This window comes from Callospermophilus lateralis, chromosome 11, assembly GCF_048772815.1.
Source record: "Callospermophilus lateralis isolate mCalLat2 chromosome 11, mCalLat2.hap1, whole genome shotgun sequence".
In the NCBI taxonomy this organism is placed as follows: Eukaryota; Metazoa; Chordata; class Mammalia; order Rodentia; family Sciuridae; genus Callospermophilus; species Callospermophilus lateralis.
Genome location: NC_135315.1, coordinates 116,543,773 through 116,816,717, shown reverse-complemented (window position 1 = coordinate 116,816,717; position 272,945 = coordinate 116,543,773). Strand labels below are relative to the sequence as shown.

The 272,945-nt window shown below is 34.7% G+C and overlaps 1 pseudogene; it reads left to right on the top strand.

Annotated features, from left to right (window-relative positions):
- The first annotated feature begins 48,622 nt into the window (after positions 1–48,622).
- Positions 48,623–188,767, top strand: LOC143410776 (roundabout homolog 2-like; annotated as a pseudogene).
- Positions 188,768–272,945: the final 84,178 nt, after the last annotated feature.

The window sequence follows — 272,945 nt, the reverse complement described above, 5'->3', positions numbered from 1 at the left end:
ATTTTACTTATGAAAATTTGTAAACTGTTGCTTGAAAATACAAGTCAACAAAAAGTATATAGCTATTACTAAATAATCCCAACTGAAAAATGGTATAGGATACAGAAAAAGTGGAATGATTCAGTGTTCAGAACAAATCACATCTAAGTACATAAAATTACCAAAACATTATTTTATTCTCATGTTATTAAGTATCATTCAGAACAAATTACTAGAAAGTTCCATAAAGGAGGGGATTTTTAATAAAAATCAATCATTATACACTTCAAGTCTAGAACAGTGACTGCATATAAGCTCTGAATAATTGCTGAATTTTTAAAAACTGATTTTTTGTGAAAGAGGCACCTCTAGGCATTAATTATAGGCATTATTTCTCAGAACTTCTGAACTCCTACATAGTTTCTTTAACCAAAAACAAACAAACAAACAAAAAAAAATCCTAAGATGATACATTCAGGTCCATGGCTACACATGGCTATAATTACTTAATGCAATGTAATGTTATGCAGCTGTCAAAAAATATTTTCAAAAAATTCTAATGTGGGAAAATGTTCTCAGTATAAAGCTGGGTAAAATAAGAGCACAAAACTGCATAAAATGAATCAAGTGGAGTTTTAAAATATATTTGTGCATATAAACAAACTATTAAAAATTAAAACAAATTATTAAAAATAATTACTTGTAGATTATGAGACTACAGGTAATTTTTTTCTTCTTTGAAAGATCTTTACTGCCTTCTACCCCTACATATCTTTAAGGAATATTCACTGATAATATTATCATGGCTCCATGTGTTACTATAACTATTTTTTATGGTGCCTATGTTTTCCATTTACATCTGCTTATTTTATACATATAGATGAGTGTAAGTATATGTTCATACACAGAGAGATCTCTGTATCTAATATGCACATATAAACATATACAACAAAAAATTTAGGTCATGAAACAATCTTTTTAGTTTCTTCCATGAATCAATACAATGATATTAGCACTAGAATACCAAGACAGAGTGAGGAACAAAGTGATAAATGCTAAAGCAGTGGCTACAGTTTCATATTGGATTCTTCTCTTGAAAGTAGGGAACAAGGAAGTAGCAGAGCTGTCCAGAAAGGTTATAGAGAAGAGATATCTTGTATGAAGGATTCTAAAATTAGTGCATAATTTGTTCCTCATGTAATTACAGCCACACCACTAAAATGACCTCTAAATTACAGTACACATGATCATCCTACAAGATAAATTGCAGCCCAAGACACTTTTCTCTATATCCAATACAGCCAGTTTTCTTTCTGGCATTAAATAATCCTTACAGAAGCACACCAAGTAAAGTACCTGGCTTATAAGAAGTCATAATATATAATCACTCAAGTATTGCAAAATCATGCAAAGTGGCTCTACCAATGGGTTTTAAACTTTTCTGCTCTTTAAAATAGTGAGACTTTCTGATTTTGGCATGGGGTGTGTTCTAAACAGTAAAAAGAATTTTTAAAAAGCTTACCAGGAGCTTCGAGTGCACAGCAAAATTTGGGAACCACCGGATAGTGGTTTATTTTATGAGATTTGCTTTCACTGTTTATATATTGGGTTTTTTTGCCTTTTAAAAAAATTTTTTAAAATGTATTTAATGGGAAACCATTCCACTATATAGCATAGGTTTGGAAATTCATCCTATAATTTTTGTTCATACACAAACTGATGTGTAAATAAAGGAAGTTAATATACAAAAATATGGAAATGAGATAAGAAATGGTGGCAAGAATGGCATCAATTTTCCATGGCTTTTCAGATTCTCTGAGGCCCTAATACACTTCTCCGTCCTTCCTCTAAAATCTCTGCATTTTTACAACAACCCTCTCTTACCAAATCTTAACTAATCTTAGTTTTTGTTTTGAAACAAGGAAGTCCTACCAGAATTAGACTGTTTATATTCAGCGATCTTAATCAAATCAATACTTCATTTAAAAAAAATGATAGTTTTAGTGCTTCATTTGTACAACAGTAAACACATACCTACTACCTGGTGGCAGCATACCTACCTAAAAATAATAAATTATTTGGAAAGAACCCTTTCAGAGGTTAAGATATAACACACTTAAAAAAAAGTTTTCTGCTATATTTAGGTTAAAATTCATACTACTTTTAAGTGATACATACAGTCCCTCATTATCTGATCCCAGCATATTTCTCTACTCTAGTTTTCTGCTATATAGCATTAATCTTCTAAATTCCAACATGACAATGATTTTAAGAATGGCTAATAATTCTTTAAGACTTTTTACAGCCTGACAAAATTCTAAAGTACTTTATACTAAAAGGCTAAATCTTCACATCAACCCCAGTATCAACATTTACAGATGAGTTACTGAGTTACAGAGAGGTTAAGTATAACTTCATAAAGACATAAAGCCATAAATGACAAAGTCACACTTGATCCCAGACAATCTGGGTTAGCCACTATAGGTTATACTTTTCTCAACAAAATTTTTGAAAAATTTCACTCAGATGTCTCATAAGGAACTTCTAATACAAAATATTCCAAACTGATTTCCCAATCTTGCCTGAAGTCAACAACTGAAACTGTTCTTCTTTTTCTCTTAGTAATAACACCAACCTTCTATCCATGTTCTCTCCTTTACCAACCAATCACATTCTGATTTTATACTCTCTATATTTCTTGATTATCCCTACACTTTCACTCCTATTTCACTGTCTGAATTGTAGTTCAACAGCCTCTAAATAGTTTTACCCTCAAGTCTATCCTCCATACAGCTGCAAAATGGATCAATCTGAAACTCAATCGTTTTAAGTATCAGCTAAAAATAATTTTTTAAATGCAAGAATTTAAATGAATGAATGTATATGTAACCATATTACTCCTTGTCTTAAAACCCATCAACATATCCCACAACCTTCAGGATAAAAATCTCCTTAACATGAAATTCAAGACCCTCAGGATAGAGCCCAGACCTACCTTCTTTAGCTTCATCTCTTGCCCTATCTTGCTTATACCTTTATACTCCAATAATACCAAGCTCTTGTACACCTTCCCCCAAAGAAGTCAAACTGTTCCACACCTCGGTGCTTTTCTCTTCCTGTCTCATTTTCCTGAAGTTTCTACCCACACCTCTCTCCTTTTTCACCAAGTTTTTCTCAAAACTTCAAGACTTCATTCAGAGTTTATCCATGCAAGAAGCCTTCTCTAACTGCCAAATGAAATCAGATATTCCTCCCTTGTGTTTTTCATAGAGCCAGAATTATATTACATTCCTAAATTTATAAATATCTGTTTATATTTCTGCCTACTACTAACTAAATGAATCTTGTATTTAGCAGATTCCATGTCTTTCAAATTCTACAGTCTAGCACAAGATATAACAAGCAATAAGTGCATAAATGTATTTATCAAATGAGTAAATAAATGATTATCTGCACTTCAATTACTGTATTGTGGTTGACTTTCTACTCTATTAGAATGTGAAAATATTAGGGGCAGGCCTGTGGGTTTTTTTTATCTCTGAATCTTCACCGACTTGCATGGAGGTCAAATAAATATTAAATAGATTAGTAAGACAGAAAATACCTGAGTAACAAAATGAAATGTACATTTTAAGATCAAGACAGTGATAATGAACAGAATCAACTTGAGAAAATTAACAGAGTCAAAAAAAAAGCACATAAAAGATGAGTTAGGCCTGATTTTTTTTAGGGAGTGAGATAGGAATAGAATGAGGCAGATTTTGAATTTTAAAAAAAATTAGGTTTGGGATTTGGCTGTGAGTATAAAAAAATAATCCCATAATGTTCAAAGGATTTTTCAACCAAGATGCATCCCGAAATAGACACTACTGTGCATAGAAAATATGATGGTGCCTGAGACAGAGAAAACTTAGAACATTAAAACAATTTAAGTTCATATCCTAGGAAAAAAATAAGTATAGATTCTTCTTTCATAAAATTAAAATCTTGAGGCCTATATAAAATATTATTTCATCCTTTTAATTTACAAAAAATAAATATCATATACAAAAATAAATCTCAAATTAAACTTTTTCTGTCAAACTTTATTTTAAAAATTGGTATTGGTTGTTTGAAGCAGAAAAAGTTTGAAAGTCATTAGAAATACTCAGACATGTAGTTCACTAAAAATGAATTTATGCAAGTCAAAAGTAAACATTAGTTTGACAAATATAAAAGATTTCACACCAAAAAATTTTTATCTATTAGTAGAATATAGAATTTCTGTGAATTTTAGCTAAAACCCATTATTTCATTTAAAAAATATCCTCCTAGTGCACATTTGTTAATGCAGTTTTTACACCTTTTCTAATACCTTGATCCTTAGAGCATCTACTAATTTATTTAACTTTCAAGGAATCAACATATACACATGCACTCAATAAAATATCAATGATGTGGGAAGTTAACTGAGATCATTGACCACACCTATGGCAACAACAACCCCCCACATCCCCCTCACACACTTTTCACACATTAAATTTGATTCTTGAACTAGTATTTTATTGATAATTGGTTCCTTTTTCTATCTTCCCTGGGAAAAACAACTAGTAAAGAAACACCAACTTGAATAAAACTGAGACCTCTGAGGAATAAATAAAACCTAATTACTGAACCCCCACAATGAACAATCCTTAGAAAACAACAAGGAATTGTATAGTATATGCAATATCAAGAAATAGAAGGCCTAGCATGCATGAGCCTCTGGGCTCAATCCCAGGGTTGCTGAGGGGCTAGGGAGTGGCTAGAGAAAGAAACTGTAGATCTTGTTAGTTTTTCATAAATCTGTAAGTCAGAAAATCTAATCAATCAATACAATTTATAAAGTCAAATTTTTAAATAGGACTTTGTATAATATATAGAGTAGTTCTGAATCATCAAAATAACTTGAGGCTCTAAAAAATGATCTCTAAAAGGGGAAACACATCAACACACACACACAAATCTTAGAATTACACAAAAAATTTAGATTACGTAAAAATCAGAGCAAACAGTAACCCAAAAGAGGACAGCAACTGCAAACAAGAATTACATTGCTCGTGTAAGATAAAGGAATTTTACATAGAACAAAAGAATATAGATTTAAATAAATAACCTAGGCAAAACTACTCCTGGAACAATGCTAAATTTATAAACAGTCTTAACATTTAGCACTTTTGAACAGTGTAAAACCCATGAACAAATTAACCAAGCTTTAGGAGGTGTACCTAAATGGGCATTAAATATCCTAAGTTCTATTTTGGTGAAAACTACCACAAAAAGTAAAAGGGGAGTCGATGTGACAATAAAAATCCTTTGTACTATGTAGAATACATACACATGTCTTTAGTGTTCACACAGAAAAATGACAGGGCTTTTTGTTATGGAAGACTAAGTCATTTTCCCCCAAAACTGATATGTATTGGTAATGATCAAGCCAAAAGGCCAACAGGTGCCCATTTGACCAGCTGGTCAAGAAATGGAATGACTCACTGCACCACAAAAAACTCAAACTTCACCATCACGCTGTAATCAACTCACCAACAGCTAATTCAAAGGAAGTACCAGTTTAAATTTTGGTGAGCCAAACAAGCTTTTTTTTTTTTAAAAAAAGAAAGAGATGGAAGATAATCCCACTGGAAATGTGTATTTCTGTCTGCTCCACTCTTGTACATGATCATACATGCTCTCTCCCTTGATGCATATATATATATATATATATATATATATATATATATATATATATATATATATATATATAAATTAAAAGTACAAAGTCAAACAAGAAGCAAGGTAAATATCAGGAGAAAATTTACTATTATAAAGGAATTTATCATAGTTAGAGTTTTAACTAGATCTCAAAAATAGAAGTATTTTCCTAACAATAAATTGTAAGTGATTTTTTTTCAGAAAGTGTAATAGAAGTATAAAAATTAATGCTTAAAATATATTTCTATTATTTTAGAATAATGCAAATAATCTGGTTATATGTCATAAATTTTTAACAAAAGATGGTGTAGAATTTTATAAAAGGAGAAAGATTTTGTCAAATATGTTACTCTACACAAGACTAAGCACCTAAGAGTAGACACAAGATTATCTATTTTGGTGCTGAAAAATGTAGAGTTTTGAAAATGTATGGGTTACAAGATAGTATATACATAATATTTTCAAATTTCTTTGTAAACAAAGAAAATCTTATTAACATAAAATGAAAGTAACAAAAAAGAAAGCAAAGAAATATAGTGTAAAAAAAGATTATTAAAATAAAAACAAATGTTAACTATCACCACAATAAATATGAATGAATTATGTACCCCATTTGAAACACATTAATTCTCCAATTAAATTTTTAAAGTTTTTCTGTTAGTCAGTTATTTTGCTGCTGTGACTAGAAGACCTGACAAGAACAATTTACAGAAGGAAAAATTTGTTTGGCATTCATGGTTTCAAAGGTCTCATTCCATAAGCAACTGACTCCATTACTTTGGGCTCTAGGTAAGACAGAACATCATGGCAAAAGTGTGTCAAGAAGGAAAGCAGCTCAGGAGATGGTGAGCAGGAAGCAGAGAGAGCTCTGTTCACCTCCTGATGAACAAAATATAAACCCAATGCATGTCCCCAGTGATCTATCTCCTCCGGGCACACCATACCTGCCTATAGAAATAGCCTATTTAATCCATATTAGTGGATCAATCCAGTGTTAAGGTTAAGGCTAATATAATCCAATCATTTCACCTCTGAAAATTTTTGTATTATATAACATGTGAGCTCCAAAGAATAACATCTACCAGTGGCCCCTGAAAGCTTAAGCCCATTTCACAATTCAAAATACATTTAACCCATTTCCAAGGGTCCCTATGGTCTTATCAACTCCAGCATTATTCACAAATCCATGTCCAGTGTTTCCCAAGACTCAAGGCAAACGCTCACCATTAGCCTAGATCAAAAGCAATTTACCTATATCCAAAATATAATGGCACAGAGTAAACAATTAAATTCTGCAAGGTAGATATAGGGTCATAGAGTAAAGTTTTGAGACCAAAGTAACACCAAAATACAGCTGGGCTAACAATCCTGTAGCCTCATGTCCAGCATGTGGGGCACATGGTATCATGATATTTTCTTCAAATGTCTTGTATAGCTCCACTCCTATAGTCTTGCAGGTGGGAACCCACAATACCTTTCTCTTAGCTTGTTTCTGCTCAAATCTTGCACATTTCCTTCCCATAGTGCTGGCATCTTTTGATCTCAGGAATATCCACTGCAGGTTTGGCTTCCTTCTCACATCATTATGTATCACTTTCTCAGGAGCAGTGCACAGGGACACTGATCCTGTTGTACCTTGCCTGGTGTCCCTGGCTTTCCTTTGAAATGTTGGTGGAAGCTTCCATGACCAACACTATCAGAATAAGCACCACATAATTAATGTCAATGTCTGCATCATCTCAAGCAGTAGCCAAGCCTCTGAGGACCATGGCTGCATCAGCCTCTGAGTGTCTGGCCAGCAGAACTCAGTGAAACAATTGCTTAGCCCCTAACATACATCCACCCCCAGACCCCTGTGCAAGTAGGTTCTTCCATGTTCTCTTCTCAAAGGAATTTTTACTTTTATATCCTTGAGCCTGAAATCAGTGTTGTTTTGTCAATTCTGAAGATGCCTTCAAGCCATGTTATCTATGTTTCTGTGTAAAGTGCTTAGCAGTGTCTCTTTGGTGGCTGTAATCTCTTTAACAATTACCTGTTCTTTAGCCCCAGATTTGCTGGAAATTTTCTGATCAAACTGCAAGTTTTTCAAATCATTCTGCTCTGCCTTCTGCTACTGATTATCATGGTAAACCTGTCTAAAAGCCACCAGCAATATACATGCCACCACTTGAATGCTGTGCTGACTTGAAAATTTCCTGCCAGATCAATTAGTTCATTACTTTTAAATTAAGACTCACACATAGTCTCAGGTAAGCAAAATATAGAAAACTTTTTTTTCTTTTTACCAGAATATAACATGAATGGCTTGTAGACCAATTTGTAAAATAATACTCCTGCTCTTCAAAAGCCTAATGATTCCAGTCTTTACTATTCCCAGTCCCTGCAGCATGCTGGTATTCTGAACTCCCAAAAAACTACCCATTAATTCCCACTTATAACATTTTAAAGCCTGTTCAGTTTGCATCTCTAAAGTTTTCAAAATTCCTTCCACAAATTCCAAAAACTTGTGAATAACATCATTAGGTTAGTAATAGCAATGATCCCACTTCTGGTACCAATTTCTGTTTTAGTTAGCTTTTACACCACTGGGACAGAAAGATCTGACAAAAAGAACAATTTACAGGAGGGAAAGTTCATTTGGTGTTGACTTCATTGTTCGGTGCCTGAGGTGAGGCAGAATATCATGGCAGAAGAGTATGGAAAAAGAATCAGCTCAGGACATGGCAATAAGGAATCAGAGATACTTGTGCTCACCAGGGACAAAATATAAGCCACAAGGGCGCTGGGGATGTGGCTCAAGCAGTAGCGTGCTCGCCTGGCATGCATGTGGCCTGGGTTTGATCCTCAGCACCACATACAAACAAAGATGTTGTGTATGCAGAAAACTGAAAAATAAATATTAAAATTCTCTCTCTCTCTCTCTCTCTCTCTCTCTCTCTCTCTCTCTCTCTCTCTCTCTCTTTAAGAAAAATATAAGCCATAAGGAAAAACTATAAGCTACCAATCACACCTTACCTACCTATATTTACAGCCCACTTAATTGACATCAGTCGATGAATACAATTATTAGGTAAAGACTCTCACAACACAATTCTTTCACATCTGAAAATTCTTGCATAGTCTAACAACATTTGAGCTTTTGGGAGACACCTCATATTGAAATCATAACATTTTCTATATGTAACTTCAGTATTTTTGTTCAAAAATATTTCTTAAATATTTCCTATGTATCAAATAATATGTAAAAATGTGCAAATGTAATTGTTAACAAGCTATTTATGGTTTTTCCTTCAAGGAAAAATAAATACATCCATGCTAAACAAAAATAATAGCCAAGCAAGGTGGTACATGCCTGTAAACTCAGATACTCCATAGGCTAAGGCTAGAGGATCACAAGTTTGAGGCTAATCTAAGCAACTTAGACTCTGTGGCAAACTTAAAAATTTAAAATTGGTTTGGGACATAGTTTAGTGGTAGGCCACTGATTAAACCAACTACAAACCTAAATAAATGAAAGAAAATATTAATTACATCAGAATAACTGAATTTTAAAGTTAACAGCATGAACTAAAAGTGGATACATATTGATAAGTGAGGTAAAATAACTGAGGTTTCTCAAAATTTGTGAAATGTGGCACAAATTATTTCAATATAGACAAGAGAGACTCATACTATATGCTTTGAAATAAAAATGTCATTTCTTCCCAAATTACCCCCAAAATAATACAATCTCAAATTAAATCACAAGATAATTTCTTCATTTGGAACTTGAACAAACAAGTTTAAGATAGAAAAAAATAAATACATGAGAATTGCCAAGACAATGTTCATTAACAAAAGTAACATGAGGGTAGTGGTTGCCCTAGAAAAAATATAGAAAAATGACAAACTATACAAATTAAAGAATGGAGAAACTATATAGAAATAAGCAGAAAGACCAATTAGATAGGATAGAAATTACAGAAGCTTCTTTAAATTGAAGAATTCTAGCTCTAAAGCACAATGTAGCATTACAATCCAATGTGCTAAAGACAGTCAGACAATTTATTATTTATTGACAAAAAAATTCACATAAATACCAGCATATTTTCTACTTTGAAAGGCCACATATTAAAAAAAATATTTAATTTTTTTAAATGCCTGTATCCAATAACCATGAATCAGGTATAAAAACATATAAAAATACAACTTTAATGGAAAAGACATTATTGATGCAAAGAAAATTCAAAGCCAGTTTTAGGCATTTCTTAAATATATTAAAGGCAGAAAGCAAATTGGATAATCATTAGGATAAGATTGGCCACTCTCCAAAAACTGCATTAAGGGTGTAAAGAAGTTGGTAGGAAGACAAAATCAGTGTTTTTGTTGAAGTCATTATTATGAAGGCATTAAAAATATGCCAATTTCTGTCTAAATATGAAACTTGTACTTTCTGTGAGCTACTCTGTCCCAAAACTGGCAGACTACAGGCACTTTATCTAAGCACCCTAGAACTTGGGAACTAGTTAGCTTTATTTTCAATTTTGTGAGTTACTAAATAAAAACAGTAAATAACTGGAGACAAAGCAAATAAATATTTAGATGAGAAATAGCTACTCTGTTGCTTGAATTCAGTATTTGAAAGAATATCCATGAAACAGAATTTGAGGTAATTCCTCTATTTCAACTTTTCCTTTAAAAGATTTTTAAAGCATTGTGATTTGGGAACACTAAACATTTAATAATGTGAACTTAAGAGGGACCTCCCTTTAGAAAAAGAATATCAATAGTAAAAGTACACATTTGTTAAACAATTTTCTCTGGATGAACAAGTCTTCTAGAATCAAGTTTTCAGAATATCTAGAGTTTATAGGAAGTTGAATATCCATTGTGAAAGAATAAAAACAAAAACTGTATGGATGGTCTTTAAAACTTCATAAATGAAGCCAGCACATTGGTGCATACCTGTAATTCCAGTGGCTCTGGAGGCTAATGCAGGAGGATCTCGAGTTCAACACCAACCATAGCAAAAGTGAAGCACTAAGCAATTCAATGATAAATTACCAGCATATTTTCTACTTTGAAAGTCCACATATTAAAAAAAATATTAATTTTTTTTAAAATGCCTGTATTCAATAACCATGAATCAGGTATAAAAATATATAGAAATACAACTTTAATAGAAAAGACATCATAGATGCAAAGAAAATTCAAAGCCAGTTTTAGGCATTTCTTAAATATATTAAAGGCAGAAAGCAAACTGGATAATTTGTTTTAAAAAAAATAGGGCTGGGGATATGGCTCAGTGGTGAAGTATCCCTGAGTTTAATTCCTGGTACACCTCCCTTCCCAACCACCACCACCCCCCAAAAACTTGTGAAAATGAAAGATTTGAGAAATTAACATCATAGAATAAAATGCACAAAACAATAGTTATAGAAAAATAAGTTCTATTCTTCCTGTCTTGACCTTGAATTTTACTTAGGAAACACTGGTGGTGGAGAAAAGAGTTGGAGTAGGAACCAAGAAATCTGGTTTTAAATTGTCAATCTATTAACTGATGCAAAATGAATAATTTAAAATTTTGACCTTTGATTTCTTTATTTGGAAACTGAGAATGATAATAATAATTTGGTTAAATTATTCATACGAGATGCAGAAAAGTAAATGCATGTAGTAAATTGCTTGAGACATAATTTAATTATGGGAAAGAAATATTTCATGACAAGACACAGTCAGGTAATACACCACTTCAAATAAAAACACTAACCCTTAGGATTATAATCACAAATGTATATATACATATATATGTATATAAGGGTCATTTAGATCTAATGAAATCTGTAAAAGACTATATTATAGTGGTCTGTCACACATTGAAAATAGAGGTTACTAACAATTGTCTAAGAGAGCTATGGATATCAAACAGAGCTGCATATTAGAATCATCCAAAAACTTCAAAGTGTACAGATGCCATTGTCCCCATAGATCCTAGAATCATTGTTCCTAAGGAAGATATGGATATTGGGTGGTATAGGGAGAGTGATGTTTGTCTGGTTTCAATGTGTTCTTTGGTTGAGAACATTGAATGAAGTAAGAAGTTATTAACTATGATATAGTGTGAAAAAGCGTACACAGCAAAATATTCAGCTTGAAAGGATGTAGGAAGCTTCCAGAATTATGATGAAGTTTGGGCAGTTACAAAGAATTAGATTAGCTGCTGCATATCAGAGGGAACATTAAAACTTTGGCTTTTTGTGACTGGCTTATTTCACTTAGCATGATAGTCTTCACTTCCATCCATTCTCTTGCAAATGCCATAAAATCAGTTTTCTTTAGGGTTGAATAGTACTTCATTTTGTGTGTGTGTGTGTGTGTGTGTGTGTGTGTGTGTGTGTGTGTCACATTTTCTTTACCCATTCATCTGTTGAAGGGTGCCTAGGTTGGCTCCACAACTTGTCTATTGTAAATTGTGCTGCTATAAACGGTGATGTGGCTGCATCACTGCAATATACTGATTTTAAATCTTTTGGATTCTTTGACATGTTGAAGCTAATCCAAAATAAGGGGAAGGATTTAAAAAAAATAATAGAAGAAAGACCAGTGTAGTAAACAAAGGTTTATAAAGGGAAGGAAGGAGAGATGGGATAGGCAAAGACAGTGGAATGAATCTGACTTAATATTCTTATGTTCATTATTAATATACCACAGTGAATCTCACCATCATGTACCTCCACAAGACAATGATGCAAAAAAATAACTATAAGTTAACAATAGAAAGATCAATAGAGCAGAGGGAAGGGAACAGTGGAGGGTGAATATGGTTTTAACTTTGGTACTATTAACATTTATGAATATACCACAATGAAACCCACTATTCTGCATGATTATTATGTGCCAATACAAAAATTTTAAAAAATTAGAAATACAAGTGTAAATATGTCTATGTAAGAAAAATCATGTAAGTAGAAGGAAAAAGAAAAGGTAAAGGAGAATAAAACTGATAGCCAATATAATCTATAAAGAGAGTTGCACTCTGAAATTCATTGCCTCAAGCAATAGTAACAAGAGATGCAATATAAATGTCTATCTGCCATGTTAAAAATAGGCCAGTTTGTGTTCTGTGAAATTTATGTATGTGCAAAACAGTCTAATCATTATATCTTGCTTTAATACCTGAAAATAAATGAAGTCTGGTAGGAGAACCTAGATGACTATTTCCATTTTAATGCATAAGTGTTTGAGGAAAATGCGTTTGGTAACACCTTCTGTTTTTGGAAGACTGGTCATGATGAGCAGTGTTTACCTCACTTGGCTCTTGTGGAAATTATCCTCTTGCTTGAGAATGTTGTCACTGTTTACAGAGCCAGAGGTTAGGTTGCTTCTGCCTTTAGGAATCCTAGTAAGCCAGAATTTTTTTCAACAAATGCTATTTTTCCCTAATGTTTCGAGATAGAGTGTTTGTTGATACATTCTGTCAGCATACTCACAGCTGTGCCACCTTATTTGAAGTTATACTTCAGCATTCCCCAGACACATTCCATTTTGTACTTTTTGCTCACAGTTGTTCCTCTTCAGTTTCACATATGAATCCTATTAAGGGAATTGCTCTGGTACCATTTATTTCTTGTGTATGTCCAGTCCAAGAAAATGGTATGATGATATCATGTGAATGCTAACAGGCTTGGTAGTACTGACAACACTTTTTGCAGGGAATGGGGCAGGAGTGTTCAATGGTAGTTCTATGTCTAGACTTTTGAAGAAGATGCAAAAGCATTTAGAAAAACCACAGCACTGTACAGTTGGACTTTTCTTGGAACTCCTCTACTCTCAAGAAGAAATATAAATATCCAAAGATTTTATAGGTATTTTCCAAGTTTATGTTACTAACTAGTAACAGATCTATTACTAGATGTTGTGCTAATATTCCAATCAAAAATCACATTGCAATTATAGGAAATAATTGGTTTCTCATGAGAAATTACATATGAGAAAATGGGAAAAAAAGGTTGTTAAGCCAAAATACCTTTTCTTATTAAAAATTAAAACCTGCTACTAAGGACAATGTCCAAACAATAATATTCAATAATAGTTTGAAGTTTTCAAGAGAACTTCCTCCACAAAAGAATCTGTGGCAAGTTGACTGGCAGGGTTATTACAGTACTAAGACATCCCTAACAAGAACTAGATTTAAATAGACTATATGGCAATTATGATGTGTCAGTGGCTAATGAGCCATTCTCTATTCTAAAGAAGAATAAATTCTAGAGTGTTTAGTAACACTGATAAAGCAGTATGTTCAGTCCAAAACTTGATAAAACTTGTTCTGTAGTTGGCATGATTATGCTAGTAAAATATTTATTTTACCACATCTATGGATGTTTCATTAAAACCTCAAATTGGTTAGGATATATGGGTCAATATTTGGACCAAGAAGGTAAATCAGTCTTCTCTGATATAATTTTCTTGCCAACAAATTATTCAAATTTAAAGGAAATAGTCAATATAGCTTTAGTAAAAGATTCTAGCAATGATGCCAGTGTGATTATTGTTGGCACATAAATTCTAAAGTCTGTGAAAGGCCATTTGTTCCAGTAGTGATAACCCCTTAGATCTATTACATTTTTCAAAAGTGTCCCTGATTTTCTGACCTCACAATTACTTTTCAAGTTTTTTCAATCTGACTTATATCTCTACCGACCTACTAAAATTACCTGCCACTGAAGTCATCAATATCCTCCTAGTTTTCAAACCTGAATACCACTTTTCATTAAATTTGGTGATAATATTTTTTTACCTTTTCTTTTCTTTTTTAAGTTCCAGCCTTCCCTGACTTCTATAAAACTGTCTTTCTTCATTATTTTATTACCTTAGTGGCAGCTGTGTCCTTACTAGATTGTCTTCTTTCTTCTATCATCTGTGCACTGGTGCTAACAGAAGGTCCTTGTCAGACTTGGTTTTTCTTTTATTTTTCCTTTTTACTTCAATTATACTGCCTAGTTCATATTATTATTTCTATCTCATGAGCTTGGATATTTCTGATATTTTCCCTATAGTCTAAATATGGTCAACTCATCTCTAATATCTATCATCAATCTATGCATCTCTCTCTCTCTCTCTCTCTCTCTCTCTCTCTCTCTCTCTCTCTCTCTCTCCCTATCTATCTGTTTTTCTATAAACACATTTAGGACAGAACACTTTCCTAATTTAATTGTTTTCACCTACAATCCTATGTAACTCACATTCCTTATCATCAAGAATGCCATTCATGTGGTTTTGAAAGCCAGATCTAGAACCATCTTATATTTCTCTTTATCCTTCACTCACATCCATAAACCAAAGAGATATTCAAGGTTTGCTCATTTTCTCTCAAAAATATGATTGTTATGTATACTTCACCCTCCTATGCTTCCTGCTATTACCTTATTTCAAGTACTCATCATTGATTAATTAGATCCAAAACTAACCTCTTACCTAATGTTCTGCTCAGTCTTTGTGACTTGGTCTTCTGAAATAGTGCCAGAATAATCTTTCATTCTGATACAAACTGAGACTCAAATTCCAACAACATTAATTATTCACTCTGTGATCTATAAAAGTTACTTATTTCCTCTTGACCTTTTCTCACTTGCAGGTGGAAATACTAATATCTACGAGAATTATTGAAAAACACATTCCTGCACTTCCACAGCCACAATGAAATTAGAGATCATTTCATTTACCTCCTCAATCTATGGGTATGGGAAAAGTAAAATACCCTTTGATTGCTCAAGGTATGAGCAATTACTGAATGATTTAATGTATAAATGAAATTAAACTGGCAATCTCCTGGCTCTCAGTCCAGTGTTCTCTCAGTCCACCTACAGATGTATAAGTGGTATCAAACATATTGTATCATAATGTGAAAACTAAACTGAACAGATATTATCAATATCCCATAATTAAATATTATAGATATTGATTATTGAACAACATTCACATAAGAAAATTGCTTTAATTACTTACACTAAGCTACCAAATATATCTTTGTCCATTACCTTTTGTTCTATTGTTATGTTTAGCTATTGCCCAATGGTCTCCAGAATTTTACAGATAGCTTTTGCCCAGTGGACCCATTGAAACTGGACAAGGATTTCTGCCTAATGAGTGGAGCATGCCTGAGGCACACAGAGAGAGGATCTAGGGCTACATGACTCTGCCACTGGCTGTTTTGGGGTAAGACACACTTTCTCCTTATGTTCCCAAGGCTAAAACAAGCAAGGCCATTCGAAAACAGAAAGCATTCAGATTTTATTATATTTTATCTACTAGGGTTAATCATCATGGAAACAAACCTTTACTGTATTTACAAACAATAAGCAAAACACATCACCAACAACAACTATTATTGATTCATAAAAAAAATGCAAACACAATAAATAATTTGCCTGGAGTTTTTACTGAATCTCTAGCTTCTTGAGTCATCATATTTGTTGAAACTAAGATTCTCTCCTTTCCCAATACACATGAACTTATTGTATTACTTTAAGCCAAAGCTGTCATAACACACTGCTTATCTCCACAACTTGAAGTGGGAAACCTATCTTCAAAGACCACAAAGATTAGGAAAATGTTAAAATTCCTGTGTTTCCAACTTTTCACCATGGTCATCACCAACATCAGTATCATCAGCATCATCCCAATCATTATTGCCATCATCATACCATGCATACTATTTATTGAATACTTAATATGTGCTTGACTCTGAACAAGTACTTTATTTACATTCAGAGAAATAACATTTTAACATAGTATACATATCTCCACTTTACAAATTCTAAAAAGAAACTAAAATATGTCAGCTATCTGGCATAAGAGCTCATGGTAATTTTAAAGAATTTCAAATTCTTAACTGCTATAATTTAAGTGTCTCTCCCTCTTCTTATTCCTGTATCCAAATATTTATGTTTGGCTATTTTATTAAAAAAATAACAGACTACTTTAAGAGGGCATTCATCTTAAGAAAGTAACTTTAATAATACTTGAAGAAATATGCATATTACAGGAGAAATGAAATTTTAAAGCATATAAACATAAGGCTAAGAAAATATAGCACATTCTTCAATCACTGTGAAAATTTATTAGTAATATGAATATATGTTGTGATGAATGGAAATTGATAAATATTTGTGTCTATGCTTAAAAGGTAGCCATTGAAATGATATTGGATATGTGATATATATATATATATATATATATATATATATATATATATATATATATATGTCCTTTTTCAGAGGAAAAAGGAATAATGATATTCAGGGAGCATATTTTGACTGCTCCCTCTTTTCTTTAAAAATTTTTTTAGGGCTAGTGTTGTAGCTGAGTGGTAGAGTGCTTGCTTAGTATGTGTGAGGCACTGTGTTCAATCCTCACCCCACATACAAATAATTTTTTTTTTAAAAAAAGATATTGTGTCCACCTACAGCTAAAAAAATTAAAACAAATCTTAATGCTATTATACTGTTATTTTACCAATAAATACTTAAAAATTTAACTCTTGATCAAATAGATATTCAGACTATAAAAGGTGATACATATATATTAAAGGATTTCCAAGGAAAAGTAACTATTATGAAGGAGACATCTTCTCAGTGACTCATGTTTTTTAAAAGTTCAAGAAAATTGTTTAACCTTAGTTTATGTTAAGGTTATTATTTTTTCCTAGTGTCTCTTCATTTTTAAGAAATCTTGATGAAGAAAACTCCTCACCATACTTCAAAAAGGTATTGTTTTCAAGGCAACTTCAAAGTGTATAGTAGCACTGGAGCACCTGAAATATTATTCTACATTTCTAATTTTTATAAATTAAGTAAGGTTATTGCACAAGTGTTTGCTAGTTGACCTAGGAAAGTAAATAATTGGATTGAGTAAATGGTACTTCTTATAAAATGCAAATACATAGATTTGATGTCTATAAATTTATATATTGCATCATTTGCTGAAAGCTTCTACCAGTAAGAGATTTTTCAGTTATTTACAAATGACACAACTCTCCAAACACCATTCTAATTACCTACATATATGTTTAGGCTGAATTATTTTTGTATGAACTCCAAGTGAATTTGACTTCTTAAAGAGGAAATTTGAGTGAATTATTGTGTATGGCTGTACCAACATGGATTCTGAGATGTGAAGATCTTTTGAGAACCCTGCTGACCAACAATAGACTTAAGATGGAAGACTCCCAATAAATCATCTATGAAGGTACTGGAATATTTGTCATTAATTTTCCTTTGGGGGACAAACCTGTCTTACTACTGGTTACATTCACAAAAAAAATATTGACCCTAATCTGAAGCATCAAATATCATTCAAACTTCTCATTTCTTAATATGACTTTTAAAAAAATATTAGGTAAACAATGTCAACATTAAAAATAATATTTGAACATCTTTTATTTTTATGTATTCAAAATTGTATCACATAGGTTTTTTTCAAGGATTTTTACAGCCAGTTTATTGACATATACTTCAAATTTCACAAAATCCATCCTTTCAAAGTGCATAGTTCAGTGTTTTTGAAATAAAATGTACCTGTGTTGGTTTGTATACCTATTAACACTTTCTTTTAGAAACTCTTCCTCAGTTTGAAGCTCTAACCATTGGCAATCACTCCCCATTATTTCTAATTATTGGGCCTTGGAAACCACTGATGCATTACTATGAATTTGACTATTCTGGATTTTTTAAATAATGAAATCATACAATATATAGACTTTTCTTTCTTTCTTTCTTTCTTTTTTTTTTTTTTTTTTTTGGACGGGGGTGGCACTGGGGATTGAACAGAACACAGGGGCAATCGAGTACTAAGCCACATCATCCCCAGCCCTATTTTGTATTTTATTTGGAAAAAGGGTCTCACTGAGTTGCTTAATGCCTTGGTTTTGCTGAGGCTGGCTTTGAACACACAATCCTCCTGCCTCAGCCTCCCAAGCTGCTGGGATTACAGGCGTGCATCACCACACCTGGCAGTAGCCTTTTCCTAACTCTTTTACTGTTTTGAAGTTCTACCCGTGTAGTAATATCTATCACTGCCTCTATTCTTATTAATCGCTTAATGACATTTTGAATATGTACTACATTTTCTTTATTCATATGCAGATTGAGGGAAGTTTGATGTGTTTCTGTTCTTGGACTATTATGTATTATGCCACTACATTAAATTACAGAGATTTTTGTGAATATAATTTTTTAAATTTTCTTGAGTGCACACATAGGAATTTATTGCCATCATCATACCATGTGTATGATGTTCAAGCTCATGTGGTTTTGAAAGCCAGATCCAGAACCATCTTAGATTTCTCCTTATCCTTCACTCACATCCATAAACCAAAAAGATATTCAAGGTTTGCTCATTTTCTCTCACAAATATGATTGTTATGAATACTTCAAAGTACATGTCAATAAACTGGCTGTAAAAATCCTTGCTATGTCATATAGTAATTCCATATTTGAGTTTTGGGGGAACTGCCAAATAGTTTCCTAAAGTGAGTGTTTCACTTCATATCACTTCCAGCAATGTATAAAGACTTTTCCACATATTCTTCAACACCTGTTTTGTCTTGTATTTTTTATGTTAGCCACTCCAGTGGATGTGAAGCAATATGACTTTGCTATATTTTGTTTACATTTCCCTAAAGACTAATTCGGTTGAGCATTTTCCATATGTTTATTGGCTATTTATTTGTGTATTTTCTTTAAAGAACTGACCCATTCAAATCATTTTTACATTTTCATTTCTGCTTTTTTAACATAGAATTTTAGGATTTCAAAAAATATTTTAGATACAAAAACATTATAGCTACTAATATTAGCAAATATTTGCTCATAGTTTGCAGATGGTCTTTTCACTTTTTTATGGTAAACTTTCCAGTACTAAATGTCATTTTGATGAAATCCAGTTTTTTCTTGTTTTTTTTCTTTAGTCACTTAAGCATTTAGTGACAAATTAAGAAATCACTGTCTGATCTAAGGTCATGTCTTTTTGCTCATAATATTTTTCATAAAGGACTTTGTAAGTTTTAGTTTTCACATTTAGGCTAATGATCAATTTTTATATTTTTTGTGTATGGAGTGAGATAGAAGTTCAACTTCATTCTTTGCATACAGAAATCCATCTTTTCCAGTAGCATGTTGAAGATATTATTTTTAAACTCATTGGATCATGTTGATGTCCTTGTAAAAATTAAATTAAACATGAAAATAAGGATTTATTTCTAAAAATTCTATTCCATGGATCTATATTTCTATTCTTATTTAAAAACCACATCACTTTCAGTACTAAAGTTTTTAGTAAGATTTGAAATTGGTATAAGTTCTCCAACTATCTTATTTTACAGGATTGTTTTGGCTATTCTGTGTCCCTCCCATTTATACATGAAAAAAAGTAGTTCATTGGTACAAAAAAGTGACACCTGCATTTTTGACAAGGATTGAATTAAATATATGTATTATTTCATGGAGTGCTTCCATCTTAACAGTATCAGTATAATTTGGCTCTGAAATGCCACCCCTGCCAAAAAAAAAGAAAAAAAACATGTACTTGAGATTCTGTTGACAGTCTAAAATGCTATGGGGATATTGGAGAAGAGATCTTTACCATGTGGAACCTAATGGAAGGTATTTAGTTCACTGGGGACATGCCCCTGAAGGGGAAATAGAAACTGAAGCACCTTTCTGTCTCTGTTTGTTTCTGGCTTCCATGATTGACCAGGCTTCCTCAGCCACATGCCCCCACTTTGATATATTGTGGGAACACAGGCCTTTTAAGTTACAGGGTCAAACAATGATGGATTGAAATCTCTGAAACCATGAGCCAAAAAAAAATTCTCTATTAAGTTAATTGTCTCTAGTACTTTGCTGCAGTAATATAAAACTGACGAAAAAATATTAAATATTCTGATTTTGAACACAGGTTGTCTTCCCAATTATTTAGATATTCTTTAATTTCTCTCAGCAGTGATAAGTAGTTTTTAGGATATGAATCTTGATATTTTATTTAAAATTTACTTCTATTATATGATAGAATATTATACAATAATATATATTAGTTCTGTATGCTGCACACTCTACAAGATAGTTTATTAAATCAAATAATTTTTTTGTGAACTGATAGGACTTTCTGTGCATAAGATTATGACACCTACAGAAATAGTTTTACTTTCTCCTTTCTACTCTGTTTTTCTTTCATTTTTCCCCCAACCCTCCCATGTTTTATTCTCTGGCTGGAGACTCCAGTATAATGTTAATAAGAATATGTTGTTAATTTTATTGGGAGAATGTGCCTGATATATAGGATAGATTAAATCTTTTTTCTGATTTCAAAATTTTGCTTTTTAGATTGTGGTTATGGTGTGATTAAGTGTACTTTTTTTTTTTTACAGTTTATCCTAATTGGATTTTGTTTAACTTATTGTATAGGAGATTAATTTTTCTCATAAAATTTAACATATTTATCAGTCATCATTTCTTCCTACACTTTTCTTTCCCTTCTGGGTCTGGAACTTCTCTTATGGGTATATTGGTTTGCTTAGCAGTATCTACAGGTATCTTAGACTCTGCTCATTTTTCATTTTTATCTTCTTCTCTTTATTAAAATAGATGGTCTCCATTGAACCATATTTATGTTTGAAGATTTCTTCTTCCTATTGTATACATTTGTTATTGATTCTTTTATCTAATTAATTTCAATTATTGTAACTTTAAACAGCAAAATTTCTCTACATTTATAAGTAAATATAAATATAATCTATGAGTTATAATATCCTTTCTTTATTGATATTCTTTATGTGTTGAGGCATCATTCCATATAATTCTTTTATTTGTTGTCCTATGAAGCCACTGAAGTATGCTTGGTATATTAACATTCAAATGACAGTGAGGCAGACACTTCCCTAGGTGCTCTATGCATATATATGATGGTGTGTGCCTACAACACAGCAGAGTATGTGCACATTAGCCTGTGACTTTCACTGCCATAGTGCACAGCCTCAAGTCAGTAAGGATGAGAGTATAGGATCTTCCCAGGTCTTTCTTCTAAATCTCCAGAAAAAGTCCTAGCTTTTCTTTTTAGGTTTTTGTTTTTGTTTTCCCTAATTGCTATCACTACCTCAGAGAGTCTTTTTTTTTTTTTAAATGTCATTTTTTTTAAAGAGAGAGTGAGAGGAGAGAGAGAGATAGATAGATAGAGAGAGAGAGAGAGAGAGAGAGAGAGAGAATTTTAATATTTATTTTTTTTTAGTTATCAGCGGACACAACATCTTTGTTTGTACGTGGTGCTGAGAATCGAACCCGGGCCGCACGCATGCCAGGCGAGCACGCTACCACTTGAGCCACATCCCCAGCCCAACCTCAGAGAGTCTTGATGTTAAAAAATTTTAGCTTTTGGTTTTGACAGATGTCTTAGGGAAAGAAATCTTTGGCAATGAGTGAACACTCAATCAGGTCAAAGAAAGCCAACCCCTGAGTGGGGCTTTCAGGAAACTGCCAGACAGGTCTAACAATGATGGTTTTCTGGAAAGAGGACTTTTTATAGACATCTGCATGGGAAATGTTAAAATGAAAAATCCTTTACTCACACCAAAAAGGACATTTTATACTCAAAACAATATTTGAAAATTCTCAAAAATAAAGCTGATAATCTTTTAATTTTGAAATTGGGAAGGCTTTTAAAATAAAAAACAAAATGACTTATGTGTGAATTATTGGAAAACACATTTCTGATAATAAAATCAATTTTTTTCCATTAAAGGCACACACAAAAGAATAAAAAGATGTTATAAGTCATAAGTATGTATTTCAATATACAAAATTGGAAAAGGATTGGCAAAAGAATACAAGTCAGAATTGATAAGCTAACATAGTATTCAAGTGTGAGTGAATATAAAGTGAAAAACATAAATCCCTAGATATTATATACAGAAAAAATGTCTTTATAGAAATCTAAAAACAACTTAAAAAACAACTAAAATCAATTTGAAAATGAGTAAAACATAGATTAAACTATAGAAAAGAAAGTGGGTGGAAGTGGTGTTGGAATGCATAAGGAATTCCTCCCAAGGTGTCCGAGAAAGAACAGGATAGGTACCACCAAGACAGGCATGAGTCCCTCTCAAGTGCAGACTTGTGTGGGGTAAACTTGTGAGTGAATCTTGGCTCATTAAATGACTACACAATGGACAATGACCAAACCGTGTCCTTGATCAAGGATTAGGATCAATCTAATGATTTGCTGCTGAGACCATAAGAACATTGGGGAAAATAAAATTAAAAATAATGAAGCATTATATATTCTGGTTACAATTTAAGGGTGATCACAACAACAATAGAAACATAATGGTTGAATTCCAAAATAATAATAATAATAATGAGAAAAATTATGACTATTTCACAGTAAAAAATGAAGAGAAAAGAGAATAAAAGCAAAGTAAAATCTATTTTTTTTGTGTGGGGTGAGGGTTCTGGGGATTGAACTCAGGGGCACTCAACCACTGAGCCATATCCCCAGCCTATTTTGTATTTTATTTAGAGACAGGGTCTCACTGAGTTGCTTAGTGCCTTGCTTTTGCTGAGGCTGCCTTTAAACTCCCAATCCTGCTGCCTCAGCCTCCAGAGCCGCTGGGATTACAGGCATGTGCCACATAGCCCAAGGCAAAGTAAAATCTTGATCTTACATGTTTTATCATGTAAGACAGTAATACTTATCCAAATGTTAAATAACCAAAATATTAATGTGTAATACTCACTTATTAAAGAATAAAGATTATATAACATCTTTTACCACATGTAACTTGGACAAAAATACAAATAATGAAAATAGAGGGAAGAGTCATTCTAGAAAATACTAACTAGAAAATATTCACAGCAGTGATAATATCAGTCAAAACAGAAATCAAGGTGAAATGCCTTAATTGAAAAAATAGTACATTTTAAAGACCAGCCCATTAGAATATAAAGCAAGGGAGTAACTGCACATAATTTATGACATGAATTCTGAATATTTGAAAGAATTTAGCATTAATATAAAGCTGATGTCTAAAATGTAGCTACTTATGTGTTGATTGATAAAAAACATTACAAATGATAAACATGGAAGATGAGAAAAACTAGCTTTAAATGATAAGCTCATGTTGAAGCACCTTTCTATTTACATGGAATAAATGTTTTGTTTCATACACACCCAGATATTTACAAAATCAACAAGGCCATTTTCTTAATGAAATATACGCTCATTTAACTCAGCCAGATAAAAAATGCTGTTTCTAGGAATATATATTTAGGACTCAAAGGCAAAAAAAAAAAAAAACCTTAAAAATTTATTAACCATATAAGAAATTACAAAATATTCATATATAAAAAATGTAATGTGAGCAAAAACTATCAATATTGGTGCATTTTGGTAAATAAAAGTGAGACACTGAAAGCAGTTTTTAAACACTAGTACAGAAATCAGTAAGAATATAATTAAATAAATTAATCATTCAACTCAGAAAACCATCCATTATGAAACAAAAGAAAGGGAACTAATAAACACATGTAAACACTGAAAAATAGAAAACAAAATATTCAGATGATCAATAGTAATAGCAACAATCCAAGGATTTTGTTTGTTTACTTGTTTTTACTATCAGGGATTGAACCTAGGTGCACTTCACCACTGAATTACATTTCCAGTCCTTTTTACTTTTTATTTTGAGACAGGGTTTTGCTAAGTTGCCCACGCTGTCCTTAAAACTTCAATCTTTCTTCCTCAGACTCCCAAGTCACTGATCATAGGCCTATGTTCCTGCTTCCCGCTTACAAATTGGTTCTTTGAAAAGACTTCACAAGAAAAAAGATCTATTTAAATTTAAAAATATAAGGAGAGAAATGAATTACAGTAGATGGGGTAGAGAGAGAAGATGGGAGGGGAGGGGAGGGGGGATAGTAGAGGATAGGAAAGGTAGCAGAATACAACAGTTACTATTATGGTACTATGTAAAAATGTGGATGTGTAACCGATGTGATTCTGCAATCTTTGTAATGTTTTGAATAACCAATAAAAATAAATAAATAAATAAATAAAAATTAAAAAAAAATAAATAAAAAAAATAGATTTAAAAATGTTAGATGCCAAGTAGGCATAATTCAAAATTAGTAAATATCTTGAGTATCTAAGAAGTGTAACTTAATGATTAACTTAATCATTCAAGGAAAAAAAACACAAAGTATCAAATGTTGATACAAATAAAAATAGGAAATCTGACCATACTACTACTAATAATAAAATACTCACTTTAGGTCTGGGGTTATGGCTCAGTGATAGAGCATGCACCTAGCAGATTCGAGGCCCTGGGTTTGATCCTTAGCACCACATAAAAATAAATAAAATTAAGGTATTGTGTCCAACTACAATTAAATAAATAAATAAATAAATAAATAAATATTAAAAAATACTTACTTTATTATTCTGATATGTTGTAATTGAACAAAGACGATAAAAGAAAAGGTTATAGATTAACCTTCTTTAATGTACATCAATGCACAAATTATAAATGAAATAAAATTAGCAAATTAAATGCAGGATAGGTTTAGGAGTGAGGAGTAAAGAGAAAGACAAACGGGATAAAGAAGAGAGAGAAGAGGTGGAGAGGGGAGAGAGAAAGAGATTAAGGCATAATTCATTTTGGACAAGAAAAGCTTATCTCAGAATATAAGAATGATTGTTAATTAGAAAAAACTGACTTTCCCACAATATTAAAAGAGAACTATATAACCACAAAAATAGTTGCAGAAAATATTTGATAAATTTAATGCTGTCATATTGAGAATTTTAGCAAATTACGCATAGAATCTTCCATAACCGGATAATGTACACTGTATAAAGAAAAAAATAAAATTGTTCTTATTTTTGCATGATTTTTTAAAAAATAGAACCTAAACATTTTTAGAACTATTTTTTTTAGATTCACTATAGTATATTCATATATATACATTGAAAAGTTAATTCAGATTCATTCCACTGTTTTTCTCTTATCTTGTCCTTCCTCCTTCCTCCCCAATTCCCTTCTTCTACTCCCCTGACCTTTCTTTTATTTTAATGGACTCCCCCAACCACATTTCTTCCCCATTCCCTTATTTACACTAGCTTCTGTATATCAGAGAAACCTTTGGCTTTCTGGGTCTGACTTATGTCACTTATCATTACCATCCATTTACCAGCCAGTGACATAGGACTATTTTGTTTTAATTATGAGAAAACTCATGTTTTTATAACTGATTTTGGATACAAGATACAGCCTCAAAAATAGAGTATTCCTTCACACAAATCAGTGTCCTTTACAAAATAATGATAAGAACTGTATGGTTCCCACAAAAATATCTAAGTAATGTTTAACAAATTATTCATATAAAATGCAAATATTGCTATGGACCTAAATATCATAAGAGAAAATATAATCTATATTTTCTTTGAGGGGAAGACAGCAAAGAAGGCTTAATTTTCCACAAATTTTAGTCTGCAGATTCAACAAAATATAAGTTGAATCATATGTCATTGCCAACAGTTAGCCATTTGGGTTGTAAAAATAAATTGAAAATTTGGTAAAATTATTATAAAATTTATATGAAATATTTATACAACAAATATAATATAATTTTAACAGATGATAAAGGAAAAATAGAGGGAAGGAAGGGAGGGAGAGAAGAAAGGGGAGGAAGAAAGGAGAAGAGAGGAGGAAAGAAGAGGAGAGGAAAAGAACAGACAATTATTCTTTTGATTTTCTTTTTGCCTAATAAAAACCAAATGGACAAATTATTAATAGGACAGGATAATAAAATTGACTTCATCGCAATTTGAAAAGCTTGCTTGATAAAAGGAACAATAAAACTTATAGGAAATCTGGAGATTGACAAATATTTTTGCAGTTCACAGAAAGGAAAAAAAACAACAAAATGATTTTCCACATTCATAATTCTGGGAAAATTTAAAAATAATAAAAATACCAGATCTGGACAAAGAGTAAAGTATAGCAGTACAAACATTTTAACCCTAATCTAGTCAGTGTTGAGTAAAAAGTAAAGTATGCATGGTGTATGGCCTGTCAGACCCTGTCAAGAACCTCTGAACAATCCCAAAGAAACACACTGGAGTTTCATGGAAGTATTCCTTGCAACATATAAGATTTCAAAACAATTGTAATGGCTTTGAAGAAATAGATAAATGGAATTAAATATGTTAATACAAAGAAATAGGTATCCTTATAAGTAATAAATCTAGACATAACTTTCAGTTTCAAAAATTAATATTGAGTAGGAAAATGTAAACTCTGAGGTGTATATGCAAAATAGCTACATTCAGTCATATATAAAAATCAAAAAGTCATGGGAAAATAAAAATGAATGCAACAATAGTTTTAAAGGGACTGGGGGATATACCCGATATCTATGTTGGTAGTCAATTCAGAGAAAGGTAAGAATTTAACTTTATAATGTTTATATACCAAAAAAAAATTGAAGCAAAATATTCAAACAAATACTTCAATTCCAGATTTTGGTTATTATAAAGTCTGTACTTTTAGTTTGCTATATAGTTCCATTTACCTATATTTAACTATTTTTTTTCAAATTAGAAAAAGTTTAAATTAAAAAAGTGTGTGTGTGTGTGTATGTATGTGTGTATATATATATATCATCCTGTGCTATAATTTCTATTCCTTGTTTTGTTGTTGTTAGTTTTGCTGTTGTTTGTCTGGTGGTTTGCCTTCATTTCCTGACAAGGAATAGTTGAGTATGAATGCAGGGGTCAATAGCACATCAGCTCACCTCCTAAATCTTGAGAGATGTGAATAGATTGTTTTTTAAGTTCTTCCTAACAATATGATTCTATGAAATCCTGCAAGAAGCAGCATATTTCTTTCACTACAAGGAGAGCCTCTCTCAAACAATTAATAATAGGTTCTTTCCTCTCAGTGAGCTTCTTTATTTTTATTATCTTCATATAATACCTTACCTGCCGGTGTATGCCAAATACTGCTGTGAAAATGAAAAGACTATTCTAAGTGCTTAACATCCTTATAGGATTCATGGATGTGGAGTGCCTGAATATTACCAGAATTGCATTGGAATAAATAATCTTCACCTTGACCATCTTTAGAAAGCAGAATTGGTTTGTCAGCACTCTAGGCAAGTATTTGAGTAAAGGAAACTTTAAAGATAAAGTTGAAAAATGACTCAGTTCACACACACACACACACACACACACACACACACACCCCAAACAGAAAAAATTAAACCCAAATTAACTCCTTATTCAAGGCCTGTGGGAACTGCAAAGAATCATTTTCAGGTACAAAAACTTATGACTTAAAATAATTGGATGAATTAAAAGGTTCTTGTGGAGAAGAATCCCAGGAGGAAATGAATGAGCCACGGTTATAATTCTTTCTTCTTGAGAGATACTGTTACATGGTGCTCAAGAGAGCAGATTTTCACAGCAAAAGAGCATAAATGAGACATTGGAGGATGAAAAGTATTCTGTATCTTGACACAGGTGTAAATTTCATGGCTGGTTGCCATATAATGATTTGATAAATTATGCAGTTATGTTCTATGAACCAACCTATATTAATCTTGAAATATATATGCACATCTATATGTTTACATTTATTGGTATACACTTATACAACTATGCATGCATGTTTATGCATTGATAATAAAAATTTTCAAAGCATGTTTCATTCACAGATTGTCACATGTTATGAAAGAAAATGGATAATATCAAATTTGATGCAGTGACAATATAAAGTGAAGAGCCACACGCTGCTGGCTGGAATATTAATTGGTAAAAATCAATTTGGGGAAACTGGAATTATTTTAACAAAATCAAAATTGTATGTAAATTTTCATCTAGCAATTTCTCCCAGATTTTTCCTATACTTGTATACCTTCCTATTATGCAGTTCATCTCTCAGTGTCAAAATTAAACTGCCCTTCACATCACTGGATTTTAGTTACCTGATACTGGGGTGAAGGTAAAATAAGCAGGGAATGGTTAAATACAATATTATTCAAGCCTCATCCTTTAGCAGCTGTAAATGCTTCATTGTAATGTAACAGCTGATTTTCTTGCATTCATCTTCTACCACACTCTTACTGTGAACCAAGAATCAGATGTATTTAACAGTCATAACTTCCATCCCTACAGTATATATAGTACATAGTAAATTCTCACTAAATTATGCATAAGGTTGTGAAAAATATGTTAAATGAACATGGGCACAGTGTGTTTTCAGCTCATTGTGGCCTCCAAGGGGCAGTTCCTCAGAAAAATTGAGCAAGTGGTTATGGGGATAGTAGAAGAAGTGTGTCAGCCCTGGCCAAGTGATGGATCCCAGGGATTTGTTGGTAACCTTGTGTAGTTTCAGAGAGAGAAAAGGCCTTAGCATGGGCATCTCTGAGTGGTTCTGGAGCAGACAGGAATAAAGTCTTAATAACCTCAGACTGGCACATTCTATGAGCTCTTGGAGATGCCCAGATGCAATAGCAAGGGTGTGGGTGTGGAGTCTGAATAGGCAAAAAATGTGAGACCAAGGAAGAAAGGGATCATTTAAGTACACACATTTGAATTTGTAATGGAATTGCATGTATGAATAGGTAATTTTATTCAATAAACTAATTCTATTTTATAATAAACTCACTGAAATATTATAAAGACATGTTGATATTGTTTAGCATAATACACTGAAAAGAGTTTAAGTTTTTTACATAAAGCCAATAAATTAATCCTGCAATATTATTTATTATAATATTTTCACTTCCATGGGAAAATTTGAAATAGCATCAAGTCTTGTATGTTAAATGGCTTCAGATGGTCCAGATATATAAGTTTTGTAATTCTGTAATTTTTTTCACATTTCTCCCCTGCTTTTATGTTTTCTTGTTGTTTGACCACTACTTGCTCCCTCTTCCATCTTTGGGACTATGCCTCAAACATCTCTTTTGATCTTGTTTTCCCCTTTGACTCCACATCTAATTATATTACTTGATCTTTCTAATTGACTGTGCTCTGTGAAATAAAATATATTAGATATTTGTTACAAAAATAGAAGGTGAACAAGTGGTAAAATGGATCTATTTTAAGCAAACAATAGTACAAAAAGCATATGACAACATATTACACATCACAAATCATCAGGGAAATGCAAATCAAAACCATAATGATATAACCTCACATCTGTTAGAAGGTCTATTAACAAAAAGACAAAAATAATAAGTGTTGGTGAGGTCATACACAAAAGGGAAAACTTTCACACAGTTAGCTGGAATGTAATTGATACAGTCACTGTGGAAAACAGTATGAAGTTTCCTCAACATATTAAAGTAGACCTAGAGGTGTGACCCAGAAATCCCCTTCTGAAAATACACTCCACAGAAAATAAAATCAGCACCTTTTGGTGATATCTCCACTTCCATGTTCATTACAGCATTTGTCACAATACACAAGATACAGAAACAACCTGAGTGTCTGTTAACTGATGAATGGATAAAGAAACTGTGGAACTTATTCACAGTTTGACACTGTTAACCCCTAAAAGGAATAAGATCTAGTCATTTGATACAATACAGATAAGTCTGGAGAACGTTACACTAAATAAAATAATTCAGACCCAACAAGGAAAATATTGCACAATATCATTTATGGTGGAATTCAAACCAAAAGTTGACCATATAAGAACAATAGTCAGAAAGTAGTCAATTGTGGTGAGATGAAGTGGGGAAGAAAATAAAAAGATGAAAGATACAAATGTACAGTTATATAAAGTAAGTCCAGAGGTAGAATTTATAGCATAAGGAATACAGTTAATAATACTGTATTGCATACTGAAAATTCACAAATAGATTTCAGATTCTCAAACCACACTGATCAAAAGGTAGTATGTGAGAAGATGGATATGTTAATTCTCTTGACTGTAGTAATAATTTCATTATGAATATGGATATTATGTATCATGCTGTACATTATAAATATATACAATATAATAATCACAATAAAAACAAGAGCCTAAATTTATCAAGTATATATTAAGTCTCAGATACTGTTCAAAGTTCTTCACATGTATAATCTAATTTAATCTTCACAATAACACTTTGAGGCAATATTTCATTCTCATTCTTCAAATAATGGAATTGAAGCACCTAGAATTGAAGTTACTTGGCCGACATTACACATTTGGTTAAGTGTTAGCCTGCCTTTCAAACCTGAATGGTGCCTGCACAACTTTATTTCCTTTGATAAATAAAACATGAAGGGGTCAGGGGATTAGCAAGGATGGTGGAATTTGACAGACATCATTTTCAAAAATACATGTATGAAGACACGCATTGGTTTCAACATACAACAATATATACAACCAGAGATATGAAAAATTGTGCTGTATATGTGTAATAAACATTGTAATGCATTCTGTTGTCATTTATTTTTTTAATTAGTTAAAAAATAAATAAAACATGGGCACTTAATATGGCTTCTGCTGGTTTTACTAATTATAATGATTATGTTTTAGAATTTAAAAAAGTATACTCTGATAAATTGGCATTCATGAACCTTTTATTAGGAAAATATATAACTACAATATAAAATTTCAAGGACATAATCAATTTATACCTCTATGAAAAGAGAGATTACTAAGCTAAAACAACCCAGATCTTCAGCCTAAAATAGACAGGTATCATATTATACTCAGCGATTCAATACTACATTGTTGAGGTTACACCATGCCTGTCATGGTCTGTCTTTTCCTCAAGGTCTGGCAGGATGCCTGGCTGGTGGAGCAAGGATAGAGCTGACTGGTGTAGTCAGGCTTCACTGTGGGTTTCCATTAAAAAGGGGATTCCATTGCTATCTTATCCCATGCTGAACCCAGTGTTCTTTTGAGATAAAAAGTCTCCTGAACATTTTAATACTAGATGATGCTGGAGCCTGCAGAAATGATGGTTGCTGCTCCATTATGCTACTACACCAAGACTGATTTTAAAATCAACCTTGATTCAAGAAATACTATTTCTCCTCTGTATATCCAATAACACATCTGACTTATCATTAATATCAGAAGTGAGAGCTCAAAAACTGTAGTTATCAAACAGTAAGAATGAACAAAAGACTTTCAAGCTTTGTGTAAACAGTTGGTTTGAAAAGACAGCAAGAGTATTGCAAGTGTTCAGTTTCTTAGGATACTAAAGATTCAATTATGTACTATAAACATTGAGAATAATTCATTTTCTTGGAAGTGGGATACAAAATGCAAGACTAATCATAATTATCTAAAAGATCCTATTTATTCTACAATTTTGCTCTGTGGCTATCTAAATAAGAATTTTAAAAATACTTGGAGTATAGAACACAAAGAAGACAATTAAATAACATTCATTGTATCTAAAAGACTCTTCATAGAAAACAGAGTTATATTAATAATTAGTTTGGCAAAATCACTTATGTTCTTTTATTCCATAATTTTATTGTAGATTTATCCTCCTACATGTTTTTGTAAAGCATGGACATTGAAAGGTATAAGAAGGTCTATAGCATTTTAAGATCTAAAAAAAATTTGTTTCAGAAGTATCGTTAGTAACAGAGTGAGTCTGTCTTTCTGTTACACAAAACATACAATCTGAAATAATTCTAAGAAGACTTGAAATCCCAAGAAAATTTGTAAGACTCTGGGACAATTTTATTTTAATAAGAAAAGGTTTTTAAAAGGCTTTATTTGTTAATATAGTAATATTCACTCCCACAGAATAGCCATTTAGTAAAAATTCCTTTGAATGTATGAAACAGCTTCAATTACCCCTAGCACAACATGTCATCTGGGATTACACCTAATTTTTTTTAAGAAAGAAGACAATAACAAGCACATAACCCCTTTCAGAGTTTGAGTCAATATTATGGGATTCTCAGATGTAATTAATAAGAGTTTGTTTATCTGTGTATCATGAGGAAAGCTAATACCTTGCAAATTTTTTAACATAAATCCAGAAACAGAGTTCACATAACTTGTGCTTCACAGGACTAGTCAGGAAATTGTCCTGTGAAGGTCAAGACTGTCACACTGACTAGATGACAGTGATTCAGAAGTACACCTCCTTCTTGTGAAATAAATGTTTCAACCATTGATCAACTTATAGCCAATATATATTTATTTATTTATGATCATCAAGGCAACCATCTATTCAGCGCCTTCTGTTGCCTGTGTATTGTAGTTCTACAGCGCATATCACTCAGGGAGCTCAACATGCATGTGGTCCTTTGTCTAACAGCCTCACAAACAATGTGGATTGTAACAATGTGGATTGGCAAATAAGGTATATAAAAAGGGTTGTTTATTTCCCTGAAATCCTGCAACAAAACATTGAAAGATACAAGGCCTTCAACACAGCTCCATTGAGCACCACACTGTTCACATTTGCAAGTAACCATGTAGCATGCATATATAAGTGTAAATTGTCCAAAGAAGTTCAAGCCCAAATATAGATTGTTACTTAGTGTACAGATAGCAATTTTATATAAAATGAAGTTAACATTGCTATGGGTTTAACAAAAGTGTGAGATACTTTTAAACATTATGAACACTTAGTAAAAAAATTCCTTCAGAAATGTTCTTATTTTAAAACTCCTCCTGGAGCTAGGGTTGTGGCTCAGTGGTAGAGTGCTATCTTATCAAGCATGAGGCACTGGGTTCGATCCTCAGCACCACATAAATGTAAGATAAAGACATTGTGTCCATCTAAAACTAAAAAATAAATATATATAAAAAAAACTCCTCCTAAGGATATCATTAGGAAAATTATAGTATAATGGAAGTCAAGTTCCTTTTGAATAGAAGCTCTGAGAGTTTTCTAATTGACTCAATCTTTGTTGTTACCAAACAACACAAAAGAAGCTAAAATGCTAGAGTAGAAAATTACTGCCAATTGACTGTATTTGACTTTGAAAGCAACATGGGGAAAACAAGAAAGATCAGTAGCTCTTTGCTCCCTAATTAATATCATTTTGGCAGTTCAGCAGAATAAAAGTATAAAGAGTGTCAGTGACAACAAGGACTAGTTCGGGGTCTTGGTGTCTGTGAGAATGTATCACCGTAGCTGCACTTAGTTACCAGCGTATCACAAGGCTGCATCAGACAGGTGATAACTATCTTGCTGGCTGGTTATTCTAGAATGAAAAGAGTTCCTGCTCCTGGAGGGAACGTGTTTGTGATTCAGCTGCTTTGAAAACCATGCCATGTACTTAAAATTTTGAAACATCCTGAATTCTTCCTTCTAATTTAAGTAAATATCTCCATTAAGCTACATTATATTTCTATGGATGGCATCTTAGGTATTTCCAAATATTAAGACATTCTACTTTTCTAATTTTTCTTTAATAATATCCTGCTTGCTATATAAAGTTGTTAGAGGTGGAGTTTATGAATCGCTATCTAGGCAACCTCCCATTCAACTTCAGATTTTTCACTGGTAAAATGATTAATCCTTGATTCTACCTCTAATTTCTTTTGTCTTATATTCGCTGGTTGTTTGATGTCGCTTTTTGCCCTATCCTTTCCCTCCCATATGTTAAAGTTTTCATTCAATACCTTCTCATTCTAAGAATAAATTAAAGCTATTAATAGACCACTGGTCCTTATTTTCTGTGCATTCACGTAATATATGCCTTTGAACACAAAGATAGAAAAAAACTTTCTTTGCTCTTCAGCAGTCACCTCCTTTTCATTTAGGATAATATGGCATTATTCTTCAATGTCATTTACAAATATGGATTTAACCATGCACCGTATGAGAAGCACTTTGCTGCATTCTGAGGGGATTAATGACAACAAATATAAAAAGTATGTTAAAACATAGTTCCTGCTCTCGAGGATCTTAAAACTTATTCGGAGAAATGAAAGAATAAATATAAAATGAAAGAATAAATACAAAATAATACAAGGGAGGCACCAAAGAGGAATAAAAAAGGAGACTAAACATTGTTGTCAGTGAAAGAATTCCAAAGACAATAAAATGATAGGACACAGTGTAGAAGGATGACAGGCACAAGCAGGATGGTTGTGTAGACTCACCTCTCAGACAAGGGCACCATATGTCCTTGCTCTGAATTTTGTTAGTACTACTTGATGATATTCAATGTTTTAACTCCTGGGGAATTCAATTGGTAAGAATGGATCACCTACTATAGTTTTACTCCAAATTTATCTGCTTATTAAGCTGTTAAACTTACTGACATATTTATGGGTACTTATATAACAATCCTGGTTACATTTTTGCCAGATTTTTTGTTTTTGTTTTTGTTTTTGTTTTTTTGGTGGTGGTGGTCCTGTAACAGGTTTAGTACTTTTATAACACAAGTTGGAGTGTTCTCAAGGTGCACTAATAGGGTGTTGTCAGTCAGTGAATCATCTTCCTTTGCAATTAGCTGCATGGTCAACATTGTGAAGGTAGCAAAAGAAGGTCTCATAGATGATAGATCCTCTGGCGTGCAAGCTAAGCATGTTAGTTTTGTATCTCAGTGCTGTTTGAGATGCCAGGCCACAAGATCAGGAATTTTTGCCAACATGTAAATCAAGTCATTTCTTTCTTCCATAAGAACATCCTGCTATGAAATAAAAAAAGAAAATGAAAGTCATTCAACTAAATATTGTGTTTAGTTCAATATTTGATTTAATTTTTGGCTCAAGTTCTTTATCTCACTGCATACCAGTAACTAATAGTGTGGAAATAATAGCCAGTTCATGGGGCCCAATTTGCATAGAGTGCTCAGTAGTCTTTGTGATTTACATGGATATTTAATTCTCTCTCTCTAATATATATGTATATGCATTTGTATTTATAATGCAAGTATATATGTATGTATTATGTGTACCTATATATCAACCTTGTTAATTTTGTAATTCACAATAGGATCTAATGAAAAAAATAACTGTCTCTTTTGCTTTGCATAACACTTAATATACTCCCACATCCTCTAAAAGTAATCCATTGTTGTTTTATATGCGGCAGACTTAATAAATAGTTACCTTTTTGAACATATTATTTAATGACAGTAATTATGCTGACAGGTAGATTTGAGTTAATAAAGAGGATGCTTTAAAATTTAGCAAATAATCAACAATATTTATTTGATATTACTAGATAGATGTTGGTCATATACACCATAGATAATTTAATAAGAGGATGTCTGCCCTCTATGTAAGGAGTTAGGTATGTAACAAAAAGTGCAAAAAATGTTACTTGGACTCAGATTTATTTATAGGATGTATTCAGAATTCAGAAAATAAAAAATGATTGTCCCTAGGCAGGAGAACTTGGAAAAGGTCAAGAAAAATTTTCTCCAAAGCAAAATATCTTGACTCTATTTATTGACCTTAGATATTTTTTTGATAGATCTTACCTTTTTTTCAGCATGGGAACATTGTCACATCTTTAAAAACCTACCCCAGATATTCATGAACTAGTAGCTCCTCCACATGAGTGAATGAAGAGTCCTGTCTCCTGGATGCATTGTAGTGTATGTAATTTCTCTGATAATGTGGTAACTAAAGTAATTATGAGAAATCCTAACCTAATGGTATCAGAACATCTACAAATAACACAATAATAAAGATTCAAAATCCAGCATGATATTGGAATAAATTAATCTCAAAATATTTTAGTCCTGTAAAAATTCTTGTTTTGTATTTGTTTGCCTTCCATCTCACTGGCTTCAAGGAAATCCATCTGTATATGCTTCTTTTGGTTTTTGTGTTTGTATAGCAGACTTAAGGTTTTATCTTGCAACGTCACTGTGTCACCATGAAGAATAATGAAGAACAATTGCAGCATACCTCTTCATAAACATGGAAAGGCCCCCACTGGTGAGAAAGAATGTCATAATTTATAAAACAGCTTTTTAAACACTCTCTTTTTCTGTGAATGCTATTTTTTTTCAATTCACTTTCTGACTCCAGGAGATATGTGTTTTTAATCTCTAATCAATTTCACCCTTCTTTCTGTCACTGTTGTAAAGTACAAGTAAAATTCTTCAGTACATTTTACCTCTTACCCTTTTTAAGTTTTAATTTTTTCAAAAATACTGATGACATCAGCTACCTTAGTCAAAATGATTCTTTTGGGGGAAAAGTAATAAAATTCTAAGCCCATTCCAAGCTTTCAGTCTTATATCATGTTTACTTCAGGTAAACATCTCTATTTAACTGAAAAATCCAAAGCTTTATAAAAGAAGCACACTGCCTTCCACAGAAAAGTTGTTTTTAACATTTTAGTTTTTAAAGAAAACTTTTAGTATTTTAGAAATTGAGCTTTAAAATAGAAGCAGACCACAATAAAAAATTTAGTTCCATGAATTTGAAATGCCATATCCTAATAGATAACACCAGGGTCCTAAGTACATTACTAGAGATTTGCTCTCCAATAAAGAAAAGAAATTCTATTTATGTTATAAAACTAATTTGTTCCTAAATTGCTTTAAAATGCTTTATAAATTGTGTCCTCTGATCAGATATATCTTTTTTTAAAAAATTAGAGCATTTATTTGCAGAATAAAATAGACACTAATATTTCTGCATGTATATACGTGACTGTATAACCAATGTGATTCTGCAATCTGTACACTCAGAAAAATGAGAAATTATACTCCATTTGATTCAAATGTATGATATGTCAAGATCATTGTACTGTCATGTGTAACTAATAAAAATAAATAAATAAATAAATTTGAGCATTTAAATATTCATAGTATTTGGGTTCACTTTGACAAAGAAATACATGTAAGAAATTTGATTTTAATCTCCATTCTACCAGTTTCCCTTCTTTCCTCTATTCTGTATATCCTCTTCTCTATTAATCTTTCTTTCACTCCTTTATTTATTTACCTATGTTTGATTAGTGCTTTCTGTATATACATAAAGGTAAAATGTATGATACACTTATATAAGTATGCATACTATGATATTGTTAAATTCTTTCCATATGTCTACCCCTTTCCCTTCTTTCTTCACTCGCTATGTTCTCCTTGTTCTGTTACACTGATCTACTCTTTATTTTTATAATATTCTATACCTCTTTTCCCTTATTTTGCTCTGGCATCCACGTATGAGAGAAAACATTTGACACCTGATTTTCTGAGATTGGTTTATTTTCTTAGCATGCTTTTTGTCATTTCCATCCATTTACCAGTAAATGCCATTTTTTTTAAATTCCTATTTATAGCTGAGTAAAAAGTTCCTTGTATATACACCATATTTTTTGATCCATTCATCTGTTTATGGGCATCTGAGTTGGTACCATAACTTGGTTATTGTGAATTGTGCTTCTATAAACATTAATGTGCCTGCATTACTATAGTGGTTTTAGTTCTTTTGGATAAAAACTGAAGAATGGGATAGTTGGGTCATGTGGTGGATCCATTCCTACTTTTTTGAGGGGCCTTCTCCATAATGATTGCACTAGTTTGTTGTCCTACCAGCAATATATGAGTGTACATTACTTCCCACATCTTTGCCAGCATTTATTATTGCTTGTGTTTTTGATAGTTGCCATTCTGACTGGGGTTAGATAAAATCTTAGAGTAGTTTTGATTTGCTTTTCCCTGATTGCTAGAGATGTTGAACACTTTTTTTTCATATATTTGTTGGCCATTTGAATTTTTTATTTTTTAAAATTATTTTAATAGGTGTATATGAACATCAAGCCTTTGTTTTATTTTATTTTTTTAATTTTTATGTGGTGCTAAGTATTGAATCCAGTGCCTCACACATGCTAGGCAAACACTCTGGCACTGAGCTACAGCCTCAACCCACATTTGTATTTTTTCTTTTGAGAAATTTGTTTAATTATTAGTCCGTTGAGTTATTTGATTTTTTGGCATTGAGTTTTTTAAATATATTCTGGATATTAATTCTCTGTTAGAGGACTGACTGGCAAAAATTTTGTTTCCTATTTTTTAGCCTCTCTCTTCACTCTCTTAATTATTTCCTTTAATTTACAGAAGTTTATAATTTGAAGGCACACCATTGGTTCTCGAGCTTTTGGGATCTTGTTGAGGAAGTCAGTGCCTGCCCCTGTATAAGGAATTATTGATCTTATGTTTTCTTCTAACAGTTGCAAAGCTTCTGATCTAGTTACTAATCTTTAATTCATTTTGATTTTTGATTTGACTTTTGTGCAGGGTGAAATTTCATTCTTTTACATATAATGCCCATTTTTGCCAGCACCTTTGTTGAAACAGTTGTCTTTTCTTCACTATACATTTTTGGCACCTTTGTCAACTCTCAGATGGCTATAAGAATTTGGGTTTGCCTTGGTGTCTTCTCTTCTGTTACATTGGTCTTCATGTCTTTTTTGATGCCAGTACCATGCTGTTTTTTGTTTGTTTGTTTAACTGTAACTGTTTAGTACAATTTGAGATAGGGTACTATGATGCCTCCTGAATCACTTTTCTTATTTAGAATTGCTTCGCTACTCCACATCTCTTATTCTTCCCAATGAATTTAAGGACTGATTTTTCTAGTTCTCTGAAGAATATCATTGGTATTTTGATGGAGATTGCATTGAATGTGTGTATTACTTTTGGTTGTATGGTCATTTTGACAATATTAATTCTGTCTATCCAAGAACATAGGAGTTCTTTCCATTTTCAGTGTTCTTCTTCAATTAAAAAAAATAAAGGGATATAAATAGTAAGAGAAGAGGTAAAACTATCTCTCTTTGCTGATAAGACTATCCTATAAGATTCTCAAAATTCCACCAGAAGACTTCTAGAGCTGATAAATATAATTAGCAAAGTAGCAAGATATGAGATAAATACTCATAAATCAATAGATTTTCTATACTTCAACAGTGAGTCAGCTGACAAAGAAACAATCATAATAACTTCAAAAATTTAAATAAAATATCTGGAAATTAATCTAACCAAAGAAGTAAAAGAATCTACAATGTAAACTGCACAGTACAGAAGAAAACATTGAAGAAGATCTCAGCTATATGTCTTAAAATGTGGCAATGTATAAAAAGAACTTTTGGGAAAATCTAAAATAATTAATTCAAATATACAATAAGTTAGGGGAAAATATAAGAAAATGAAGTTGGGTTATTTGAGGGGAAAATTATGGTTTCTCTAAAAATAACAGTAGTATGCGAAATTATTCTCCTTGACTTCCAATGTTAATTATGACAAAACTCAGCCTCAGAAAGAGGGATTTCAGAAATCAAAGACCTTTTTTACAAGTGCAAATTGCAGATAATACTATTATTATTAACTTTTTATGTTTGCTTTTTTAAAATTGTTTTTTAATTTTTTAAAGGTTTACATTTTATTTTATGAGAGAGAGAGAGAGAGAGAGAGAGAGAGAGACAGATAGAGAGAGAGAGAGAGAGAGAATATATATTCTTTTTGTAGATGGACACAACACAATGCCTTTTATTTTTATGTGGTGCTGAGAATTGAAATTGGGTCTCACCCGTGCTAGGTGAGCGCTCTACTGATGATCCACTGCTGGGAGCTATCAGCCAAGTAGGTATGACAATTTCCTTGCCAGCATACCCCCATGATTCTTTAGTGGAAGGACTCATGGAAATAGGACATTTTGCAGTGACATTGCATGTAAGGTGACCTTGCTCAAGGGCCAGGGCGGATCCGTGTTTAGGGTGTTCCCGGTTTAGCATAATCTGAGATTAGGGCATTACCCATTTAGAATAGGGTGTATCCTGCTGCCTGAGTTCCTCTTGAGTTCTTAGGGATTGAGACAATATATTTGGGAGACAGAAGCCCAGGTGAGGTGTGGATTTGGGCAGAGAACGTGGATTTCCCCAGAACGTGTTTGTAGAAGGCCGGTGTGAGATCGGGAATAAAGAATTGCTGTTTGAAACTACAAGCTGTGTGGTGGCTCGGTGATTTGTGCCCAGCCAGAGACTGCGGCAAGCCACAATCCCAGCCCAAGATTTATGTTTTAAGTTGTAGATATTTTCCTGAAGTCTAAGAGTTTTAGAATAGAAAATATGATTAAACTACTATGTAATAAAGATTTTCTTTTTGGTTTATTTTAATTAAAATCATTTAAATTTAAAATAAACTTGTTCTAGAAAAATATACATAAATGGTCAAAATAAATATACATGGATGTAGATATAAAACTTTTTAAAAGAGACTTAGAGATAGTCATTGAAAGAAAACTGCTTATAAAATAAAAAAGCAAGTTGTAGTACATATAATGTCACCTTGCTAAAATTTTCAACATACATAAATTTTATACCAAAAGACTATATTCCTAACTATTATATAAAGACATAGTAAAACAGGATAGGCAGAGTAAACACAAGAAATTTTCACTATATCTGAAATTTATTTTCTACAGTTTCAATTTTACAGTGCTTTTGTTTTGCATTACTTTAAAAAATAAAAATTTTTAACCAATATCATTTAAAATATTCATATAGAACATATTCATGGGACTCAAGACAAATCCTGTCTATATAGGATGGGATGTCCAAGGTAGGTACAGGTAAATAATTTGAAGATAGAAAACAAACACAGAAAATTAAGGTCAAAGCTTGGCAAACCATCCAAATTGACAAGTCTTGTTCTGGGATGAAGTTAGAGACCAAAGCATGCAGATCCCCAGAATTCTGGAAGCACAGGGATATTACATGGCAGTGCAATGTCATGGTTGTATTTAACAAGTAACCAGAGCACCCATACCCCTGTAAATCAAATCAGGGCAATTCACTCACTATTTAGGGACCATTAGACTCACAACAGGAAGAAAACCTATAAATATAATATTCAGGCAAAAACTGAGAAGTAAGATGAAAGAAACCAAGATAGGAAGTTTGGACAACATAGAGTTAAGGAGCTAAAAACAAAACAAAAACAAAAAACATGTTAACCCCACTTAGAAAACAAATATACTTAGGATGCCAATAAGAGATGAAGTCTTCTTTATCTCCCAGGAAGTCTCTCTCTCTCTCTCTCTCTCTCTCTCTCTCTCTCTCTCTCTCTCTCTCTCTCTTTCTCTCTCTCTCTCTCTCTCTCTCTCTCTCTCTCTCTTTCTCTTAAGAGAATTCTTGCTATCGTGAACAGGCTGGCTCCAAATTCCTGGACTCAAGTCATCCTCCCTTCTCAACTTCCAAGTAACTAGAACTACAGTTATGAACAGCACAACTTGCTCTGAGTCTTCTCTAAAACACACTTATGAGAGAAGCAGAAATGAACTTGATATCAAATGAAGATAGGTTTATAAAATTTGATAAGTGATGCATAGTTTGACTAACAGAAAAGGACAATGTCAAATTCTACTTGAAAACAGGATCATCTCCACAGTTTTATTTGCAGTGTAGCCAATTGATAGGACTGAATGTATTTTCAAATTATTCTGTTTGAAGGTGGAATTAACTATACTACCCAATTGTGTCTACCTAAAAATACAGTTCTACAATTTCCCTTTGTCAGTTAGTTGAAATTTTTTTGTTGTTTGTTTGCCCTAGGACAAAATCCTTTCTCCAGTGCTCTGTTTAAGATGAAGCCACTTCTTCATCTTAAGAAGGTTATTTAAATTTTCAAGTTCATCCTCCAAAGACAGTTAGCCCTCCCAATTTGATGCTATCCATGAACTTAAGGGGTAAGAGCTCTACTTAATCATCCCATTATCACTGATAATGATACAGTAATGGACCTAGGACAGATTCTGAAGCATCATTCAGTATCCACCCCCATGCATCAGAGCAGCATGGACCGATTAATAACTACTCTGAGAGTGTGACCTTCCGAGCAGTTGCACACCCATGCTTTAATAGCAGGATCTCAACTCCGCTTTGCTGCTCTCTAATTAATGTCGTGTGAGACTGAATTAAAATCCTGATTGAAATAAAGATATCTATTGCTTTCCTCTTAACCACAGGGCCTGTCACTCTGTCGGAGAGGAAATTAGATTAGTCTGATATGATTTGTTTTTCATAAAGACATGTTTTTTAAAAATTCCCCTTGAGAGCTTCAGTATATTTACAAATTGAGAATTGGTCATAGAAAGAGTACATTGCAGGCTTTGTGCTTCAAAAAGTTGCACACTACATGCAGAGGTCCCTTAGAAACCAAAAGAATTAAGTGCACTGTGACTTAAATTTAAATAATAAAATCCATGTAAAGCCCTACAGTTGCTCATCATTTTCGGTAACTTCACAACAAAGATATGAATGAGCTTCAGCGTTCATTTATATGCTATTTTATTCCTCTCACACATCTTACACAGATATGTGTAGAGGCTTTAGCTCTGTCCCCAAATCTGAAAATGGGTCAAAAACTCTGAAACAGGCCTTAGAGAAAATTATAGCTATGATTTAAAAATATCTTAAAGCAAAGAAAAGTACATCTATGACAAGTTCATTGGGGTAATTCGTCCCGATTAAACTAGAAAAATGCTTCACTGTATTTTATATTAATTTTAGAAAAAAGCTGTCATGATGATTATTCCAAAAGTATACAGCATTCTGAAGGGCACTTACCAAGAAGCTCTGCCACAAATAATCTAAAAGATAAATATATTCTGTAGAGTTCTGACTCTTTGTTCTTCATTTTTCTACGTGCACAGATTTACTTATCTATACATCTAAGTTGCATCAAGTTATTGAAATAATGTTTTCTTTTCAGCATGTTCAAATAAAGAAACAAAAAGAATCAATTAACAAATACTAAGTTATTAATAAGAAACAAAAGTATAGCAAATCTTTTTTTCCCCATTTGCTCACTAAATACCCACTGAGTACCTACTGGGTGACAGATACTCATCCAGGCCTTGGAAATGCAGAGGGAAACAAATCAGATAAAATTCTCTCACCTAGAGTAGTTTCCAATGTGAAGGGAAGACATTAATCATAAGTATACAAGTGAGAAATTCAATATAGCGTATAGATATCAGTAACTGACATGGAGAAAAGAGCAGAGAAGGGTTCAAGCATGGAAGACAGTATTTTAAATACAGCCAATAGGAAAAACTTCACCAAGAAAAAATGAAGGGAGCCAGAGTGAGTCATTCAGCCAACTAGGGAAGAATGTTTGCAGTCAGAGGAGTATCAAGGACTAGATAAGATTTTTTTTTTAACCTAATTAAAGTGTCCTGGCACTGTGGCCTCAAATGTTAAAAATGTTAATCTTATGAGAAGGAAAAGATAACTCTCTCTCTCTCTCTCTCTCTCTCTCTCTCTCTCTCTCTGTATGTATGTATATATATATATATATATATATATATATATATATATATACACACACACACACACAAATATAGATATAAGTTAATTTAAAAATGATAATTTGTTTTTGATTGCCTAGAATAGATCACAAATATTTGCACTAAAATTTTTCCTGCAGTAAACTTATATTTATAATCTTTCACCAGTGAAAATAATTTTATCCAAGAAATATTAGTTTTCAAATATTAGTTTTCAGTCTACATATTAGAAAATCAATTCCCTGAACAAACTTTTCCTTATTGTAGTAGTTATACTTTAAGGAGATATGGGAAAAAATTTTGCCCTATGGGTCGATATGCACACACAACACACACACACACACATACACACACACACACACACACACACACACACACACTTGCTCATCCCCATTTAACACATGCAGGAACACATCCTCCCAAACCACAGAAGTGATGAGATATTAAATTTAACAACTGAAATTCAAAATGTTAACTCATTCACCCTTCATAATCTTAAAATATATATGAAATAGCCAAGTAAGTAATTTGAAATAATTATGCTTTATATATTGAAAGAAAGAGAACACATTTGTCTTATTTAGAACAGCTTAAATTCTTAGGCTTAATGAACTGAAAAATCACTCAACATGATTGCCAAATGCAAGCTATCCTTTTTCAGCTATCTACATTCCCCCTCCAAATTAAGGATACAAAGTTACTATTGGCACCTGTACAAAAGAAAATCTATAATGTAAGCCACTTTTCAAGGTGTGTCAATTTTTAAGGCTTAAAACAGTGCAATTTTATGGAAAGTGAATGGTCTTATCCTTTTTACAATTTCAATGTCTGATTGAATCAACTCAAGCATTCAATCCATCATATTACAGGTAAGGCCAGCTAGAACATGATAGAACATGACTAAATTTTCAGGTTAACCTTCTGTGGATATAATTGGCATAATGTATTATCGAAATCATATGAAAGGACATTGACATAAAGTGTATAGTTTTGGATTCAGAAAAAGGTGGCTGAGATGATGGTCTCCTAGGTCATTGGAAGAACGGGATCAGAACATCCTGTGATAAGTCATTAACTGACAAAGGAGATAGAAATAATGACCTCCAGTTAACATGGCAAGTCAGGGTGAATAAAACAATAACATGGAAGGGCATGGCAGGTTGTATTAGCCATAGATTGACTTGTTCTTACTATAAATTATAGACATAGGGAAAGTGCTTAATGCTAATGAGGTGATGCTTGATTACTCAAGAGATAGAAATGTCATTATTAATGTCATTCTTTTTTCAACATAAGAAAAAATCATGATTGTATATTCATACATTTTAAAGCATATAACTGAAAGAAAACATATTTTATGAAAAAAAAAGATTTTTTGAAGTTGACTTATTCCTAGACAGCCTTTTAAAATAATAAATAAAAGTATTTTATTTATTTATTTTCATCTACAACTTCAAAAGTATTTTTTAAATGTGCAAATTAGGAAATAAAAAACACAGAATTAAACAACTAAATTGTCAAGTATCATAAGACTACCATAAGACAAAACTAGAACTAGGCAAATTAGCCAGTTTTTGGAACTATGTATCATACCATGCTTTTAAAAATTACCAAGTGTGATAGTTGCTGTTATAATTATGATATACACATGTACCTATTGAATTCTTAGACATAGAAAAATTTCAATTCAGTCTACTTCTCTGTAATATAATAGGCTGACAATTGCTGATAAAATTTTAACAATGATAGATCAGTGTCCTTATGATCAAATAATTATATGATTGACAATGTTTTTTCTTATTCCACAAAATCAGGCTGCAAAGGCAAAAATATGAATGGCATACCCAAGACATGGAAACATTTAACATCATTATAATAACCAATTATGAGTGATGGGTTGGCTATTATTAAATAATGAACATGTTATTCATTTTTTCTAGCTAATTTAATAAGAAGAAATGAAATTTACGGATAATAATATACATCTAAACATGCATTTAAAAAAATAATATTGTTTTTCACCAATAAACAGAAAAAGTAATTGGCTATAAAATAATACATACATTAGTATGTAAAACTTTAGGCATCATTGTATAAGATTAGAAGTAGTTACGTGTTGGTCCAGTTAGGTAAAACATGATAAATGGAACAAATATGATTGCCAATTGATGCTGTCTTTTGCTTGTCACTCATATGGTACAATAGAAGTGCCATAGGTAGCCAAATTTTCTAAAACAATGATAAGCATTTTACCAACTTCTGAACAAAACAAGATAGAATCTTCTCTTGAGTGGTAGTTTTATTTACAGAGATATATTTAATTTCTCAGCAGTGTTAAAAAAACTGTGTAAAATGGAATTGAGTCCAGACTCAGAGATTATATATATTTTAATCTACTAGAGTATTTGGCTCCATCAATAAGTTGTGTAAAGCACAGATGGTTTTTCATAATGAGAGACATCTTCCACATGACAGACTGGTCCTTTCTGGAAAAAGCTCCCCAGTCATTGTATCTACAAAAATTTCTCAAATTTGCATCTTTAAATTTCTCAAATGCCTTTTAGATGGAAGTAAAAAGCTGTGTTAATCCACAGCCTTCGTCCAGACCTCAGATAGTGACTTGACCAGGCTCTCTCTAAATTATCAGTACTATGGGATCACAGGTCATAATTTCCACAAACAACCGATTAATCATTTTCTTTTTAAAAATTTATAACTCCTCTATGCCAGTAGTCAATATGTGTTTTCTGAGGTAATGTGTTCCAGGTGTTGGAGGAGGAAGAATTATCTTAGGACTCTTAGTAGCTTCTTACTGGGTGTTTCTTAATTGTTACAAGTCCTAATGTGGTTGGTTTGATTAGACTCTGAGAGTCTGGGTCAGGGAAGGGATCATCAGCTGGAAGTTGGTCTCCCCACTTCTGCCTGTCCTAGAATGAAGTAGAGAATGCTGTCATTGGATAGAGACCTCTTGGCATAAGAAAAGGCCAAGTCAAGGAATCTAGGTACTTCAGTGCTGGTACAGGTGCTGCTACTAACCCACCCTGGGGGTTTGTGCAAAGCCACAAGACCTTTAACCACCTCAGTTTTCTTATCTATAATAGAGAGGTGTGGTTGATGATCTTTAATGCCCTTTCCAGCTCTAAAATTATAGACCTTCAGGAGTGTGTCAGGAGACTACCCTTGCATTATCCTTTCAAAACTAGTAGGAATGCCAGGCACCAGCAGGGGCTCTCAGCAGTCAGAGGAAACAGTAAATGATTAGTCATTTTCTCTGTTTATGATGCTGAATTTGCTCAACCCAGTTCGATAAAAAACACCAGCTGCACCTAGAGACTCATGCATGGTTTATGAGAGGTCAGAAGGGGGAGTTGAAATAAGCAATCCACACTCAAGACCTAAGAGAAGACAGCCTTAGAGAGGTGGTGGGAAGATATATGGCTCCTGTACCTTCCAAAATAAAATCAGTGCAGTAACATTTGAGGTCTCTAGATTTGCTTCTACTTTAAACATCTCTAATATGTGTATTAATCATACTTGTGTTATCATTGTACTAGAATTAATTTAATTGTTTTTTTCTATCCCAGGGCCTAACATAATGCTTCTCTTATAAAAGAAATATAAATTTACTAAATCAGGTTTTGAAAAATGATTCTGTAATCCACATCACTAGTCAGTGACCAGTTTACTATTTTGAATTCCCTAAAGAGTTTCATTTTGCAGACCATAAAAGTCAAGCAACTAGAATAAAACAAAAACAAAAACAAAAACACTCTCAAATTGTAATTTTTATATACCCAATATAAATAAGAGGAAATATTTCTAAAAACTGTCTTCAAATATAATCAAATCAATTACAAACTTTTAAAAATCTCACTGAATTATTCTGAGTGTCTCTCTGTATTCTATTTAAGGAAACTCAAGAGCTATACGTTCATAGCTATAAGTTCAAAAAGTGCAATTAGAAGAGGATAGCACTACATAAAATGTTATTTTTAAGATTTACTTACAGTAAGTTTTACGAGTTTTTTTCTCAACCCTAGATCAAGTAGGTAAGGTAGAATTAGTTGAATGACCCTGTTACAGGGTTGGCACCTTCCAGGAAACTGAGGCTGCATGAAGGCCCCCTTTAAGCCCCTGTTCATTAAAATTTTAGACATGTCACAGAGTAACAGGCAAGAGATGGGAAATGAGAAAAGAGGACATTCTCAAGGGAGACAGAGAGCAGAGGGAGAGTGTTCCTCAACTATCTTCAAGTTTCACTGGGGTCCCAGGGAAGTTTCCACAGAGTTCCGCTGAGGTCTACCTCTTGACTTTTGATTGACAGCAGAATTACATCAGGCATAAGTCCTCGTTGCCATGACAACTCTAGGTCACATTAGCTGACCAATTCTAATTGGAACCTGGTCTTACAGAAAATTAAGGAATTCTTTTTTCTTTTCTCCCTGAGTTCCTGGTCTGTGAAAGGCCACAAAAGTCCCCTCTTGAAGGTAATTTTTTTTTTCTTATCATCAGTATTCTGAAATTTCAGGTTTGTATTTCTCCTATAAATAGATAATAGTTTACTGAGGAATGTAACACGTTCTGTCCACTTAAGGTAGGAATAGCTACAGGTAAAATGCTCTTTAAAAATGAAAGCTTGTGAGGGTCAACGCAATGGGCCAAGTTTATAGAGTTATTGAAGCTAAAATCAAAGGTAGGTAGTCAGTGTAGATATGTAATCTGGTTGGATTGAGAAAATGGAAGCCAGTTTGAGTCTGGGAAGTTGGAGACCACCCCTAGAAAATTGGAATGCCTCCACAGCACTTTGATTATCAAGATTATTTGCCTATACTGCCCCTCCCATAAAGTTGTTAATGAAGCACCTCCTTAACATATAGGGAGCTGCAAATTAATGCCCCATGGGCTGCCTCTCCAGAGCTTGCTTTCTCCCTTAATCATTCCACCTTGGCCCTTCCAGCCCACCTGCTTCTCACCTTTTGGCCATTCCACCTGGGCATCTCTCTCCTTCAAAGAAAGAATAGAGATAAGAGGGAAAAGAGCAGGAGAACAAAGAAAGTCTAAAATGTATAAAAGGGGCAGGACTCTCTCACTTCTTGGGATACCAGGATAAGAGCTATGGCTCCCTTCTCCCTCCTGAGAGTAGTCTGTTACTATTTTTTGAATAAAATGTGTTTTATATGCTTGCCTTGGGCACTTCTCTAATATTCAAACTTCAAAATTTAAGGAAATGCAGAACTCATTATCCACAACCAGTGTATCCCTTAACCTCCTGTTCCCACCACTTGAATCTGTCTATGCTCTATCAACCCTACCTAGGATTACCCATCCATTAACCAAACAACCAACTAACTAATCTACCCAACATCAAATCAATTGCTTGTAAAAAAGAATGATAATATAATATAATATAATATATACATGATTATATAAGTGCACTTTAAAATCATGGAATATTGACTATTAGCCTTAAGAAGTTACAATCACAAAACCAATTAAATGCCCCAAATATTTTAACACTTATAATTCCCTCATATGATTTAATTAAATATTTCTGTTAGTGATACATTATTTGCTTTATGAAAATGGATATAAAATACGTGGTTTATTGCCGCAGTCCGGCTGCAACAAAATAACCGGGGGGTGATGATCAACTTGTGTACATTGATACAGCAGGAGTGGGAGCCATTTATTGTAGGACAGGAGCGGTATATATACATTCCACACAGCTTATCTTAATTAGCATAAACTAGATACAGCAGTCAACCAATAAGGAATCTCCACACTTAATGGCTCACTTTTGTTACTTCACAAACCACTCCCTCTGGCATTTTGCCAGGCGCCATCCAGACTTTTTTACAGACTCTAATATTTCTCTGGCAAAATGCCAGGCACCATCCTGACTTGTTTACAGACTCTAACAGTTTATGAAAAGTAAACCAAATATTTTATTTAGTTTTCTTATTTTTATAATATTACTCAAAAGCATAAAACTGAACTGCCAAATAGAACTAGTTTTGAATCCATCCTCCATACTCCCAAATCTAAAGGGGCAAACATTTGCTAAGGTGCTAAAAATATTGCTTAGATTTTGGTTTACTTTTGTGTTTAACAAAATCCAAGTTCAAAATGAAATTAAATAAGTTAACATACAGAATTTATTATGCTCCCTATTTGAAACAAATATAATTTGCATTTGGTAAGTTTGTACATCTTTAACACTCATTAAGTTGTGTATCAGTATCACCCATGGAATGTAATAAAAATACAAATTTCTAGTACTGTTAAGATACCCTGATTTAGTATGATTGGCATATGTTCAAGTGGAAATTTTTATTAAACATTTCGGGTTATCAATCTATTCACCATTATTTTAATAATGCCACTGTAGACTTTGTAATGTGTTGTGTAGCTTGTGGAATCTCAGTGCTTGCTACATTCACTTCCCAGTCTGAGCACTGCTAACTTATCCCAACCTAGAAATAATCTGTTAGCAACACAATTTCTTGGAGGACAGATACAGAGATGCAATACAATGATTTATGCAACTTTATGCCTCACCTTTTGAGATCATAAGGGGATCTTTTTTTCTACAAAAGAATAATTAAATAGAAGAGAATTGTCATCTGGAAAATAAAATTTGTTTAGAAGAAAGCTTATAGTCATCAAAAGTAAGGCAATGTTCTATAGTTAAGATAGATCTAAACTTGTTTGTGCAATTCTCTTGGAGCCTGAGGTTTTCTAGAATTTGAAATGGTTCAAATTTTAGAAAGATACTATGGTGGATATACCTTGGAGGAAAATGGAGAGGCAACTGATCTTCAATTCATTCCCTCCCTTTATTTGGGGTCCCAGGTGAAATCACCAGTTCTGAAAAATGTCAAATCTTCTTGCAAGCATACTCTTTACCAAGCTTTTTGGCAGCAAACTAATGGTATTTTGTGAGTGTTGGAATTCTCATCTATGCAGGGTGGACTTTGCTGCATTGAATCAATTATGTATGCATACCTGAAATACATATATTTATTAGGTAAAGCTCCGTAGAAAACATTGCATACACAATTTAACTTATTTTAAAGGAGACAAATTTTATAATTTAGGTCCAAAAACTATCCTAATGTGTCCAAAAAGGAAGTAACAGTTATAACGGAGGTGCTAGACAACTCTGATTCTTCTTTGCCTTGCATTGCATTTATCATGGAAGTTATTTATAAAGATTGAGATTGAATAAGATGATATTGGGTAAGATGTCTAGTTTGCATGAACCTGATGATGATCTGATGTTTGACATCTCTCACAGGGTCAGGTCAACTTTTGTTCAAATTGATTGACACTTATGCAGAAAATTATATAAATACTCACATTTAATAAGATCAAAAAGATCAAATGATACTCAGGAGACTAAAGCAGTAGAATTGAAAGTTTGAGGCCAGCCTCAGCAATATAGCAAGTTCATAAGCAACTTAGCAAGACCCTATTTCAAATAAAAATTAAAAAGGTCTGGGGATATGGCTCAGTGGTCAAGCACCCCTAGGTTTAATCCCAAATACTATAGAAAGAAAGAAAGAGAGAAAGAAAGGAAGAATGGATATAGGGAGGTGGGCGGAAGTGTGAGGAAGAAAATAAAGAAAGGTAGGGAAAAAAATGCACTAGTCTTATAATGAGTTCAGGTCAGGTTTTAATTAGAGTAATTGTTTTTAAGTCTTGTAGATTCAGATTATTTTTAATTTTGGAGTAGTGAGTGAGCAATTGAGACTTAACATGGGGTCTACATCTGCTTCTCTATTCCACTCTCCTTTTACCCCACTCACATTCTCTTCTGTATAGCAGCTTAGTACAAGCTTTTGAAATTCAGAAGAAGGCAGCACCTTATATGGCAGTGCCAAGACCCCAGCTCTGTGGCATGAGGGCTAGTAGGTCTCTGTGAAAGCAAAGACAGCAGCAGTTGTGGCCTTCTGGCCTGCACATCATACTACTGATCTTTGAAGCAGTCATCCAGGGAAAACTTCTCCCATTCTAGGTCCTCCAGCTGCTCTGATGGAAGCCTTAATTAGTGAATTTCTCCCTGCTTGAATTCCAAGAGTGGTTTCAGTTTCCTTTCCTCGCCCCTTACTGATGCAGCATTTAGTGGCATATTTTGAGAAATTCAGCATTTCAAAACGTTATTTCCCAAGTATATGTTTTTTTCTCACAATTTATCTGTGTTGCAATTTATTTGAATCTTAAGCACAAATACCACTCTCGACTCAAGAAAGGCTACTGGCAGTATAAGTAGAAGAAAATATTTTTTTTTAATTTTGTTTATAATTCATTATCCTTTAACTTACTTTTTATATGTGGATCACATTGTGGGAAAACAAATATGGTCATTATCAGTAACACACAGAGCCTTCTTCATAGAAAGGTGTTTTGTTTTGTTTTGTTTTGTTTTGTTTTCCTTATGCCCAGCAATTTTCTTTCCTATTATTTGTTCTCCTGCTTATCCACTTGCATTTCCTCAGATACCATTAGGCTTACTGTAAACAGATATCTCATTGATAATGACAGTGGCAGCCTTGAAATTCCAGTGTGTTTCTAATCATTCATCTTCAAGCAGTATCTTATTCCTCATTTTGTTGATTATCTTCACATTATGCTATTAGGTCCTGGGGCTTTGTCATTCTCTTTATTGCTGTGACTATTAGAACAGACAAATAAAAAATATTTGGGGAAAGTTACATATTGTTGAATCATGGCAAGGATACTATTTATCCAAGCAATGCAAATTGGCCAGCCACAGGGATGGATTTTTGTTTTTTTGAATCTTTATAAGAGATAAAACTTGCTTTTCACAAATAATGAATGATGCCCTCAAGGGTCTAGACACAGTTAACATCTTTAAAATTTTTTAAATCTGCAACTCAGAAAACAGTAAGCAAATAGTTGACAGTTACATTCATTTGAATTGGAGAAAGTGCATATTCTAAAACGGTGACTTTTTCCAAATTTCCACACTCTCCTTGCCCACCATAGAACCAGTCTTCTGGCAATATCATTGGAGAAAAAAAATTAATAATGTCAGAGAGTTGCAGTAATGGTAAGTATATTTTTAAAATTTAAATAACAGCAAATATATTCATTTATGTTTAATTATTTTAGTTTCATTTGGAGCCCTTTTTCTTAGTCAGGTCTTATTTACCAGTTGGAAAATATAATTTCAAAAATTTTACTATTATAAGGTATTTCAAGTTTTGCCATTTAATTAATGTTTAGGAGAGTAGTTGCTTTTCCTCTCATGAAAGATTCATACAAAATTTAAAAGAAGTACATATATATATATATATATATATATATATATATATATATATATATACACACACATATATATATATACACACACACATATGTAATAAATTTATATATATATATATATATATATATAAACATATACATGCATTTTTCTTAGGGAAATCAACAATGAAGGCTTTTAAAATGTTTTTCTTTTATCCTAACATTGTCTTGAACATTAATAGTAATTTCCCTCTAAAATGGAAGGATCAAGAAACTAAAATCTAATATAAGTAATAAGACAGTTGTTCAAAGCCTACAAAAAACAAGGTAGTTGAATTGACAAGGTGTCACATTATAAACCATTATTCCCACTTGACCTTTCTATTGTTGGTTTGGGCACACACAGTGGTAAGGAAATTATATCATTAATTTTAAAAAGTTCCACCAAAAAACATAAATTATAATTTCCCATGTCAGTGTAATAAAAATGAAACAAAATAATTGTTGAATTATAGTTGTTTATAAATAGTGGCCATTTCATACTGGCTATACTAATATTTTATAGATTAATAATGATTGTTATGTTTGCATTTTATCTATTTGGGAGAACGACTATAATACTATCAAAGGTTTTCCACCTACCTTCTTAGTATATTGAGATCCCACTGAGCTATTATTATTTACTAGACCGGCATGAATACATTTACTTTAAATTTACCTTTCTCACACATTACAGGGGATTATGTATTAGGCTTAAATACTGAATTTGTGCAGAATTATAGGGATTAGCCTAATGGGGTGTATTTTTCTGTGGAAAATGACTTTGCATAATGTGGTTCCTTTGTGATTTTGCTCCATTTTGTGACCTGTGAACTCAGTACATGCACCAATTAAAAGTAAAGGTCAATAGGTTATTTTAATGGGTATATGGACTCAACCCTATAAACCTCAAACAAGTTTTGTGAACCTAGGGATGGTGAAGGGATGGTGTGATTAGAACTCTAAAATTAGGATAGTTCTATGTCTCTTCTATAAGGGAATTCTTTGCTCTTTCAGTCTTCTCCTTTCAAGTTTTTCCATCCAGTCTTTCACAAACAGTAATTTTAACATTCACCCTTTAACATATGGTAAAACTTCTATTTGCATCATTATTTATATGTCTTGCCTTCTCTTCTAGGCTGAATCATTATCAAGGCAGTGATTTTCATTCTCTTTGCCTCTCTTAGAGAGTATATACCACACAGTTCCTTATAGTAGAGGCTCTACAGATGTTTCCCAAATAAAGAAATCTTACATTCAACTCCATGGAAACAAATCTTGTCCATAACTCATGTGCAGCTCACTAGTGCCCAACAAGTTCACTATATTTCACTCTTGAATGCTCCCAATCTTCAAGAAGATTCAAAGGAAAAATCTGCCATTTTCTGTTAAGGATTTTAGGAGATGAACCTTTATGTAAAACACCATGGATGAGTGTGCTCTGTGGGCATGTCCAACTGTATCACATAGTACACACAAAGACTTTGTTTTCTGACTTTAAAAAGTCTGGAAAATATGACAAGTTACTCTAGGATGAGTTGAATGGCTTTGCTATTTTGCACCACTAATAGAAAGTCATTATTCTACAATTTTGTTCAATCTGCCAAACTTCTGTGAAAATCTATAACAGAAGCATCACTGTTATGTCAGAAGAAGAGTAAGGCTTTTATTTTAAAAAGGCTTTTGTAGTTGCCATCAATGTGTAAACCTTGAATTTTTATCTTCATTAACTTAGGGGCATGAAATATAGGCTTTCTTTGCCTTCAAAGACTCAGACTTTATTTGAGATTCAGTACATACCCCAAAATAATTAGAACTTGATCATGACTCTTGAGTAATGCTTTTGAAGGGCTGCCATCAAATGAGGCCTTTTATTTCTGCTCCACACAGAACAACACAAAATGAGATGATACAAGTGGTAATTATCTCGTGCACTTAGTCATTGTAGAAGGCCAGACTGGGAAATGTACATTGAAATACCTTCCATTGTCTTTGTGACCAGTGATGTAAGAACATAAACATGTTATTTTACTAAATTAATTGTAAAGAAGAAGTTTTCTATCAAAGTGAACTTTTACAGTGCTATGATAAAGATGAAAATAGTCCTTATTTTTAGACACACATGAAGAAATTTCATGAGAGAAATTTCTGGAATACTATTCCAGATTTAGCTTTGTGTTGTGATTATACAATTATAGATCATCTCATTGGACACTTAAAATTAGAGTTCTTTCTACATTTCTGTGAATTTTCTATTGTAATCATTAAAAACTAAAATGAGAATAGAAAGAAAATATCATGGAATCAAATATTAATTTTTAAACCCTACTTGGTAAAGTAACATATGAATTATATATATGTAAAAGTCAATATTATATAAGGGGTTATAATCTAAAACATAAGAATTAAAAGACTTGGATGCCAACTGAAATTTTACATGTATCACAAATGTATGGACATATGAATTTATTGTTAGTACCAGTTTTTGGAGGGTTTACATTTTATGTAAAGGATTCAGGAGATTAGATATAAACTTTTATTTTGTCATTAAATCCTTGATAAAATTCATGTATCTGAGATAGTAATTTCTTGCTTGTATGGAAAATAAGGTCATGTATGAGGTATAGGTAAATTCTTAAGTCATATGTTTTTTTTAAATTTTTTAACCATATTGCTGTCATAACATTAATAGTAAATTTTTATTTAGACATATATAAGGAATGATCAATAAGCATAGATCCTATTTTCCTGTCTTTATCTTGAAACAGGATCATTTACCTTCCCTCCATGCTTATTTTCCATTGGGTGCAACATATAATGTAAAAACAAGCCAATATTGAAGGTCTTCTCTTTTACTCTTCTCATCATAAAGAAATGATAAATGTTGGAAGTCATGGATATGCTAATTAGCCCTATTTGATAATTCCACAAGGTATATGTGTTTCAAAACATCACATTTTGAGTCATGAATACAAATGACTATTAATTGTCAATTAAAACATTTAAACAGATAAGAAAGAACTTTACCTAAAGATCCCATCATAGTGACTTCACACTATCCAAGTGCTAATAACTGGTTTTTCCTCAGTTAAAGCTTACCTCTATCTCTGTGAGGAGTAATGTATTTCTTCTATTTTCATGTAAAGACATTATTTTTCCTTGAGGACATGACAATTCTCAGGCCCTTTTGATATTGCTCTTACCTATAAATTGTGACTTTGGTAAAAAACAACAACCACATATTTAATTTGGAGTACATGGTAGAATACTTGCCAAATATGGTCAAGGGCTTGGATTCAATACCCACTGAAGGAAATAAAAATGAGATTAACAAAGCAGAGATGTATATTAATATCAACTAATTGTTTAAGCACCAGCCAAACTGTTATGGTTTGGATCTGAGATGTCCCCCAAAAGCTCATGTGTGAGGCTATGCTAAAAGGTTCAGATGAGAAATAATTGGGTTGTGAGTGTCTTAACCCATCAGTAAATTAATCCCCTGATAGGGATGAGTGATAACTTAAGTAGTATGGTGTGGCTGTATACACAGAAAAGTGCTTGCTATCTGCAAGCATGTTAACCATCACTGGATAAGACTCTGAAGTAGAATGAAAAAGTTCACAGTTATATAAAGACATTCAGAATGGGCTGGGGATATAGATCAGTATGTAGAGTGCTTCCCTTGCATGCCCAAGGCCCTGGGTTTGATCCTCAGCATGCACACACACACACACACACACACACACACACACACACACACACACACACACAAAAAGGCATTCAGAAGTCTTATACTCTCTTACCATCTCATTTAATATTTTAGAATGGCAATGAGAACAGTAGAAGGGAAATATGGTAGTCTGAGGTGACAGGATAATGGGGATGCTGTACATCAGAACATGAGCCTCAGAGACAGGCTTTCACAACGTTGAGGAAGGAGCCTATAATTATAGTTACATGAACATTCAAAAACATTGAACCAATGGCAACAGATACATATTACATATGATCAATTAAAAAGAAATTAGTAGACAAGATGAAATAATACTAATTTACTAGTTTCATCCTTTACTATGTACTAGATAATATTTCACTTACTAGAATAGATTCCTGCAGATTTAGACAATTTGATTCTAGAGTCATAGGTAAGTTTCCAAATTTTACATACCTATAATAAGGAATGTATCATGGCATGAGATTATTGGAGGAATGACTACTTAGAGAGTCCTCATGAGGTCAAAACTGTCTATCTGGCAAGAAAAAAGGAAAAATTGAATTATATTGCAAAGATAAAAATAGGAATACATAAATAAATTCATTTGAGGAAGAAAAAAATGCAAACTACTGAAGCTTCTTCCTTTTATATTATGAAATGTCTCTGCCTGAAGTTGGGGCTAGTTGGTATTTTCATTAGCATGTGACAAAGTTTCAGCATAAACTAAAGAACAAGCACCTGACTGAGACTGATGGAAGTGATTCTTCATGCATATATCCAAATCCTAGAGAGCTATTGAGGGGGCCAAAGCTTTCACCATCTAATGGCAATAGATGAACACTCTGTGTTCATGTGTCAAGTAGAGCACACCGTTATATTCAGATGCTGTTTTGGTCAAAGGAGGGTTGTCCCATATTTTAGTAATTCTCAAGTATTCTGTGAGAAAAACAAGATGTTAGAAATTTCTTAACTTAGAGATTTGTATAAACACCTATAATGACAATGTTAATAATGGAAAATAATTTTTTTCTTAAGTTAGAATGATCTATAGGAAGTACCTGTAAGAAAATTTCCATATTTCTTAAGAAAATCTTTCATGATTTATGTGAATCTTCATATGTCTTCTCTTCATATGCTATCTCTGCGTGGGATCCAGATTCCATGCTAATCTTTCTACTACACTGGACACATATTAATATCAGCAGTGGTTAAGGTGGATTCTTCAATGAGTAGTTTTGAGTTGGAGTAAAAACTACACATCCTTATTTGAGAATAGACAAGTAGATGGAGATAAAAGTAGAGCTTTCTCCAAAACTAATTTCTTTATAGCCTCACCTTTTCACTTTACACTTAAACTGACTGAGCAGTGGATAATAATTGCAAAACTATTTTTCTACCACTTCCTTGATAAATTCTAAAGTTTAAGCTAACATCACTCTTTGATAAATTCCATTTCTTTCTTATTGGATGGCATCTCCATAATAAATCATTATAAAATAGTTTGAGTATATAATTACTAGATTTGAAATAATCTTTCAGGATTATTAGTATTCTTGAGAACATCCCTGAGAATTAATAATTATTGAGAAGTATGTAGGAATTATTTCCCTTTAAACTGGATTCTAATCTTGCCATTACAAACTTAGCATACTCTAGGGCCAGTGTAATTGTTACTTTTAATTTATTTTTCTTTGTATTTTTTTTCTCTTGGGAGCTTTTATGTTTATGTCCAATATAGTTCTAAAAATTAAGTATTATGATCCTTGGTATGAATTGTGCTTTTTTCATATTTTCAGTTCTGTGAAATTTGTTTATTTGTATTTAGTTAGTTTTTGAGATGGAGTCTTGCTAAGTTGCCCAGGCTGGCCCTGAATTCTCATCCTCCCACCTAAACTTTCCAAGTATCTGGGATTATAGGCATGTATCACTGCTAGTCCTTTGAAACTTAAATTAGAGCTGTTTCTTTGTTACATAGTTTTTTTGAAAAAAAACACATTAAGTAACTGTTAAGACTAAAAGATCAATACTGTAATTCCATTTTGTTTTTCTTTTCTATTTTCCATCTCTTTGTTTTTATTCTAATTTCCAGAAGAGTTTTCAAATTTATTGTTCCATATTTTATACTTTAAAATTCTGCTCATATTTTTAAATCCCAAAATATTCCTTTTTTCTCTAAACATTTTTTCTACAATAATAAATTCACTCTAATTTTACTTTTTTTTAAAAGGATATTTTGGGTGTTTTTCTATTTATAATTTTTCTCTGTTTGTTAAAATATTATTTTGTTCTCATTAGTTTGATTTTTGCTTTTCATGTTAAAGACTTTCCTTAACTATTGATAATCCTTGGATATACATTTATACTTATCATTGAAACACTTTAAATTTGGCTTGAAATATCCCCTTCATGAGTAGAGCTTATCTCTTAGTGTTCTTTCCTGTAGACTGATTGGGAATTTTGTTAAAAGAAAATCTAAATCTTTCATTTTTCTTTTAATATTTTGCATTTGTTTTGTTTCACCTTTTTATTAGTGACATTTTAAATATACGTGATACTGGGTTGACATCTATCTATGCACATAATTTGCTCCATATCATATAGGTACTTTCCCTTCTCCTTCTCCCTGATTTTTTTCCTCTACTTAATATATGTTTGTTTATGATTCTGAATTGCTTGAGATTCTCTTGCCTCAGCCTCTGAAATCATTGGGATTATAGGCATGAAAAATTTACATAAAAGTTGGATTCACTGTGATATATTCTTAAAAAAGACTTGGCATAATTTGGTTGATTTCATTCCACAGTTCCTCCCATTTTTTTTCTCCCCCTCAATTGGATCCCCTTCTCTTCCAGTTTCTCCCTTCGGTATTCCTGTGATACACCTTTTTTAAAATTTCTTATTTCGCTCTAATTTTCACAAATGAAGGAAAACATCTGTCCCTTTACTGTAAGTCTAAATCTCATTGTCAGATGTCTTCCAAATCCTGCCCGAGGACCAATAATTGATAGGCTTGACTTAATCTTCCAGGAGCCAATACGAGAAATGGGGCAAAACATTTTACTATTCATTATATAGATTTTCTCCTTAATATTCTCTTTTCAGTCCTCATTGGTAATTTTCCTCCTACTTGATGTCACCAGATCTGGAACATCTCTCAGTCAATTCTTCACAGAGCAGTCTTCGTGTATACCATACACAAATGTGTTCTATGAGAAAGGGGAATTTTGTCCACTGACTGCACGTGTGAAAATTTGCTTTCAGGTGATCTTTCCTTTTTTATCCTCACTCTAAACCCTACTGTTTTCTACATATAATTTCTTAATTTCCCTAGATTCTTTAGTCCAAAGTGTCTTGCTTATCATTATTTTTCCTGGTATACAGCATAAAAAGCTTTAGCTTATATGTTCTGCTAAATTAGTTATCACACTTTGACTTTGTAACATTTTTTCTTTGTTTTCCTTCAGAAATTATTTCCTTTGTTACTCATTTTGTTCCTGATATACATCATTTCTTTTCCTAATCTGACATTTGAACTGATGGTTGTTTGGTGGTATAGCAGAGATCAGGGTGTATTCTAGTTCCAACATAGTTGTCCAGGGGAACCCAGTTGTGTTCCTTGCTAATACTGCCATAACTAAATACTGCAGTCTGAGTAGTATTAGCAACAGAAATTTATTCTGGACTTTTGAAGTCTGTGATTAATGAGCCCACAGGATTGATTTCTTTTTAGGCCTCTGCCCTGGGCTTGCAGTCAGACTATTTTTCTCCCTACATTTCCATTTGTTCTTTCCTGTATCAGTCATAATGGAATAAGGTCTACCACTAATGAATCTCTTTTTAACCAAATTACCTACTTAAAGATCCTATTTTCCAATGAATTAACATTCTGAGATATGAAGATTAGGATATCAACGTTACATTCCAGGTCACCATCTATGGTAACATTTAAAATGATACAAAGACTATGGCAAGAGAATCTCATCAGTGTGACAGCCTCAAAAAGGTATTATCCTGTGAGACAGAACAAGTTGAAGAATCTCCTGCCTGTTTAAGGGACTCGATGTACCTGAAAATTAGAAACTGGAATGACAGAGATTTGAGTACAAATAGCCAACAATAGATTTCCTGGCAAAAATACATCATTACAGTGGCCATATAGCTGGAAGTACAATACCCGGTAGGACTCATTTACAGGTTTATAAAACAAAGATTATTAAAAAACTGAATAACAAGGCCACCTCAGGAGGAAGACTGACTTGATTTTGATGTGGAAGAGTTGACATAAAGTCACATTTTCAACAAATCATACTACTAAGTCTGTAAGAAAGCTCTGGGTGATATATATATATATATATATATATATATATATATATATATATATATATATATATATGAAGGTATGAAGGGCATACAAGAATGATATATCAGTTATCCTAAATAGTTGATGTTACAAAAACACTTTGTAATTGTATTACACTTGCAGTGGTGATTCTCTAAATAAATTTAGTTAAGGAGTAACATATTGAATCTTACTGAATAGAGCATGCCATCATATTCGAAACTTTCATTAGGATATTTTTTCTCTTGGCTTGTCTCCAATTGATGAATCATATTATTGTTTATCCCAGGAAAACAAATGTTCCCTGTCTATGGTAAGTCATTATCTATTTCTCTAGTAGCATTAGTTGCATTTGCCTTCTTGTCATTAAAATGATGTTTAGACAATGCAATCAAACTTAATTTTATTATTCCTTTAAAGTGAGGAATAACAACACAGAGTACACACATTTTTTTGCACTACCATTAGTAATATGTAACATAAAGTTAAGAAAAATATTTATGAAAGGAGTATTAAAATGTATTAAAGTACCAATTGGCAGTGAGGCACTTATGAGTTTCAGAGTTGAAAAGTAAATGTACCAAATGCTGTCAAAATGGGAGTTACAATTACATAAAGGCTTTGATTGTCTGGTTATGAATAAACAAGTGAAATTGTACACCATGCCTTAAAAGACTGGGTCTTGTCCCTACCATTAATCAGAAGAATGCCCAAGACTAAATATTGATTGGTGATCTGCTTTCCTCTCTCAGAAGATCTCAAGAGCCTGGAACTATAAAGAAAGCAAGCAAATCCACAAAATCTGAAGCTTGGAGTAAACATGAAATGAGAATGCAATCCTTTTTGAGCATTAAAAATCAATCCTTGTGCTAAAAATAAAATATCTCTTATATAAGAAATTAAGTCAAGACTTATATTTATAACTTTTCACACATTTGTCATTAATTACACTTTGATGTGATATATTCATTCTCAATTTATTTTTTTCTTAATATTTTTTAGTTGTCAATGGATCTTTATTTTATTTATCTATATGCAGTGTTGAGAATCGAACCAAGTGCCTCACACTTGCAAAGCAAAAACACTCTACTGCTGAGCCACAACCCCAGTCCCCTCACTCTTAATTTTTAGATACCTATTTTAATTTGGAAGTAAATATTTATGAAGCTTAATTCAATTCTGCTTATACATTTTCATATGTAAGTTATGCATGTTTCATTATTTTAAGCTATACAAATATCTATGCTATGGATCCTCAAATAGCATTTCATATAAAAATATGTTGAAATTTTTTTTTGTTTGTTTAAGTGAACATGCATAAATATTCTATAAAATACAAATACTTCCTCAAATTTATATTAATTAGGAAATAATTATATCATATGTTAACAGTAAGTTTCATTAGCTGGATATACCATTCATCAAAACTTATGTGATATTGGAAAGCTTTTTTTACCTATATATTATATATATATATATATATATATATATATATATATATATAGATATAGATATATAGATATATATAGATATAGATATATAGATATAGATATAGATATAACATTAGTTTCCCTTGCTTAATAAATATCCATTGACATTTGTGAAAGAGAAAATATAATTTTCCATGCACTGTCAATCATAATCTGTTACATATTATTGCTGGAAAGCTTCTATTGATATTGAACCAGTTACCATAGGTAGAATTCTTTTTATCAAAAAATGAACAAAAGAATGATATTTAAAATGATACTCCGAGTTCAGAATTACTTCAGGCTACTACAATAACCAGGAAAGGCATTTTAAATTAGAGGCAAAGATTATACATCTCAAAAAATAGAACTTCACCTCATCCATTTGCTGTGATTTTCATGGTAGGACTCCTCTTTCATGACAATATTTTGGCAGTTAGAAAATAATAACACTTACAATTTGGAGAGTAGATTGCTCACAAAAATATCTGAAATCTGAGTTCTACTCAAATATGTAAAATTGACATGGATTGTGTACTGAGAAGAAAGAAAGGGGGAATTGACAGTTTATCTAAGGGTAACTCAGAAGAAAGCTACAACTGGAAAACCACTGTTTAAACATTCTGGTCTTTGCTCTCTTTTTTCATACTTGATGTTCATGTATTACTTACAGATCCCTAATCACTCACTACCTTCCAGATTTCTGTTACTTTGCCTCTGTATTATTACTATATACTTCTTGTAACTTGTGCCTTTAGGCTTGACATCATGGTTTTCCCAAATCAACAATTCCCTCTTCCTTTAAATACATAGAGGAACTTCTCATGTTCTTGTTCACCTGGGTCAAATAGTTTTTTTTTTCATATACAAATTCTTAGATATTTTAATGTGATACTGGGCTTTGTGACTATTTATGCGGATTGTAAGGTGTGCATCAATTTCCAAATGCATTTGAACAGATTGAAGAATTTGGAGTATTATCTGAGAAAGAAAATCTGGAAAAGGTTCTGCAAGAATTTCTGTCCAGAATAGATGTTACATGCTTTGGATGGTCCAGAAAACATCTTCCATGCAACAAAAGCTAAAACAAACAAACAAACAATTTTCAGAGAATAAGAAATGCACTTACTTGTATCTCTCACCCTGATCAATTTATCACCTGTGGACATTGCAAATCACAATTATTATAATTTATGTAGAGTGGTCAAAAAGCTATAAGGCTAAATGTTTTCTCTGATATAAGGAGACTGATTCATAGTGGGGTAGGGAGGGGTTGCGTGGGAGGAATAGATGAACTCTAGATAGGGCAGAGGGGTTGGAGGGGAAGGGGGTCGGCATGGGGTTAGAAATGATGGTGGAATGTAATGGAATGTGATGGGCTCCAGGCTCAGCATTGGAGCAGGACTTCCGTTTCCAACACCCAACTCCTGAAATACTAACCCTCCAAGGGCTTGTGAGTGCTTCAGCAAGATCACTGCATCAGCACCACTGCAGAACTCCCAGATACCACTCCCACACAGGACACTCAGCTGTTACCTACCCACTGGAACTCTAGCCGCCACTCCCCTGTGAACCACCATCTACCAATGAGGGGCTCCCCTAGTCGCCTCCATCTTGCAATGGCCATAGTCCCCTACAGGGTAATCTGTCTGCACCTGGAGATATCTCACAGGCTCTAAAGAGAGCTAAAAGCTGCAATACTGAGTGCCACAGAGCCCATCTCTGAACACATTGCACAACACCATAGCCCAGCTCCCCCCACTCCTGCTGGAAGCAGACTGCCTCCATGTGGGCTCACCTTCCTTGCCATCTTTGCAGGTAGCTCCCAGATTGGAACTCCAGCTGGTCAGGTACCTGGTTTGCAACTCCCCCCTCTCCTCAGCAGAGGTAACATGGCACAGTAACTTCCCAACTCAAAACAGCTTTCAGTGGGAAGGGTACACAGTGTGACCAGAGCACTGCCCATAGGATCCTGGTGAGAGAGTTCCCTTAATTGGGAATGGCTAAGAGAGAGGGAGATGGTGCAAAAGCTTTGAGACTGACAGAGACCAGGACCTGGGAAACCTTCAGGCGAGATAGGGAGATAGTACCGGATGCTTAAGTCATATGAGTGGCCCCAGAAAGAGACACATGGGGTGCAGTCTCCCCGCAGGGACTGGCAGGTGTCACACCTCACTTCCAGGCACCCTGTGCCAGGATCAGCCTTCCCACCCTGGTTACTTTCACCATCCTGAGAGTGCAGGTACCAGCTAACACAGAGAACCCCACTTATTGGCTGAGAAGGAAAACAGGAAAGAAACTGATCTCCAAAACAATCAACAATCCTGGTTTCTTCCTTTGAGACTTTTTTTCCTTTTCCTTTTTTCCTTTTCTTCTCCCAGTCTATCCTCCCACCCTCACATCCCCAACATATGTGAAAACAAGTACTTAGCATGAATTAGGATTTTGAGGACTGGGACATCTGAATAATACATTAAAGGTGTGTTGTATATGTCTTTTTGTTGTCTTTTTTCTCCTCCAATTTTTACTACTTTAACATCCTTTATTTTTCTAAATACATATGTGTGTTTGTTTTATGTACTGTACTGTCTTCCCACGTACTTGTCTACCCAAAATTACTTCCTGTCTATTCTCTTGCTACTAACTTTCTTCATTAGATTTTTCTTTCACATTTCCTAAGATATATTAACTCTATATCCTCACATCATACCTCCTCAGCATATCATCCTACACCTCACCACCAGTTAAATGTCCACTGTCAGAAACTGTAAACTTTTTTACAAATCTACTGATTATATTGTAGATAATAATCAAATTTCAACATTTCTGTACAATGTGACCAAACTGTAAACATCTTGATAGCAATGGATGGTTCACAGGGGGTATATTGTTGATGTTGGAATCTATTAACATTGTCCTTCCCCACAAAAGAGAGATATTTGAACCCTACAGGAGAACTATAAGCCTATAGTGTAAAAACTATAACACCCCAGACTCACAGCGCTAAAAGGGAAGACACACAGCAACATGAAAAGACAAGGGAAGAAAGTACACCAAACAAAACAAGATACTACATTATTAGAATCCATGGCCGGCACAACAGAAGAAATGACAGAAAAAGTAGTTCAGGATGTACATGATTAAAATGTTCTGTGAATTAAAGGATGATATAAGAAAGAAAATACAAGCAGTAAAAGATCATTTTAACAAGGAGCTAAATAAACAAATGCAGGAAGCAAAAGCTTATTTCAATAGGGAGATAGAGGTTCTAAAACAAACAAACAAACAAATACAAATCCTTGAAATTAAAAAAAACAATAAACCAAATTATTTCATACTGCTCAAGTGAACCATACACCAATAAGACTTAATAATTATAAATATATATGCCCCAAACAATGGAGATTCTGTGTTCATCAAACAAACTCTTCTCAATTTCAAAAGTCAAATTGACCACAACACATCATCTTGGGTGATTTTAACACACCTTTCTCACCACTGGATAGATCTTCCAAACAAAAGTTGAACAAAGAAACTATAGATACCAATAATACAATCAATAACTCTAACTTGACTGACATACATAGAATATTTTACCCTTTAACAAATGAATACACTTTCTTCTCAGCAGCACATGGATCCTTCTCTAAAATAGACCATATAGTATGCCAAAAAGCAACTCTTAGCAAATATAAAATAGTAGAGATACTACCCCTGCATTTTATCAGATCATAATGGAATGAAATTAGAAATCAATGACAAAATAAAAAATAAATATTACTGCAACACCTGGAGACTAAATAATATGCTATTGAATGAACAATGGGTTGCAAAAGATACCAAAGAGGACATTAAAAAATTCTTAGAGGTAAAGGAGAACATAGACACAATATATCAAAATCTCTGGGACACTATGAAATACTAAGAGGAAAGTTCATTGCATAAAGTTCATTCCTTAAAAGAAAAAACAAGTCAAAAAATAAATGACCTAACATTACATTTCAAAGCCCTAGAAGAAGAACAAATCAACACCAAAAGCAGTGGAAGGCAGGAAATAATTAAAAATAGAGCTGAAATCAAAACAATTGAAAAAATTGACAAAACAAAAGTTGGTTCTTTGAAAAAATAAGTGAAATTGAAACACCCTTAGCTACACTAATGAAGAGAAGGAGAGAGAAAATTCAAATTACTAACATTCGTAATGAAAAGGTAATATCACAACAGACACTACAGAAATACAGAAGATAATTAGGAATTACTTTGAAAACTTATAAATAAAACTTGTAAATAATATAGAAAATATTGAAGGCATTGAAAAAAATTCTTAAGTATATAATTTGCCCAAATTGAATCAGGATGATATATACAATTTAAGCAGACCAATATCAAGTGATGAAATAGAAGACACCATCAGAAGGCTACCAACCAAGAAAGCCCAGGACCAGAAGGAATCACAGTTGATTTTTACAAGGCCTTTAAAGAAGAACAAATAGCAATACGCTTCAATTTATTTCACAAAATAGAAAAACAGGTTGCACTTCCATACTCATTCTAGGAGGTCAATATCTCCTTGATTCCAAAACCAGGCAAAGACACATAAAAAAAGAAAACTCAAACCAATATCTCTAATGAACATAGATACAAAAATTCTCAATAAAATTCTGACAAATCAAATACAAAACATATCAAAAAGAAATTGCACCATGATCAAGTGGGATTCATCCCAAAGATGCAAGGTTGGTTCAACATACAGAAATCAATAAATATAATTCATCACATTAATATACCTAATGATAAGAATCATACAATCATCTTAATAGAAACAGAAAAAGCAATTGAGAAAATACATCACCCCTTCATTTTCAAAACACTAGAGAAATTAGGAATAACAGGAACTTATCTCAACATCTTAGAGGCTATCTACACTAAGCCCCAGGCCAACATCAATATAAATGGAGAAGAAATTGAAGGCATTCCTTCTAAAAACTAAAACAAGATAGGGATGCCCTGTTTAATCACTTCTATTTAACATAGTCCTTGAAATACTGGCCAGAACAATTAGACGAAAGAAATTACAGAGATATGAATAGGAAAGGAACTCAAATTAGCACTATTTGCTGACTATATGATTCTATATAGTCACCAAAAAACTTCTGGAACTAGTAAATGAATTCAGCAAAGTAGCAGGATATAAAATCAATGCCCATAAATCAAAGGCATTTCTTTAAGTCAGTAACAAATCTTCTGAAAGGGAAATGAGGAAAACTATCCCATTTACAATAGCCTCAAAAAAAAAAAATACTTGGGAATCAAATTAATGAAAGAGGTAAAAGATCTACAAAATGAAAACTACAGTACCCTAAAGAAAAAAAAATCAAAGAAGACCTTAGAAGATGGAAAGATCTACCTTTCTCTTGGATAGGCAGAATTAATATTATCAAAATGACCATACAACCAAAAGCACAGTGCAGATTTAATGCAATTTCAATCAAAATCAAAATTCAAAGTCATTCCTCATATAAATAGAAAAGTAGTCATGAAATTCATCTGGAAAAATAAGAGACCCAGAATAGTTCAAGCAATCCTTAGCAGGAACAATGAAGCAGTGAAGCAGATGGCATCACTACACCAGACCTCAAACTCTACTACAAAGCAATAGTAACAAAAACAACGTATCAGCATCAAAACAGACTAGCAGATCAATGGTACAGAATACAGAACACAGAGACTAGCCCACAAAATTGCAATTATCTTATATTAGACAAAGGTGCCAAAAACATGCACTGGAGAAAAGATAGCCTCTTCAACAAATGGTGCTGGGAAAACTGGAAATCCATATGCAATAAAATGAAATGAAACCCTTATCTCTCACCATGCACAAAACTCAACTCAAAGTGGATCGAGGACCTAGGAATTAAAGCAGAGACCACACATTGAATAGAAGGAAAAGTAGGCCCTAATCTTCATGTGGGATTAGGCCCCAACTTCCTTGATAAGACTCCTGTAGGACAAGAATTAAAATCAAGAATCAATAAATGGGATGGATTCAAATTCAAAAGCCTCTTCTCAGAAAACAACAACAAAAAACCATCTGTGAGGTGAATAGAGAGCCTATATCTTGGGTGCAAATCTTTACCTCTCACACATCAGATAGAGCACTAATCTGTAGGTTACATAAAGAACTCAAAAAGCTAAACACCAAAAAGTAAACAAATAACTCAATCAATAAATGAGTCAAAGACCTGAACAGACACTTCTCAGAAGAGGATATACAGTTAATCAACAAATATATGAAAAAATGTTCATCATCTCTAGCAATTAGAGAAATGCAAATCAAAACTAAGATTTCACCTCACTCTAGTCAGAATGGCTGCTAGTATAAAGGCAAACAACAGTAAGTATTGACGAGGATGTTGGGGAAAAAGGCACACTCATACATTGCTGGTGGAACTGCAATTTGGTGCAGCCAATATGGAAAGCAGTATGGAGATTCCTTGGAAAAATAGGAATGGTATCACCATTTGACCCAACTATTCCTCTTCTCAGTCTATACCCAAAGGACTTAAAAACAGCATACAATGGGGACACAACCACATCAATGTTTATAGCAGCACAATTCACAGTAGCTAAACTGTGGGACCAACCTAGATGCCCTTCCGTAGATGAATGGATAAAGACATTGTGGTATATATATATATATACAGTGGACTATTACTTAGCAATAAAAGAGAATAAAATCATAGCATTTGCAGGTAAGTGGATGGAGTTGGAGAAGAAAATGAAAAATAAAGTTAGCCAATCCCTAAAAACCAAATTCCAAATGTTTTTTTTTTTTTCTGATATAAGAAGGTTGATTCATAGTGGGATAGGGAGGGAGAGTGTGGAAGAAATAGATAACTCTAGATACGGCAGAGAACTTAGAGGGGAAGGGAGGGGGCATGGGGGTAAAAATAATGGTGGAATGTGATGGACATCATTATCCAGAGTACATATATGAATACACAAATTGTTGTAAATATACTTTGTATAACCAGAGATATGAAAAATTATGCAATATGTGTAATATGAATTCTAATACATTCTGCTGTCATACAGAAAAAAATAATTTAAAAAATGTTTTTTTTTAAAGAAAAAAAAATCCAGGGAACTCACCACTGTTTTGCTTCACATTGCTTGTGATCTATAGATATTCTGCCTTCTTTGGACATCTTAGAATTTTCACATTTGTTTGTATACAAATTCCAGGGTTTTTATTTGTGTTTAGTAGGACAAAAAAAGTATGTCCACTCAATCTTTCCAGAATTAAAGTCTAAAACTTAAACATTTAAAAATAATTTTTCATCAATTATTTTACACAATAAACCCACTGAATGATGACATATATAAAATATATTATAAAATCATTATATATTCCAAAATAGAATTTCAAAGATTTTTATAATTTTTATGAAATAGTTTTACATTTTTTACAAGTACTTTCAATGTCTGACTTGACATAAAACAAGTGGATTTGTTATGGTCTGAGCTTAATCAATATAGATTATAAATTATAGATTACAGGTTATGAAATATTAATAAGTAGGATGATGGGATTATGTGATAAGTGTTATAGAATAAATAATGTTAAGCTGTTTCTAAGATTTTAAAAATAGTTTTTTCTGTACTTCATATGCCCACAAATGTGCTTGAACCCAGGATGTGGGTGTCTGTTTTTGCTCTGCTAAGTGCTTTCTCAGCCCTTGTATCCTGCTTGCTTGCCTGCACCTACGTTTTTGAGCATGTGGTTTTTTTCCCCTTATAAACTCCATAGAACTCACACCCGGTACACTTTATGGCAGAGACAATTTGAGTCCTGCAGGGATCAGTCCCAGACAGCTAAAAAAAAAAATAAAAACAAAAAACAAAAAACAAAACAACTCGCTAATTTGTACAAAATTTGGACTGAGAGTGTTTTCTGAGCAATCAATCCGCAACAGATTCTAATACCTCCTCTGCTTTAACATGTGGTATATTGTTTTGCATGATATGTTTTTAGAAAATACAGTTTCATACAGATATTTATTTGGAAAAAGTGAGAAATGGTTTGTTAGTCATTATAGGTAATAATAGATATTTCCCTCTGACACTATACACAAATTAAAGAACTAGTAGGTTTTAATGGTTAGTCACATTGAGGAACCAGTACCAAATCAATGAGTTTTTTGTATTGTTACATTAAAATTCTTTGGCTGACTTTCCAATCAAATTAGTTGACATTTGTTATGCACAGTTTGTTAGAATTTTGTCTTGGTCATTTGTAATATATCAGTTTACTCAGTTATTCAGCTCTTCAAATTGCTCACACATTTGTTATACACTATAGAGTTCCTATTTATTAATATTTATCAATTTATTAATTTTAGCAATAATCATAACAGAATACCTTCATTAATTGGGAAGTTTTTGTTTTTGCTACTTTTGGTGCTGTAGATTAAAGCAGGGGCTTTATACTTAATTTATCCTTATTTTATTTGTTTTTTAAATACTTTTTTTAGTCTTTAATGGACCTTTATTCTATTTCTTTATATGTGGTGCTGAGAATCGAACCCAGTGCCTCACACATATTAGGCAAGTGCTCTACCACTGAGCCACAAACCCAGCCCCTTAATTTACATTTAAACTCACTAATTTGCCCTCAGATTTGCTGTTTACCTTTTCTCATTTTATTTTTGAACTTTTCAACTTTAGATTTTCCACTTGGGGCATTTTAGCGTTCTCTGTCTTTATTCAGATTTCTTATTCTCTTTAGTTATTGTCATTAAGTATTTTGAAAAAAAAAACTAAAAATTATCCTCAGTTCTTTGAACATATTTATAATAACAGCATTGTTATCAAATGGTGCTGGGAAAACTGGAAATCCAAATGCAACAAAATGAAACTGAATCCCTTTCTCTCACCATGCACAAAAGTTAACTCAAAATGGATCAAGGAGCTTGATATCAAATCAGAGACACGGCGTCTGATAGAAGAAAAAGTCGGCTACGATCTACATACTGTGGGGTCAGGCTTCAAATTCCTCAATAGGACACCCATAGCACAAGAGTTAATAACTAGAATCAACAAATGGGACTTACTCAAACTAAAAAGTTTTTTCTCAGCAAAAGAAACAATAAGAGAGGTAAATAGGGAGCCTACATCCTGGGAACAAATCTTTACTCCTCACACTTCAGATAGAGCCCTAATATCCAGAGTATACAAAGAACTCAAAAAATTAGACAACAAGATAACAAATAACCCAATCAACAAATGGGCCAAAGACATGAACAGACACTTCTCGGAGGAGGACATACAATCAATCAACAAGTACATGAAAAAATGCTCACCATCCCTAGCAGTCAGAGAAATGCAAATCAAAACCACCCTAAGATACCATCTCACTCCAGTAAGATTGGCAGCCATTATGAAGTCAAACAACAACAAGTGCTGGCGAGGATGTGGGGAAAAGGGTACACTTGTTCATTGTTGGTGGGACTGCAAATTGGTGCAGCCAATCTGGAAAGCAGTATGGAGATTTCTTGGAAAGCTGGGAATGGAACCCCCATTTCACCCAGCTATTCCCCTTCTCGGTCTATTCCCTAAAGACCTAAATAGAGCATGCTACAGGGACACTGCTACATCGATGTTCATAGCAGCACAATTCACAATAGCAAGACTGTGGAACCAACCTAGATGCCCTTCAATAGACGAATGGATAAAAAAAAATGTGGCATTTATACACAATGGAGTATTACTCTGCATTAAGAAATGACAAAAATCATAGAATTTGGAGGGAAATGGATGGCATTAGAGCAGATTATGCTAAGTGAAGCCAGCCAATCCCTAAAAAACAAATGCCAAATGTCTTCTTTGATATAAGGAGAGTAACTAAGAACAGAGTAGGGACGAAGAGCATGAGAAGAAGATTAACATTAAACAAGGACGAGAGGGGGGAGGGAAAGGGAGGGAGAAGGGAAATTGCATGGAAATGGAAGGATACCCTCAGGGTTATACAAAATTACATACAAGAGGTAGCGAGGGGAAAGGGAAAAATAATACAAGGGGGAGATATGAACTGCAGTAGAGTGGGTAGAGAGAGAAGAGGGGAGGGGAGGGGAGGGGAGGGGGATAGTAAAGGATAGGAAAGGCAGCAGAATACAACAGATCCTAGTATAGCAATATATAAATCAATGGAAGTGTAACTGATGTGATTCTGCAATTTGTATACGGGGTAAAAATGGGAGTTCATAACCCACTTGAATCAAAGTGTGAAATATGATATATCAAGAACTATGTAATGTTTTGAACAACCAACAATAAAAAAAAGGGGGCTTGAGATGTAGCTCAGTGGTAAAGCACCTCTGGATTAAACCTAAAGAACCAAAAAATTAAATTAAAAAAAAATAAATAAAACAAAAAAAAATACACATGAAATGTAAAATGTGCATGTGTGTCAGTGTTTCAAAGGGTGTTATTTGGATATATCAACCATATTATCAGGGTGTGTTTACTAAATCATGTCATTGTCCTTTTATCAGAGAACATTTACCTTTGAAAGTGAATTGTGGCAGTGAAAACTAATCACTTAGGGAAGAATATAAAGTACAATAATGAATTTAATAGTAGTTATTGAAAGCTGGCTCAGTTTCAAACTAAACTAGAACAAACGTGAGAAAGGTTTCTTTTGGTTTTTTGCTCTGCTTTTTTAGAAAACTAGTTAAGGAGAATGTTTTTTATATTCTAATAAACACTGTTAGCATTTTATACTTTTGATAGAAATGTACAAGGTTAAGAAATTCATTTGTTTTTATACCATTGAAATACAAAAATAAATAAATAAAATCATTCAAACTCATAGCTAATTTCCAAATGATTGTAAACTGAATGCCAAAATAAGGAGGTAACTCTTCACATAAAAAGGCTAATCATGGTTAATTGTTTTTCTATTCATTCTGATGATAATTGCTGGGAGCCATCAGCCAAGTAGGTATGACAAATTCCTTGCCAGCTTACTCCCATGCTATCTAGTGGAAGGACTTCTGAAAGGTGACCTTGCTCAAGGACCAGGGCAGGATCCGTGTTTAGGGTGTTCCCCCTTTAGAATAGGGCAGTTTAGCATAATAGGAGATTAGGGTGTTCCCCCTTTAGAATAGGGCAGTTTAGCATAATAGGAGATTAGGGTGTTCCCCCTTTAGAATAGGGCATATCCTGCTGCTGAGTTCCTCTTGAGTTCTTAGGGTCAGACAGTATATTTTGGGAGACAGAAGCCCATGCTGAGTGGATTTGGGAGAGAGTGGATTTGGGCAGAGAACATAGATTCCCCCAGAGCGTGTTTGTAGATGGCCGGTGTGAGTTCGGGAATAAAGAATTGCTGTTTGAATCTACAAGCTGTGTGGAGACTCGTGATTTGTGCCCAGCCAGAGACTGCGGCAGATAATAGCCATTATAAACTCATTTGAAGTATGTAGATGTAATATGCAATTACCCTAAGATTCAGCTTTCCAAAACTCAAACATATGACTAAGAGAGCATTGAGCACTGTTTATTGGTAAGGCTGCCAACCTGCTTCATTTTCAAAGGAAAAATAAGTGTGTAGCTGCAGTCCAATCTTGTTTACATGCACATATTTTCTCTTTATGTGTGCTGATATAATGACTATAGTCTAAATCAACTTGTTTACTGTTACAGAAAGCAGTGGGTGGCTATCACTATTGTTTGGAAATTTCCAAAGAAATGGGGCTCAAGTCACAAAGCATTTAATTCCAGATCATTTTTTCCCCTTGTAGGTGGAAAATATGATCCATTGGAAACTGTAAAATGCACACAGGCTTCTCAAAATTGAGCTGAGGGATTTGGTGTACATTTAACTTCTTCTAATGGGAGCTGGTGCTAAGATCTTTACACAAGAAGTTTAGAATCCCTCTGTATGAGATATAAAATGAAGCTATGGAGTTGACTTTTGACCTTCATGTAGCCTGCTACCAAAAAAAAAAAAAAGCTTAACACATTCAATCTGTAGTTTCTGTGGCTTTTAAAATAATCCAGGGAGGATGAGTGATTATAGAATTCTATAAAAGGGAGTGCCAACTCTCTCAGGGAGTAGCCATCCTTTCATTAAGGCTTTTCTCAGAAATCACAATGTAGGCCTCTGCTGCTGTTGCTTTGTATTTGAAGAAGAGCCATTCAGTCCTACTCAGTCTTGCCTTTGTCACTCTATGATCACTGTGTCTTCCCAAGCAGCTTTAACTCCTTGTCTGGCTAGAAATCTTTAGCACAACAAAATTTCCCTATGTAAAAAGTTGCTATAGTCCCCTTATCCCAATAAAGAATTTACCCTGATAAAATAATAGTAAAACCAACATTCACTGAGAAAAAAAAAAATTTACCCTGGTCTATTTCCCTCTGAAACTTCAGACTTCTCTTCATTCATTCTCTACCAAACTTATTGAAATGGTCATTTGTTAATTTCTAGTACCGCCTCAATGGAAATTAATCTTAATTGTAACATGTACTTCAAAGACATTCTGAAAACACCATCTTTGTTATCTCTTGAACTTTCAAGGAAGTAAGACCAAAATCCAATTCATCTTTACCCTCATGCGCCTTCACCCATGCAGTTTAGCACATTCTCTTGATAATGGAACACAGAGAAAAATGACAGGAGAATAGCATAAATAGTTTTCTTGGAATTCTTGAGTTGCAAAACCACCATTAGAGAATCCATTTTCATTATTAGATGTTGGTTTCTTTTAATTGGATCCTCATATCTCTATAGCATAAGCTCATTCATGTATTATTTTATATAAGTATTCACAGTTCCATGAGGTTCTGAGCCTAATAGAGATTTACTAAGTCATTAAACCTTTATTTATATATTTATTTAATTTTTTAAATTTTATTTTTGTAAAATATCAGATATCAGATAAGTATTTTAGACAATTTGGACAATATGGCTTCAGTAAAACTACATAACTGCTATTTTAGCAAGAGAGTAGCCCTGGGCAATATGCATGTGAGTGGATGTGGCTCTATTTCAGTAAAATTTTATTCATAAACCTTGGTGATGTTTCATATTTCACACTGGCAAATGTCTGGTCTAGTGTGACATGTGACATGACACATTTTTGATTCATAAATTTCTTCCTTAACAGAGAACTACAGTTAATGAACATTCTTACTCTGATTGACAGTTTATTTTTTAACTCCTTCCTTAATAAGTCAAGATGGCAGGTTTATTTATGTATTTAGTGAAAATAGATATTGGTTGCTCAACCACTGAGCACTATTTAAAGTTTTAAGCTTACCTAACAAGTGTTTAACATCTTAAATCAAGTATCAATCAGAATTCCTCTGATCCAAAATCCGTATACAATCAAATATCATGAATTTATCTTCTATGTCTCTTCTAGCTTACATATGATGGTATTTGAATTGAAGTCTCCAATTTTAAAGTCTAAAAATAGCATTTTTAGCTTAAACAGTTTGCTATATATATTTTGTCAGGGTTCAATATAAATGTCTATCATCCTTAATATACAGTAGGTAGAAGGTCAAGAGTAATATGGCTAAACAAATAGGGCAAATTGTTTAGATTCTAAAGTGGGAGCTTAAAAGGAAGGTAGTATCCAAGGCATTGAAAATAAGTTTTGTTTCTGCCATTATCTTCTCTGCAAATTATAGTCAACAATGTAAGGTGAATTTATAAGTCAATCAATTAAATGAAAGCCATTAGGGCAGGGAAGGGTCAAAACTACTGCTCATCTGAGAAGTTTCCCTGCTTACACACTATGACTCTGAAGTAGCCTTACTTAGGAACACAGGAAAACTCTCATGCTTATAAGTGTAAATTGCAAAATTTGTTTCAACTAAACTGCAAGGAAATCATTGAACATTCACAGCAAGAAATGGAAACCCATGGGAGACCATTAACAGTTTAACACTTAGAGTTTGTGTTCAAATCAATGCCACTTACAATAACAAAGTGGAAATGATGATATTTTGCTAAATAATTCATAATATTCAAAAAACACTAAGGTGTGGATTTTATAATATGATAAGTTAAGAATGAAATGCAAATATGAAGTAGTGGGTGTGGTTGTTCAGGTCAAGTGATCTTTTTGAATAAAAGATGATAATTTTCACATGAATAACTAACAGCTTTCATAAGTTCACAGAGAATCCAAAAAGGAAATCAGAATTGACACAATTATCACATTTATAGATGGCAATAAATTCACGTTAGTTTGAGTAGAAATAAAAAAATGTTCAGAATAGTCTGATGAAATTGTTAGCAAACGTAAACTTATTTCTGAACTTCTTTGAGTATAATTAAACTGGTTAAAGACACGAAGCCATACTGCCTATAAAAAGGAGAAGAAATTTTCTAGCCGTGAAAAAAAAAATGACAAATATAAATATCACTTAAATAAAATCACAATATGGTGATGTATATTCGTTTGGTTACAAGTGACAGAAACTCTATTTTAACTAGAATTGGAACAAAGAAACATTCAAAATCTTCTACAATTCAAAAAGAGAGAAAAAAGCCACAAGACAAAACACACTGTGGAATGAAAAGAGATGTGGTTAGGCTTCAGGACCAGTTGGAGACAGGGCCCTAAAACAACCAAGTTACTCTCCATCTTTTATTGTGCTTCTCTGTGTGCACTATCTAAACATAGATAAGTTCTCCCTATTGAAGAATTAGCAGAAAGCTACAAAAATCTACCCAACATTTGTTCTTCTTCCTTGCTGGTTTTTATGATGTGTGGCTTTGTTCATGGCTTTAAGAAACTGTCCTTTTTTCAACCATTGGGAGGTTTTTTGTTGGTTAGTTGTTTTTATCCCTTATCTCTGGCCTTCAACCAAATATATTGGCATTAGTCCCTTTGACAGTGGTTAGGTTTTGGTGGTGGAATAGCAGGAAGTTCTAGCCAATGTAATGAAAAATTGGCCAATAGATTTTAAAAAGGTTTCCTTGACTTTAAAATCAAGCACACTGAGGGAAATCATTTATTTCTGTCTCTGGATATCATTATTTCTTGATAAAATGCCCTGAAATGAGACAGCCATTTTACTGAAAACCCAGAGATGAAGCCAACCATAAGGGTGTCAGAATGAGATAATGGAGGAATTTTGATGAGATCATTAGGTTGTTCAAGTAATTTATTTCAAAGCTGTAGTGTTTTGATATTTGCAGTAGTGAATTTTACCATTGTTAAAATACTTTGAATTAGATTTTCTGTTATTATCAGCTGAAAATTTCCTAAATAATATTAGGAAAAACAATACCATTGGTAAAGAGTAAGATCTAACCTTTGTTCCTGGTGAAAGAATAAATGACAGAATATTTAGTCTCAAATCCAAAAGTCCTATAGAGAACTCCAAATAATCTAGATGAAGAATCTGGGACAATCTTATGTTTTTGTTGTGGTTGTTGTTGTTTTTCAAGTGGAATCACATGAGTAAATGGGATTATTTGAGAAAACAAATATATGAAGCCATGGGGGAAAAAAAAACCAATTCTAAAACCAGAGATTGTTTTTAAATAAATAGAGAGAAATAACAAAAAGGCAAAAATGTTAACTTTTAGAAATAATACAGGTTAAATATTTTTGAAAAACACTAGAGGCTTTTTAGATCTTATGGAGAGAGTTAATCAGAAGTGATCATATTAAAAAATGAGTTTAAAGTTGGATTGCTCCTTACCCAGTAAATTATATGTCCTCATTATGCTAATGGTATTGTTTTTTTAAGTGCAAATTTAAGAAGATAACAAATGTTGGCAAAGGTATATAGTAAAGGAAACTCTTGCACACAGTAGGTGGGAAGTAGATTGGTACAGCCTTTGTGGGAAAGCACTATGATGTTTCTAAAGAAATTCAAGTTAGAACTACCATATGATCTAGCAATCCCTCTTCTGGAAAGAGGGATTTCCCAAAAGAAATTAATTCACCACCTTATAAACATATCTGCTCTTCCATGTTCATTGCAAGAATTTTTCATGAGAGAAAAGGTATGGAAATGATCTAAGTGTCCAATGACAGATGACAAGACAGAGAAACTGTGATATATATGTACAAAAGAATATTATTCATCCCTAAAAAAGAACAATATCTTTTAATTTGTCACACATAGATGACCCTGGAGGACACTATGTTAAGTGAAATAAGCCGAACATAGAAAAAAAATATATATTGTATTATCTTTCTTATATGCGAAATATAGAAAAAAAATATTCCAGTATACCTACATAGAAAACAAAAGGGATAATGGAGGAGAGAGTAGGGAAGGAATTAGGGAGACTTATGGCAGAGGATACAAAGTAGTTCATATTTTGGATATATAATTCTAGAGATCTAATGTATAATCTAAAGACTACAGCTAATAAAATTGCATCATATATGAGACTCATGGCAATTCAGTAAATTTTATCTACTTTTGCAAAACAACAAAAAATATGAGTAACTGTGAGAGATAATGGATATGCTAATTGCTTCACAATGTAACATTTCCCTGTTCATATATGTCAGAAAACTTGTGATATACTTCAATATACATAATCAAATTTTATAGAATTAATCCTAATAACAGTGATGATGGTTAGAGGAAAGGCTACAGAATTGTAAGTAGAAATAAAGTTTGGAAGGTTTGTTTGCTTAGATATAAGATGATGTCATGAAGATATAGCATTTGAACTTGCTATAACAATTGAACCTATATTTAGAAAGGAGCTCCTGGGTCTGATAATCCTTTGCTTCTCTTACAGGATATTTGTAGGTATTTGTTATAAATTGGATTATCACCCCCCCCAAAAAAAAGATATGTTGAAGCCCTAAACACAGTATCTCTTATGGGGACTTTTGAAAACAGAGTATGTAATCAAATTAAATGAGGTCATTAGGGTGAACTTGAGTATGCAATACAAATTATGACTGATGTCCTTATACAAGGGGGAAATTTGGACAGAAAGACAGTTATGCCATGGGAACATGAAAATGTGAGCATGAAGGATGAAATCAGAGTGAAGGGCAGTCAAGCAGAGAACACAAAAGATTGCCAGGAAAACACCATCAGCTGAAAAAGAGGCCTGCTGTAGATTCTCCTTCAGTCATCAGAAGGAACCAAAACTGTTGATTTGTAGCCTTCAGAACTCTAAGTCAGTAAATTTCTGGCTTTTTGTTGTTGTTGTTGTTATTTGTTTGTTTCTAAGTCAAGTAAGCTATGTCAGTCACAGCAAAGTAGTAAAATAACAAAATCATGAAATTACATGTCAAGGATACCTTGCCTGTTCTATTAATGACCCGGCCTGGAGAGACATAAGAATTGGGAAGAAGTGGACACTCCTTCTGCTGGTACCCTGTTCACATGGCCATAATTGTAGATCATTCCAACTGCCCTTTACCTCATGTATAAATAGTGTCTCAAAATGCTTTTGGTTTTAATTCCGCTTCTCATTGTCTAACATAGAAGTATCTTTAAAATTCTAAGTATCAGTATTCTGCTATATAAAATGAATATATATATGCAGCAAAAAAGGTATGGACATATAAAAAATATATGGGTCAATTTATTAAAATACACAGGTCTGGGCCTCAGTTCTCAGTCTCTGTAATTAGATTCTAACTGCATTTTTTTTCTTTAAGTGTATACAGTTAAACTAAACCCAACCGTTCAACGCTGTACATGGAATTCAATATTTTAAAATGTTCTCTGATTTCATTCATTGTACAATTATGGTTTGTGTCATGTGTGATAAAATATTCACTCTATTTATCCATAATAAATTTTTAATGTAAATAGGAATTTTTCAAAGCCCTATACAGATGAGTATAGATCTAGTACAATGACCAAGAAAGCTAATCTCATTTTGTAGCAATAGCTAAAACTCATAATTATTGTATTTCACAACATTTTTCTTTCACAATCGACTAGCAAGAAGACGCTGTTCTGTGACAGTGGCTGTTTTAATATGGCAGTGACATTATCTTCTAATTACTCTACTTTCTTTTGTGGAATCATATATTAAAAGCAGCAAGTTTATTAAAAAAAACTTAGCTTGACAAATATCTTATGAATTCTTTCCTTAAATGCTGAGGGTTACAAAATGAAATTTAGTATATATGAGTTCCTAGAAGCTATTTACCACTTTAACATTTAACGGGCCATACATTAACATTTAAAAAGTCATAAAAATGTACATCTATAAGCAATTTTACTTAATAGGTTAGCCATATGCATTCTATCCAATAGAAGGGGAATAGCACTAATAAAATGTATTCTGAACTCAGTGAAAGTAATTTATACAAGTACAGCTTGTTGATGATTAGAGGGCAAGTTATAGGTTACATGTTATGGTTTTATCTGTTCCTAAAAATTATTTTTGCTGCATTACCCCCAATAATTAGGACTGACACACTCATTGCAGACAAAGGCATGGGCTGCATGACCTTTCAAAGTCCCTATGAGATGACCATGATTAATTTTAAAGCAGCATTTAGTAAATGGTAGAGTAAGCCACAGATCTGAGTGGTGAAGTAATTGAGACATTTTTTTTCTTTTTTTGATTTATTTTATTCTGCCTATCAGTTCATGAACTATAAGAAAAACAAATCAATAATTAATTTAGTGACAATACTAAACAAAGAGTAAATTCTTAAGTAAATAAGAATTTATTCTTAAGGATGTACAAAGAAAACAAGTCTTATAAAATTTACCAACATATTTTCCCTTTCTAATTGAAATGTACCCCTGGTTAGTCATAAGAAAGTAGGATAGGGGCTGGGATGTGGCTCAAGCAGTAGCACGCTCACCTGGCATATGTGCGGCCCGGGTTCTATCCTCAGCACCACATGCAGACAAAGATGTTGTGTCCGCCAAATACTAAAAAATAAATATTAAAATTCTCTGTCTCTCTTCCAATCTCTCACTCTCTCTCACTCTTTCTTTTAAAAAAAAAGAAAGTAGGATAATATTTAAGTGCAAATTTCACTCATGTAGCATTTTGTACACTAGTTTCATTTACAGACTATGAGAACATTGAATCATTTCTCTGAAGACTGATAAACAAAAGAAATAAGAATTTGAAATGGAAATGGAGGCAAAGCAGATGGCAATAAAAAAGTGAAGGTTTTCATAATTAAAGTTTAGGAATGCTTATAAGAATTGATAAGGTGAACGTATTCCTTAGCCTTAACTGTGTTTTCTATTGCTGAAAAAAGAACTACCGAAAAAGAAATCAACACTGAAGTCATACAATCAGAAAAAATGCTAAATCCTGATTGGACAACCAGACTCAGGGGAATAAGCATTGTTTGATGTTTATTTTGCACCATATGATGCATTTCTAGGTGTTTCTATGATGGTATGAATTGAGTATCAGAAATAAAGTATTAAGAATTGACGAATAGGAATTACTTGTTGCACAATTATTATTAAAATATAAATATTGCCCTCATATTGTCTTATTTATTCAGGGAACTATTTTTTTTAATTTGTATCAAGACTACACATATTATAAATAGCATTTATAAGTTTGGTCCCAAACTGAATGTCTATAACTTTTTTAATCATAAAAACATTCCATTGCCTAATAGAAATATACTGTAATTCTCATATATATTGGTTGAGAATGCAAAACAGTACAGCTACTTTAAAAAGATTTCAGAAGTTTTTTAAGTGAATTTACATTTGTGATTATCATATGTTCCAGACCTTCTGCTGGGTATCACAGAAGAGTAGTGAATGCATTTGCCTACACATCCTAAAAGTTACTGTTCATAGCAGTCTTTTTCATATAAGCCCTGATTGAGACATCCCAATTCTCCTCCATCCACTAGTCAATGGACATACAATTTATGATACAGACGTACAATGGAATACTATTCAACTATAGCAGAGAATAAACTAATGCATGCAAAAACAGCAAGAAATCTCAAAAGTATTATGCAAAGTAAAAGAAACCAATCACATAAGGCTACATACCCTATGATTCCATTTATGTGTCATTCAGGAAAAGGAAAACTATAGGAACAGAAGTGTGATCAGTAGTTTACAGGAGCTTGGAATGAGGGGAGGGGTTAGTTATCAAATGTAAATGTGGATGGTGTTGAAATGATGGTAGTATTTTACATTTTGGCTGTCGTGATAGATAAGCCAGTATACTCACTTGCCAGTGCTCATTGAAGTGCATACCAAATGCAGATGCATTTCTTATATATACATTATAACACAAATATCCTGAATTTTAAAAAAGCATTGTGTAAAGAAGAAAGTGAAAGTCACCATTATCCCATCACTCAGATAGGTTTACTATAGAATTTTCTTAAAAATCATAATTCTAGGCTTATGTAAAAACCAGAATTTTTTTCCTAAAAAAAATTTGTGTCACAGTCTGTATAATTGCTTTTAATTAAGTACGTATCATGCATAGCCATGCTTTTAAATCCTTTTGACAACATAGTATTTTGTAGATGTAGTATAACCTTATTAAATATATTAACATATTTAAGTTGCTTCCAAGTTTCATAATCATAAATGAATATTCTCATGTATACATCTATAAATCTTTGTATCTATATAACCACATGCACTTGTCTGGTGATTTTCTTAGAATTAATTCCTACACATTGACTTTCAAAATTTGGGTCCAGACACATTTAAATTTTTGATACATGATGGTAATGTGCTTCTCAAAAGGTTATATAAAATGATACTTCCACTAAAAATATTAAGAACTTCTCATTTTTATATTTACATCACAGAATATTGTCATTAAAATATATTTTTAAGACAGTAAGTTCATGTCTCAAGCCTACATTCATATACCTACTCATGGAGAAGGTTAAATTAAGTGCTCAAAGAGTTGGATCAATATCCATTATTCATTTCACATATGGAATTAATTGTTTAATATTTTAAAAAATATTTCTGTCTTTTAATGGATGGACTTAAATATTTAAATATTTTTTCCCTTTTGTGAATTATTTAGTTGATTTTTCTCCAGATTAATTTTCCATAATCTTTAGGATGACCTCCATAAACTTCATCTCCCCTGCCTTGGATCTTTGGATGGAATTTGATAAGGGGAGATATCCCTGTCCTGAAATCAGAAGAGGGAGATGAGAATAAAGTCATCTCCTCTATCTTGTGCCAAACCATGTTTGCAACAGAAGATGTTGTCTTTACCATTAGCATATCTCATTGGGATGGTTTCTCATCCTTGGCTTCAGATCTTACCAGCCTCTGGCTGTACCTCCCCTTTAAGCATAGATCTGCTGATAGCTGTTTGTTTTGTTGGTTTTTGAATCTCTTAACACTGGGTACACTTCTGTAAAAGTGGAGATAAGGTAACTAATAAAGTAACTAGCTTATTAATGAGGATATGCAAAGAATTGGATGGTAGACCACAAACAAATATGAAAGGGTTTAATCAAATATTTTTTCTAGAGGCACAGTCTTTGAAGGTGTTTATATAACATTAAACACATGAAGAAAGGAGAAAATTTATAGAAACTAGTTAAATAGAAGTACACAGATTGGATGTAATACATTTGAGGGAAGACTAGAGGAAAGTTATATACTAAATGTGATTGTATTGAATTAAAATTATTCTTAATAAATAATTATCTTTGTGTAGGAGTGCCAGATTTAACAAATAAATATACAGGATGCGAGGTGAAATTTAAATTTCATATAAACAATGAATTTTTTTAGTAAAGTATGTTTACTTTAAATGCAAATCTAACTTGGCATTCTATATTTCATCTGGCAACCTATCCTTGTACATAATGCATTAATAGAGTCTGTCACTTTCCAAAATTTCTTGTGACTTTTCTACTAAAAAATCAATGAGGTACAAGTGATCTGGTGACAGATGAAGTCAAGGAGATTGAGAACAAGTGTATAGGAGACTAGTGCCTGAAAGAAGCTGCAGAGTGAGGGAGTCACCCAAATCCCATGTTGCAATCCAAGAAAGAGTGAGTGATTCTGAACTAGAGTCCACTAATATGAATAAATTCTGGGGTAAGTGCGGTCAAGGTGGTTTACAAACAAACTGATTAGAAGAAACAGAGATGGGAAATATCTTCATTCTCACTCTCTTCTTCTTCCTCACATGTCATCATGTTTTGACTCAAAAAGGAGAGAGAAAGGAATTCAAGTCTTACCAAAACCATGAGGAGAAAGTTAACAAATATTTGAACAAATATTCCTTTATATTGTGAAAAAAGTACTGATATGGGAATAGAGCAAGAAAGCCATAAAAATGCATTCCATTTTTCTTTATTTAAATAAGTAATCATTTTGTTGCTCATTCCTTGTCCCCGATGCCAATCCAATAACAAGAGCACAGTTTTGAGAAGAAGGAAAAATGAAGTTTATTACTTTACTAGCAAAGGAGAACCACAGGGTGATTAATAGAAGCAACAGCAATACACCAGGTAATCATATTTTATGGGTTAATGAAGTGACAGTAGTTCTACAGGAGAGAGGAGAAAGGAACTAGAAACCACCACACTTGAAGAAATATAGTATGAATTTAAAAAGAACTTAGACTAGCCCTAAGTGTACATTGCTAACTCTAAATTAACTCTAAAGCAAATACTAAGAATATTTTCTTAAATGGCATAAGTACCAGGCATGGTGGCTGTTTTGATTAGCACTATTCATAATTACTCAGAGGTGGATTGTCTTTAAATGCAAGTGTATATTTGATCACACCAAACATCAAATATAAACAATTAATGCAAAAATTGTTGGGTGTGTGAGAGCACCCCAATTAGAATTCAATGCACACTAATTAAACACTATAAAGAAATCACACAATTCTAGGGTAATCAAAAGCCCCCAAATGCTTCTGATGCTACCAGCCTTCTTTTGCCAAAGTGAAGACATCCTAATCTGTGGTTCTCTCCAGCCAATGGGTGGATGTCAGGGAATGGTGGAGTCCAGGGATGGACAGCAAGGAGGCCAGTCTCACCAATGCCCTTGGAACAAAACTCTTCAGTGTGGCTGAAGTGGCACCCCCTTTCTCCACTGAAAAGTCTTAACTGGGCCTCTCCAGAAATCTTCACCCAGACTAATTTTAGGACTGTCAGCAAAAGAGTCTCTGGAAAAGAGTTCAATGTAGATAAACTTCCTATTTTCCTGTCACCCTGTTTACTTGGCCACTGGCCGAGAAGATACCAGCACTCCAGGTTCTGAACACCCCCTTATTAGTTTTTCACAAATGTATCAAGTATAGTACATTGTAGAAATGTGCAAACAAGGCCTCTGGCCTTGAGCTGGGCTTCACAGAGATGTCTACATTTTTAAGATAAGTTACAAATGGGCTCCATGGTAACAGCTGGCAGGGGGAGGAAAGAAAGGGGAGAAGAAGCTCTCCCCTTCTCAAGTGTTGTCCTTGAAGAGTTAACTTGCCCAGAACAGTGAAAGAAAAAATTGCTTTTATGTGAACTTCTTCAGATTGTGAATTTCTGAGCCCCTCCCTTTACACACTGGGTATAAAACTCTGAAACTCCCTGAACTCGGGGTACAGGGGATTAATTGATTACAACAAAAGCTGTGCCCTCTGAGCCTGGCTGCATCCAAATAAAGATCTTCGGTACCTTGCCTCATTTGTCCCTACAACATGGCAGGAACAGCAATTGAAATACAGTTCTGGTGATTGGTTAGATCCAGCAAAAGTCAATGTCCATTGGTTATGTCCAGAGAGGTGATGTAATTGAAATCAGGCATGTTCTTTGCACATGTTCATGAAGCTGTGCTACCTATCCATTGTCATTACTAAGCATGCCTATGGTTACTGTCCCTTACAGCTCTTTATCAATTGCAAGCAGACAGGACTAAGCAGTTCAATGGCTTCTGTTCCTTATGGCCAGCAACTTAGTGAGTCCCAGCATGTCCCAGCATGTTTATGGCAGATGCTTCTTACAGTGGCTCATAATTGTAATCTCAGCAATTTGGGAGGCTGGGGTAGGAGAATTACAAGTTTGAGAACAGCTTCAACAAAATTAGCAAAACCCTGTCTCAAACTGAAAGATAACAAGGACTGGGGATATATTTCAGTAGTAAAGTGTCCCTGTCATAAATCATCTGCCAAGAAGAAGAAGAAGAGGAGGAGGAGGAGGAGGAGGAGGAGGAGGAGGAGGAGGAGGAGGAAGAGTAGGAAGAGGAGGAGGAGGAGGAGGAGAAGGAGGAGGAGAAGAAGAAGAAGAAGAAGAAGAAGAAGAAGAAGAAGAAGAAGAAGAAGAAGAAGAAGAAGAAGAAGGAGAAGACAACTAATAATAATAATGTAGGAATGGCAGAAAGGCTCTGTAAAGTCAACAAGACAAAACAACCTGTTAGAGATTTTATTAGTGGGACTGTAGTGGTCAATTGCAGAAGAGAAGGGGAAGGAAGAGAGGGTGGGGAGAGGAGAGGAGGAGAAGGAGAGAGAGAGAGAGAGAGAGAGAGAGGGAACAGGGTGTTGATATTTATGGGCTCAAGCGGGATGAGGAGGAGCAGGGTGAGTGGGCTGTTACTTCTTCATTGGCCCAGAGTTCCTGCCACTTCAGGCATTGGAAGTGCGCCATTCAAAGTTTGCGCCATTCAAAGTTCAGGCCATTCACAGGGATTGGAGGTGATGGTTCTAACACCATTCAGTGCTTCATGAACCTGAGCTCCTGGAAGAGAAGCACTCGGGGCACCATCTTTACCAACAATGAAGAAGAAGAAAGAATTGATATTGTAAAAGAAGAGATGGAATAATCTGAACTGTTAAACCCAAAGAATGCAGAAAAAGAATGGCAGGAATAAATAAATAAATAAATAAATAAATAAATAAATAAATAAATAAATAAATAAATTTGAAAGAAAGAAAAAAGGAAGAAAAAAGAAATCAAGAACAAAAGCAACAAATAGGAAGTTACAAAACGTTTAGTGTCGTTACTCTAACATTTGTCTAGTAAAGCACACGGCAATTTCATTCAAAATAGCAAAACAACCTTTAAATAATTCTTCAAGAGAAAAATACAAAAACAATTTTGGTACATAAAGTAAAAATACTACTTAGAAATATGATACTCAAACTGCTAATCCATGCAACAATATAGATGAATTTCAAAACATTATTTTTGTAACAAAAAGAAAACAAACATTTGTACTTTATGGTTTCATTTACATAAAATGAAAAGTAGTTTTATTTTCAAAATACTAAAATTAATCTGTGCTATGAAAATCTGTCGACTATTGTCATTGGGGTGATTATGTAGAAAGTATCATAATTATGAAGTGATATTATATCTTGATAGGGGAATATGTAGGTTATTAAGATTTATACAATGATATGCTTAAGATATATACAATTTAATTATATAAATTCACTTCAAGAGAGAAAACAGTCTTTAGAAGATTGATTCTAGTCATAGGTTGAGAAGATTAAAAAAAGAATTTGGTTCATTGGTTCATGAGATTAAAAATATCTTCTGTAAAATTTTATTTTAGGGGACTTGACATAGTAATAAAAACAATGACAAAAAAAACCCTGATTTCTACCTATCTACAGCATTCTCTGTTTACTTCATTCTCAAATTATTAGCTCAAGACTTCAAATTTTTTATTCCATTCTATCCAAAAAGAAAGAGAGCTTCTTCGACAAATAAAATTTGAAGAAAAGGTTCTATTTTACTAAAATTCCTGAAAATACTCTTTTTGCATCTTTTTAACACTCTTCTGTCAGGTTTGCCTTCACAGAAGAGAATAGGGTCAATAACACTAAATAAATAAATAAATAAATGTAATAATAGTTAACTTCCTCAACAAATAGCAACAACAAAAACAAAAGTCTAGATTTGAATACTAGAATTATTGAAGTAGATGATGAAAGAAGAAATGTTACTAATAAAAGTAATATAATTATTTCATTTTATGCAAAACTCAGAACACTGGCTTTAAACTTTAATAAGTCTATCATTTTAATTGGTATCTGAGTGTACCTCAGATGTAATTTGAAATTTGGGTAACATTGTGACCCAACCAAGTAATAAGTATTTGACTTTTTGCTAAAGACTTATAAAGCAGGTGGGTAGCAAATAAGAAACTATTAAATTATCTTAATTGCTCTATGTGTTGGTGATAGATTAATAATATGATGCTTATCAGGTCAGGTCAGATTCATTATCCATTTTCCAAAGGAGGTAAAATATAATCCTTAAATTAATTGGAGAGATTAAATCGGATCAAAGATGAGTTTCTGAATGTAAAAATCTGTAGTATTTATGAGTTTATTTCACTGAGAGTTATGACACCAGTGTGCAATCCTACTGTTATATCATCCTTTTTCCTCTTTTTCATTCAGATTACCTCTCCATAAATCATGTTATGATGAAGTGACCACAAGTCCCACAAATTTGATTTATGTTTTGTCATAACTTTCATCATCATAAACAATATATCTTTACAATTTTTCCAAGGTAAAATAAGGAAAACACATCAATAATTATTTTTTATTGTTATGATGTAAGAAAATATATTTGAAATAGCAGATGCCACTCAGGATTTTCTATACCAGAATCTGAATGTCTTTTTATTTCATACTATTGTGAAAGAATATATAAATTCTAAGTCAGATTAAAAAGAAAACATTGGGCTTAAAAAATGGAAGAAGCAGCAAAATGGTTGGAATAGTTTAATGACCAGCTGAACAGAAGTATATTTACATAAACTAGAAACTAAGCTACTCTTAAAAAAATTTTTTTAAAAAGAGACATCAAGTTTTCTTTCGTGAAAGGAAGAGGAACCACAAGACCATAATCAACTGTTTTATAATATGACGCTAATTTCCTAGTTAATTTTCAGGACAAGCAATTAGTTTTTAAAACACACTAAATAGTCTCAAAATGACTATAAATTATTTGCAATTTCCTGTCATCAGTGATTCTAATAAAAGCTGAATATAATTCATTTTGTAGAAAACACTGATGTAACTTAACCATTAAACTCCATTTGGCCCTCTCTACTGTTTCCTCCAAGGATAAAGGCAAAATTACAGCATAAATCAGGACTTGTACCTATATAAGTTATACCTATATAACTTGTACCTATACAAGTTCTTCTTACTCTACATTTAAATTTTTTTGCTATGATTCTATACATTCCATCATCTGCAAACTAAGAGGGAATTGTCTACAGATGCCATAGTGGGGACATATTGGCTGTCTCCTCAGAATCTGCTTCCCACTTCCCTGTTTTTAAGAGGCACCAAATTTCCAGTCTCTCTGGTCACCATGATCCATTCAGAGATAGAAATCCTGGGTGAGTCTTGCCCATCGGAACCAATGGAAGTTATTTCTGTGGTTAGGTGCATTTGTGACTGTGTGTGTGACTGTGAGGTTAAGGACATTAAACTTCCTTCCTTTACAAAGACAAAGCTCTATAATATCCTGATAGATAATTTCTGAAGATGGTAAAAATCTCAATAAATTAAGAAAGGGACACTAAGTCCCGGATATGTCAGTACTCATGGGTAGATTAGCATGAAACTATCTACCTCTGTACTTTTCAAGTATAATTAAATCCTAACCTCATCTATACTTGGCCTATCCAGTTTGGGTAAAATATTTTATTACTTACAAGTAAATGGAGTCTCAGGTACATATACTATTACATGTGTTTTATCATTACCCAGCACATTTTTGTCTGTCCTAAATGCCTGCACAAGTAGGCTGCTCTTATCTCCTAGCTTATACAAAAACAGCATGCTACTCCCTCAAATTCAAAATATAATAGAAACAAGAGCTTGTTTTACCACTTTATCTTAAGTTCTAAGAGTGTCAACATTCTAAGGGCATGTAATTTCTCAGTAGGAAGATTCCTATGCCCTTCATCTTTACATTCTCCTCATCCTTTAGAAACAAGTTTACAATATTAAGAATAAATGATAAGTTTTGAGATACATGAGAAATTAAATTAAAACTTAATTTGACTTAGCAAATTGTCCATTACTTTCTTTCTTATTTTTTTCAAAAAAAAGGAAGGAATTTTTTAAAAACACCTTTTTTTCTATTTATTTATTTGTATGTGGTGCTGAGGATCGAACCCAGGCTTCACATGTGCTAGGGAAGCACTCTACCACTGAGCTATTGCCCAAGCCCCCCACAAAGAAAGATATTTCAAGAGATTAAAGCTCATGAATTAAATTATATATTTTTGCTGGGTCATGCGGTATGCATCCATAGTCCCAAGCTACTTGGAAGACTGAGACAGATGATAGAGAGTTCAAAGCCAGACTTGCAACTAGCCAGGCCCTGTCTCAAAATAAAAAACAAACAGGGCTTAGGATGTGACTCAGTGTTAAGTGCATCTGGATTCAATCACTGGTACCTCATTTTAAGGAAGCTTTGGAAGAAAGGTAAAGAGATGAATGAGGTAGGTATAAGGTAATAGTCTCTGAAAAAGAATTTAAGAAAAAGGGAGTGAAGAGAGAAGAAAAAAAACTCAAGGAAAACAAGAGAAAGAAAAAAATTATGAAGCTGTGATAATTCTTTTTGCTTAAAAGAACTGTATGTGACAGATGATAATTTACAGACTTATAGCCAAACTTTTATAAAACAGATTTTCATAATAAATGTTGACATTGATTCACCAACTAATCAGAATATCATTATTTATTGCTACGTTTTAAGAAATAAACTGCTGTCTTCTTGTAGACTACTTTAAGTTTATCCATTTTCTCCTGCAAAATCAAATTTTTCAAACTTTTACTGAAACAGAACATTTGAAGTACAATCTAGTTTATATCCTTTTCTAATTCTAAGAAAATAAGAACATTGTCTGAGAGCCAGCAATGACTTCCTCTGGTCACATTTTTTTCTGTTTTATTTTATCAAGCTGCTGTAAAAATCCTACACTATCCTCAATAGGACTAGTTTCCAGAACACAATAATGACTAATATGAAGATTTTTGCAATGTTCTTTTCTTGCCAAATTTTGTTAATTTAATCCTTTGGAACTTTTCTATTCTCTTTTATTTGTTTCCAACTTTATAAGTCAATGAAAAATAAGATTCAAAATGAGATAAGATTTTATTTGGAATATAGAATATCAATATCACAAAACAAAAGACTAACGAAACAAATATTTTAAAGATTTGCTACATGTAAACATGGGTATTCACTTAATTAAGAAGGAACTATTTAACATAATATAGAATTGGTTTAATTGGTTCTTTTTAGTTAACATGACAGCAGAATCCATTCTGATATAATCATACAAGCGTGGAACATATCTTATCCTAGTTAGAATCTCATTCTTATGGATGTACATGATGGTGGGATTCACTGTTTTGCTTTCTTATATGTACATGGGAAAATTATGTCAGATTCAGCAAGGAGATTCCATGTATGGAATTCCCTAAGCTTCTAATTTAGGGAAGGCATCTGTTTCATATGGATAACTTGAGGGCCCACAAATCTGCCTGGATTTTAGAGACAATTTTTTCTTGAACATCGTTATCAGTTTCCCCAAGAATCACCTATGCTGTGCGAAGCTAAACAAACAATATTTCTAAGGATCACAGGGTGGAAGAATGGGGGCCTCACTAGGCACATCAATTTGATTTTTTGCTGTTTTCTCCAGTTACCTCTGTCGAAATTCTTGCCCCTCCTGAATCATGGTCTTGGTTTAGAGTTTTGCCTCTGATTACCTACTCTAGTTCCTCATTTCTCATTTTTTAGCCATCAAATACGGCTTATGAAAAGCATTTGAACAGATGGAAATGTTTTCTTGAAGGACTAAAGGTAGCCAGACTTGATTATAACATGGGGCATAAAACAGCTTACTCCTCAATCTTCCCTCCACTGAGCTTGACTTCCCTCAGTCATTCCAGCTATAGTGAACGTTTTTTTTTAATTGAAATTATTCTCTTTGACTATACTACTGTTGGAACTAAAATTATTTTTGTTTGCTGTTGTTGCTGTTTTTTAGGTATGACAGTAGAGTGTATTTTGATATATTATACATACACGAAATATAACTTATTCTAACTAGGATCCCATTCTGGTCATTTTTTTGTATATGAACATATAAAAATTATGTCCAATTCATTCTATTGTCTCTCCTATTCCCATCTCCCCTCCCTTCCACTCATTCCCCTTTATCTAATTCAAAGTACTTCTATTCCTCCTTTCCCTCCCCCTTATTGTGTGTCAGCTCCCCCATATCAGAAAGGACATTCAGCCTTTGGTTTTGGGGAATTGGCTTATTTTGCAGGAACTTAATCCTTAATTTATATTTCTATCTCCTTTCATTCAGATCTACTTTCATTGTTTCTTCCAAAATTGTTTTGTTTTGTACCTTCTAGATTTGTCACTCTAGTTACCTTGATTTCCAAATTTAAATATTATATCACACTGATTTGGCAAAATATAATCTGTGTTCTTAATCTTGATCCTAATCAGAAATATCTGTTATGGTATATTCCCTACCACCCCCTCAAAACTGATGTAACCAGTGCTGTTCTTGTATTTCCTCAAAATGTATAATCAACAGAAATATTTCTGTTTGATGAATAACAATTCATCTTTTCTGATATAAAATGTGTTAATTATTTAAATCTTTATAATCACACTGTCAAAGAACTGTCACTATTTTAAAAGTCAGGATATTTCACAGCAAAGAGCATAAACAAATTATCCAGGGTCATACATTTGACAAGTCACAAGATGTGAGATTTGTATCTCATATAAAAGAGCTTCTGACCCGATTACATACTATTAAGCTACATTAATTATGCAAAATTTTTAAATGTATCTCTATAGCCATGGTTACAACACCTTTAAAATTAATACCTTAAGTATTTTCAGGGAGGATAATTGACTTGGGGAAAAATGTGTATAAATTGGTGTTATTCTTGAATGTTAATCCTCTTTTTGAAAAAATGAAACCTGCTTTGATTTTATGTTTAATATTAGTAGCAAATATCCCCTAATACTTTGATCTGACAATATAATCCTAATTATGCCTGTGAAAAATCTAGAATGTTTAAAGGTGTGAAAATTGGAAACTTAAGTGGCTGCTTAAAAAGCTTAAAACTGATCAAAAAGAAAAAAGAAAGAAAGAAAGAACACTGGAAGATCTCCCCAGCCCAAACCCTGACTCAGCTTCCTCTTATTATTGGCTTGGACACCCTGCAGATTAAACTGCTATTTGTGAAATTCACTGAGCTGGGGGTGAATGAAAATCTCCTCTCGTTCACACAATTCTGCTTTCAAGTTATGTTGTCAGGGAAGCTGGCAGTCTCAATGATATTACTTTATAGACCCCTTGGCAAAAATAGTTTGTCGAAAATCTACCCATCAAAAACTAAACCCACAAAAGTTTGCTGTCCTTGGGTCAAAGAACATAAAATGCACTTGATCTCATATTGTTGAGATGAGTTTGTGCATATAAACTCTTTAGTGGCAGTATGTTAGAAGCAGTAGGGAATGGAAAAAGAACTGGTTATCCCAACTCAAACCAAGGTTCTTAATGCAAAAAACAGGCAAGCTAACACACTACTGAAAAATTTCCCCCAAGCCCAATGACTATCTCTCCAATATCAGTTCACTTACCAAGCTTCTGGAACATTGGTCTAATATTTGGCTTGCTTACTATTAATAAGAAAATGAAGAAAAATAATATCACTTCAAACTTATATATAAAAATTACTGACAAGTTTCTTAACTTTAGACTAAGTTTCAGAAACCAATATGAAAAATTTCTGTGTGTTTGTGTGTATAGAAAATATGACATATGACATATATTCTGGCAGAAAAGGACAATTATAAAGTATTGTAGATAGTTGTTTCTGATCATTTTTTTATCTAGTACTCATGCTGTCTGACCTGTTTTTGGATAGAATCTTATCTTTACATATTTTGAATTATTAATCACAATTCAATCGAGCACTGTGTTATTCATGCACACTGCTGAAAGCTGATTACAGCATTGTGACTGTAGATACAATTAGTACTGCAACATCAGTACCATTGTCTTTCATCCTATTTTTTTCTTAAGTAAATTAAAATAGTGTTTAATTACAATATTTTTCAGTATTTATTTTCTGGTTTAATAAGGTTTCCTGATAGATAACTGCACTGATTATGAGTCTGTGATCAATGTTTAATAGCAGAAAATGAACTTAGTTCCAAGTACATTTTTTAAATCTTTCCAATGGGAAACAAATGCACATTTTTCCTTGTTACTTTCTTATTTGTATTATTTATGCATACTCTTTGAAAAAGTGTAGGATTGCCTAGTTATAGTCTCCCTTAGAAATCAAGAGAGAAAAAAATGGAGGTGAATATATACATTCAGATACTATTCTGTCCATGGCTACTCTTTATGCACACAACATTACTGTAATTTTCAAATGCAAATGGATTCTTGCATTTTATTTTTCACACCTTTACAACTGAAGACAGATGTGTTAGGAGGAGCTCATGGTTTTGCAGCTTGACAGGTGGGGAACTCTACCTCAGGTTTCATCCTGAAACAAGAATGGATCTTGGTGATTATCCATTTAGCAGCAAACCTCTTCTGAGAAGAGCCTCTTGACTTAAAAGGTGTGTGAACAACAGTTAATCATCCTGTTACTTACCTGTCCTGAACAGAATTAAATTAAACACAGTTCACACCTCTGTACCTACTCTCCTTGTGTCTTCAGAGTGCCCAAACAATTCGATTTGGCATCTTGCCAAGAAGAAGAGTTATACTGAGAGGAATAAAGATAGTTGGCTTTGATAATAGAAAATGAGACAAAAAAATTAGGACCTATAAGTCAAAAAGTACATTACTATGGGCAAAATCATAACCCTTTACATGCCTCAGTCTGAATAAATTAGTGAAATTTTCCAATAAAAATAATATTGCCTTAACAATTATTTTGAATAAACATCTAATTTACTGTCTTGAAAACCATCATTAAAGGTCACCTTTAAAAACTAAGAAAAGATAATTATTGGGTGTAAAATTTAAATTTTCTATATAATATTTGGATGGGAGATACCATCATTTTTAAACAGTAACACTCTTGCAAGCATATAATTAAAACTGTTCTTTTTAAAAAGTTACTCCATATATTAGAAAAAATTACAAAGTACTTAGATTAATAAAATGTCTTCCAATAATATAGCTAGATTTATTTTAATATGTGGGTATGTGAAGAAACTTAAACATTTTTCAAGTAAGTAAGCTCCACTTATTTTCCCATGTATTACCATGTCCATTGTTTTCAGATTCAATGGCTATAAAAAAGATAACACACATTTATATGTAATCATGTTATCTACTTTTACCATAAACTACCCTTCCTGCCAATATTTTTCTTATTTGAAAAAGTTTAAATGACATCTTAATCATTCTAAATACATTCAGTGTGTCTTTGGAACTGCTATTTAATTCAGTATATGTTCATTGAGTCAAATCTCTTTCTTCAATGCTGTATTGGCTGTTAGAATAGAATCAGAGAAATTACAAAAACAATTTGCTTTTAAAAGGGTAATGCTTAATGGTAGGGAAATCCCTGACAAGCATATAATACAGAAATCACATGAATGAGAAGGGAAATTCATAAAGGAGAAACTTAATATCATACAGAATTTCCAGTGGAGAAGAGAAGGCAGGAGTCAAGGACCCTCATTAACTATGTATATGGTGGGCCAGTTAGTTGACCATATAACCCATGTATATTTTGATTGTTAAAAGAACTGAGTTAATCATTTACATATTGTGAAAAGAACTGAGTTAATCATTTACACAAATGCATTTGAGGAAGTGCTCAGAGTTCTGCAACATGACGGTAAGGGATGTATACTAGGAGCATCATTTCTACTCAGCTTTCTTTGGTCATCTCCCACATTCCCTAGGCCCATGAAAGAAAGTAGGCATTTTAATACTAGACTATTTTTTTTAATCATCAAGAATTCTTCTCCATTTCTTCCTTCTCTGCCATGTATTCCTACTTACTTTCCAGGAACAACTGTACACACCCATCTACATAGAGTCTGTGCCTTCTCAGTGAGACATGCAGGGTGTACCTATGTATCCCTTTTATTGATCTGCCATTTGTTTCACAATGTAATCCTCTAAAGTTTCAAATGTTATTCCCAATCTTTAAATATTTAATTTCCTCTACTGTATGATTTCTTGTAATTACTCCAAATCAGTGAACTGGTATGATAAATAGGCTTTTTCTACATCCATTGAGACTTAACTAGGCCATGAGCTTTTTTTGTGGGTGTCCCTGGATACCAAGCTATTGTATTTTCAACTCTCTCTTCCATTGTAACTCCTTCTTGCCATCTTTACCAACCTCAGGACATTAGTCATCTACTTTTTTGTTTTTCTTCTTTTTTTGAGGGGGGGGTGGTCACCTACTTTTTACAATTTAGAGCACTTGTTTTCATGATAGATACAAATTCTCAGTCTGGAACAATTTCATGGCATGTTTTGTGTGACCTGGGGATGGCAGAATGAATGGAAATATTGAGGGGAATCTGAACAGAAAAAGGGAAGAACCTTAGCATGATTTTCAGAATGTCCTTTTGAAACCCTTAATCTCCCAGACAGGTGTTGTTTCCAATTTCTTCCCATTTAGAATTGAAGCATATCATTGTCATTTGCCTTTTTCAACTACTCAACACAGAACCCTTGAGCCAAACAAGAGCATGGGCACACATACACCTGCAGACACTTTCTCAAGGAAAACCACTGATTCTCAAAATAGTACAGTCAGAACTGTGAATCAGAGCAAATAGTTTCTCTTACTTTGGTAGGCATTTGTTTTTCATAGAGATGATACTGTTATCACTATGTATAACAAACTTAACTTCATTTCTTTGATCTTGTGCTTTCTAATTAGTATGATTATATTTAAGTATCGTAGTGTCAGATTTTTGCTTCCATTTACAAGCTGATCCAACTTCAAATTTCATTACTTTCTTTCAATAAGATGTTAAATTTTGTACATTTGTTTTTTTCTGAAAACATAATCCTACTTTCTTCTGAATGAAGTTCTTTTGATTGTATTGGAAAAGACATCCATGGTTTTGTTGCCTATCCAGGGTTCATTTATGCTTTTCCTTCTCTTGCTTAACAAAGACTCTTTCTTTGGGGGACCATGTGGAAATCTACAGGTGATACATGTCTACTGAGTATTCATTTTCCCAGCTTTTCCTGTTGTTGGAGGCAGAGAAATGACTCACTTTTAGCTTAGAGAGACTGAAAAGTTTACTGTTATGATTTTGGGGAATATTTGTTTTCATGAAAATTTAGGCACCTGTAACTGATATATTTCTTCCTGTTTTTCTGTGTTTACTCAACCAAATGGTTTGCAGAAAACTTGATCATCTTGTAGTAAGAGGGAATATTACTTGGAGAGAGAATTTTTTTGTACCAGGGATTGAACCCAGGGGCACTCAATCCCTGAGCCATATCCCAAGCCCTATTTTGTATTTTATTTAGAGACAGGGTCTCACTGAGTTGCTTAGTGTCTCACCATTGCTGAGGCTGATTTTGACTCATGATCCTCCTGCCTCAGTCCCCCAAGCTACTGTGATTACAGGTGTGTGCCACCATGCCCTGCTGGAGAGAGTAGTATAGTGTTTCAAAGAAAGAAAATTAAAGGAGGATTATTTGGGCACTTGGGGTATAAAAACCATGTTATTCAGGTGGGTCTTGTAAGGCAGGTAATTGATTGGTATTTTGCAAAATATATGACAAGATAACTTTGGTATGAGGTAAGAATAGATATTCAAGTTATCCCAAGAAGCAAGAATTAGTCTCAATAAATAAGTGTATCAAGAAATATGTACTTTCTGGAACAAATACTTATTTTGCATAATCTCAGAATTATTTAGCATAGAAGTGGGAATATAGGTTTCATCTAGGAATTAACAACCTCAACTGTCCACAGACAAGCTATGCTAGGGCAATGGGGTAAGGTACTAAAAAGACACATAGAGATAGTGAACAATATGCAAGGTCTTTTGAAACTTGCTGAGGAGGAACATCCAATGGAAACAGAATGAACAACAATCATCTCCATCTCTCACAGCCCTTGACCAGAAAGTCCATTGGTGGCTAGAAGGATGAGGAACATTTATCCTCTTCACAACACAGGGAGAATGGTTTTATCCGGTGGGTTCCATGAGCAGTTTAATTTGTTCAATTGTACGACCAGCATTCCAAGGAAGAGCTGCTTTTCTGTATGTGCAAGAGAGCATTTTCTACAGACAACATAAATTTGCCCTAGTTTTCACTATGCATGAGAGAAAGTGTGTCTTTCAAAATAATACTTATCTAGACATTCCTGTCTGAGCTTGCTTTCTTTGTTCCCTTGACTTGTTTAGGTTCTTTGGGGAAAAAAAAGAAAGAGTTTCAGGGATTTAGAGTTTCATCCCCCACCCCATTTGTTTTTCAAGGATGAAAGATTACCACAAAAAAATAAGAAAATATATTTATTCTCAGAAACGCTTAGCAAAGGAGAGAAATGTTACAGCTACATGTTAAGTTAGGGTTACTAGAAGAAAATATTCTTCCACCTAACCAATGACAGCATCTATCTCTGAAGTTCTTGTTACATGAAGAAGAAAAACCTGCATTTACCTAAGCAACTGAAATTACAGATTTTAATTACTCATGATCGTATATATCCCTCACTAATATTATATGTAAGACCCAGCACATTACTATATTTATGTTGAGAAAGTTGATTTATGTTGTTTTTAGTAATGTTGTAAAAATGTTACTTGTTTCAACCATAGCTTGGATATTTCCTTGGAAAGGTGTGGAGATTTAAAAATCTCAAACATGAAGTATCTCTTCTTCATTACTTAGACCGTTTACAAAAGAATCATCAGTGTTAAGGCTCTATTAGGAGGAAAATATAGGCACCCCGAATCAGTATGTTTTAGAAATGTTGGAATGAATTCAGAAAGTTAGGGTTCTTTAAGGTTAAGGTTTTTGTACATACTACCTATAATTCTGCTTTCACATTCTTACTTTCAGTCACTCAAGTTAAATGTTTATTTTATGTTAAATAAACACTGAGTTGATTATCTAAGTATGCCAACAAATATAGGATAAGTGATGGTATTCTATTTAACAGGAAGATTCTCCAAGGGAAAAAATCACATATTATTTCTAGTTGTATCCCTGTGAATTAGCAGAGATCCTAGTATATTTCAGACTTTAACAAATACATATTTTGGGGGGTTGGATGAATAAACATGAATAAGCAAAAGAAAATAAGATCAAGACTCATTCATGAGTCCCTGTCCCCAGTCTAAATGAATTGTCATTAATATGTGAGTCGTTAGTGACTCTTCATTCCTGCAAAGCCAATCCACTGTGATGATAAAACTTTGATTAGGAGTGTTTCTCACTGTCTGTCCCTAACTATTCCCCTTCATCCTTGGGCAACAATGCCCTCTAGGAGGCGCACACTGCTCGTCCCTAGCATGGGCTTCCTAGGCTTATGAACAGGAGTGGCACAGAAGCCCCAGCTGGAAACAGACCTTGTGTTTGGGGTTTAATGCTCTCTGGTCATCATCTTGAAGTTCTAAATATTTTCTGTTTTGAATTTCGGTTTGCAAGTGCATTCCAACTGGATGATGAGGTGTGTGCGTGGGGTTTGGAACCTCTCAGTTCACATGAAGTCAGTCATCACTGATTCAAATTCTCCACCACTTGCTCCCCAGACCTGCTAAGAGATGTTTACTAATTGAATATCTTTGCAAAGGAGAGTTGAAGCTTCCCCTAGGTAGAAATTTTGCTCATAGAAGACAGCTTCTGCCCATGACCTAGAGTTTCCTGCCTTTCCTACTTGATAATATGCCCAACATATTTTTAAGACTTATATAGCAAGGTCTCATGGTTATTTAATATATTACTCTTAATAAGTAGCTCCTATAGTTTGAGCTCTGACACAGAACATTAAATTCTGTAATATAAGCAGTATGGCAAAAGCAGGGTTGTGTAAAGAAAAATTCACCAAAAGAAGTCATTTTAGAGAAATACCAATCATGGGGTTTTAGCAGTTGTTTTAAAAATTTAAAATGCCTTTTAACTTTGAAAAACCTCTAATTATTTCTTGGCTTTATTTTCTCTACCAAGTGAATCTGTGTAATTTCTTAAATTAAATTGCATGCATTGGGGTGAGAAGATTGTGAAAATTCTCACTTATCAGAGGCTTCCTGCTTACCCATAATAATATTGTGTTCTGTCTAAATTCCCATAAAAAGTTTTCTTTGAAAATCTACTCATTAGAATAAATTACACTGTGTATATGATTTATAATTTCAAAAATTAAAAAATTCAACGTCTTTGAATTTTACATTTATCTAGACCCTAAGATTAAAAAAAGTATAGGTTAGTAAAAATGTTAGGCATACATTGGAAGATCTAAGTCCCCCAAATTATCAATGGTGATAAGTAAGGATTATCTATTAAACCAAAGGTACACAGGAAAAAAGAAGGGTTGGTTGACATGTCATGAGAAATAGAAACTCTGCCATAGGCAGATGCTGAGATTTAGAAGTCTTGATCCTAACTTCCGTTTTTTCTATCACAATCTCACAGAGTTGATCAGTCTTTCAGAAATCACATAATCAACAATAATGAATTCATGTAGCAACTACATTCACCTAAACAAAAATACCCATGTCTAGTCATTGTTCCATCTGGAGGAATGTCATCTATTTCTAAGCATTAAGAAACAGCCTGGGCTCTTTTTCTCCACTCATTTCCATTTCCCTTTGCTTCTCAAAATCAAAAGAGGTTAGAGCAAGGAAGTAGAGATAATGAAAAAGAAATGTCAAAGTTTGTTCTCAGTTCTTTTAGTGAGTGAGTGCCTCATGATAAAACTGCCTTTTAAGGACAAGAGTTAAAACACATTGATTAGAACTATTAAAATTCTGAGTTCTGCATCAAAATTTTAAATGCTTATAAGGAAAATTTCAGACAAACTGAATCAAGTAGGTAAGATAGAAGACTTCTGACAAGTTGAACTTGCAATATCTAAGTTATCTCTATTTCTGCTTTCTAGTTAGTTTTTATTTTTAATCTTTTGGAACTAGATACTAAGCCCGGGTTCCCATATACATGCTAAGCATAAGTTCTGCCACTGAGCTACATTCCTAGCACCTACTTTCTTGTTATTTTTACGACCTTTTACTGCTTTGATGTTCTGTAATTTATCTACATTATGACAGGATATGTTTTTAGTTCCATTTATTATCCTTAATATCCATTGTGAATCTGAAGGCTCTTGCATTTTAAAAATTCCATAAAATTGCAATTTAATACCATTTAAAATACTGCCTTTCTCTAATACTGTTCTCTACTTCTAGAACTCCTATTAGATTTATGTGAGATTTCTTTATAACATTTTTATAAAATATTCTTTACCTGGATTTTGTAATTTTCATCTATTCTTTTCTATGCAATGCTTACTGGTTAATTTCTTCATTGTTTTCCTTTAGTTCCCCAGTTTTTATTCACATTTGTCTTATCTGCAATTTAACTATCTATTCAATATTTATATATTAACTATTACATGGTTTCCTGTCAGAAACTCCAATTTGCCCATTTCCCTCCCCATTCTTGTACCTTACCAGTATTTCTTGATAATATACTTCTTCTTATTTTTTTTCCTAATATTATCCCTAGGACTTCATCTAATACTGCAACTACTCCTCTCATTCTTCCTCAACTGGTACTAATCAGCTTTCCATTAAAAATATCAAGTGCTTGAGGTAACCAATTAAAAAGCAAAAGAAGGTTTTTTTTCTTTTTCTTTTTTTTCATGATTTCAGGGATGATAGTCCAAGTTTGACCCTATGTGTTTAGTCCTTTGGTGAGATAGCACACCACAGCAGATGCATATGGCAGAACTACACTGCTCACGTCATGACCAAGGAGTAAAGGAGATGAAGATGAAGGCAGCAGAGCTCCTTTCAGGGTGACCCATAGACCACCGATTTAGTCCCACCTGCAAAAGGCTTCACATCTCCCTCAGTGCCACCAGGGGTGGAAGGCTTCACCACATGCAACTTTGGCAACACTAAGATCAAGCTGTATCACAGTGATACGGTATTCCTTACTGTTTCGGATCCTTCTCAGGGCATTTGTATATTTGATTCCCCTTTTCTGGAACATTTTCTTCTCCCAAATATACATCAGAATTTCTCCCTTATCTCCTCAGCTTCAGTATATTTCTATCTGGGAAGCTTTCTCTAATCTGCAGTGTAAAATTGAAATCATATTCTCTTTACCTGGAGAACCCTATCCACCCCCTACCCATTCTACTTTTATTTATAGATCATTTACCCATGAAGCATATTTGGTTTATTGTGCTTTATATTTGTCTCTTATAATTAGAATATAATTTACATAAATGCAGTAAAGAGGGGTGCTACTATTTTAAACTCAGCAACAAAAAATATGCCTGACATAATCAATCCTCAATAAATATTAATTAAATGAAATACATGTATTGTTGAAACTCTTTCTGCTCTATTCTGCTCTTTTAAATTATTTTAAACATAATTTATAATCGAGTCTAATAATTCTATTGAATCAAAAGTTTAATGCTGCTCTTTGTGGGTTTTTGTTTGTTTGGGGGCTGTTTATTTTGTTTGTTTGTTTGGCATTGGGAATTAAACACAGAGATGGTGTACCACAAGCTACAACCTCAGTCTTTTCATTTTTTGAGACAGGGTCTCATCAAGTTGCTTAAGCCTCACTAAATTGCTGAGGTTGACTTCAGACTTATTCTCCTCCTGCCTCAGCCTCCTGAGTTGCACAGATTACAGGAGAATGCCATTGTGCCTGGCTGCTATTTATGTTTTAAACAAATTACCTGGGTTTGTACTGTGTAGTTCATTTATTCAACTTGGAAAAGATTTATATTTAGTGAAGAAGTAGGGCTTGCCAGCTCTCACTATGTACACACACACACACACACACACACACGGAATACATATATGCATGTGGAAAATGTGTGTGTGTGTGTGTGTGTGTGTGTGTGTGTGTGTGTAGATATGTACAAATATATAATACCTCTTCAGAGGGGTTGTGCTATTGAGTGCTATCAGTCTGTGATCACTTACGTTCGTTTCTTAGCTTCCCGGTCAACTATTTGAGTTTGAATCATAAGCCTTGCTGCAGTCTGGCTGGGCACAAATCACAAGCCACTCAAGCAGGAACAAACTTTATTTCTCAACTCACGCGACCCTTTCAGGAACTCCACACACCAACCGAACTCCCTCCACCGGAACTTCACCAACCAACATGAACTCTCCAGGAATCCCCTCCAGAGCTCAACCAGAACTCAAAGAACTCAACGAGAACTCCACAAGAACTCAAAAGTAGGGGGCACCCGAGGCAGCAGGAGCAGCCCTATTTCCGGACAGCAGGGGTCTATATACAACTGAATACACAGCCTGTTTCAATCCAGCATCATCCAGTCACAGCAATTATACACAGCTTAACTTAATTATCATCATCTTAATGGCTCCCTGGCGTCACCTCTCTACCATTCCTTCTGGCAAAATGCTAGGTGCCATCCTGACTCTGCTGTGGCTCTCAACAAAGCCTGAACCTAAAGAAGTTACAGACTTATGGATTGAAATTCTCAGACCAGTCTTTTATGTGTCTTCTGTTTGTTTGTTTTCTTGTGTGTGTGTGTGTGTGTGAGAGAGAGAGAGAGAGAGAGAGAGAGAGAGATCGATCTTAGGGAGATGCAGGTCTGCCTCTGTCTCTTGACTCCTTTAGTAGAAAGACTGTTTCTATTGTACTCTTTGATGGTAGGAGGCAACTTTCTGTAGGGTTTCTCTTGTTGTTGATGTTTCTTCTCTTGCATATCCACAACCTTATCTCTTATTTGTGTGTCCTCTAACTACGTAACTATGCAAAAATTTTCTTTTAAATATTGCATTCGATCTCAAATTAATTTCCTACAGCATTCATAATATATTATCAGAAACTCTGTTGTTAAAAGCATCAGAAATATATACTCTCATATATCTGGAAGCTAGACATCAATAATCAATGTGTTGGCAGAGCCAGGATTCTTCCAGTGCCACCACATACAGATCCTTCCTTTTTGAAGTTTTACCAAACTTCTGTGATCCCACAAATCCCCTGGCTTGTAGCACTTCAACTCTAATATCTATCCCTATGTCTATATGTCTTTATTCTCCTTGTGTTTCTCCATTTGTACACATATAATTCTTTTTATAAGGACACCAATCAGACAAGTAGGATCTACCCCACTCCAACATGACTCCATCTTAAAGAATTGTACCTGCAATGATCCTATTTCCAAATAGGGGCAAATTCTGTGATACTCAGATTTAGGAATCCAACATATTATTTTTGGAAAAGATATGATTCAAGCCATGATACCACCTAAGGAGTTGCTATTTAGCTCTTTCTTGTTTTTCATGTTAATATATAGGTTCATTGTTATCAGACTTTCCTTTTTTCAAGTGAATCTAGAGATTCCATTTTACATTTGTGATATCTGATTCTTAAATGCCAGCTTCTTAACACAGTTTTTAAAAATATTGCCGTAAGTCAATATTTTGATGGTCAATTAAAACACAACTGCTGGCTAGGATTGGTGTGCAGGCTACTGATTTTCAACCTTTGCAACAATGTGAGGCAGAATAAATCAGTTATCCTGTAATTACTGTGAGTCAAACTAGAATATTTTTTTTAAAGAGAGAGTGAGAGAGGGAGAGAGAGAGAGAGAATCTTAATATTTATTTATTTTTTTTAGTTATTGGTGGACACAACATCTTTGTTTGTATGTGGTGCTGAGGATCGAACCCGGGTCGCACGCATGCTAGGCGAGCACGCTACCACTTGAGCCACATCCCCAGCCCTAGAATATTTTTAATACATGAATGGACCATGCAGTAACCTAAAAGTTGTCCAAAATAGACAAGATATGTGTCACAAGGTCCAAAACTAAAATTTATGTCTCTTTGCTCACAAAATAGGTCCTCAGGCCACGACTTAGAATTTATTCATCATTACTTTTCACATATTTCTAAGAAATTGGCCAGGTTTTCCTGCTCAGAGTAGATTTAAATTAGGTTCAGTCTGTGAGAAATTTGAGGGTTGTTGCTAGAGGAAAGTGCGAGGATAAAAATAAGAAGTGACAGCCCTGATAGGAAGAGACAGAAAAAAGATTTTCAAAAGCAGATTTAAGAATTCCAAAAATCATGGCAATCTGGCATCATTTGGAGCACTTTGGAAACCTGGAGGGCATTGCTATTATAACTTGCTGCAATAACTCATGTACCCCCATCCACCTCAAACATTAAAAAAAAAGTCCAAGTTATAATTTACTGAAGTGAGGAGAAAAAATAATGGAATATACTTAGAAAAATTTCCAACATTTTGGGGAGGTATTCAGTCACTAAGTACAGGACAGCTAAACTGGTTTCTAAAATAGTATGGGACTATCTCCATCTTGATTGGACATTGCTGAAGAGCACCCAAGGTGGCCTCCACTCACAGGTGTGCCTGGGTGCCCCACAATTCAGCAACTACAGAACAATGGCTGGCAGAATCATATTTAAAAGTACAGTTCTAGGACTTGGGGAACTGTTCTGTCCTAGTTCCATATCATTGTGAAATATATTGTATGTTATTCTTATTGGTGCAAAATATTTACCAATAAATTTTTTCCCTTCAGTCAATCATCCTTCTCTCTCTCTCTCTCTCTCCATATCTATCTATCTATCTATCTATCTATATAGATAGATAGATAGATAGATATAGATAGATAGCTAGAGAGATATATATATATAGAGAGATATAGATATATAGATATATACATATATATATCTCAGATGGATATATATATATATATATATCATCTGTCTATATATATAATGTATATATTACATGTTAGATATTATAAAGAACAGGGGCTGGGGATGTGGCTCAAGTGGTAGCACGCTCGCCTTGGCATGCGGGCCGCCCGGGTTCGATCCTCAGCACCACATTAAAAAAAATATGTCGTGTCCGCCGAAAACTAAAAAATAAATATTAAAATTCTCTCTCTCTCTCTCTCAAAAAAAAAAAAAAAACAGAAATACCTGGCATTTCTGTCAGTCTGTGAACAAGTGGCATATTTTCTGAGCAGAGTGAGGTGACCAAAGAAGTGAATAGTCACCTCACTGTATATTGTTAAATGTTTACAGGAAGACATCACCTCCCATTGACCTAATTTCAAACTCATGAAAACAAAATTCCTCTTGCAAAGTGGACTAATCTACCATTTTACCTACACAGAGAGTGATATGGTCAAAAGACTAAACTCCTTAAGTTCATTTAGAGATTATATTTTAAGCTAATATTAATATATTAACTTTGGGTTTTTATATATCTTTTTCTATAATATCTGTTAATTTGGGCAGGTCCTGGAGGTTACTTAGTGACAAGAGAATTACTAGAATTTGACAAATCACTTTTCCAAAGCTGCAGTAATTCACCCAGTTAACAAGACCCCATGGGGACCCTGGAATTCAGCTACCATGACATATCAGGAAACTTCCCTCTGTGCTATTGTACAGGTTCTATTCTTTGTTCCTACTGGAACATCGAAATGATGAGTTTTTATAATAAGAATGAACTTCTAACTTCCTAATATAGTTAATCTTCAAGTGATATCTAAACCATATTCAGTAACCAGAAGTCTCTTATCAAGCAATTGTGAACAAGTATTGACTTATATTCATTGCAGACTTTTTTCAATATAAAATTTCATAGAAATTTTAAAAAATCTAAAATATATGAAAATCATCCTCAAATGCTATTGATGATCTCAACAAGAAAGAAATATTTTTTCTCTCTATGTATATATAACAAATATATAATTATACTTGAAAAAGACATATAAAAGTTATCACAAGATATTTATTTAACTTATAAATTATAAAACTATTTAATTTTCAGTTCTCTCATTAATAAGCATATAAAGTTTCAGTGTATAGAGGCAACCATTGGATTAAAAACCAAATACCAGAGTTATATTTTTCACTTTTCCCTTAACTGTACAGTGACAAGTCACTAAATCCCTCTGGAACTGTTATTTCATTTGTAAAATAAATTTCTTTCTCTGTAAACTATGGATAATATCACCTTTAACATTTTATGTATCCTCTGAGGCCACCTTGTCCATTTTTCTCATTGAAAAGATGAATAAACTAGAATGAAGAGATGAAATGACTTGCTTAAGGTCATACAAATAACCTGTGTCCAAATCGGAAATAAAATCAGGTTTCTTGTAACCTACCACAAGACACTGTTCTGCTAAAGCTGATGCTATCACAAAGCATGTGGACACTGGTGAGGCTCAAGAATCATTCTTACCTATTGACAAAGAGAATGACCAGTGCGGCCATTCAGGAAGGATGTGATTTCCTTACTTGAGTGTGTCACCACTTTAAAGAATGTGTTTCTAGAGTTAAGTCAAATACTAATTATGCACTATTACACATTATATAAGAGCATTATACAAGTCAATTAGAACTGACAATAATACAACTTCCAGGCAAGAACATCTGAATTGCTTTTATTTCTCTTTTAAAACCACTGAAGCAAAGTCACATTCCAATTCAAGTATTCTGAAAGTCTGTATGGTCTATCACACTTTTCCCTATAGCATTATTAAGTTCTTACCAGACTTTAACAAAGGAACATTTCTGTTTGCTTCTGTAATTCTTTCGAGGTCACTCAGATTCTAAATGCCATTATTTTTCAAGAGAATAAGAAAATGCACTAACGATGTCTTAAACACAAAAACAGGACTTCATTTTTTTAATCAGAAAGTCTCAGCTTATTTTTAAAAACGTTAAAAAGAATTAGTGTATTTAAAATACCTATTCTAAGCACAGAAATAACAACAGAAAACAAAAATACAAGAAAAAAAGTCTCTCCAGCCCCTATTCATATTTTGAGGTAGAGTTTTCTAATTCTTCATTTAGCTGAATTCTCGGTAATCACTTCTATAAAGATTTTCATCAGATTGTTTTGTCTTCATTTTTGATTCACTCAATAAATTTTGCCCTCTTCACTCTGTGAAGCTTGGTTGGGTGTCTGAGCCCAGTAGAGGGAAAGATGAAAAGCCAACAACTGATTCCTGCATATCTAAATGAGAATTGTTGTAAACTTCTTCCTTGTTTTAATACAATAGTGAAATAAATGTGATTACATGGTATGGTATGTTTCACTAACTCAATATTAAAGCATTTTTTAATTTCAAAAATTATTTTCCTTTTTATACTAGGGATTGCATCCAGGTGTGCCTGACCACTGAAATACATCTTAATTTTTAATTTATTATGAGATGGGGTGTCCTTCAATTGCTGATACTAGCTGGAATCAAATGAGAGATCCTTCTACCTCAGCCTGGAATAACAGGACATTCAGCTCTCCTGCCTTCTTCCAACAATGGTGGCATGATGCAATATGTAATGGGGTTGGAGAATTGGAACTTTATTTGCTTGACCACTGTCAAAACTGTGGTAGGACACCTTGGTCTGCCTGCAGTGGAGGATCTCTAAAAGATCTTCAGGGAAAATATAGAATAGGAGGAGTGAGTCCCGGAGACTCTTCTCATGAGACCAAACATATCTCCTGACCCTTCTTTTCCCCCTCCTACCGCCCCTACAGTCTTTTATTCTAGGAAATTAAAACCCAGAGTTTAAATACATAATAACAATGAAAACAGAAATGTACAGGAAAAAAAAAACTATTCTCCCCCAAATTTATCAGGAAAAAGATTTGGTGCAAAGAGCTTCCTCTTTATGGCACTATGGCTACAGCATTACTTGGGTAAATATATGGTTGTTCTAAGTGGACGTAGAACAAATAATTCTCATATTTTTAAAAGTTTTTCTGTGCCAGGCACTATACTAAGATCTTCAGATATCCTACTTATTTTCATGAAATATGTTTCTTTTTATCATCATCTCTATTTTGTAGATGAGTTAATCAGATACTCCAATAATTTAGCTGGTTGGAGTTTTTAAAGGAACTACATGGTGGCCATGAAATTTGGGTTTAGCTTATCTACCCATATATTATATATTTTACACTTAGTAATAATAATTCTAAAAGACTGTCTCATAAATAATCAACAAATATCACCTTACAAGATGGCAATTTTATTTCCGGGAGTAGGTCGAATTTGATCATTCATGTAAACCAAGCATAAAGCCCTACAAAGTTGATGTTACTATATATTTTATTTTGTAATATACAAATCTATACCAATACAAAGTTAACTCTTGAACTTGAAATCAAGCAATGCTTCTTTAGAACCAGGTTCCAGAGTGTCTAGACTATAGTGCTATCATGTTAGAGGAAATAATTCCAAATTCAATGAATGCATCTCAATGTACGGTTTTAGTGAGAATTGTAAAATATTTCTTTAGTGATTTGAAGGCATAATTCTAATTATACTTCAAGGCTATGTCATTTGTAACATTGCAGTGAGCAAAGCTATCAGAGAATTCCCAGAGATGGAAACAGAAGCCAACGAGTCCGTCAGTCAGTGCAGACTCCATTACATGCCATTTTTCAAAGCATTTGCTCCTTTTAAAGCAAATTTCTGCTTTGAGCTCTTTTATTATTATTATTTACTTATCTTAGATAACAGCATATATGAAATGTATCTTCTTGTTTAATCTACATAGCTTTTCATTTTATATTAATCAATTTAAACTGCTTTACTGGTTATGGAATCTTTAAACTGCTTGGGTGATTTCTGGTTTTGGCAGAAGGAAAGGGTAGTAGAAGAGAAATTTGGCATATTTGGGCTATATCATATTTCAAGATAACTGTTGTTTTATCATAGTTTCCTGTTTCCTTGGTTATGTTTTCTGTGAATTTATTTTCCTTTTCATGCAGATGTGTAACTAGGGAGATGAGAAACCATAGCAACACTGTCCTACTCCAAGAAAGAAAGTTGCATGTAGTGATCCTTTGGTTGTCTAACATAAACCAGGCCTATGGTGAGGTGTAACTGGGCCTTTCCTTGGACAATCTGTCATTATCTCCACTATGGTGGCTTTGTGAATATGTACCTCAGAAGCATTTCGAGAGATTGAGAAAATTTTAGAAGTTGTTGACAAAGGCCCGTTGAATCTAAAATCACTTTGATGTATTAGAATTTAGGCGATTTGTGTAATGGAAAAAGTACTAAGCCATCAGAAATAATCAATATTTGTAAAGTCTCACCTGGAGTAAATACAGTATTGAGTTCCCAAAGCAGCTTTATAATAAGAATGTTGCTAATTTCACACAAGAGCAAAAACATCACCATTCTCTTTATAGGCTACTGCAATGTCCTCTTTTATGAAATCTTTTTTTTTAATTAATTGGAGGACAGTCTCTGTATATTGGAATCAGAAAAAAAAAAAAAAAAGATGGCGAAAGAAGTTAGGGCAAATTGTTTTGGCCTCTATTTGTCCTCTCCTGTTTTCAATCAGGAGCTCTGCAGATAGTGCTGTCTGAGACAACAAGTCAAAAGAGATGAAAGTTCATCTCCTCTCCCACTTGCCCTTCCATTTCTTCTTTTAATAACACAGTTTTCATACTCTACTACAGCTCTAGCCAAATGACAGCCTTCCACACTTGGGATCAGGAAGGTAGGTTTCAGCAACTGTGAAACTGATCAGGTCTGTTATCGGGGAAGGTGACCCAGTGACACTACATTTGCATACATGCCTGTCATGTTGAAGAAATTTGGGACTAATGTGTTCGGTGCTCCAGACCCTCGCTAACCTGGCTCTGGCCCCTCTGGACTTTCCTCATAGCTCTCACTACCTGCCCTGTGCTACTCACCTGATCCTTCCTGCCCTGGAAGCACTCCTAGGTTTCAACTATGAGAACTGTCTTAAACTCTGACCCAGAAAGTCACCAGTCTGTAAAATCTGATCACCCAGTTTCCTCTTATTTCATTTTGTCTATACATAAATTGTCCCAGATATCTTAGAATTCTATCTATTTTCACATTATGTCTACTTTTCCATAAAGTATGTTTCGAATGATAATTTTATGATCATTTCCCCCCACCTATAGGCAATGTTTTCAGTAATTACCAAATTATCATGTCGGTGTTACTAGTTTTTTTCCCCTTTTTTATTACTAATTTGCAGATGCTCCTCAGTCCTGCTGAATAAACCACAGTATGAGACTTCTCCAGAATCTGCATTTTTAACAGATTCTCCAGTGAGTATTGTGAAGGATCTGTAATATTTTATAGTTTTAGAAGATTAAATCACCTTGAAGTCTTACAGCCTGGTTTGCTACTGAGCTGTGTGACCTTGGGCATGAAACTTAACCTTTCTGAACTTGAATTTTCCTTATTCTTTAATTTCTTAAAAGGAGAGAAATAAAAATACCTACCTCACAGCATTTAGAAAAGGAAGAAAGAATCGTAAGCAAAAGCAAGATTCTTTTCAAAGTGCTTTATACATAACAGGTAATAAAATAAACAGCAATTAACAATGAGCAATTCTGCAATTTGCATTGTTTTAAGTACTTGGTATGTATTATGATTTAAACCTCACCAAATTCCTACCAGATTGAGGAAGAAGTATCTTTGATCTCAATTGACTTTTGTTATGTTTTTCCCTTGGCTTAGCAGGGAGCTAGGTCAGTTGGGCTGAACTTTCATGAAAAAAGAACCAAGTCTCAGACTGATAACAATGGTGTTTTATCCTTGGAGAAAAGAAGGAAATAAAAAACCACATCCCTGAATTCTGCCCCTCTAATCCCAAGAACAAGTTATAGGAACAACCAGAGCTAATATGGACCAGAATGTCTGGATCAATATTATCTCGAAGAACCCTTGACTTTCTGTCATGAATACTAGGACTTAGGGCAAGTGTGAGTTATCTATAGAATGTTGCATTCTTGCATGCATGACAATTCCCTTGGGATGATGGTCCTACAGCAGGACAAAGCAAGTTAAATTAGTGATGTCACTGCTTCTGTAGCCTAACTTCTAAAGTCCCCCTCCACTGCAGTAACTGGTATGAAACTGAGGGCACTGTGGAGGTGATAAATGCCACTCATCCAGCCAGTTGCCTCTGGACAAGATGTTGGAAGGCATGGAGATACTGTGTTTTGGAGTAATATCATGAGGTATAGAAACAATAATTGGTGAACCACCATGAGGGATGGAGGCTATCTATCCAGACTTTCAAAATTGAACCTTCCTCATGACCATTTTTCAATAAACTGTCGCACATGCTTGTCTGGATACTTTCTGTGATCTCTTGGAAACCTATCTCACTGTCCAGTACAATGGGGCTGTAGATGGTACAGATAGCATTAGTGTTCCAACTCCTAACTGAGCATTGAAGTTTCTAAAGAATGTTAGGCCAGGAAGCCCTTTGTTGCTTAGAACAGTAGGTATGCTTTTCATAATTTTATTCCAACCTACAAACATGTAACTAGCACAGGCCTGGGATTTCTTTCACTAGAGGATTCCTTACAAATAGCCACTTCTGTGGCCCTGGCTGACTTCTGAGGAACAATGTGGGGATAGATGGATTGATAAGCACTATTCTGTGCCTCAGCTCTGAAGGTGCTGTTACAAAATCTCCTCGTAATTTTGCTATGCAGTCCCAGTGGGATGGACCATGTTGTAGCTGAACAATAGAAAAAAGTGCTGGAATTTTATTTCTCTTATAGGACAAAAGTTGAGTCAAAAAAGGGCAAATGACTTCCCCCACATCATACATCTAGTCACTGATACAGTATGCAAATGATCTAAACTGTGTAGCACCTAGTAACACTGTTAACATGACAATTGTCAGCATTATCCCAACTTTATGGGAGACTTTGGTACATTTTTGGATGTATAGGTCCTTTAAGCCTCCTTCAAATCGTGTCACAATGTTCAGAAATAAATAAATCAAACACTTTCTTGCAAATTTTTATATAAACTAGTACCTATGGAGAATGTGTTAATTTTTTATATTAAAATTAATGACAGGGTTGATTTAAACTAGTATTTCCCATTAGCTTATAGGAAAATATCTATTAATTGACAGAATGGAAGTGGGGGTAGGAAGACAAGGAACAAGATGGAGTGAGGTGTCTGGCATCATTAATTCTTCCATGTCTAACTCCTGATTTATGGCACTAGGCACACTTGCTCAAACCTATCCCCATCACACAAACATTAATATAAGCCAGTGAGCCTCACAAACTTTTTCTAGAGCAGCAGGCAGAGGAATTCCACAAAATGGTGCTTTTAGGCAGTGTGTGCAGAGAGTTGAATGCATGTCCAAGACTTTGTGGAGAGGGGAGAGCATCCCCAAGAAGCAGGATCCCACCTTAGCCACCACTCCTGATTCAATGTGCTGAGACTGCACATGCAGGCAGGGTTGAAAGTTCTTGAGTGGGTCTGAGTGTTGGCAAGGTGGTTGCTAACTGCTTGTACCTTGGCCAGTCATTCATCCTCTCTGCATTTTCTCCCTATTAATTGGCAATTGGAGCTAAATTCATGAAGTGAGATTTAAAAAATTATATATATATATATATATATCACGAGTACATATTAGTTATTTTGCTGATTGACATTTTAATAGGACCACTATTTCTTCTAAATTTTTGCATAAATTAGTACCAATTGAGGGAATGCTGGTTGTTTCATATTAAAATCAATTATTCTGCATTTTAAAATTTAGCAGTCATGCAGACTTGAGAGAAGGTCTATGAACACTATTCATAAACTAAACTTAAACTTGAGTTTGATTAAACTAAAACTGGTGGTTCTCAGAAGATACTGACTATATTTACCAGCTAGTTCAATGAAGACTTTTTTCAGCAATAGGAAAAAATGTACAAATAAAAAAAGATTTTCACAAGCTTTTCTTAAGAGAATATGGCAATGTGAGAGAGAAGAAACTTCTTTTTCTTTCCATCAAAGATATTAGAAGATTGAACAGAAGAAAATTTTAGAGAAGGCTTTAGGGGCCTTCTTGAAACTCTGCTGGTTGAATAAAATAACTTTCATTACAGTAGTTGAAATTAATATGAATATCTACTCCTTTTGAAAGGAAAGCACTGAGATCTCTTTTGCCTTCTGTGACTGCTTGGGAAAAAGCATGGGGACTCTCAGTGGAAGCAAATAACTAAACAATGGAAATAGATAAAAAAATGGAACAGAGTTAATATTGAATCTATTTTCTATCTAAGGCAAAGAGACATTGAGATGATTACCCCTTTATTAAGAATGAATCATGGCATATTTTTTATTCCCATTGCATAATTTATTTTTGCATATGCACTTTTGAAACTATTTGATTCAGTATCACTGATATTCATTGTTTTTTAAGATTGTGTAGCATTATAAACTAAATTTTGTAATAACCTTCAATTTAAGGCAAAAGCTATTTCTTTTCCAACTAATGGAATGATACAAATTTTTTGTGAAATAAAGATGTTTAGGACTTAGTAATGGAGACAGGATATGTTAGTGGCTAACCTCACTAACATAATATGAGCATTTTCAAGGATAAACAGAACTCAAAGATTGTTTCCATTTTAATAGCCAGAGGGTTTTAAAATATGAACACAATATAGGTTGGGTGACAAGGGAACATATTCCCTATAACTGGATTCTTGATCAAGTGAAATATAAGAGCTTTTCTTGGCTTATTCACACTAAAATGAGAATAAAGATGAATTGGGTTTGTTATTCTCAAACTGTGATATAAGAACCAATAGAATCATCACCACTTTGTAACTTGTTAGAAATGCAAATTTCTATACCTTGACATACTCATTGAGAAACTGGGTAATGGGGCTCCAAAATACCTTTCTCATGACCAATTTAGTTTGTTTAAAATAGCTTCCTTTATTCTGTTGTGTATAAATATTTTTATCAATAACATTTTTACCCTTTGTATTTCTAATAACTTCACTGGGAAGCCGATGTATGCTCTAGTATAATTATCCTTATTGTTATTGCCAAATTATTCTAATAAACTAAGGAGGAAATGTCTGAGTAATGATTTGCCTTAACTGAGGTTAAAAAATGAAAGCTAGGTAAGTCTTGGTTCAGGACAAAGGAGTGAAAAAATGTGGGGTTGTGAGGATATAAGATTCAGAATGTAAGATTGAAAATCACAGTAGACATAAAGCATTATTTAGGGTATTATTTTTATTTTTTTATTATTATTTTAGGGTATCATTATTTTGTAGCATATTAATTTTCTATTGACTTATCTAAATTTCCACAACACTTGGTGTCAAATTGAGGTTTCAGGGGATGCCAGACTGAAGATCTCAGTTTCTTGCTGGCTGTTGGCTAGAGGCTGCCCTGGGATCCTTTCCAAATGTGTCTCTCCATTGGGCCACATGACACTGTATAATATCAGAGGAGGCATTGGAGAGAAAATAGAGAGATAAAGAGACAGAGCTAGAAAGAGGAAAGTCACAATCATTTATAATTGAATCACAGTAGTGATATCCTGTCACTTCAGTTTTCTCTTGAAAAATGGCATTTGATCCAGAAAGAAGAAATAAAATATACCTGACAACTTAGGGAAAATTAAATGGTATCACTAGGCACAAATGAATTAGCTGAGTTATATACAAACTGCAAAGAGCATATTACAAGTTGAAGAGGGTACAGTACCAATTATATCATTATCTCACCCTACTCTCTGAGCGAATAGTCTGAAAGCCTAAAATTACACTCAATGTTAGATTTCTTGGCTTCGTGTGCAAATTGGAGTCATTTTCCTTTTTTTTCTTTTTTTTGGTGAATGCATAAACACATGTTATATTGTTTAAGAGTAGCCATCCTTTTAGTATGTTATGATATTTTTCTTCATTTTGTTACCCATGTTAAAGGGTTTACCTTATTTTATTTTTTTTAAAATTTGGATTGTTGGAAATCAGTTCAACACTACACTTTTGAATTATTTGCAATGGTCATAGGATCATTTAATCTAAGACTTTTTGGCATGTCCTTTGTTGGGAGACCCGTGCAGGAGAAGGCTCTTCAACTTGCCAGATGTGTCATTTTCAAACAGATTGAGGGTCTGCCAAAACACCATTTGTTGCCAGTACTGGATATTGTAGGGGGGCCTATCACTCTGTTACCATATTTTTGCACTTCTTAACATTGAATAAATAGGCAGCTGTTCTGTATTTAGAATATAAATTAGTCACCCGCTTGCTCTCCCTGGAGGATATACCTGCAAGAGGGAACCACATTGTTAACCCCTTCTTACTACTTGCACGAATGTCACACTTAATTGCACACTTCCCTCTAGCCATTCAGAAGCAAATACTTATGCATATCAATCACACCTTTCTTGCCCATTAGTCAAAATATGCAGTTCACAGTGCTAAAATGGAACATATTTCCTTAGCAGCGAAAGCAGTAAATTAATCAGTTGATAAGCTGAAGCTGAACAATTTGTGCTGAATTCTTTCTTAGTGCTCCTTCAATAGAAAATAAAGTTCTCTAATATCCTAAAGGAGCATGACTTCATTAAGCTGAAAAACCATTTTAAAGGATACATTGGATGAGACAGAACAGAAAAGCCCTGAAAGTCACTTGGTTGTCTCTCTGGAGCTATTTTCAGGATGGAGATTTTTATTTATTTGGAGATGGCAATTAACTTACAGACTTGGCACAACAAAGAAACTGAGTGCTGCAGAGGGTCTCATTACAGGACAGGGAAGGTGGCTGGTTTGACCTAATCCCCATTTTCGGCAGATAATTTACATAACAGGCTATAACACGTTGGCTGATGCTGACTTCAAACACTACACACACACACACACACACACATCTACATACACACACACACATCTACATACACACACACACACATATATACATATAAATATGTGTATATATGCGTTTATCTTTTTGTATAAATAATACACAATAAACTCAGTATGTGTTTGTATACATTGATACATCATATAAACATGTTTTACCCTTACATAATTTAAAACTGAGTTAGCCCTGAAATATCAAAGAACAGGAAAAGTGAAGGCAGCTAGGAGAGGTGGAGATGGTTGGAATATATAGTACATTAGCTTGTTTCAACTTTTTTTTTTAATGTGTCCAAAAGTAGTCCCAGCCATAGGTTTCTACAATCTGATAGGGCCAAGTCACTGCTGCAGGCTTTTCATCTTGCCAGCAGCAGAAGAGCACAGGCTGATAGATAAGTGACATTTGGACAGCCAGGCGTGCCAGATTTTTGGAGGTTATAACGGAGGTCCAACCTGCTGTTCTCCTTAATGAAAGGAGGGAAATTCAGACTGGCAAAACTGCTACAAGGGATATCTCTTGCCCTGAATGTCACGCTGCCCAGATGTCACTCTGCAGGTGGAGATGCAGAGAGAATGAAAATGGAGCCTTGTGTACATGGCTGCTAGAGCGTTGCAAGGGTGAACAATGGGTCTGCCTTCCAAAGTGTAAGGAGAACAGTGTGTACCTTGTCCATATTCATGTCATAAGAAAGGACTATCTCAAAGAGTCTCACTCCACTTCCCCTAAGAGAACGACACACATGCTCACAAAGCACTTGCACAGGAATTGCTTCACATTTTGGAACATCTTTAACATTTACTTTAATATAGCTATTATATATGTGTGTATTTTTTTCTTTATAAAATTAAATTCATGCCACATTATATTATTTGCTTTTTTAATTAAATCTTAAGACTTTATCACAAATATTTCTCATATAATTGTCCTTAGGGTCAGTCATCTCAATTTTTAGCTTGCATTTGAAAGCAAAGATGCATGACCATATAGTAAGCCATTCCAAACTTGAGCATTTAGGTAGACTCTAGAGTATTTTAAGATTGGTGTGACTGTGTTCTCAGTAAGTATTCAGAATTTTTTTTTCTTTTTTTTTTTTTTTTTTGACTAGAACAAATAAGACTTGAAGTTAAGTTTTGTGAGTGAAAGCTGAAGTTACTATCATTGACTTTTTTTTACTGTAATTGTTTCTCTGCAGTGTTGCGAGATGACTTCCGGCAAAACCCCACAGATGTTGTAGTGGCAGCTGGAGAGCCTGCAATCCTGGAGTGCCAACCTCCCCTCTCCGGGGACACCCAGAACCCACCATCTACTGGAAAAAAGACAAAGTTCGAATTGATGACAAGGAAGACAGAATAAGTGTGAGTTAAATTAGAATGACAGCTCAGACAGATGGAAATTCACATCTAAAAATGGATGTATTTTTACATTTATTTTTAATAAAATTGTACTCAAATGCTGACTACATTTATGCCACATCAAAAAGTCTTAAAAGAATTAAATTTAGAGATGAGACTACAAAAGACACAAATTATAGAAATCAAGTATACATGATGTATTAATAATCTTATCAGTCTGAATATGTAAATTTATATTTGCAGTGTGATATTGATGTCTTAGCTTTTCAATGTCTTCTGTTCATCATTTACGTTTTAACATGAGTGTTAGAGTAAGCAATAGCCATAAACCATATTAAGAATAATATCTCATTTTGTGCTATTTATAAAATTATAAGAGGAAATCATCTGAGGTGATAAATATCTCATTTAATCCAGTTTTTCAAATTCAATATTTGTAACATCAAAATTTTTAAAATGAGTTAATTTTTAGGCAAATTTAAAATAAGTAAGTTAAATAAAAGATAAAATGACTGATTTTGCAGTTTAGTTCATATAAATTGATTACCAGGTTCAACAGTTGATTAAGATTCAATGCTTTTATGTAAAGGTACAGAACAAAGGGAATTAATATATACAAATTTAATAATTCATATTTTTAGAGGATCCACTCAATATTTGTATGAAAAAATTTATAAGTGACAGCCATTCTAAGGAAATAAAATATAATTCCACTTATGTTATTTAGTAATATTTAGTAGTAATAACACAGTGAAGACATTTTATTTAAAATAATTTTTCATTTGCCTGAAGAAATGTGACATTTCAATCAAGAGTTTATATAATCTGCAAGGCACAGTGGCATATATCTGTAATCCCAGTGACTCAGGAATCTGAGGCAGGAGGATCATAAGTTTGAGGCCAAGCTTAGTAGCTTAGTGAGACTCTGTCTTGAAAAGTAAAACAGAACAAACCATAAAGAAGTCTGGTTGTGTAGTTTGATGGTAGAGTACCCATGGGTTCCCCCACAACACAAGGTAAATAAGTAAATGAACCAATATAAATAAATTAATAAATTATTGGGCATGGTGGTGCATGCCTGTAATCCTAGCAGCTCAGTAGGCTGAGAAAGAAGGATTTCAAGTTCAAAGCCAGCCTCAGAAACTCAGGGAGGCCCTAAAAAATTTAGTGAGACTCTGTCTCAAAACAAAAATAAATATATAAATAGATAGATAGATAGATAGATAGATAGATAGATAGATAGATAGATTAGATAGATAGATAGATAGATAGATAAAAGACTTGGGCATGTGGCTCAGTGGCTAAGTGCTCCTGGGTTCAATCCCTAGTATAAAAAAATTAAAATGTATTTATTATCTTTAAATATACTTTTATTCTTGTATATACATCTTGAAATGACACTGCAGCACAGAAGTGATAGGCCATGTAAGAGACAGAAATATAAAGTGGAATATTTCTGATTTTGCTGTTTACATCTTGAGTATCTATGTTGCCAAAGAGACTTTGGTTCTTAATGGTCTGGATTTGGGTACCAAACTTTTGAAAATGTGCTTTTTCTCTGTAAAAAATCTCCCTGAAATTTTTGACTTACAAAATCCATTTTTAGACCATGATTCCATGCAAAAGTTGATATTCCTGATCAAAGACAGCATGATTTATTTCTGCCAGATTTTCGTATCCTTCCCTGTCCTGTTTAAAGGTGAACTGGCAGGTGAATAATATAGGATGACCTTGCTTAGGTCTAGAAATTAGCTGACTTTCAGCTAGAAGCTCACTTCTTATGGTCTCTCATATTTTAATAGGCTTCCTTAGTCTGGTTTCATGGTCTTAGGTTTCCAATTGTAGCAAGAGAAGGCAAATCCCAATGTGCAAGCAACTTTTTTTTTTTTTCTGATGAAGTATTTGCTTTATTACCATTGGTGAAATAGTCATATTGACAAGCCCTGTTTCAAGGGAAAGAGAAAGGCTTTATAGGCTCCCATTATGACATACTGAATACAATTGAGGACAGAGTGATGGCTTTTCTTCTCATGTAAAAAAAACGTTGAAAATCTTTATGACATGACAAATTTTTGGAGCTTAAACTATTTCTGATGAACAAAACTAAATGAGTTTTGTTTATGAATGAAAAATTTAAAAATAATGGAAGAAATCAGAATGTTTGAATGTTTTATTTCCTTTAAGAACACTCAATCATGTAAAGTTAAGATTGTTGAACTATATTCTTACAAAGAAAGGAAAAATGAGAAAAAATAATGTGACACTATACTTATTAAAATTCTAACTTTGAGTTAATGTACTCTTTAATAGACATTTTATTATCACTGCATTTTTGGGGTCAACACATGCTTCTCTTTTAAGAAGTATTAGCAACCACTTATTAGATGTCAATAATTTGTACTAATCCATACACATTATTTTATAAGTTTTAATTATTTTTGCTCAACATACCCTTCTTGTCAAAAATTATTTCCAAAGATGATTAACCTAATAGTTGAAATGCAAGGTTCACAAAGAAACAGATTTTCACTGTTTAGCTTATTGTTATATTCCAAATGCCTAGAACACTCCCCAGCCCTTGTAGTACTCAATGAATACTTGATGCATGCTTTTAAGTCAGCTAGGTTTTATTATATTATCCAAAACAGATATCTAATGTTATTTTTTGATGACAAAAGCAATTCATTCAGCTGAACTCAGTGTGAAGAAAGACCCCTGCAGATTTAGTGGGGACAGTCACAAGATGCAAAATATGACCAGGCAAAACAGAGAAAGACTGCTTCAAAGATGCATTTTCTAGGAAGTAAATATAGACAGTTATACTAAAGTTGAATTAAGATGCCCAATGGGCAGAAGCCAAAAAGGTGGGAGAGTTTTGTGTAAGAGTTTTGTCTTAGATGCAGTTTTTTCTTTTGAAAGCAAATGTGCTTAAGTATTCCAAATTATTAATGTCCCTTTCTTTCCTTTCCTGTTTCTTTTCCTTTCCTTTGTTAAAAGAAATTTTTTTGTTTAATATTAACAGATTCGTGGTGGAAAATTGATGATCTCCAATACCAGAAAAAGTGATGCAGGAATGTACACCTGTGTTGGTACCAATATGGTGGGAGAAAGAGACAGTGATCCAGCAGAGCTGACTGTCTTTGGTAAAATTCTTTTAAATTCCAAATTGCTATTTATACTCTACATTGCCTTTGTTTTAAAATATTTTTGTTAACTCTAAATCCCAAGCCATATATGAACAATTACTCATCACTTGTGATAATCAACAACTAATTAAATTTTTGTTTCTAGTGAAAATTCTGATGTCTAAAATTTTTTTGAAATATTAATTCGTCTACTTTATTCACATAGCTTTATGATTTTGTCCTTCACCAAAATGTAAAATTTGTTGTTTCTCAAAATCTATTTGAGATATGACAACCCTCTACATTTTATTACTCATCTATTTTGTTGCATTTATTAGTGAAAGTGAATACATGTAGCTGTATGTATATGTATGTATATATATATATATATATATATATATATATATATATATATATATATATATACATACACACACACACACATATTATATATTTTCATATACATCAGGTATAGGTATGTACACACACATGATTATATGCTTTTATGCACATACATGCATATAGATATATGTATGTCTATGAATGTCCCTTAATAAAATTTTTCACTGCTTGTAGCTACCATGTGATTTTTATAAGGCACAAGAGATTGTGATTTTTAAATTACTTTGCTGTGCCAGTAAAAGAGCCTCCTGATTTTATGCACAACATGATAAGATGTCTATTTGTGGTTGTTACTCTAGAACATGAACAAGTATAGCATCAAAGTCCTACAGGCGTTTCTAGAGAAACTTCTTTTGCAGTATGAGTATGTAACGTGCATCCTGTGGTGGAAGGGGATACCATGATGGAAAGAGACCTATTGCAGTTTCTATTACAGTTCAAGAGTTAATGTTGTGCTTTATGAATATGTACCAGAGTGCAGGCCACTCTTTTCAATCACTCTGAGTACTGAGTAATCTCTGATAATATTCCCTGTGGATTATAAGCAGCTTGGAGGCCCAAATGACAAAGCCAGGGGAAATCCCTCATAATTCATTAAAGGAATTGAATAGTAAAAATAAAATTGTCCCAAGTATGCATGTAAATTTCTGTCACGCAGAGCTCAGACAAGTATCAGTTTGCCCCTAAATGTTATGCAGTCGTCTCTGTAAGAGTTTCAAATGTACTTCACTCTATAATGAATAAAATACAGTTCTGCCTGATAAGATATGAAATTAGTGGTCACTGAACATTAGCACTGAAAACCCACAAGGATAGCTCTTCCATTTAAAGAAACACTCACTGCTATTTTTCTGTAACTACCACAAGCTTTGGAAAAGAAAAGCATTGCATTATAGCAGCATTGACTGCCTTTAGAAGGAAATTAAGAGGGTTTAATGTCATTACCCAAGACATTAAACTTATCAATAATGTGCCTATATCATGAAATATTTACCCTACCTTCCCTGAAGACATGATGAGAACTGCAAGAGATCCCTAAACATGTCAAGAGTTATGGGGCAACTTCTAAATTATTTTGAAAATAGCGGTCAACCCAAAAGATTGAATTTGTCCAGAGGCAGTTCCTCTGGAGGAATTGATTTAGGAACCTGAGAAACATTTATGTGATGGTGTAAACTAGTCACAACTGACCTGAGGGCTTATAAGTACACTATTAAGTTGAGGCAAAAGCTAAAATTCCATTATTGATAAGAAAACAACATCCAAACTCAGAAGAAAAATCACAATACAGAAGAGACAGTCCAAACCAAGGATGAGGATTGTTCGAGAGGCCCTTTCTGAAACTGACTCCCTCCTTCCAGAGAACATGAAATAAATGGTTTGCTGCTCATGGTGAGGCATTCTTTATTTCATTCCGGGGCTCTTACATCCAGGACATGATTTCTAATAAGCCTCATTATATTTCATCATTGTCAAATATAACACTTCTGAACTAAAGTCTGTACACCTGATTACATTCCACACTCCACCTCCTCAACATTATTTTTAGGTAGTTATGATTCAACTTGAAAGTATTTGGTTACCATAACCCCTCTGTAGCCAGACAGGCTTTTTACTGTCTTTTGAAATTCAATTTTTAAGATATGCTATACAGATTTTTAGTTGGGCAAGAAATATAATTCACTTACAAACAGCAAACAGAACAAATAAAGGGTGTTTTCTTATACAGTGGTCACTTTTTGAGACATATTGCCAAAAAAATAAATAAATAAAAAACAAACAAACAGAAAAACTTCTTCAATCTTTAAGCATTTGGTTTTTTAGTAAATAAGCTTAGATGTGTTATAGTTAAAAAATTTAGGGGCTGGGGTTGTGGATCAGTGGTAGAGTACTCGCCTTGCATGCATGAGACATAAATGTAAAAATAAAAATATTGAATAATTTTTTTAATTATTTTTTAAAGTGCCCTTTTGACTAAGTCATGATCAGTATATCCTAATTTTCAAAAGGTTACTCTACCATATTTCATGAAGTATTTATTATAATTGTTGTTTACAATATTTTCTGTTCATAAAAAAATTGAGTTAAATGGATACTACTAATTCTAAAACTTAGAATTTTATGCACTGTCTAAAACAACACTAAAAATCTGAAGCATAGTCTAGACACAAACACAAAGAATACTCCCTAGGAATTTTACCTCAAGATCCTGAAGACAGAGAAATGAAAGTGTAGTATGTCATTAAATTCTAAGCTTGGATAGATTTCAGATATCTGCTATCCAAAATTTAACTGTTATTTAAAAAATAACCAAAAATAACATGATTTTTTCCAAATAATTTTTGAATGTTTATCAAAGTAAAATATGAAAATAGAATGTATTCATAAAATTCCTATCATAAATTATAAATATTGCAAACCATAATGAAATACAGAAACATCATATCACATATTTTCCCCAATATACACACAAACACACACACACACTCACTCTTCAACATTGAATATTTCTGCAAGTCTACTTTATGCTTTCTCTGGAATTTATTTCTGTATGTATGAACATATGTTTATTCTATTATTTATTAATTAATCAATCATATATATTTACTTTCTATTTCACAAAATAATAATTTGGCCCACTTACATATTCTTCCCTTTCTTGCTTTCTTGTTTCTAGTTTGTTTCCCCTCCTCTTTTTAGTGTACTCACTATAGAAATATCAGTTATATTAATATTTGGAATTTAGTTATTATAACCTTTTAAGTATTATGAATTGCAAGCTGTATATTATACTCTTATGATAACATTTATCTTCTTGTACTATATTTGTTCTTTTGAATTAATGATCAACAAGTTTTTCCATAATTATGTTAGTCTACCCTGTCATAAATTCTTGACATCACTATGGAAAAATATTCTAAATTTAATTTTTTCACACTATAGTGATTAAATATCCTCCTCTCTACAGCCTTCCTGGAGGTTTCAAACCTCCACTGGTTTGGACAGTATTTAGGTCTGTTCCAAATATTTCATTCTGTTTTTGTCTTTCTTTTATTTGATGCTGTATCAACCATCTTCTGTCACCTGTTTCTTTATTGGTTAGTCCTTCTAAGAAGGAAAATGTTTTTCTCTTACTTTCTGCTTAAAGAGCCTGGAGCACATTTCAAGCCAAAATTCTGTTATTCTATCTAGAACTTAAGTTACAGAATTGTGGTGTAAAGAATTTTTTTATGAGAATATTGAAATTGATACTTTAACATAATTTACCTTCCTGTGTTTTTCTTGAGAAGTCCAATGAGGTTATGATCACTATAGTTTTGTATGTAATCACTCATCTTTTTGTTTCTCTATGCATTAGAATGTGCTGTTTTCTTATCTCAGTGTTCAGCAATATTTCCATCATATGCCTTGGTTTGGAACTCTTTTCCCCGTAGTTTATACTCTTTATGAGCAATCTCAATCACATATAAAATCTCTTAACCAAATCAAAATGAAAATTTTTCTCTTTTCTCTTCATTGCTGTGTCAAACATGCATTTATTAATTAAATGTCAAACCTACTGTCTGTCTTTTCTCTATTTTTTCTATTGATAGCATCCTGTTCTTGTTTCATGTATGTTATAACCTCTCTTGTTTCACACAATTTAAATAACAATGTTTTGAAGTAAATATTTGTCATGTTTCCCTGCCTTTTAAAAAAGTATTTAAGACTTTCTTCAAATAACATATACTCTATTTGGGGTTCATTGATATTCAATTGCTGTTCTCTAAAAAGACTGTTCCGCATAAAAATACTAATGTACAGCTGATGGTTTTCACTGTAGGATGCTCAGGTTGGGAAGTAGTCCTTTCATTGGGAAGTGAAAACAGAGATTGGGGCTGGTGATGATTTTCTGTAATTGTATAAGAGATAACTTTTGTTGGATTGAGAGGAGCTTAAAAATATAGACAAAACTATAAGGAAAGAGCTCAAAAGAAACCATAAGCAATACCTACATTTTGTTTATATTCTTTGGCTTTCATATAAGAATTCAGAGCATAAGGTGTTATTAAAATCCAGCATGATTGTTAGGAGAAATATAGTTCTTTCTTGAGTATGTTTATCAAGTATATACCAGGTGCTAAACACTGTTGAAGTGTTTAAATACAGTGATGCATAGACATTGCCCCTGATTTCAGGCCAACTCTCGTATCATGTTGTCAGCACTAACATGAAACTTTCCCTCTAAAATATGGTGAGAGAGGCTTTTTATTTCATCCAAGAACTTTAACCTATGTTGGTCTTTGCTTCTAGCGTGATTTATCTCAGATAAAGGAAACTCTTGGCAAAAAGGAATGAATGTAGTCAGGATTTAATTAATCATATTCAGGTGGTCTGATCATTATCCTCCAATGTTTTTTTGGAAGGGCACATTAATCACATCCAGTGGCTATAAAACCCACTCTCACCTCACACTTGCCCAGTTAAGTAAAGAGATTTCTACTAGGCCAGATGTCTGATTTCCTCATTTAATAGAAACTACAGTGTGGCAGGTTTTACTGGGGTATCTAAAGTCAAGACAAGGTTTACAAGCAGTTGCTAGTTCTAATGTGCTTTTATTGCATAGCTTTTTTCTTACAAGATTTAAAGAACTCAACCCATGTAATTATTGCCACACACTACTGCTAAAAGTCAAGCAAACTTCATTTTAAAATTGCTAAGATCATCCTAGAAATATCTGCCATGGCACGGTCATTGGCAACGATACAATCATTTTCAATGACTGGGTACTGTTACAAAATTTGTCAACTGGGCACTTAATTTCCTTAATTGTAGCATGTGAAGGGAACTTAAAGTGATATTCTGCACTTGAGTTTCAAACTTATTGTATTTTATGCTAAATTGAATATTTTTCTTTTCAAATAATATTGACATAACTACAATGAGACTTGGCATTTGATTTTATTATAGCTACATATAAAGTTGGATTTTCCAGTATGCTAGTTTAGAACTAAATTGACAGGAATACTTGAGAGCTGTGCTTTACAGAGTAACACACTGGCAAACAACACAATTGTCTCAAGAGAGATTAACCTTGTAAGCAAGTTATGCAGGTGATTCAAATCCAGCTAATCTCACAGAAAAAAAAAGTTAATTGCATTGGCAAAGACATTGCCTGTGATCACTCCACAGTTATATAATTAGGGATAAGCCCATTCAGAAGAACTCTAACCTAATTGTTAAACAGTCATCAAACAGCCCTGGAGATTTCTCTCCCAATTTTCAATATGTGGTCAGACATAAGGTGATACTGTGGAAAAAAACAGTGACCTGGTTTTTGACATGCCTTAAAATTAAGCAGCCTTGTTGTTCAATAGATCAAGATTTTCATACATATTTATTTTAATTACACAGAGGCTCATAGGTACAATCTCTTTGGACATTAATAGGTACTGAGTGGGATCACTTATCAACTAACTAGATTGTTCAATTTTCATCTTACTTTCTGAAATTTCTAATTTTTCATTTATATGCAGATGACTTTGATACAAAAGAGGCAAACAAAGATACTTCTTTGTAATTTTTACAACCTGTGACTGAAAGGGGCTTAGTTTTACCTTGGCTCTAGCCTCTACAAATTCAAGCCTTCCAAAAATATATTTTCCACTTACTTTGTAATACTCACTTTTTTTGTCCAAGTTTCATATTTCCTGGAGAACAGCCTAATTAAGGAATTTGGCAAGAAATTCTTTTAAAAGATTTTCTTGGATTTGGATTTGATATATATATATATATATATATATATATATATATATATATATATATATATATATATATATATATTAGTGTATGTACGTGTGTGTGTATGTGTATATATATATATATATATATATATATATATATATATATATATAAATGTATTACCATATATGTATATATAATATATTAGTTCAACCTACAGTTTTTAACATACTATTTTCTGTAGGCAGTGATGAAAATTGCAAAGCAGAAGGTGAGTTTATAATTAACATAAGACAATAGGAATACTGAATAATATAATTTAGAGATATTTAGAGGAGAGGGTGCTATGGATATTCTTAGACTAATGCTTTAAAACTTGTGAGCAAACACCAGTGTATCAGTAAATTTTCTTTCCTGAACCAAAGATAGTCTGGTGTAAAACCCACTTTGATGTATCATGTGAATCCAAGTGACTTTTATCTCAGTTATCTTGGCATCCATCTTTTTTCCTATCAACTGTATTACACTTTCTACTATGTGCCAATATCAGGTTTCCAAAACTCCTGTATCAGATACTCTCCCATGGTTATCCAGTTGCTAAGCAACTGGACTCTGCTTGAGGGCAGAAAGAAAGAGAGAAGGATCATCCTGAAGTTCTCCATCCTGCTGTGCTCATCAGAACAGCAGCAGGGGATCCTGCATCTTGCTTCTTCTTGAAATTATAAGTCAGGTGCTTCCCTATAACACAATGGGACTTAGATCACGTATGATAACCAAAAACTCCTTAAGGGTCCTGTCCCTGTCCCCTGGAAGAAGAGACTGTGTAGCTTTGTACCACATCTGATGTAAAATTTGCTCCTCAGATTATTGTGTGTTGTGGAATTATGCTTGATACATGTTAAATGAAGCGCACAAAATCTTTGCCTGAAAAAACAAGTTATTTTAGTACAACTGGTCTCATGTGCTGTCTCGCTATTTATTTTATACTCAGCACAATGTCATGATAATAGACAGCTTTACTCTTCCAATGACTTAGTAGATTTTCAATGTATACATTTGCCATGATTCATTCAAAAAGTTCCTCATATTCCAATACCACTAACATTGCCAAAATTCTATGTATTTCTTGTTTTTGTTGCAGTTACCAATTAGCAAAGTTATTGTTCTGTATTTTTATGAATTGCATAGTATAAAAGGGTAATTTTTTTGGTTATTCAAATTTCATATTTTTTTTACTGATTATTAATATTGCCAACTTTCTCTTGTTCCTAACTTCAATGAACATGATTTTAGCATCTTAATTTTTAAAATGACATTTAATTTAATTTATGACAAAAACTTTATCAAATCTTCAGATGTGTCTTTTGATTCCTTTCTTAAATTTCTTATATGTAAGAGTTAAATGTACAGATACCATATTTTTTCTTTCCCTTTCAGGGACTTCCTTCATCTTATTATTTCAGAATTATTTTGACTTTAAGTAGCACTAACATTAATGGCTTGAGTATAAGAAGTTAATTTTTCTCATACTTACTATTTTATATACACTTACACAATGATACCCACATTTTACCTAGCAGTATGTTCAAAATTGTTAAATGGACTGTTGAAAATCTTTCTTGACTATTCATTTTCACCCTGCATGTCTGATTGATTACTCAGTTTTGAATCTCCTTAGTGTATCCCCTTTTCTATATCCTGGGAATCACTGTCAATTTAAGCTGAAAGAATTTCTTATAACAACACTTTGACCTAATTGATTCATGTTCTTTGTTTGTTTGAATTGGTACCAGGGATTGAATTTAGGGACACTTAACTACTGAGCCACATCCTCAGCCCTGTTTGTATTTTATTTTTTGACACGGTGTCACTGAGTTGCTTAGCACCTTGTTTTTGCTGAGACTGCTGTTGAATTCTCAATCCTCCTGCCTCAGACTCCCAAGCCACGGGGATTACATGGGGGTGCCACGTGCGCCCTGCTTCATGTTCTCTTGTAATTCATCTTTCTCAGATGTACTAACATGGTCTTTCATATGCTTATTACAAATAAGCATATGAAATCCTAACTGCTCTCTATCATCCTGAAGGTAGAGCTTAACACTCTTTATCATGGCACACAGGCCCTTCATAGTCTTGCTACTTACTATCTGGCTAGCTTCATCTCCTACCACATTCTCAGGGTAACCAAGCTGCTGGCTGTTTCCCAGCTCCCAAACCTGAAGCCTGACTTAGACTAATATGTGGTAGATGAATGAGCGGTTAAGAAAAGACTTATCTAGCTTGTCCATCCTATGACAGGTATAATACAGTATTTCTGTTAACCCCAGATGGGGCAGCAGGGGTCTTCTCCTAAATTATTTTTCAATCTCAATCAACAGTGGTAGAGGTTTAGTCCTCTTTAGCAGATTTTAGATAAATGTGACTAATAGCTCCATTGGATGGCAGCAAAAAAGTTAATCCCAATTCTTAGGCTGATGATACATTTGTACTATTAATATTTGCAACACCCGTAAGTATACATCAATCCTCTTGCCTATTTGCTTCCAGTAGCAGAAATAGTTCAATATCAAATATGCTATTCTTAAAATAGTGGGAACACAGTATCCTGAGTTCAAAATGATAGCCCTAAATCATTACATGCAAAATGTACTTTTGTTCTCTGGTCAACAGGATATATTTTGCTATCTAAAATTGTTCAGATAATAATCTTGGCTATCTAAAATATTTAGGGATATTCAAGTTTTCTCTAGTTTTATGGGTTATTTGTAAATTCAGCTCTAAAAAAAGTTTTCATGATAAATTCTTGTTTGTCTTGTTTTATGGCTTAGAATTGTGGGTTCTCAGAAGAAAGATAGTGGAATATATTCAGGTGTTTGTTTTGAAGAAAATATTGACTCCTACAGTCTAATTCTCCATGAGAGATACAATTGTGCTCCTTCTGAATGCCAGTGATTTGTCTTGCAACAAAATATTTCCCTTGCAACTAACATATTTGTTTTATAGATAGGATCTTGATTTAATCGACAAACAAACATACTTCTATTCTATACTCCTAACATGTTATTTTGTATGATTTATTTTCTCCAAAGTTTTCCTGCTAAGTATGTTTTAGTTGTTGGGCCACCACATTCATAAATCCATACCAGGAATTTGAACCTAGAGTCCTCAGTTGCTGAACATGGCCAGATGGTCAGATAAATTGTGTCAACTCCCTATGTATCTCATCTTTCTTTTCCTTGACTTAGTTTTCTTTCTACTTCAATAAGTAGCAATATTGGACTTGCCTATGATTTGGAGATGTGCTAATTTTTAAGTGTTAATTTTTTAATATCAGACCATTTTCAAAAAATGAAGAAAATGGACAAGAAATAGAATTGTTTAAGGATGCATTAATTTTTTTTTTGTTTTGTATCTTTTTTTTTTTTTTGGATGGTAAGATTCTTATGATTAGGAATTTATTTTCCACTTGTTTTATGTAGACTAGTGTTAAAATGAAATTTTTCAGTCCCAAGTGTATACTAACTAACTAACTAAGTAAGCAAAGGCAGAAACACTAAAGCAGAATATTGAATAAATAAGGAACACAAAAGTTAAATAAAGTAAAAAAAATATATATATATATATATATATATATATATATATATATATATATATATATATGTGTGTGTGTGTGTGTGTGTGTGTGTGTGTGTGTGTGTGTGTGTATCTGATTTAGGAGAACACCGGAGAAGACCTTAGAAAATTATGTATGACAGTTTGTGATAATTAAAAATTATAATATTTACATTAAAGAAAAATTCAGGCAGACAGCTTTCAATACATGCAGTTAAAATATTCACATATGTATTAAGTCCTTGTAAAGTAAAAGCTTAAGTGGAAAAATTTATATAAGACTCACACGCAAGAGCATAAGATTTTTTCCTGAAAGCATTCTTTATTTTATTTGTTTATTTTCATGTGGTGCTGAGGATCAAACTCAGTGCCTCACACGTGCTAGGCAAGAGCTCTACCACTGAGCTGCAGCTTGAAGCATTCTTGATGGAGTATAAATATCTTTTTTATGTTTTCCATCAATCTTAACTTAGTTTTCTTACTGTAAGCCATGATAATAGATTACATCAAAATTTTTTAACTCACCTTCTTTATAGATTTTGGTGTTCTTAATATTTGAATAGGATTCACCTGATTTGGCCCACAAATTCAACAACAAAAAAAATCAGTTTGATATTTTTCCACAAGTTTGCATGGTCCTACATAGAAACTGTAGTTATTCCTGTGCTTAAATGTAATTCATTTTATTCAGTTATATTCAATTTGTAAGTCCTTATCAGACATTGTTGAGAAACTGCATTCCATACCTATGTTCAAAAGCAAACCATATGTTCCCTTTGCTTTTTTCATAATTACTTAAGTCATCCGCATTTCATCTCACTTTATCTCTCTCTCTTTTTTTCCAAGAACGACCCACATTTCTCAGGAGGCCAATTAACCAGGTGGTGTTGGAAGAAGAGGCTGTAGAATTTCGCTGTCAGGTCCAGGTAGATCCTCAACCAACAGTGAGGTGGAAAAAGGATGATGCAGACTTGCCAAGAGGAAGGTAAAACCATTATGTGGATGAAAAATTGTTAGGTGATCAGAGAATAATTAGATAAGAAAAAGACTTTCCCAATTTCCCACTAGATTTTCTTGCATTTTGGATATTTCCACACATGTGGTGTTTATATATGCAAGCTACATATTTGCTGTGTGCATATTAAAGTACTTTAGGCTTTTGATATAACTCTCAATAAAAGTCCACATTAGTACCTGATCCTTAACTCCATCTATTATCCTAGGTAATAAGAATCCTAAGGTGTTTTCTTTCTCAGGACCCCTGTAGGTTTTCCATTCTCTTCTTTCTGAATCCTTGACCATCCATCCCACTTGTTCCTTTAACAATGGTCCTCCTTCCATGATGTTTCATCCACCCTTGAAATCCACTCTGTTTTTCTTTAATGCCCAAAGAATCTCTACCAAAGCTGAGTGTGGCCAACTTTAAGGGCCATAACACCAAAGAGGCAATAAGTAAAGGATACCACTTTCCTCACTGAGGATTTCTCCTCAGGGACCTCCTGTCACTTTTTCCATTGCCATTGTTTCAAGGACTCATTCTCTCCATTTTTTCCCATTCTTCTTTTATCACACCCTAAAACACAATCTCTCAATTATCTATATTATAAAATAAAGTCTGTTATCTTTTATAAAAATAATTTGAAATTTTGTTTTATAATTTTTTTAAAAATCTATGGCCTGGAAAAAATCATTTAAGATAGGCTAGAAAAAAGTCATTCAAGTGTTTGCATTTTTTTTTCCTATGCAATTGATCAATTCTAGTTCTAAGATTTATTATGCTTTCCTTCTTTCGGCACATGCTGAAACTCTAAGCATCACACCTACCACAATAATTGTCTCCAAAAATTTTTGTATCCTGTTTTCTGTCATTTTCTCTTAAAAAATTAGGTTTCATTCAACTGGTTAAAATTAAACATATATCTGCCGAAGTCATATGCCCTTATGTGCATTCTCTAGCACTGCTGTAGATACACTGCTAAATTTGTACTTTTATTTCAAATTTGAACTTTGTATGTCCCTAGGTATATGTTACTCTACTTTCCAAAGTCATATCATCAACAACATTAACCTCAAATGGACCAAATGTTTTAAACAGTGAGAGTTTCTTTCAAGTTTGTAGGTGTTGAGAGCCACAGCCAAGTCGGGATGGCACCTGGCATTTTGCCAGAAGGAGTGGTTGAGAGGTGACCCCAGCAATTTTTTTTTTAAATAAAAATATCTCTCCTTCCGACAAAATGTCAGGCACCATCTCAACTTGGCTTTGGCTCTCAACATGTAGGTATAAAGCACTTACTTTAAACTAATTCAGTAATTTTTTTTCTGTCTAAATAGAAGCTGTGTTTGTTTTTCTGGTTTATTTATTTATTTTTTTATCTTTGTCACTTTTCTTCCAGACATCTACCTTTAAAGGATTGTCATTAACAGTGGATGTTAGTGAATATGAGGCTCCTTGTGCCTTCCCAGTGAAGATAGCTAAAAAGCAAGGAGAATTTATAGAAACTGAGTTGTTATTATCTACTCTTTATAGATTGTCAAAAATTTTCTTCAAATTTAAAAGAAAATATGGATAATTTTTAAATGTTGATGTAAGTTTAAGAAATTAGTTATAGGATAAAATTTATCCAGTGTAGATAATGGTTAATTTTTAATTTCTGAGAGGATACAGCGTTTTTCATCTTAAAAATAACTTATAATTTTGGAATACTTTTGGAATTATGGGAACATGACAACGTTAGTAGAGAGAGTTCCCATACACAGTGTATGCAGTTTCCCTTATTGCTGACATTCATGAAACATTTGTCATATCTAATTGGCAAAGGTCTATATGCAATAATTTAATAAAGAAGGAATGTTACTTGGATTTTATAGGTTTTTCTTTAATGCCCTTTTCTTACTATAGAACTCAATCCAGGGATTTATTTGGGTGGGTGTCATAAAGTATTGCATTTAGTATTCATGTTCACCAGGTCTTCTTTAGTCTGTGACATGGTCTTATTTTATTTTTTGTACTTTTGTGACCTTGGAAAACTTGAAGAGAGGTATTGATCAAATACACTATAGAGTTGTTTCCAAAACCTGTATTACCCCAGTGTTTTCATATGATTTGACTGGGTTTATCAGTTTTTGGGGAAAAAAAAGGCCACAGTGCTGAGACGTTCTTCTTATTGAATTGTATCAAGGGTACATGTTATCAAAGACTTCTCATCTACAGGTCATTTGTGTCAGGGCAATGGGTTAGCTTCCAGATAGGCTAAAGAAAGTGCCTAGAGACAGCATGGGACACCTGTGGTTTATTGGGAAAAGCTTACAAGAGATCAGTGATTGATCTAACAAGAATTTAGCAGCGACAGGCTGAGAGATATCACCTCTGTCCCTCAAGGTGCTTTGTGAATCAATTCCTGCTGATGGTGTTTTGTCCAGTGACAGCCTGCTGGGCAAATGACATGAATCCTTTCCATGGTGCCCTCAGTTCCATGCCACTCTCCCCTCAGAGAGGAGTTCTGTATGTAGAAGCTGTGATGTCATCAACATTAGCTTGCTTATTTACCTTCTAATACTAGCATCCCCGGTATTAACTGTACTCGTGTAAAGGCAAGAAAATAATGTTCTTTCTTTCTTTTTTTTTTTTGATTTTGTTTTGTTTGAAGTTCCCCTGGGGATTCTTTTTATTCAAATTCTTATTTTATTGATTCTTTCTATACATAACAATAGAATTAATTTTGATAAAATTATACAACCATAGCCTATAACTTATCTAATTAGTACAGCATTTTTGTGGTGGGTACAATGGTGGGGCTCACTTAGGTATTTTCTATGTGTTCATAGGGAAATTATGTTTTTACTCTACTAACTTTCTGCAGATACCACTAAATTGCCCTAGTTCCCAGTGAATATAAGAGAAAGCCAGTGTCCTTCCAGATACATGCATTGGAACTCTCAGGCCCAGGCTTGCTGTCATTGTTGCCATAGCTTGGCTAGATTTTGGAAAACAGAGAGGGAACATTCAGGGACATGATATTCTATGACCTTCACTTTGGGTTTGACAGAAAAGAAAATTACAGTTCATCTGGTCAGTTTTTAAACATTACACAAGGTGGAGTTGAGGAAAGATTCAAAAGTAGATACTTAGAAGAGTATATGGTATCTTAAGTGTGTCTTTTTTTGAATGAAGGGAAAATAAAACTTGAGCCTAGTTAGATTTTCCCCAATTGACTAGAGGAGCTAATTCATAAAACCTTTTTTTTTGTTGTTGCTACAGTATTCTCCAAATCTTGTCAAAAGTTTTTACTTCAGATTACAGGTACTGCACATTAACTATACAATAGCATAAAAGCTATATTTTCAGACTGTATTATATCAGGTACCCCAAAGTCAAGGTTAAATTCTGAGAAATCTGATCTCCACTACCTTCCCTTGAAACATTTTCATAGTCTCAGTCTCCATTCATCCATACCTGGCATTTTACTACTGCAATATTCATGTGACCGGCTAAATATTTTTAAAGTATTAGGCAAATGGAATTGATGGGTAAGCTTTAAATTGTTATGTTACAAAGACCTTAGAGCAGAATCTATGCAATACAGAAATTGAGGTCAGTATTTTTATCATGATAGAAGCCATTCACTTTTACTGCAATTCCGCAACTTTAAGTGATATTTCAAAGATTATTCATTCTTGGATTGGTGTGTATTAGCATAAGCTTCTCTTATGTATAATGAGGGGGAAGAGACCTCTTTACTCAGAGAAGAATAACAGTAATGACTTTTAGCCCACCATGAACTAAATCAACAACATTGATTCTATTACATTATTTAGGTCTCAGACAAGGAAGATGGCCATTGTTCTTGGATAAGCAATTGGTGTGGAGGATGACATTTCTTTGGCTTGCCATTTAATGAAATTTGAATAAGGTTTGTTTGGTGGTTCATGCTTAACACTTTGATAGTAAAGCTCTTTAGGGCATCTGCATAGCCTATAATTACTATGTAAGTAACAAGTGATTAGTTTTCTTTTGAAGACAAGAACAGCCTTTCAATTCAGGTTCAAGTTTATGAAATGCTGTGATAGCTATTTAAAGCTTCAACACTGAAGAAGATATCTGCACCAGCATTTCAGGAACCAGAGATGAATTCAGGGAGTATTTTTTCTTTGTGGTAAAAATATTTTTAAGTAGTACTATTATATGCTTTTCTTTTATTTAGCCTTAAACTCCTTGCCTTTCTCATTAACTACCTTTAATAAAATTACAACATATTCTTGAAGAGATTGTTAAAACCATTTCTGACTATAGTATTTGGGGTAGGCAGGAAATATAGCAAGTTCAACAATAGCTGTTGTATGCAACTTGGGCAAAGTTATTTATATTTTCATAGAACAAAGGGATGAAATAGGAAGGAGGCTTCATATCATATATGCTATTATCAGAATAGTAAATCCTTGCAATAATTTATGAAGATATTATAATTACACAGTTGGATATTTCAGGAAGAATAAAAGTGACTGGATTTTTATAACCATGCTAATTGTCAATAAATTTTTAGGGGGGTCTTGATAAATATGTGTTAATATAAATCAAAACTATTTCATTTTATACACTGATATGAAAATAAAGTGAGTTGGGGGAACAATGGAGAGAAGCACTTGCAGTTTATGGTGATTACACTTTTTAAAAGCACAATTATTTTAAAGCACAGTTAACATAGAAGATGGACTTTCAGATTTACCTTTACTTATTAATGGCCTCATGCATTTAAAATGCCTATTGCCAGAGAGTAAACATAAGTCATTTAAGCATCATAAAGGTATATTTTTGATTCATTGTTTTTCATTTTAGGTTAAGGACATTAGGCAGTATGGGAAGGTATTTACATGTGGAGTTATTAAACAAAATTACATAACCTGAGGCCATTTCTTCCTTGGGTACTACATCTACCTTTCTCAGGCAACCCTGGACTGTTACTTACTCAGGCTCTTTTGATGATCAAATGACTTTAACACATCCTTTCATAGTGTTTTATGTGTTAGAGTTTGCCAGTGTTGTAAAAAGGCAATATTCCATCTTGTGCCATGTTCCATTATAGAGCAAATATGTTAATATTTTGTTGTATCACAGATATGCTCCATGAAAATAATTTATATTAATATGAAGAAACAGAATGTAATAAATTTAAAATCAAAGAAGTAAAAATAAAATTGAAACATACTTATATAATACTCTGTTCAATCTAAAAATATCTCTCCCAGAATTTGGGTAAGAAGTTTAATTTTGACTTCTTATCTGGACATGCCAGCAGAGTTTGTCTTTCAGTTAATTATTATCAGTCTTTAAAGTACTGTAAACTGGATATTTGACATCCATCATAAATCATATAATTTCATCATATCCCTATTAGTTATCTCTAGAATCTTTTCTATGCCAATTTTATTTTCTAAACTAACTCTAAAATGACTCTAACTTCCTCAGTGAGGATCTACAAGTACAGAAAGGAATGTTCATAATAGCTTATCAGAGAAAAAAAGGAAACAAAATATGCCATTTACATTCTTATGTATGCTTGCAAATTCTAAATGCAGTTGATGGCTTGAACATAGGGAATATAATTCATGAATATTTCATAAAATAGTAAAAGGACCAGAGAATAAGTATTTGAAGATATGTAGTGCAAAATTCTATCAATTTTTCTGAGCCCACTGACATATTCCTTTTCTAAAGTGCAAGTCTATTTTAAGAGGCTTCTTAGTTCCATGAAATGTAAGATTCACACAAATGCATGATTCCATAAGAAAAGGAACTGAATAGATCACTCATACACTCTCTTTTTTTTCTGTGACTCTTTCACACAAAGTGGCACACTTAGTCCTGGAAAATGTTCTTATATTAACTGTCTGGAGGCTCCATTGTTTTGAGCATGTGCTACTGGGATGCAGGATCCTGAACAGGTGCTCAGCTACCCAGCTGAGGAGATCAGACTTCTTCACTTAGAGCTTGTGCCTCAAGGACATGTGGTAATTTGGGCTTCTGATAAACAACCACTCTGATTAGGTTGGCTGCTAAAGAGTGGGCGATTAAAATCATTTTAGAGAAAGAAGGTGAAAGCTATGAACAAGAGAAAAATGTTGTATATAAAGCATTGTAAATGGCAATTATTAAAAAAAACCTTGTCCAAAAGCATCAGATATTTAAAGAAAAGTTTAAATGAAAACTCTGCATTGTTTTCCTAATGCTATACAGATTTCTGAACCACTTCTGTCTCAAAAAATAAAAACCGCAAGAGCAATTAAAAACTGTGGGATCTTTTAATACAGATGTCAATAGCATAAGGACTATTTAGACCATTGCCCATGATGTTGGATTTGGCCTTGTTCTGCAGCTCTTTGATCATTTATCTGTTTAGTAGCACCTCATCTTCTGAAAGAATGTTGAACAGATTTTCCTACCACTAACTAGGAGTTTGACCTTGAAGAAGCAATTGAAGCTCTTTGTGTCTTACTTCCTAAAAGATATGGATCATTAATGTGGTGGGACTAAAGATTACCCTACGTTTTGAATCATTTGTACAGGGTGAATAACTATGTCACATTCTAACACCAGTGGTTATTGAAATGATATAACTATTTTAAAAAGCATTGTACAATGGATGCATATTTATGGTGTCCTAGTTTTATAAATCCAAACAATTGGTGGCATTTACTTGTAATACAGACAACTACAAGGAAAAAATAAATGGTTCCTGCTAAAATATAAGAATAAAAAGTTTTAGTAGTAATTATACATTTTCCTTTCTTTAGCCCAATAATTTCCATAAAAGCACATAAAATGTTATTCATTTAAAAATATCAATTTTGATTTTAAATTCACAGATTCATTTATAACTTCATTTGCCAGTCACTTTGTCAATCCTGAAAGTTATCACCCATTTTCTACCTCTGCAAGTTTGTGCACCCCACAAATACGGTGTTCTAACTCCTATTCAATCAGATTTTAAAGCTGGAACCTTCACATTTCACACATTATGCAGTATTATTTGGCTTCCAGTAATGATAATAGCACTGCCTAATAAGAAGATTGTGAAATGATACAAGAAAATATTTTCAGAAAATTTACTACCTACCAGATACTCTACAAAATGCCTTGAATATATACTAAAATTCCATTATTTTAAAGAAAAGTGTTATAGAATAATATTACTTCATTTGAGGAATGGGAAAACAAAAGCTTAAAGGCATTAAGTTTTCAAATTCACATAATAATAAGTGTTAAGACCAGAACTTGATTTTGAATCTGTCAAACCTGAATCTATGAAATCTGTTTTTTAAACTAGTGGACTCCCTAGTATTGTGATGATTAGTTGTTTAGGGACTTGAAACACATATGGATTTTATGTTTCTTGTGAATGTTTATATAATTAGCTACAAATAATACATTATAAATAACTATGTAGAAATATTCCATGTTACTAAAGTTAAGGGTCACTTTTTTGAATAAATTTTATAAGCTTCATATAATATGTCTTGGTGTTTTAGAAATATAAACTTGGAACAGCTTAAATTACCTTCTGGAAACTGAAGATATAGATTTTGTTTACAAACAGAATTAATTAGAAACTCTCAGATGGATGCCAGAATGTTTTTTTTTTTTTTTGTATTTTCATTAAATAGATGCTAATAGTTGCTGTCAGCACAAAACTAATTGCCACCTAGGGTGGGAGTGCACATTGCCTGGTCCTATGACATTGGCCCATCTGTTGAGAATCTCAGCTTGGGAACAATGCTGGAACTGGCATCCAATTTGGACTTTGGCTAGTGGTCAACTAACAAGCTGGAACACACATGGAATACAAAGGGCCTTGAAGTCAGAGATGCTCTGTTGTCCATTAACTGGCAGTTCTTATGTTGCATGAGGGCAGAGCCAACACCAGGTGTCAGTTTGCAGAGCAAAAGGATCTGAGTACCACCTGTCATTGGCATGTGGGTATTGTCCAACATGGAAGCCACAGTAGGTGTGCTTCTTCCATTAAAGTCTGGCACATTAGAGCAGTCAGTAAGAATGAGGTGGTGAGTAGGTAACATTTTGACTTGGCCCAAACTGTAGGAAGAGTCTGAGGCCTGCCAGTATTGTCAACATTATCACACAGGTGGATGGATTTTTATTGCTATAGACACTCTCCCTTGTCCCTATGTTTCTATCTTCACTATGAGCAAAATGTGAAAAGGTTAACATTGTTGAATTAATTAACACAAATGCTTGTGTTCATAAGACACTCAGTGGTTAAAATCATTTAAATGGCTTTCAACCCCAGGGCTTTTCAAATACCTTTCTTCCTGGTATTTGTTATCATTGTCATGCTTGCTATGTTGAATTACAATGTGGGGCTAACATACAAATTGGAATTTAGGAGATCAGTACTTTATTCTAGCTCTGTCATAATTCCAAATGTTGATTTAAACAATTCACATAACATGTCAGAGTATCAGAGTCCACATCTGCAAAATACCTAATTTGGATTGGATGACTTCTGTAGATCTAAAAATTTGTAAATGGTGTGATTACATGGAAACAACTACAAACAATTGCCGAAGCATGGTAATCCTTAATTTTTCCCCTTCAATAGTAGAAAAAGAAAACAGAACCAAAAAATTCATATAGATTACACAAGAGCTTTGTAGGGTTTTGAACAACCAATAAAAAAAAATAAAATATTATATTTTGAAAAAAAATTCATATAGATAAGCTTAAAGAAGAAAAATAAAATTATACATATACTAATTTCCAGTGATAACTATGTTTTTATATTTTCCATATATCTTGCCAACTTCTTATGTGAATTTAAGTTTTCTGAACATTCAGAGTCATATTTAACCTTATTACCTAGGCTTCTACAGAAAAATTGCAGCATAGATTTAAAAACTTATTTTGATTGCATTTCCTCCATAAATATAATATTCACAAGTGATATACATAGTACTTATCAATAACAGAACTACTGTAAGCATTTTGCACACTCTAATCCTTAGAACAATGGTATGGTTATAATATCCATATTGCCAATTAGAAGCCAACACATAAAAAGCATGTCATTCACTCACCTAATAAGTGACCTGAGATGTCTTGTTTTTAAGCCAACACCCTTGAGCCTGCCTAGAGGTGTTGGGAGGAAATATCTTTTTCCCATATATATTTGGTATTGAAGATTAGGAAAACAGTCTACTACATTCTTAGCTAGAAGTACGTCTTTAATCATTCAGTCACTTAATACATCTGTGTAATAAATATTACACATATTAAATATTTTATATATCATGCCACTGGCTTACCATCAATAAGAGATAAAATCATTATATCAAATACATAAGGAAATTTAACTCTTTTCCTTTTAAATTATACTTTTTGTATTGAAACAAAATTTAGACTAATTCTACATCTTTTCCTCACAATGTATTTGTACTTAATATTTCTTATCATCTTATCTTTTCTATTTTAGGAAAAAAAAAAAACTGTCACCAGAAATGATCGAAAGCCAAAGAAATAATTGCTGAAGGAATTAAATAGTACTAGTAGAGTATATAAATCTAGAGTCATGAATTCATGAATTGACAGTTTAATTCATCATTTTTTAACCATTTTTAAAAATTTGTTCTAATTAGTTATACATGACAGTAGGATGCACTTTGACACATCATAAATAAATGGAGTATAACTTCCCATCCTTCTGGTTTTACATGATGTAGAATCACACCACTAGTCATGTACATAGAGTAATAATGCCTGATTCATTCTACTATCCGTCTTACCCCATTCCCCCTCCCCTCTCACTACTCCCCTCTGCCTAATCCAAACTTTATTTTGCCACCTCCCGCCCCACCCCTTACTGTGTATTGTAAATTAGCATTCTCATGTCAGAGAAAACATTTAGCCTTTGGTTTTTGGAATTTGCTTATTTTGCTTAGTGTGATATTCTCCAGCTCCATTATGAAATTGTTTTAATTAAACATTATCAAAAGACTATTTTCTTAGTAAATTCAAAGGTGCCTTGAACAATATGTTAGGCAGTAGGCAGTAAAGATTAAAAGATGAGTTAAATTCTTTTTTTTTTTCATTTGCTAAGAGTTTAACTTTTAATAATTTCTTGGTAATGTTTGATTCAAACAATTCCATAATTTTTTATAAATTGGAAAGCAGGACAGAGTTCTACAATTTATATATATATATATATATATATATATGTGTGTGTGTGTGTGTTTATATGCATACATATGTATATATGCATATATATTAATTTCACATAATAGTTTCTAAGCAAAAGTTGACTATTTCATCCAGTTATTCAAGTCTACTGACATAAATTAAAAGGTGAAAAAAGCAAAGAAATAAGACCCAGTATTACAATAATATAATTAATGTGTTGATATATCTTTGCTATTAAGGAGATATAATTATCAAAGATAGGAGGAGAAATACTTTCAAAGTCACTACTACTCACTGCAGCAAGCCAATTATTGGGTAAATCTGTTTTAGTTTGTTACATAGTATTAACTCATTGGAGCTTTGTTTAAAAAAAATCATATTAGGAGATGAGACCTTGGCACTGGGGTACAGTGTACATTTGCCAAAAAGTTAAAATATGGCAAAACCTTCTGAGAAAATGATTCCTTATATAGATCTATGTGTCAGCACCATGACACAAGATCTCACTGTGGAAATTTTGCTAATTTTTCTTTTCTATATAATGTTATAATTACAAAAAATAATGTAACATCATTAAACTCATTAAATGCTATACATTTCTAAATGTAGACATTTGGAGTACATTTAAAATACCCAGTTGGGTATTTTCTGTCACTGAAATTCATATGACAAACAGCACTTATAAAAAAAATATGTTTGATGGCAACCATAAACATTCCAACCAGGAATGCATATTAAATTCATTAATCTACATTTTATAGCGCTTTGTCCAAATATTTATACCACAGATAACAAAAACAAAAATGTAAATCAGGATTGCTATCTTTATTTATTTGAGAGATTTTAAAAAGAAAAGGAAATTGTTTTTGTCTTTTTATGAGCATAATTTATGACAAAATGTCAATTTTCTCAAAAGAATAATAAAAAATATCCAATGTAGTTTCATAATGTATTATATTTCAAGAATCAATTGAGAAGTAAGAAACACATTCATCAAAGGTTAGAAATATGTTGATATTTCAACAAATAAGAGATGAGTCAGTTCTCAAGGATAGTGGTAGGGCATGTGAGGTATTACAACATAAGATAAACCATATAAAACTATGGCATGCAAGATTCTGAGGAGTTTCAACTAAAACAAAGATACTTTATTCCTGTGTAACTCCAGAGGTGGGTCTGAAAGAGAGAGTAGATTGTTGTAAGTGAAGTGCCAAAGACTATTTCTGAAGACAAAAGAAAGATGAAAAAGCTTTGGAAAGTATGGGCCAACAGCTTGTGGCTCACTTTGCCTGAAGTACAAAGAAGCAGCACATAAGGCCAAAAAGGAAAAAAGAGGTTCTATTTTGAAACCCCCAAATTCAAGGGAAGCACTTAGGACAAACATATTAAATGGGGGATCATCAAAGCATGTTGAGGTGGAATGCATCTGTCTGTATGATTAGAAAACTGTTTTCTACATCTTTGTAGGGTAGTTTGGAGCTGAGAAAATTGGTATATAGGCATCCTGGTAGGAAATTGTTGGAAAAGTAGTGACACTGCCTTGAGGTGTTTTCTGTGAGTACACAAACTTGGATATTCACGCACACAAAATCCAAAGGGGGGAAAATTTCAATTGGAAATTAGGGCTCATGGGAAAGAGAAGTTAAAAAAACTGAAGTTAATAATTTGGGTGCCTGAGTGAAAGGTATTATGCTTAGTAAATAGAGCAGTCAGATATATTGCTTAGTCTAATCAATTTTAATCATATAGTGGTAGTTTATAAACTGAAAGGTACAATTGATTGAGATCCAAAAATACTTTTTTTTCTCTCAGTTAAAGAGGTTAAAAAATAACCAAATCAACAATGACATGCAGTCTGTGGTAAGTTGATTTCTAATTCTAGAAATGTTAAAATGTAAAAAATGTAATCTTAAAATTTATCAACTATGAGAGTGAAAGCTAATGTTTATGAATGCTTACATGCAGTTAACTCATTTGATCTCCATCTTTGCCTCATGGAGTAGGAGTTATTACCATCTGAATTTTACAGACAGACACACTGGGGGACAATTTTAAGTGGTGAAGATTTGAATACAAACACCACATATTCAAGCCCACTTTCCTAGGGAGTATATTTATCAATTTACATCTAATGGAATGTGTATTCTTAAAATTAATAACAAAGCTATAATTTTTAAGGACACAGGTTTTGTGCTAGGTGGATATATAGTTTATAATTTATCTTTCCAGCAGTCTTGACGTATGAATCAATTCCCACATTTTTTTTATTTTTTATTTTTGTTACCAGAGATTGATACCAGGAGTGCTTAATCACTGAGCTACATTCCTAACATTTTTTATTTTTTTATTTTGAGACAGGGTCTTGCTAAGCTGATGAGGGTCTGGCTAAATTGCTGAGGATGTCCTTAAACTTGCAGTCTCCTGAATTTCTAGGATTACAGGCATGTGCCTGTCAGGCTTGAATCCTCTCTTTTTGCAGCAGAAGAAACTGAATTAGAGACGAGATGACCTGCTCAAGGTGTACAGACACATGTAAGGGAAAACTTAAAACCTCTCGTCTATCTCTCTGTTTAAAGCTTGTGCTCATTTCCCATTTGGGTTCTGGAAAGCCCTTCATTCCATGTTTTATTAAAAGGTTGCTGCTTTTTTAATCTATTGGTTTGTATTCCCATATTATTAAGAAAAAACAGTGCTGAGCTCATCATTATTTCAATTGTCTATTTTTCTACCCTCTTAACACCCTTTGTATATTTATCTTCATACTAAATATTTAGCACTATGTCTGAAACATGGTATTCATTAGTTAGGCATTTACATAGAGTGGTTTATCTACTGAGGGAAATTTTGCTTTTATTATTCCCCAAGAGACATTTGACAACATCTGGAGACAATTTTGATTGGTTCCTTGCGTCTAGTGGGTAGGAACAAAACTGGTACTAAACATAGGATGCACAGAACAACCCCCACAGCAAGGAAAATCTGTCCCCAAATGTGCCAGGGTTAAGAAACCCTGAGGATCAGGGCATTGCTTAACTGTCATCTTACATCTTGTGTTTTTATTTTTAATGTTAGGATAAAATAATAAAATATATTTCCAAGGAATGCATTTTTCAAGATAGTAGTATTTCCTTATTGCTTCTAATATGAAGGCTGTACAAAAGTGAGATGGATAATATAATGATCAGATTATACACAAAAAATTCATCATTTAACAGAAAAAGCAGGCCTTTTGGTTCACTAATGACCTAATAAGAATGTTCACTTTTGCATATTTTCTAAAATATATAAGGCAGGTGATTTTTCTTTGTATGTCTTGCTCATTAAATAGTTGCTGAATTGTTGAAACCAGTTAAGAATACCTCAATTAGATAAGTTTTTAAACCTTCATTTTCAAGTAGATCTACCAACCCATGAGATCTGTGTCACATTTAATGATCAGAAGTGCCCCTAGGAAACTGGGATAAATTTCTAAATTGTACCATAATCACATTTCATACAGAAGTTTCTGTTGGCAGAAGAGGAGAGAGCCTTTTCAATCTTCTAGAGTATAGCCTAGTCTAAACCTCCCTCTGATAATATGGAACCCTCACATAGCTCAGCAAATGCTGAGTTTGAACACTAATGAAGGAGGCTTTGGGAATTTGTCCAACAAATGCAGAAAGGCCACCTGCACATTCCAAAACCCAGTTTACCCCAAACTTGTAGTCCTTGATTGCACACTTTCATTCCCACCACAGGAAGTGTATGGGGTGTGTCTATGGAAAAACTTCTGGTCCAGGCTTTGAGCTCTGTGGATTCCTGTAGACTTAATCCCTAAAGTCCTTTTCTAATAGGACTTACAGTTAATTTCTAGCTGAACTGTGAGACACAGTCACTTTTTGCAATCTGATATTGCAATTTCTAGTCTTATTGTAAAACCAAATTATCTTTAAAGAAATTAAGCCAATAAGATAATTATTCCTAACTGGGATGAAAATGGAACCTGCTTCCTGACTTTATTTGTTCCAAACTGCTCTTCTTAAGTGTGATATATTTGCATTTTTCACCATATTTGTAACAGCCTTGTGAAGTAGGGACTATTAATTATCCCATAATTATGTTAAGGAGGAAGAAACTCTAGATTCCATTTGTAAATTGAATGATCTGAGATTAAATGGAATCAGACTGTGTTTTGTTTTACTTTGTTATTTTATTGATTTTTAAGAAAATGAGTTTTTTATTGAGTTAATATTCTGTGGTGGTCTGTAAGTGAGAGGTCTCTTCTCTTTCTTTGTCTTCCACCCTTAGGCTAGAAGTCAAATTAGGGAAAAGTGAAATTTTCTTTAAGGAATAAGGGATAAATATCTGAGAACATCAGAGGATAAAGAAGAGTTTTGTTTTGTTTTTTTGGCAATCAGAAAACAGGTAGTTTATTTGTGGAGGTATTCATAAAAATTTTGTAAGAGGTTAAATTAGATGAGATGAATCACATTGCATAGGATGTGAGAAATAAGTGAATAAGGTGAAAGTAAATGGGAACCTATATAGTAACAAAGAGCAACAGGATGTGATCTTTACAATTTGCCACAAATTTGCCAAGAAAACGTATCTCTGGAGGAGCCCTCCGTGTCTGCTATAAGATTAGAAGATGGGGTTACTCAGAAGATAGCTACAGCCTGCACTGTTTAAAATTCTAAGAAATTTGGGTTTAGGGTTAGCAGGGTGCAGTGGCCCAGTTGTGAATTTGTTCAACTGTTCAAGCTCCAGAGGGAGGCTCCAGTGCTCAGGTGGTCAGGACCCAGCATGGCTGACAGTGGTTCAAGGCCTGGTCCTTTTGGCCTAAGTATTTGTTAGCAGAAATCTATACTTTGTTAAGTCAACTATTTTATCCTATTTTGGATATTTTTAAATGTCTTTTAAAATTTGTTTTCATTTAGCTTTTTCAATGCAAAATGCCTTGTTTCTTTGAGCTGTGCTAAAGGGAAAGTACTAATACGACTCACCCTCTTCCTCTGTAATGTGTCTCTTCCTCTATTTCAAAAGGTTCAAGAGAAGCATTAATATTTTCAGATTGAGGCTGACCATAACTGAAATTTCAGAAACTGTGAATGAAGCAGTATTACTGTTCAGGGGTTTCACACCTTTGGACTAGTCTGATAGGGAGGGAGTCCCCTGGACAATAAAGTAGACAAAGGTAGCATTATAGAAAGTCACAAGAGATGAAAGTATTGTTTGGCTAATTCAGATGGGAAAGAATGCTATGATATTTTTAATTCCTTGGGCTTTCTGTATAGTTTCCAGAAGAGAAAAGCAAGTTCACTTAGGGATGACCTTGCCTCTTACAATTCCCTGCAAGTCTAGTCTTCATTTTCCTCCCAATGAATATGAAGGCAATTATCATTTTTTTTAAAATTGAAGATATATATCCTTATACTTCTCTTAGATGTCTTACCTAGAAATTTTCTGAGACCTGATTCCTGAATGAATAGGTAAATATTTGCTCACCCAAACTGTAGACATTAGCCTTCACTGTAACTGTAGATAGAAAGAGAAAATGGAACCAGGGTTTTCTATGAAGTACAGAAAACTACTCAGGTTTTGGCCAGTATACGAAAGGGCTATTTTGTTCATTTTGAAATCTCATGCCTCAGATGTGTTTTAAGAACTTGTCTTTAGGGTACACTTTAAATATTGAAGATTAGAAAAATATCATATAGGATTTAGGTAGCTATAAGTACTTACACAAATTTAATAACAGATTAAAATGTTGTCTCTGAAGGTTTTTGTAAAAAAAATCTTGAACTGATTGTTTTAGGAAAATTAAGTAACTTTTTCTATTTGGTGCTTTTAAGAGTAAAAGTGACACAATATTTAACTTTCTTCAGGAATATTTGAATATTTGTATTTTATAAATGAAGCCATGATTAAAAATTTAAGTTATTAAAATGGTCCTTTTTAACAATTGAAAAACACTGTTACCGAGCTCTAAATGACTGTATCTAAAGATCCGTAACATGGCACAGTGGAATTTTGCTCATTAGTGTGTTTTAATAATCAATGAATAATTCCGTAAGCTGAATAAGTGAGATATATAGATAAAGGTATATCTCTATCTATCTATCTATCTATCTATCTATCTATATCAAACAATCCTTGTGTTGAAAGAAAAGCAATAGACTTTGCAACATTTTTATATGAAGCTCTATAATGAAATTATCCTTAAAATTGTGGAATTATGCGAGACCTATTATTAGACTTTTGTTTCCTGAAAGAGTATGAAAGGTCTAGGATGATCTTTTGTTGTTTGGATTCAGTAGAAGTACTTTGAAAATTGAAAACAAACCTTTGGATCTCCCCAAATGTAAAGAAACATTTACTTGCATAGACATTAAATGTTTCCTTATTCAATTCATACATTTTACTATTGGCCAACTTAATGTTTAATAAAGCAGATGCATAATAAAATTTTTAAGTGCTAATGCAAAACATTTGCTCAGGAATTTGAGCCAGGAATCTTATAATAAGAAGTAGTAGGTGCTTTCAAAAACTAAAAAGGTTGAGAAAATAAATTTCCTTCCATGGAAAACAAAGGTGCTTTTGAAAAGAGAATTACCATCTAGGAGATTTTATAGAGTCCTCATGTAATTCAAACAAGGTGATTAGGTGCACAGGTTTGCACTTAGTATGGCAAAAGTCCTGTTAGTAATAGAAAGTTTAGTTTGTATTCCTTCTTTTTTTTTTCTCTCCTTACTAAATTCTGCTCCCATTGTGAAAAGCTTGGGAGTACGTAATTATCTGAATTATATTTATAAAAGCAAGAAAGTCATGAGAAGTTTGTACCCTCCAGGATTAACATAGCTTGGGAATTTCAAAGTATAAGTAATGAATAAAATGTGTTTATGTTATAAAATTTTGCCCATTTTGGGGTCATTCTTGATATTTTCATAGCAAATTTATATTTATAGAAATTATTACACCCTTTATGAAAAAGAAATAAAAAGAGTTTCTTTTATTAAAATTATTTAAAGTTGGAAATGATTTTATAATGAAGCACTTTGTTTCTTGAAACAATGAATACTAATATTTCTCTTTTGAGGCACTTTTAGATTTATTCATCAAATATAAGATCACACACAAAACAGAAACTTGCATACAAACTGTTGTTTTAAGTATTAAAATAGATTTACTTTGTTTTGTTTATTATTTAGCTGAACAGATAATAATGATTTTGACACAATTTGATTTCCTTTTCTTTCTGTTCTTTTTTTTAAAAACTTGGGAAATAAAAACCCACATAAAAACAGAGCTTCTTTCCCCACTTTGTCACAGCTGGTTACCAATCAATCCCAATTCACGGTACAGTGATGATAGCACGTGTTGTCCAGGGGCCAAATCTGATTGGGTTGCATTTTTAAGCAGTGTTTCATATCAGAAAAAATAAGGTATCTCTATGGTGTAGACTGTCAACACATGATTGTACAACTGTCATTAATCAAAGCTGGCAACAATGACTGCATTTATATAAGTCCAGGACTGGCACATTTCACAATGAAAATTACCCCATTTCTAGGAGAATTGCCTCATCAGAAGTGTTTTTTTCATCTGTTTCTTTTTTTCTTGTTTTTAATTAAAGTCAGCATAACCTCCTACATGTTGATCACATACAAGTTTAAACCATGCCTTAATGTAGCTTTATTAAACCAGAGTCTGCTTTTATTACTTCAAATCTATTCTGGACTGTTTAAAGGCAGCCAAAAGCAATTGAGAGCAAGATTTAAGTGCCTCTGATTAATACTTGTGTTAAATAAATAAATAATGTTAAATAAATAAATCAGATTAATACTCATGTTAAGACATGTACAGATTAGCAAAAATATTTATCAACCTCCTAGGGTTACCATTTATTTTAGAATAATATTGAGAGAAATGTTGGTAAAGAGTTTCTGGAGCTTCAGAAACCCTGAACACAAAATTACCAGTACATATGGACACACTTATCCAATTCACACACACAGAGCAATATATATATATATATATATATATATATATATATATATATATATATATATATATATATATATATAATCCCTTTGGAATATATATATTCCAATCCCTTTCTAACTTCAGACAACAGTCTAAGACAACTTCTTTTGTAAAGTTATTTGTTATTATGGAATCATGTTGTTGGTTACTGTAAAGATCTCTCTAAATAGAAGGGGAATTATTACCTATAACTTTTCATATCACTCTGTCAATATTTTCTTTCAGGGCAATAATGAATATCTTTCCAATTACCCAAAGTAATGATGTAAAGCACAAATGAGATTACAATTAAGCACGTACCAATTTACCCAGAGTGAAATAAGGGAAATAAACCTACATTTATTTGACTTGGACCTGAGAAAATATTTGAGGGCTGATTACTTGTCAAATATGTAATTTTAGGTAGCAGCTTTTTTTTCTCAGGGATAACCCAACCCATTAGAGAAAGAGGAGAAGAGTAGTAGATACTCGTGTGAGATTTTTCATCTAAATATAACTACCTCCATGTGTGGGCTTGGGAAAGAAACTTTGTCATGTTTTGCCTTGATGCCTAAATGTGAAATTAGTTAATTAGCCACATATTTTCTTTGTAAGTTTTGAAATTAAGACATATTTCTTTAAAACCAGTCCTCATATTCCTTAAGCGTTTGCAGATAAGCACTATATGATCACAGCTGTGAGACTGTCAGGGCTCATGATGGCACTGTGATGTGTTTGAGTCTACTGGGTTTTTTGTGGGTATTATCAGGGTTGAGACTAGAGACTGGCACAGTGGTTCAAGTGTGTGAAAAGCAGCAACAGTAGTGTTGCCAGTCATAGGTTGTACAATTATACTAAAGTTGTGTAAAACTGAGAAAGCAGAATTATCTTTCACTTTATAGTAAGAAACACCTGGATCTAAAAATTCAAATTTGCATGTGAAAATGTCAGATTTTTAAATGGTATCAAAATTTTACTTGGCCAAAACACACTCTGAAAATAAATTTGTGTTTTTGTAAATTATAAAACAGAATAAAAAGAAATCAAAGTCATTTTTAAAATAATAGGTGTGGTGGACAGATAGTACTTTACATTGTTTAAGAAGGAAAGACATCTCTGATGAAATGATGTTTGGGTTATCCTGGTGATAAAAATGATTGAGCAATGAAAATGTACAGGGAAAAACATTCCATGAATTTACAGCAGTAATAGAAAGACACAGTGGTAGCTGACTGGGTGTCGAACAAGGAAAAAAAGAGCCATGTGGTTATAAACAGGTTTTAAAAATGAAGTTGAAGAGGTGGACAAGAACCTGTTTAAAGCCTTAAAGACCATAAATAAATAGGTTTTATTCTAAGTGACAAATGAGAAGTTGCAGAGTATTGACATCGCAGATGTAGATTTGTCAGTTAATGAATTTGTGTTGATGCTCTTAATTCACCAAAAAATGCTCAGATTACATAATTGCTCTTATAGCATATGGGTCATTGTTAGGAATACTTGATCTACAGTTAAGATAATTCACAAGGAACCTAAATTTTAAAAGGTGGTCTTGCAAATGAGGGTGTACTCTTCTTTTGGCACAAGTGTAATATAAATAGTAGAAACTTTTGAAAGAAATGTTTCCTATTATCATGTACAGAAGATTATGTAATATTTCCAAATGTTCAAAGATGGAATAGGCCATTCAGCATACAAATAAGCTGGAACACTGGTTGATTGATGGCATGTTGAAGATAGGATTAAAATGTTGATGGATGGTTACAGAAGGTAAAATTTAATGTCTCTTTGAAGAGTTAATCACTTTATACATACTCAAAATATATAAATATATCAAAATATATCAATATAAATTCATAATGCTGATTATGGTTGCAATGTTTTCTCCTACAAAGATCCGGTGAGAAAAGGTAATTTAAAGGAAGCTACTAGAGACTAACATTGATCAAATTATGCTATGTACATGTTTACATATGGCAAAAGATTCTGAACCTCCCAAAGTTGGAGAGTTTTCAAAGTTTGTTTCTATCTTCTGCTTTAAATTGCAACAATCCTGTGTAACAGGACTAGTGTATTGTAACAGTTATTTGTAATTGGGGAAAGACAGGACATATGTGCACACCAGACCTTGTAGCTGGGGAAATGTGCACTAATTGGTAATTATCATCTGGCCTAGACCTGTGAAGGCAGACACCATCCTTATGACTGAAGATCTTTTCACTAGGCTCTACAGTCTATGAAGGCAGGTACTCCAACTTCTGATGCAATGTCTTGAGTGTAGGCTATGTGATTTGTTTATTGCTTAAGTAAAATATTTAATTCTTCATTATAACCTTCTCAAATTCTTATGATCATCATGGGGAAATTGAAATGAGATAATTGTGAATGAGCATCTATTAATTCCTGTGAACTACACCAGGCATTATGATGTGGAAGATCATTCAAAATCATAACACAAACCAGGCATAATGGCACATGCCTAGAATCTCAGAATCTCAGAGACTCAGAAGACTGAGGCCAGCCTGGGCAACTTAGTGAGATCCTATCTCAAAAAAAAAAAAAAAGAAAGAAAAGAAAAAAGAAAAAAAGAAAGAGAAATAAAAAGGGCTGGGGATAAAGTACCACTGGTTTAATGTAGTACCATAAACAAACAAATAAATAATTACTCCCAAACTTCTTTCAACTCCAAAATCTTTCTTTCAGGAATGTTTTCCATACGTGGGTGCATATGTTCTCTTCATCTGTAAATTTTATAACAAATATCTTCATACTACCATATCTCCTCCTCCTCTTCCTTCTCCCTCTCCTCCTCCTCCTCCTCCTCCTTTACAATCTGTGTCTGAAAACCTGTTCTACAATATTAGAATATTTGCCTGTAAAATCACAATATCTTTGAAATATAGATTTTTTATTAGCTAAGATTAATATGCTGTATTCATCCCAAGCAGTATTTTATTTTTAATATTTCTCAAGGAGAATTGTTATTGTAGCAGAGAATGCACAGTAACTTGTGTCTCTGATCATAATACATTTCATAAAGAAATAAAAACTAACTTTAAAATAGCAAATTTAGTGTTTGCATTCTTATTCTTGTTTTCATCCTCCTTAAAACAATGTTTAAAAATCTCAGCCTGGCATGGTAGAACACAGGTTAAATCCCAGCAACTCAGAAACCTAAGGCAGGGGGATTGCAAATTTGAGGAGCACTTTCTGCAATTTAGCAAGGCTGTAAGCAACTTGGCAAGATTCTGTCTCAAAATTTAAAAAATGGTGGTGGTGGGGGAGTTTGGAATGTGACTCAGTGGTTAAGAGTCCCTGGTACCAGAAAAAAAAGAGGGGGGGGGGTGATATCTCAGAAAGTCAGATTACAGAGTTATTTTAGGTTTCAATGTATTTTCTATATTTTGAAGGTAGCCTTTTTCTTATTAAGCCAAGAGATTCCAAGTTGTATTTATCTTTCATGCTGCACCTGTGTAGTGAATTTCTCTCATATGAAATAAAATTTTGTCAAAAACTATAACTAAATATTTTTTGAATGTGATATTATACTTTTAGTTATGTCTTTTTTTAAATTAATTTTTATTGTAGGTTGTTCAAAACATTACATAGTTCTTGATATATTATATTTCACACTTTGATTCTTGTGGGATATGAACTCCCATTTTTACCCCATATACAGATTGCAGAGTCACATCAGTTGCACAACCATTGATTTACATATTGCCATACTAGTGTCTGTTGTATTCTGCTGCCTTTCCTATCCTATGTCTTAACATGTCTTCTGTCTGCATTTATAAATTAAATGATGACTTTAGGAAATATTTATGTAGTGCATACTTCAGAGAGCTAGATGTATTTAACCTGCTTTAAATGTATACATGTATCAAAACCTCACATGGTAACATAGTAAATATTTTATGCTTTTCTAGAGAAGTGAAAAGAAATAAAAAAATTAAAAATTCACAGGGAACAGGTACACATGGAATGGGAATAATGGAATGCTCAGAGTCAGGGTTGGAATTCTGGCTTTTCTCTCTAGTAACTAAAGGACATTGGACAAGTCATTTAACTGAACTATCAATTTCCTCATCAATGAAATGAGGACTCCAGGTTCAGAAGATTGCTTTGAGCGTACTCTGAACAATGTGTACAATTGTATCTTTTTATACTGTGAGGCAATAATACAATTGTTTTTCTCAAGAAGATAATGTGCAAGTATCTTGTATTAACTTAGAATTGTGGTTCCACATGCCTTTTGATCTAGAAAATACCTTACAGATCATCACATTGACCCCCTCTCTTTTAAAACTTTTTGAGAAAATTCAGCTATAGAACAGCAAAGAGACTTCCTGAAAAACATACTAACAACCAATAGCAAAACTATAGTCAGAAAAACAGGTATTTTTGTTTTTATGTGAATTGGAAATGCCTGCAAAATACATTGTTTTTATGCATTGTTAAATATTGGAACATGTCATGCAGAACATTGTATAATTGTAGGAGGATTGTTTTTCCTGGACATTTTATCACCAACAAATTTTCTGAAGCCATCATCAAAATCATTGTTGTTATATTTTTATTGACAATATTAATCAGAAAAGGCTTCTCTGTATTATGTCTCTTTTATGTATCTGAGGTTAGTATTTGTCCTGAAATATAAACATGGAACATACAAAAGCCCTAATAGGAAAGTATGGCAAATTACCAGCTAGCTGGACGTTAAATTAGCAGGAAGCAAGGAAGGTCTTTACTATGTTTTCAGTTGGTATTTCTTGATCTCTGGATAGGTATACTAACCACCTGACATAAAGTGTGAATTCACTGTTCCAATTTGAAGTACTTTATATTTCATACACCATTTAAAGCCCTTACTCATTGAGACAGATATTAGTGCAATTTAGTTAATGAGGATATTGTGACCCAGAGATTTAAGTATTTTGTACACTATGACAAACATAGAAAAAGGCCAAGTCCATGATTAAAATCTGGCATTTTACTACTTAGTCTGTGGTCTTAATCCCTTGGTCATGCTATTGGATGTTAAATATCAATGCAATGTTTGGGAGTATGGACATCATACTGAGTGAAACAGACAAGGTCTCTGCCTTGATCATAATGTACAACAATAACAGTATGTACATGTAGAATCATTCATATATCAATGAGTTTCAAAGAATGACTGCTTCTAATTTCCTGGTATTCCTATAGAACACTTTAAATAAGACCACGCATGAGTCTTTTCTAACGACTTGTGACATAGTAAATAAGCAAAACTGTAAGGAAATATATGCAGAGAAAATTAAACACCATAAATAAAGAACAGAGCAGCATGAGTAGTTAGGTTTATTTGGCATAAATGGTACGTAGATGTTGCATTTTGTCATGCCAAAGTCAATAAAATAGAGGTATTATTAGTATTTATTTTAACCTCTAATAAAGTTAAACTGTTGTTCTCTTAGCTAAAGGTAGAAGTTCAATATATCCAATTATGGTAGTTTTAAATGCTAGCCTAAAATATTTTGCTTTTTTCCTAAAAACAATAAAATATCACAGCTAGTTTCTAGCAGACAGAATCAATTAAAATAATATTTTGGAAACATGAATCCAATTGTGGAATACATGAGAAAGAGAGACAATGTGACTTAGCAGAAGCTACTGCAAAATTATGAGTTGAAAAAAATAGTGAAAATCATGAGGAAAGATCAGATATGAAAAGAGTAGAAAGCTAATGGCTTTGTTACATTGTTTATGCAATTTAAATTTTTTGGAATCTAAGAAGTGTATGTTTTATGCAACTTGCCTCACACAAATTCATGTTCAAATTTTAAAATTTTTGAACCAATCTGTTAGTGTACAGATTTTAAAAATGGAAGTCAGACAATGAATGCATATCATTGAGCTGAGGATATACATTTATAAAAACCATTTCAACTCTTAATATTTTAACAGTTCCTGTGGTTAACTTAAAAGAAATTATGAACCCTCTTCATTTTTAAAAGTAATACTGATTTTTTTTCAATTTACCAACAAGTCAGTGTCATGCATACCTAAAAAATAGATTAGATAATTGAATACAATGTTACTTACAAAATAATAAAATATAATTGACCAAGAAACTGAAATTTGTACAATTTTCCTTTCTAGTGAAGAACTACCAAAGAAAGGTGCCTTTGAGAGTTTTAAAGTAGCAAGAGTTATACACAAGTATAAATGTTGTATATACATATGTATTGTACATATTTATACATAAGTCATAAACATTAAAACATAAATGACTGATAAGCAGCAAGAGATCAGGTGTGAAATTAATGATCTTTTTAGTAAAACCATAATGTGAATAATTGTACTTTTATGACTAAATAATGTGTGTGTGTGTTTGGCTTTAGGTACAATATAGCATAAAAAGAAAAAAGATGAAGATGAATACTTATTGTTGTTTTCTATAAACCAATGCTATTTAATAAGGTCAGCCCCTATTTCACACAGGTATGACATCAAAGATGATTACACTCTGAGAATTAAGAAGGCCTTGAGTACAGATGAAGGTACCTATATGTGTATTGCTGAGAATCACGTGGGAAAAGTGGAAGCCTCCGCTACCCTCACTGTCCGAGGTAAGAAACTTAAGGTGTCAGATATAACTGAATCAGAAGACTAATATTTTATTTTTGGTAAGTGAACTCACAAGCAAAATGATAAATTCTACTTTTATGATTACATTAGATGTCTACATTGCATGCTCTCTCTATCATTAATTGAAATAAAATTATTTCTAAATTTGGGTGCAAATAATGATCATCTAAAGGCATTAATTTTTATTTAATAAAATAGAACATGGATGAAAGTCGACAGTTTATGGCCTAAAAGATAATCTTAGAAAGGATATAAACCAGTCATTTGCTCTCAACTACTTATGCTTTTAAATGGCATCTGTTTCAAAAGTACTTCTGTTTTCTGTTCACCAGTTTGTCGCTTTATACTAGTAGAATATTGTTTAGAAATTCTTTTTTATTTTAACATTCAAAAAAGCAATCTGAATAAAAAAACTAATCATACTTCCAAAGGTGAGCAAAGGGTAACGGAAGAGCTCCAGCTCCCTGACAATCTGATTTAGAGAGTGATATGTGAAATTCATTGGCTTAAGTAATTGCAGTAGTTGCTTTTTTTCATTTTCTAAGCATTGCACACTTTCTTAGTCATGGAATAATGTTCATTTGCACACTTTCTTAATCATGAAATAATGTTCATTTATAGATTTATTGAAATTGCTTACACTTGAGGGAAAGCATTAATAAGCCCACATTAAACTATAATGAATCAACTGGCTTCCTGGTGGAGCAAGTTGATCCCAAGAGGTAAAATATGTCCCAGGTACTAAGTGAAGTCTTGACAGTGAACACTTAGCCTCTCCAAACAGACATTACCACCATACTATTCACTCCCACAGGGATCTAAACAAACATGGAAATGCTCATCTCCTGTTCATTCTCAAACCTTTCTTTCCCACTAATTATGCCTCCTCCTCTCATCCTTCCTTCCCCCTCCTCTCATTTTTTCCTGTTGGCTGCAAGTGTTCATTCACACCTGTCAGATACCTCTCACCCTATTTAGTTGTGCTTCTACCCATATGCAGCTTTGCCCCCAGAAATTTTTGTAAGATGAGCAGAAGGGTTTGGAGGAGTTTGGAGGTATAACAAATGCATCAGAGATACTGAGGTTGCTCCTCCATCTTGTAAGAAAAAAGGTTTTTGCCAAACCTGCAATGTAAGCTTCAAATCACACAAAACTCATTTGACTCCAGATGTCTCCTGGGAGACAGGCATTCTGCATACCTTCAAAATACAGTGCTTTTGCACTTCTCAGTTGCTTCATTCCTTTTTCACCTGACCCAGTGCTTTCTCCTCCACACAATCTAGTGTGTTCTAAGAAGAAAAAACACATTTAGACAAAATCAATAAAGCTACTTAAAAATATTTTTACTTCTTACAGGTAACAGATCATAAAGGACTGTGATCATATATGAACCAAATTATATACTCATTATATCTGATCAAAATCTAATAAATCATGCAAAAAAATGAAAACTCTTTATTTAACCTACACACTCTGTAGATGATTTTATATATGATTGTTTTTAAATAGGAAGCTGTTCGCAAAAACAAAATCTATCTTCGCAAAAACAAATTATCTCCAAAGTTTGTGTTTGTGTGTGTGTGTGTTTCTGAAGTGAATGGGAAAAAAATAAGCAACCCACTAGAAATGTTCTATTCAAAAAATATTTGCTGACAAAACAAGAGGTGTGAAAATGTAAGGAGTTGTTTGTTTGTAAAAGCAGCAGGGTTCCTTTTATAGTTCAATGCTTGGATGAATGAGACATGAAGTGTTCTGTTTGCTTAAAGGTCTTTCCCACCTAATTGTTTTTATAATTTGTTGAAGTTTCAGGTTTAACATTTTATTTAACAAAGCATGCTCCACATGCATGGATGTCTGAAGCTAACTTACAAGTAAAAAGCATTGTTTAGTTCTAAAATGATTTTTTTTTTTAAATCAGAAACCCTTAGATAGTTTCTCATCTAATCTGGAGCTTGTAGATGAATTAGAATGTTTGTTGTGTGTGTATGAATTTATTACTCATCTAAAACTGAAACCTCAAAATTAGGTTAAAGAAAAAACAACTCTCCATAATACAATGTAATGTAGAGTAAAATATTATTTAACAACATTTTTACCATTAGGAAAAGCAGTTGGGATTTCTCAAGCTAAGAGGTTAATAAGGAAAAAAATTATCTACAACATTTTTTCCTGTGCTTTTTCTATGCACATAAATGAGATGTTCAACCTTTCTCTGGATTGTTTTATTAGAACAGGGTCAACTGACCCAAGAGGCCATGTCCATTTAATGCAGGGACACAGTTTAGTTTAATTTGCTGATTTTGAAAACATCCACCTGCTGATTTTTTTCACATGAATAATTTTCTATGCAATAAAGAAGTTTTATTATGATGTTTCTACTAATATTGTATCATTATGTTCATTTTAGCCAACTGGTGAATATTTAAGGCAGTTTTACAATCAATATCTGAAACAGATCTCTTCAGTTGTTTTTCATTTCAAAAACATGACAAAAATAAAGTGGAGTAAAATGGAGATTACCATCAAAATAACTCCCTTTGCTGACTTCGCAAATGTAAAATTAGTAAGAAACAAAGTTAGTCAACAACATATCGCCTAGCATATATAGTCTAATCAAATATCTCATTATCTAGGAGCATTTTTTAAAATGGCTTAAAAATGACTTCATACAAACTGCATATTTGGAAACATAATTTTCCTCTATTTTTCAATTGCTTTGTTGGCTTTGCATAAATGTAAAAATTACATTTCCTCTAAGGCAATGAAGCCTTAAGGTTTTTGGAATTATTCTAGACTGCAGTGAAAAAGAGATGTGTTTTATTTATTTGAAAATGATTTTTTTTATGATGGTTTCTTCTTTTTCTCTCTTTAATATTATAGATTCAAAATACCTTTTCAGAGCTAGGGTTGTGGGTCAGTGGTAGAGTGCTTGTCTCGAATATGTGGGGCACTGAATTTGATCCTCTGCCCTACATAAGTAAATAAAACAAAGGTATTGTGTTCATCTGCAACAAAATTTTTTTAAAAAGTTCTTCAAAAAATAACTTTTCATTCCTTAAAGAAACATATCTGAAATCCAGCTTGAGGTGGCAACTAAAATAGTAAATTGAAAGATGAAAGGAAAAGGTTCCTTTTCTACTAGACACTGACAAAATTAGGAGAAATATCACCAGTCAGAATGAAACATGACTTTATAATATTAGTCTGTTGTCTTACTCTGGATATTTTTGTGTTCTGCTACATACCCCCTTACAAAAAAAAGAAAAAGGAAAAATACTTCAGGGTAACTTCAGTTTTTCCTTTCATGTAGCAAACTGACCTTATGCTATGAGACCTAAGAGTTTGTCTAAGGCAGAATGTTAACACTGCTACTACTGTCAGCTTTTTTTCTTTCTGTTACCTCTCATGAATACCATTTCTATAAAAGACTATATAGAGGCAACTATACATATGTAATATATGTGTTATAATGCACATAAGTATTATACTTTATTTTAGAGATGACTCAAGGCTAAGTATTATGATGAATCTGTTTTGAATATACAAATATGCTTTTAATGTTGCATCTATCTTACCTTGCCCAAAGTGATTAGCAGCAAAATACTTACATTGTTCTAGAGACATATTATACAGGGGGGCTATATCCATTAGGATATAAGTGAAAGGATTTTTTGTTGAAAAAGCTTAACTCAAGGATGTATCTGCACCTGACATTTTATTTAGAGACAGGTTCTAACTGAGGAGCTTAGCATCTTGCTTTTGCTGAGGCTGGCATTGAAGTCACCATCCTCCTGCCTCAGCCTCCTGAGCTGCTGGGATGACAGGCATGGGCCACCACACCTGGCTCCATCCCTTAACGGGCATCTGGGCTGGTGATCCCTGAAACAAAGTGATCCCAAGAGAAACTCTGGAGGTCTAGGAAGATGTCCATACCACATAGGCTTTTCCTATGAGTCACTCTATTCAATAATCCACCTGCTCACCTCTCCAGGCCTGTCTCCCTCTACCCTAGAGGCAAAGGACATAAGCCAGGAACTCACACAGTTTCATTGCCCATAAATGAAGAGTTCAGGGCAGGCACATTGGCTTGCACCTGTCATACCAGCAGCTCAGGAGGCTGAGGCTGAGGCTGAGGCAGAGGATCACGAGTTCAAAGCCAGCTTCAGCAATGGTGAGGCACTAAGCTACTCAGTGAGACTCTGTCTCTAAATAAAATACAAAATAGGGTTGGGATGTGGCTCTGTGGTCGAGTGCCCCTGAGTTCAATCCCTGGTACTCACCCCCCAAATACTCTCAGCCAGCTGGATGTCATCCTTCCATAGTCCCCTGCCTGCACTGGCCTGCACTGTTCGGCTCACTGCTTGGGTTCTGACTTCTCTCCTTCTCCCACATTTGGCTTTGTTGCCCTCCCTGGTGCTCCCAGAGCTCCTGGGCTCTGCCCCACCCTGGCCCTTTCCCCAGATGCCTGCTACTGCAACACCTTCCTCAGTGGTCTCCCCAAGCGGACAGGCAGGGCTGAGGGGAAGTAGATGGCAGCAGTTATGAGCACAGACTTTGGTCTCTTACTGCTTGACTTTGAAACCTGGCACTGCCATGTGGCAGGTGTGTACACTTAACTAAGTCCCTTTGCCCAACTAGGCCTCGGTTTCTTTGTGTGAAATGTGGATAAGGAGAACTTCAGCCTCCCAGCAGACTTTTGTGAGACAGAAAAGTCCATATGAAGCACTCAGAGGAGCACCGTCTTGTAGTAAATACTCAATAAACACAGCTATGCTCATTCATTTCTATAGCCCAGGACCTGGCCCAAAGAAGCCATTTATTTGCAGGTTGAATGAGTGATTGGGAGTGTCCTGGGTCAGGGGCCACTAGGCTTCTTGGAAGGGGGGCTGAGATGGAAGCTGAACTTTTCTCTACTGTCTGGGAAAGGATTGGGCAGACAGGGTGTCCAGGGAGCTCTTATTGGAAGCACTGCAACTTCAGAGCTAATGGCTGCTGCATGTGACAGCTTCTATCTGGTCCAGTTGCCAGCCTCCCCCCATCCATGTGATTCTAATAGTCAGCTGTCAGCTCATTAACCTAAGTCCAGGTCCAATTCTGCTGCCACAGTGAGTGAGCAAGCCACTGGGGGCCAGAGTCTCGTTAGGGCCAGGCCTTCACCTGGGCCAGAGGGCCTACAACAGGGCCCAGTCAATGTGTTTCCAATCAGCAATTAGTCTTCAATCAATTGGGTTGCAACGTGATTGCTTTCCTGTCTGAATATCAGCGTGGGCAGGGAGCTGGCAGAAATGGCCATCTAGAGAGTGTTAAGCTGGAGTTACAAGAGGAGACATAAATAAAGGAACCAAACACCCCAATTTGGGCCTGAATCATGGCCCTGGGCAAGCTGCATGGCACCCAGCCCAGTGACAAAAGAAAGCCAGGCCTAGGCTCCAGATGGCACCTGCTCTTGTCCATGTTCTAGTATGCCTACTGGAATAGGGAATGGCCAAGAGGATATCATCTCAGGCTTCAGTTTCCCCAGCTGTACCATAAAAGGACCCTCAAAGCTCTGGTGCTCTGAAAATGCTTGTCCTGATGTCGCATGACTTAGTGGGGAGCAAGTCTGTGGGAAGATGCTCCCTGACAGCCCAGCCAGACCTCATTTGTAAAATGGAGATAATCATTGCAACCTCCTAGACTTTAGACTTGTTGGGGTGGAAAAGAGTTTTGTACACTGTGAAGTACTGTGCTTGGCAGCTGGAACTTGAGACTGGAAAGCCATGCTGTAGGCTCCTGGTGGTTCTAGAATCTGAGCACTTTGGAGCCTGGTTATCATATCTTGTATTTCCACCAACCAACTAGAGGAGGCAGAATTCACGATAACAGAATCCACCCTATAATCAAGCAACTGCTGGACTTAATCATGTGCCTTATCTCATCGAGTTCTCACTAGAACCCCATAGAACATGGATTGTTCTTACCAATCTCAGCTGACAGAATAGGATCTGATCTGCAGAGCAGTTTACTGACTGAAAGTTAAGCCAAAGCAAACTTGACTGTGAAGCTATTGCCCAAGGGCAAGAGAGTCACAGGCACAGGATAGCAGATGTGATGGAGCCATTGGGGATAAACATACTCAGTCTTCTGATGGTGCAGGTGGGGAGATTGAGACTCACAGAGGACTGGGGACATGCCCAAGGTCATACAGTGTATTTCTAACTATTCTGGGTTACCCAGGCCCATTGGGTTGGTACAATATCTCCTCCCCTTGAACACCTCCCTCACTGTGTTGATTGTGTCTCCTAAATATGCTGCTAACCCACCAATGTCAACTCTCCACCTACTCCGTGCCTTCCTGGGGTCAAGTTCCCTCCTACTGCACCCATGCTGGTGGCTCAGCTGGGGCAGGTCAGATCCAGATGAATCTTCCAAGGGAAAACTTTTGATCCTCTTGCTTCCTTGCTTAAAGACCCCCAATGGCTTCCTGTGCCTGCTTAATGAGTCCCAAACTTCTGTGCCATCCAGGGTCATCTACATAAAGCTTCAATCTACTTTTGCATCTTTAACTCTATTGTTCTGCTTATAAATCTCATGTCTCAGCCAAACTGGACTCATCAGAGATGGATTTCCAGCTCCAGAGAGTTGTTGTGAGGATTAAATTAGTTGCTTTATGTAAATCCCTTGGCAGAGTGCCTGTCATGGAGCAAGGGCCACAATGGTGTTTGGTGAGCAGACACAACAACAAATATGTGGGCCTGATGCATCTGCACTCATCTCCAGGCTTCTGCCTACCAGGTTCCCTTGGCCTGCCGTGTCCTCTCTGTCCCTCTCTGTAAGTCCAAGTCCTACCCAGCTTTCAAGGCTCTTAGCTGTTCTGGGATACCCTGTCCAGAAAGGCTCTGCTGCATTTCACCAGGACTTGAATCCATTCTTTCTAGTGGCTGCATGGCCAGCCTCACCCTCTCACTGAGTTACATGCAGATGTTCCTGTGTAGCCTTGAAACACCTCGAGGGCAGGCAGTGTGGACTGGGGGGAAGAGCACAGGTGAGGTCATCAGACTGACTTGAGCCGAAGTCCTGGTCCTGCCATTTTTCCAGTGGTACAACTCTGGACAAGTAACCAAACATTTCAAAGTCTCGCTTTTTTCAGCAGTAAAGTAATCCTTACCTGACAGAGGGTTTAGAAGGATTTGGTACCCAATGAGACCTGACACTTCCTACTCCTTTTTGCTCAGGAACTAGAAAGGAGCCCTGTGGGGTTAAGGGATGAGGCTTGGCCCACTTCTGGCCTGGGAGATATTTCTCAAGATATTTCACATGCTCCATCCCATATCCTGACACTCAGGTGGCTGTGTAATTCCCCAGTCTTTCCCTGGTCTAACACTAACAGAAGGAACCAGAGCTGATCACAACAACAGCCAGCTGTCCTTATGTTCCATTTATTTATTTATTTTTAATTTTTGGTGCTGGTATTGAACTGCAAGGGCCCATGACCCCTGATCTACATCTCCCGCCCTTTTTATTTATTTAAAAAAAAATTGGGGAGGAGTTTACCAGGGATTGAGCTCAGGGTCACTCGACCACTGAGCCACATCCGCAGCCTTATCTTGTATTTTATTTAGAGACAGGGTCTCATTGAGTTGCTTAGCACCTCACTTTTGCCGAGGTTGGCTTTGAACTCAAACTTCTTGCCTCAGCCTCCCAAGCTGCTGGGATTTCAGGTGTGTGCCACCACAGCTGACTACCCTCATATTTCTTAAAATGGAATTTGCTATTGATTAAGAAGGGATGACTGTTGAGTCAGTACCTTCTTGCAGTTTCCTTCCAATCCCTTCCATTGGGATCAAGGAGCAGAAACCTTAGAAATCCCTTAGGGGTACCCAGGCAGCCCACCAGCTCTCAGTGACCTGACCCCGGATGCTTCTTCAGTCCAACTTGTGCCAGCCCTGCCCCTGTTCTCTGACTTACTTCTGCCTTCCATTCTAAGAATTGCCACGAGATAGGCCTTCGGAGCAAGGCAGGAGGCCTAGCGGCACTTCTCACATGACCAATGACTGGCAGTGAATCCCTGGACCAAAAATTTTTCAAGTCCATTCTAATCTTTATGAAACCCTTATTGTTCCATAGTTGCTTGCAGCATTGTTATGTAGCACATGACCATAGTAATGAACTCATGGGATTGTTGCAAGGCTTAGTCAAACTAACACATTTTGATAATACTCATAAAAGTGAGAATATTGAATCAAAATGGAGCTGCACTGGGTGTGGTGGTGCACCACTAAAATACTAGCTACTTGGGAGGCTGAGGCAGGAGGACTGCAGATTAGAAGCCAGTCTGGGCCACTTTGCAAGACTCTATCACCAAATAAAATAAAAAATAGGTTAGAGATGTAGCTCAGTGGTACAGTATTTGCCTAGTCTCTGTGTTCATTTCCTATGACTGGAAAAAAAGGTGTGGATGGGATGGATTGGGGACCACAAGATATCCCAGAAGTTACTGCTGTACTACACTTAAGCTGCCATGACATTTGGCAACATCTTCTCACCATGGACTTGGATAGGATATCAGTTTCCTGGGCTGTTACTAGAGGTTGAGCCCTGTTCTGAGTACCACCAGGACTGCCTCACTCTCTTCAGCTCCTTCCCTTGCCTTCCCTTTGTCCCCTTGAATTTCCCCTACCCCATCAAGGGTTTTGTTCTCCCTACAGAACACATTGAGGATGGGTACCAATGGTTTCACATGAAACATCACTTTGGCTGTAAGACCTCCATTGACAGGCCTAAGCCTCTGCCTTCCCATTCTCAACACCTTCCTGAGCACTACAGTTCCCTTCTACTCCAGAGGAGGCCCTCAACCACACTCAGTTTTGCCCTCTCCCTTGTCTTATAGACAGGAGCAATTTTGCTCAAAATAGGAGTTGAGATACTACCATGCATTTTATCTGATCATAATGGAATGAAATTGGAAATCAATAATAAAATGAGAAAGGAAAAACCCTACATCACATGGAGATTAAACAATATGCTACTGAATGAACAAAGGGTTACAGAAGACATCAAAAAGGAAATTAAAAAATTCTTAGAGGTAAATGAAAACTCATACACAACATATTGAAATCTTTGGGACACTATGAAAGCAGTACTAAGAGGAAAATTCATTTCATGAAGTTCATTCCTTAAAAGAAGGAAAAGCCATCAAATAAATGACCTCATACTACACCTCGAAGCCTTAGAAAAAGAAGAACAAATCAGCAGCAAATACAGTAGAAGGCAAGAAATAATTAAAATTAGAGCTGAAATCAATGAAATCGAAACAAAAGAAACAATCGAAAAAATTGACAAAACTAAAAGTTGAAAAAATAAATAAGATTGATAGACCACTAGCCACGCTAACAAAGAGAAGAAGAGAGAGAACCCAAATTACTAGCTTACGGGATGAAAAAGGCAACATCACAACAGACAATTCAGAAATACAGAAGATAATTAGAAATTATTTTGAAACCCTATACTCTAATAAAAAAGTTGATAGTGAAGGCATAGATAAATTCCTTGAGACATATGAACTACCCAGATTGAATCAGGAAGATATAAACAACCTAAACAGATCAATATCAAGGGAGGAAATAGAAGAAGCCATCAAAAGACTACCAACCAATGTTTACATAATGCCATATTAGTGACTGTTGTATTCTTCTGTCTTTCCTATCCCCTACTATCCCCCCTCCTCTCCCCTCCCATCTTCCCTCTCTACCTCATCTGTTGTTGTTCCGTTCTCTCCCTCCTCCCCCTTTCCCCTCACAACCTCATACATGTGATTTCGTATTACGATGTGGTTTTCCTTCCATTTCCATGCAATTTCTCTTCCCTCTCCCTTTCCCTCCCTTCATTTATCTCAGTTTAATGTTAATCTTTTCCTCATGCTCTTTCCCCCTGTTCAGTTCTTAGTTGCTCTCCTTAAATCAAAGAAGACATTTGGCATTTGTTTTTTAAGGATTGGCTAGCTTCACTTAGTATAATCTGCTCTAATGCCATCCATTTCCCTGCAAATTCCATGATTTTGTCATTTTTTAGTGCTGCATAATACTCCATTGTGTATAGATGCCACATTTTTTTTATCCATTCATCTATTGAAGGGCATCTAGGTTGGTTCCACAGTCTAGCTATTGTGAATTGTGCTGCTATGATTATTGATGTGGCAGTGTCCCTATAGTATGCTCTTTTAAGGTCCTCAGGGAATAGTCCGAGGAGGGCGATAGCTGGGTCAAATGGTGGTTCCATTCCCAGCTTTCCCAGGAATCTCCATACTGCTTTCCATACTGGCCGCACCAATTTGCAGTCCCACCAGCAATGTACAAGTGTACCCTTTTCCCCACAACCTCACCAGCACTTATTGTTGTTTGACTTCCTAAAGGCTGCCAGTCTTACTGGAGTGAGATGGTATCTTAGGGTGGTTTTGATTTGCATTTCTCTGACTGCTAGAGATGGTGAGCATTTTTTCATGTACTTATTGATTGCTTGTATGTCCTCTTCTGAGAAGTGTCTGTTCAGGTCCTTGGCCCATTTGTTGATTGGGTTATTTGTTATCTTATTGTTTAATTTTTTGAGTTCTTTGTATATTCTGGAAATTAGGGCTCTATCTGAAGTGTGGGGAGTAAAGATTTGTTCCCAGGATGTAGGCTCCCTATTTACTTCTCTTATTGTTTCTCTTGCTGAGAAAAAACTTTTTAGTTTAAGTAAGTCCCATTTGTTTATTCTTGTTATTAACTCTTGGGCTATGGGAGTCCTATTAAGGAATTTGGAGCCTGACCCCACGATATGTAGATCAGAGCCAACTTTTTCTTCTATCAGGTGCAGGGTCTCTGATTTGATATCAAGCTCCTTGATCCATTTTGAGTTAACTTTTGTGCATGGCGAGAGAAAGGAATTCAGTTTCATTTTGTTGCATATGGATTTCCAGTTTTCCCAGCACCATTTGTTGAAGATGCTATCCTTCCTCCATTGCATGTTTTTAGCCCCTTTATCAAATATAAGAAAGTTGTAATTTTGTGGATTGGTTTCTGTGTCCTCTATTCTGTACCATTGATCCACCTGCCTGTTTTGGTACCAGTACCACGCTGTTTTTGTTACTATTGCTCTGTGGTACAATTTGAACTCTGGTATCGCTATACCTCCAGATTCACACTTCCTGCTTAGAATTGTTTTTGCTATTCTGGGTCTTTTGTTATTCCATATGAATTTCATGATTTCTTTATCTATTTCTACAAGAAATGCCGTTGGGATTTTGATTGGCATTGCATTAAACCTGTAGAGAACTTTGGGTAATATCGCCATTTTGATAATGTTAGTTCTGCCTATCCATGAACAGGGTACATTTTTCCATCTTCTAAGATCTTCTTCTATCTCTCTCTTTAGGGTTCTATAGTTTTCATTGTATCAATCTTTCACCTCTTTTGTTAGGTTGATTCCCAAGTATTTTATTTTTTTTTGAGGATATTGTGAATGGAATGGTTTTCCTCATTTCAATTTCAGAAGTTTTGTTGCTGACATACAGGAATGCCTTTAATTTATGCATGTTGATTTTATATCCTGCCACTTTGCTGAATTCATTTATTAACTCTAGTAGTTTCTTTGTAGACCCTTTTGGGTCTGTTAAGTATATTATCATGTCATCCGCAAATAGTGATAATTTAAGTTCTTCTTTTCCTATTTTTATGCCTTTAATTTCTATTGTCTGTCTGATTGCTCTGGCTAGTATTTCAAGAACTAAATTGAATAGAAGTGGTGAGAGAGGGCATCCCTGTCTAGTTCCAGATTTTAGAGGGAATGCCTTCAGTTTTTCTCCATTTAGAATGATGTTAGCCTGAGGCTTAGCATATATAGCTTTTACAATGTTGAGGTAAGTTCCTGTTATCCCTAGTTTTTCTAGTGTTTTGAACATAAAGGGATGCTGTACTTTATCAAATGCTTTTTCTGCATCTATTGAGATGATCATATGGTTCTTATCCTTAAGTCTATTGATGTGGTGATTTGGGGTAAAAATGGAAAAGCATAACTCACATGAATCAAATGTATGAAAGGTGAAAAAAAGAAAAAGAAAAGAAAAAAAAAAGAAAAGAAAAATCACCAATAATGCCAAAAAAAAAAAAAAAAAAAAAAAGACTACCAACCAAGAAAAACCCAGGACCGGATGGATATACAGTAGAGTTTTACCAAACCTTTAAAGAGGAACTAATACCAATACTCCATAATCTATTTCAGGAGATAGAAAAAGAGGGAGAACTCCCAAATTCATTCTATGAGGCCAATATCACCCTGATTCCCAAACCAGAGAAGGACACCTCAAAGAAAGAAAACTTCAGACCAATATCCCTAATGAATTTAGATGCAAAAATCCTCAATAAAATTCTGGCAAATCGTATACAAAAACATATCAAAAAGATTGTGCACCATGATCAAGTAGGATTCATCCCTGGGATGCAAGGCTGGTTCAATATATGGAAATCAATAAACGTTATTCACCACATCAATAGACTTAAAGATAAGAACCATATGATCATCTCGATGGACGCAGAAAAAGCATTTGACAAAGTACAGCATCCCTTTATGTTCAAAACATTAGAAAAACTAGGGATAACAGGAACTTACCTCAAAATTATAAAAGCTATATATGCTAAGCCTCAGGCTAGCATCATTCTAAATGGAAAAAAACTGAAGGCATTCCCTCTAAAATCTGGAACAAGACAGGGATGCCCTCTCTCACCACTTCTGTTCAACATAGTTCTTGAATCACTGGCCAGAGCAATTAGACAGATGAAAGAAATTAAAGGCATAAAAATAGGAAAAGAAGAACTTAAATTATCACTATTTGCGGATGATATGATCCTATACCTAGAAGACACAAAAGGGTCTACAAAGAAACTACTAGAGCTAATAAATGAATTCAGCAAAGTGGCAGGATATAAAATCAACACACATAAATCAAAGGCATTCCTGTATATCAGCAACAAATCTTCTGAACTGGAAATGAGGAAATCTACCCCATTCACAATATCCTCAAAAAAAATAAAATATTTGGGAATCAACCTAACAAAAGAGGTGAAAGATTTATACAATGAAAACTACAGAACCCTAAAGAGAGAAATAGAAGAAGATCTTAGAAGATGGAAAAATATACCCTGTTCATGGATAGGCAGAACTAACATCATCAAAATGACAATATTACCAAAAGTTCTCTATAGGTTCAATGTAATGCCAATCAAAATCCCAACGGCATTTCTTGTAGAAATAGATAAAGCAATCATGAAATTCATATGGAAAAATAAAAGACCCAGAATAGCAAAAGCAATTCTAAGCAGGAAGTGTGAATCAGGAGGTGTAGCGATACCAGATTTCAAACTGTACTACAAAGCAATAGTAACAAAAACAGCATGATACTGGTACCAAAACAGGCGGGTGGACCAATGGTATAGAATAGAGGACACAGCAACCAATCCTCAAAATTACAACCATCTTATATTCGATAAAGGGGCTAAAAGCATGCAATGGAGGAAGGATAGCATCTTCAACAAATGGTGCTGGGAAAACAGGAAATCCATATGCAACAAAATGAAACTGAATCCCCTCCTCTCACCATGCACAAAAGTTAACTCAAAATGGATCAAGGACCTTGATATCAAATCAGAGACTATGCGTCTGATAGATGAAAAGGTTGGCTCCGATCTACATATTGTGGGGTCGGGCTCCAAATTCCTTAATAGGACACCCATAGCACAGGAGTTAATAACAAGAATCAACAAATGAGACTTACTTAAACTAAAAAGTTTTTTCTCAGCAAGAGAAACAATAAGAGAGGTAAATAGGGAGCCTACATCATGGGAACAAATTTTTACTCCTCACACTTCAGATAGAGCCCTAATATCCAGAGTATACAAAGAACTCAAAAAATTAAACAATAAGAAAACAAATAACCCAATCAACAAATGGCCCAAAGATCTGAACAGACACTTCTCTGAGGAGGACATACAATCAATCAACAAGTACATGAAAAAATGCTCACCATCTCTAGCAGTCAGAGAAATGCAAATCAAAACCACCCTAAGATACCATCTCACTCCAGTAAGATTGGCAGCCATTATGAAGTCGAACAATAACAAGTGCTGGCGAGGATGTGGGGAAAAGGGTACTCTTGTACATTGCTGGTGGGACTGCAAAATGGTGAGGCCAATATGGAAAGCAGTATAGAGATTCCTGGGAAAGCTGGGAATGGAACCACCATTTGACCCAGCTACTGCCCTTCTCGGACTATTCCCTGAAGACCTCAAAAGAGCGTACTACAGGGCTACTGCCACACTGATGTTCATAGCAGCACAATTCACAATAGCTAGGCTGTGGAACCAACCCCGATGCCCCTCAATAGATGAATGGATTAAAAAAATGTGGCATTTATACACAATGGAGTACTACGCAGCACTAAGAAATGACAAAATCATGGAATTTGCAGGGAAATGGATGCATTAGAGCAGATTATGCTAAGTGAAGCTAGCCAATCCCTAAAAAACAAATGCCAAATGTCTTCTTTGATATAATGAGAGCAACCAAGAACAGAGCAGGGAGGAAGAGCAGGAGGAAAAGATTAACATTAAGCAGAGTCATGAAGTGGGAGGGAAAGGGAGAGAAAAGGGAAATTGCATGGAAATGGAAGAAGACCCTCATTGTTATACAAAATTACATATAAGAGTTTGTGAGGGGAATGGGAAAAAAATAAGGAGAGAAATGAATTACAGTAGATGAGGTAGAGAGAGAAGATGGGAGGGGGGTAGTAGAGGATAGGAAAGGTAGCAGAATACAACAGTTACTATTATGGTATTATGTAAAAATGTGGATGTGTAACCGATGTGATTCTGCAATCTTTGTAATGTTTTGAATAACCAATAAAAAATAAAATATGCTTTGGGAACCAGCTCATTTGTAATGGTGATACTTCCTTTTTCTCTTTATTTATTCCCTAAATCTGAAATAGCTTCTCACTTCCATTTAACTAAGTTCCATTCTCCCTTCTTCTAACCCTTCCTGGAAAAAGTCTCTCACAGGTAGCTTGTCAGAATTAAGAGGCCAGAAGGTAAATAGTTTTAAAAGCATTATCAGGGCTGGGGATGTGGCTCAAGTGGTAGCATGCTCACCTGGCATGCACAGGGTGCTGGGTTTGATCCTCAGCACCACATAAAAATAAAATAAAGATGTTATGTCTGCCGAAAACTAAAAAATAAGCATTAAAAATTCCCTCTCTCTCTCTCTCTCTCTCTCTCTCTCTCTCTCTCTCTCTCTCTCTTAAAAAAAAGCATTATCATCTATCTGTAAGGAGCTCTCCTCATAGTCAAAAATGACCCACGAGGATTTAGTTGGCATTTGACACTCACCTTCTATTTACAGGATGGTTTGTCTCAGAATGTGAGTTTTCTAAAGACTGAGGATTGGCTGGATCCTGGGAGATTCCCACAAGGACAGCAATTCCTCACAAGAAATGTCTGGAAACAGCAGCAATCTGGTCCCATCTGTAGAGAATGGCAGGGCCCAGGCTCTGTGTCCCTAAGTCAGGATCATGCGTTACTTGACACTTCAAATCTCCCACCAATGAGACTCATCAGAATATTCATGACAAAAGGAATACTAGACCAGGAGTTAGGCATACCTGATGAGACTCCCCTGTCCAGCTTATTTGGTCATGCCATTTGGTTTCTAGAAGTCTTGATATGAGATTATGTGTGCAGAGTAGTTAAGGCTGTTCCTGGCACATGGTAGATGCTCAATACATCAGGCCATTAGTACTGCTCCTACCTCCATTGCTTCCCCATCATCCCAACCCATTAAGCCCAGTCCAGATCCAATGCTTTCAGAGCAGCCCAGATCCCCAAAGGGGGCTGGGCGATGACTGCAGGAGACCCTGGGATTCCTTCTGTGCTCTGCAGTGGGCCTGGGGGACTAGGGTCACAGGAGCTTAGATTGGCCCAGGCATTGAAGCCAAGAATCAGGACTTTAGCACAAGTAGTTGGGTCTAAGAGTAGGAAGGATGTGGTCAGTGTTGAGGGGCTTGGCTGTCATCCCCAAAGATCCAGAGACTCCATCTTGACTTAGCTGAGTCCCTGGTCCTGTCTATCATGTGAAGTTGGGGCTGAGGTGGCTGTGACAATGACCACCAAAGTAACTCCCAGCTTGACCACTTCATGTGTGTGAAAAGATTGAGGAGAGAGAGAGTTGGAGGCACCAAGGACTCCAGCTTTGACACCCCAGCAGGGGGCAATGCAACCAGAGCCCGGTGCCAGACCCTCTGATGAATGAGTTACCACAGGGATCTTGCAGGTGAAGCCAGGGCTGAGCGGGAAGCCATCCTGTTGGTAGGCATGTTGCAATGGAATGGGAGGAAGAGGCAACCAGTGACCCATCAGTGTCTTGTGTCTGCATCCAGAACAGCTTCCCCTGGGCAGGAGCAAGAGTCACCACACAGGGCCAGGGTAGCCTCAGCTCTGTGCAAGCTCCCAGGGCCAGTCAGAGTTCCCTGGGGACCCCAGGTAGCCTAAGTATATTCTGGTCAGCAACTGAGGCCTCTTACCTCTCTATCTTTACACTTCTGTCTTTTCAGAACTGTTCTGAATTGTCACGGAAACCAAAACTGGAGTCTCCCCTTGTTTTCTGAGCCAGGCCTGCTGAGGAGGCCTATTTCCAGCCAGTGTAGGTAGACAGGGCCTGTTGTGGTTTGGATGTGACATGTTCCCAAAAGCTATGTGTAAGACAATGCAAGAAGGTTTGGAGGAGAAATAATTGGGTAATGAGAGCATGAACCTTATCAGTGAATTAATCCCTGATGGGATTAACTGAGTAGTGACTGGAAGCAGGTGGGCTGTGGCTGGAGGAGGGGAGGGGCATTGGAGGTGTGGCTATGGGCTTCATATTTTATATCTGGAGAGTGGAGCTTCTTTCTTTCAGCTTCCTGTTCATCATGTGAGCTAGTTCCCTTCATCAGACTATTCCATCATTATGTCCTGCTTGAGGCCCAAGGAATGGAGTCTTCTGTTTATGGATTGAGACCTACAAAACTGTGAGCTCTCAAATCAACTTTTCCTCTTTTACAACTGTTCTGATTGGGTCTTTCTGTCACAGCAACAAAAAAAGTTAACTAAAACAGGAACCATTCCTTACCTTCTCTCCCTCATATGGCCTCTCAAGCCAAGACTTGAGCAATGTCTGTCTGCCTGCCAGTCTTCCATCTTTCCTTCCTTCCTTCTTTCATTTCTTCCTCACTTCCTTTCTTCCTACCTTCCTTCCAGTACTGGGGATGGAACCCAGAAGTACTCTACCTCTGAGTTATTTTCCCAGTTTTTTGCATTATTATTTTTAAGACAGAGTCTCCCTAAATTGACCAGGCTGGCCTTGAATTGTGATCTTCCTACCTCAGCCTCCCCAGTAATCAGGATAACAGGAGTTTGCCATCACACCTGGCTGAAAGATAAATGGTTGATCTTTCTGGCTCTGGCTGACTCTAGCCCAGTGCAAGTGCCCCAGATGTACCCCTGGTGTCCTCCTTGAGCCAAAATTTTCTTGTCAATAATCTGACTAGAGGGAGTAGAACTGTGTTGAGCTCCAAGTGTCCCTCTAAATGTGAAATTCCCAGAGTTGGAAGTTGCATTCCATGTCTGGCTTTCTTTACCTGTGTCTGGAGAGAATGCTGAGCCTGAGTCTTTTGCCCTTCTTTAAGAGGGACCTGCAGCCATTCTGATATCACTTTCTAGTTCTCTACCCATCCTCAACCCGCCTATACAGTCCTCACTTCTGGGGGATCCTGGACCTCTTAAGGGTGTGTGTGCACCACACATGCTCACACTCATACCCCAGTGTGCCCCTCACCCTTATCCACATCTGTAAATGGAGAAGGAAAGTGCTAATATGTCTTGACCTTTGTCCATCCATGTGGTTTCCCCAAAATGGTGGTAAACACATACCTGGGGCCCAAATTCACAGTCATCAGGCAGACTATATGTGGAATTTAGGCATTCTTATTTTCCCTGTCTGTAAAAACTTTCACTAAATTAGGACTTTATGAGATTTCATTCATCCATTCAGCAAATATGCATGGAAAATTTACTGTGGGCCAGGCACTATTTCATTCTAGAATGAAATTAGATAATATATATAAAGTGCTAAGTCCTATGCCAGGTATTTGGCAAGATCCAGTCAATGTAAATTTTCCCTTCTTTATCCACATAGTTATAGCCAACATCCACTGATCACCTACTATGTATCATGCACTGCTTTATGCAATTTTATTTGTATATTTCTCACAATTCTTTAAAGTAGTCACTATGATTATCCCCATTTTCCAGATGAGAACACTGAAGCATAGTATGGTAAAGTGATTAGTTCAAGACATATGGCTAGTAAATGACAGTCTGGCCCAAAGTCAATGCTCTCAGCTACTCTAAAAAATATATATCTCTCTGACTAGAGCTTACAGGTTTTTTCTTCAATTAGGAAATGTACATGTACAGATGCACACATTGTGCACATTCATGCTGTAAGTGTTATTGCTCATGCTCAGTGCCCCTGGCCCTGTGCTACTCCCATGAACGTAAAAAGGTCCATCCTCCATGTATGTGTGGTGCTCCTCTTCCCACTAGACCACAGCTTTGGACTCCCAGGGGCCACCCCCTCATCCCAGGGACACACAAGCATGTGCATCTCATATGTGCACTCCTTCTTCTGCTTCCATGGCCAGATGAGGGGGAAGAAAAGAGAAGGAATGTCATCTGCAATTGGAGGCTGTGCTGTGTGGTGGGCAAGGTCAACAGGAGGAGGGAGCAGGAGAAGGGGTAGCTGTGACCACAGATAAAGGGCTGGGGGTGGGAGCCTACAGCAGCAGCAGGAGGAGGAGGAGGAGGGAGAGCCCCATATCTTGATAAACCATGCAAGGTCGGAGAGGGGGGATGTGAGGATTGGACTTGCAATAACTTTCTTAAGCCATCAATTTTCACTGGTTGCCTGAATCCCAGAGCTTGGAGGCCAAAGGCCGGAAACCTGAGCAAGCCCCGAGACAGCCAATCTCAGGATCAGCAGGGTCAGGGTTCAGGCCTCAGTGGGAGGAGGATACCTTGGGCTGCCCAATCTTTTGAGATGCAGCACTATGCCCCCAGCAGCTGGAGTGAGAATGGCACCCTGCTCTGGAGGTTACCAAGGAGTGCCAGCTCCCTGTGTTGCTCTGCATTTTTCTGCTATTGTGGGCACTCAAGTTTCTGTGTGTCTGTATATGCATTAGAGAAGCTGAGCAGTTAAGAAAGAGTGTCCAAGCCAGGCATGGGGTGCATGCCTGTAATCCCAGTGACTCAGGAGGCTAACGCAGGAGGATCACAATTTTGAGGCCAGCCTCAGCAACTTAGTGAGGCTCTGTCTTGAAAAGTGTTTGTGTGGGGGGCTGGGGATGTAGCTTAGTGTTGGAGCACCACTAGGTTCAATCCTAAGTACTGCAAAAAAAGAAAAAGAAGGACAAGGAAGAAATGTCCACATCTGGCTCCACAACTTACCAGCTGTATGACCTGAGAATGCTATATACCATCCCTGACCCTCTGTCTCATCTAAAAATAGAGATAAGTATTGCTACCTTATAGGATTGGAAGGATGGTTTGATGTACTGCATGTGGGCCTGACACACAATAAATGCTTAATAATTGAAGTGTTATTTTCACTACACTGAACCCACCCACCCAAGAGACCCCCAGACTCACATCAGCTTCCAAAAGGAATGGCTGCCATACTCACACCTCCTCCACGGTCTTGTGTCTTCATCAGCGAGCATGACTAGCACTCTACAATTCCTACTCATTCTCACCCTCCAACAATGGCCCAATTTGAAGCCCAAGAGCCCACCTGAGGTAGCACACACAGAGGATGCAAGCATGCATTTTCACAAAGCATTCATGAATCTACCTACACACATCTGCACATACCTGTATGCACAGGTGCACTCACATCCCTGCATGGATCATGCATATGAATCCATGCATTATTGCTCAGGAACACATACACTAGCTGGAACACACACACACACACACACACACACACACACAAACACACACACACACATACACAAATATATTTTTGGCATTTGGGATTAAACCCAGGGGTGCTTAACCACTGAGGCACATCCCAAGCCCTTTTTATATTTTATTTACAGACAGAGTCTCTCTGAGTTTCTTAGAGCCTTGCAAAGTTGCTGAGGCTGGCTTAGAAATTGCAATTCTCCTGCCTCAGCCTTCTGAGCTGCTGGGATTTCAGGCATGAGCCACCATGCCCTGCTGAACATATATATTTCTAATTGTGATCTTCAACAACTTGCTTCTCCTCTCGGAGTTCAGTTTTCTTACTTGTACAACAAATATAACATTGACCCTTGATTTAGCCACTTGACCTGGATCTTGAGTAAATCCAATTCGATATTGCCTGTGGAGTATACTTGGAAATTTCTATGCAAACATGACCAATAGTCCTGTCCACTCTGCTACCAAATTAACACCCAAATCCATTCCCTATACCCCATTCCACTGCTGCTACTTTAGCCCAAGCCACCATCTTGTCTCATCTGGATCCATGTTTGTACCTTTGCTTCACTACAGATCTCTGTCCACCCTGCCATGATGTGCTTTTTTCAAAAAAAATATTAGTTCTAATCAGTTATATGTGACAGTAGAAAAGTCTTCAATTCTTTGTACACAAATGGAGTAGAATTTTTCACTTTTCTGGTTGTGCATGATGTAGAGTCCCACCATTTTTACAGTCATACATGTACCTAGGGCAATGATGTCCTTCTCATTCCATCATCTTTCCTAGCCCTTTGCCCTCTACCCCCTGCCCTTTGCCCCATCCAAAGTTCCTCCACTCATCCCATTCCCCCCCCATATGAATTAGCATCCACTTATCAGAGAAAACATTCAGCATCTGGTTTTTTGAGATTGCCTTATTTTGCTGAGCATGATATTCTCCAACTTTATCTATTGACCTCCACATGCCATGATTTTATTCTCTTTTAATGCTGAGTAACATTCCATTGTGTATATATGCCACAGTTTCCTTATGCATTCATCTATTGAAGGGCATATAGTGCTTCTGTTAGCTTGTTGACCAGGGAATTTCTCCCCTGCTTAAACCCTTGATGCTTCCTTGGTGTCTAGTTTCCCAGTGTTTCAGAAGAGCGGTGAGCACAGGGGTCAGGCTCTGGATCCCAACTGTATCCTGCTTCCAACTGTAAATTTGTACTGGGACTGTGGGCAAATCTCTTTACTTCTTTGAGTCTCAGTGTCCTCATTTGAGAATGAGGCTAATAATAGACCCTGCTTTTAAGGTGATTTCAAATATTAAATGAGCTACTACTAAAATGGGACATGGCACCTCCTTATAATGGTTAAGACACAGAACTGATTTTAGAACACACCTATCTGTCTTCCATGGACTCTTCCAGCTAGAGTTTGAACAGCACTTTCTCTAGAAAGCCACCCTGAAGCCCTGCCTACATTAGACTGCTCAGAAGAAAGCCCTCCAAGCTTGGTCTAATAGTGCTGCCCTAGCCTTAATTTTGTGTTCAGTCTGTCTCCCACACTCCCCTGGAAACTTCATGAGGCCATGTTGATTTCTGCCCACAGGGCCCAGCACATAGTAGATGCTTTCTATGTCCTCGATTGATGCATTTGCTTGCTTTCTGATTCTGGGCATCAAAACCAGGGCCTTGCACCGGCTAGGTAAGCATTCTACCACTGAGCTATATCCCAGCCCTGGATTGATGAACCTTCTAACATATGTCTTGCACCCTCAGCAGAGGACAACATTTTTGAAGAAGGAGATTAAGGATAGGCAAGGCAGAGGCTGGGGCCCAGTGTTCAGGTGATAACTACATGTAAAAGAAGACCAAGGAGTTTGGAAGAGAGACAGTAAGGGCATCTGTTTTCCTCATCTTGGCTTAGAGCTTAGATTTTTGTACTAAAATTGAGTCCTTATTTTACTAAGCCCCAGTCTTGTTCCCTAAAAAAGGAAGATTTCCAATGAAAGATAGAAATAAAACTTATTTTTTGTGGTTCTGGGAATTAAAGCCTGGGCCTTAAACATGCTGGGCAAGTGCACCACCATTGAGATGCATCCTAAGCTGTTTTTATCATTTTATTGTGAGATAGGGCTTCACTAATTGCCCAGGATAGCCTCAAGTGTGTCATCCTATTGCCTCAGCCTCCTGAGTAGTTGGAATTAGAGTCATGGGGCTATCATGTCAATCTGTAATTGGAACACTTCTAGGGTGTCTACTGTGTGTCTGAAAGAATGTTAGTGTGTGCTATTCTCATATTGCTATTTGGAGTCTGTGTGTCACTAAAATTCCTGCTGTTCCAGACCAGCTACAGGGAGTCTAGTACTGGTCCTGATATCCCAGAAGAGTACTGGTTTCAACTTCCCATGTATTTCCTCCAAGGGAAGATTAAGTACAGACATGGAAATCTAGAGGCTGAAATGAACCTAAATCAACAAAAGTTGAGATAGAAACTCCAGGGAGCAGCTGGGGGTGAAGTGGTGCATGCCTATAATCTCAGCTGCTTGGGAAGCTGAGGCAGGAGGATCACAAGTTCAAAGCCAGCCTCAGCAACATAGTGAGGCCCCAAGCACATTAGCAAGACCCTGTCTCTTGATAAGATATTAAAAAGTACCAGGGATGTGGCTCAGTGGTTAAGCACCCCTGGGTTCAAAAAAAGAAAGAAACAGAGAGAGAGAGAGAGAGAGAGAGAGAGAGAGAGAGAGAGAGAGAGAGATATTTCAGGAATCAGGTCATGCAGAGAGTAGAGAAGAAAGAAAGACTGGTACAGGGAGAAGAAAGAATAAGTAGTTGGAGAGAAGAGGGAAGAGAGAGAAGAAATAGGAAGAGTCAGTGTATGGTGCTTCCTTCTGGCACCTTCTCAGGCTGTGTCCACTCTGGTAATGCTAGAGCGAGGCTGCATAAATACATCAGATGTGACTTCTATTCAACCATGGGCCCATCTGCATGGAGAGCAAAATGAGGGGACCAGGAATCTGAGGCTTAGAGAAAACTTATTGCTCTATGTTCTCAGGCCTGGTGAGCCAGGGCAGTGGGCACTGGCTGGCGGTCAACTGAGGGCAGGCACTGGTTCTCTGGTCAGCAGCAGGAGGTGGACACACTGCTGCCTGTGGTAGACCTTCCTACTTTTTCAGTTCATTCTGGAAGAAGCTCTTCCAGCCCTGGCCCTGTGTCGCCCCTTCCCTTCAGGATACTGAAAAGTGCCAGCCACAAGATCCTAAATCCATGTCTCTAGGATATGCAGAGCATTCAGTGATGGGTAGTTCTTGGTTTCTTTGAGTACCTTGTAGTCTTTTCTTCTTGCCACACCTATTTCCCAGGCCAGGCATTGATAGAGACACCCTGCACACAGGCCTTGTTTCCTTCTCAGAATCACTAACAAAGAAGGTCTCAGGAGCTTCATATATTCTATTTTATTTTGTTTTTAAAAGTCTATCACAAGTAACCAGGTGTAGTGGGCATCCTGTAATTCCAGCTATGTTGGAGGCTGAGTGAGGTAGGAGGGTCACAAGTTCAAGGTCAGCCTTGGTAAATTAGTGATACCCTGTCTCAAAATAAAAATAAAAGGGCTGGGAAAGTGGCTCAGTGGTAAAATGCCCTGGGGTTCAATCTCTAGTCCTGCAAAGAAAGCTATATCATAATTTATTAATTTTTTAACAGTGCTGGGGATGGAACCCAGGGTCTTGCACATGATAGGTAAGGACTCTGCCACTGAACTACACCCCCACTCCAGCAGTTTTATTGCAGACTCAAGGAGTGATTCTCTAAGAAGAAAAGTGACTTTCACAGAGTCACCCATGCAGGAAGCAGCAGATCAGGGACTTCGCCAAGATCTGTCCACTAACAGAGTTCATGGCTGCAATCCACTATCTCCTTCAGAGATAAGGCTAAGGAGTCAGAGGAGAAGATGTCCCATGCCTGGAAGTCCCCAGGTCATGTTTCACAGGCATGTCATGGACAGAAGGAGCCTCAAGGGTGATTTGTTCCTAATCGAGTTCCTTATTTAAAAGATGATGCAAACAGAAGCTAAGAAGGGAGAGGATTTCATTTGTCAGGGCTATAAGCCTATTAATTGAAACAACAGAGACTGGAACATAGAAATATCTCAGACACTGACCCCATAGTGTGAGTTCACAGGTGCCAAGAAAGCCTTCGACATTTGCATACCAAAATGTTGGTACTTGAGGCTCATTTTGGTGTTTTTTTCATGGAGTAAAGAGACCACATATTGGGATTTGGGATGGTCCTGAGAAACATACTCCTGTTTTGACTGTGGGAAATTTAACCATGAACTCAGAGTCACATAACCAACATCCTTTGACTGGTGGTGCTGGGGAAAGAGAGAAGAGGACAGGAGCCCCTCTTCCTAGGACTCTCATTTCCTAACTTTCCTCCACCACCCTGACCCACCTGCCCTCCCTCCTCACTTTACCTCTTCCTCTTTGCTGGTTCCAAGGAGGCAATGGGGGCAGGGACCAGGGCTCTCCATTGGAAAGATCTAGAGAGGCAAGGCCTGGGGCTGAGGATCCAGGAAGGGAAACTATCTGGTTTGAAGATCCAGGGCAGAGGGGGGATGGAACAGGGGGCTGTCCTGGGGAAGGAGGATCATGCTCCATACTTGGGCGAAGCCCCTCAGATTGTAGTGAGTGTTGGACAAGGCCCCAAACCACTGTGGTCTGGCTCCTTCTTGTTAGAAAGGAATGATGAATTTGAGAAATTACTGGAAGGATTGAGGGAAACAGGAAATTTCCTCATCTACACTCAGGGCAGGTTTGGGGTGTAGGGAGGCCTCCCCAAAGGCCCCAAGCCACTGTCCTCAACTCTAAATCCACACTTGCTAACCTTACATTCCTTAGTCCTGTCAGCCTGTGATGGCTGCCATGATAGGACAATTCTTGCCAGGAGCTCAGCAGGATTGAGAGGGGACCCCACAAAGGTGCTCCCAGAATCAGGTTAGTTGGGACTCAGTAATGTGGGACTGAGCTGAGGGCTACTTTGGGGACAGCAGGGTAAAGGTACATTCTTATGCAACATTGCTGGAGCCATTCCATTGGATGTCAAGTTCAAAGCCAGCCTCAGCAAAAGTGAGGTGCTAAGCAACTCAGTGAGATCCTGTCTCTAAATAAAATACAAAATAGGGCTGGGGATGGGGCTTAGGGGTCAGGTACATAAAAAATTCAGGGAAACTTGCTCAGCTCGGCCTTCAAGGATATGTGCCTCCCCTGCCTCTGAGAGGGGGTTTAAATACATGCTGATGAGCCACATTTCCTAGGTTCAAGACTAGACTCTTCTACTTACTATGTGACTTGAGCAACCTCCTTAGCATCCTATGCCTCAGTTTCCTCACTTTCAAAACAAACAGTAGTGCATCAATCTTATTAGGCTTTTTTGGGGGGGATGAAATAAGTCACAGAAAGCACTTAAAGTGGTGCCTGATGCATAAGAAACACTCACTTAGCTTGACATCATTTCTACGACCCCACCTTTAGGTCCAGCCCCATCCCTGCCATCCATTATGACACTGGGCAAGCCAAGGCCCACTCTGCTAATGCAGCATCTGCCTCTATTCCTGTCTTTCCTACAGTCTTACCCCTGCTTCTGTGTTCTGGCCCTTCTCTCCTGTCTTGTTTCTAGGCTCTGACTGATAATAGTGTTCCAGTACCAATCTTATCCACCTTTACTCTGGTCACTGGTGACCTTTCCAGTGCCTTGGGGCCCTTCCAGCTCCAGGAAACCCTGGGGATTGGGGTTTACCATGTCTGGGCCTCTTCAGGACTAGAGTCCTAGTTCTCTAGCCCCTACTTGGGTTCTGCTGTCTGCAGACAGATTTCCAGCTGCAACCCCCTCCATAGCTGTCCCATGACTGTCTGGCATCACCTGTCCCTGGATTCTGCTGGTTGCTGGTTGGAGGTCCTCACACCTGCCGGGATGCCTCCCAGACCTCTCCAGAGAGCCTGCTGTAAAGAGGACGGACTCAATTTCCATCATGCCCTGTGATGAGACTGGGGAGTGGCAGCACATCTCCAAAAGAAGGAAGTTGGGGGCTTCCAGTGGCCAAGTTCAATGGCTCCACGTGTGGGTGGGAGCCCTCTGTGCACTTGGCCATCCAGAAGGGCCCTTTGTACCCACCACTGCCCTTCCCTCAATCTCTCTCCCCTAGGCCCTTTGGGGAGGAGGACTAGGAGGCTGCTCCCCTGCTCTGTCAGCCACATCTAGTTTGTGCTTGGCTCCAGAAGGTAGAGGTCAAGTCTCAGCCACAAAGAGCAAGAGAGAGGAGAGAAGAGGGAGGAGGAGGAAAGCGCTGCTGGAGGAAAGATCAGAGTCCAGTGGTGGAGAACCTCAGGTCAGGGCGCCGGGGAGGGTGGGGAGGGGAGGGGAAGCTGGGCCTGGGGCTATTTCTGTACAATAATCCAGGGGAAGAGGGCCAAGCTGACAGGACACTGAGTAGTCTTCAGGGGGCAAAGGCCAAGACTCTGCTGGGAGCCTGGGGCTGGAGGAGCTGGCCTAAGGCCCAGTCCGTGGATGGGAGCCATGATTTCAGAGGGACATGGCGTGAGAAAGAGGCAGGAACACAAGGCTCGGAAACCTCAGGGGAAGAGTCAAACCATTTTCTTTCCCACGGGATCTCCAGTCCTGGGGATGAGGAGAGGGAGTGTGAAAGGGTCAGGTCATGCGGGGAGCAGGGAAGTCACATTTACCAAGTGCCAATTCTATTTTGTGCCTCTTGCCACACATTAGCACATAGATTCTTTCTGAAAACCAGGTGAGGGAACAGTGATTTATATTTACACTGAGGAAACTGAGGCTCAGAGAGGTGAAGTGATTTGCCAAGCATCATGCAGCTCCAGAGGCAAGTAATCAGCAAATACAGTTCTGTCATACTCTGAATTCTGGCTTTAGAAGTGATTTTGCAAAGTGAGGGGCCACAAGTCCAGGCTTTGCTCTAAGACTGCCTGGCTTTGTGTCTACTACCTGTTCCCTGCCAGCTGTATGATCTTAAGCAAGTAACTTTATCTCTCAGCCTCAATTTCTCATCTGTAAAGTGGAGCTAACAATAGAATTACCTTCAAGCCAGGCCCAATGGTGCATATTTGTAATCTCAGAACCTGGGAGGCTGAGGCAGGGGGACTGCAAGTTCAAGGCCAACCTGGGCAACTTAGTAAGACCTTTTGGCAAAATAAAAAACAAAAAGGACTTAGGACATGGCTCAGTGATAAAGTACCCCTTGGTTTAGGTCCCCTGTATACACACACACACACACACACACACACACACACACATACACACACACAGTACATTCTTAACATTGTTATGAGTAAACAAATCAATATGTATAAGACATCTAGAACAGTGCCTGGTATACAATAACCCATTGCTAAGAAGCATGAAATGAGTATTTTTCTTCTGTCCTTCATAGATCTCCTTAGAAGAAAGAGCATGAGCAAGGCAAAAGAACTATGTGAGGAAAATACAGGGCAGAGGGTCACTCCATTTCCCTTAGAATTGGAGTCCTCCCACATTTGGACAATAGTATCAGGAGTCTTTCAACCAGAAGCTCGTGTGACCCAGCAATTGCACTCCTGGGAATTCATTCTAAGGAAATAATGGGTCAAGAGAGCAAAGTTGTATGTACCAGATGTCATTTCCAGGCTGTTTATTATAGTAAAAAACAGTTTGCTTTAATGAATCATGGTGAATTCATACACAGCAGCCATTAAAAACAACAATGTCACTGTTTTAAAAATATCGATTCAGAAAGAGATTCCTGATATAGTTAGTTGTTAAGAGAATAAAAGCAGGTGAGTAGAGTTTGAGAGAGGAGATACTGGAGAGACAAGGTTGGGGAGGGGAACTCCATCTTATTTATGGAGCACATAAAACTGTTTACTGTGGACATTCATTACTTTTGTAATGAGAAGAAAACAAGCAGTAAAACAATTTCCATTTTGGGAGAAAAAAAATAAAGGTTTAGAATGTCCAGCTAGGAAGCAGTCATGAGCCTGGAATGGCTGGGCCTTCAAAGGAGGATCTCTCTGCTCCTTTGGGAGTGGGCCAAACATTTTATCCTCTTCCATCCTTCTCTCTGCCAAGAAGCAGGGGTTGGGTGGGGAGCAAAAGGGCCTGGTGGGTCAGACATATCCCACCAGGTCTGTGGTGTTCAACAGGCTGGCATTTGCTGTTAAAACAATTTGAAAACCACTGGCCAATGAGCCCTTCCATGTTCTTCTGCTCATTGATTGATTCACTCAACAGGTATTTTTTTAGCATGTGCTCTGTGCCTGGACTATGTGATGAGGCTGTTGTCCTGCAGACAAATAGTAAGTGTTCAATAAATAGACAAAAACGTTGGTTGTCTTGGAGCTTGTGTTTTAGTGAAGAGACACAGTTAATTCATGAGACAGATTGTATGAAAAGTCTACTAGATCATGAGAACTATACAGAAAAATCAAACAGAAAGAGAGAAGAGTGAATATGGGATTTGGGGGTGGGGTGTGCCATTAAAAGTAGAGGAAAACCCAGTGTGGTGGTGCACTCCTGTAATCCCAAAGCTTGGGAGGCTGAGGCAGGAGGATCCCAAGTTCAAAGCCAACATCAGCAACTTAGCAAGGCCCTAAGCTACTTAGTGAGATCCTTTCTCAAAATAAAAATTAAAAAGGGCTCGGGATGCGGCTCAGTGGTTAAGCACCCCTGGATTCAATCCCCAGTACCAAAAAATAAAATAAAATAAAATAAAGAAAGAAGAAGAAAAACCAAAAAATGTCAAGAAAATTTGAAGTCAACTCTTGAAGCAGTTCTAGGAAGACACCATGGAGAAAGAGTAGTCCAACCAGAGGAAACAGCAATTACAACAGCCCTGGGCAGGAGGGGTGTTTGATGGGCTGAATGAAGTATAGAATAGATGCCAAATAGTCAATAGAATTAGTGAAGTAGAGCACTAGATGAATTTGGAGAAGAAATGAAGATTAAAGGGGGTAGGATTTGCAAGCTCTGGTGAGGTTTTGGCTTTTACCATGAATGAAATGGGGAGACAGGAAAGGGTTTTCAGTAGAGAAATGACAACCACTTGCTTAGGTTTGAACAGGATCACTTTGTCAGATGACATGCATATAGGCTGAAAGGAGAAGGGTCAAAGAGAGAAGCTGGGGATTGACTAGGAAGCTACAACAGTCATCCATATGAGAGATAATGTTGGCTTCAACCAGAGTGGCAGGGAAATTGAGAGAAGCAATTGCTGCCATAGTCCCTTTTTGCTCTGACCTATTAGGTCCGGATTCTTAATCACATCCCAAACAAGCTAATGCAGTCACTTTGTTTTAGTAAGAATAAGGCATACAGTATGTGTCACTATAGAAATATCCTTCTTAGTCCTGAAGATCTTTGTGTTGTGTTACCTGCTATATCTCCAGTGCCTACAACAATGTTTGGTGCTCACTTGTCACTTATTGAATGAATGAATGAATGAATGAATGAATGATGAATGAATGAATAAATGAATGAATGAAGGCACTAACTGTCTAAATAAGGGGCCAAGGACTTGGACTGAAGGTGGAAAGAGGAGAGGGGAATGTTGGCTCAGAACACACATGCAGGTGTATCTGGTCCCTTCCTCTCTCTTCCTGGCTGAATGTGAGTTTAAACATTAGTATTCTTAATTTTTGGCCATATCAAAAAATGAACCCACTTGGGAAGAATCATTCTCATTTTATTTAAGAGAAGGGATGCAAGCCCCGGGAAATGGATAGAGTTCCTGATTTGGGGATAAATGGAGTACAAAGCTTTGGCCCATCTCAGTTCTAGAAAACCAGAAGCACTAGATTTTCACTTTGCTCTTTTGGCACAACCTTTCCAGCTCTTCTAGAAGCTTCATTCCCATTCAACTGCAAGTCTTCCCAATCTTTTTGCCCTCCTGCCTGCTGATTCTTCCAGGGCTATCCACTAGCCTTCTGATTACTTTGAAATCCTCACTCCATTCAATGGAAACTCCTCTTTATCTTAAAACATTCCAAATCTCCTTTATTAAGCTATACCCTAATTCTCTGCAGACCCTATCCCTCTCATCTCTGTAGTCTGCTGTGGAAGCTTAACTTTCCCTCTAGCTCAAGAGAAGGGTAGATTGATTGACTCAGACCCTGGATAGCCCATTTTCCTTCTTTATCATCTAGAGGTACATCATAAGCCATTATTAAGGTAACCTGGGAAGGTCTTGCAAAGTTGAATCAAGCACAGTGCAAATAAGAGAGGGAAGAAATAGCATCTACCTGTGGTTTCATTGCACATCTCATTCCTTCTAGTTCAAACACAGCAGAGAGATAAATATTTCAAAGGGAGTTCGTGCTGTTTCTTCCCTCAATGTCCCACTGAAATGGCAGCACAGAAGTTTTGAAAGGTCCTTCAGTTAAAAGACTAAGGCAGAAGCATAGAGACAAGTGCAACAGAAGACTGGCAGCTGGGACTGGGGTTGTGGCTCAGTGGTGGAGTGCTTGCCTAACATGTGTGAGGCCCTGGGTTCGATGCTCAGCACCACATAAGAATAAATAAATAAAGTTCCATCTATGATTAAATATATAATATATAATTTTATATACATACAATTGTATATGACTGGGAGCTGAAAAAAAGGTACAAAAACTGGAGAAAGAGGAAACCAAAGTTGGCAGTGGGGGGAGCTCAGAAGCAGACCAATTTATTCAACAAGCCTCAGAAACATTCAGGAAGGAGGCACACCAGTTATCTCTGAGAGCAGAAGTGTATTTGGCCTGAAGACAAGTGGTGTGGTTCAAAGTTTGAGAAAAATTAGACTTCCAAACTTCTTCTCCCAGATGGACAGAACAATGGAGATTTTTGTCCCAGAAAGGCTGGACACAGAGATACCAAGCACATTGCAGAGATCACTGTAGCAGAAGAAAATGATGGTCCACATGCTACACAGCAAGGTTTTCATGCCCCCATTCAGATCCAGGAACATATGCAGCTGTGACTCTCTGTTCCCCTGACAGAGTCTGCAGCCTTCCTCTCTGGGGAATAATATTTGGGAGTCCCCTAAAAAGTCCAGGAAATTCTAGCTGTGCCTGGTAGCACACATATGTAATCCTGGCTACTAGGAAGCTTGAGGCAGGAGGATCAGAAGTTCAAGGCCAGCCTCAGTAACTTAGTGAGACCGGTATCAAAATTAAAAAAAAATAGAATAAAAAGGGTTCTGGTTGTAGCTCAGCAGTTGAGTACACCTGGGTTCAATTTCCAATACCACCCAAAATCAAAACTAACAAAAGTCCAGGAAACTCACTCTGCTGTGTGCAGTTGAAAACCCCTACAGTCTGCATACAGAATTCCAATAAGCTTTCAGTTTTTCACTCTTAGAAATGAGTGGATGGTCAAGGATGACCAGACATTTGAGGAAGTCCTTTAATGTGGAAGGCTAAGACAGATGGAAAATTTAATTCAGAGGAAGTAGACACAAGCAGGGAACAGAAGAAAACTCAACACAAACAACTACGACATCTCCATGGCTTGCAGCAACAAAGGGTGACCTTTTGCTCATGCCATATATTATCTGCATGTCTGTTCTGTTGTCTTCCCTCAGGATCCAAACCAAAGAAGCAGTTTTCATCTGAGGTACCCTCAGGCTCCTAGCAGATGGGAAAGCAAGATGGAGGCCTTGCACAGTGACTCTCAATGCTTCTGCTCAAAAGTAGAACATATCTCTTCCACTCATATTTCATGGACCAAAGCAAGTGATGTGTCCAAATCTGATGTTTGCAGTGCAGAAAATATTATTCTGCTGCATAGACAGTCCTGATAGACAGGATAGAAAATGCTTTAGCAATATCAGAATCTACAGGAATCCATAGAAGGAAAACAGGAGGCAGTCACAGAGAAAAGAGAGGAGAATTAACAAATTGTCAACATGATATGATAAAAGCAAAATTAAATAAATTATGAGCTCAAGGGTGCACAACTGTAATGCGAGCTACCCAGGAGGCTAAGGAGGAGGATCACAGGATTGAGGCCAGCCTGAGCAACTGAGTGAGATTCTGTCTCAAAATATAAAATAAAAATGATTGGGGATATAGCTCAGTAGTAAAGTGCCATTGAATTCAATGATTCAATTTCCAGTACTGAATGTGTGTGTGTGTGTGTGTGTGTGTGTGTGTGTAGTTGATGGCAAACAGAAAAAACTACAAAGAAATGGAAAATAAATAAAATTAAAAGAAGACTCCAAGAGGCCCAATATGTGAATTAAAGTAATACAATGGAGGGGAAAAAACAAAGACAAGAGAGAGTAGGAAAATATTAATGAAATAATTCAACAACATTCCTCTTAGTGAAAGGACAAATGTTTGTGAAATGAGAGGGCACAATAAGCACACTAGATAAAAAAAAGACAAATAACAGGGCACATTTTGGTGAAATTTTAGTATACTTTACAAAGCAGCCCTAAAGATTCCCAAAGAAAAGCAAGTGTATGAATCAAAATAGCATCAAACTCCTCAACCACACACTGGAAGCTAGAAGATAATAGATCAGTGGCCTTGAATGTTTTACAGTAAATGGTTCGCAACTTAGAATTTTATACTCAAATGACCAATAAAGTATGAGAATAAGACAAAGACCTGTTCAGATGGAAAGGTTTTCAAGAAGTATACATTCATGCAGCCCTCTCAAGAAGCTGTTGCAGGATCTGATCTGTTAAAATGAAGATTTAGATGCTTCCTATCATCTTTCCATGACAACATAAAGATGACAGGAAGCATCTCAATCTTCATAATGGTGTGCATGAATGTCCTGGCTGATGCTCTCAAAGGCATCAAAAATACCAACAGGGAGCTATGTTTGGTGGCACACATGTGTAATCCCATCCACTCAGGAGGTTGAGGCAGGGGGATCATGAGTTCAAAGCCAGCCTCAGCAAAAGTGAGGTACTAAGCAACTCAGTGAGACCCTGTCTCTAAATAAAGTACAAAATAGGGCTGGGGATGTGGCTCAGTGGTTGAGTGCTCCTGAGTTCAATCCCAAGTACCAAAACAAATTTTAAAAAAAGTGGCAAATGCCAGGTATGTTAGGTTGTGCTTCAAAGTCATCACATGGCTCCTAACTGGGATGACAAATTTGAAATAAGTGATGACCACAGAGCTGGATGATCAACCCCAGATTTGATATACAAAGACATAGAAAAATGGCAGAATAATCTCCTCCCATTCCATCATTTCATTGTATTGAAAATTTCAGCTGGCATCACAGACCATGAAGAAGCCAGACAAAAACACACAGGAGGGAAAAATTTGAGATTCTTTTTCTTGGGATATAAAACGTACATACTATTAAAATACGTCAATAGATCAAATAATGAAGAATGATCCCAAAATGAGGGAGATGTAGAAGCCAGAAAGCAGGGAATCTAATATTACAGAAATGTGGGGATGACCCCTAGGATGAAGGTAAGTCCCCAGACTTCCCTTTTACCATCATCTTTCTATATAATAGGTAGCCAAGCTGCAATCCTGGAGCCCCAACAGCAGCAGAAAAAGGATCATGGAGAATTCTAGAAGAGATACTTCTAAGAAAAATATGCTAGGACATATTGAGATGAGATTTACTTTTCTGGCAGACTCTTTGGTCTTGAATTAGTTATAAGGTACACAGAAGATGAAGCAGGCACAAAATATTGAAGAACATAAAGGGTATTCAATAAAGGCCATATAATCATAGGAACTTCATATTTTTATTGGTACTTTTTATTTAGACGTGACAGTAGAATCCTTTTGATATAATTATACAAGCATGGAATATATCTTATTCCAATTAGGATCTCGGTGTTGTGGGGGTAAATGATGGTGAGATTCACTGTGCTGTACTAAATTCTATACATATATAGGAAGGAATTCCATATTAATAGAGCTATATCAGGATGATGGGAAGAAGGGAAGATTGTATGACTTTAGGTAGATGAAGGGAGCTGTTCTTTTAGAACAAGAAGTCAGTAGATAATATATAAAATTGAAAATCCATTATATATCAATATATAATTTAGAAATGTAGAGGAAAATATCAGTAAAATATTTTTCATCTAAAAGTGCTGAAGCCAGGCATGATGGTGCACACCTGTAATCCCAACAACTGGTGAGGCTAAGGCAGAAAGATTGAAGATTCAAAACCATCTTCAGCAACTTAGCAAGGCCCTAAGCATATGGCTCAATGGTTAAGCACCCCTGTATTCAATCTCTGGTACTAAAAAATACACAAGTAAATGAATAAACAAATAAATAAATAAATGGGCTAAAAATATTAGACTCTAATGAGTTGGAAATAGGTATAGAAATGTTAAGGTAGGGATACTCAGCTTTTTGCCATAAACAGTACAAACTATGTACATTAAGTTTTTTTGAATTTAATTTTCCTAATTAATTGTGAAGCTGAATATCTCTTAACATGTGCATCAGCTAGTTCTCTTTCTTCATATACCCTATTGATAACATTTTGCCTATTTTTTTTGGAATGGTCTGCCTTATTTTTAGGAGTCTATTATAATTGATAAATTTGTACATTAATTCATTTAACAAATATTCATTGAGCCTTTGTTGTATGCCATGCACTGCGGTAGGCACTGGGGATACAGAAGATACAGAAAATCAGAGAACAAGTCTGTTTAATGGGCCTGACAGAGAAGCAGTGAACAAGTACAGACTCACTTTCTTTTTTCTTTCTCATTTATTTATTGTTGTAGTGGAGATTGAACCAGGGGCCCTTTACCAATGAGCTACATCCCCAGTCCTTTTTAGTTGTAATCTGGAGATTGAGGCTTCTCTAAGTTGCAGAGGCTAATTTTGAATTTGCAATCCTCCTGCCTCAGCTTCCCAAATGGCTGGGATGACAGGCAGGTGCTACCATATTCCTGCCCAGACTCACTTTCTGGAACAGTTAGTGTTCTGAGGAGACTAAAAAGGAATGTCAGAGTAGATTATGAAAGGTGGGGAGTGGCGGCTTGTATTGGACTGTTAGGGAAGGCATCTATGAAGAGAAGAAATGAAATAATTCAGATCTCATGAGAATTTAAGCACAGATGCAGCATTTCAGACACTAGGAATAGAAATTTTGAATGTGCTAAAGCAAAACAAAATTAAAGGGGGTGTTAGAGAAATAGAAGGAAGACCACTGTGGATAAAAGTTGCCAATCATGTCTCCCAATCTGACATTTGTGTTTTAATTTTGTTTATGGTGCCTATTGTTATACAGATATTTTTTTGGGTGTAGGCCCTCTTCTCAAGTCTCTCTTTGAGTTTCATAATTTCCTCTCTTTCTTTAGAGACAAGAGGTTGTTCTGGCCTTACCTGTAGCATCTGTGCTAATTGCAGGTGCCCTCACCTGGATCACCTCATGTCTCCTCTTGCCTAAAGATTACATCAAGATGGAAATCATGGACCCATGAGGTCCCAACCATAGCTCATTTCCTGTAGATTTCCCATCTCCTCTAGTGCTCAGGCTTCCAGAAATGCCAAGTAGTAGTTCCCCAAAACTGAAGAATGGAAGCATTGTAAGTATCCATTGGTGAGGAATGGATAAACATGTTGTACACCCACACAATGGGATATAATTCATCCCACATTATGTTAAGTGTAGTCACACAATCACAAAAGGACACTTACTATGTAGTTCTGCTTAGATGATGTATATAGAAACATCAAAATCATAGAAACAGAAAGCAGGGGACTGGATGATGGGCAATGGGTTGGCAATATTTCATGAGTGCAGAGTTTCTGTTATGAAGATGAAGTCTAGCAATAGATGGTGGTGATAGTGAATGAACTGAGCACTTCTGAATTCTATGTGCACTTAAAAATGGTAAATATGGGCTGGGATCATGGCTTAGTAATGCAGCCAATGTTTATAGCAGCTCAATTTACAATGGCTAAGCTGTGGAAGCATCGTATATGCCCTTCAATAGATGAATTGATAATGAAACTTTGGTATATATACACAATGAAATATTACTCAGCCTTAAAAGAGAATAAAATTATGGCATTTGTAGGTAAATGGATGGATCTGGAGAATATCATTCTAAGTGAAATAAGCCAATTCAAACAACAACAACAACAAAGGCTGAGTGTTCTCTCTGATAACAGAATGCTGATCGATAATAGGGAGGTGGAAAAAATGGAGGAACTTTGATGGGGAAAAGGGAAGGAAGGGATGAAAGGAAGCATGCAGAGAGAAAAGATGGTGGAAAGAGATGGACATCATTAACCTAGGTACATATATGAATACACATATAGTGCATTGTTACATCAGGTACAACCAGAGAAATGAAAATTTGTGCTGAAATTGTATAGAAGAAACCAATATGCTTTCTCCTCTCTAGTCCAGGACTACAGACTTCTGGGTATGTCTCCAGCCATAAATAACTGCTGCTTTAAAGGAGACCTGACTGCATCCATCACAACCCCACTGTCAAGGTGTTCTAGAAGAAAACATGCAGGTGATTCCTATCACTACAGCCTCTCAGAACAAAGATGTCTCTTTACAGAATGCAGAGTGGCTTCACCCACTCCTACAGAACTAGCCTTTAAAGCCTCCTGGGTCTTCTGGGCCTTGGGCAATGGGCTGTGTGAGAGAAAGCTGATTCTGATACCAGTGGGCAAAGGAGGTGAGAAAAGTGAGTATCTGGCACCTAGATAGCCTTCATCCTCCATCAAAGAGTAAGTACTATCTCAGGGAGGGAAATCCTGGGAACAAGGGAGAAATGCCTTTCTGGCAACAATTGCTAACACTCAACCCCATAAGTAATAGCCCAAATGTGGTCTACTGGGTAGCCCTAAGGGGACTGCCTTATGTAGGTTCAAGGTTAAGACAGCCTGCTTGGATGGCTGAATCTCCTGCCTGGAGAAACTCCTTCCCAATTTCAGGTACTGCAATCAAATCCCTCAGTGAACTGGAGGCAATAGAGGTGGAAGGAAGTGAAATCCTCCAAAACCCGGGCATTGAGGTGTTTGAGAAATCAACCAAGGAATGTGGAGTGAGGTCAGGGTCAGGATCAGGTCTCAAAGATCCAGATTTGGAGAACATTCAAATTCTCTGCATCTTAGATACTGGAGATACTGATAGAAAGTTGATTAGAATAGCCAAAGAAGAAGGGAATTACCCAAGAATTCAAGTTTTCTCTCCCTTCAGACTTTTCTCCCCACTAGGAAATGGCCTACAAAGTGTTCAGCTGCCAGGTAGAAACTTAGGAACACTTGTGATTGCAGGCAGAGAGTTGCTCACGGCTAACTTCACTTGAAGTTGTTTCTTTGTTTCAGAAACTGCTCTTTAGAAAAGGCCTTAAACCAGTCAAAGATACACAGCTGCTCTTCTAAGTGTCCTAGGGTAAACTTTGCTCACTGTAACTCAATATAATGCTATATTCTCTGCCCTAAATGAAGTGCATCTGCCATTTATTTGGTTTGCTTTGGTTTGGTACTGGCAATAGAAGCCAGGGATTCTTTACCACTGAGCTACATTTTATGATAGAGATATCTCAGAAGAAAAGGAACACGATGCCATTTGTATCATTGTGAGCCCTCCAGAAATCAATCTTGAACATTCTTGCTACTTTGTAGTATAGAAATAGAATGTCCATCAGGGATGTGTATTACCAAGAAAAAGACTAGTATGTAAAAGGAAACTAACTAGAATATATAAGGGATCACTTTCTACACTAAATGTTCAGCCTTCAGATAAGAATACACTGAGGCTAGATGCACACAAATAAACACTGCTTCCTGTTGAGTATCCTGGTGTCTCCTGTCTGTGTGAGAATCCCATGCAACATTTAATTTTGTTTTGTTTGAGGCAGGATCTCACTTATCTTATCCTTCTCTTTGCTATATATTTATAATGACCAGCTTGCTTAGAAGTGTTTATATCCTATGAGAAGTGAAAAGAACATCTGCAAAAAGATTTCAAAGAACTCTTAAATAAATAGTTGTCTACAAAAACTGACATGAAAACCAACTCAACTTCTTTTTAGAAACATTACATATCATATGCTATTTAAAAATAACTTATCAAAACTGATTTATGCCCATGTTCGCAACTCTTCTCAAATTATTTTTCAAATGTCTAATAATGTGAGTAAAGAACGAGCAAATCCCAGGTACACCCTTCTTCCCAACATCACAGGTTGCACTTGCCATCCTTTGTTGTTCAGTTGGTAAGCAGAAGGCTTAGTATCTACAAGGTTTAAGCAGTCCAATTCCAATATCACTGTTACCTGCACCATTTAACAGAAGGATGCCTTTTTACAGACTTTCTTTTTAAGGACTGAGTACAAGAGCTAAGTCTAATATTTGAATGTTCCAAGGTGCCTCATGCAAAGTCAGCACTGGGCCTTTCTGCAGTGTCAGACTGAGGGCAGGGGTCAGGCCCAAGAAGCAAAATTTAGGAATCCATCAGTTGAAAGAAGATGCAAGGCACTGGGAATATTGGTCATCCTTTATTCAAAGGTGGCAATAGCCCCTAACAAGCCCCCAGGGGCATTTCCATATTTCAGTTTAATATAAAGGCCAAAAAAAGAAGCCACATTGCCAACAAGGTGGTGCATCCCCACAACCAAAAGTTTATGACCTTGATTATGAAGTTGCACCCCCTTTCTCCACAGAAAAGCCTTAACTGGTCTTCTCCAGAAATCTTTACCATGGCTATTTTTAGGACTGCCAGCAAAAGAGTTCAATGTAGATAAACTTTCTATTTTTGTGTCACCCTGTTTACTTGGCCACTGGCCAAGAAGATACCAGCACTTCAAGTGCTGGACACCCCCTTACTAGTTTTTCACAAACATATCCAATATAGTAGTTTGTAAAAGTGTGTAAACAAAGCCTCTGTCCTTAAGCTGGGCTTCACAGATATTTCTACATTTTTAAGATAAGAGAAATTACCAATTGGGCTCTATAGTTGCAGCTGGCAGGGGGAGGAAAGAAAGGGGAGATAAAGAATCTCTCCACTTTTCAGGTGTTGTACTTGAAGGGATAACTTGCCCAAAACACTGAGAGAAAATGCTGCTTTTATGTGAACTTCTGTAGACTGTAAATTTGTAAGCCTCTCCCCTTACATGCTGGGTATAAAACTTTGAAACTACCTGAACTCAGTGTTCAGGGAATTGATTGATTACAGAAAAGCTGTGCTCTCTGAACTTGGCTGCAGCCAAATAAAACTGCTTCCTAATATCTTCAGGGCCTTGCTTCATCTGTTCCTACAACATTCCAGGCAGTCTTCTCTGTTTTGCTCTTGCAAATTAAACTCTTGTAGATAACTATAATAAGTCATCTGCTGGGTTATCTCTCACTGACATTAGAGTTATAGTTAATTCTACCTATAACCATAGACTGCCCCATGGGAAATGCAAAAACCCTTGCTACCAATGTACCCAACAATGCTTTTTGGAACGTCCCCCTCTGATAATGATAACATCCCATGGAATTAATGTGTTACTGCCATACTTTCTCTGGGGAAAAACAACATCTATGTGCCTGGGCAGTTGCAGCCCCCTGGAATGTAACTAATGTGCCCAAAAACCACATGAGCTACTGCAGTAACTGCTATACAGAACAAGCCATTACCAATGGGTATGCAGGAAATCAGTATGGCATGATGGATATCACACCAATATTGCTAGCTGATAGACTCATAAAATGGGCAGCAGCCAGCTCTATTGAGTCCATACACTGACCATGGAATTTGACAATTGCCTTGGTAAAGTTATGTATAGTCATAAAATAGTTAGCATCCCAAGCACCCTTAATATACTATATATATATTATATGTACATGGATTAGTCTTTGTGCCAAATTATGCTTATACCCACTATGCAAAAGCTTGTGCTACACCACCCTTTGCCATGATAATAATCAATGATACTGATGGCCTAAATATCACTAAGACAGAGATCCCTTATGCAGTCAATATATCCTGCTGGCTAACAAATTGTCTAACCCATGCTATGAAAGCTAAATGTATATTTATTCTCAGAATAAACTGTCTCCAGGAGTCTGGCTTCCAGTGAACCTTCCAGTGGAGGATTCCATGGGACATGGAGATGAAGAATCTTCTGAATGAGATACTACACTGGACAAGGTAGGCAATTAGCCTTTTCATCACTGGGATTATTGCTCTGGTAGCCACCATTGATGCCACAACCACTGCTGCTGCTTTACTCACTCAGAGCATCTAGACTGCTCAGACTGTAAACAATTTGTCTACTACCATTGCAAAAGACTATGCCATTCTAAATGACTAAATATACTGTCCCAAGCTGCTATCTTAGCAAGAACTAGACCTCTATCAGGAAAAACTAGATATTCTGTTTATGTTGCAAAGGCTCACTTGTGACCCTAAATTTTAGAGTATTTGTGTCACCCAATATGCAAATGTAACCTTTCACTTCTCCAATTTTTCTTAGTATATTAAGGGTGCTTGGGATGCTAAATATTTTATGACTATGCATTACCTTACCAAGGCAATTGTCAAAATCAATGAGACAAAGGTGTCTATCTTGAAAACCTTTTTTTGCTTCCACAAATTCACAGAACATTGGAAAAACCTGATAGCTGAATTAAATAATCCTTATAAAGCTATTACCCTGTCCCTACTGTTCATAATAGTGATAATATTTTCTTTTGATGTGAGATGGTTATGTAACCATGTGAAGACCACCCAACGAAAAACAGCAATGCTGGCTGAAATCTTTGCAGCAGAGTCAGAGTGGGGAGTTGTGGGAAAAAGTGCATGGATTACTGCATACATGGCATATGTTAACAGCCTCTGAGTGGCAGGCCACTCCCCTCATGCTAGGCTTGGCTTCTGAGAGGCACAGCCCCGGGCCATACACTGCAGTTCCTGTGTTTGCTCCATGGCCCACTTATTGATTGGTTGCTGCAAGAAAAGTTAGCAGACATTGCATTGGTGGCTGCCTGTAATCTGCTTAGCTACTGCCTGAGTATAAATACATGATAACTCTGCAATAAAATCAGACCTGTTTTCTGTTTGGTCTCTGGAGGTCTTGATTAGTGACTCTGAAGCCACATTCTCCTCGACCCTTTCCTGTGGACCTCCTTTTTGGACGAGGCCATACATAACAAAGAGAGTTAAACATTATTTTTAAAATCACATACTAGTACATGGGTAGAATAAAACTTGCTTCTTGTTTTGTCATAAAAATAGAAAGTGCTACTTCTACTTGAAGCTATCTTGCTACTCTTGGTAGTCTCCCTAAAGATTAGGCAGGCTTTGAAAACAGAGACCTATACAGAGAGTCTGACAGAGTAAAAACAAACATAAAAAATAACAAAAAAATTCAAAAAAAAAATTGCTGAGGGACCTGCCATTGTCCAGGATCGACTGTGGAAACTTGAGGGCATGGAGAAACTCCTTCAAAGAAGGTTTCAGAGAATAACATCTGCTTTATTGTACAGTAAAAATAGCTTTTATAGTGGATATATGCCAATTTACATAAAACAGTCACAATAGACCAGAGGTGATACATAACATACCATTTTATGGGAATCCAGACACCAAGAGTCTAGAAATTGACATGTAGGATGAACTTACACCTACAGAGGAAATACTCCTTGTCAAAGAGGCAACAAAATTGGACTTGCCAATATTGTGACAACATTTTGTCCCAAAACATAGCATTCTATTTTAGGATTTTCCTGCTGCACAATAAGCAAGACCCCCCAGGTAGGTCCAAGATCAGGGCCTGAAACAGTTCCCAACTCTAAGTCTTGAACAATCTGAATTATTAAGAAATTTTTTTTGTTCAGCTTCAGGCATACAGTTAATAAGACTTTTGAAAACAAACAAGGTTAGCAAGATAAGTATATCTAATATGCCATATGTTAACAGACTGTAGTGATTAAACCATGAAATTAACTTTTGTCATTGGTCAAGTAAGTGTGTATCCCACCCTTAAAAGAAAGTGAAAACAATAGGCATGTTAATTTGAATAGAATTAGTTTTTACAATTTGGGCAGTTAGTTTAAAGAGATTTTGTTGGAATTGATTGTCCCAAGGTCCATGAATATAATTTGACAAAATAGTATAATTTTATAGAGAATCATTTCAGGAAAATTGAGTTCAATAAATGTAAATACAATACACATCACAAAGCAGTCTTTAAGTTTGATGTAGAGCTTTGATTTTTTTATTTATATATGACAGCAGAAAGCATTATAATTCTTACTACACATATATAGCACAATTTTTCATATCTCTGGTTGTATACAAAGTATATTCACACCAATTTTTGTCTTCATACATGTGCTTTGGATATTAATGATCATCACATTCCACCATCATTTACAGTCCCATGCCCCCTTCATTATCCTCCAACCCCTCTGCCCTATCTAGAGTCCAACTATTCCTCTCATGCTTCCTGTCCCTACCCCACTATGAATCAGCATCCTTATATCAAAGAAAACCTTCAGCATTTGGTTATTTTGAATTGACTAACATCATTTAGCATTATCTTCTTTCACTCCATCCATTTACCTGCACATGCTGATTTTATTCTATTTTATTGCTGAGTAAAATTCCATTGTGTATATATGCCATTTTTTTATCCATTCATCTATTGAAGGGCATCTAGGTTGGTTCCAAAATTTAGCTAATGTGAATTGTGTTGCTAAAAACATTGATGTGGCTGTGTCCCTGTAGTATGCTGTGTTTAAGTCCTTTGGGTATATATCGAGGAGATTATAGCTTGGTCAAATGGTGAATCCCTTCCCAATTTTTCAAGAAATCTCCATACTGCTTTCCATACTGACTTCCAGATTGGCTACATCAATTTTAAGTCCCACCAGCAGTATATGAATGTACCTTTTCCCCCCATATTTACGCCAACAATTATTGTTGTTTGTCTTTATGATAGCTGCCATTCTGACTGAAGTGAGATGAAATCTTAGAATGGTTTTCATTTGCATTTCTGAAATTGCTAGTGATGATGAACATTTTTTATGGATTGATTGATTGTACATAATCTTCTGAGAAGTGTCTCTCCAGGTCCTTCACCCATTTATTGATTGTATTACTTGTGGTTTTTTTTTTTTTTTTTTTGGTGTTTAGCTTTTTGAGTTCTTTATTTACTCTAGAGAAGAGTGCTATATCTCCCAAGATGTGGACTCTCTATTCACCTCACATATTGTTTCTTTTGTGGAGAAGAATTTTTTTTTAATTTGAATTCATCCCATTTATTGATTCGTGATTTTAATTCTTATGCCACAGGAGTTTTATTAAGGAAGTTGAGGCCTAATTCCACATATGAAGATTAGGGCCTACTTTTTCTTCTATTAGTTGCAGGACCTATGGTTTTATTCCTAAGTTCTTGATCCATTTTGAGTTGAGTTCTGTGCATAGTGAGAGATAGGGGTTTAATTTTATTTTGTTGCATATGGATTTCCAGTTTTCCCAGCATCATTTCTTAAAAAGGCTATCTTTTCTCCAATGCATGTTTTTGGCACCTTTGTCTAATATAAGATAATTGTAATTTTGTGGGCCAGACTCTGTGTCCTCTATTCTGTACCATTGGTCTACCAGTCTGCTTTAGTGCCAATACCATGCTGTTTTTGTTACTATTGCTCTATAATATACTTGAAGGTCTGATAAAGTGATGCCACCTGCTTCACTTTTTCTGCTAAGGATTTATTTAGTTATTATGGGTCTCTTACTTTTTCAGATGAATTTAATGATTGCTTTTTATATTTCTATGAGGAATACTATTGGAATTTTGACTGTAATTGCATTAAATATGTATATTGCTTTTGGAAGTATGGTCATTTGGATAATATTAATTCTGCCCATCCAAGAGGAAGATAGAACTTTCAATTTTCTAAGGTCTTCTTTGACTTCCTTCTGTGGGGTTCATTACATAGTTTTCTCACCTTCTTTTAAGTTTATTCTCAAGTATTTTATGTTTTATGAGCCTAATGTAAATGGGGTAGTTTTCCTCATTTCAGATTTCTGAGTATTTATCACTGTTATTCAAAAATACCTTTGATAGGTGTTAATTTTATATCATGCTACTTTGCTGAATTTATTTGCTAGTTCTAGAAACTTTCTGGTAGAACTTCGAGGGTCTTCTAAGTATAGAATCATATCATCAGCAAATAGTGCCAATTGGATTTCTTCTTTACTATGTGTATTCCTTCAATTTCTTTCATCTGTCTGATTGCTCTGGCCAGTGTTTTAAGAACTATGTTAAATAGAAGTGGTGAAAAAGGTCATCCCTGACCTGTTCCAGTTTTTAGAGGGAATGCCTTCAATTTTTTTTTCCATTTAGAATGATAATGGCCTGGGGCTTAGCATAGATAGTCTTTATGATTTTGAGATATATTTCTGTTATCCCTATTTGTTCTAGTGTTTTGAATATAAAGAAGTACTGTATTTTGTCAAATGCCCTTTCTGCATCTATTGAGATGTTCATATGATTTTTATCTTTAAGCTTATTGATGTAATGAATTACATATATTGATTTGTATATGTTGAACCATCTTTGCATATCTGGAATAAATCCCACTTGATCATATTGCACAATCTTTTTGATATGTTTTTTATTTGATTTGCCAGAATTTATTGAGAAGTTTTGCATCTATGTTCATTAGAGATATTGGTCTGAAGTTTTTTTTTTTTCTTTTTTAATTCGTCTTGGCCTAGTTTTGAAATAAGGATGATATTGGCCTCATAGAATGAGTTCGGAAGTTCTGCCTCTTTTTCTATTTCCTGAAATAAACCGAAGAGTATTGAGACTAGTTCTTATTTAAAGGTCTTTTAGAAGTTGGCTGTGTATCCATTTGGTCCTGGGCTTTTCTTGGTTGGTAGACTTTTGATGGCATCTGCTATTTTTTCACTTGAAACTGATCTATTTAAATTGTTTATATCATCCTGATTCAGTTTGGGCAAATTATATAATTCTAGAAATTTTTTGATGCCTTCAATATTTTCTATTTTTTGAAGTAGAAGTTTTTAAAATATTTTTTAATTATCTTCTGTATTTCCACAATGTCTGTTGTGATATTTTTATTTTCATCACATATGTTAGTGATTTGGGTATTCTCTCTTCTTCTCTTCATGAGCATGACTAAAGGTCTGCCAATTTTATTTATTTTTTCAAACAACCAATTTTTTGTTTTGTCAATTTTTTAAATTTTTTTTGTTTCAAATTTATTAATTTCAGCTTTAATTTTAAATATTTTCTGCTTTCTGCAGCTCTTGGTGTTAATTTGCTCTTGTTTCCCTAGGGCTTTGAGATGTAATGTTATGTCATTTAATTCTTGACTTTTTTTTTCTTTTAAAGATTAAACTCCATGCAATGAACTTTCCTCTTAGGATTGCTTTCATAGTGCCCCAGAAATTTAGATATATTGTGTCCGTATTCTCATTTACCTCTATTTTTTAAAAAATTATCTCCTTAATGTCTTTGGCAACCCTTGGTACATTTATTAGAGTGTTATTTAGTCTCCAGGTGTTGGAATGGATTTTTTTTTTTGTAATTTTATCATTGATTTCTAATTTCATTCCATTATGATATGATATAATGCAGGGTAGTATCTCTACTTTTTTATATTTGCTAAGGATTGCTTTGTGGCATAGTATATGGTCTATTTTAGAGAAGGATCCATGTGCTGTTGAGAAGAAAGTATATTCTATCATTGAAGGATAAATTATTCTATATGTGTCAGTTAAGTCTAAGTTATTTATTATATTATTGAGTTCTATAGTTTCTTTGCTCGGCTTCTGTTTGGAAGGTCTGTCTAGTGAAGAAAGAGATGTGTCAAAGTAACCCAAAATTATTGTGTTGTGGTCTATTTGACTCTTGAACTTGAGAAGAGTTTGTTTGATGAATGGAGATGCTTCATTGTTTTGGGTATATATATTTATAATTGTTTAGTCTTAATTATTGGTCTATGGTTCCCTTGAGTAGAAGGTAGTGTACTTCTTTATCCTTTTTGATTGACTTTAGTTTGAAGTCTAGTTTATTTGATATGAAGATGGAAACTTCTGCTTGCTTCCACAGTCCATGTGAAGGGTACGATTTCCCCCCACTCTTCACCTTCAGTCTGTGGATATCTTTTTCTATGAGATGAGTCTTTTGGAGGCTGCAGATTGTTGGTCTTTTTTTCTTAATCCAATCTGCTAGTCTATGTCTTTTGATTGGTGAGTTTAGGCCATTAACATTCAGGATTATTATTGAGACATGATTTGTGTTTCCAGCCATTTTTGTTTACTTTTGATACTTAATGTGACTTGGTTTCTCCTCTGATTAGATTTTTCTTTGGTGTAATCCCTCCCTCTAATAATTTTCATCATTGTTTTTCATTTCCTCTTCTTGGAATATTTTTCTGAGGATGTTGTGTAGTACAGGCTTTCTAACTGTAAATTCTTTTACCTTTTGTTTGCATGGAAGGTTTTTATTTCATCATCAAACCTAAAGCTTAGTTTTGGTGGATATAAGATTCTTCATTGGCATTCATTTTCTTTCAGAGTTTGGTATATGTTGATCTACAGTTTCCTAGGTTTGAGGGCTTGGGTTGGAAAATATTCTGAGATATGAATTGATCTCCCCCTATATGTGATCTGATTTCTCTCTTTTGTGACTTTAAAAATTATATTTTTATTTGGTATGCTGGACATTTTTATTATAATGTGCCTTGGTGTAGATCTGTTGTAATTTTGTACATTTGGTATCCTGGAAGCCTCTCATATTTGCTTTTCAAATTCATTCTTCATGCTTGAAAAATTACCTAATATTGTCTCATTGAAGAGATTGTGCATTGGTTTGAAACTCTGTGCCTTCCTCTATTCCTATAACTCTTAAATCTGGTCATTTGATGCTGTCCCATTATTCTTGGATGTTCTGTTCATGATGTCTAACTATCTTTGCTGTGTGATCAAATTTATTCTCTAGATTGTATACTTTGTCCTCATTATCTGACATTCTTTCTTCCAAGTGATATAGTCTATTGGTTATGCTCTCTGTTGAAATTTTTATTTGCTTTATTATATCCTTCATTTCAAGGATTTCTGACTTTTTTTCTAGAGTCTCTATCTCTCTCTTAAAGTAATCTTGTGCTACCTGTATTTTCTCTCTTATCTTATTGTTGAAGTGATCAATTTCTGCCTGTGTTTGCTCCTTCAGGTAATTTATAAATTTACAGATCATTTTAATTATAACATTTTGAACTACTTCTCTGACATTTCATCAACTTCACTGTCCATGAGTTCTGTTATTATAGCATCCTTGTTTGTTTGGGACACTTTCTTACATTATTTTTTTCAAGTTGTGTTTGTGTCTTCCTTTATTGCAGTCTGGATCTGAGATATTACATTTTTTCCCTATATTTTGTAGTACCTGTGCATATTGTCTGTACCTTGACTCGATGTTGGGCTCCCAGACTCCACTGGTGTCCTTCAATGAATGCTTCTGCATACTGAATCTGGGTCCTGCATAAGTTGGTGTGGGTAAATGTGGGCAGCCAGTTTGAATGTTTCACATTCTCCTCCCTGGAGCAGAGAGGTTCTCATCATCACTACATTATGATGTGACCTGGACATTGCCCCAGTCCTGGAGGTTGAGGATGCATCTTCAGAGGTAGGCATGTTACCCCATGGATTGAGCTATGCTCACCTGTTCTTTTGTGATGTTACTCCTTTGCTCTATTTGGGATAGAAGTTCCATGGAAATGCCCTTTGTGTGTCCATTTCTCTTGCCCTGGTTTTGGGCATGGCCTTCTTAGATATCAGCCAACCTGCTGACAGCAGAGTTCAGAAAGATAGTCTCAATCCCTGAAACCAGATCTCTTGCCTCATTTGAATGTCTTCTTCTCAACAAAAAGGTTCAGTATGCACTCACTCTCTCTCTCTGAAGACACTTAAAGTCAGAGGAGGCATCACAGGACCCCCCCCCTTAAAAAGAAGGTATCTCTTTCTCTTGTGTGTTTATTTCATGCAGCCTGGTTGTTCTGGAGTTACCCTTAGTGTGTTTATCATGAGAAACATGACAGGTGAATCTGGGTCACTGGGCTTGACCTCTCTTTGCAGTCAGGTGGCTGTGGGTGGTCTGGGCTGAAATTTGGCTTCCACAGTACTCTGCTGGGCAGAAGGGGTGGTCCTGAACCAGAAGCTAGGATCTGCTGGGTGTATGCCCCACCAGGGTAGGGTGGAATGGGACTGCTGTGAGCCTGGAACCACGAGGCCAGTGTTGATTTGTTCTTCTTGAAGGTTATTTTGTTGCAGGAGAACTGAGATAGCATCATGTAATTTTTTATTGATTCTTTTTGAATCTCAAAAGCAGTTCTTATTTGTTGTGTTATGTTGTTATCAGCAAAAAGTAAATAAAAATAAAGAGCTATCTCTCACCATGGGCCAAACTTAACTCAAAATGTAACAAGGACCCAGGAATTAAACCAGAGACTCTGTGTCTAATAAAAGAAAAAGTAGGTTCTGATCTTCTTCATGTGGGATTAGTCCACAACTTTCTTATAGCTCAAGAATTTAAACCAAGAATTAATAAATGGGATGGAATCAAACTAAAAAATTTCTTCTCAGCAAAAGAAATAATCTGTGAAGTGAACAGAATGCCTACACCTTTTTACCCCTCACACATCAGATAGAGCACTAATCTCTAGGGTTTATAAAGAAATCAAAATGCTGAGCACCAAAAATCAAATAACCCAATCAACACATGGGCTAAGGCCTGGAACAGGTACATATAAGAAGAGGATATACAATCAATCAACAAATATATGAAAAAATGCTCATCATCTCTAGCAATTCAAGAAATGCAAATCAAAACTACTCTAAGATATCATCTCACTTTAGTCAGATGACAACTATTATGAAGACAAACAACAATAAGTGTTGATGAGAATGTGGGTGGAAAAGGTACACTCATCCATTCCTGGTAGGACTGCAAATTGGTGCAGCCAATATGGCAAATAGTATGAAGATTCCTTGGGAAGGTGGGAATGAAACCACCAATTTACCCACCTCTCCCTCTCCTCGGTCTATATCCAAAGGACTTAAAATCAGTATACTACAGGGACACAGCCACATTGATGTTTATAGCAGCACAATTCACAATAGCTAAACTGTGGAGCAAACCTAGATGTCCATCAGTGGATGAATGGATAAAAACAACGTGGCATATATACACAATGGAATTTTACTCAGCAGTAAATGTCAATAAAATCATGACATTGGCAGGTAAATGGATGGCATTGGAGAAGATAATGCTAAGTGAATTTAGCCAATCCCCAAAAAACAAATGGTGAATGTTTTCTCTGATGGAGGCTGACTCATAGTGGGGTAGGGAGGGGGAGCATGGGAGGAACAAATAAATTCTAAATAGGGCAGATGGGTGAGAGGGAAGGGGAGAGGACAGGGAATTAGCAAGGATGATGGAATGTGATAGACATCATTATGCAAAATACATGTATGAAGACACAAATTTGTTTTCACCATATTATATGTAAGAACAGAGATATGAAAAATTGTGGTATGTATGTGTAATAAGAATTGTAATGCATTCGGCTGTCATCTTTTATTTTAAATCAATTTAAACAAACAAACAAACACAGCAGCAACAAAAGGAGCTCTGTATGGCAAGGGAATGGAGAAGTTCAAGGGTACTTTGGAGAAACCTATTGGATGAGCAATATCTTCAAACAGTTGATAACTATTGCTAAAAATTTGAGGAAATTGTCCATCCCTTTCTATACCTATAAGGAAAGGAGCATGAGCCATGAAGGTCCACAAAGAAATAGTCTGTGTGCTATTAATGATTAAAGTAGTTAAAGAACATATTAAGAATATAGAAGCCTGGGAGACATTTTGATGTGAATTTCTCCCATCTGTTCAGATTGTTTGACCAACCCTTTGACACGACCACAGGTTTTTGGATGTTGTGGTTCATTGTCATTGATGATGATTTCTCATCTTGAGAGTCAGTTGCTGCATCCAGGGAATCAGCCAACAAGTGTTGCACAAGTCTTGCTGGGATCCAGATTTGTCTACATATTCTGGAAAAACACAAGCAAAAGCTTTCACTAGGGTTAATAAAGGGGCTGATGGTTGCCATTGTTGTTTCTGAGGATATTTCCAGACCACTTATGGAAACTTGAGGGGCTTGTTAATGGCTAATATTTCTGTATTGGGTTATGGATAACATCATTAAATTTCAAAAAAATAAGGTATATAAAGCTATATTGATTAACATATGAGGAATTGCATCAGTTAGCAAGGGATTCCATCTCTAATTTTTGTGATTTGAGCCATAAAATTTTGATGGGCTGTCTCAACAATGGCTTGTCCTTGGGGGTTATAAGGAATTCCAGGAAAATATTTGATGTTCCATTGTACAAAGAATAGAACAAACATTTTGAAAGTATAAGCTGAACCATTCTGTGTTGTGACATTATGTGGAAAATATTTTTTTCACAATGCATTTGAGCATATGTTGAATGACATTGTTAGTTTTTTCTCCAGCAATAGGAGTAGCTGTAAGTATTCCAGAATATGTGTCAATTCTGTTTAATTTACCAAACAAGGGTATGCCTTTAAACCCCATAAAATGACTCCTTGAAGTTGTAAGGGTTCCCCACCGCAAAAAAGAAGCAATACTTTTACAAGTTTTCACTATCTGTTTAGTTTGTAGGATACTGAGTGTAGAAAACAACTGTTTGAGGGAGTGAACTGAATGATGGAATTGAACATGTAACTCTTGCAGCAATCAGTGCCATATGCATTTCACATAGCTTGATCTGTTAAATTATTAAACTTTGAGAGAAATCCAGGAAAAACTGTATGTGATGAATCCAGCCTAATTCCATCTTAAGATTGGCAGCCATTTGTCACAAGGTCATGAAAATTTTATTAATGTTTTAATGTAAAATACTAATATTTCTATTTGGCCTGATCACACTTTGGTGTTTTAAACTTGCTTGGAACTCCTGACAAAGCTTTGAACTTACTTATGCCTGACTCTCCCTGACCAGATAACAACCCTTCCTAAAAATCTCAGCTGCTTCTCATTAATTATGATGGTGGAATCTGAGTTTACACCTTACCTTGAGATGTTAACACATGTAGATCATTAACCTGCTATCTGCCTTTGTATTATGCTTCCCAGGACGCTGTCAGCTGTAAGCTGCCAATACATTTACCTTTGTAACTTTTTATGTTATAAAAACTTCCCTGATCTTAGACCAGGCACTGTACTCTGATCCTACCCTTGGGTGAGGCAGTTCACTGATCAGCTCTCTTGTGAACACAATATAAGCTTGCTTTAATTTGGTTTAAAATTGAAGTCAGTGGTCTTTGCTTTGCATTCTGGGTTCAACGTATGAGCTCTGATATGAGTGATGAACAGTGAGTTAGTACATTTTTGGAGCAATCTTTGAGAAGAATAAAGGAGTATATCTAAAGCTGATTTTGCTTTTCCTTTAATAAAGGAACAGAGAAACCTGGCTATCAGTTGGGCACAATAAACACTATCAGTAAAGATACATATAGATTGTGGCTTAGCTTCAGTGGCCCAAGTGGTGGCCTGTAACTCTAATAATTAGGGTGAGGCAGGTAGCTCCTTGTAAGTTCAGGTTTTATATTCATCCCTGGTAAGATTATAAACAAGAATTAATAGGCCACCAGAATACCTGGCTTCAGTAAAGATAAGGTCAGCTCCAGGAATTTGTTCATCACTAATTATCTTTAAAAATAAACTGTTTTATCAATTAAATCTTGGATAGATTTACAATGAGGTAAATGATTAACCAATTGAAAAGTCATAATTGAATCCTGAAACAGGATATTATTATCAAATTGAGGTTTACTTCCTGTTTAATTAATGGCAAGACAAATTTATCAGGTTTTAGCCCAAATAATTGAAGAGTCCTAGTTTGTAGTTTTAATACCATTGGACAAAACATACTAATTTGGGAGTAATTTTGGAAGAAAAAGCAGCAGAAAGATGCACTGATTCTAAATTCTACTTTATTCCTGGAAAAGAAGACCAGTGGAAATAGGTGAGGTGTCTAAACTATAGTAATTGTGTCCTTGTCAGGATCCCATTGGCTACGATGCAAATCAGCAAGCTGATTATTAACCTCTTACAAGTCTTTGTAAGCTTCAGGAGGTAATCTTCTTAAAGACAAAGGGTATGGATCATTCTCCAAACATTGGAACAGGGGAGGTAGAGCCCTTCAAAGAACCTGTTGAAATGATGTAAGCCAATTTCTGTTTCCTAAAATCTTTTGTAACTCATTTAAAGTAATGGGAGATTTTATGTAAATGTTGGGAGCCTGTATTAAGATCTCTGCAAGAGTTAATAAATGATTCACAAAAAGTGAAAATGGGCTAATTTTTGAACATTTCCTGGAGCTCTATTTAAATCAATTTCTTTAAGTGTTAATAAGGTCTTGGGCAGAGGGGTGGGCTAAAATAATGTCATCCATATAATGTATAATCATGAGGTCTGGTACCTTGAAGAAAGGCTCCAAGGCTTGGAATATATAATATTGACAAATAATAGAACTGGTTTTCATGCCTTATGTTAATACTAACATTGCCATCTCTGACATGGTACAGCTTGATTTAATGTATGCAGAAGAAGTTGACTCCTCTAGATGGCACTGTTGCAACATCTGTGAAAAAGAAGGATATAGGAGCTTATAGCCAAAGAGGAGACTCCTTGCTCTTTCTACATTCTTTCTACTCTTCTTTCTCCATTTCTACTTAAATTTCAACAACTCACATAATATACTCATTTTCTTCTATATCTGTGTTACCCTCCTCTTGCTCACTATCTTTTCTTCTTGTTAACTTCCCCCGTTTTCCTTCTGATCTTCTCTTGCGATAGCTGTCTCTCCAAAACAACAGTGGGCCATCTCTTCTCCACCCAGGAGTGAGCCAATAACAGCTAGCAAAATAGCATAAAAGAAGTTTGAGGCTTGTTTATGTATTTTCCACTCCTGTTGAAGAGCATTTTTCAGAGCCAGTTGGTTGCCAGACATGGTATTGAATATTCTTTCAAAAGGAAACCATAGATTTGTGGCTAAAAATTCTTGCCAAAAAGTCTCTAATTCCTCATAGTTCACTTTTATACCCTGGAGGTTTAAAAGCTGTTTTGTAATTAGTAGATGAGTATGTTTATGTGAACCAGGTAAATTACCCATTGCCCTGATTGCTTATGTTTTGAGCTTTGAGTTTCCTTATGGCCAGGGATCCCTCAAGCAAAATCACCTGATTATCCAATGTTTGAGCACCAGAATGCTGAAGGGCCTGCCCTTCCAACATCTACTGTGGGAGCTTGAAGGCATGGAGAAACCTCTCCAGAGATTGTTCCATAGAACAGCATATGCTTTATTTCACAGCAAAAATAGCTTTAAGAGTGAGTATGTGCCAATTTACATATAACAGTCATGATATGCCAGAGGTGATTCACAACATATGGGTGTGCAGACATCAAGAGTCCAGAAACTGACATGTAGGCTGACCTTGCCCCAACAGGGGAATAACTCCTTGTCAAAGGAGCAAGGAAATTGCACTTGGCAGTGTTCTGACAGAACTTTGTCCCCGAATATAATGTTCTATGTTAGTACTTCCCTGTTGAACAATGAGTAAGATAAGCATTCCTCCATGTAGTTCCAAGGTCAGGCCCTGCAACAAAAACTGAAACTAAAAATCTATAAAGACTTCCTTAGAACTAAGGCCTGTTTATCTGAACCTTTATGCTAGTGTCTCTTGAGTACCTGGAATTGTTTCTTGTAACAAAATCAGTAATGCATGTCTATTTGCCATGGCATACACTACCATCAAATAGATAAAAGAAAAATACAATTTGTAAAAGGCGAAAAGTACACTAGTGAATGAAAAAACTATACTAACCTCCTATCTTGACCATCACTATACACATATTCTGCATAATTTCAGTGCAAAGGCCTTTACTATATGCTGCAATACTTGCTCTTGACCTCTCTTGGCCTCTTACTTCTCTGTAATGACTTTTAAATGAATGTCCTACTGCTCTGTTCTGTCTAGTAAAACCTTATGCATCCCTTGCAGAACTGGAGTAGATTTTCAGGCTTAACCCATTAAATTCCCAAGAAATCAATTCTATGACTATTTCAATGAAATCAATACAGGTGCATTAAAATAGGTTTGAACTTATCATCAAGAACTTATATATTATCACGTTGCTATTAATCAATATCATATTTATTTCAATGTACTTATAGTCTTATAACCATTACATATCACAGAATTATATGACATATACTGTATTTAGGCTTTCATACGTGTTCCACATCTGGGACGATGGGACACAGTTTCTCTTCCCATGGCTGCATCTCACACAAAGAAAAAGGGCTAACATCAGCCATTTGAGTACATATGCATAAGACAACTCTTGGGATGCAAATAACATTCAGAAGTAGGTTCTGCACAGATCCACCTTGGCTAGAATAAAGGCATGGGACATGAGATTTCAGAGATGGCAATGGCCAGAGGTTCTGGAACATTGTTCTGGGTGAGAGGCAATGTCTGCTCAGTATCAGTGGCATCAGAAACTTCCCTAAGCAATATGCAGTATAACTTTATGGTTTCTCCCAACCATATAGTTTCCAACCCAGATTCTCAGACCCCTTTAGAAAATCTGTAAGCTACCTAATGCCCTTCAATAAATGTTTAATTCCTGCAACTAAGTATTCTGGCAGATACATAAAGTACAAATTTTGCATCTTATTCCAAGATATTTTAAGACCATTAGTGGATCATGCATAACTTCGTTTTTTTAGAATACACAGGGAACTTAAACATTATAGTGATAGTTGAAGACATCAAAATGTAATGGAGAGTGGAGTCACATGGCTTTTTGTCCTGGTAAAACAACTTTGAGCAGAGTGAGCAGTCTGTTTGACCACTTCTTACCTGCCCACTAAGAATTAGGTAGTGTGTTTTCTGTATTGAATATGGGCAGGACCATGATCAATTGCATCAGTGTTAAACAAGCTTTGTGACTTCCAAGAATAAATCAAATGAGACAATAGACACACCTCTGCCTTCTATCTTGAGATACCTCAAGCCATCATAAAAAAGTCTGGCTACCCAAATTCCACATGCTGAAGGTAGCTGAGAACATATTAATGAGTCATATTAGGTGATCTCACTGATAGATCCTGCTGAGAAATCAGTTGTGAGACACAGTCTGATGTTTTTTGTTTTTTTAAAAAATTTGACACTTGTATTGTCTGGTCTTGACTTTCTTGCCATGATTTGATTATTGGAGGAAAGCTAACTCTTGCCTGGCCTTGCCTTATCTGGCCTTGCCTTGCCTATTTGTGGCATGGCTGCTGAGAAGTTAAGACTTGCTTGGCCTTGCCTAGCATGACCTTGACTTGTCCTTCCAGCCTTGTCATGGCTTGTGCATCAGGGGAAGCCAAAGCTTGCCCTAACTTGAATTGATGGCTTGCTTCATTGACTGACCATGGTTTAGCTATGAAGGGGAATACCAGACTTGCCTTGCCTTATTATTTCTTTTTCCTTTGATGTCCCTTGCTGTGATTGAGCTATCTAAGAAAAGCCAAATCTTCCCTGGTCTTGCCCAAACTTTCATGGCTTGGTCATGAGGGAAGCCAGGCTTTGCCTGGCCTGACCTTGCCTTCTGCATCAGGAAAGCCAACTCTTGTTTGCTTTTCTTCCTCACCTTACCTTTCTTTTCTTGCATTGCTATGGCTTGGCTACTGAGGGGGAAACAAGCCTGACCTTTCTGCATTTTGTCATGCATTGCCTTGAGATGGCTGTCATTGGGAAGCTAAATTTGTCTCACTGTTCCTGTCCTTGCCCTTAGCTTTGCTATGAAGAGGAAGCCAAGCCTTTGCAATCCTTGCTGCTTTGTCTTTTAAAGACTTGTCTGTAGATGGGAAGCTGAGCTCCCCTTGACACATGCTGCTTTGCTTTCACTTCCCTGGGCTGTCAGAAGGAAGCCTCACCTTGCCTTCTTTTCCTTTCCAGGTCTAAGAAACCTCTGTATTCTCAAATATTAGTATTAACGTTCTTATTCCAGCTTCCAAGAAGGGGAATAACATGGATGGTGGAAGAGACAGACATCATTATACAAAATACATGTATGAAGATGTGAATTTGGTGTCAAGATATCTTATATATAAACAGAGATATGATGATTTGTGTTATAAAGATATATTAAGAATTGTAATGCAAAAAAAGAGAGTTCATGTATAATGGCATAATTTGGCATGAACATACTTTATATACAGAGTTATGAAAAATTGTTCTGTGAATGGATAAATATGAATGTAATAAATCCTACTATTGTCATGTATGTAAGAAATAAATAAGTAGATAAATATATAAATAAAATAATACCATGTCACATTTATTTTTTTATGTTTTGATACTCAGGCAATACTCAGAAATATTCCTTTTTGGTGTTTTTTCTCTCTTTTATTGAGTGATTTCCTGCTTGCTTAAGCACACCCCTATATTAACTAGCTCATAAAATATACATTATTTCAGTATCCATTAAATATAATGTACCCATTTTATAGTCTCTTCAGCATATTATTGATGAGTCATATTATATTTGTTTTCACTGCTAAAGATTGACAACAAGGATTTCTTTTAAATACATAGCAAAATGTCATAATGAGGACAGATCTCATTTTGTTCTTGTTTGATTATATGTTTCAATTATAACAGGATGATAGTGCAGTGTATAGATAGCATTTTTTCTGGGTGCTACTAGGGACTGAACCCAAGATTGCATTACTTCTGAGCTGTACCCCCCAGCCTATTTATTTATTCTTATTTTGAAACAGGGTCTAAGTTTATGATGCTCTTAATGAGTTGCTGAGGCTGGCTTTGATTTTGTGATCGTCCTGATTTATTCTCCCATTACTGGGATTTCAGGCCTGCACCCATATACCCAGTCACTATTTTTTTTTAACATTACATGTATGTGGCCCAGAAACCACATTAGACCAAGGTAGTTAATAATAAATTCAAAAAGATATAAATTAACTAAAAGACCCCTTGAATATTTCTTAGTAATATATTATAAAATCTAATTTTAACATTTTGTTCATATGTGCACATAAAAGCTCCATGAAGAATAAATATTTCAAAGACAATATTTCTTTGTAGACACAAATTGGCTTATTCCAGGATATTTTATACTATTCAAATATACAAATTGGTCATATGGATTAATTGAATTCAAAAACAGAAATAAAAGAGGAGAAAAATTTTAAGTAATGTCATTTAGAAATCTGAATTTTTGAAAATATTACATAGTCACATAAAAAATATTGTGCAACACAAGTTGAGATATGCTTACAAAGGAGCAAGAGAGTTACATAAAGTACCTTTAAAGTGATTTGCTACATTAGCAGAAAGTTGGATATTGCATGAAGATCATCAAATTCATGCCTGTAGAACAATCCACAGCATGGTCATATGTGTAAATAAAGGCATCTTCTCGACTATTTTCTGTTATTTTATAGCTGCTAGGCATCAATCTCAGGGACTTTCTTGCACACTCATAGTAGGCAATCACCCTGCCACTATTCCAGTAATAAACAGATTTGGAATGAGTCCATTCCCATTCATTTATTGTCTATTACAGATTTCAGACAATAGCAACAGAAATTTATTGTGTCCCAATTCCTAACATAAATAAAATTATTATTTTCCAAATTTATCTCTTATTCATATCTCATTGTGATTTTAAGATATTGATGATTTTTTTTACATTATATCAGGTTTTCTAATTGAAACATTATAAGATTAATAATAAAGAACTTTTAATCTTTCTTGTGTATATGTCATTTATTTCCTTTCTTTCCTTAAATGTTTCTATTTTCAATTTAAGTATAGAAACAGAATTAGCTGGCATGCCTCAGGTTCAAGATTTTAATTGAAAAAATTAAGTATTTGCCATCTAAAAATGGTACTGTCTCTTGATTTGCAGAAGTGGTGCTCATTTCTTTTTTACTTTCAGTGCTGTTTTAATTAGAAGTACTCACAAAGATGCACCTTTATCTGTACTCCTCATTAAACTGTTGATTAGACGAGAATAATCTCTTTAACTTATGGATTTCTATATCCAGAATGTATTTTTCTTGTTTTATAGATTCTCTTTACAGATATTCTAATTAAATTTTTCCACTTCCATTCATTTGTACAACTTTTATGCCATTGAGTTTATATTCATGTTTTTTAATATTAATAAAATAAAACAAGACTTCCATGATAAAATTCTGCAGTCCAGAACATATTGAAACACCTTAGAATATAATGATCTGATCCTTCAATTTACCTAGAACTCAATTATTAACCTATACTGTCTGCTTTCCCACTTAATGGTAGCTTATAGTCCCCTTTCTGATATAATTTATCCATTCATATTTTTTACTTACTGAGTTATTTTTGTTTGAAATTGATTTTAAAAATAGTCCTCCTTCTTGGTTCTCAAGAGAATTTCTATTAATTACCTGCCATATACTTTTGTGATTTTGATTAATTTATTCATTGGTATAGGAGATTGAACTCAGTGGTAGTCTTTCACCAAGATCCATCCCAAACTTTTTCATATACTAATCTGACACAGAGTCTCATTGTTGCTTAGGTCCTTGCTAAATTGTTGCAACTGGCCCTGAATTTGTGGTCTGATTCAGCCTCCCAAGTAAAATCATTTGGAAAAATGTACATGTCAATCTCTGAACTTTTTGTTTGTTAAATTATCTTTACTGGACTGTGGTTATTATTCTTTCTCAATACTAGTATTAAAGTTTCACTTGCCTTATTTTTTCCCTTTATTTAAGTTTGAGAAGCTTGGCACAGTGCCTCATGCCCTTAATCCCAGCATGGTAGAGGTGGAAGGAAGCAGAGAATCCTAAGTTGGAAGCCAGCCTGGGCACTTAGTGTCTCAAAATTAAAAGTGGTCATTTAAAAAGGATGGTGTGTACAGCTCAGTGGTGGAGTACCCCAGGTTCCATCCCCAGTACTGGGGGTCAGGGAGATTGAGAACCACAAATTTAATGATCATTTGTATTTTCAATTATATATTTGATAGATTTATTCCTAATATTTAATTTATTGTCATTTCTTTTTTATTGTTTAGTATTTTTTAATACTTTAATAACTGTAGTTTTTGACATTCTTGTTTCTTAACAGAAACAATAAGAAACCTCATTTTCTAGGCCCCACAGATTTAACAGGATAGCATGGCTCTGTGTTGTGGCTTTTCTTGGGGTGCTCCTTGAACTAGTTTGCCTTTGGTTGAGAATTTTAGTTTCAAACTTCTCTCTCCTGGTGGCTGCACACAGGGGAAGATCTTCACCAGCAAGCCCAGTTAAGTATTTAAGGGCTTTGTCACCCTTTCTGTGGACACACTCTCTTCAGACACTTAGCTTTCCAGGAAGAAAGCTGTGGAATTCTATCAAAAGTACATAAACTTTTCTTCCACCTGGTGTCTGCACTGTAGGTTCTTTGATGTTCAATGTTTTCCCCCTTTCTCAGTGTGGCTTATAATCAAAATATGCCACCAGTTCTGTGTCACAATAGACAGAAAACAGTTCCATAAAAATCCAGAATATTGGAGCTATGTTCTCCTTTCTCTGATGCCAAAAGGGGAAAACTGAGAATTGGGCAGTTTCTCCTGATCATACTGGTGTGTCAACTTGGGGGAAAGGCTGATCTGTGAGAAAGGCAAAAGTTTTCCTTTACCATTTAGTGAGGCTGTTCTTGGTTTTGCTCTCTATCTCCAGTTTTTATTAGTTTTACTACAACTATTTGGCTGGGTATTGAGGCTGTTTATATATATTTATGTGTGGTTGTGGGAAAGAGAAATCATTTGTATAGCTGTTTTTGTGGAGTCTAAACTCCCTTCAGCCACTTGGGAGTTCTTGTTATTAGAAATGGAAATGTTCCATTGATGAATGAGTAATTGTAAAATTAAGTGCATGAAATTAAGTATAGATGTGTTAAAAGTAAAATTCAATGGTAACTTTGGGAAAAGTAATTCTTAGAGTTATGCAGGAAGAGAAAAACACGAGTGAGATTCACAAATGAATAAGACTTGGGATATGGCTTAGGGTAGAGCATATTCTGGATTAGATTGGAATATCATCAATCAATCAACCAATCAATAAAATAAAATAAAATAATTAAAAACTGATTTTAGTGTTTGCAGACCCTCCTTTTGAAAGACATTGTATCTAAGTGGAATAATGGAGAATAATCTTTGTTCTCCTTTAACTGTATTTTTCAATCTTTACATAATGATCATATGTAAAACTCTGAACATTTTAAAAATTACATATGTAACATGAAAAATGCTAAAAATGTATTAAATAATAAATTCATAAAAATTTAATCTACAGTCACCTTGAAAATTTCTTCCTGATTTATTAGATAAACTGAGTATTAATTTTCTTATTTTTAATGATAACACAGGACTGGGGTTGTTTTTCAGTGATAGAGAATTTTTCTAGCATGGTTGAGGCACTGTTTTTGATACTCAGCACCACATATAAATAAATAAATAAAATAAAGGTTTATCAACAATTAATAATAATATTTTTAAAAAGATAACAGAATAAGTTTCAAGGGAAGATATGCAAAAAAATTATTAATATTGAAATGGTGAATTCAATAACAAAACCTTAGAGCAAATTCAGAAAATATTCTTATTTCATAAACTGAATTGTACAGAAAGTCTGTAGAAGAATGATGTGGTGCATATGAAGTGTGTCCTGCATACAAAAGACATGCATGCAGGTCACCACTGAAGTTTCACAGCATTAGAGGAACATTGGACCACCAAATCAAGACTAAATAAAGAATGTAGCTTGTTTTGGCAAATAAAGTGTTTCTGTTGTTGTTTTCTTTTGCCATGCTGAGATTTGTCTTCAGGCTTCATATGTGCTATACACGTACTCTACCACTGAGCCTCACCCACTTACCCTGAAAATATAGTTTTATTGGAATGCCATCAGTCATGCAATTATTATATATTGCAGATTTTAGGCTATGAACAGAGAACTTCTGGTCCACAAAGCCTAAAGTCTTCATCATGTGCTCCTCTAAAGAAATATTTTGCAAATTCCATTGGTATTAATTTTAATATCACCAAATATATTGACATATTGGTGGAACAGGGATCCCTGTGTGCAATCTACCAGTAGCATTCAGGTTAATTTGAGAGTCAAATATTTTGAGCATTTATCCACTGGTTATGAAAATTAAAATTTAATTATAAACTGAAGAAACATCTACAGAACTACTACTGAAATACACCATTCAAAAATGAAAATCAAAGATATCATGAATAGCCCAGAAATGCCCAGAAATCATCCCAGATTAAAAAAAAAACATAACAAACAACAACAACAAAAAAGAAGAAACAAGACCACTGGACACAGTGAATAACTGATATTAAAATTTCCCAAAATTGGATTTATTTTGGTTCAAAGACAATTGTTAAAATAACTGTCAAATTTTGAATAAGATTTGTAGAGTAGATATTCACAATATAGTTTACCTATTTTGATCATTGCACCATAGTTACAGAGACAATTTCTCATTTTTAGAAAATGTGAGTTTTTTTTTATTTACAAATAAAAAGACATTGTGTGCATCTTGCAAATGGTTCAGAGATAAAAACTGTTATGTGCCGCAGTCTCTGGCTGGGCACAAATCACGAGTCTCCACACAGCTTGTAGATTCAAACAGCAATTCTTTATTCCCGAACTCACACCGGCCGTCTACAAACACGCTCTGGGGGAATCCACGTTCTCTGCCCAAATCCACTCCACATGGGCTTCTGTCTCCCAAAATATACTGTCTGACCCTAAGCACTCAAGAGGAACTCAGCAGCAGGATATGCCCTATTCTAAAGGGGGAACACCCTAATCTCCTATTATGCTAAACTACCCTATTCTAAAGGGGGAACACCCTAATCTCCTATTATGCTAAACCGCCCTATTCTAAAGGGGGAACACCCTAAACACGGATCCTGCCCTGGTCCTTGAGCAAGGTCACCTTTCAGAAGTCCTTCCACTAGACAGCATGGGAGTAAGCTGGCAAGGAATTTGTCATACCTACTTGGCTGATGGCTCCCAGCATCTGCCCCCTTCTGATTAATTAAACAACAAGTAATGTGGCTTAAGGACCGTGCCTGGTAGGTTGTCCAGTTCAACATATGGCTCTTATCCGTCATTGGAAAACTGACCTTTAGGCGTCAGCCTCCTGTCTTAGGTTGATACCACTGCAACTGGATCATACCCGTCACTGACTACCGGTCCAGCATACAGCCATACTTGTGGATAGGTCTATGCACCAGTGGGGGGGTGAGGTTCTTTGCCTCACCTCTTTTGGCCCCCAAATTTGGCCTTGGTGCCAGTGGGGGAGTGAGGTTAGCCATTGGCCCCCAAATTTAGACCATCACTAGCAGAAGGGAGGAGGATACAGAAATGCCACGACACCAAGCCAATTGACAGTTCCTTTGGAAAAATTGCATCATTGGTGACACCTTCAGCAAAGATATGCCAGCATTACCACAATTAACATGTGGTGCGCTGGCAAGGAAATGAAAATTGCATCACTGGTGACACCATCAGCAAAGATATGCCAGCATTACCACAATTTGCTGCACTAAACGTAGTTACATAGTCCAGGCAAGTTCTGTAAGCAGTTCAAAAGGGAGGAATCTATCAATCTGTCCGTCTCTTCCCAAAGTCCGTTTCCTCCCAAAGTAAGTTGACTCCTTGATTGAGCATACTTGTTGAGTTATATTCATTGGGATGAAGATAGGAATTCTGGCAATGATGCTAAAAAGACATTATCCTGAAAAGAATTATTAAATATAATGAAAAGGAAAGGTGAAAGTAAACAAACAGATCTGTTAACCTACTTAAAAAACAATCCTTAACAGCTGTTTACTTAATTTAAATTAAGCCATTTAAATCACGTGAATAAAAAAAATAATAATTTGGATCCATTTTCTCATGAGTGCTCCTCATATATAAAATACGCACACACAGACATACAACACAAAACACAAATGTGCAAACAAATGTACAACACATAAGATAATAATAAAGGCCTTGTAGCTTTACCTAGGTGAAATCTCCATTGCAATGTTTAAAAACTCCACAGTCAAAAAATAAAACTGATCAGAAAAACATTAACCTAGGTTTGTGTGAGCTCAAAAAATAAAATAGAACCTTATGATGTGGAAAAATGCAATAATAAAATAGATATTGAAAAAAGCATCCTGGTTAATCACAGTCGCAGATGTAAGAATGGCCAAGTTGGAGTTCTGGATATCAGCTGTTATGGATTTGAGTCAAATCATCTTCTTTTCGATCTGTAGAAATCGTTTTAGTTAGTCTTTCTGGAATCCAAATCAGTTGTTGTTCTCCTGTGGAAAAACAAAAACAGAACCCCGACTCCAGAAAATCACTGGGTCAGGATCTTTCCATTGTCCTGTTAGAATATCTTTAAAAGTACTTTAGTCTTATGTACATTTTTTGGATACATATGCCTTTCTGCAACACTAAGTCCTGATGAATCCAAATTTAAAAAGTTTAGAGTAAAAAGGGTTATTTTAAGTTTATCTTTGGGGGATATATACCCCTTTCCAATTCCCTTTTTGCTTTAATAAGCACGTTTTAATTCTATCTTGAATGTCTGTATCTAATAGTTGTCTTAGCTTTTTGCATTTTATATCTGAAATACCTTTACTTGACATTTTCAACCATTTTCTATCTTATTTCTATCTTCTAGTTTTCATTTAAGGTTTGTACATACACCCTTAGTTGCTTTTTATCTTCCTACTTTTCTTTTGTTTCCTACTTTGTGGGTTTAAAATTCTTGTCTTCCTACATATCTCTATCTTCCTACATCTTTTCTTTTTACATCTTCTTTATCTTTTTTTCTTTTTAACTTTCTATACTTCTGTCTTTAAAATTTTTCACTTCAAACTTTTAATCTTCTTTATCTAAATATCTTTTATCTTATTATCTTCCCATTATCCTGGGTTTTTTTTTTTTCTCCGTCATGAAGGCATCTTAACCACCTTCAATTTAACCTTTTAAAGCCTTTTAATTATCATCTATACTGTACTTTTAAATGTACTTTTTCACCACCTATTGCTTCACTCTTTTAAACGAGGCTTAGATTCTGTTTAAATCGCTTTCATGTTAGTTTACATGGCTGCCCTTCAACCAAAGGCCTTTTTCACTCCATTAAGAAGCTTTGTCTCAATCTGCCATGTACAAATACTTTTTTTTCCTTTGTCAAGCTTTTAAAGTAAGTTTAGTTTCTTCAAAATGTTTTTAAATGGCATTTTACAACTTTTTACTTTACCACAGAGATTATCTCGCCTAGAAAAATTTTTTAACCTTCCATATTAAAATATATTTTCACATCTTTAATCTTAATCTCTTTTCTAGTCATTAACCCTTTTTATAAATTCACATTCTGAAATAACCCTTATAAAATTTCTGATTTAGACAAATTACTCCACTTTAATAAGATGAATACTTTCATGTTTTTTATGGTACTATAATAATGTAATTGAAATCCAACTGAAACTTCTTTTACTCTTTGTATGTAAATTACACTTGATAGAATCTTAACACTTAGTAACTTTGTTTCAGCAAAGACATAGACCAAAGCAATATTAAACTTTTTTTTCCATTCACCAATTTATGAAGACACACATAATGATTAAATATATTACCTTATGGAACTTAATAAGTAAAGAGTACTTGATTTCATATTTAGTGGTTGATATTTTAACACTCTAGTTTTGTAAATTAATCAGATGTCTGTAAAAACCAAGATCTTAGACAAGCGTAGTAAACAGAACTAGCCATCTCTTTCTTGTTGAAGAAAAATCCTTCTACAGGATACCATGATGGTCCCATTGATATATTTAACAACTTCTCGTTTAAAAGCCATGGGCTGCATTTTTGTATTGTATCAACATATGCCCTAGCTGTTCTTGGTCTTACTGGGGTGCCTTTTTTCTCTAACAATTTCTCTTCCTCGGAGGTGAACAACTTCAAACCTTGAGTTAACCATTTTCCCCAGTTTGCCTGAGAAAGTTCTAGGAACAGGCAACTTGAAATAAAAACAAAATAAATCAGAACAAGAACACATTGTTTTTTGAAATGCTCACCCATTCTTTCGCTCTTCTTCAGGGACAAGTAATTTCACTTACCTTTTCTTCAGATGTTCTGCGTACGAGCCACCAGATGCCGCAGTCTCTGGCTGGGCACAAATCACGAGTCTCCACACAGCTTGTAGATTCAAACAGCAATTCTTTATTCCCGAACTCACACCAGCCGTCTACAAACACGCTCTGGGGGAATCCACGTTCTCTGCCCAAATCCACTCCACATGGGCTTCTGTCTCCCAAAATATACTGTCTGACCCTAAGCACTCAAGAGGAACTCAGCAGCAGGATATGCCCTATTCTAAAGGGGGAACACCCTAATCTCCTATTATGCTAAACTACCCTATTCTAAAGGGGGAACACCCTAATCTCCTATTATGCTAAACCGCCCTATTCTAAAGGGGGAACACCCTAAATACGGATCCTGCCCTGGTCCTTGAGCAAGGTCACCTTTCAGAAGTCCTTCCACTAGACAGCATGGGAGTAAGCTGGCAAGGAATTTGTCATACCTACTTGGCTGATGGCTCCCAGCAGTTATGTACCTAGACTTATCTAGAAATGAAGAATAACATTTGGGGAATGTTTCTTATGAATTCCTTTCACTACTGTTTTAAATCTTCTATAAATCTGAGATTATCAAAATAGAACATTTATGAAAGAAAAATAAAATTTTTAAATATTAACAAGTAACCGCAAACACAATACAATAAACCATGAATCTGTATAGGTATAATAAATGAACAAATTTAGTGGTGAATGATACACAATTATATTTATATTAATATTTATAGTCTCAAACTATCTTCACACGAATAATAATTACAAAGTAAAATCCTGCAAATACCACATTAATGACCAATATTAACATCAGCAGTAATGAGGATATTATAGGTCACATGATGTGATTCAAAGTGAAAATCATAGAATTGATTTCTGTGGTACTCTTGCCAAAAACCTGTAATCTAGCTCCAATCATAAAGAAACCAGAGAATCCATTTTAAGCACATTCTACAAGCTTTCCCCCTGAAAAATTCAAGGTCATGAAGGTTAAGAAAAGACTAAGGAATATTTAAATAAGAAGGCATCTATAAAATAAAACAATTAAGTTCATTTCATGTCTATGAATAAAATATTTTTTTTTATAAAGAACAATATTAGGCTACTAGAAAAACATAAAAATAATCTGAGAATTAAGTGGTCGAAGGCATTATGATAGAATGTATAAGTGTTGATTTGAGAAACAGCATTTGCTTAGTGTTTTTTTTTTTTTTTTTTTTGCTTTTTTTCTCCATACAATCTTGGAAAATACTAGTGAAGTTGCAGGTTCTAATGCAAAGTACTTTTTCCCACTGTAGCACTTTAAAATGAATTGTTAACATATGCCATCTTTCATGATAGGTTTAGTATTTCCTAAAAGTCAGAACATGCTAGATAACGATATTACCTTCATAGTGAAACTGATATAATTAACAACTATGCTGTTACCTGTTAATATTTGAAAAATATATTCATAATGAATGAATGTTGAATTGTAGTTATCTAGCATGTTCTGACTTGTACAAAATACTAAAAATATAATAAATGATAGCATATGTAAGCAATTCAATTTAAAATGCTTCAGCAGACAAAAGTACTTTATATTAGAACCTATAAATTTACTATTATTTCCCAAGATTGTATAAACAAACAGAAAAGGAAAAAATATATAGATAAACCACTAAGCAAATATTCTTATTAGAAAAATTATTAAGTCAGTGCCTCAAATATAAATTTAAAGATGGCAGTATAATAATTGCAATACATTAATCCATTAGTGAATATAGTAACCAGCATGTAAAAATATTGTTGCCTAATTCTCTGGACCCATATTCAGTGATATAATATAAATAATCCATCATTAATGTGATATTTAGATCTACCAAATTAGTGTTGACTTGGTTGCTGAATTGAGCTTAAATGCTAACATTTAGATAGTCTGAAAACACATCTCCATAAAAACTGGTTTGCACTTGCACTTCAAGTTTTCTTACAGATATAAATATTTTTCATAATTTGATAATTTCATTATATATATGTTACACACATCCATTTCAATAAAGTATTTACATCACATTTCATAAATAATTTAAATATTATATTAACAATATGAAAAACACAATATTAGCTTTCATTTTTTTTTCTTAAAATCTCTGTATGTCCTTATGATGTTTCCAAAAGTAGATCTTGTCTTGTCTTATTAGTAATTCTTAAGGCAGAAGCTCCCATGGTCAGGATTCAAATTCTGCAGCAAGTGAAGAGAAAATGAATTATATTTTTTCTCAAACATTTTATAAGTATAAATCAGTGAAGAAGTTTAGAACTTTTCATTGTTTATAAGAAGAAAAATAGATATGTCCACAATACAAAATCACTATGGAATGCAGTCTGCCCATATTTTCATACACAGTTGTCATTATGACTGAGTATCAGAGCTTTGGGTTTTCCACCCCTTACGCATAAATTTGACAACCATATGCTAAGGTATTCTGGCAAGAACTGGGATGACAACATGGAGATGATAATGGACACCTCCCAACAGTCATATCCCATAGTTTCAAAAGCAGACAATCAGGAAATTTCCATACAGAGTCATTGGCATTAGGACAAGGATAAAACAGGATACTACTGGAACACTTAGAAGGGACTTCTGTCCCAAATTTGTGTCAGTGTTTGAGGTCCTTCAAAGGAAGTGATACATGAGTTAACACCTGAAATAAAAGGAGAAATTGTGAGAGAAAGGGAAGAGGTGCATGCAGACACCCAGATGAGAAAGAACACTTGTGGAATCACAGTGGTCCAGTGTTACTAGAATCTAGAGCAAAGAGGCAGTAAAGCAAGTGAGATGAGATAGGCTGAGTAACCTGACAAAAATCCAGTTGATTTGGATATTTTAATTTTTGGCTAAGAAATTTCATACTTTTCTTGAGGCAAATGTAAACTAATGACAGTGTCATGACAGAGTATTTTAAATGTGTGCCTGTTACTAAGTCAGTCTGGGCTTTTGGCCGTAAACCACAGAATATGGGTGATGCCATTTTTTTCCCACCAAAGAATGTCAGTGTATAGGGTGAGAGTTTCATAGTGGGGCAGAAGTGGGAAAAAAGCAGTTTCACACTTAAGGTCTTTTTATAAAATTCTTCTCTTACTAATTCCCCAAATAGGGTCTAAAATATATTACTGAACATAGTAAGTATGTTGTAGTGATAACAATAAGGTGGTGTCTAATGCCTTTACACATTTGATGTGAAAACAAATGATTTTGACTGACAGAATTCCCATTCCTGTCTTTATGTTCTATTTTTAAAGAAAATTATTTTAAACAAAAATTTTTACTGGTGCATTTGACTATATATAATAGAGGAAGTAGTTATGACATATTCACAGATGCACATAAAATAATTTGATCACTCTTCCTCTCTAGTAGTTTTTTTCCTCTCCTTCTCCCTTCACCTTTGAAGGCATTCTACAGTGATTATAGAGACATATCTTTGTATCGTGATGACAGAGTTTAAAAAACACTCTTCTATTCAGGCTAGCATGATATGGCAAACTAATGTTCCACAAGGAAATGTAGAACCATTACATTAAGTTTTAAATAAACCAGCTTATGCATAAGTAAAAAAGAAACATCACTTTCTCCCAGAAATACATTGGAGAAACAGTTGCCTCCCAAATCCCCTTTGCATTGTGTCTACATTCATACACAATTTATCATTGTTTTTTAAATGGTAAATTATCTCATTTTTTTCTGGTAAGAACTAATAAGAACAACTTATACTTGCATCATGCATAACAACTAACTTTCATTCTCTTTTTGTATATAGTCATCCAATTTTATGACTCTGAAGCACTTCAAAACTGATTCTCTCATTTTTTCAGAAAGATATTCATGTAAGTTAAGAAACTGGAAAAAACATATATCAGCTATTAAATTAAATTGTAATTTATGTATTAAAATTATTTCTTTCTGTCATAACAATTTAACTTCAGCATTGTTTTATAAAGCTTAGATTTGTTCTCCTGTGATTTTTTAGGTCAAAATGCCAAATAAAAGAATAAAGTTGAGGTCACATTTAACATAGATATGCATGGCTTTACTATGTGTTAAGAAGTTCATCAAAACACATTGAAGCAGGGTGTTATGGCACATGCCTGTAATCACAGTGGCTTAAGAGGCTGTGACAGGACAGTCTTGAGTTCAAAGCTAGCTTCAGCAACCATGAGGCCTAAGCAACTCACTGAGACCCTGTCTCTAAATAAAACATGAATAGTTTGGGGATGTGGCTCAGTGGTCAAGTGTCCCTGAGTACAATCCCTGGCACAAAGAAACAAACAACCAGGAAAAAAAAAAACATGGAAGCTCTAAACCAAGCTGCAATGAAAGCAAGGTAGTATCTTTTATTTGTTCATTTTCAAGCAGATATTTCATTATTGTGATAATACCCCTGATAAAAAATTGTCAAATATTATAGAAATATCTTCAAATGGGTTCAAAATAGCTGGACATTGTTTTTCTTTTCAGCTCTTAAAAATATAACTCATAATTGTTGGACTAATATTTGACTCACTCAAATGAAGTCTTAGTATGAAGGAAATCACCTGGTTGTACTGAAGGGCTCCTGTTACACAATGCAACTCTAACCCTATCCCTAACCCAACCCAAGCCAGGGAGTTGGGAAAAGCACTCAGTGTGGAATAGTGAAATGAATCTGATCAAGTTTTTTGTGAATCCATATGAAAATATCACAGTGAATTTCACCTTCATGTATATTCATAATGCATAATTTTTTAAAAAAACTTAAAAACTACAAATAAGTATAAGATAAGTAGAGCAGAAGAAAGAGAACACAGGGAGGAAGAAGGGGGGATAAAGTGGAAGTGCTGATTACTGAATTAGAGCACATTACATTTCATGTTGTTAAATTATGTCAAAATTAACCTCAATATTATTTATGTCAAAATGCACTTTCAAAATTTTCATCAAATAAAAGAATAATTTAAATTTTCCATAAGAGTAAGTGGAGGGATTGTTGCTCAGTGGTAGAGTACTTGCCTACACATGTGAGGCACTGGGTTCAATCCTCAGCACCACATAAAATAAAGAAAATAAAAGTATTGTTCATCTATAACTAAAAAAAAAAATATTTTAAAAAGAGAGTAGGTAGAAATTCTCCATATGTTGGCACAACACTGAAAAGAATCAGAACAGAGACAGTGTATGCAATTATGGGTTTGTAATTTCTCTAAAGAAGTGTACATATTTCTAGGGGGCTTCAAACTTCCAATTAAAGCAATGTTGGTGGAAGAGAGACAGAAATCAGCAATGTATGACTTTGCAAGTAGCAATGCTGCCTTCATGAAAGACTCTCCTTGGAAGATTCTTGAGGATGCCATTAGAAATATTGGTATTTTAAAGATAAATATAGCAGATGATGTATACTTTAGTTTATTTGACTACCAAAGTCATTTTACTATGTTGAAGTATATTAAATCATTATGGTTTCCTTAAACATATGCAACTAGAAAATTTTAGTAAAGCTAGAAAGATTCATATTTAGTGAACCAGTTCAAGCACTTAAAGAATGTTCCTTGAAGATATTGTCAAGCATTTATTACCATCATATGTATATTCTACCTATTACCTAGATAAATTAAGCATTTGACACTGAGACAATTCAGAGCAATAGCCACTGGTTCAGAACAAGATAGGTGAGTGGGTGATCAAGATAGATTAAAGCTGCTGCCTAGAAAGTTGGCCCATGAATTTGTTACCAGGGCTTCAGGAGACTGCCCATTCATTCTGTCATTCACAGGCCCCAACACGGATCATCAGAATATTTTTAACCACTTTGCAGGTTATACTTCCCATCATCACAAGTATGACAATGTAGAGAGAAAAAAAAATATATAGAACATTTTGTCTCTAGATACCATGTAAGGATAATATTAAAAAATTAAAATAAAAATCAGTTAATCTGTCAGGTGTCAGAATGTGCTCAGAGTGTAGTCGTAGCAACACTGGACACTTAAGGTTTCAGTTATAATCTTTCAAAAATTGTGAAACTTGTTCATGTTTCCATGTAGAAGCAGTCACAATATTAATATGTGAATCACAAAACTTCAAAAATACTTAACTAAAAGTCTAATAGACCAGATTACATATAGGAGAACACTAAGGGAAGAAAGCTTAATAGTTTACCTTCAGATGTAAAATGCAAAGGTGAGTGAAAGATAAACTTCCTAGACTAATATTTCAAGAGTACATTCATTTCCTAACATTACTTACACAAATTATAGGGTCTAGTTAGCTTTTGCATGCTACCGATCTCATCAACCTGTCTCAAAGTTATGCAGTAGACACAAATTAAGGAGACTAAGTTGCTCTCTTTCAGTCTAGGTTTTGACATACTTGTGGAATCTGGATTGTTCTATATGGAAGTGTCTATATTCTCTCAGTTGCATTTCTTAGAATTTTCAGTTCAGTTTCCAGATGGCTAATTCTGAGTTCCATCTGACTTCTTATTGAAGTAAAATTAGTCTTTCTGAACTGCTCTGTAATTTCCGGAGCTGCTTCTTGTGTCTAAAGAACATAAAAAAGAATATATTTTAAAAATAATTAGAACCCAAATAATTATTATGTAGTTATTTTATTTAGTTCTGTGTAAAAAATTCAGACAGCAATTTTAAATGTGAAGAAAAAAAATATTAGACTGTAAACTTCTGTCATCAGTATCAATTACATTAAATATGAAACAATAATAATTGAGTTCTTCCTCTCCCCCTTTCCCTCCTCATTCGCTGCCCTCCTCCTCCTGCTTTCTACTGCAAATGGAACCCAGGATGTTGCACAGGCTAGGCTATCTACCATTGATCTGTGCTCAAAGTAATGAATCATTCTCATATTAGCACTCAGATCATCTGACAATTTAAAGAATAATAGAAAAATTCAAACTATGAAAGTTGAAAATTTTAACTTAACAATTCAAAAGTATATTTCTGCATCACATTTTTTCTCCTCATACTCTTACTATGCCTACTATTATCAAATATCCAAAAGTTATCTGATGAAAATTATTACTCAGATCAAATTAGCTGAAAGGATGATGTAAATTGTGGTATTTGAAGGGGCATAAAATGTCTTCCTTCTCTTTGAAATCTACACAACATCTTTCCTCAAGAGATATAGAATACACCTATAATATGTATATCCAAAATACAGTTTACAATGAAATGAATTAAAGCAAATTGCAGATAAGTAAGATAGCCTGTAAAATAAGAAATACTTGTTTTTGCTTCTCCTCTAAATCCCATCTTGCTCAATGTTCAATGTCACATTCCCACCATAATCCTTGGCCTTGTTCTACTCGAGTGCTCCGTGTGTGCCTTGGAAAGTTTACTACATTTTCTTCCAACTTCTTTTGATTCCTTTCTATTTTTTCAAATGTATCTTGCATACTTTTTATAAAAAACAAGTTCTGCATAAAACAGTCATAGTTTGTTCTCAAATGTAAATGCTTTTAAGATGCATTTTTCATCTTTGTAGTAAGATCATCCATCTCCATGAATAAAAGAAGTATGAAAAACCCAATATGAAAATAAGATACTGAAAATATTCGACACAAACTCAAAAAACAAATTTTACATAATTTCAATTGCAACAAAACATAATCTATACCAGCATTTTGAAGAGTAGATTAAGTTTCTATAATAAGGTATATTAGCTTTTCAGTTGGTAAGGATTACACATCTATAAATCCCAATTCTGGCTACATAATAAATGTTGAGGAAATCTATATAGAAGATGATTTTTCCCATACTGAATTTACTATTGGATTAAGTGAATTTAATTTTATATTTTGTCACTGAAATACAGTTAGAATAAAAGTCTTAACAGGCCAATCTACTAACAAAAAATATTGATTGATATCAAACAGTAATTTTGTTAAAACAACTATTAGGCATTAATATTTTCCATTCATTTTAGAATAGGTGTGGATATCAGATATTACTCTCACCTTGGGAGAATTTATATCTCAATAAGATAATCACCATGCAAACACTTTTGGTGACAGAAAAGTCAGAGAAAGTGCATGAAAAATAAAAATTCATTTTATGTGATCTCTGAATAAACATGATCAAGTGAATAAAAACAGACAAGTCAGAAAGTACAGCATGAATAAGACAGAGATATGGTACAATCAGCACAATTCATGAATACCACAAAGAGGCAGGGTAATAAAAGCATGTCCAAATATTGACTTGTAAATAGATGCCCCCAGTCATGTAGTACTGGAGTTGTCAAGAGGTGGAAGCATTTTGTGGTTTAGCAACTGATAACTGGCTAAGTGACATGGTCATAAAACAAAATTCTATTAGACAACATAAACACATAAAATAGTGATGCTTGCTACAACACAGAGGATCCTTGAAAAAAATATTCTAAGTCAATGAAACTGGTAAAAAACAAAATACCTACTGTTGTATAAATTAACTTGTATGAAATATCCATTACAGAGTAATTTTAGAGTTAGAACTATAAGCCAACTTCCAAACAAGATTTCCAAAAAGCAAAAGTTAATATCAAGAATCAGCAAATGGTGGCTGGTAGTTCAGTGGTAGAGTGCTTGCTTAGCATGTGTGCAGCTCTTGGTTTGATCCTCAGCACCACACATGAATAAATAAAGATAATGTGTCCATCTACAAATAAAAATATTTTTTAAAAGCATCAATATGGGGCTGGGGCTGGGGCTGTAGCTCAGTGTTAGAGTGCTTGCCTTCCATGTGTGAGGCATTGTGTTTGATCCTCACCACCACATAAAAATAAAGATATTGTCATCTATATACAACTATTTTGCTTTTTTTAAAAAAGGATCAATAAATGGGTTGGTATCAAACTAAAAAACTTTTTTCACAGCAAAGAAAACCATCATGCATTATGAACAGAGAGCCTTCAAAATGTGAGAAAATCTTTGCCATGTGCACCTCAGATAGAACATTAATCACAAGGATGTACAAATAATTCAACTTTTTTTAACACCAAAAGAACACCAACCAATAATCCAATCAATAAATGGGCAAAGAAACTGAAAAGGCACTTCCCAGAAGAACATATGCAAATGTTCAGAAAATATATGAAAAAAAATTCAATTAGAGAAACGCAAATGCCACACTGAGATTCCATCTCACTTGGATCAGAATGGCAACTGAAAAGAATAAAATAATGATACATGTTAGTGGCAGTGTGGGGAAAATGTTCACTTACACATTCCTGATGGGACTGCAAGTTGGTGCAATCACTCTGGAAAGCAGTATGGAGAGTCCTCATAAATCTTGGAATGTAACCACCATTTGACCCACTTATCCCACTCCTTGATTTACACACAAAATCCTTAAAATCATCATACTACAGTGACACAGCCACAACAATGTCTAAAGCTTCTCAAATCACAATATTGAAGCTATGAAACCTTCAATAGATGAATAGATTTAAAAAATGTGTCATGTACACAGGATGGAATATTTATAAGCAGTGAGAAAGAATGAAATTTTGGCATTTGCCAGTAAATGGATGGAACTGGAGATTATCATCCTAAGTGAAATAAGCCAATCCTCCAAATACAAAGGCTGGAAGTTCTCTTTAATAAGTGAATGCTAACACATAGTAAGGAATGTGGGAAAAAAGAATAGAAGTTCATTGAATTAAGACAAAAGGAATGGGAATGAAAATGGAAACAGAAAAGACAGTAGAATAAATCTGAAACAACTTTCCTATATTCACATGTGAATACATAACCAGTGTAACTCCACATTATGTACAAATATAAAAATGTGAAGTTATAATCTATGATGTAAATATTCAAATACAGTCTACTGCCATATATATCTAAAAAGAACAATAAAGAAACAGTGTACTACAGGGACATAGCCACATCAATGTTTATCGCAGCACAATTCACAATAGCTAGACTGTGGAGCCAACCTAGATGCCCTTCAATGGATGAATGGATAAAAACATATGGCATATGTACTCAATGGAATATTACTCAGCACTTAAAATAATGAGACCATGGCATTTGCAGGGAAATGAATAGCATTAGAGGAGATAATGCTAAGTGAAGTTAACCAATCCCAAGAAAAACAAATGCCGAGTGTCTTCTCTGATATAAGGAGGGTGACTCAAAATGGGGAAGAGAGGAAGAGCATGGGAAGAAGATTACCTCTACACAGGGAAGAGGGGTGGGAGGGAAAAGGAGTGAGAAAGGGAATTCCATGGATAGTGGAAGGAGACATTCATTGTTATACAAAATACATGTATGAATTACATACAAGAGGAAGTGAGGGGAAAGGAGGGAAAATATAAGGGGGAGAAATGAAGTACAGTAGAGGGGGTAGAGAGAGAAGAGGGGAGGGGAGGGGGGAGGGGGGATAGCGGAGGATGGGAAAGGCAGCAGAATACAACAGACTCCAGAATGGCAATATGTAAATCAATGTGCAACTGATGTGATTCTGCAATCTGTATATGGGGTAAAAATGGGAGTTCATATCCCACTTGAATCAAAGTGTGAATTATGATATATCAAAAACTATGTAATGTTTTGAACAACCTACAATAAAAATTAATTAAAAAAAAAATAATAATAGTGTTACCTTAGATTAGGTAGAGAGAAGTGATGGGAAGGGAGGGGAAGTCTGGGCAGATAGAAAGTATAGTAGAATAAAACGGACATTATTATTACCATGTGTATATATGTGAATGCATGACCAATGTGATTCTGCAACCTGTATACTCAGAAAAATGAGATATTTTATCCTATGTGATTCAAATGTATGATATGTCAAGGTCATTGTATTGTCATGGGTAACTAATTAAAACAAACTTAAAAATCACATAAAAATAAAATAGAATCATTCCTAAAGTTAAAAAATAAATTTAAAAAAGTACTATTGTTTACATTTGTTAATTTCTAAAATAATATATTGTTAGTTTTCTAGGACTTTGGACGTGTAGGGATTAGAAAACTGACAGCTAAGAGGTTCCAGGTTTCTTTTCAAGAAAATGAAAATGTTCTAATATTGACTGTGTAAATGGTTACACAACTCTGTTACTGTACTAAAAGACACTGTATTTTACATGTTATATGGGTGATTTCGATGTCAGGTGCATTACATGTATAATAAAAATGCCTTTTAAGAGATGTACTGAAAAAAACACTTAGCTAACATTTTTCATTCTCTAGTTTGGATATCAGTTCAGACATAATATAAATATTTATATGATTCATAATGTATCTAAATAAATGAAAAAAATAAAGAAATAGCCTAAGTTTTTCAATAATTAAACTAAAACCTAAAACATGTCTGTATTTTGAGAAAAGCATAAAACAGTTTGTACACATTTTTAAAGTCAATTTAGTAATTACTTGCAGATTTTGAATAGATGCACAAAAATGAAGTAAAAATAACAAATTTTCCTGAAACATTCTATTAAATCGTACCTCTAATTTAGCTTTCCTTGTTGTACCATGGAAGTAGAGACAGCATGAAAAGCTGCTGGGTTATACAAAAAAGCCTCAGCTTTCCTCAGACTAGATATTTTAATGAGAGATGCTGATTTTGTAAGAGAAAAATTCTAAAAGAAAATTTTAAGTGTAAGAAATAAGTGCAGTATAAAGATGCCCAAATATAATAAAAATCAATTATAATGAAAATATAAAGAAAGCTGTTCATTGAAATTAGTATCCCAGAATAACTTTTATTACTTAAGCAGGTGTTGATTTACAGATGACATGTTCAATTTTCTACATACTTGACTTGTCATTTGTCTTAGTTTCTTCATTAAATCCTGTCTTTATATTTTAAATTTATGTGAAAATATGCTAAATCTTCTAGAGAAGACACTGATACAAGTTGTAGTTTCAGGGTACCAGCTGGCTGTTTTTCAAGATGTCTCGCAACTTCCTGATATTTCTGTTAATGATTTTGTTACTCAGCTCACTTTAAAAATTTATTATTATTATTGTTATTGTTATTATTATTACTATTGTTATTATTATTATTATTATTATTATTATTATTATTATATAATATTTACTCTGAAAAAAATATCACTACATACAACAGTAAGCTGCTCTTTATTTTTGAATTCCCTTAAGAAAATAGAAGATTGTGTACTCCTGCTGAGTCACTATCACATTCCTTACACAACAGGGAGAGCCCTGTATCTCTACATACTGCCCTTGATAAAGTTGCAATGTTTAACAAACTACTGAAATCTCAATCAAAAATGGTTACACAGGTCTCATTGGTAGTGGTGAATTCTACAGAGGTTATTATCCCTCTCTTATTAGAGACTCAAATTAATACCCCACATCCTCACATCCCTAAAGCTTTGCTAAAATAATTCCAATATACTTTCACAAAGAATAAAGAAGATGCTAGGTAACCTGGTCTCCACCTCACTGCCTGTCCACACCTCCTAGATTTCTCACTGATCCTCAGACCACTCCTGCTTTACATAAACCCTGCCACCCTCATCAGTCTGGACATGGGGGTTCAGTGCCAAATTAATGAATTTTAGATGGCTACAATTATCTTTGTACTGAAAGTCACTATATAATAGGAATTAGGCCATGAAATGAAGAAAACTATTAGCAAGTTATCATGAATATATGCATCAATTACAGATGAAATCAACTGTGGCTTTGCTGCAATTCATCACATTAGTCCCAGTTTATGATAATGACAAATAGATGCTTTTAAAGAGGTGGACAAGACATGAATGAAAACAAAAAATATCAGGACAGTTATTTTCAGATTTATGTTAAACTTAAATGACTTATTAATTTACCAACTAGAAATATACAAAAAATATACTGAAGAAAGTCTATTACAAAACACAGCATCTACATTTCAGTTCAACTGGAAAATCTGGAATGAACTGTAAAAGTAACTAATTTATTTGAAACTAGGTATGAGCATTTCCATTATTTGTTTCATTGTGATCTTCAAGTATAGCAACAAGAAGACATTAAAATTGTTATTCAGTAATGGGATGTAGCTCATTGGTAGAACATGTGTTGAGCATGTGCAAACTTTGGGTTGAATTAATGGCACCAAAATTAGATATTGTTTCAGTATTATTGAGACCATATTACTAATGGCAGCATATAAACTTGCAAAAAAATCTTAACTCAACCTCTTAAATCTTTATAAGAAACAATTTCTTAAATTGAAGGGTCAAGTCCAAGTTTGGAAAATTTCCTCCTTTTTAAATATTAAAATCCATTTTAACTAAGTCTTTTGTGTTTAGTTGACATATGAGTACCTATTGTTATTTTAAAATATGTACACAATGTGTAAGAATCAGAGCAGGGAAATTGGAATACTTAGCACTTCAAACACAGATTGGTTGTGCTGCAAATGATGTCTAAGTTATTTTTGCAACACAGGTTGTGGTTCTGTGTTGATACAGAAACACATTCATAATATCTACATTTTTATATTCATCAAGAATCAACATTCAGCCATAAGCAGATATCACTTTGAGTATTCCTTTGAAGACCCTTTATGCAGATATCTTGTTTGATACTTCTTCTGCTTTCTCCTTTCCATATTGATCCAGTTGTTCTTTTAAATGATTAGTTTCATTGATTAACTCCAAATATTTGTTTTCCAGCATGAGACGATACCTGTCATTCCGAGCTTGAAGTTTTTTTATTACATCATAAAATTGAGTTTGGACATTAATAACTCCATCTATTCTATTGTCACCTTTGTTCTGATAGTCATGCAATTGGTCTTCATGCAATATAGTTTCTCTTTGTAGTTTAGATACCTTCTCTTTAGAAACTTCCTGCTTTCTGAGGTGTTCATTCCTTTTTCTTTGTTCATTTTGATACCTGTGTTCCATCTCCTTCAGTTGGCACTGTCTTTGTTTTAGGTGTCTGTTTACCTGATCTGTAGCCAAAGTCATTACTCTTGACTGATGCAGCTCATTTTCTAGGTTACTTATTTTTACTTCAGACTTTGGAACCTGTTGGGAAGGAATCTCATTACTAACGTTTAGGTTAGATACATCAATATTCTTTTCTTCCTGTGAACTAAAGTCTTTATCTCTGCCTCTCTGGAAAGCAAGTTCTAGATTTCCTTTTGGTGTTGGACTTTCACTTTGATGGGGTGGAGCAGGACCAGATCTGGCAGGGTGAGATTTGACATCTGTTTTTGGTCTTTCTGTGCTTTGTTTTTCACTCTCAGGTGTGAAATTTTGCAATGTACTCTCAACTTTCCAAATATTCAACTGTTCATTGTCCTGGGATATTTCCATAAGTGTTTCCTCATTCAATTTTTGTGTCCATGGAAGGCTGGTATTCTTTTCTCTTATAATTTCAGTATTCTCAAAGCACTTCTTTTCCTGGTTCTGATATTTTACTGTGTCCATTCCCGGGCTCTTCATAGAGACCTCATCCTTCTTCTTGTGATATTTATGCAATAGCTTGTTCTCTGTTCCATCACTAGGAGAAACCTAAATAAAACCAAGGATACATTTAACTAGCACTCAATAAAATGATGTTTCATAATTTTCACTGAAATTAAAGAAAAACCTGTATATTTATATGGTGAAAGGTTTTCAATAAATAGATACCCACTGAAGAAAAAGTAGATGTAAACTTCTGAGCTTATAAAAATATAAATTCCCAAGAGTTCAAAAGTTAATTCAAGAAGATGAATATATGAGAGTAAAAGAAAATTACAATTTAAAGAATGTAAGAACTGCCAGGTTCAGGGGCTCATGCTTGTAATAAGAGTGTCTCAGGAGACTGAGGCAGGAGGATCACAGGTTCAAAGCCAGTCTTCAGCAATTCAGTGAGACCCTGACTCATTCATAAATAAATAAATAAATAAATGGCTGAGGATGCATCTCAGTGGTTGAGTACCCTGGTTCAATTCCTGGTTATAAAAAAAGAAAAAAAATAAGGATTGAAAAAAATCTGAAAGAATAGATTAAGTGATTAGTTTGCCAATGTAAGAAAAAAAATAACTTTGCAGAACAGAAGAGAAGCGACAGAGAAAACCCCACACATATAGTTATCTAATACTAGACAAACACACTATAAAACTGCATTGGGGAAAGGATAGGTTCATCAACCAATTGTGCTGGGAAAACTGAAAACCCATATGTCATAGGAGAAATTTAACCCCTATTTCTCAAAAACAAAGTGGATCAAGGACCTAGATAATAGATAAAAGACCCTAGATCTATTACAAGACTAGACAGGCCCAGTGCTCCATCTTGTCATTGTAGGTACTGAATTTCTCAAAAAAGACACTTAAAGTACAAGAAATAAAATAAAGAATCAATAAATGGGGTGGTATCTTTAAAGCAAAGGAAACCATCAAGAATGTGAGTAGACACCCTATAGAATGGGAGAAAATCTTTGTCACTGACATGTCAGATAGAGCATTAATCTCCAGAATATATAAACAACTCGAAAAATAACTCACAAACAAAAAAAAATAACCCAATCAATAAATGAACAAAAAACTGAGCAAGCACTTCAAAGAAAAATATGTACAAACAGTTAACAAGTATATGAAAAAAATGTTCAACATCTTTAGCAATTAGAAAAATGAAAATTAAAACTACACTGAGATATAAAGAATACAAGTAACAATAAATGTTGGTGAGAATGTGGGGAAAAGATTCACTCATACATTGCACCAAGAAATTTTTCAGGAAATCAGTATATAGATTTCTCACAAAACCTGGAATGGAACGACCATTTGACCCAGTTATTCTGCTCCTCAGTGCATACTCCAATGATACTATAATGACACAGACACATAAATATTTATAGCAGCTCTTCACAAAAGTTAAGCTGTGGAACCATCCTAGGTGCCTTTCAACACATGGAAGGATAAAGACAATGTGTCATATATACACAATGGATTCAGCCATGAAGAATGAAATTATGGCATTTGCTGGCAAATGAATGGAACTGGACACTGTCATGCCAAGTGAAATAATCCAGTTCTCCAAATCCAAAGTCTGAATATTCTCCTTAACATGTAGTTGCTAATACACATAAGGGTGGAGGATAAAAGAATAGAAGTTTGTTGGTTAGACAAAAGTAAATAAAGGGCTGAGAGGGGAGGGGAATATAGTAGAATGAATCTGACATTACATTCCTATGTTCACATATGAGTACATGACCAGAAAAACTTTAGAATAGAAGAAGTTATATACTATGTATGTGTAATACACCAAAAGAACTCTATTGTAATGTATACCTAAAAACAATAAATAAAAATTAGAATTCACTATTTCTCATGTTGATCCACTTTTAGGATCATATGATCTACCCTTTAAACAGTTAAAAATTCCAAATATTTTATTATGTACCTCTCTGTTGAGATGGCTTCAGTGGCAAATACAAGAACATTTAACTTTAAGAAAAATAAGTTTGCAATCTGACACCTCATGTATTCAACCAGACCATAGTAAGAGCCTTAGCTCTACATCTACTGAGACATACAAAAGTTCTCCAAGGTCTTTTCCTAAAAATATTCCTAGCATATTCTGTTTTCTAACATTTTGTAGCTGGGAATGAGAATTTCACCTATTGATAAATGATAAATGTAGAAACAGCATTAAACACATGATCTATATCAATGAATAATGTATCACAACTCTGAAAAGGAGCACAAGGCTAAAAACATAGGCAAATTGCATGATTATTCTCCAAGTCTTTTGCCTCTGCTTCTAGTGCACACCCACAAAGCCAGTTACTTCTGTCCTTTGAATGGATAAACACCAAAGAAGGCCTGTGTTTCAAAATACAAATGACAAATAAGGCAAAATGTGTAAGACTCTACTCAGAAAATCCTGAGATTTCTACTCAGTAGCATTTGTTTCATTTCAGTGAAGATTGAAACATGAGTCAATATAAAATAAAGGAAATAAACAGATCTTATGTATTAGGAACAAATACTTACCAGTGATTTATTTCTAAGAACATATTATGGTATGCCATTTTTTCCAAAGGTGTTTTGTACTGAAGTAGGAGATTACTTGAAGCAAAGTGTTTGTTTCTCTTCTCAAAAGTGAGAAAATGATTTACAAAACCAGAGTATTTGCTGGCCCCACTTTTCCTCCTTACATAACAGTGGGAGTAGTAATGCATATTAATACAACAAGAGAGCAAAGTAACTTCCCCAAACTAGAAGATCTACTATTAGAAGCAAGGGTTTTGAGATCATAGAAAAATCATCTATTCCTCTGGAAAATATTAAAAGTCTTTTCTCTTTATACGGCTACTCTGAAAGTCTTCATGGGACTGCTGCGGAGAAATACAGTTGAATTAAGAACATTAATTAATTCAATGGGACAAAAATTGCACCCCTCACCTCCAAAATATGTACATTATGGTTATAAATATATGGATTTAAAACCCTCTATACTTTCCCATGATTAATAGATTTACTGTTTAACTATGTTACACACACACACACACACACACACACACTCTCTCTCTCTCTCTCTCTCTCTCTCTCACTCACTCATTTGAAAACAGAAGAAAATAATTCAGGAAACATTTCCTTTCTGCACATGTCTATCTCTTTTTGTTTGCAAAGATGTGTTACTGAAATTTCATATCGTAAATTCTGGCATTATGGTCTCATGGAAATTGTCTGTAGGTTTCATTTTGTTCTGCTAAAATCTACAAATTTATTTCAGCAAAGTTTTGGCTGTATATCAGAAGGTGACAGAAGTCTAAAAGCTTAATTTAAGAGTGGGACCTTCAAGATTAAAAAATAATTCCAAAAGGTAGATTTATTCTTTATGAGTAAATGTCTTACATTTCAATTGCACAAATGACAGATAAATTTGGGTGAGTTAAAACATTTCTTAAATGCAGACAGAAATGTAATTGTGAAACACTTTTAAAAAAATCTTTTAAATAGTTGCATAGCTATTTAGTTTGTATTTTAACATAAAACACCTAAATTTGTATTTATGTCAGCGACTAAACTAAACTTCTTCATTCAGAAAACCAATGCTTAACAACTACCAGATGCTAAGTTTTGCTGTAACTAGTTTTGTCATAAATATCATCATTTAATTTTAGAGTCATATAACATTGTGGTTTTTTTTTTCTGGTTTGTCAGATCTTTTTTTATTTTTTTCTATTGCCAAATAATGAACATTGTGTTTTAAATCAAAATAATATACCCATGCTTTGGGAAACAGCAGACTGCATCTAAATGGAGGTGCTATAAGCCTGTGTTTCCTGGCATTGTGGGAGATGTCTGAAGTGTGTGGAAATACACACACATGATGACTGCATGTTGGTGAAATTGCCAAACAGCACATTCCTCAGACCACATTGCCATCATTAAGTGAAACATGGCCACATACAATAAGTTAAAGGGATTTTATAAATAATTCAAATGAAATACAGTAAAAATTTGAAACTTTACTGAATGTTCATTTACCTGATTAAAATGATTTCTTGCAGTATCCAATTCTGTATCTATTGTACAAACAGAGATTTCAGCTTGCTTTCTCACTTGATCCTCTTTGTTATATTCTGTTTCTTTTTCTTTTAATGGGTTCTTATTTTTTTCATGTAACATATCATTTTTTCTCTTCACCTCATCTTCTTTTAAGGTATATCTGAAGTTAATATGGATGCCTTTTAATTGATTTTTCCCAAAAACCAAAAATGTATTTTTATGTTCTGGCTCTTTGTATGCTGATTTAGTATCTTAATAAAAATTCTATGTTCTCTGAAGCTTTTCTTGTTTAACATTTTAAATTTCTCCTTTAATCTTATGTAAAACATACATAATTGAAAGTCAATAATAAAAGATTGTTTTGTTATTTGATAAGTTTTTGTTACTAGCAAATTTTTTAGATACCACAGAAAAGGAATCTAGAAATGATTTGGTAAATTGACAAGATTAAGGTAATTTTTCTTGCACAATCATAGATCCTCCCCAGTTAAAAAGATAATTTCATGTCAAATAAGTTTTTAAGACATTGTTTATATACAAACTTATGAATTCAGTAGTAATATCATTTATCTTCATAAAATATGTCAGGTATACCTATAATTGGCTTACAATGTAACAGCATATTCAGACATTCTTTTTTCAATATGTGTCTTTTGGGGCTGGGGCTGTAGCAGAGTGGTAGAGTGTTTGCCTAGCAAGGGTAAGGTGCTAGGTTCGATCCTTAGCACCACATATAAATAAAATAAAGATATAAAAATATGTATTTTTCATATTACTATAACCCCGAATTGGGATAAATAATCTAATACCTGTTATTATACTTTTTATGTTTCTTTTATGGTAACAGTCTCAACTTACCTTTTTGATCATTATGTATTTTACAAAAAACTCAAAATCCATTTTTGAACAAGATGGGACCTAATATTTAATCCAATAATGAAGAATAATGTTCTTCAACAGATGAATGGATAAAAAAAATATGATGTGTGTGTGTGCACACACACAATGGAATATAAGACATAACAAAAATAAATTTATGTCAACATATAGTCTACTGTCATGTATACCTAAAAAACATAAAAAGTATATGTCCTTTCAATATAGAAATATGAACAAATTTATGAATGAGAGTGAATTTGAATAAAAAATACTCTGTTTTCATTTCATTTTTTAATGAATGTTAATGTTGGAAGTGTAGCCAAGGGTCTAGATCATCACTAGCACATCACACTAGTAACACAAAACCCTGAGTTTGATCCAAAAAATCAGCCTAAAAACTATAAATGTATAATAACATGTTTCAGGGCAGTGAAAAATACCTCACTGGTGGAATACAAACTTTCTTGAGAGAAATTTATAAATCCTGTAATCTTTTGAAAGTTTCACAACTTTAACCAAATAACTCTATATTGAAATTTTTTTTTCAAAAGTAAACAGAAATATAGAAAGCTATTTTTTTTTCTTTTCTTCTCATCCCCAACTTTGGTACCAGGGATTGAACCCACAAAAGCTAAATCCCTTAGCTACATCCCAAGGTCTTTTTCATTTTTTTCATTTTTTTTTTGAGACAGGGTCTCATTAATTTGCTTAGGACATTGCTGCTATGTATGTTGATGAGGATTATTTTGAACTTCTGATCCTCCTATCTTAGTCTCCCAAGCTGCTGGAATTATAGGCACATGTCATGGTATCTGAGTAGGAAATGATTTTTTTATAAATGATATTTCTTGAAATATTAATTGTAATAAACAGTTAAAAATACAAACAGATAACAATCCCAAATTCTGTTTGTTAAGTAAATAGATTCCTAGATGATGGGGTTCCATAGAGCCATTAAAATTGTGATGGAGAAAAATATGCACTTGGTTTTTAGAAATAATCACATTTAATAATATGCTATCATATTTGTAAGAATTTTATAATTAATTCAATTCTTCTCCCTTGCAAAGTGCTAACAGGTAAGTCAGCAGTTAAAAAAAAATTCTCCTTTTTATTTGTACTGAAATAAAAAAAAAAAAAAAGGATTCCACCCCTTCTTTCAATCTAGGATATAATACCTCAGATTATGGAGTTGTTTCAATTCTGTATTTTCTTGCTTAAACTCTGATACCCTCTGTTTTAGCTCATGAATCTCATTTTCCAGTTGTGCATTTTTTTAACATGTAGTGAACACTGTGTGCAGTGACTTTTTTTGCTCTTTGTTATTCTTTGAAGTAATAGAACTGCTTTCTGGGTTTTTGACAGGCTAACAGAATCTGTCAGAAAAAAGAAGATAGAAATAAAATATGTGACTAATTTAAATATATGAATGCTGTATATTTCACATGCATTATTTATACACTAAAGCAATGAGTGCATAAAACACATGACACAATATGCTGAACTCTGAAGATATAGCAGATGAGATTAGACCCCTATTTTTCTTTAGCTTAAAGTCTAAAGAAGAAGACAGACACACAAAAAAGTTCATAATAATTTTAGACAGATGATATCAGAAAAGAGGTTCGTGATCTAATACATAAATCTGATCTATAGAAAAGATTCCCTGTGGAAAATGAAAATACACTAAGAAATGAACAGAAAGCAGGTAGAATGTGAAGAACATTATTCTTTCCAACATAAAAATTCAAGTTTTCCAACTCCCCTGTGGTCTATACTTGTCTTGTACAGAAACTAAGAGAGTCACTCCCACTATAACCTGCTGCTGGACTTCGGTCTTGAGAGAGACAACTCTTTATCTTTCTTGCTTTTTCTTTATTCCCTGTTTACTAGATTCATTTCTCCCAGTACTAGAATATATCAACACTCATGTTATAAATCAATATTCTATCCAAAGAACTGTGTAGAATATGTTGTTCTTACCATGGACATGTCCATCTTCTTTCTCTTTTGCTTTATGATGTTTCTCTCCAGATGAATGAGAAACAAACATCTGTGGATGATCCTCAGAAAATACCTGCAAAATAAAGGACCCCAATGAGCTGCATGAAGACTTCACTATCACTCTTTTAGACATCACCCAAATTTTGGTCTTGAAAGCAGCTAACTAACATGTAGATAACTACAGACTGAGCAGTCATACCTTCCACAGGGTGTCTTAGCATTGTGCTCTAGATGAAGCTGAACACTTATCTTCCAATGGCTCCTGATTTGGTAAAAGCATGGTGGATATCATAGAAAAGGCATTCCTTGACAACATGCTAACAAAGGTGTATACACCCCAAAGGACGGGAGGAATGATATTCATTGTAACTCATCCGACTTTGCATTCACCATCAAATGTGAGAAGGCTTTCAAGTCTTATTTTAAAGAATTTTGAGGAGTATGTTTCATATTAAATAGGATTACACTTTTTAAACAATGAACTAAGTTTTTGTTTGAAAATATGAGACTTAGGTGTTCAGTTGGGGATTTGACACTGAGATATGGCCCCTGCCCAGGATACACCCCAAAGGGAAAGCTGTAAACCCAAGGACCTACATATGTCAGCCAAATAAAATAAATCTAGATGTGTGCTAAATCTCACACCAGGAATGTTGGCAATGTGAGAAAAAAGATGAGACAGCATCTCTAAATTCCATCATTGCCCCATTAATGCACACAAATACATTTCTTTAATATACTAAGACATTTTGATAAAATTATTCAACGTATTGACTGAATTTTCTGCAAGGAAGAGAAACAAAATGAAAAGGTCACCACAGAAAAAAATTGTTTAATACACGTAAAAAGACAAAAATTGGGTCAACATACTTTATACACAACCAGAGGTATAAAAAATTGTGCTATATATGTGTAATAAGAATTATAATGCATTCTGCTGTGATTTATTTTTTTAAAAAATCAATAAAAAATTAAAAAAAATAACAAATAAACATTAACCAGGATGTAAAGTTATATATATATATATATATATATATATATATATATATATATATATATATATATATATATTTCAACTTGTAGCAAATAATTACTAATTTTCACTAGAATTTTGAGCCTTTGACAACATCCCCTTTCACATGAATGCAGTCAGTGACCATTACCATTCATAACCCAGGTGGTTATTCCTCAGTCTCAAATTTAGTCTCAACTTTTTATTTTTCAAAATGTTTATGCAAGTGGAAGCACAAGCAACATTTAGAATTGTTTTGCCTCCATTACATGGTAAATTTAGCTATAGGTTGACAGGAATACTAATACTATTTTCAGATTCTAACCAGTTCAGAGTGGTTTTAGATGTAATTAGTAATATATAATGCCTGGATTCCAAAAGACTATTTAAATGGTATTTTCATTTGGCCTCCTTTACTTTCTTCAAGAAAGAAAAACAAGAGGAAACAGGAAGAAATGCTTTATATGTTGACATACCTGAGACTGGGTACACTGACCGTCATCAAAACTTTTGTGCTCTTCCTCTGAAGTCATGCCAAAATGGGTCTCTGCTGATAAATGAATACATTTACTCACATTCCTTAGAACTGCATTAGAAAGAGTGAATATCAATCCAAATAGAAAAGCGTAATTGTAACACCAAAACAACTTAATACTCCCAAATATGATTTTCAGTTAAGTTTAATATTTGGTGAATAATTACTGGTTTCAACTTTCCACAGTTTTTCTTTTTTTCTTTTTCTTTCTTTGTGTATACACCTTGGGAGTGGACCCACAAACTTATGCTTTCTTGGCAAATACTCTACCACTTAGTTCTATCCCATGGCCACTTTAATTGGCAACTGGAGTCCTCTGAGTGGACTGAATACAGCCATCCTTCAAGGCTTGGACGTCCAAGTAGTTGTGAATAAAGATGTACCCATTTGCACCCAACAAACATTGATTTCTCAGGGAGTAGTTTTTCTTGATCCAAATCCTCAAAACACATCTTATAGAGACATGACAGGATACAAGGTTCAGTGCAAACCATATTGCCAAGATTTGACTACTCAAGATCAATAAAATTTGCTCAGAAACAAGCTTGAAAATCCACATCGAAAGAAGGGCTGATTCTGGGAAAATGTTGGTATAAAGTAAGCTGCATTCTAAGCTACATTATTGCATGGAGACCAAAGAGTTGGTGAAGAGCTTCTCAGCAAAGTGAGTGAAAGGGGGATTTTATTCAAATCCCTAAAATTTCTGAACACTGAAAAGGTCCAGAGATTCAGTAATCTGTGTAACATAAACAAAAAAGCCTACAACCTGCATGCAAATATCAGTGCAGATCTGCCTCAGACAAATGGGGAGAGAGAAGAGGAAGTTGCATTCTGAGTTGTACCATGATGTGCCCTGCTAAAGAGAAACCTGAGATCAAAAATATTGCTTAAAATGATCTGACCAAAAGGTGCACTATGCACTGGTGCTTAAAAAGCATGCTTTTCTCTCAATGGGTGATGAGAGTGCTGAAGCCGTAGCCATCCTCGGAAAGAGTGCAACAGTGGTTTCTTTGATTCAGTTCCTCTAAACAACACATACATACACACACACACACACACACACACACACACACACACACATACACACACACACACACACATACACACACACACACACACACACACACACACACACACGAGGATCCTGGAAGTGCCTATCAAGGGACCTAGGTTGTGCCTGATGGGAGGTAGAAAAAACTGGTGCAGGCTAGACTATACCTGTGTGACTCCGGTGAGAAGGCCAAAGGGGAACCTATGTGTCTGGAAGCTAATGTGACCAGCTGAAGTGTCAGAGAAAATGAACTAAGAAAGCAGAGAAAATGTGCCCCTAGGGATGGTGTTTTTTCTGGCTACTCACCCCGCAAAAAGACAGGTGAGAGGTGAGTAGCCAGAGAGCAGGAGATGGTGAGAGCATGAATTGCTGTAGGCCCACACAGAGAAAAGTATCAAATAGGTCAGGATTTGTCTCAGAATAAAGGGATAGGTGAGGCCTAATGCCAGAGGACAGTTGAGGCAGAGGAAATGTATAAAGATATGGAATGAGGCTTGCTCATGTCAGGAAATATTTCTAAGAAATTTCAGAAGGTTGACCTTTCACATTCTAAAGAGATGCTTATGGTGACATTTGCATGGTAGCTAGTTCACTCCAAAGGCTAGAAATAGGGAGAATTTAACAGTATGATAGGGAGCAGAAACAATTCAGAATTGAGGGAATATTCCCAGAAACACAGAGGCGAGATCATTTTCTGTGACTACTGATGACATTGTGAGGAAAATCCTCCCACCTCTTTGGGAAAACCAACTTACATGTGAGAACACTGGTAGCATTTCAAGTGTTTTAACACTGTGTTCCCTGGAGTGTTGTAAAACAAAACTTACCCAATTTGACTGTCTTTTCTTTCACCTTGCCTAATCCTTTCCTTGTAAGGGCCTCTTTTATTGTGATGGGATCGGTGCGCTTAGAAAGAAGATAGTAAATAAAGAGTGTATTTTTCATTGACTACAAAGTTAATAATTTAGAATAAATATAGAAATTTAATTACCTTTCTGAAATCAGATGAATCCCTAGAGGCTGAAAAACAAAAGGGGTATATAATCAAGCAAAGGTGAAGAGGACAAAACAACTCATACATTACAGATGGCTCCACATAGAGCTGAGGTCCATGGTTCAGCTGTGCTAAAAATTATGCTATCTCCTGGGTTTCTGTGCTGGCTGGTTTGGCTGACAACAATCATGTGACTAAAATATGCCAAAGTAATTTTGTGAATAAGTTTTGTGAAACATGCTGTTCATTTCACAAACCTGAGAGTATTTGTCCAATGACCATAAATAAAAGAGACAAGGGAACATATAACAATGCAAAGATTGATGGAGAATCCAACAACCCTCAAGTGGAGAAGCAAAGAAGGTTCCTAAGAGAGTCAATGGCAAAGGTGAAGTCAAAACAAAAACAAGCCATAGAACCTATCTTATGGAAATACTATTGAAAAGATTTAATCTTTATAATTTTAAGTATGTATATATTTACTGCATTTGTCCTTTCATTTTTGTTTAGTAAGGCCAAAGCTTTGTTCAGATCCCACGGAAATGTTAGGTTCATTTCTCAACAAAGATATCTGAAGGAGTCAGTTGAAATACATACTTTGACTCTGAAAGCTATGACACCTATTGTTTGTTTCTTATATTCAGGTGGGATGCTGGTTCCTCTTGTGCATCCTCTATTCCTGTATTCTCTGGTTTAAATGGATTAGATTTTCATGATCCCCTTGTGTGAGAACAGATAGTTTTCACATCTAAGAAATAAGGTTTGATTGGTTTAAACTTTTAAGCCATAAAAATTTAAAGGGAAAGTTGAAATGGAAGAGCACAGCTTTATCTGATAACAATAATATATTATTACACACACAAACACATGCATATATGACAAAGATTTTGGGTATTCAAAGAGTAAACTGTATAAAGATTTATGTTTACAAATGAGTTTGGTTTGGTTGACTTGCCAGTGTTTAAAGTGTATTCATAAAAGGCCAGGCCTATCAAAAAATTATAATTAGCTTTTGAAAGATGAGGATGTAGCTCAGTAATGAAGTGAATTTCTAGAATGCCCATGGTCAAAATTTTATTTTCAGGCAAATAGGAAAGAAATACAGAAAGTAATTATGTAAGGAAAAAAGGCAGGGAGGGAGGGAAGGGAGTAGGAAGGAAGGAAGAGAGGAAAGAAGAGAAAGAGCAGAGCTGTCATTAAAAACCATGAATGATTCTGAAATGTAATTTTGCTCCTCAGAATGACTCCATTTAAACCACAGGAAGCAGTATGTCTGATAGGTATCGAGAAAAGATGATCATGGCTGGAATCTTTCCCCAACTTACAAGACCCTCATGATTCAAATGATGGACAAGTTACAATCTCTCACATATTGTAAAAGATAGATATACTGATAGCCCCTGAATTGCATGCTCTCAGTTTCCCCATCATTCCCTCCAAAATTATTCAGCTAACTTATTTTTTTTCTTCCACATTTCTCCTTTTCAGGAACTTTTCAAAAGCAACATCGTGATCTCTGGTCTTGATTCTTTATATTTTCCATTTTGTCTATGAATTATCCCCACTCTTTCTTTTTCTTTTCTTTTCTTTTTTTTTAGTTGTAGAGGGACACATCTTCTATTTCTTTCTTTCTTTCTTTCTTTCATTCATTTATTTATTTATTTATATGTGTTGCTGAGGATAGAACCCAGTGCCTCACGTATGCAAGGCAAGCACTCTACCACTGAGCTACAACCCCAGTCCACCACTCTTTCTTAATTCCCAATTTAAGGATTAGACCTAAGAAATATAAATTCTATACTTTGAGTTCTTATCACTTGCCAAGAGACAAGATCAGAATAAAAACAAGATGTATGCAATAACTTTATTACATTTGATGTTCCAGTGGCTCTGCATTTAGTTTTGCTAAAAGGAAATCCTTTGCTGATGTCTTTACATGGTGGCCGGCAGATAGTGATTATTGGAATTACCTTACATGGAAGAAAACATAGATGTGCAGGCCAGGTAAGTCAGAGTATGCATTTTGAATTGGGTTCCCCACAGATGATCTATTAGAGTCTTAGAGTCTGGGTCTGCACTTAGTCTGCTTCTCATTTCCCTGCCTTCAAATGCCTTACAATAATAGAGCCAGGTTTCCACCCAATGATGTTCCCAAACCTGAAGGATGAGAAGAAGTCCTTTCTCCTTCATTTACTCACTGTATTCTCTCTGCTTTTCTCAATGTCTATTCTCCCTTCTCCTTTCCAAATTGTCCAAAGAATATTTTAAAAACCTATGAATTTAGGTATTAGTCCATAACAATTTGCACATTTTTCCACTTCCCATACTGCTGTGTCTGCCATCTGTGCTTCATCCCAGGTAGTGGCAAGAATGTCTATGATTTAGGTATTTTTATTTTTTATTTGTTTTAATTACAATATTGTTTTATATAAATTTATGACCAGACACATGGATTTATGAACATTTCACTTAAAAAGAAAAAAAAACTTTCTTTCTTCATGATCAGTTATTCACATGTCGATTCCTTTCTAATGACAACTCAGAAATGAGTGGTGAGAAAAAATATTAACACCTTGAGTCATTTGCACAACTGGAAACTCCCATTTTCTTTCCACATTTTGAACAGGTGTTCTTTTTATCCTGGTAAATGACTGACATTTACCTGCCTTCATTGCTTCTTACTCCTTCATTTACTTGCTGCACTCACTCTCTCTGCCTTTCCCAATGTGTATTCACCATTATCCTCTCTACTTCACAATTTCCAACTCCCCTATGATCTATGCATGTCTTGTATAGAAACTAAGAGGGACACTCCCACTATAACCTTCTGCTGGACTTGGTCTTAAGAGAGACAACTCATTATCTTTCTCACTTTTTCATTATTACCTGTTTACTCGGTTCATTTTTCCAAGTATTAGAATAAATCAGCACTCATGTAAGAAATCAATATTCTGTCCAAAGAACTGTGTAGAGTATGTAGTTCTTACCATGGACATGTCCATCTGCTTTCTCTTTTGCTATATAATGTTTCTCTCCAGATGAGTGAGAAATGCACATCTGTCGACCACCCTCAGAAAATATCTGCAAAATAAAGGACCCCAATGACCTGCATGAAAACTCCACTATCACTCTTTTAGACATCACCCAAATTATGGTCTTGAAAGCAGCTAACTGAAATGTAGATAAGTACAGTCATATTTTCCACAGGGCAACCTAGAATTTGTGCTTCAGATGAAGCTGACTCTTGTCTTCCAATGGCTCCTGATTTGGTAAAAGCAGGATGGATATCATAGAAAAGGTATTCCCTGAAAATTTAATAACATGAATGCATGTATTCTAAGAGTGTAAACAAACATATATCACAACCCCACAAGATGAGAATGCATTAAATACTTAATTAAACATTCTTGAGAAATATAATTAATATTATGTTGCATTACATGTTTTAAATAACAGACTTATGAGACTCAGTGTGATAAGAGATTTGGAATTATGTGATGTTGAGCAGGAATAAGACTTTGTTGGACTTGCCTCATTTTGGTCATCACAGTCTCACAGGATCTAAGGAGCTTATAGTAAGTGTTTCACTGAGAGAAAATCCAGTTTAATAAAATGACAAAGTAGGGTGAAGAAATATTTCCATTGTACTGTTAGAAAGCAACACACAGGATCTGGGTAGAGTAAACAACAAGTTCCTCTGAGAGAGAACTAAAAAGTACACCAATGAAGAAAAATGACAGCACAACAATGTACAGCACTTCCTGACCATTTTTCAGAGCTTGAGTCATATTAGCTCCTGTGTGCATTCTGGATGAAAAAAGAGCAGCTATGGAAAAACAGAAAACATGGAGAGGCACTGTAGAGAGCCTCAGACCAAATGAAACCTAGAACTTTGGCTTTTAGAATAGTAAATGAATTCAAGGATTTCACCATCCGTCCATGGGCTGGGTGTGTGAGCTAAACTGAGAAAAACTGGTATGAAATTGAGTGTATAAGAAAAACTGGTCTGAAATTGCTGTCTGATTAGGATCTGCATGTATGTGTGTCTTTTCACTCACTCTGCCTATGATACCCACAGAGCACCTGAGATGGGTGTGATTTTCCATGTTTATATGTAACTAAAACTGAGCCACTGGGAAGGACCATCCTTTACCATAAATGTACTCAATGACCATCACAACTATATATGTTCATTAATTAAATGGTTATTTGCAAAACCACTAATTTTAACTTCTTCGTCATTTTCAGGGATTAAAAAAATGGAAACCCAAATAATATTCAGAAAAACTTCTGCCCGAATCACAAGGATAATATTTATCTATATATTATCCTAAATTTTAATGCTATTTTCAGATTCATAACCAGTTAAATTCTATTAGGTTTGAATATTAAATTATCACCTTTAGATTTCAAACCACTGTTATGAAAGGTAATCAAATTTGCCCATATTTACTTTCTTAAAATAAGGAATACAGTAAGAAATCAGAAGTTTTAAAAAATATATATGAGTGAACACACCTGTGGCTGCTTACTTTTGGTGTCATCAAGACCTTCCTCCTCTTCTTCAGATGATGAGAACCAAAGTGGTTCAGCTGAAAAATGTATGTAGATTTACGTAAACTACTTAGAACATTTAGAGAGAATGATAGTCTGCCAAAAATAAAAAGTAATAATAAGCTTGAATTTTAGGTGATATTACCTCTTTAACTGTTTATTTGTGGGGTATACTTGTGTGTACTCAGTGATTTAACCCTAGAATATTGCAACATTGGCAAGAGCTCTGCCAGAGTTTTATATTTGTTTATTTTTGGAAACTGGGTCTCTCTAAAGTGTTTGTTCTGGCCTGAGACTTGCCATGCTCTTGTCTCAATCTCCCAATAGCTGTGTTTAGAGGTGATCCACTGTACCCAGCAAAGAATTTTTTTTCAGGGAATGTTTTTAGTGGTATAAAACTTCAACAGTCTACCTGAGGAGACACTATGTATCACCAGGTTTAAGAAAACAAGAATATCTCAAAGGTATATCCATTCAAGATAAATGAAAATTTGCCAGAATTAAATTTTAAAAACACTATAGAAATGTGGGGATACACATAATTTGCTATTCTCTTCCCCATAACATTAACTTTTAAAAGCAACTATTCATAAGTAGTCATTTCCACAGTGACTTAGACTCTTTCTACTGTTATCAATGAATATCATGCACATGCAATGTTTTTCTATATTACTCTAAAAAATGTGTTTTTCTGTAAGACTTAGTCTGTTCAGTCCTGCATGATTACCAATCTCCTTGTCATAAACTGTTTTTACCCCTTTGAGGTATCTAAGCATTTCAGCCACTGTTCAACTGGATATCTACCAGTTGACTTGTAAATTACTCCTTCCCCTGTCTAGCCCTTTTGCTTCTGAACTTGAGAAGACCTCTTTTACATCACCTTAGCATCAACAGTTTATTTGAACCAAGAATTAATATGTTCCCTATGAGAATAGAGTAAAAAGGTGCCAGGAATAGTGGCTTTCCTAGAGCTGCAATTCAGCAGAGACTAAAGGAATGAGGTTACCAATCAGAGGCAGAAAATGGGAAAAGCTTAAAAGGCTGTAGCTACACACAGACTGAAGCATTAAATGGGTCAGTATTTGTCTAAAAATATAGGGATTGGTGAGGAGCCATCCAGATGACAGTAAAATTAAGGGAAAGGATAAAGTGTTAGGCTTGACTCATGAAAGATTTCTGGGTAATTTTAAAAGCTGGCCTTTTATCTTCTAAAGAGGTTCATAGTCACATTTGCATTTTAGCTAGATGGCTCCTAATGCTGAAGATAGGATGAGTATGGAGAGCATATGCCTGAGCAGAAATGAATAAGAAGATGGCAGGAGTGCCAAATAGAAGAAAGCAGGCCAGAATGGAAAAAATGTTCCATGAAAAATAGAGGATATATCATTTCCTGGGACCAGTGTAGAATGAAGTTTCATTAAGTAATAAAGGACAAAGCTGGATCTCTGGAATAAGAGCTCTGTACTTTTTCACAAGGTTTCAAATGACATGTAGAATAAAACACACCAACTGTTTAAGTTCTTTGGGTTTACCATGTAATATTTGAATTTATCATTTTTAAAATTCTCCCAATTTGTACTCTAATTTGTAGATGTATTAGAAGTCACAATCTTTCCAAGGAATGTTTTATCAGGCCATCATCAATGGGCATCTGCTAATTTTTTCTTTTTCTTTTTCTTTTTGGTTGTTGTTGTCTATAGTCTTTTCTCATTCTTCATTTCTGAATTCTTCTCTCCCCTTTTCTTATATCCCAACTTTCCTCTAATTTAAGCAGGTCTGGAAATGGACCTAATAACTCAGCTCCTCTAGGACAACTCCAACTTACCCTGTGGTTGCAACTTGATAAGATACACTATTTCAACTCCCATACTATTTATTATTTTCATTTCTTCCACTATTAAATCACACTAGTGCTCATGTTTTAAACATGCATTATATCCAATGATTTTATAATGAGTGGTTCTTACCTTCTGTATGTCCATTTATACCATCTTTTTCTCTTTGATGTGCATCACCAAATAAATGACCAACACTATTCTGAGGAAGAATCTGAGAGAGAGTCGTCTGGTAAAATTATATCACCAATGAATTATATGAAGATTGCCTAATCAGTATTCTAAGGAGACACCTAATTTTCCAGATTTGAAATAAATTAGATTTAAAAACTAGAGAAGTACCACATTAAAAATTGAAATATTTTATATCACAGTGTTATATATACTCTGCAAATCAGCCAAATATTATATTGATTTGTCTACTAACTCTATAAAACCAGGATAGAAGGACAATAGAGAACTATCAACACGAGGGCTAGGGTTGTGGATCAGTGGCAGAGTGCTTGCCATGCATGTGTGAGGAACTGGGTTCAAGTCTCAGCACTGCATATAAATGAATAAAACAAAGGTCCATTGACAGCTAAAAGAAGAGAGGGGGAGGGAGGGGGAGAGAGAGAGAGAGAGAGAGAGAGAGAGAGAGAGAGAGAGAGAGAGAGAGAGAACTACCAATAGTACACTAACTGATGTGCATATTTCTATCAGGAAGTAACTTCATTACACCGAGCACTACTCATAAATTACTACTAAAAATAAGAGGACCTTCTACCATATATAACATATATACTACATAACATGTATAAAGTTTAAGTTGTATACACACACATATATATGTATATACACATTTGCTACACATCATTAAACATTTAAAAGATTCTAATTATAAGCTTTTCCTGTTGAGAATGAATTATGTCACATCAAGTAGAAAAGAAGCCTTGTTTCCACTGTTTTATTCAGGGAAGCAAGGGCTTACAGAAATCTAAATTTCTTTTGGTGAAACTTTAATGATAGGAAAACTAGTTTAATAAAATGATAAACTGGTTTTTAAAAAAGTTTTCTTTCTTTTCCAATACAGTTTCTACACAAGAAAAAATTACAAAATATTATACTATGGTAAAAAAAAAAAAAAACATGTATGTAGATGCGTACAGTGGTTACTGACTGCACCCTGAATTTGAGTCAAATCAACTAGTGTATGTTTGGCAAACCTGAGTAAGGGCATGCAGTGGAGTGCAATTACAGAGAGCCAATGAACAGATTAGACCAAAAAATATGTTTTTAGAGTAATAAAATAGTTAATAAAATAATTTAACTGCAGCAGTTTTCAGGGAAAAACTGGCTAGGTGGAAGCTCTTCTCTGGTAGGCTCACACCCTCTATAATCTTAAAAAAATGTATTTTAACTTCCAGTAATGAGTTTCATCAAGTTGGATTCTGCCTGAGATGTCAATGGAGGACAGGTGCACTGCAGATTCCTCTCAGCAGAATCAGAGTGCTTACTGAAGAAACTTCTTTACTGGGGGTCCTTTTTCTAGACTTTCTTGATGGTTGATCAGAAACCCTGGCCTTTATGTTCTTATATTTCCAGGACCCAACAAGGACATGAATTTGGCAGGTCAAGAGTCATCAACAACACAAGTCAGGCTCTATCAGCAAAAGAAGCTGAGACACAGATCTCTAAGGAGCTCTGGAAAGCTGTAGTCATGGTTACATGGTCATCCAAGGGATAGAAACTGAGGTGAGTTTCAATTAAATGTGCCTGTAAGAATTATGTAAGAGAAGACAGTCAGAATTGGTTCTGGTAAAAAAAACAAAAAAAACAAAAACAATTTGCTGCTACCATCGACAGAGAGGAGAGCCGATCTCCTGAGTCTGGCTATCTCACTGTGCTTAGAGGCATGTGAAGGAAGAACCCCCACTTCTTCAACTGAAGCAATTATAGTCATTTCCTTGGTGATTCACCAAGGGGGTTCCCCCTTTAGAAAGGTCACAGTTCCACAGTTCTATTGCTGGAACTGTGTCTTTGAGATATTAGGGTATCCTGTATGTTTTATCTCCAAGACCCAAGGACTGCCTCTATTTACTGGAATTGTGGATACCCACTCTTTTGGTCCAGATTAACAGAGATATGTTGAAAATTCTGATCAGCAGGAAGTATGGTGTGCTGGTTGGCTGCATTATAGAATGGAGGGCAGTGGGGACATCTCCCTTTCAAAACTGGTGTTTTGAGATTAGTAAAAGAAAAGAAGATGAGTTGCATGTGATTTTATGGGGCAGAACATTTTTGGAATGCTTTGAAAGGTCTTTTGAAAAGCTTGTTTCCTGCATCTCCCCCAACCAAGCACAGACCTTTATGTAGTCCATCTCTACCATGCTTAGAAGAAGTGAAACCAACCACGGAGACTTGAAGTCTTGCATGACCTTGAGCTCACTGAAAGAAGTGTGAATTTGGAATTTTCAGCACAGACTGACCCACAGGCTCCATGTCTTAGAGTTTTGTTGATAGCTCCTACTCTAACCAGAGCCCTATACTCAGGTACATAAAAAACCTATACTGTGATTGATTTACCTCTTCATATAAAATGATTCTACAGTACTTCCTGGTAGGCACAAAAAAACTTTTCAACATTCAAGACTTTACAACCAGTACTGACTTGTTGAGGCTAGAATTGAGAAGAAACAAGTAGAACTATAGTTGCTCCTCAGAAACACCCCCAAAATGGTTAATCTTAAAAGTAGAAGTTGGGGAAGAAACTGTCTATATTTGAATTACATCAGATGAGGAAATCATATTTTTCTTGTCACTGAATCTTTAAATGACATTTTTTTATCATTTGTTTTTCACTTTCTAACATACATGATCTTTTATTTAATTTTCTTTGTACTTGTTTTCTTATTTTTCATTTGTATTTTCATTAATTTTCTTTTTTCATTTTTTCTTCTTCTTTTTTCTGTGTATTTTAGTATTAATTTTAGAATCACTCACAACTGAATGTTGGATATTGTTTATTCTTACCACTTCTTCATTGGTTACCTGAGTTGTAGAGATCATTTTTAAAAGTTTTTGCTTTGGTCTTAAGTCAACATGTGCTTAGCTTCTAACTTTTAGATATTACTGGTGGCTATTCTTTTCTCTTAAATTACTTTGGATTAGTGGTCCCAGCACGTTTGTCAATGAGTTGGGGCTTTGAAAATAGAACATACACTCAGTTTGGCGAATATCTGAAGGGAAATCTGCTGAAGAAAATGGCCCACATCTAAGAGAATAGAAATCTATTTGAATATCTGCACAAACCTCTGTATATTAAAACAAGAAAATGAGAGTGCAAGGCACTAACACATTGCCCAAAGTGTTTAAATCCCTAATAACTTACTACACATAGATTGATGTGTAGGACAGCAAAGAATTCAAACAATTTATTATGAAAAAAATTTCAGAAATTAAAGGACTAAAACAAGAATTAATGAAGGAAATCCAAGTTTTGAAAGAATATCCTCACAATGAAATAAGAGTTTGTGGGAAAATAAGGTCAGAAAATTTGGAAATAACAAGTTTATTAAATCAAATAAAAGTCAAAATGAGAAGTACTGAAAATGTACTACATCAGGTAGATGGAAGAATGTTAAGTCTTGAAGACAAGGTGGATGATGTAGAACTTTCCTAATGTAATAAAAATGAGAGACTTTAAAAAGAGAAAAAAAGTGTGTAACATTTGATTGGATAGAGAGAAATGATGGGAGGGTAGGGGAGGGAAAGGGGGGATACAAAAGGCAGCAGAATAGAATAGACATTATGATTGCTGTATGTATATAGGTGACTCTATGGCCAGTATGATTCTGCAATCTCTACAATCAGAAAAATGAGAAATTATACCCCAATTGTTTCAAACATTTGAATTACCAAGATCATTGTAATGTCATATGTATCTAATGAAATGTAATAATAAAAATAAATAAATAAATATTATGTATTGTGTCTGAGGGAAAAAAAAGAATATCCAAGTATTCTAGAGCAACTTTAAAAGACCAAATGAGATTAAGGTCTTGAAGGAAGGAATGTATAGACAGACTAATGGCATAGAAACATATTCAATGAACTTGTACCAGAAAAAAAATATTTAATTGTGGAAATAAGAACATCAGAAAGCATTTAGAAGGCCAAATAGACATGGCCAAAAAGAAACTGTCTACATTATATTTTGGTTAAAATGCCAAAATTCAGAACAAAGAAAGATTTTTACAAATTCAAGAGAGAAGCACCAAGTTATTGGTAAATGGCAATGCATCTGGATAACTCTAAGGGCCAGCAGGACATGTAATAATATATTTCAAGAATTAAAATAGAAATATTACAATGGCACAGCCTCCTCCACAAACCCATCTTCATTAAGCTTCCCCAGAGACCCTCACCACAATTGTTCTTGTTTACAATGTATTAGCTAAGATCTCTATAAAATGACTCAAATGTTGTTATACACCCTATTTTCTGTTGATCTGCTCTGTCTTGAAAAAACTGAATTTATCCCTGGACTTAATGAATGTACTCTGCTTTTGTGGTATAATCTGTAAAATCCCTGACAGTTCTAAGAAATGAGACAATAGGTAACTTCTGAGAACTCACAGAAAAAAAAAAACTTTCATGTAGACCCCTGCAAAATGGATACTTCCAGGCTCCCATTTCCACACCACCAGGTATAAAGCTCAACAAATGTCTAGACTCAGCATTCATAGAGAGAATTTGTTTCAGGTGAAAGCCCCCTCTGGACAAGCTGCAGACAATAAACCTGCATTTTGCTAATTCTTCTGGTGTCCAGTCTTATCTGTCTTACTTCAGTACTGCCAGCCTACATTGTTATCTACATCAAAGTTATTCTTCAGAAATAAACACCTTTCAAGACAAGAATAAACTAAAATAAACTATGACAACTAACATGCCAGTGTAGAAGATTCACTATGGAATTCTATATACACAAGAAGAAGATTAAAATAAATCATGGGAGAATATAAAAGAATAAATGTAACTAGAAGAGTGGATAAGCAAATAGGAACAAAGAGTGAACCCTATATTATAAAGAAACACACTTCATTAACATTGGATTCACATCGAGTTAATTATCAACTCAAAAGACATAGATTAAAATAATCAATTAACAAACAAGACCCAAATGTATGTTGTCTACAAGAAACACAGCCTGACATGCAACGATGTTCACAGAATAAAACTGAAAGAATAGAGAGATATTCCATGTAAATGGAAGCCAAAAAAAGTAGTAGCTATTTGCAGATTTGATAAAGGTGACTTTAAACAACAATTACTCAAAGTTAGCAAAGAAGGTCACAACCTACAGCTAAAGGGAAAAATCCAACAACAAGAAAAATGGCTGTAAATATTTATACATGAGTGGTAGTGCAACCAATTTTATAAAATAATCACTATTCATCCTAAAGGGACAGAAGGACCCAATAAAAACAGAAGTGTGGGTGACATTAATACTAATCACCAGTGACTGGTTAGGTGGACAAACTTTCCTATATATTTCCTACATATTGAAAGGAAACTTTCAATAACTTTTCTATATATCACATTTACTTTTTATCATGACAATGTAATATTTGTCTACGCACTATTTCATCTGACAAGAACAGAACTCATAATTTGTTAGCAATAAAAAACTTTCTTTATAATAGATCATATATTAGGATACAATGCATGTCTTAGTAAATACAAAACAAAATAATTCCATTTATCCCTTATCACATCACAATGGATTGCTATTAGAAAACAACACATGCAGCCTTTTTAACAAGTGGGTCTGGGATAAAAATACCCAAACTCATGAAGAGGAAAATCAACTCAAGAGTGGACCAAAGATTTAGGAATTACCCAAGAAACTCTACAGCTGCTAGATAAAATTGTAAGCTGAACTTTTCAACATATTATCACAATCATCAATTGTCCTAATAAAACTCCTAAAGCATAAGACATAAAACCAAGAATCAATAAGTAGGATGGCATAAAATTAAAAACTTCTGAATACTAAAGGAAACAAATAAGAGCATGAAGACAGAGGCTGCAGAAACGGAGATCTTTGCCACCTGATCCACAAATGTGGGTTAATATTCAAAATATGTAAAAAACTCAAAAAACTTATCACAAACAATTAATAACTCACAGAATAAATTGAAAAACACTAAAGGTATCTTTCTAACAAGAATTACAATTGAACAATAAATATATTTTAAAAAGTTCAACATCTCCAGCAGTTTGGAAATACAAATAAAAACTACATTGAGATTTTATCTCACTCTCTTCAGAATGACAATTATCAAAAACACAAATAATAGTAAATGTTGATGAGGATGCAGAAGAAAGGTACACCCAACTCTTCCATTGCTTGGTATAGATTCAAAAGATTTAAAATCAGCATATTTTAGGGATGTAGCCACATCAGAGTTTATGGCAGCACAATTCAAAATAGAAAGGCTATCAAATGAAGCCTAGTTGCCAATCAACAGACTAATGTATAAAGAAAATGTGATATATATATATATAAAATGAAGCTCTACTCAGTAAGCCATCAATTGAAAGAAATAATGGCATTGGTTAGTAAATGAATGAAACTGGAAAATGTCTCACTAAGCGAAAGTAAATATCCTGCTCAGACTCAAAAAGTCAAAGGCTGAATATTTTCCCTTCTATTAAGAAGGTAGATAAAAATAAAGGGAAAATGGTGGGTTCCCTAAAAACAGAAGAGAGGTCAGTGGAGTCGAGGAGGAGATTAGGAGGTATGGAGGGACTGCTAGAAGAAGTGTGGTGAAATGAATCTTTAAAAATTTTCCTTTGTACACTTAAGAATATATCACACTGAAATTGACCTTTATATCAATGATGCACTAATTAAAACAACTACAAATAAATACAAGAACGAACAGTGGAGTTGAATTGGAAAATTGTATACCATGCTTGTATGATTATTTAAAAATGAACTTCAATATTATATGTGAAATGATGATCTAATTAATAAAAAGAAGCAAACAGTGAGTAAAACCATAGAAATTGCATGGACACTTGAACAATGAATAATACAGTTGGGTCACTAATAAAATTAGGGGAGGTAAGTTTTAAATAAACCTGAGAACCACATGAGAATAAAAACACCACATCTATACATTTATGGGTTAAAGTAAAAGCAGATCTTTTTTGTTGTTTGTTTTTTTTTTTTCTTTTATTGAGACATTTTATATATATATGAGATAGTGGGGTTCATTATAACGTATACAGAAATGCATATAACATATTTAGACAAATCTTACTGCCCAGTACATTTTCTATCCCTTCTGATATCCCTCCACTAATCCACCAAAAGCAGTTGTATGAGGGCAGTTTATACTAAGGGCTACCTCCATTTAAAAATCTAAGATATTTCAATTTAAAAACCTCATGATGCATTCCAAGATCTAAGAAAAACTTCAGTAAATGAGTTCTAAAACCAATACAAGAAAAGAATTAATTAAAGTCAGAGCCAAAATTATAAAATAGATAATTTTTTTAAAAGACATAGTAATAATGAAACAAATAGTTCATTGTTTTTTTAAGAGAGAGAGAGGAGAGAGAGAGAGAGAGAGAGAGAGAGAGAGAGAGAGAGAGAGAGAATTTTAATATTTATTTTTTAGTTTTTGGCGGACACAACATTTTTTTTTGTATGTGGTGCTGAGAATCGAACCCGGGCCGCAAACATGCCAGGCGAGCGCGCTATCACTTGAGCCACATCCCCAGCCCCTAGTTCGTTGTTAAAATGGTAATTTGGCCTTGGAAGATACAGATGAATAAAGCTAGAAACAAAAAGTGAAATATTAAAACAGATATCACTGAAATCCAGAAGTTCTCTAGAGACTATTAGAAAATTTATATTTCAATGAATGGAAAAAGTTTAGACTATTTTAAAGAATAAAATTGAAAGATAAATAAACCTAAGTGATATTAATGAAATATGTCATAAAATGTTGAATCAAATAGATAGAGAAAAACATAGCTCAATAATAAGCAAGAAGGTTGAAGCAATAATAAAAAGCCTTATGGACCAGAAGTTCAGAGGTGAATACATGGCTAAATTTTATCAGATATTTAAAGAAGAACTGATATTAATCCCCCATTACATTTAAGAGCAAAGGAAAGATGCTTCCAAAGCAATTCTTCTAAGTATTACCCTGACTGGAAAAGTGAATATTGGACAGAACAAGGAAAAAACTAGATATCAATAGACTTGAGAAACATAGTATAAAAATTCTCATAAAATCTTTGCAAACCACATTCAACAACACATTACAAAATAACATACATATCAGGCATAGTGGTATCAGTGTATACTCTCAGAAAAGCATCAGGTTGTTTGAGGAACACTGTAATTTCAAAGCCAGCCTGGGAAACTTAGTGAGATCTGTTATCAAAGTGAACAATAAAAGGTGCTGGGGATGTGGCTCCTTCGTACCATGCTCCTGGTTTGAGACTCTAGTCACATAAAAAAAATTGATAAAAACTGATTTTGCTCCAGGATGATTCAATACATGAAAATCAATAAAACTAATACGCCACATATAGAATCAAGAGCAAAATTACATGATCTTTTAAGAAGCTGCAGGAAAATCCTTTGACAAATTCAATGGCCCTCATGACAAAGCCCTGAGAGATTAGAAATAGGAGAATTTTATTAAAAGATAATAAAGTCCAAGTATATCAAATCCAAAGCCAATAGTAAAATGAAGAAGAACATTTTCTCTAGAATCAAGAAACACACAAGGATGTTCATTGCCACCAATCTCACTAATTACAGTACTTAAAATTTAGAAAAAAAGAAAGAAAGAAAAAGGATTCAAATAGGAAAGTTAAAATGTTAAATTATTTCTATATGCAAATGATGTAGTCCTATTCTTAGAAACCACAAATAATATATTATGAAAATTCTACTTTGATGAATGAATTCATCAGAGTAACAGGATACAAAATAAACATATAAAAATAAACTGTCTATATACCATAGCAAACCTAGAGAGAATAAAGCAAGAGTAATAGCTCATTCAAATAACTTTAAAAATAGCTAGGAATAACCCTAAACAAGAAAGTGAATGACCTCTTCAAGTAAAATTACACATTGATTAAAAGGAAAATAAGAAAACAATAGGAAGTAAAAAGATCTGCTATGTTCATAGATAAGCAGAATTAATATTGTGAAACTACTTCTAAATTTGTATGTAAGAAAAACAAACAAACAAACAAAATACTTAGACAAAGTGATACTGATCATAAGATAAACAATGGATAAACTACAATGCCCAATTTCAAAATATAAAACAGAGCCATAGTAATAAAAACCATGGTCCTGGTGTAAAGAAAGACCCATAGGCCAATGGATAGAAGAGAAGTCAGACAGCAAACCCACACAGGTACAGTCATGTGATACTAGGCAAAGACACCAAAAACATATTTTGGAGAAAATATGACATTTTAGAAATAGTGTTGGAAAAACTAGATAACCATATGTAAAAGAAGAAACCTAGATGCCTATTTTCTAACACTATACAAGAGTTTATTCAGAAAGAACTAAAGACATATGTACCAGACTAGAAGGTTTACAAATGCTAGAAAAAAATATATGGAAAACACTTCAGTATGTAGGCAATAACTTCCTGAATAGAGCCCCCTACAGCTCAGAAAATAAGAGCAACAATGGATAAGAGAGGGTGCATCAAACTGAAAAATTCCTGCATAGTAAGTGAAACACAAAACAGTAAGAAGTGGTAGCCTCCAGAAATGGAGAAAAGCTTTGCCAGCTCTCTTCTGACAGAGGATTAATATCCTAAAAATATTAATGAAAATATCTTAACACCAGAAAAACAAAAACCTTTTCATTAAAGAGCAAATGCACAGCTAGTTCTCAAAATAAGAGATACAAATGGCCAACACTTCAGGGGAAAAAAAACCCATAATACCTTTATCAATCGGGAATATGCAAATCAAACAATATCAAGCTCCCATTTCCACTATTCAAAAAAGCAATCATTAAGAAGGCAAATAATACTGGGAAGATGAGGAGAAAAATAATCCTATATGTGAATGGCAGGAACATAAATTACTATATCCCTATGGAAATTCATATGAAGGCTACTCAAAAACTAAACATAGAACTACTTTATTATTCAAGTATACTACTCAGTACTTACCAGAAATATTAAAGTCAGCTTATTTTAGAGATATACATATGCCCATATTTGCCATGACACTATTAATAATAGGCAAGTTATAGAATCAGGCTAGATGCTAGTTAATAAAAGAATGGATAAAGAAAATTTGGTATATGTACACAAAGAAGATTTCTATGCATAGAGAACAACAAAACTAAGTTAACTTTAGGAAAATGTATAAAACAGGGAAACATAATGTTAAACAATATAAGCCAGTCTTAGGAAACAAGTATCATTTATTTCTCTCACATGGAAAACTAGAGGTGGAAATGTTCAACATAAAAATAGATGAATAATAAATTTTATCCATTAGCATACATAAAATTGGGAGTATGGAGGAAGGAATGTTAAAGATAGCATTAGGGGAGTACATTTGATCGATATGTATGTAAAAATATGCCACTGTAAAAATTCTGTATAATTAATGTGTATCAATTTTTAAAACCTGATCATCTTTTTTTAATTTTTACAAGTTCATTTATTTTTCATTTATCATGTTCACTACCACTATTACTCATTTGTTTGGATTTGTATTTTTTAATAGGAGTACAATTTATATATGCATATATATTTATTTTATTGATTACTTTTTAGTTATATGTGACAATAGAGTCCATTTTGATATAATCCAACGAGCACTGACCATCAACATATTAAGTCTATATTAATTGTTACTAAATATAAATCACTTGAAGCTTTAATAGGAACAGAAGCAAAGAAAAGAATGATTTCTTAAGCATCTAAAATATGCCACATTTATTTGTTTATTTTTCTATTCATTATAATAACAAATGATTGTGATTGTAATCCCAAATCCTGCCTCCTAGTCATTCAAGGATGTCAAGAGAAAATAATAGACAAATATAACACATTATTCTATTTTCCAGCATGTACTTCCCCTAACATTCCTATGTTTGGCCTAATATTGAGTTGCTGCTCTTTTTAATGTCAATATTTCTTATTTTAAGTATCAGCCATCTTGTCTCTCTTATTCAATCTGGACACTTGACTTTCCCTTCATAAATGAATTCTTTGTATGCATCCACTTTTCTCAGCTTCATATTCATAAAGCTGTTCTTTTTCCTTCTTTTCTGTTTCTTTCCTTCTATAAGGGCACACTGAAGAACTGTTTATTCCCACCACTTTCTGGCAATGTTAATTCTGTACATATACCTCACCTGTTGCTCTCCTTGTTTTCTACAATAACCTTGTAGCCATATTTCTTTCTAGCATGTTTCTCTTCCTGGAAGATGGTATGTTAAAAAAATGGAAAGATTTTTTTTTAACACATTACCTTTGATTCAGGTAATGGAATTGAAGGACAATCATTCTTTATTCTGATTGCCTGCACAAGTGTGGTTTCAAGTATTTCCTTCTTTCAACTCGAAGGTTTACTGTTGTCAGGTAAATTTCCACTCTTTTGGTTCCCAGTGTCATATTTTACTTCTGACAATAAAAACAAAATAAAGAGTATATAAAAATTCTGTAATTTAAAGTCAATAAGCAGCACAATTTCAGGCAGTCTTCACATTGCTTACCATCCTTCATGGATTGTCTGGAAGCTTCAATAAATTCTCCTCCTTTTTCTGGGATGTTCTAGGAAGAAAAAAAATTAAGGGATAATAAGAACCAAAGATGACAAAATAATTATTATTCTCCACTACTATAGGATACAACAGAATAAGCATTTTGATGCATACTTATTCCAAACTAAAGGCACCAGGGAAATTCCAAATTCTATAAAAATTAATTTAGGCATGAGTATTGTAAGTCATGTAAGAATAATTTAAAAACCACAGTAATGAAAACTGATACAAAAAATTCTTGAATAAATATTATATTTCCTCTACAGTTAGAAAGCTGTTTCTAATGCAATTTGTCTTTCACTATGTATTTTACAGCCCATTGTTACTTCCAGCCCCCATAATCCTCAAGTACTTGAGAGAATAGTGATACAAAAAGCATTTTTTTAAAAAAATCAACATAATTCTTTGAAATGGATTCTTAGCAAATATTCATATAAAATATAAGAAAAAATATAGCTTAATTTTCAGCAGTAACATCTTAAAACACAAAATTCAGAGCAAGTACATGAGGTTTTTTTTTTTTACAAAAGATCACTTTACCTTAATATGAGCTTCATAGCTGCCCCCAACCATTGAAAACAAGGAATCATCTGAGTGTGATTTTTTGATAGATCTTTAAAGCAAAAATTTGTAACAAAAATGGTGAATAGTTTTCTTTTTAAAATACACTCTGTTTAATTTAAGGTATAACTTATTAAATGGTATTTCTTGATTGATATAATTAAAATATAACCTCCAATTTAAAAAATAGCTGTATTCACCTCTTTGTGACTCTACTGCTGTGAATCTATAAAATATTCAATATAGATATTAAGGCACTCTTAGTTCCAATTCAGAGCAATAGTCAATACATGAGCAGAAACAGATAATAATTTGTTCTTGCAAATTGCCTGTCTTGAAGGCTGAATTTAAAACGCAAGTAATGGCTGATATTTTTTTTCACCTGAACTGAAACAAACCTCTGGTAACACAAGACAAGATAACAAGAGGCACAGTTCTCTCTCATGGATATCCAGGAGTCAAATACTAAGCAATGTTGTTTTACAGAATGGAAATCACCAATAATATTACACTATTTATTTCCTCTACCCACAAATAATGCACAGAGTTCTCTGGAACTTTAAAAATTATTGAAAGTTAAAAAGTGAATATATATGTTATTTAGAATACCTTTGTCAGAAACATTGAAATAAATTATAAAATTGATTTTTCCTGTATAGGTCTCACTTTATTCAGGTCCTCATAAACTAGCAAGCCCTTTAAAACCTTTCCAGGAACTCAGACACTCAGGGGGAAAGACATCCAGAAAAGCAGAATCTTGGTATTTGTACCTCTGTTTCCCTAGCTATTATGTAAATATCCTCCTTCCTCTGGGAATCCATTTCCCAGTCACTCATCTGCAAAACTCAGTGGCAGTCTCTAAACGTGAAATCTACATCTCTTGAATATTCAGATTCCTGACACAGGTTAAACTAACTGGAGTCTCAATCATTGATTGGCCTGTCTGAATACCTTCCCAAATACTCAACTGAAGCTTTTTAATAACTTTCCCTGTCAATCACTCCTTTGCCCAGCACTACATGTACATTTTAAGGACATTAGCAATTTGGAAAGAAAGTAAAGGTAAATGAAAACCTGTTTTGTGCCACAGATCCACGTATTCTAACAATTTCCACAGTCTGTTTCACTAGTCTCTAATCCATCCTTGTATCGCAGAGATGAAAACAGGCAAAATATAAGCTATTAAGACTTCCTCTAGGGCTGGGGATGTGGCTCAAGTGGTAGCGCGCTCACCTGGCATGCGAGTTTGATTCTCAGCACCACATACCAACAAAGATGTTGTGTCTGCCGAGAACTAAAAAATAAATATTAAAAAATTCTCTCTCTCTCTCTCCCTCCCTCCTCTCTCACTCTCTCTTAAAAAAAAAGAAGACTTCCTCTAAATTTTGTGTTAATATGCCATTATAGAGAGCTGTTAATATTCTGTATCCTTCATTCCTGTTTTGTTCTCATCAAACTAATCATAAACCCTAAAATTTTGGTCTCTTTTTTAAAATGCTTATTCCTACCCAACACAGTGTTGTTACTCTTGGTGAATACTTATACAGCCCTTTTCTTCACTAGTTAAATTTTGATCCTCTACCACTGTGTTCACTTAAAAATTCTAGTCTTGTCCTCTTTAGTTGGGTTCTTATAGTCAATCTTCAATCTATTATTTTAAAAAAATCACCTTAAAAATGATAAGCAGAAAATGTACTGAGCTCAGAATTAAGAAACTGGAGTTTAAATCTCATTGTTGTCATTGTTTGTACCCAGAAAACTCCCTTTAATATATTTAAGTTTAAGGTACATCCTCAAAACTATCATTTGGCTGGCATGTAGAATACATGCTGAAAGACTAAAAGGTTTCTAAAATTCCTTAAAATTCTGAAATTTCTAAACTTTTCATCTGTCAAAAGAAAAAAAAATATTCAATTGACAAAACAGAAACACAAAGAGAACAAAACAGAAAATACAAATAGAAATTAAATAAAAGGTTATAGTCATAAAAAAGAAAAAATGTATAAAAGTAAAAGTCTTCATAAAATTGTTAGGGGTAGTAATTGAAGAGAAACTAACTGGAAAATCAGGAAGTAGAGAAATAAGAATATCCTCTAAGGATTAATATAAGTAATACAACATTGTCTAAAAAGTGTTATTCTTAACTTCCAGTAAAATAATTTCTCTACAGCACCTGCCTGATCTTCTTGTTTATTAGAAAACATGAGGCCATAGCTCTGTGAGATTTTCCACAAAAGCTTTTGATATATTAAAAAAAAAACCTGATTACTAGTTTGAACTGTCAATATCAGCACAAAATCTTGGACTATAACCTGGATTATCAGGTAAAATATAAATCAGAATTAACACACAACTGCCTTTGACTTTCTAAATTGATGATACGCAATTTGAAAGTTAAAATGTGAATATATATGTTATTTAGAATACATTTGTCAGACACATTGAAATAAATTATAAAATTGATTTTTCCTGTATAGGTCCCACTTGGTATCAACCTGTACAATGAAACAACACAATGGAGTTGTCATCTAGGTATTACTACAGCCTAAACACAGGCCTGAAACTTATTAATTAAATAAATATGAAACAAATAGTCCACCTCTATGAATGACAGCTCTTTATTAGTAATTAAGAGATTATAATAGCACAGATACTTTCAAAGTGCTTATAAAACAACTTCAGGAAACAAGTGTTAACTGAATGTGGTGTCTGTCCCACACTAGAATACTCAATAAATCTTTCTACCTTCACTCTCCACTTAGTTAATAGACATTTTTTATTTAAAATCTATAAATTCATACCTTCTTAATGAGTCATCTTTAGGACTTTCTTTCACTATTAAATAAATCAGTAAAATATATAATTAATCAAAAACAGAAATATAAAATATAAAATTTTACGACTATGACATTTTGTTATAAAATGTTCCTCCAGACAAAGACTCGGAGAAATTTTTAGAATTAATATTAATTGTATTTCTGACAGGTAAGTAATGAATGCATTAACAACACCTATGTCTCCCACTTTGTACTTATCAAATGCAAGGAAGAAACAACAGGAATTATAAAAGTTTGATACTTAAAAGTAAATCATTGGTCCCATAATCATAATCCTTAATAAAAGTTGCAAAAATGAAAAAAAAAAACCTATCGTTGTCAAATAAAGTAGCATAAATATATAAGTGTCAAACAAGGGGAGACATGATGGTGAATTAGCAGGAAGTGGATTTCCTCACAGCTCCACCATATGGGACTCAGAGAGTGAGAAAACTGCTTCTCTGTGAGATGGGAGATAAAAGCATGCCACTGATACTCAATACTCAATATTGAACAGAGAGACCTTGAAAACTGGGGAATTTGGGGTATATCAGAAAAAGATGAGAAACAGAGCTGGAGCTTAGGATCTGATGTGAGTGGGGGAAATTAGTACATTAAGACAAGAAAAGACTGAAAAGTGATGTAGACAAGGGGCTAGGGTTGTGGCTCAGTGGTAGAGTATTTGCCTAGCATGCATGAGGCACTGGTTTCAATCCATGTAAAATAAAATAAAGATACTGTGTCTACCTAAAACTAATTTATATATATGAAAAGTGCTGCAGACAGTCTTGGAATGCAGAATGTGGGACCAGAAGGTCAAGCTATTCTACTCATTAAACTGTGGCATGAAAATCATCACTGGTCTGCCTGGAATGTACAGAGAGTTGAAGCTGGAGACAAATTTAAACATCTGCACCAAGTCAGACTGAGAATTTAGATCCATGTGTTGGGGCTCAGTCTGATATATAAATCTGACAGACACCATCCACAAGACATAAACTGAGCCTAGCAAATCAGAAGAATTTCTGGAATGGACAGTATTTCTCCTGGGGATAATAGTAGTCAGATAGGCCAAAGAGGGGCTGTCCTCCTCTCTTCCCTTGACATAGCTGTGTCCAAGACCAGTGGCAGTTGCTTCAAAATCTCAATGAGCAGAAGTGATGGACCTTGGTGCTTGAGGGCAGACCTAAGGAGGTAAGAAAGAACAGTACCCTGAAAAAACAGTACTGGTAAAGCCTGGCTTCCCTGTCCCATGAATGTAGCCCTGGGGAGAAAAGTAAAGTCCTATGTGTGCATTGATTTATTTATGCCCAGTAACTACCCATGAAATGAAACACATGGGGCAAAGACAGGAACTCACTGCCTCCCCTGAGAACATATTGTAGAACCTAGCATGACCTGTACCCTGGGCATGGAGCTGACAGCACATTTTACAGCTCCCCATACCATCCCATGGAGAATGGAAACTGAGAGATGGAAAGACACTTTGGAAGAGACAGCAAGCACATACTTTCAGTAACAATCCTGTTTTTTTTTTTAACTTTTTAGTTTTAGTATGTGTACTGATGGATACATGAAGGACATTCATACACTTGTACATATTTGTTCATTCTTTCTCATTTGTACTATCCTGAAACATAGTTATTTTTCCTTACTCTGTTGTTAAGGGTTAAAGTTTTCAATTAGCCTGTTTGGGATTGAGTTTGTGTTCTGTTTCAAACCTTTTATTTCTTTTTGTTTCTATTTCTTTTCTCTTACAAACAGTCAAATTCCATTATTCTCACTTTACTCTTTATTTCTTTTACTTGTTTTTCCTTCTTCCTCATAAACAATACATCATATATCACTTTGCTTCTGCCCTACTCACATCCTGAAACTGCTAATCCTTTTCTATCACCATTGCTTTTTTCTTCATAATGAACTCTATTTTTAATTTCTCCCAGAACTCTTGGTTTATAAAACTCCACACACCACCACTAATGCTAAAGCAACAATTAATACAATTGAAGCTATAGAAAACACCTACTCTTTTATTTTATGAAAGATATAAGTCATGATTATGTACTGTCGTTACTGATATAAATTGATAAAGTTCTGTTTATTGTGCCAATTAACTTTGTGTGAATATAAAAGTTAAGTATGCAATTTAGTTCTATATTTTTTATGCACAGCTGGTTGCAATTATTTGGCTCCCCCCCAATCTGTGAGCCACAAGATATCTACAGGATCACTAGAAATGCCCAGAATAGAAGTTCTGTTGCTAGAGATCTATTTTGATACATGAATAGACACACAAACAATATGAACAAGAAAGGGAACAAAGCATTGCAAACAAACCAGAATGACTCAAAATCAGATTTCACAAAAACTACAGTGAAGAAAATATCAGAGAAGGAATTTTGAAAGTTTATATTTCAACTGATCTATGAGATAAAAGATAATGTAAAAAGTAAAATCACAGAGAAGACACAAGAAGTAAAATATCAATAAGGAAATAAAAGTTCTAAAGAAAAATCATTCAGAAATTTTCAAAATTCAGAAATCAATAAACCAAATTATAAATGCAATGCAAAGCATCACCAGTAGACTAGATGACTTATAGGACAAATATTCAGGTAATAAAGAAGTGCATAATCTTGAAAATAAAGTTTATCATGGAGAAAAGATGTTACCAGACCATGAACAGAATTTATATATATATATATATATATATATATATATATATATATATATATATATATATATATATATATATAAGAAAAGGCCAAATTTAAGATTCACTGTGATAGATGAAGGTATTGAATTTCAAAACAAAAAATGAACAATATTTTCAATGAAATAACTGAACATTTCCAAAATCTTAAGAAAGAAATGAAAAATCAAACACAGGAGGTATATACAACTCCAAATATATAGAATTACAACACTCCTAGCCACAATAGTGTGAAAATGCCTAACACACAGAATAAGTATAGAATTTTACTTATAATAGAATTTTAAAACCTGATAGTGAAAAATGATTGGTCATATTCAGAGGCAAACTGATCCAGATCTCAGCTGATTTTTCAAAGACCCTAAAAGCTAGGAGGTCTTGAAATAATATATACTAAGCTCTGAAAGAAAACAGATTCTGCATAGAATACTAAATTATATCAGATTTTAATATGAGATAAAAACTTCCATAATAAACAAAAGTTAAAAAATAATCACAACTAGAAAGCTGGCATTATAAAACCCAATAAATATTTTATTAAGAAAAAATAAAATATGCAAATAAAAAACATACAGAAACTAAAACTAACAGAATAGTTAATCAAAGTAGAAT